Source organism: Musca domestica, unplaced genomic scaffold, assembly GCF_030504385.1.
Source record: "Musca domestica strain aabys unplaced genomic scaffold, Musca_domestica.polishedcontigs.V.1.1 44, whole genome shotgun sequence".
NCBI lineage: Eukaryota > Metazoa > Arthropoda > Insecta > Diptera > Muscidae > Musca > Musca domestica.
The window spans coordinates 760,652-1,049,009 of NW_026712334.1; the positions used below are offsets into that span (position 1 = coordinate 760,652).

Below are 288,358 nucleotides of genomic sequence, written 5' to 3' on the forward strand. Positions count from 1 at the left end.
TTTTTCTCTTTACCAAAAACTGTCGAACCACTACTTCAGGTTAGGTCAAAAGCTTTCCATTTTGGATAGTCAGCGGATAATATTCAATATTTGTATGAAAAATATCAAAATGTCCATTCAGCCATTTATATATATAAAAAGTTTTGCTTCTTGATATAATGTAATTTACACGTATTAATTCTAAATATTCGATCTGCCAATTCTGGTCGTCATTGTTTGAAAGTCATGAGCCATAAAATATAATTACCACGTCACTGTCTGGTTATGGCTGTGACAGAGATAATTACACTAAACAATGCTTTTAAATAAATATTTAATTTTTCCCGTCCGTCATAATCATCATCTTAGGATCTCTCATCATTGTCATGTTTTAATAATATCTCTGTTTTTTTTTTCAATTGCAATTAATAATCACAATGTCATCTTTGACCTTTTGCAACTGTCAATTGTTGTTATTATTTTGTGTTGGCTAACACAAATCAAAACGTCTCCAATGAACAACGAATGAATGCAATGGCTTGTCATTTATCGCTGAATGTACCCTACAGCTATAAGCCGACTTTGCCTGGGACACAACAAATATTGCCGCCTACTGTCAATAATGGCCAAAGTCATAACATTTTATTGTCTTCCAATGTGAAATAGTCTGTAGCCAGAAGAGTGGTTGCAATCACGACTCACCACTTGGCTGAAATAATAGAAATACAAATTCAACTGTAAAGACAGTACTTATGGCAAATTTAAATAACTTGAAGGGAAACTTGTCACAACTGTCATAGCAGTTGATATCACACGCGTGACTTTTTCGAAGGGTAAACATGTTGAAAAGATTTCTTTCATAGGGGAACAGTGACAAAATCGTGGTGAAATTGAAAATATATTTAAATTTTCATTTGAAATGGAATCTTTTACTCCTTTATATATAAGTGTGAATAGTTGAGGTAATAAGTGGTTGATTTCAGTGTTTTGACGATTTTGAAGGCTTTTTTCACCCTTTTGGTGTGAATCATTTTGGGCTCCCTGCTTGCTTGGATTTTTTGCGGTCCCAGCGCCTATTTTAAATTTTCCCATCCTTCGCATAGGGAAATGAGACTTCATTGGTGACATCAGCTTCCTACTAGGTTCCTCATAAGTCAGGGACACTGAGCCTTTCTCATTATCACTCACCCCAGCAAATATCACACCAAACGGTAACAGAGCAGTCACTATCATTGTTGGTAAAAGTGGTTTCCCTGCCGACATCTGGTTCTTAGTTTTTCGGTCTTATCTACAGATGCTTTCTTCTGTACGTCGTCCTTCGGTACCCTCGTCTTGGTAAGACAAGGTACTTCCATAGACGCCTTTGGGGTATATTCTGGCTCCTCGTTACCCTCCTTATTTGGTTTGTAAGGTCGAAACCATTTCAAAGGGAGAGTGTGGCCAAAGAGCAAAAAATTACTTTTCCATGCAAAAACCACGAAGAAGGTAAAGGGAAAAAGTCGGGCTTGGCCGACTGTATAATACCCAAGACCACTATGCATATTTAGTGAAGCAGCCGTAACAAAAAAGTTTTTATTTTATAGACTTATGTGAGGTAGATTATTCCAACTATAAACTTTACTTGAATACGTATATGGGAGTCATATCAAATTCTGAATATCGGCTGATATAACATGATATATATGGTAGCTATATCCAAATCTGAACCGATCTCGATAAAATATTGCAGAGGGATTTCTAAGCACTATAAGATATCTGGTACCGAACATCATTGATGTTGAGTCAATATAACGAATCTGGTTGACTTAAACGGGTGAAAAATATATATGTGGGAGTTATAGCTGTATCCGAACCGATTCTCACCACATTTGAAGAACTCGCTTCAAGCCTGAACTCAGTCGGTGTGAAAATTGAAGTGCCAAAATCTCCATTTGGGCTGAAATTAGCAATTTCTTGCACAATAAACCTGAAATCAGGTACAAATATACAGGGTGAGATAAAAAACTGCAACAAAGTCAAATGATATAATGTTTACATTCTTTTTATACCGTCCACCTTGGAAAGGAGGGTATATTAACTTTGTCATTCCGTTTGTAACATCTTTAAATATTCGTCGTAGACCCCATAAAGTATATACATTCATAATCAGCATAAAATTCTAAGTCGATTTAACGATGTCTGTCTGTCCGTCTGTCTGTTGAAATCACGATACAGCCCACATTATTTGACGTAACGCGTCAAAATTCAGCAGAACAATTTGTATTGTGTCTAGGATGGTTGGTATTGAAAATAAAATATATTGGTCCACGTTCTGGTATAGTCCCCATATAACGGTACCTCCCGATATTCGGTATTTTAATGATTTATGCCACATTTCTTCTAATGTTTCCTTTACCCTAAGGTGGAGGGTATTAAACATTTGGTCCGGCCGAACTTAATGTTTTTTACTTGTTTTAATTTCACTGAATGAAAGCAAGAATTGTCGGAAATAGCATCAAATTTTAGAATGTGTTTAGATTTGTTCGAATTGGTCACCTTCGGTACGAATTATGGCCTTCAAACGGCCAATGAAAACGTCACACGCTGCCCGAATGTTGCTCTGCGACATTTTGGCCCATTTCCGTCGAAGCGGTTGCTTGAGGTGATCGAAACCTTGGTATTTTTAGTGCCAATCTTACTTTCCAAAATACTCCAGATACAATAGTTAAACGTATAGGTATTCGGAGATTTTGGTGGCAATTGTGCGCTTGAAATGAAGCGAGGAACCTCATTTTGCAACCTTTCTTGGGTGGCGCGTGTTGAGCAGCTGGTGGCGATGCTGCTGAGTCCTGTTGGAATGTCCAAGGTCTGCGGCCAATATGTTTGCGTGCCCAAGGCTTTAATACACCCTCCAGAATATTTTCGGGATAATATTCGGCATTTATTCTGATGCCACGGTCGATTAATAGGAGCGGAGAGGGACCATCGACTCTTATGGTGGCCCACACAATCACCATGGCCGGCTCTTGAGTTCTGGTGTCCAACCGAAGATGCAAATTTTATTTGTTTACAAACTTCTGGGCAACGAATCTTTTCTCTTCGGAGAAAACCAAATTCGGCAGTTTACCACTTTCGGAGCAATTTTTTAGCTCTTTTGAGTCTATTTTCTTTCCACTGCGGTGTAAGTTCTTGCATTTTTTGAAATTTCAATGGCATTACCCCGAACTCATTTTTCAATATTTGCCGAATGGAATTTTGGAATTTTTGAATATGGCTCACGAGCCATTATTCGGCTACTACGATGCGTGTTTCGATAAAGTCGCTTCTTTACTTCTCGAACCATTTCTATTGATGTTGCTTTTTCTTCCGTACATTTCCTTGATGTCGGGATACGCTACCAGTATCATGGTGACGAGCGATGCTACGAGACACAAAAGATTTATTCGCATTTAAATGCGAGAGTGCTCTAACGATAGCCACTTGTGGTTTTCCAGTCAAATATAAAGAAATTGCACTATTACGCTTGATTTTCATCACAAATAACTTTTTTCTGGAAAATTCTCACCAAAATACTTTTGTACGCTTGTAAACAATATAATGAGCTGTCACTGGAATAATTTTAACAGCTGTCGGACGAGTGGCTTAGAAATGACAGCAGTCTAAAATTGGTTGCAGTATTTTCATCTCAACCTGTATAAGAGCTATAGCTAAACCTGAACTCAGTCGAAAGTGCCAAAATCTACATTTGGGTTGATATTAGTCATTTGTTGCTGAAATCGGAAACAGATATATATGGAAACTTTATCCAAATCTGAACGGATCTATATGAAATTTGGAAGAGGTATTTCTAAACTCAATAAGATATCTCGTACCGAATTTCATTATTGTGAAGTACATATCGCGAATGTGAGGGACTTGAAAACACACTTACCTCCCTGCAACGCTATATATATTGATCACAGATGCCTTTGGAATTTTGTCGATTTGGACCGGAGCAAGAAGAGAACTTCTCTCACTACCAACCTCCAAAAAGAGCATCCTGGTGGCTTGAAAGAATCTGCCGCCATGTAAATCCCTAGGGGGATGTTGCTCGAATGCCCAAAGTGAAGGGTTAATCAGTGATCGGGGAGGGGATCAACAAATCTGTTTAATATTTCTCTGAGTTTAATACCCTTCTATTAAATTTGTCATGCACATTTTTGTAGGTTTCAGGACATATCGATGACTAATATCCAATATCCTTCATCTTTCTATCCATACCCAAATCGATAATAACATATCCGCTATCAATCTTTAATTACAAACCCACCATCCGGTATCCTTTTCCATTCTCCGATACTTATCATCCATAGGATGCACTTTTAAAGGAAAAGACACAAAAATATAAAATTCCTTTCAAGGCTATTATTGCATTAAACTCTAATCATATGTGCGGTGAGGGCGTCACCAGATTTTCCATTTCTATAAACCACAACAAATTTTCTAAAGCAACAACAGGGGCTAATCCACCAAATTTCACAACAACAAATATCCGTATCAACTGACATAAAGGAGCAAACACTCGATATTAGCACCATCACCAGCAGCAATGGCAACAGCCAAAGAGAGCGCATACTTCATAATGGTGGCCGCGTGGTAAGCCCGCCAAATTGTCCGTCGTCCATCCATCCAGCTATCCATCTATTTTAAACATCCACCTTCTGGGAAACAAATGACTTTCAGTAAACACCCAAAGAGATTTTCCATGGAAAATCACTACTTATAACACAACACACTCCTTTTACTCTAACAACAATCCACCCGAAGTTAGAGAAACAAAATTCGAAAACTGAAAACCGAGATCAAATCAGCCCAGGAGAGACCGAATTTTTGGACAGACAGATGGATAAGTTTAAACTTAGTGACTGATGGTGGTGACTGCTGTTTTGGTTGACTGAAGGAAAGACAGGCAGAAAGACATGGAGACAGTCAGACAGACAGACCGAGTAACTGACTGGCTGACAAGTCCAGCCTGAACATTTAAGTCTGTGTCTTTAAGCCGGTCGCAGCGCTAATGCCACAGCTTCTGCAAAAATCAGTTGCGGCAGCCTACAAATGTTGTTGTTTAGTTTGGTTTGGTGTTGTAAATATTGCTAAGAGCGCAAAATAAAACTAAACAGACGAACGCAACATGCAGCATATGATGAATGTTTAGATATTGCAGTTCATATATATGTGTGTGTTTTCATACATATGCAGATGCTGGTGAGGTGTCAAATGAGTTTCCATTGTGAGGGCCCCTTTACACCCTACAACACTATGTGTTGGGGGTATTATAAGTTTGATTGGGCCAAAAATTATGTAACACCACGAAATATTGATTTCCCACATAGGAAAGTATATATGGATCTTCCTATCTCGCCGAGCTGGGCCGATCTAGCTATGTATGTCCGTCCGTCCGTCTGTCCATGTTAATTTGTAATCACTCCACAGGTCGCAATTATAGCCCGATCTTCACGAAATTAAAAATGTAGGTGGGGTTAAGGTCAGAATAGAACCCTATTTCTTTTGGAGATGATCGCATAATATTTAGGGGTTGAAATGGACCAAAAACTGAAAAAGGCTGGGGCGATTTTGACAAATTTTGTAAATTTAGAATGCCCTTTTGGCATAAAAGTATAAAATCTAAAAAAATCGCATAAAAATATGCCAATGATGACGTTAATATAGATTTTGTAGTATTTTGTGACATTTTTTACTTTTTCATATTTTTTATCGCATGCGATTTTTTCAATTTGACTTATAATATTGAAGTGTATATTTTGTAATATTTTTGCACTCTACAACACAGGTTGGGGTTATTATTTATATACAGATTGCAATTATCGTCCGATCCTCACGAAATTTTTCACAAAGGTAGGAAGGGCTAAGTCTATTGTTTTCAAAGATGGCCGCAATATATTTAGGGGTTGAAATGGATAAAAAAAAACAAAATGTTCCAGGTTTTGCAGCCGTTATAAAGGTCACAAATAGAAACCAAAGGACACGAAATGTTGCATGAAGTTAATACCAACATTAGTTACAGGCGATATCCGAAATACACAATAGGCGAACTTCTGGCTTTTTTATGCTTATTTCGTTGACGAATATAGCCAAATATAGTAGACATGCAAATCATATAGATGAGTCGAAATTTGAAAACACAGAGGGGCATCTTGCTTTTGGAGTTGATCGCAAAATAATTAGCGGTTCAATGAACCAAAAAAAAAATCCTGATCACACAATTGAAGCACGACGGGGTGCATAAATATTGGGAAAATGTGCCTGGTGAAAATGCTAAGGGCAATATCTGGGCAGTGCTCCGTGACATAATTTCAAAAGCGAAATCTTTCAAAATGGATTCGGACATGAGGGGGCTTCTAACATATTGTAGTGTTGCAGGGTATCACATGGTCGGCCCCGCACGACTATAGCCTTTGCTTACTTGTTTTGAAATATAATAATAACAAGTAAGCAAAGGCTATAGTCGTCAGAGGCCGACCATGTGATACCCTACAACACTACAATATGTTAGAAGCCTCCTCATGTCCAAATTTTGGAAGATTTCTCGTTTGAAATTATGTCACGGAGCACTACCCAGATATTACCCTTAGCATTTTGACCAGAGACATTTGCCAAATATTTACGCACTCCTAACAGTGTTGTGGTCCATTTTACGTCTTAATATAATCCAATGGTCATCCAAAATGCCAGTACCCTGTGCATAGCTATATTCTCAGGCTTGTCGATTGGTTTCAGGAAATTTTTTCTGTTTTTGGTTCATTTGAACGATCATCTCTCATCATTGCGATCATCTCAAAAATCAAGACGCCCCTCTGTATCTCTAAATTCTGGATATCGCTGTAAGTTATTTTCAGCGTTTCGGTAGAATTTAATTTTTTTTCACACAAAAGTAGTGGTCCATTCTACCCGCTGTCCTAACTCTAACTTCATGCGAGATTTCGTGACCTTTGGTTGCTATTTGTGACCTTTATAACGGCAAAATCAGGAACATTTTTAGTTGTTGGTCCATTTAAACCCTAAATATATTGCGGATATCTTTGAAAACAATATCCCTAGCCATTCTGAGCCTAAAACTACCCTTATGACAATTTTCGTGAGGATCGGCCAATAATTGCAATCTGTATATAATAACCCCAACCTGTGTTGTAAGGTGAAAAATATTACAAAATGTACACTTGAATATTATAAGTCAAATTAAAAAAATCGCATGCGATAAAAAATATTAAACAAAATATAAAAAATGGCACAAAATACTACAAAATCCATATTAGTATCATTCTTGGCATCTTTTTAAGCAATTTTTTAAGATTTTTTACTTTTATACCAAGAGGGTATTCTGAATTGACAAAAGTTGTCAAAATCGGTCCAGCCATTCTTGAGATATAAGTAATCTGGCTAACGTCCCCTTCCTTTGTGAATATACATTGTATATATTTCGCTATATATATCCGATATATTTACTATCGACATCGACGTAACAGTCAGAATTGACCCGTTCGTCTATTTGTGATTTCGTCGGGACTAAAAATATTCGCGGTTTAATGGAATATTTTATTTAACACAAATGTTATGGTCTATTTCACCCACTAAATATTAACCGATGACCATCAAAATTGGAAAGCTTCTGCTCAGCCCTAAGTTCTAGTCCCATGCTAACTTCCGCTTCGATTGGCTTAATATTGCGCCCTGTAGAGCAACAGCAAAATCAGACAATTTTTCAATTTTTAGTTTTTTCCAAAAGCAATAGGCTTCTATTCTGGCTCTATCCCCACCTTCATTCTAAATTTCGTGAAGATCGGGCCATAATTGCGACCTGTACAGGGATTACATTTTAACATGTACAGGCTTACAGACGAACAGACATACATAGCTAGATGTACTCAGCTCGGAGAGATAGGAAGATCCATATATACTTTCCTATGTGGAAAATAAATATTTCTAGGTGTTACATACTTTTTGGCCTAATAAAACTTATAATACCCACAACACATAGTGTTATAGAGTAAAAAAAATCTAAAAATTATGTCGTTTGACTTCGTTGCAGTTTTTTATCTCACTCTGTATTTGATCATGTATTCATATTTCAAAAATTGGTTTCTTTTAAAGGGTAATGATCGAAATGAAAAGTTTAAAAAATCTTTTTACTGTGCGCTTTTAATTCCAATCAAACAATGTTAAGGCCCTACTCAAAAACTTCCACATTGTCTTTGCTTGGCCCTGTTAAAAAAGAAAACAAAACTTCACAGTATGGCTGAATCAATCTTAATCCATAGTTAAACGATAAACTAAAAATTATATGGTTTTGACCATGCGTTTTAACGTCAACATCATCGTCAAAAAATTGGAATGTCTTTTGGGCCCCAGTCATAGACTATGGAATTTCGATTGTACTTTGTTGTCATAGGTTATTTCGATTATTGTGTTTGACGGACTAGACAAGAGCTATTATTAGAGAAATAAAAACAAAATCTTAAAGCTGATATCAACAACAATTTTGAATTGCATCTAATAACTCCGAATCGAAGATATTTTTATTAAGTTCGTAATTTCGATACATTGGATATAAGCAATTTTCTTTGAGCAGAATTTATATATTTCCACTCGGCAATATTTTAAAATAAAATAAGTAATTTTCGTATTTTCTTACATAAACATTAGTGTCTATTTCACCCGCTATATATTATCCGATGGCCGCGCAAATTGGTAGGCTACTGCCCAATCTTAAACTCTAACTCCATGTTAATTTCCGCGTTGATTGATTCATAATTGTGGATTGATTCATATAGAGCAACTGCAAAACTGGTCCATTTTAACCCCTAAATATTATGCAGTCATCTCCAAAAACAATACGGTTCTATTCTGACCCTAACCCCACCTCCATTTTCAATTTCGTGAGGATCGGGCTATAATTGATAGCTTGATTACAAATTAAACATGGACAGATGGACGGACGGACATACATAGTTAGATCGACTCAGCTCGGGGAGAGAGGAAGATCCTTTTATAGGTTCCTATGTGGGGGAACAATATTTTTTGTTCAATCAAACTTATAATACCCCCAACACATAGTTTTGAAGAGCATAAATACGCTCCCAATCGCTATTTAAACCTAAAGTTATTTTCCGGTACAATTTCGACAATAAAAATCATCCAAAAATTAAACTATTACAGTTATTTAAACTGCTATTTTAATGGCTCACATTCAACCATATGTTTTCATATCACCTGCTTTATTACACCCTAAAAAATCGAAAACCATTGACGAATATAAAAAAAAATAATTGGAATTTTGCAACCCATCTCTACCGAAATAATTGACATGTGTAACACCAACATAATAAAAATGTTCCAATTTTACAAACACTATAAAAAGAGGAACACCAAGTTAAAATGACTGAAATTAAAGTCATCGCTGCTTGCACAAACAGCTTAACCGACTTACAATGGCCAAGGCAAATCTTTAGATCTTAAGCGAAATTATTGAACGGTTTCTTAATGCCTATACAAAGCTGGTAATTGTTTCTTAACGCTACTTTTCCTTGCCTTGAAACGGGACAGTTCATGTTTTTTCTTTATATACCTGATGCTGCTGATGCTATACTTTAGAGGTTATGGGAATGTTCGTCCGTTCCCACTGATTACAGCGTGATGATCCTCTGTCATTTTGTTGTTGACCGTACATATGATTAGCTGCAAGATGAGCGAGAGATTGTAGTTGGCGTGATGCGAACAAAGAGCTTATTTTGTAAAGCATTGCTGTAACAGGGAGATTTCTGTTAAGCTTATTTACAAGCATAAGTATATTTTGTCATATGATTTGGTGAGTAAGGACGATCGAGATACTTAAATAAACCACATAGTTAGAGTTTGGCTAAGAAAGGGTTAAAATATATGAAAACCCGTCCCATTTGTTCTGGTATGTCCACTACAAAGAGTCGGAGCTTTCACTTACTTGTATTAAAACTTGTATAGAAATTGGATATTTATACCCTACAACACTATGTGTTGGGGGTATTATAAGTTTGATTGGGCCAAAAAGTATGTAACACCTGGAAATATTGGTTTCCCACATATGAAAGTATATATGGATCTTCCTATCTCGCCGAGATGAGTCGATCTAGCTATGTATGTCCGTCCGTCCGTCTGTCCATATTAATTTGTAATTAAGCTACAGGTCGCAATTATGAACCGATCCTCACGAAATTGAAAATGGGGATAATCGCATAGTATTTAGGGGTTAAATGGACCTAATACTGAAAAATTTCTTGATTTTGCAGTTGCTCTACAGGTCGCAATTATAGACCAATCGACGTGGAAGTTGGCATGGAGGTAGAGCTTGAAGCTGGGCAGAAGCCTTCCAATTTTGATGGTCATCGGGTAATATTTAGCGGTTGAAATAGACCATAACATTTGTGTTAAATAAAAGTCAAATTTTCCATTAAACCGCGAATATTTTTTATCCCTGCGAAATCACAAATAGACGAACAGGTCAATTCTGACCATTACGTAGATGCCGATAGTAAATATATCGGATATATATAGCGAAATATATGCAAAGGAAGGAGATGTGAGATAGAATGCTTATATCTCAAGAATGGCAGAACCGATTTTGACAAATTTTGTCAATTTAAAATGCCTTCCTGGCATAAAATTATAAATTGTGACATTTTTTTATTATTCATCTCATGCGATTTTTTCAATTTGACTTATAATATTGAAGTGTATATTTTGTAATATTTTTTAACCTTACAACACAGGTTTGGATTATTATATACATTTTGCAATTATCCTCCGATCCTCACTAAAATTTTCACAAGGGTAAGGTTAGGCTCAGAGGGCTAGGCCTATTGTTTTCAAAGATGTCCGCAATATATTTAGGGGTTGAAATGGACCAACAACTAAAAATGTTCCTGATTTTGCAGCCGTTATAAAAGTCACAAATAAAAACCAATGGACTCGGAATCCTGCATGAAGCGGGTAGAATGAACAACTAATTTTGTATGAAAAAATACCAGCATTACTTACGGGCGAAATCCAAAATACACAAAAGGCAAACTTCTAGCTGTCCCTGGTCAAAAAGGTAAGGGAAATATCTGGGCAGTACTCTATGACATAATTTCAAAAGCGAAATCTTCCAAAATGGATTTGGACATAAGGGGGCTTCTAACATATTGTAGTGTTGTAGGGTATCACATAGTCGGTTTTCATACTTAGTACGTTCCAAAATTTTCTCGTAGATATAGTTAAAAGATGTCTTCAATCTCTCTGGTATCTCCACCAGGAAAATCCACAATATTGAATAAAATTAAAAATCTCCAATCAGTGGTCATATGTATCCGCTTTCATTAAAACTTTGTCCTTCGAAATACTCATATCCAGCATAAATGTTGGTATGCGTTTTCAAACAACCCGTTTTATCGCCCGTCTACCCACCAAAAGCTACATACATACCAACATTCAAGGTTATTGGTCTAACCGCTCTTCTGAACATTAGTTAGGCAGTCAGTCAGTCATCTTTTACAATGATATATATATATTTACTAACAAGTGCCCGCTACTTCGTCTGCGATAAGTCCACCTTCAAATTGTAGATTTGTGTCACCAGTCCGTTAACAAGTTTTCCCTTTTTTCGAAAAAGAAAACATTCGTATCAAATTTCAGGATTCTAGCTCTATCTCCTCACCCAAAAACCAAATTTGGTTTTATTTTGTACTTTTCGAGCAGTTGCAGTACACAGTTTCAAAACAACCTCCATATATCAATTCCAGATACCAACAGAGACCTTAGTATTAAATTTCGGAATTCCAGCTCTATCGCTTAACAAAATACACAATCTAGTGCTATTTTGTATTTTCGTACAATTATAGTACACATATCCAAAACCAGCTCCTTATACCAACCAAAGACACCAACAGTGACATTTATATCACATTTCAGGATTTCAGTTATATTTCTTCCCCAAATTTAGTACTATTTAGTACTTTTTTATGCAATTTTAGTACACACCACCCTATTTCAATAAGAGAGACCAACAGACAAAATCAAATTTTAGGATTCTATGCCTATATTTTCAACATATTAAATACCATTTAGGTAATTTTCGTGCAAACATAAGACGAATTCCCCTCTCAAATGTAGAAACCATCAATAATCTGAATATCAAATTTCAGGATTTCAGCTCTATCCCTTTACCCAATACCAAATATAGTACAATTTAGTAATTCTCGTACATTTATAGTAAACACTTCCGAAACCACCTCCTTATCACGATTCCATATACCAACACAGACCTTAATATCCAATCTGAAAATTCCAGCCCAATCCCTTCACCCAATGCCAAATATAATGCCATTCAGTGCATTATCATATGCCTAGTGATAAATTTCAGATTTAAAACACTAACTGTTCACACCAAACCAAATTGTACCAAATATAGTACTATTTATTACTTTTCGTGCACCTGTAGTACACATTTCCAAAACCACCTCTTCATCACAAAACTACCACTAGCAGGGACCCCAATACAATACAGCTTTATCCGTTCATCTTAAATCAAACTGTTCCAAATTTAGTACCATGGGACCTATGTGTACAATGTTCCGAGACTAGAGCTAGAACCCATAATGGACTATAAATGTCAATTTTAAGACAAATTGATGGAAATATGTGGCTAAAACCATCACAATACCAAATATCGGGAGGTACCGTTATATGAGGGCTATCCCAAATCGTGGAGTGATCATTTTCAATAACAACTATCCTAGATACAAAGCAAACAACGATGCCTAATTTTAAAGCTCTACGTCAAATAATGTGAGCTTTATCGTGATTTCAACAGACAGATAGACGGACAATCAGAGGGACATCGTTAAGTCGACTTAGAAGTTTATGCCGGGGTCTTTGACGATATAGATGTGTTACAAACGGAATGACAAATTTAATATACCTTTGTTTCCAAGTTGGAGGGTAAAAAAACATTTTAGTATCTTTTTAGTACGAATTTCTAAAAAGCCATTCACAATGCTATGGAGGGTATACTAGATTTGTCTTTCCATTTGAAACTTCTCAAAAAAAGTCTATTTAAGTCTCATTTTTCAACAGAATTTTCTGTAAATTGGCAGTTTGTGTTCCCTATATGCAGGAAACATCGTTGCAAAGTACTGCCATATAGGTCAAGGATATCCTGTATTCTGATGATTTGAGTCACATTTTTCACCGAAATGGTATAAAATTTCGTATTTTGAGTTCGAATTGGAAATAAAATATCTTATGTAGGTCCACCTCATGGTATAACCCCCACATAATGGTACATCCCTATATTCGTCATTTTGATATTTGTAGCTCCACTTTTCACCGGAAATATTTAAAATTTGGAACTCGCAACGGGCGCAAGTCCTTAAATTGCCTGTGCAGATCCACATCTCGTATATCCCTACAGCGTGAGATGAAAAAACTGCAACCAACTTCAGACTGCTGTCGTTTCTAAGTCACTTGTCCGACAGCTGTTAAAATTGTTCCAGTGACAGCTCATTATATTGTTTACAAGCGTACAAAATCATTCTGGTGAGAATTTTCCAGAAAAAAAGATATTTCGTGATGGAATTCAAGCGTGATAGTGTGATTTTTTTATATTTGGCTGAAAAACCACAAGTGGCTATCGTAAGAGCACTCCAGCATTTAAATGTGAATAAATCGGTCGATACTGTTATAATGGTAGCGTAGCCCGACATCAAGGAAGTGGACGGAAAACAATAGCAACATCAGTAGAAACGGTTCGAAATTTAAAGAAGCGATTTGGTCGAAACCCACGTCGCAGTGACCGAAAAATGGCTCGTGAGCTCAACATATCGCAGTATTCTATTCGGCAAATATGGGAAAATGAATTCGGGGTAAAGCCACCGAAATTCCAAAAAGTGCAAGAACTTACACCACAACAGAAAGTAAATAGACTCAAAAGAGCTAAAGATTTGCTTCGCTTGGCCGAATTTGGTTTTCTCCGATGAGAAAATATTCGTTGTCCAGAAGTTTGTAAACAAAAAAATGATCGTGTTTATTTGCCAAAGAGGTTGGCTGAAAATGTGCACATTCGGTTGGTCACCAGAACTCAAGTGCCGGCCATGGTGATGGTGTGGGCCGCCATAACATCCAATGTTCGCTTTCCGCTCGTCTTAATCGACCGTGGCATCAGTATAAATGCCGAATATTATCGCGAAAATATTCTGGAGGGTGTATTAGAGCCTTATATTATCTTATTAAAGAAATCATCCATCCAGTCATAGGATACAAAATCGTTATTTGGATATGACACATTTAGCCATAATGATGACTGAAACTGTGATATTGTCAAAAAATATATTTTTTGTAAGATATCGATCTCGAGTCATTTTTTCATTAAATGATATATCTCAGAATTTCTATAATTATTACCAAGAGTTTATAATTAATTTGGCGCAGATATCACAGCCATATTTGGATTTTATCGACTTTTAATACTGTGATACTAGGGTTTAGGCACCTCAGTGCCAGTATAACATCTGAGCTTTTAATTCCATATCTGGGAGGACGTATTTATAGACTTAAAAAAGTGGTGACCATATTATTATTTGTCTAAAAGGTAACTCCCGATATTCAATATTTTGATGATTTTGCGACTTTTTCCCACGAATATGTCTAAAAATTGGTATTTGTGGGACACAATGGGTTGTAATGTTTCCTTCACCCTAAGGTAGATGGTATTAAAAGTTTGGCCCGCCCGAACTTAATGTGTTTTTAACTCTACAACACTATGTGTTGGGGGTATTATAAGTGTGATTTGGACAAAAATTATGTAACACCTCGAAATATGGATTTCCCACATAGGAAAGTATATATGAATCTTTCTATCTCGCCGAGCTGAGTCGATCTAGCTATGTATGTCCGTCCGTCCGTCTGTCCATGTTAAGTTGTAATCACTCTACAGGTCGCAATTATGGTTCGATTCTCACGAAATTGAAAATGTAGTTGGGGTTAGGGTCAGAATAGAACCCTATTGCTTTTGGAGATGGTCGCATAATATTCAGGGGTTGAAATGGACTAAAAACTGAAAATTTTCATGATTTTGCAGTTCCTCTACAGGTCGCTATTATAGAACAAACGACGCGAAAGTTAGTATGGGACTAGATCTTAGGGCTGGGCAGAAGTCTTCCAATTTTAATGGTCATCGGGTAATAATTAGTGGGTAAAATAGACCATAACGTTTGTGTTAAATAAAAGTCAAATTTTTCATTAAACCGCGAATATTTTTAATCCCGGCGAAATCACATATAGACGAACAGGTCAATCCTGGCCAATAGTAAATATATCGGATATATATTGCGAAATATATACAATGTGTATATACAAAGGAAGGGGATGTTTGTTAGATTGCTTATATCTCAGAAACGGCTGGACCTATTTCGGCAAATCTTGAAAATTCAGAATGCCCTCGTGGCACAAAAGAATAAAATCTAATAAAAACGCATAAAAAGATGCCTATAATGATGTTAATATAAATTTTGTAGTATTTTTTGACATTTTTTACATATTTTTTATCGCATGCGATTTTTCCAATTTGACTTAAAATACATTTTGTGATATTTTTCCCCTAACAACACAGGTTGGGGTTATTATATACAGATTGCAATTATCGTTCGATCCTCACGAAAATTTTCATAAGGGTAGGATTAGGCTCAGAAGGGCTAGGCCTATTGTTTTTAAAGATGTCCCCAATATATTTAGGGGTTGAAATGGACCAACAATTAAAACTTTTCCTGATTTTGCAGCCGTTATTAAGGTCACAAATAGAAAGCAAATGACACGAAATCTCGCATGAGTTTAGAACTGCGGGTTGAATGGACCACTATTTATGTGTGAAAAAATACCAACATTTTCATTCTACCGAAACGCTGAAAATAACTTACAGGCGAAATCCAAAATACACAAAAGGCGAACTTCTGGCTTTTTATGCTGATTTCGTTAAGGAATATAGCCAAACATCATATAGAAGATCAGTCTAAATTTGACTATACAGTGGAACCTCTTGCATTTGGAGATGATCGCAAAATATTTAGGGATTCAAATGAACCAAAAACAGAAAAATTTTCCTGATCCCACAATTGAAGCCAATCGACACGGATATTTGCCTGAGAAGAGGGTTAAGGACAAGGAAGAAGTCTAGCATTTCGGATGACCATTGGATTATACTTAGCTGTAAAATGGACCACAACAACTAACAACAGACGGAGAGCGTAAATATTAGGCAAATGCTCCTGGACAAAAAGATAAGGATAATATCTGGGCAATGTTCTATGACATAATTTCAAATGCGGAGTCTTCCAAAATGGATTTGGATATAAGAGTGCTTCTAATATATTGTAGTGTTGTAGGGTATCACATGGTCGGCCCCGCACGACTATAGCCTTTGCTTACTGGTTTTTTACTTGTTTTTAATTTCAATTGAATATTTCACGATCTAATACCCATTTGCTGTTTTTCACTTTAAACCGAAACGTTCTAAGCCAAACAAAGATTTCAAAGGCAAAAGTTTAAATAAATGTAATCAAATATTATACATTTGAAATTATATGCTTATATGTCAAAAGTGAGCCCAGCTCGGCAGATTTTGTCAAGAAGTTGTTATTTTCGTTTAGTAAGTTTTAATAGAAAGAAAAAAACACGAAATTTAAACAAAAAATATTGTCTGCAATAATTGCTACACCATAATATTTAAATATCAAAATGTCTACGTAGTTAATTGTACTTGGTGTAAGAACTAAAAATGTTAAACTACACATGACTATAATAAATTCAGCAAAGATTTTTATTGGCATCCTAAAATTCAATTAAATTATAATTATTAAGGTCGATTCTAACGAATCAGCTTATTTCAATAACATATATTTATGTGCCTAATAATTGTCATTTTCACTTAATTACCAGTCTCAATGCACATACACATCAACGTCATTGGACTCACAAATTGTCTGTGATAGTTTAGCGACAAAATGGCCAAATAAGCAACACTTAACCCTTTTGCAAATTATCTCATGATCTGCATGACAAACTTCCCAAGAATAGCATTGTTGTGCTAAATATGTCAAACAAAACAAAATAATTTTGAAGCAAAACTCTTAAATTAGCCCACATTAGTTCCATTGTCATTGTTTTGGCAAAAACACCAGGGGATTTTCTAGCCGTCCTCCAAACCAAAAATATGCATGTACGTATATGAAATTTCCATCGAAATGTAATTTTCATATGCGAATCCGGACGAGAAAATTCGATGCTTGCCTTTAACCCTTTCCTCTGCGCAAATTACAAATTGTCTGCTGTGGAATTCCTGGTACCTGATTAAAACAGGATAAAGATAAAGAACGCAGAAGAATGTTTTGCAAAGATTAAAACGGAAAAGAGTTGAAGTCCGATTAAAGGAACCGGATTTAGTAATTTAGTAAATTAAACAATGCAAACTATGTGGGCATCAGAGGAATACACGCCCTAACACTAAGAAAGGCTTCGGTGCGGCAGGTATGTGTGTGCGGTGTCGTTGACGATGACACACGCACACATTCCCGTAATTGGATCGAGTGTGGGATCAATGAATGAATCCAGTGGCTTTCATTGATCTGAGCGATCAAAGGCCAAAGAAATTCCTTGGCCCGGGGGCGAAAGGGTAAAGATCACCGATGCTTGACAAGCAGGTAGCCGAAAGGAAGGCGGATTGTGGGCCGAGTTTGCGGATTTGATAGAAGAGTCCTTGGCACACAGCGTCGCCAAGTAGTTCTTAAGCTAAGCTTACTTCAAGAATTGCCAGAGTTAAACTAAGGATTCATTAATCCATCGTCAGTGATCGCGCACACACTCGCCGTCGCGCTTTTGGCATAGATTTGAAAAATGTCGTACAAATCGGCGAATTAAATTTGAATATCCGTTGATTAGAACGGTTTAGGAGAGTTGTTGAGACAAACCTGGAATATGGCAAGGACTATAAGTAGTTTGGTGGAGGAGTGGAAGGGCATCAGTCACTGCTCAACAATCGTAGTGAACACATCTCTACACAAGAAAATAAATTTATCACAAGCAATTCAATATTTAACACACACACACACTCACATCGAAATGGCTCCTGTATTCCAATCGAATTTCTCCATTCGTTCCCTGCTATCGGATAAGAAACAATGTTTCGAGGATATTGAAAATTCATATGTACCCAGTGCTCCCAGCAGCCCATCGGCAACATCACAGTCATCCGAGGAATTGTCCAGTGATGATGCATCTTCGACCAGCAGCAAATCACCAGATGCCAAACCTGCCTACACATACAGTGCCTTGATTGTCATGGCGATCAGAAGTAGTCCCGAAAAGCGTCTAACCCTGAGTGGAATTTGCGAATGGATAGCCGATAACTTTGCCTATTACCAGAAGAACAAGAGTGTCTGGCAAAACTCCATACGTCACAATCTGAGTTTGAATCCATGTTTTGTTCGTGTACCACGTGCCCTTGACGATCCTGGACGTGGTCACTACTGGGCTTTGGATCCGTCGGCAGAGGATTTGACCATTGGCGAAACTACCGGCCGCTTGAGACGCAGTAACAATGCCATGATTGGTCGTTCCTTCGGTCCAGGTGCAATTCGTACAAAATCTGCTATGCACTATGGTTCACCATATGGCGGCCATCATCATCATCCCTATCATCAAGCCATGACAAATACCATGGCCTATGCCCATCATTATACACCCAACGCTGTGTATTTCCCAACACCCGAAGAGATTCGTTTGGCCCAACAGACAGCCTTATTGCAGAGCCAACGGGAACAGCAAGCTTGGTCCAACTACCAACGGCAACAACAACACTTGCAACAAATGCAATACCACCAACAATACATTTTGCAACAGGGCGGCATTCCAATGTGAGGCGAGTTTTGATGATCCAAATGGAACTTGGAATCTCCTATGAAAACCACAAAGTGGTCGAATAATGTTTGACATGGAGTTTCAATCGATCTTCAATGCTTCTCCTTCCTCGGCTTCATCCAAAGAGAAAGAGACTTTAATGTTGGCTCGGTATTCAATTGCGTAGAACGCGCTTTAGCATATAGTTTATTTAGTAATAATTGTTTAAGTTTTATTGTAAGAGAAAATTAGATTTAAAAAAATAAAAAAACTATTAAAAAATTAAGAAAATAGTATTTTTTATATAACAAACTAAGATCAGAAAAGCTTTGTTAAAACCACAAAACAAATCCATAGGAGTTGAACTGTACCATAATACAGATAGAAATTTTTAAAGTGTGTGTCAGAATTTTACAAGTGTTGGTGTACGAGTAGTTCAAAATGCACAAAACATTATACCAAAGCCGTTGATCGGTCAGTAGTTACGAGTTAGAGCCCTAAATTTCGACACAATCTACCCAAGGGCTACAGATCGTATATATCATTTTAAGGCCAAAATGTGTCTTACTGAAATAAAGGATCAGGAACAAAATTATAGGTTTCTTTTGACGAAATTAATTTCAGAGAATTTGGAATCAGTCTAGCCATGACTTTAAGTCCATCTGTATGTTCTGTCGGTGAGCACGTCAATATTTGAAGGAGGAATTTTATTTGTCCAAACTTGGAATATCGTAGTATCTATACCATCCTTCGAAGATGGGCTATATCGATCTAGTCCTTCTCGTACATCCTCTACATGAGTTCAAAATTTTACGCAAAAAATCTAAATCAAAAAATCTAAATCTTATGAAGGGAGTACTCAATATACCTTAAACTAATAATGAATAATAAAATAATAATATAAATAGTCTTATCTATGGCGTAACTATAGAATAAGATTTGATCAGTTATGAAATTGGACAATATTTGTTCACTCGTCCCAGTACCTCCCACCACAATAATAAATCTCGTACTCTCAACTTAAGCACATCCCTATATTTTATATGAGCGACGCTCAAAATGGAATATTTCGGCCCACTCTTTCCGGTACCTCCCCACAATATTTAAATTTACCAAACAATCATTCAAATCTAAAATTAGACTAATGGAGTAACCGGTGTAGTGCTAACTAATAATAATAAGGATTAAATTCAGGTGCTAATAAGGATTAAATTCAGGTGATACCACCCCCACAAAAATTCACTAATTCTTATATCTTCACCCAAAGAGTAAATCTTGACCAATAATAACTCTACTAAAATGTGAAATCTATTTCCGATTTTCTTAAAAAATCGCATATGTCATTTATATAACATTAGATCTGGCATGACCATATGATTTGTCGGTTCAATAATTTTGGTATGTTTCCCGCAATGAATCACAATTTAGCTCATAGCAATATTTGTTTTAACATCACATAAAAATACGTAACGTTTGGAGAAAATGCCTTATGGAAACTAATTTATGGGGAAAAAGAAAAGAAAAGGGTACAGGCGAGATGGGTCGACCTCAGATACCCCACAGCAGCTGAAACCACTTATAATTTTATTCTAAATATAATTTTCTTAAGAGCAGGTATACAGTGTGAGATTGAAAAAAATCCCACTGAGTCAAACGCAATCATTTTTACATTTCTTTAGAAAATCTATTGAACGAAAGCAAAACATGTCGGAAATAGCATCAAATTTTAGAATAAGTTTAGATTTGTTCGAATTGGTCATTGGTTTCAACGGCCAATGAAACCGTCACACGCTGCCCCAATGTTGCTCTGCGGCAATTTGCCCTATTCCCGCTTTAGGTGATCGATACTTTGGTATTTTTTAGTGCCAACCTTGCTTTCCAAAATACTCCAGAAACAATAGTCCAACGGATTGGTATCGGGAGATTTTAGTAGCCATTGTGCGCTGGAAATGAAGCGAGGAACCTCATTTTGTAACCATTCTTGGGTGGCGCGTGCTGAGTGCAATAGGGGTTGAGTACTGTTTGAATGTCCTAGGCCTACGGCCAAAATGTTTGCGTGTCCAGGCTTTAATACACCTTCTAGAATATTTTCGCGATAATATTCGGTATTTACTCTGATGCCACTGTCGATTAATACGAGCGGAGAGCGACCATCGGCTTCCATCACCATGGTCACACCATCACCATGACCGGCGTTTGGGTTCTGGTGGCCAACCGAAGGTGCACATTTTCAGCTGACCTCTTTGGCAAGTAAACACGATCATTTTGTTTGTTTACAAACTGCTGGACAACGAATGTTTTCTCATCGGAGATAACCAAATTCGGCAGTTCACCACTTTCGGCCAAGCGAAGTAACTCTTTAGCTCTTTTGGGTCTATTTTCTTTCTGTTGCTGTATAAGTTATTGCACTTTTTGGAATTTCAATGGCTTTATCCCGAGCTCATTTTTCAATATTTGCCGAATGGAATATTGCGATATGTTGAGCTCACGAGCCATTTTTCGACCACTGCGACCCGGGTTTCGATCAAGTCGCTTCTTTACTTTTCGAACTATTACTGCTGCCATTACTCCGTCCACTTTCTTGACATCGGGCTACGCAACCAGTATCATGATACTGGTATGAGCGATTGTACGAGACACAAAAGAGTTATTCACATTTAAATGCTGGAGTGCTCTAACGATAGCCACTTGTGGTTTTTCATCCAAATATAAAGAAATCAGATTATCACGCTTGAATTCCATCACGAATATCTTTTTTTCTGGAAAATTCTCACTAGAATGCTTTTGTATGCTTGTAAGCAATATAATGAGCTGTTGCTGGAATAATTTTAACAGCTGTCGAACGAGTGGAAAGAAAATTACAGCAGTTTGAATTTGGTTGCAGTTTTTTTTATCTCACCCTGTATATTACTTATGATATTATGTGGACGGAAATTTTTGAAATTAGATAAAATATTTCCATTTATGTGAAAGTTTAAAATAATGTCTAGTTTGTAGGAAATACGTACTGTTTATAAACAAAAATATGGAGCTGTTAACATTTAGTGATCTGAGAATGAAGTTACTCTAAAAGGTTTATCAAACAAAAAAAAATGTATTGTCATAATAATTATGATAACTTTGTTATAAGAGTTCTTTACAGAAAATTTGTTATGCAAGAGAAACATTTTTTTGTTTGACAGACGTTTGGTTAGAGTCAATGCGGCATTTAGCTTGACCAGGGTACAATACTTATAGAAACAAATTAGTTTGCTTCAAAATCCATAAAGGTCGGAGTTGCAGATATATGAATAAAGGCCCAAACGATATCTACTCTCTAACATTACAAGTGGGGCACTCCAGAACATAGACTCATATTGAGCTTTGTGGATTGTGAGTTTTACCTATTTAGATTTCAAAATATATAATTACTTATAATGTAGAATTCGGCTAGAGCCTTTAAAAACAAACAACATATAGATATATATTTTGGAAATTTGTTCGTAAGCCGAATTTTTATAACTCGAGAACGTTACTATTTGCAATAATTTAGAAAATGTGTCTGCAACCTTAACAGTAACGAAAAAGAAAAGGTAGAGGGGTTAGTAAATAATAAGCCTAGATTGGAAACATATTTTAAGAAATCTAATACTACAGTTAATTTGGCTGAAAAAAAAAACATCAAAAAACTTTTAATTGGTGGGACCGTTATAGGTAATTGTACCAAAAAGTGAACCAAAGGACTTTTAAATTACATAATGCCAAAATGCTTGCATTACAGGGTCATCACTACAAAACACTTTGGCATAGAATAGTAACATTTTTGGCAAAACCCCTACAAATGCCGATTTTGATCTTTTTCAAGGCAGTTTTGTATCCAGCTCACATTTTTTTTAAATCAATTTTAGTAACATTAAAAAATTTATCAAATATTACATTTGACTGATTTCCATTTAACCTCCTGTCAACTAAATTTATAATTGTGCAATGCAATTTTTATTTTGGTCCATTTCAATATTTACAGCATTACCAACAAAGCATTGGCAACAAAAACAAAAATCTTTAATGTTACAAAAACAATAACGTCTGAATTTAAACTGTAAGTGAAAATCACTTGAGGCATTATTTAGCTAAAATGTCAGTTATCCTTTTGGTATCAAGTCAATTATTTAACGAATTTGTAATCACATCTCAGTCTCTTGCCATCCGCAACAACAAATCGGAGGGAAAAACTAGAAAACAATAGAAAAAGAAAAAAAGGAAGGCATGAACCTGTACAAACCCGATACGTTTCTCCTTGGCAGCTTTAATAAATCCATGGAATACGAAATCAATTTGCTACCGAACACTAACAAAGTATATTCGCAGTAAGACAAAAAAAAAAGAAATGGACTGTCCAACAAAAAGGTACATAGAGATGCCGCATTTCAGTTTTTGTAGTAAGAGATTTTTATGGGTTTTATTACGAGTTTTCTGAGGGGTCATAGTGAATTTTATAAAAATAAATTTGAGGGACTATTGTGGATATTAAAAACATATATTTTCCTTGTGCATTGTTAAGGATATTATTTGAGGGTCAGAAATAAATTAGGAACTTATTGAGAATCGACGCACTGAAGCTAGAATCTTTAAACTTTGCACAAGGAAATTCGTACTAAAATGGTACGAAAAGTTCCAAAATGTACTAAAAATTGAATACATTGTTTTGGACAAACGAAATGAGCTAAAATTCTGAAATTTAGAATGAGAGTCACTGATGGAGTACACGATAGATGCACCAAGTTAGATGCAAAGGGTTTTGGGAAATTCGAACCTTTAGATTACGAAAAGTTCTAAAATTGTACCAAACGTCTAATATAGTACCATTTGGTATTATGTGAACGGAGCTAAGTAGAGATAAAGAAATTTGGCATAAGTATCAAGGTGGAAAGTAAGGTAGATATTTATAGGTGGTTTGGTTTGTGTACCATGTGTTTGAACTGTACTAAATGGTACTATATTTGGAACAGTTAAGTTTAGATTGAACGGATGAATTTTGAAATTTTGTATTGGAATCCCTGTTGGTGGTAATTTTGTAATAAAGAGGTGGTTTTGGAAATATGTACTAAAAGTGCACGGAAAATACTAAATAGTACCATATTAGGTACAATTTGGTATTGGGTGAATATATAGTATTTGGAATCTGAAATGTGCTAATGGGGTCGCTGCTCATGAAATTTGAACTGTAATTGTATGAAAAGTACTGAATGGTACTAAATTTTTTATTGGGTGAACGGATAGATTTACAATTACAAAATTTGATATTTAGGTTACTGATAATAGTTTCAAAATGCGTCCTATATTTGTACGAAAAGTACTGAATGGTTCTAAATTGGGTATTGAGTGGAGGGATAGAACTAGAATCCTTAAATTTGGTATTGAGGTCTCTTGGTATCTCGAAGATACGAAGGTGGTTTTGCAATTTTGTACTACAGTTGTACGAAAATTACTAAATAGTACTAAATTTGGTATTGGGTGAAGTAGACCTGAAATTCTAAAATTTGATATTCATGTTACTATTGGTGTCTTTGGTTAAGATATGGAGGTGGTTTTGGAAATGCGTACTATAATTCAGAGATTTGATATTGAGGTCTCTGTTGGTATCTGGATTGAGATATGGAGGTGGTTTGGCAATGTTTTGTGTGGAAGGTGAAACAAGTAGGCGATTTTGGACCTGCGTTGTATAACTGAAGGAAAGATATGGTAATGCATATGGGATTGGGTCTCAGGAAATTCTGAACTTTGGTATGGTGGCCACTGTTGGTACATAGCTTTGGGAAAAGGAGGGAATGCGTACAATGATTATTCGAAAAAGTAGTAAATGGTAATAAATTTGCCGTTGAAGAAATTTTTTCAGAAGTTTGAATCCTTGTATTTGATATTGAGGTATCTGATGGTTTTACACACATACTTATAGAAACAAATTAGCTTGCTTCAAAATCCATGAAGGTTGGAGTAACTAATATATGAATAAAAGCCCAAACGGTATCTACTATCTAACATTACAAGTGGGGCACTCCAGAACCTAGACTCCTATTGAGCTTTTTGGATTGTGAGTTTTGCCTATTAAGATTTCAAAATATATAATTACTTATAATGTAGAATTCGGCTAGAGCCTTCAAACACAGACATATAGATATATATTTTGGAAATTTGTTCGTAAGTAATAAATTTGCCGTTGAAGAAATTTTTTCAGAAGTTTGAATCCTTATATTTGATATTGAGGTATCTGATGGTTTTACACATGCGTACTATAATTGTTCAAAAAGTACAAAATGGTACTAACTTTGGGTTACTGTTGGTGTCTAGGATGGATGGATATGTAGGTTGTTCATGATATGGGTACTAAATGTTACTTAATTGAGTGGTTTTGAGTGCAGGATTGAAGCTGAAATCCTAAAATTTAATATTGAGGTCACAGTTGTTTCCTAGGGTATACATATGGAGACTTTGAAATAATTTTGGACATAAAAATTGGATTGTGTCCATTGCGCCATTGTTTTGCTAATATTCTCCTCGATAAACTTCTAAGTAAAAGATTTTGAAGACTTTTTTGGTGTAAACGGTCTACATTTTCCTATTATTCTTTCGAAAAAAATAAATACTTGAAAACATGGCAATCCTATTGTCAACCCTACTCCCACTTCTCAAAAAAAAAAGAGAAGAAAAGCTAATCTCTATTGCCTCAGTGCTCATTTGATGTTCGTATTGTTGTTTTATTTGGCCACAATGATTTTGTTCGATAACCGAGGCAACAAAAACAAGTAAAGTGCAATTGAATGTTATTATTTGAGTTAATGCAACGGGTTGTTGTAGTTGTTGCTGCTCCTGATGCTGGTCCATGTTATTACGGGTAGATGTGTGTCTACCATATCGAGAATTGCCATCAATAATAAAATGTAAACCACAATTTTAGCCAAAAACCACACTGCCACCACAAAATCTCAGTGAAATAAAGGTAACAACAGTGTACACATTGGAAGTAAAATCAAGGCAAGATGAAAAAAAAACAACAACGTAACGGTCCAAAACAGATATTGGCCAAATATGGTACAGGCTTTGTTTGTTATTATTGTTGTTGTTGCAGTTTTATTCTCCTGCTCTAAACCATTACGACAGAGGAATGGACAATATGAAAGATTGAAAATGAAATCAAAGCCAGTCAGAGACCAAAAACAAAAACCCAAACCTCCAAAACCACCTGCTCCGCCTTTTTAGACAATCATGGCTGTATTGTAAAGCAATCTATAATCAGACAGGGGAGTAAGTACCGGAATGTATCTCTGCTTGGAATATTGGTTTCATGGCGCGAAATAGACAGCAGTGTCTACAAATTTCGATTCACCTAACACACCCACAAAACCTGTTTCAAATTTTACTCTTGGGTGGTTTTTTTGTCGGTGTCTTTTTGGATATTCGATAATTCGTGCAGAATTCATAAACAGATTATTCAACTGTTGGTGCTGTGAGCTTTAAATGAGATAATGCTTAAATTAATTACAAATTGGATTTTGTCATTGGGAAGTGTTTCTGTTTGTGAAACTAAATGTTAGGGGCTTGCATTTTTGTGGAGACACATATATTGTGTAGACTAAGCTGTATTTATCCACATCAATGCAGATTCCGACTAAAATCATGCAGTGACAGTTTCTCATGGTGGTAACCTTTTGAAATAGGTTTAACACAGGTTCAATTTACTATAAGCTGCCCTCTACTTCGTCAGCGAAAAGAACAACTTAAAATTGTAGATTTGTTAAAAGAAAAGGCTCATTTTTTCAGTTTGTCATGATATTTTAATCAAAACTGCATACATCCTACCGAATTTTCAGACTTTCAAGATTTTATGAAATGTTTAGATTTTTCCTTTTCAGGAAAAATAGGAAAATATTTACTTTTACACCATCTATTAAAATTTTTCATTTTGAAGTTAAACAAGGAGGATATTAGTAAAACCATTATCTAAACAGCTACCTTAATATCAAATTTGTGGATTTCTGCTCTTAAATCCCCCCATTATAAAAATTATTTCAATTATAGTACGCTTACAAAAACCCGGTTCCATCTCAGGTTTTCAGCTCTATTCCTTCACCCAATACCAATATACTTTTCGAATAATTATAGTACACATTTCGAAACCACTTTCATATCTTAATTCCAGACACCAACAGAGACCTTAGTATTGAATTTGACGATTCCAATCCTATCCATTCTCCCAACACCAAATTTAGTACCACTTAGACATTTTCGTGCAAATATACGACGCATTTCCAATTTCAGAAATTTATCTCTATTCCTCCAACCAAGACCGAATTTAGTACCATTTCGTATTAAAGTACAAATTTCCAAAATCATATCCGTTTAATCAAAGACACCACAATAGTGAGATCTATAGGGTGAGATAAAAAAAACTGCAACCAACTTCAAACTGCTCTCATATCTAAGCCACTTGTCCGACAGCTGTTAAATTTTTTCCAGTGACAGCGCATTGTATTGTTTACAAGCGTACAAAAGTATTTTGGTGAGAATTTTCCAAAAAAAAGTTATTGGTAATGGAATTCAAGCGTGATGGGGAAATTTCTTTATATTTGGCTGGAAAACCACAAGTGGCTATCGTTAGAGCACTCCATCACTTAAATGTGAATAAATCTTTTGTGCTTCGTACCATCGCCCGCTATCGTAATACTGGTAGTGTAGCCCGACGTCAAGGAAGTGGACGGAAGAAAACAGCAACATCAGTAAAAATGGTTCGAAAAGTAAAGAAGCGACTTGATCGAAACTCGCGTTGCAGTGGCCGAAAAATGGCTCGTGAGCTGAACATATCCCAATATTCCAATCGGCAAATTTTGAAAAATGAACTCGGGGTAGAGCTTTTGAAATTCCTAAAAGTGCAAGAACTTACACCGCAACAGAAACGAAATAGACTCAATAGAGAGTTGCTTCGCTGGTCGAAAGTGATGAACTGCCGAATTTTGTTTTCTCCGATGAGATAACATTCGTTTTCCAGCAGTGTATAAATGATCAGCTGAACATGTGAACCTTCGGTTGACCACCAGAATTTAAGCGCCGGCCATGGTGAAGGTGTGTGGCGCCATAACAGCCGATGCTGGTCTCCGCTCGTATTAATCGACTGTGGCATCAGAATAAATGCCGAATATTATCGCGAAAATATTCTGGAGGGAGTATTAAAGCCTTTGGTACGAAAATATTTTGGCCGTAGATCTTGGACATTCAAACAGGACTTAGCACAATCGCTGTCAGCACACGCCACCCAAGAATGGTTACAAAATGAGGTTCCTCGCTTCATTTCCAGCGCATAATGGCCTCCAAAATCTCCGGATACCAATCCGTTGGACTATTGTGTCTGGAGTATTTTGGAAAGCAAGGTTGGCACTAAAAAAGACCAAAGTGTCGATCACCTCAAGCAAGCGCTGACCGGGAATGGGCAAAAATACCGCAGAGCAACATTCGGGTAGCGTGTGACGGTTTCATTGATCGTTTGAAGGCCATAATTTGTGCCAAAGGTGACCAATTCGAACAAATCTAGACTTATTCTAAAATCTGATGCTATTTCTGACATTTTCTGCTTTCATTCAATAAAATTAAAAAAAAATGTAAAAATCATGGCGGTTAAGGGTTGTTGCAGTTTTTTTTTATCTCACGCTGTATATCAAATTGTAAGAACTCCAGCCCTATCCCCTCACCCTATGGCAAATTTGGTACCAATTAATAGTTTTCGAACAGTTATAGTACACGTTTCCAAACCTACTTCCATATCTTAATCACAGACACCTACAGTAACATCTATATCAAATGTTGGGATTTCAGCTCTATTTCGTTACTCAGTTCCAAATTTAGCACTATTTAGTACATTTCGTACAATCATAGTACACATTTCCAAAACCACCAATAGAAATCTCAAAGATTCCAAGATTCCAATAGAAATCTCAAAATCAAATTTCTGGATTCCAAGCCTGTCTTTTAACCCAATACAAAATTTAGTACCTTATAGTACTTTTCGTACAAATATGAAACTCATGTCCAACCCACCGCCAAATCTTAAACACTGTGATCTAAATATCAAATTTAAGAATTTTATCTCAATCCCCCATCCAATACCAAATTTTGTACAATTCAGTACTTTTCGTACACATTTCCGGAACCACCTCTATGTTTCTAGGCTACATATGGATTCTTATACCAAATGTCTGATTTCAAGCACAATATGTTCTTCCATTCCAAATTGAATCAAATATAGTACTATTTAGTACTTTTCGTGCACTTATGGTACACATTTCCAAAACCTCCTTTTTTTATGAAAATTACTTTCCAACATTGATACTCCTAGCAAATTTTAACTTTTAAACTCTGTCGGTTCACATAATATCAAATGGTATCTCTTTAGAATCAGAAAACTTTTCGTAATCTTAAAGTATGTATACTGCACTCCATATGTGACTCTCATTTCAAATTTTCAAAAATCTAGCTCATTCCGTTTTTCCAATACAAAGTATTCAATATTTAGTACATTTGCGTACTTTTCGTACCCGTTCAGTCAATAACTTATTTCACCACTTTTTCTGTAAGATATAAGCTGATCTTGTATATCTATGGTTAAAATGAACTAATAAATTCTGACTTCTTCTTATGTAAAACTGATCTAACTGGAAAATATATTTACTAAAATGGTTTTAATAAATATAGAAGACAACAAATATACATAATCGAGTGCTTCTTTTAAGGAAGCGCCAAAGAATTGCAATTTGCCTTTAAAAAATAAACAAAAATTTCCGTTGAACATCACGTTTCAAATAATTGCCGTACGAATATTAAGTTACGGTAAATGCACTTTGGATTGACGATAAGAGTCTTTGATTAAATGACTTCACTCCCAAAAGTGCACCTATCATGTGGTACGTAGTTGGCAATTTTATGACTTTATATTCGACGTGCAGTTTGTCCTCTTTCGTAAGTTTCGTTTACTAACATTTATCTAGAGATCTTCACATATGTATATAATCATACACACTCACATACCGTTATGTAGTACAAATAAAAGTAAGGATCACATACCGAGGACCTTAGTGCAATTATTATACGACGAAAACGAAACAGACATTGCAACTTTTTTTTGTTTTTTTTTTTACCCATTGGTTGTATGGGGTAAATTAATGCAAAACAATAAGTTTTGTAGAGAACAAAAAAAAAAAATTAAAACAAGTCCAAAATAGTACCAAGCTAACAAGCAACGATTTGTGCGAGGTCATGTCAAAAGAACGGAAGCAGAAACAACACCATATTGCAATAGTTTTGAGTCAAGCAAAACGAAGAAGGTCCTTCTTGTTAACACTATGTGCAATGAGGGTAGTATTATAATTATGAGGATGATATCAAAGTTTGATTTTTATCAAATATATCATTTAATGTGCTTTATTTCCAGCGCACAATGGTCACCAAAATCCCCTTATACCAATCAGTCGGACTATTGTGTCTGGAGTATTTTGGAAAGCAAGATTGTCACTAAAAAATACCAAAGTGTCGATCACCTCAAGCAAGCGCTTCGCCTGGAACTGGCCAAAATATCGCAGAGCAACATTCGGGCAGCGTGTGACGGTTTCATTGGCCGTTTGAAGGCCATAATTCGTGGCAAAGATGACCAATTCGAACAAATCGAACTTATTCTAAAATGTGATGATATTTCCGACATTTTTTGCTTTAAATTTGCCTACAAATTATTTCTCTCAAAACATGTTTAAAGAAACTTAAAAATGCAAGCTCGAATATCCCCAAATCAAGTGTTCCACACTCGTTTTGGTTAGTCGAAAAAAAACAAACAACAACCAACATGCATGAAGAAAACATACAACAGATAGTTTTTGGCAAAGGCTGTAACGGAACTGAAAACTTTGTATCCCATTTAAATGGCGTTTAAAGTGCAAAAGTCGCATATTTTTAGTTTAACCCTTGGCTAGGCCATCCTTACAAACTCACACACACACACTTTCATACCTTCAAACTATTCTATACATCCCACTACCAAGAATCTAAAACGTGAATGGGGATATCCTTCTAACAGGTATATGGAGTAATTTTAAAATTACAAAACGAACCCTCTCTGCCTCCATACACCGTCCGGGAAGGTAAAACTATTTTTTTTTTCGTTAACGGAAGTTGGCCATGTTTAAGACACATTTGTTCCCAAAACACCAAACCGTGTCTTTTTGTATGGAAATATTGTTTCCTTAGTCAATTCTTTGTTTTTTTTTTTTCGTTCATTTATTTGCATTTGGATAACAGTGGATGTGTTACTTTTTACTCTTCCGCCAATAACGGTCTTTGTTTTAGCCATGTGTTTTTGGCTTGCCAAACCAGATCCTGCCATGTCGTTACCATTGTTTGGCGCGTGATAGGTCTTGGTCGGCTGGTTGCTTGATTGGCTGGCTGGCTGGCATTGTTGTCGTTGCAATTTCAGTTGCTGTTATTGTCGTTGTTGTAAATGAATGTTGCATATAATTATCCATGCAACTTGTTAACAGAGTAGAAAGAGTGAGAGAGAGAGATTGAGTACGGTAATATAGTAGTCCTCAGGTGGTAACAAATGTGTGTCTGTACATGTGTCCTTACTTGCATTACAAAACAATTTATTAACTAATTATCTGATTCGATTTTCTAAGGAAGTTTGGCAATTTGTTACCGTTGGCGGTTCCTTAGTTCTTGGCCCAACATTGAGTTGAACAAATTTGTGTTGTTGGCAACTATTTTTATATACGACAGACAGTGAAATATTTAGTTCATAGGATGTCTGTTGACGTAACGTATGTCCTTAAACAACTGTTTTTTGTGCCAAAGAGAAGGTCCTGTTAGTGATACTACTAGACACAACTGGGATAGTACAACTCCCGCTACAGGCATTTGGTCATGTTAGGTTTTTTAATTGAAAGAGTCGATATAGTGTCGAAATTATTTGATGTACCAGGTCGAACAAGCTGGTAAAAAGATTGAAAAACAAGTAAAAAAACATTAAGTTCGGCCGGGCCAAACTTTTAATACCCTCCACCTAGGGTAAAGGAAACATTAGAAGAAATGTGGCAAAAACCATTAAAATGCCGAATATCGGCAGGTACCGTTATATGGGGGCTATACCAAATCGTGGACCTACACATGCAATGTTTCGCCAAAGGAGCTAGAACCCATTATGACCTACAAATACCAATTTTCAGACAAATCCATGAAAAATGTGGCAAAAATCATTAAATTACCGAATATCGGGAGGTACCGTTATATGGGGGCTATACCAAAACGTGAACCTATACATACAATGTTTCGCCACACGAACTAGGACCCATTATGACCCACAAATACCAATTTTTAGACAAATCAGTGAAAAAATGTGGCAAAAACCATCAAAATACCGAATATCGGGAGGTACCGTTATATGGGGGCTATACCAAATCATGGACCTACACATGCAATGTTTCGCCAAAGGAGCTAGAACCCATTATGACCTACAAATACCAATTTTCAGACAAATCCATGAAAAATGTGGCAAAAATCATTAAATTACCGAATATCGGGAGGTACCGTTATATGGGGGCTATACCAAAACGTGAACCTATACATACAATGTTTCGCCACACGAACTAGGACCCATTATGACCCACAAATACCAATTTTTAGACAAATCAGTGAAAAAATGTGGCAAAAATCATCAAAATACCGAATATCGGAAGGTACCTTTATATGGGGGCTATACCAAAACGTGGACCTATACATGCAATGTTTTGCCACACGCACAAGAACCCATTATGACCTACAAATACAAATTTTCAGACAAATCCGTAAAAAAATGTGGCATAAATCATTAAAATACCGAATATCGGGAGGTACCGTTATATGGGGACTATACCAAAACTTGGACCGATATATGTCATTTTCAATACCAACCATCCTAGACACAATACAAATTGTTCTGCTAAATTTTGGCGCTCTACATCAAATAATGTGGGCTGTATCGTGATTTCAACAGACAGACAGACGGATAGGCAGACGGACAGACAGACGGACATCGTTAAATCGACTTAGAATTTTATGCTGATTATGAATATATACTTAATGGGGTTTACGACGAATATTTAAGGATGTTACAAACGGGATGACAACAAAGACAAAGCCATTGTACGCTGGAAATGAAGCGAGGAACCTCATTTTGTAACCATTCTTGGGTGGCGGGTGCTGAGTGCGATGGTGCTGAGTCTTTTTGGAATGTCCAAGGTCTGCAGCCAAAATCTTTGCGTGCTCGAGGCTTTAACACACCCCTCAGAATATTTTCGCGATAACATTCGGCCTTTATTCTGATGCCACGGTGGATTATACGAGCGGAGAGCGACCATTGGCTGTTATGGCGGCCCACACCATTACCATGGCCGGCGCTTGAGTTCTGATGGCCAACCGAAGATTCACATTTTCAGCTGACCTCTTTTGGTAAGCAATCACGATCATTTTGTTTGGTTACAAACTGCTGCACAAAGAATGTTTTCTAATCGTAGAAAACCAAAATCGGCAGTTCACCACTTTTGGCCAAGCGAAGCAACTCTTTAGCTCTTTTGAGTCTATTTTCTTTCTGTTGAGGAATTTCAATGACTTTACCCCGAGCTCATTTTTTAATATTTGCCTAATGGAATATTGCGAGATGTTCAGCTCACGAGCCATTTTTCGGCCACTGCGACGCGGGTTTCGATCAAGTCGCTTCTTTACTTTTCGAACCATTTCTGCTGATGTTGCTGTTTTCTTCCGTCCACTTTTTTGACGTCGGGTTACGCTACTAATATTACGATAACGAGCGATGGTACGAGATACAAAAGTTTTATTCACATTTAAATGCTGGAGTGCACTAACGATAGCCACTTTTGGTTTTCCAGCCAAATATAAAGAAATCACACTATCACGCTTGAATTCCATCACGAATAACTTTTTTTCTGGAAAATTCTCACGATTTGTGCGGTTGTAAACAATATAATGAACTGTCACTGGAATAATTATAACAGCTGTCGGACGAGGGACTTAGAAATGACAGCAGTCTGAAGTTGGTTGCAGGTTTCTCATCTCACCCTTTATATATATGTGGGAGCTCTACCTACATCTGAACCGATTTTCACCAAATTTAAGGTACTAGCTTCAAGAATGAAAAATCCACTCATATTTTTAAAAGTTTGATTTATATCGGCTATGTGGTCTAAGCCTATCAATCCACTCTTCTTCACCTAAAATATGTTGACACTTTAAAACACTCCAAGATTCTTGATTTAAAACCCGTTTGAAAAAAATTCTTAATAAATCTAAGCACCTTGTACAAGTCTGATAGCCAAACCAATTTTACGAAATCTACATGATACAAAAACAAACTTTTAAGAATTTTCATCTTTAAGCGGCGTTGGTCTATGAAATTGTTCTGTGTTTTCAATTTAAAAAAATGGAATTTGATAAAAATAATATTAATATCACTTTGGATTCAGAATTTTTGATCATTTTGACTTCTTTATTTAGAGATACCAAACTGAATAATAATTCACACTTTATGAAATATTGAAGATATATTTGAAAGCGTGAAGTTTGAAGAAAATGTCATATATTTTACAAAACTTCAGTCCAGTATTGGCCTATATCTAACATTGAGATGTGCGAAGTTAAGAGAAAATGTGACATGTATTGCAGATTTTATTAGTATTCAAAATGCTAGACTTTTGTGAGGTACGTGAACCAGACTCAATATTGACCATTTTCGACTCCTCTCCAAATTTTGGACTTTTTAAAATAGTGAACCCATATTAAGAACCACAAAATATCAAGATATGAAATTCTTCAATACTTCGTTTTGCATATTAAACGAAAATTACCCATAATGATGATGACAAAGCTTTCTCCATGGACCGTCCTCAGCTACATGTTTTATTGTTTTTTTTTTTTTTTTTACAGAAATGTAATTTTATGTCAATTGTTCCAAAAGTTTTCAAATTATTCACATTTCATACCAAAATCCAATTTCTGTTGTTGTTTTTTTTGGTTTCGCTATTTAGTTTGGTGTAAAAACAATGTGTCCCGGACGCCAAATAAGAGACCATAAATTCAGAATATAAGACAATGTTTTCCGTTACTGACATTTAATTCGTTCAACGAAGGATAAAATGCAAACGCATGTGGGAGTTGTATTTACTAATGTTCATTCAAGTATGGGTTGGAGTTACGTAGATGCTAGTATGTGTGTAGTGCAGTGAGAAGTTATGTGTTATGGTGCAGGAAAGACAAACCTAATTTACTTGTAAGGCCCAAATATACCGAAAGGAATTTCAAAGATATTGGAAAATATTTAAAAAAAAATCAAAATGGTGCACCAATAAATTATTTTTAGCAATAACAAGCTAATTCAAACAAATAGCCATTTTTTACAAAAACATTTTTGATTCATTCTCCCAAAGATAAAATTCACCGATGCTCCTAATAACGGACGAAAGTAAAACTTGACGCTAGATGCTCGGAATTTGCACGGTTGTATAATTTCGCTATTGGTGAGTTGATGAATAGTAATTCTTGGTTTTGAAATTTTTTAAGTATATGGGTATGAAAAATGCTAACGCGAGCGAAAAATAGTATCATTGCTAAGGGGCTAACGACCAAATCTAGAATATATTAATTAAGTGCGGCTGTAAGACTGTATTTTTGGTACCACCAGATTTTAGGTACTTTAAAGGTTTCTGCTCATTCCCAACCAAATCAGTTGAATTTGACATTTCGTTATCTCAGAGGACAGATCACTATAACAATCTTAATCAGTAAGGAAAGGTCTAAAGTTGGGCGGGGCCGACTTTATGATACCTTACATAACTATACGTATTTAGTAGATTATATTGGGAATTTATGTAAAATAGATCGTACCACCTATGAACCAAATAACTTTGCAGTATAGTTCGTGATGCGACTTCGATTAGGGTTATGTTACAAAATATTTATCGGAGCCATAGGTATACCGGACGGAGTTCCACCAAATGTAAAATTCGGTTGAATATGAAAAAATCTATTCTATTTGGCTAATATTACATATATGATGAGCAATAACCGTAAAATCAGAAGAACATGTATATCGAAGCTATATAAAACTCTGAACCGATCTCGATGAAATTTGGCAGAGGTATGTTCGAGCTTTATCTGATGTCCGGTATCAAAAATCATTGTTGTGGAGTGCCTTTTACGCATGTTATTGACTTAAAACCTCAATTCGGATGAAAAATATATGGGAGCTATAGCTATATATGAACCGATTTCTTGGCTGAGTTCGATCAGATGCGCCACAACTTACTTCATTTGGTCCTATATTACCCATTTGGTGCACGAAAAACCTGAAATCTGATAAAAATATATATGGGAGCTATATCCGATCTAAACCGATTTTGACAAAATCTGGTACCAATTATCTGGTATCGAAGATCATTGTTGTGGAGTACTTGTGAGGAACTTAAAACCCCAAAAGAGATAAAACATATATATGGGAGCTATAGCTATATCTGAACCGACTTTCACCAAGTTTGAAGTACATGTTTCTAGGATGAATTTAGTCGGAATTACCATTTGGTACATAAAAACCTGATGTCGATGGGAGCTATATTCAAATCTTTTCCGATTTCGATAAAATTTGACTGAGATATTTTTACCTCCACAAATTATCTAGTACCAAATATAATTTTTTTTTGGAGTGCATATTACGCATGTGAACTGAGATCGGGTAGAATGAGATCATGGTAAAGCCATTGAAATTCCAAAAAGTGCAAGAACTAACATCGCAACAGAAAGAAAATAGACTCAAAAAAGATAAAGAGTTGCTTCGCTTGGCCGAAAGTGGTAAACTGCCGAATTTGGTTTTCTCCGATGAGAAAACATTCGTTGTCCAGACAGTTTGTAAACAAACAAAATGATCGTGTTTACTTGCCAAAGAGTTCAGCTGAAAATGTGCACCTTTAGTTGGCCACCAGAACTCAAGTTCCGGCCATGGTAATAGTGTGGGCCGCCATAACAGCCGATGGTTGCTCTCCGCTCGTATTAGTCGATCAGAAAAAATACCGAAAATTATCGCGAAAATATTCTGGAGGGTGTATTATAGCCTTGGGCACGCAAACATTTTGGACGCAGACCTTGGACATTCCAAACAGAACTCAGCACCATCGCATTTAGCACCCCCACCCAAGAATGGTTACAGAATGAGGTTCCTCGCTTAATTTCCAGCGCACAATGGCCACCAAAATCTCCTGATACCAATCCGTCTGGAGTATTTTGGAAAGCAAGGTTGGCATTCAAAAATACCAAAGTGTCGATCACCTCATGGAAGCACTTCGACGGGAATGGACCAAAATACCGCAGAGAAACATTCCAGCATCGTGGTTTCATTGGCCGTTTGAAGGCCATAATTCGTGCCAAAGGTGACCAATTCGAACAAATCTAAACTTATTCTAAAACTTGAAGCTATTCCCGACAATTTTGCTTTCAATTAAATTAAAAAAAATTAAAATTATGGCGTTTGACTTTATTGCAGTTTTTTTATCTCACCCTGTATGTGGAAGCTTATCTAAATTTGAACCGGTTCTCACCAATTTCAAAAGAGTTCGTCATTGGCCCAAACAAATTTTGATTGGAAAATATCATCTCAATCAGATAACAAATGCGATATGCATTTTTTTTTTTCACAAAAACACATGGACAACCGGACGGACGGACTGACATGCATAAATCGACTCAAAAAGATCCTCAAGAGTAACTATGGGTCTGTCTCGCTTCCGTCTCCATGTTGCAAACAAATATACAAAAACAAGCAAAGGTTGTCCAATTTTTAGTACATCAACACCAAATGTGCTCACATCTCTTTCTGGGTACACTTTATAAATATTTTACCATTTTTGAAAAATTGTCATAAACTAGTGGAATTTTCAAAAAAATTTGAAATGTAAGATTATAGTTGATTTTTTCTCTAAAAAAATGAAAATTGAAATGTTTTATTAATTTTTTTCTGCAAATGAAAATTTATTTTAATAGTCGCAGTTAAAAGTTTTCCAAAAACGTCAGTGTACCATTTACGTGACATATCTGCTAGAATGTGATTGCATCTATGCGCCTGAAAATATGCAGCAAACATATACATGTGTGGGTATTTTGTATGTAACCCTCAGGGCCATGTCCGTTTGTCTTCTATATTTTCTATTTCACAAAACAGAGGGTACAATATATATTCAAGCAAGTAGAGTATAACACCAGCATGTTGTTCTAGCTTGCTATTGTTATCCTTAATAAAGAATTGTTGTGTTGTTGTGTTTTTGTAACTGGTGTTTCACATAGTTAACGTCATTGTCTTTGTTTTTATTCCGATGTTGGATATACAATGCGACTAGCGCCAGAGGTGTCTATTGATTCCACATTAGCAATATATAGTAGTCAGCTATCCACCCAAACAAAAAGTTGGCACACACACACCTTTATATATAGGTATGGATATATGTTATTTTCTTGCTGTCCTGTGTGTGCCATCCACACACATATCACAACATTTCCTCCCGTCTACTCCCTCAATTTCATTTGTTCTATGGCAATACTCGTCGTCGGTATGGCATTCATTCGATCCTCTGGTCGCTTCATAGCTATAGGTTTCACCCCTTTTTTGTGAATTTCCCACATAAAAGTAATTTTCTTGAGTTTTATATTATACGTGTGGTTGCTGTTGTTGTTGTTGTTTTGTTACGTTGGACTCTGAGGTCCTTCTACTCTACAGGAAGGACATTCAAAAGAAACCACCGGAAGGAAGCACTAAAGTGGTATGTTGTTTGTGTAAAATATATTGCAATTTATATCGCTGGTCTATGTTCAGGATCTCTGTCTGTTGTATCGTGGAGAAATAACAGCAAAAAACAACAACAACAACAACAAAGAACTTAAACAACCATAGCAGTGGTCAAGGGTTTAATTTACTTTAATAAAATTTAATTTTATTGACGAAAATAAAAATTTAAAAGAAACGTATTGGTTTCTGATGGAGTTAAATATAATGGGATCACAAGAAATAATTAGTTTAAGAAATATTTGTTTATTTTTTCTTGGAATTTCCAGTTGGTCAACCCAAGGTTGAGGTGTAAATTGTAAATTTTTATTAAAATCTTGACCGTAAGTTTCAGACTCGTCTTGATTCGGTTAAAACCAAAAACATGACGGCTGCAGTGAAAATGTTCCATCGGATCAATACAATTTTTATTAAATTTGACCCCCATGAGTGAGTGTCGATTTCGTCAAATTCAGAGATCGTTTTTGGGAATTTACTTAACAGAGTGCAAACTTCAACTCGACTTAAAATTTATTTAAAGGTTCGTATCAGTACAATTTTTGTTCGTAGGGTTTCTGCATAAAAATAAGTAAAAATACCAAATTTTGCCGAATTTCAATAAAAAAAATCGGGCGGGGATGATTTACGATACCCTTATAGCACTATTTTCACGGTAAAATTTCTTTAGATGTTATGCCCTTTGAATAGAAGGAACGAGTTTCTTATGATATTGGGATACAATATTGAGTACTCAAAATATTTTGGTAAATTTTTCTTGCAAAATTAAATTTTTATCGATCTAAAAAAAGTAAAAAAGCTGTAAGGGTCAAAGTACATAAGAAGCTTGAAGTCATGGCTAGGCATATTGTGCGACATTTCATAAAGGGATTGCAGAGCCGCACCAAAATCCTGCCGTCGTTTTCCATTATAATTTGACATTAATATGCGTAGCCTTGACTTCAAGCTTGTTATGTACTTGCACCTTAAGTTCTGCCGGGCCGAACTTTGAATACCCTCCACCATTTGGAACGAGTTTGGCAATTCTCAAAAACAAAAAAAAAATCCGTTAAAAATTCTGTTAAAATCTTAAAAATACCGAATGTAGCTATTATATTAGGGTCTATACGACGACATGAACCTGCATAGGTAACATTTGTCATAAGCCATTACAATATTCAAATGCGAAACTTAAAAAAATCGGTTATAAAGTCGATAAAATCAAAATACTGTATATCGGGAGGTATCGATATATGGTGGCTATACGAAGAGGTGGACCTGCACAGACAATTTTCTGTCTTAGGCTGTAGTATCCATTATGGACTACAAATACCAAATTTGAAACAATTCCGGTGAATAAATTCGCTAAAACCATCAAAATACCGAATATCGTGAGGTACCGTTATATGGGGGCTATACGAAGACGTGGACCTGCACAGACAATTTTCTGGTTTAGGCTGTAGTATCCATTACCAACTTCAAATACCAAATTTGAAACTATTTTGGTGAATAATGTCGCTAAAATCATCAAAAATACTGAATATCGGGAGGTACCCTCCCGAGTGCGATGGTGCTGAGTCCTGTTGGAATGTAAAGTCTTTAATACACCCTTCAGAATATTTTTGCGATAATATTCGGCAATTGTATTGATGCTACGGTCGATTAATACGAGTGGAGATTGACCATCGGCTGTTAAGGCGGCCCACACCATCACCATGGCCAGCGCATGAGTTCTGGTGGCAAAGCGAAGGAGCACTTTTTCAGCTGACTTCTTTGGCAATAGAATATACACTTTTTTTTACAAACTGCTGGACAACGAATGTTTTCTCATCGGAGAAAACCAAATTCGGCAGTTCACCACTTTTGCCGAATGGAATATTGCGATATGTGCAGCTCAGGAGTCATTTTTCGGCCACTGCGACGCGGGTTTCGATCAAGTCGCTTTTTTACTTTTCGAACCATTTCTGCTGATGTTGCTGTTTTCTTCCATCTTCCGTACACTTCCATGACATCGGGCTACGCTACCAGTGCCACGGTAAGGAGTTATGGTACGAGACACAAAAGATTTATTCACATTTAAATGACGGATTGCTCTAACGATAGCCACTTGTGGTTTTCCAGCCAAATATAAAGAAATAACACTATCACGCTTGAATTCCATCACGAATAACTTTTTTTCTGAAAATTTCTGAACAAAATGCTTTTGTACGCTTGTAAACAATATAATGGGCTGTCACTGCAAAAATTTTAACATCTGTCGATCGAGTGGCTTAGAAATAATAGCAGTCTGAAGTTGGTTGCAGTTTTTTTTTTATCTCATCCTGTACATTCCTGTATGTGCCGAACCAATATTTCGAGGTGTTACATAATTTGTGACCTTAATGCTAGGAACACAATTGGAGCGAACGACGAATTTCGCCCTACGCGGCGACAAAATGAGCCGCGAAAATTCGTCGTATGGAACACAATACCGACGAAATTATAAAACAGCTGATGAAGTTGTTTACTTTTTGCTCATTTGTTGACTACAATGAATTATACAAGAACACATAATTCTTTACGTTCTCTATTATAATTTCACGTATGTCCATCTTCTCTATTATAAATTCACTGATATCCATCTTCACTCAGGCGCAAGTACACAAATAAATAAACAAATTAATTATGTTTTTTTATACGAGTAACAGATAGTAGAGTGACCATAACAAATTTTAAAGTAAAAAGTAACTTTATTTACTAAAACACATAAAATTCGTACAAGTATGGCCACCTTGTACTGTTTTGTTCGCCGGTCGCCGGCGTATGAAATAGAAATAAAGCTAATTGAGTTCGCGGCGACCGACGAAATTTTCGCCGGTGCCGTGATTGTGTGCACTTCCATATACACATATGTGTTTTATTTTTGACGACGAACATACGCCGCGAAAAAATTCGTCGTTCGCTCCAATTGTGTTCCTAGCATAACTTATAATACCCCCAATATCTAGTGTTATAAGGTATAATTAGGAAATAATTTCGGTTTTTGGAACTTTGATGGTGATATAAATAATTATGTTGAATATTTTGACTTGCTACCATCCGGCTTAATTAAAATTTTGAATCATATTTTTTTAAAAAAGTTAACTCGCTTGAAGGGTGCAATTCCCTATATCTCTTGTATTTTTATCTACAAGTTTACCCAAAATGCTATATACCTTAAAAGCAAGGATTCTGAGGAATCTGTGGTCCCTATTTTGGTTACATTTCAATGTAAACTGTCAAAGCTTGTTACTCCAATTGGCTAGAGACAATTGACGCTTTAAAGGACAATAATAGTGAGGGCATTGGTAAGATACAGCTGCACAAAATCGATAATGGCTTAAAAATTGGATTGATCGCGAAGGCTACATTTAAATAAAATTACTTTCCACTATTAACCACAGAAATTGTATTTTTGAATAAAAAGAATTTTAAAACAAGTTAAAAAGCACTAAGTTCGGCCGGGCCGAACTTTTAATACCCTCCACCATTTGCAACGAATTTGGAAATTTTTAAAAAATAAAATCCTTAAAAAATTCTGTTAAAATTTTAAAAATACCGAATATAGCTGTCATATTGGGGTCTATACGACGTGGACATACATAGGCATTGTTTGTCATAAGCCATTACCATATTCAAATTGGAAACTTGAAATAAACGGTAACTAATGTAGCTAAAATCATCAAAATATCGTATATAAGGAGGTGCCGTTAAATTGGAGCTGTGCAAAGACCTGGACCAGCATAGACAGTTTTCTGTCACAGGCTGTAGCATCCATTACGAACTTCAAATACCACATTTCAAACAATTTCGCTGGGTATTGTACCTAAAATCGTCAAAATACCGAATATGGGGAGGTACTGATATATTGGGCCTATACAAAGACCTGGACCCGCACAGACAATTTTCAGTCACAGACTGTAGTATTCATTACGAACTTCAAATACCAATTTTCAAACAATTCCGGTGAATAATGTCGCTAAAATCATCAAAATACCGAATATAGGGAGGTACCGTTATAGGGGGGCTATACGAAGACGTAGACCTGCACAGACAATTTTATGTCTTAGGGTGTAGTATCCATTTTGAGCTTCAAGTACCAAATTTGAAACAATTCCCGTGAATAATGTCGTTAAAATCACCAAAATACCGAATATCAGGAGGTACCGTTATATGGGGGCTATATGAAGACGTAGACCTGCACAGACAATTTTCTGATATAGGCTGTAGTATCCATTACGAACTTCAAATGCCAAATTTGAAACTATTCCGGTGAATAATGTCGCTAAAATCATGAAAATACCGAATATTGGGAGGTACTGTTATATGGGGGCAATACCAAAACGTGGACCTATATGGCCTATTTTCAATAAGCCATATAAAAAATGTACATAAAATCATTAAAATACCGAATATCGGGATGTACCGTTATATGGGGGCTCTATGAAGACGTGGACCTGCACAGACAATTTTCTGTCTTAGGATGTAGTATCCATTATGGACTACAAATACCAAATTTGAAACAATTCCGGTGAATAAATTCGCTAAAATTAGCAAAATACCGAATATCGGGAGGTTCCGTTATATGGGGGCAATACGAAGACGTGGACCTATATGACCTATTTTCAATACCAAAAGTTCTGCAGACATAGTATACATTAGAGCAAAATTTTATTAATCTACTACTATTCGTTCGGAAGCTAGAGTAATTTCCACAGACGGACAGACGGACGGACATCGCTAAATCGACATAGAATTTTATGCTGATCAAGAATATATATACTTTGTAATGTCTAAAATGTGTATTTCGAGGTGTTACAAACGGAATGACAAACTTAATATACCCTCCATACTACGGTGGAGGGTATAAAAATACAATTTTAAAGCACTGGCATTTGGCGAAGTAGGTACATAACAGCAATTGGCTCTAACAAAAATATGGCAAGATTCATATTCAAAATTCTTTTTTCTAATCATAATTAATATTCCATCCTTGATTGTAGTTGTTACAAGGCCAATATTTTCCAATCAATTTGGCCTTAAAATCGGTTTCTTTGGGCATGTAATACTTTTTCACAATAAATGTAAATTTATATAGAGGGTGAGATAAAAAAACTGCAACAAAATCAAAAGCCATGATTTTTATATTCTTTTTTAAATTTTATTGAACAAAAGCAAAAAATATCGGAAATAGCATCAAATTTTAGAATAAGTTTAAATTTGTTCGAAGTGGTCACCTTTGACACGAATTATGGCCTTCAAACGGCCAATGAAACGGTAACACGCTGCCCGAATGTAGATCTGCGGTATTTTGGCCCATTCCTGGCAAAGCGCTTGCTTGAGGTGATCGACACTTTTGTAGTTTTTAGTGCCAACCTTGCTTTCCAAAATACTCCAGACACAATAGTCCAACGGATTGGTATCCGGAGATTTTAGTGGTCATTGTGCGCTGGAAATGAAGCGAGGAACCTCATCTTGTAACCATTCTTGGGTGGCCCGTGCTGAGTGCGATGGTGCTGAGTCCTGTTGGAATGTCCAAGGTCTGCGGCCAAAATGTTTGCGTGCGCAAGGCTTTAATACACCCTCCAGAATATTTTCGCGCTAATATTTGGCATTTATTCTGATGCCACGATCGAGCGGAGAGAAACCATGGGCTGTTATGGCGGCCCACACAATCACCATGGCCAGCGCTTGAGTTCTGGTGGCAAAGCGTTGTAGCACATTTTCAGCTGACTTCTTTGGCAATAGAATAGGCAGTTTTTTTACAAACTGCTGGACAACGAATGTTTTCTCATCGGAGAAAACCAAATTCGGCAGTTCACCACTTTCGACGATGCGAAGCAACTCTTTAGCTCTTTTGGGTCTTTTTTTTCTGTTGGGGTGTAAGTTCTTGCACTTTTTGGAATGTCAATGGCTTTACTCCGAGCTCATTTTTTCAATATTTGCCGAATGGAATATTGCGATATGTGCTGCTCAGGAGTCATTTTTCGGCCACTGCGACGCGGGTTTCGATCAAGTCGCTGTTTTACTTTTCGAACCATTTCTGCTGATGTTGCTGTTTTCTTCCGTCCACTTCCTTGACGCCGAGCTACGCTTCCAGCATCGTTGGTTGGTACGAGACACAAAAGATTTATTCACATTTAAATGACGGATTGCTCTAACGATAGCCACTTGTGGTTTTCCAGCCAAAAATAAAGAAATCACACTATCACTCTTGAATTTCATCACGAATAACATTTTTTCTGAAAAAATTCTCACCAAAATGCTTTTGTACGCTTGTAAACAATATAATGGACTGTCACTTTAAAAATTTTAACAGATGTCGGATTAGTGGCTTAGAAATAATAGCAGTCTGAAGTTGGTTGCAGTTTTTTTTTATCTCACCCTGTACATTCCTGTATGTGCCAGACCAATATTTCGAGGTGTAACATAATTTGTGACTTTAACTTATAATACCCCCAACATCTAGTGTTATAAGGTATAATTAGGAAATAATTTCGGTTTTTGGAACTTTGATGGTGATATAAATAATTATGTCGAATATGTTGACTTGCTACCATCCGCCTTAATTAAAATTTTAATCATATTTTTTTTAAAAAGTTAACTCGCTTAAAGGGTACAATTTCCTATATCTCTTGTATTTTTATCTACAAGTTTACCCAAAATGCTATATACCTTAAAAGCAAGGATTCTGAGGAATCTGTGGTCCCTATTTTGGTTACATTTCAATGTAAACTGTCAAAGCTTGTTACTCCAGTTGGCTAGAGACAATTGACGCTTTAAAGGACAATAATAGTGAGGGCATTGGTAAAATACAGCAGCACAAAATCGATAATTGCTTAAAAATTGGATTGATCGCGAAGGCTACATTTAAATACAATTACTCTCCACTATTAACCGCAGAAATTGTATTTTTGAATAAAAAGAATTTTAAAAAAAAATATACAGCAGTTATTTTTATAGCATTTAAAAAAAAAGTTATCTGAAGGACCTGTAATTTATATATGTTAAAGCCAAATTATGTAAAGCAAAAGAAACATATTGAACAAATATATGTATTTTTTTTATAAAAGAATATCAACAGTTACAACAGTATTACAGCACGGCCACACCTAAAGTAAATAGCTATGTGGTTTTCAATAATTTTGTTCTCAATTTAATATTGTTTGTTGATAAAATGTCGTAACAAAGAATTCGATGTTGAATCAATCATTGTACAACATTGAATTGCATGCAAATTATGGTTTTGAGATGTAATTGTCATTGAACAAACTTTGCTTACCAAAAATGATATGAAATATTTTCAATTAGTATCACAAACAAACAGAAATATTTTTGTGTAGGTTCGATCTCATACTATTTTGTTTAAATAAATCCGTAATATTCTAATGTTTATCGATTCAAAACATATTCAGACCATATTCATAATACCCTACGACCAACCCGAATGAACACAAAATCACAATTAAATTCAAACACTCCAATTTAGCCTTTGATCTATTGAAATTTACCAATTTTTCTGAAATAAACAACTTTTTATTTGTAACTGTTATCGATTTTTATTTGATTTTTTGTTTGCTTTTGACAAATGTGTTGAAAGTTGTGGCATTTGATTGTTAGTTAAGCGGCACTTTTGATTGCACCTCTTAAAGCATCAATCGCTGAGGTCAAAAGGTGCACCAAAAACGCGAACTGTTCATGATAATTTATTTTACAATGCTAATGTTTTTATTATGTTTTAAAAAGCTTGCCATGGCGTGGTTGAAAACATTATTTTTGGCTTATGCCAAAAGATACAAATAATGAGTTGGCTGATATGGGCTGGTTGTAGGGGAAGTTAGAAAGACCTGAATGTCCTCTAACAGCAAGTTTACAAATGTAATTATATCGAATATAGAAATTGTCGATTATAGTTTCACTGAAGGAAAAGATGGAGATGATAGCCAAATATCTGGCAGAGAAGGTGGTGCCTATTACGAACCCCAAACAGCAATTTGAGGAAAATGTCGTGGCATTACGGGGACTACAACAAAACTTGGTGTAACTGCAAATTTACAGCAAATTTGTTTAAAAACTATGACTAAAACACCCCGAATAAAATACCAAAATGTATATCATTTAGTACTTTTTGGTACGTTTATTCAAAATCAACTTCATACTTTAATCCCATCTCAGATTTCCTCCTTCTTCAGATTTCCAGCCATATCCCTTACTCATATATCAAACGTAGAGCTTTTTAGTACGTATGTCCAAAACCACCTCCAAATCTTGATTATATGCTCTAACTATGATCGAAATGCCCGATTTCAAGCAATATAAGCGCCATTTAGTACCTTTCGTACGCTACCCATCAGCAGTGACCATCATTCCATACAGCCATTCCATCCCCAAATACTAAAAGTTTAGCACTTTTCGTACGTTATAGTACATATTTCCAAATTCCCCGCCATGTATCAACCAAACCGCTCAAAAGGTGATCTTAATGCCAAATTTTAGTCTTCCAACTCAATCTCTTACCCAAATACCAAATTTAGTACCATTTACTACTTTATGTGCGTATTTCCAAAACCACCTCCAAATCTCAACCCTACACAATAACGGTAATCCTAATGTCGAATTTCAGATTTGAAGCAATATCCGTTGATGCATATCAATACCAAGTCCTTATCTTAACCCTAACCACAAGCAGAGACCCCAACACCAATATTTTAAGTTCCAAATCAATCTGCTCAATCAAAACGATACTGTACCGAATTCGGTATCGTTTAGAACAAACACAACAACTTATATCAGCTCCACTCTCTCAACTAAACTTTTATATCAAATGTCGAGACTTTAAACGTATCCATTAACAAAATACCGAAAGTTACGAAATTTAGAGCTTGCGCAAAACCCATTAACATTGGCTCACATACAAAATTTCAAGATTCTACCTTCAATCGTTTCGCCTGGGTGTTGATGAATCAGTCTGTCACTTATTTGATCCAAACTTGGTAATTATTGTGAAACCTACATCGAGTTTGCAAATGGGCAATATCGGCCCACTCCTTCTAGTACCTCCCACAGAAAGTCCAAAATTTTTATTAAAAATAATTGACCCTATAGAACAAGAAAGCAGCATCCAATTTTATTCAAACTTTGCAACTCCTAATATACAGGGTGAGATAAAAAACCTGAAACAAATGAAAGCAAAAAATGTCGGAAATAGCATCAAATTTTAGAATAAGTTTAGATTTGTTCGAATTCGTCACCTTTGGCATGAATTATGGCCTTCAAACGGCCAATGAAAACGTCACAAGCTGCCCGAATGTTGCTCTGCGGTATTTTGGTCCTTTCCCGGCGAAGCACTTGTTTGAGGTGATCGACACTTTGTTATTTCTTAGTGCCAACCTTGCTTTCCGAAATACTCCAGACACAATAGTCCAACGGATTGGTATCCGGAAATTTTGGTGGCCATTGTGCGCTAGAAATGAAGCGAGGAACCTAATTTCGTAACCATTCTTGGGTGGCGCGTGCTGAGTGCGATGGTGCTAGTCCTGTTGGAATGTCTAAGGTCTGCGGCCAAAATGTTTGCGTGCCCAAGGCTTTATTACACCCTCTAGTATATTTTCGCGATAATATTCGGCATTTATTCTGATTCCACGGTCGATTAATACTAGCGGAGAGCGGCCGGCGCTTGAGTTCTGGTGGCCAACCGAAGGTGCACATTTCCAGCTGACCTTTTTGGCAAGTAAACGCTATAAGTTTGTTTGTTTACAAACTGCTGGACAGCGAATATTTTCTCATCGGAGAAAACCAAATTCGGCAGTTCACCACTTTCGGCCAAGCGAAGCAACTCTTTCGCTCTTTTGAGTCTATTTTCTTTCTGTTGTGGTGTAAGTTCTTGCACTTTTTGGAATTTCAATGGCTTTACCCTTTAACGAGGTAACGAGCAATGGTACGAGGCACAAAAGATTTATTCACATTTAAATTTTGGGGTTCTCTACCGATAGCCACTTGTGGTTTTTCAGCAAAATATAAAGAAAACACACTAACGCTTGAATTCCATCACGAATAACTTTTTTTCTGGGAAGTTCTCATTAAAATGCTTTTGTACGCTTGTAAACAATATAAGGAGCTGTCACTGGAATAATTTTAACAGCTATCGGACAAGTGGCTTTGAAATGACAGCAGTCTGAAGTTGGTTGGAGTTTTCTCATCTCACCCTGTTATACTTATGAATATTTCGAGGAGTTACAAACGGAATGACAAAGCTTATATACCCTCCATAGAATGGTGCAGGGTATAAAAATATTGATTACCAATCAATCATACAAAATTTAGAAAAAATAATAATTGCACATCTGAATACTTTTATCAATATTATAATTTGTTTTATTGTTTCCACTACCTCCTCCACAAAAATTAAACATTTTCCAAAAAATACATAAAACTATCTCAAATAAAAATTCGTAATAACTATATCAGACTTAGGTCATATGCAAAATGGAATTGTAGCACTTCTTCGAATTCATCTCAATAAAAGGGTAACATTTTGAATAATCAAGTCAAAATATAATTTATTATCAGACATAAGCTGTTGGTATGATCTGTCGACATTTTTTTTACTCTTTTATATGAATAAGATTTTAAGTATTTCACAATGTTACATTCAGAATTATCCCTGTTGTTATTTTTTGTGTTGATCAAAACTCTAAATATAATAAAGGAGTATAGTTTAGATATTAAAACCACATTTCTATACTCCGGAAGAACTATGAAATAATTATTTTCTTACCATTCTATTATTTTCCTTTTGAGCATAAAACACAGACATCGTTTATATTTCGATTATTTATTACTTTATTTTTTATTCATTTATTTGATAAACATTTTAAGACTGTTCAATGTAGCTTTTGTTTCATTATCGTTCTAAATTTAAATATTTATGTATATTTACTAAATTATTCAATTAATTACACTTAATTTCTAATACAATAATATCAATTATAATTACAATAATTATACTTCTATTTATATTAAAATTCTATATATATTTATATTTTAACTAATATCCATGTAATTTCACTTAAGCCTTTCTTACAAAATTAAATAAAAAAAATATATATGTTTTCCAAAAGAAGATTAGAGAAAATAATATAATTTGTATGTTTAATTTTGAATGTTCCTAGGGAAATTAATTAAATTATGAATAATTTTTAGGCAATGAAATTAGGTTTATTATATTAAGTCAAAATTATTTGAGGTCATATCAGCAAATTAATTATAAGGTTTTATCATTTTTTCATTTAATTATCTTTTGAACTTAATTTGTTGCGTGTGTTTTGTTTTTGTTGGATTTTTATGTATTTATTCATATATTTTATCATTATTTATTCTCTCTTTTTTTGTTCAATTGTTAAAAACATTTGTTTTGAGTATTTTTTTTTTTTTGTTGTAGATTTGTTTGTTTTCAATTCATATATTTATTAATTGTTTTAAATGATTTAAGTTTTATTTACTCTAAACTTTATCTGTTTATGAATTACATTCATAAATTTATTTATAAATAATTTATTCTTCAATACTTTTCTCTTGAATTTTGTATTGATTTGCTCTTATTCGTATTGGGTTTGATGCGAAACGTTTTTCAAAGAAATGTTTTTTTTTTTCTGTAGAAGTGTTTGTTTGAGGTTATATAAATCTGGTTAATGGACATGGAGACAAATTATCTGATGGGAAATTATTTAAGTTTATTAAAATGTTTGAAAGTTCGATTTCCAAATTGTTGCAATAGCTTTAATTACAATATTTAAAGTACTGTATTCCTGCAATATTAAAATTACGAATAATTTTCCACAAAAGTTAAGTGTTAAAACTTATGTGACATATAAAGGCTGATTTTTAGCTTTTATCTTTTTGGCAACACTGGTTTAAAGGGGCCACGATCTTTTCGTATTTTGTTTCACTATAAAACATTTTCAAAACATGAATCGTCTCACAAACGAATATTTATACCCTACAACACTATGTGTTGGGGGTATTATAAGTTTGATTGGGCCAAAAATTATTTAACACCTCGAAATATTGGTTTCCCACAAGGAAAATACATATCTTGCCGAGCTGGGTCCGTCCGTCTGTCCATGTTAATTTGTAATCACACTACAGGCCGCAATGGAGGTGGGGCTAGGGTCAGAATCGAAGCTTATTGCTTTTGTAGATGATCGCATAACATTTAGGGGTTGAAATGGACCAAAAACTGAATCGACATGGAACTTAGCATGAGGCTGGAGCGTATGGCTGAGCAGAAGCCTTTCAATTTTGTCAGTTAGTCATCGGGTAAGATTTAGTGGGTAAAATAGACCATAACATTTGTGTTAAATAAAAGTCCAATTTTCCATTAAACCGCGAATATTTTTAATCCCGGCGAAATCACAAATAGACGAAGAGGTCAAGTTTAGATGCCGATAATAAATATATCGGATATATATATATATATATATAGCGAAATATATACAAAGAAAGGGGATAGAATGCTAGAATGCTTATATATCAAGAATGGTTGGACCGATTTTTCCAATTCAGGATGCCCTCTTGGCATAAAAGAATAAAATCTAAAAAAATCGCATATGGATTTGGACATAAGGGGCTTCAAACATATTGTAGTGTTGTAGGGTATCACATGGTCGGTCCCGCACTATAGCCTTTGCTTACTTGTTTTTATACCCTACACCACATAGTGGTAAGGGTATTATGTCTTTGTGCATTTGTTTGTAACATGGAGAAGGAAACGAGATAGACCCATAGTTACTTTTGAGAACCTTCATAGAATCACTTTCTGAGTCGATTTATGCATGTCAGTCCGTCTGTCCGTCCGTCCGTCTGTCCATGTATTCTTGTGAACAAAATGCAGGTCGCATTTATTATCCGATTGAGATGAAATTTTCCAAACAATATGTTTTTGGCCCAAGGACGAACCCTATTGATATTGGTGAGAATCGGATCAAATTTAGATATAGCTCGCATATATATCTTCATCCGATTTCGGGTTAAATGTGCACCAAATGTCCACTATCAGTCCAAATTACCTGAATTTTGGCACACCCAACCGAGTTCGGCCTAGAAGCAAGTATATCAAATTTGGAGAAAATCGGTTCAGATATAGCTATAGCTCCCATATATATCTTTCATCCGATTTGATCTTTAAGTCCCTCACATTCCTACTATGCACTCCACAACCGTGATATTTGGTACCAGGTATTAGATGGAGCAAAGAAATAGCTGTTTTAAATGTTATCGAAATCGGTTCAGATTTGGATATAGCTTCCATATATATCTTCATCCGATTTCGGGGTAATTGACCACCAAATGGCCAATATCAGCCCAAATGGCCCGAATTTTGGCACATGTGACCGAGATTAGCCTTAAAGCAAATACAACAAATTTGGAGAAATCGGTTCAGAAACAGCTATAGCTCCCATATATATGTTTCATCCGATTTGGTATTTAAGCCTCTCACATTCGTAATATGCACTCCACAAGAATGATATTTGGTACCAGATATAAGATACAGAAATAGCTGTTTGTAATTTTATCGAAATCGGTTCAGATTTGGATATAGCTCCCATATATATCTTCATCCGATTTCGTTTTAATTGTGCATCAAATGGCCAATATCAGCCCAAATGGCATGCATTTTCGTACATAAGACCGAATTCAGTCTAGAAGCTAATACGTCAAATTTGGAGAAACCCAGTTTAGAGATAGCTTTAGTTCGTAAAATGCACGATAGAATTAGATAGATTTTGATTTTGTACCAAATATCTAATAGAGCTCTGAAATGTCCTGTATAAACCTTTTTACGAGAGCTCTACTAAATATGCATAGTGGTGTAGGGTATCATATAGTCGGCCCCGCCCGACTATTGAGCTTTCCTTACTGGTTTTATAATAAAAATGTGTGCTCCGTTAAGAAAGTTCATTGCGCACTTCTTTCATTTTACCCACTGAAATAACCCACTGAAGGACTATACGATCTGAAGAGAATATTTCAGGTATATAACAATATTTTAAGTTTGATTGGGTAAAAAAAGTTTGTAACACGTTGAAATATTGGTCTTAGAGAGGGGAAGGCTATTTTTTTTTGAGATATTCGAAAAATATTAGACGATAGATGACGATATTGATCAAAAACGCAAATATGTGTGATGCTGAAAATCACATTTCGCCAAAATCACAAATAATACTTGAAAAGGGCACTCCCGACAGCGTAGGTTTTTGAAAAATATTGGTTCCAGATCTATCAGGATTATTCAATAGAACCTATTATTTATAAACCCTACTAATTTGAAATTAAAGAATTAAATTTGTCATTCCACTAGTCCCTCCTCGAAATATACATTTAAGACCCCACAAGGTACATATATTCTTGATCAGCATAACAGCCATAACAAAATTGACTGAGCATTTAAGGGGATAGACAAATTTACCTGTCTAAATCGAATTAAAATATCCTGAAAAAGATTTCATCCAAAGAGATCGAGGGGTTTAAGTTTTATTTCGATGCCAAATATCCTAAAGCGGATTTTATCCAAAGAGACCCAGGGTCTATGCCTTTTATCTCGATGAGGCAGATTTTGACGTAGGAGTACCACGGTGCTGGCCAAATAATTCGAAATTTTGATATTGCAGACAAGTGAAATTCCTTTTTAATGCAATTCAATTCTTTAAAGTATAAAGAATGAAAATTAATGCGAACCAAAAACACAACATTCTAAGCATGCATTTTTAAAATTTTAAACATTTGAATAATTTGAATTTGGAAAAACACACGCAGACATCGAATTCTTCTTTCGCATTCATATTTTCTTTCGATATACAGAACGTGAATGTTGAAGTTACTTTATCATTTCTACAACCATACCTCGAAATAACCAAACTCTTTTTTTTTTAAATTCTAAATATTGCACCATATCTGTTTTAAGCATATACATATATATTTATTTAACCTACAAGTCTTACTGTCTGTAAGCCATTAACTCGGAATAGTGCATCTGATGATGTGGGAGAAAATGAGCTGATGAGGATGCTGCTGATGATGATGTGGGATGTTGTAGGGGAGAGGGTCATGATGTACGATCAGCAGACGGTGACAAATTATGATGCTGTTGTTGCTGATGATGATTTAAAAGTTGGGGATTGGTATGCTGTTGAGAGGAACTAGTAGTGTTGTCACCACCACCGCTACCATACAAAGAGTGCTGGTGCATGGAGCCATCCGATGTAGATGGTGTTGTTGGAGATGGATTATTTCGTACATCCTGATCATTGTTGTTGATATTACTGTTACCGTTGTTCGAGTAGATATTGGAAGCTTTTGGATTTGTGGATATGGGTGAACGTACTGTTCCCACGGGTGGCGTTATCGATTGTGGTGAATGTGATTCCGAAGACGGACGACGACCCATAAATGGATTTAGACCATTAAACGAGCTGGCTGCCAGCAGGTGAGGTGATAGGTGGGGAAAACCGGGTAGTCCAGGAAGACCTGAGAACAGCAATGGATTACCACTGTGTTGCATTAAGAACCGTGGATCACTCATAAAGGCCGCTGTGGCATCGGGAAATGTGGGCATTGCAGTTTGTTGATTTGGGGGGAAGTGTTGTTTGAGGGCTTCGAAATTAAGGGGTGGCAAACCATGAGCTCCTGCATATAGGCGAGCCAAAAACTCCGCCTGCAATGATGTTGAAATATTGTTCGCAGTTGGCGGAGCATTAAAATGTTTGCTATTGTTGAGCATCATGGACTCGGGCAAAGGGTCCAGATTGTGATTATCACTGGTCGATAACAGTTTGCGATGTAAATTTAAATTGGAACTATGCCTGTCCCGACTTCTTTTCGAGGGAAAGGCTGCATTGCAACCATCAATGTTGCATTTGTGATGCAACTTCAAGTGTTCATTTTGATAATGGGTTTTGAGGTGGAAGTGGTTCTGGAAAACCTCACCACAGGCCGTACACTTCAGGGGGTTGTCTTTGTCAATGGGCACCTCGGCATCTTCGTTTGGGAATTCTCCACCATTTTGTTCATCCGCCGCCGTTGTTGTTGTCAGTTTGCCTTCAATGCTTGCCGGTTTGTTGTTGGGAGAGGTGGTTAAATTTTCAGGCAGATTATTGTTATCTTCTGCGGATATGTTCAGTTTGAAATTGTCATCCATAAGCTCTTTCTTAATTCTCAAATAACGATTCTCCTCTTCGGGTTCCTCGTCACCGTGATTCGCACCAGGTGAGTGGGCAAGTTCATCTCTGGGTTCTTCCTTAATAACAGGCATTAGTAGGCCGGCAAAACGGCCATTTTCTTTGGGATTATCTTCTTGCCTTTCATTGTTGGATAAATCCAAGGTTTTTCCTATTTCCCTCTGGGATTTTTCTGCCACATCATCCTCACTGGATTTGGCCAAACATTCCAACTCATCTTGCTCTCGCGGTTCCAATTTTACCGGAAGATTGGTTAACAATGAATTGTGTCTATTTGTCTCACTAGTCGACGTTGAGGGTGTCAAGGGCGGTGAGGGTAATACTTTTGTGCTTTCATTTGTTGCGTCTTCCGTCTTGCGGCTTCGTTTCGTTAAATCCAAAGACATGGGATCATCGTCACGTGGTTCTTCTTTGATTTCCGTACGCTGTTCCTCTCCATCCCTGGTCTCCGATTTCATGGCCAAATCATTCGCCACATCATAATCATTGGAATTATCACAGGAATTTTCAGTTGATTGTACTGCACACCTCACCGGATTTTGATTCTTACGCTTACGTTTACTAGCCGAGCTGGTGGCATTCGTTGTGCCATTTGTAGCATTGTGCTGGGCCGAGTGAGCCGTAGACGATCCCTCATACTCCTCTCTTACACTGCAGGAATCGGTAATACTCAACGTGTCATCGTTGCTCTCTGTACTGTGTCTCTCCACAGTGCTGCGACCATCCTCTTCGCCATCATCTTTTTTGGTCGAATCCTGCGGTTTATCTTTGGTTTTGAAATACTCTGTGGGCGTTTTGGAGTATAGCGAACGTTCGAAATGATCTCGACTGTTATCACCGCCACCGCCCATTGTTGAAGAAGTCTCATCGGCTCCCGTGTCTTCTATGCTAAAGTCTTCGGAATTTGTCTTATCTAACATACTGTCACCTTCGTCACCGACCACAACAATACCCTCTCCATCATCGTCGTCATCATCATCGTCTATGTCGCCAATGTGTATACCACCATCCATGCCATCATCATCCTCATCATCATCACCCATAACCTCAGAGATGGGCATTTGTCTTCCCTCGTAGCGGCCCATGAGCTGGGCATCCATATAGGATCTTTGCATAAGTTCGGGATTATATTTGGGATCGCCTAAAGTACCCATTGGATGATGGCGCATATCAGGTGGTGGTGTCAGCATGGGGAAGCTACCAAAGGGATTCAGACCTGCCATTAGTCCATTTGGAGGCTGCAGCAGCAAGGGGTGGGGTTGGGCACTACGTCCATCGTGTGGAGATATTTTTCGCCTTAGATGTGGCGAATGCAACTTGGGATTGGGATTAGCACTGTGACGATTACGTGATCTGCGGGAACTGAACATCATATTGCACCCGTCCACCGTACATTTGTGCATCTCTCTCAGATGCACCGCCGAGAAATGGATCTTCAGAGCTCCCTTATCACAGAATGTCTTGAGGCAGACATTACACTGGACACGTTTCTTGCCAGTCACCGGATTGATGAACTGTGTACCCAAATTGGCTGGCAGTGAACCCCATTGCCGTTTACCGGGCGAGTGGGCCTTACGACCGGGTCTCAGCGCTGCACTCGAAGATGATATGCGTGAAAGTCTCTGGTTTTGGTTGGGGCCAGCAGACGCCTCATGCTGCAGGGAATTGCGATGACTATGATTCGGATCTCTGAGATCCCGTTGACTTTGGTATTGGCTAGGAGACTGCTGATGGCCCAATGAGGTTGACGATGAAGACGAAGCGGCCGATGACGAAGACTGCTGTGGCGCAGCTATGCCAGAATGTGACGACTGTGACAAACTACGTGACGGCGGTGTTCGCCTTGAGGCCGATGAATCACGCAAATGATTCATGTCGGACATTTTTTGTTTATCCAATTCGGGAGTTTTTGAAAGATGTGGTGGTTTTCCCATTGCCAAGGCAGGGTTGAGACCGGGAAAATGCGAGGTTAAAAAGCCATGAGGCATGGGATTTCCGGAGGCTGCTGCAGCCGCTGCTATGGCCGCCACTTGATTGGTGGTCAAACCTGCAGGAAGGCCTGCACCTGGACCAGGATTGCCCGAGGATCCCGGGGAGGGTGGGTGCATGTGTGGCAGCGGTGGTGGAGGCGGAAGATGAAAAGGCAGCGGATGTCCCGACATAGCCATAGCATTGAAAAATTGATTACTTTGAGCCGCCGCAGCTGCGGCCGCTGCCACGGCGGCATTTTTTTCCGACGGTGTGGTTGCCTCATTAATACGACGCCTGGCTTGAGCTAACATGGCGGCCTGTTGAGCAGCTTGTTGCTGTAAATGTTGATGGTGGGCCAGCTCACTGGGACTGAGGCGAGCCGGCGGTGGAAGACCTGGAAATGCTCCCAAAGCAGCTGAATTGATTTTTCGAAAATCAAACGGCTGCATGCTTTGCAAGTGGTTCAGAGGGTTGTGGGCCGAGGCCATGGTGGCTGTGGATGTGGTTGTGGGCGGCCCACAACTGGGTGCCGTGGATGAGGAGTTACTACTATTGGAAGCACTAGAACTTGATGTGGTATTTGTTGTCGTACTTGTTGAGGTGGTTCCCCCACTACCCGCGGGCGAAGCTGGATTGCGAAAATAGCCGCCCATATGACCTGGAGGTGGGGCAAGACCAACGCCACCATGTGATGATGCATGGCCACCATTGCCAGCCGCTGCAGCTGCTGCCGTCAGCTTTTGTTGCAACTGAAACTGCATTTGGGCATGAGCCATGGCGCTTAAATGCATATTCATGGGATGTGCAGCAGCTCTAGGTGGCGAAGGTCGCCGACTTGGTGACATAACCATGGAGTAGTTAACCGACGACGATGAATGGTGGGCAGCGGTAGAGCTCGCGGCGGCGGCGGTAACAAACTGTTGGTGAATGCTGTAGGTGGTGTTGGGGGTGCTGCACTTGTCAATATATTCGTGTTCGAGGTTCGTGCGTTGAGAAGCTAATTGTTGTCGTTGTTGGGCTTCCAGTTGTTGTTGTTGATGTTGGTGGTGCTGTTGCAACTGACGTTCGTAGCTGTAGGCCAATGTTGCCTGTGCATGCGCATGCGCTTTTTTCAAATATTCCAATTCGTAGTCGGTCGTATTGTTAAGGGTCGCCAATGATGAATGTTGTGTTGCGGCCGTTGTGTGTCGCGGTTGGAATCCGTTCAATGTGGTGGACTGTTGTGGTTCGTGATGATGCTGCTGGTGATGGTAGAATTGATGTTGTTGGTAATGTTTTTGTTGATGTTGCTGTTGCTGTTGCTGCTGCTGTTGTTTTTCTTGATTAATATTCATTAAAACGATATTTGCTGTTAGCAATTTTCTGCAAGACTAGAAATGTTGTTCGTTGTTGTTGCTGTTGTTTTATTGTATTGTTTTGTTTTTGCAGTTGTTGTCGATTTGACTTTTTTTGTTGCGGTTGGTTTTGAGCAATATTTAAAAATTCTATGAATTGTTTAGTGGGTTTTAGAACCACAATCAGCATTTTGTTTGTTACAGTTGGAGGGGTGAATTTCTAATACTGCCTTGTAACCTTGTTGCCAAATTGTTTTGGTTTGTTTGTTGTGATATCTGTAAAGGGAAAAAAACAGAGGAGAAATGGAAAATTTTAGTTTTCTGTAGCGATAGGCGTTTATCGGCAAAAAGCTAGATTACAAGTCATAGAGATACAATGTAAGATCGAAAAAAAAAATTTTTTTTTCTTGATTTTGCGAAAATAATTTTTATTCCACACCATTTCCCACAGAACCCGATTATCATTAAATATTCTTTACTGGGATGACTTTACAATTTTTTCAATGTCGTAAGGTAAATGTTACAATATCAGAGATGAAGAAAGAATTTTTTAACTCAGGTTATGGTAATAATAACCATTTTACTGTGTAAAAATGTAACACATCTGCATATAACCGGCCAAAAAACATTAATCGCATTAGCTGTGTAAACTTGACTTAAAGCATGTGGACCTTTATGGAGAGATTTAAATAAGTGTCGATGAACAACAAAATGTCTGAGATATTCTGTCAATATTTATGACAATCAAATGGAATGACTGTGTTGCAACGGTAACAAATCCAACGAATACAATGTATCTGCGATCTCAAGATGTATGTGTATACTGTGCATACACCCAGCAAACAATATTTTTATGTTTCCGATAAAAATTGAAAATATGCTTTAGATTTTAAGAACGATATCAATTACAAAGTTTGATATATTTGTCGGACTGGACTAAATTCTCTAAGAATAATGATTTCGTTGATGAAAAAAACTTGATGACAAGCTAATTTTTAAAAGAATTAAATGAATCATACATAAATTAGTTGGTTGTTTAACAAAAATTAAAAGAAATTTGCCGCTTGTTCTGAAACACCCGCTAGTTCGGCTTTCCTATATTTTTATACTCGCTCTCTCTATTTCTCTCTTATGATTACAGGCCGTACCGAATCTGATGGATTTAAGAAAAAGATCAATGAGGAAAGTATTGAACATTTATGGTTTACTGGTGAGATGAAAAAACTGCAACCAAATTCAGACTGCTTTCATTTCTAAGCTACTCGTCCGACAGCTGTTAAAATTATTCCAGTGACAGCTTATTATATTGTTTGCAAGCGTACAAAAGTATTTTGGTGAGAGTTTTCCAGAAAAAAAGTTATTCGTGATGGAATTCAAGCGTGGTAGTGTGATTTCTTTATATTTGGCTGGAAAACCACAAGTGGCTATCGTTAGAGCACTCCAGCATTTAAATGTGAATAAATTTTTTGTGTCTCGTACCATCGCCCGTTACCGTGATACTGGTAGCGTAGCCCGACGTCAAGGAAGTGGACGGAAGAAAACAGCAACATCAGCAGAAATGGTTCGAAAAGTAAAGAAGCGACCCGCGTCGCATTGGCCGAAAAAATATCTCCTGAGCTGGAAATATCGCAATGTTCCATTCGGCAAATATTAAAAAATTAGCTCGGAGTAAAGCCATTGAAATTCCAAAAAGTGCAAGAACTTACACCGCATCGGAAAGAAAATAGACTCAAAAGAGCTAAAGAGTTGCTTCGCTCGGCCAAAAAGGTTGAACTGCCGAATTTGGTTTTCTCCGATTATAAAAAATTTGTTGTAAAGCAGCTTGTAAAAAAACAAAATGATCGCGTTTACTTGCCAAAGAGGTCAGCTTAAAATGTGCACCCTCGTTTGGCTACCAGAACTCAAGCGCCGGCCATGGTGATGGCGTGGGCCGCCATAACAGCCGATGGTCGCTCTCCGCTCGTATTAATCGACCATTGCGTCAAAATAAATGCCGAATATTATCACGAAAATATTCTGGAGGGTGTATTAAAGCCTTGGACACGCAAACATTTTAGCCGCAGACCTTGGACATTCCAACAGGAGTCAACACCATGGCACTCAGCACGCGCCACCCAAGTATGGTTACAAAATTAGGTTCATCGCTTCATTTTCAGCGCACAGTGGCCACCAAAATCTCCGGATACCAATCCGGTGGACTATTGTGTCTGGAGTATTTTGGGAACAAGGTTGGCACTTAAAAATACCAAAGTGTCGATCACCTCAAGCAAGCGCTTCGCCGGAAACTGGCCAAAATACCGCAGAGCAACATTCGGGAAGCGTGTAACGGTTTTATTGGCCTTTTGAAGGTCATAATTCGTGCCAAATGTGACCAATTCGAACAAATCTGAACTTATTCTAAAATTTGATGCTATTTCCAATGTTGTTTGCTTTAATTCAATTAAAAATTAAAAACAATGTAATAGTTATGGCGTTTGATTTTGTTGCAGTTTTTTATCTCGCCCTGTATTGACATTTATAAAACCGTAAAAGAATATAGAAACCAAGAAAAATTAAATGAGACAATTTATTTTTAAATCTAATCGTTGTGCGTTTATCTCACATTTGTTACCAATAACAGAAATGCGTGTTTGGTCTCTCTTCCGCTCACGATCACCATCATGTTCTATGAACAGAAATTACAGAAATCCAACACTGGCAATAGGTTCTGCATACTAGTTTTAGTATTTTTATGTACCGCAAAGTTTTTGCGTAGGACACAGTTTTGAGCAACATTCGAAAGATCTGCTGGAACGTTTGTTTCTCGCTTACTCTCACAAGAAACAATGTATTAAGATATATGAACATTGTTCATTAATTCATACTATTCATATAATGTACAAATGTTTTTCATTTATTGCATGACAATATATGATTTTTATACCCTACAACACTATGTGTTGGGGGTATTATAAGTTTGATTGGGCCAGAAATTATGTAACACCTCGAAATATGGGTTTCCCACAGAGGAAAGTATATATGGATCTTCCTATCTCGCCGAGCTGAGTCGATCTAGCTATGTATGTCCGTTCGTCCGTCTGTCTGTCTGTCCATGTTAATTTGTAATCACTCTACATGTCGCAATTATAGTCCGATCCTCACGAAATTGAAAATGGAGGTGGGGTTATGAGCAGAATAGAGCCCTATTGCTTTTGGAGATGATAGCATAATATTTAGGGGTTGAAATGGACCAAAAACTGAAAAATTTCCTGATTTTGCAGTTGCTCTACAGGTCGCAATAATGGACCAATCGAAGCGGAAGTTAGCATGGAGCTAGAGCTTAGGGGGGCTAGAAGTCTTCCAATTTTGATGGTCATCGTTTAATATTTAGTGGGTGAAACAGACCACAGCATTTGTGTTAAATAAAAGTCAAAATTTCTATTAAACCGCGAATATTTTAAATCCCGGCGAAATCACAAATAGTCGAACAAGTCAATTCTGACCGTTACGTAGATGCCAATAGTAAATATATCGGATATATATAGCGAAATATATACAATGTGTATATACAAGGGAAGGGGATGTTAGCTAGAATGGTTATATCTCAAGAATGGCTGGACCGATTTTGACAAATTTTGTCAATTCAGAATACCCTCTTGGCATAAAAATATAAAATCTAAAAAATCGAATAAAAAGATGTCAATATAGGTTTTGTAGTATTTTGTGACATTTTTTTTATTTTTTCATATTTTTTATCGCATGCGATTTTTTCAATTTGACTTATAATATTGAAGTGTATATTTTGTAATATTTTTTCACCTTACTACACAGGTTGGGGTTATTATATACAGATTGCAATTATCGTCCAATCCTCACGAAAATTTTCATAAGTGCAGGGTTAGGCTCAAAAGAGCTAGGCCTATTGGTTTTAAAGATGTCCGCAATATATTTGGGGGTTGAAATGGACCAACAACTAAAAATGTTCCTGATTTTGCAGTCGTTATAAAGGTCACAAATAGAAACCAAAGGACACGAAGATCCATTCTACAGCGGGTAAAAAATACCAACATTACTTGCAGGCGATATCCAAATACACATACTTTTTATGCTGATTTCGTTGACGAATATAGCCAAATATAGTAGACAGAGCCAAATATAGTAGACAAATTAATTGAAATTGAAACCAATCGACACGGAATTTTGCGTGAAAAGAGAGTTCAGGACAGGGAAGGAGTTTAGCATTTTGGATGACCATTGGATTATATATAGCTGTAAAATGGACCACAACAACTAACAGCACGACGGTGTGCGTTAATATTGGGCAAATGTCCTTGGTCAAAATGCTAAGGGTAATATCTGGCCAGTGCTCCGTGACAAAATGTCAAAATCGAAATCTTCCAAAATGCATTTCGACATAAGGGAGCTTCTAACATATTGTAGTGTTGTAGGGTATCACATGGTCGGCCCCGCACGACTATAGCCTTTGCTTACTTGTTTCAATTAATGTTTTTCTTCAAAAACTGAAACAAGCTAGAATTTATGAAATTTTTTTGTTTGCTGGGAATATTTCACACTCACACAAATGGCAGATTGTTCAATTTCTGGTGTGACGCAAACGTATTTAGAGAGAAAACATTTTTGATTAAGCTTAACTTTGGAGTTTTCAATACCGCTCTTCTACACCGAATTCTACCGCCCCTTTAAATGGATATGACATATTACTGGCCACATCCACCTCTCCTTCTCCTCGTACATATTGTTGCATTGGTTCACCCGTCTCTGGTATGGTTTATTGGAGTGACTGACAATTAAATTGCTGTCACTATTTATGGCATGTCAAAAGTGTCAAAATGACATTTTTTATTACGTCGCATAAAGTGGTTTCAGGTGATGCGAAATTTAAATAAAAGGAACGACAAAAAAATTCTTCACCAATCCGAGCTTGTAGTGGTGGTATTGGTTGCTGTATTAGTGGGTTTGTGTGTCTGAAAGGTGAGCGCGGTATTGTTTGATATTCAGGTTGATTGAGTTTAAGCTGTTAGCTATAATTATTGTTGTTATTGTTAGTTTTATCCGATATTTTTTTTATTTAAATCTCACGGATTACAAGTAGATTGTGTCGACAAAGAAAGAGGGAATTCTTTTTTAATTCATTGGAAACAAGAAAATGCTGTGAGAATAGTGTTTAGTATTCGTATGTGTCACTCGATCCAAAAGGATGACATTATTAATACCATTCGATAGCAGAGGTGACCAATATTTGGGTTAACTATAAAAATAATCATTTTTTATGGGAAGGTAAAAACTATGCATTGAGATCAATGACAAGCTTGGAACCTGTATGTAACGAAGATAAAATGAAAGTACATAATTTCCTTTACAATTAATAGTTTTTGGTCAATTTGAAAATTCTATGTCATAAACTAGTTTTGAGTGGCATCGATTTCCACCGTTAAAAGAACTGAAATTATATTTTCTTGAATTTAATTTCTCTTATTCTTTTTACTCAAAATTTATTTCTTCGAATAATAATCTGTAACATTTTATTATGTCCATTAAAAAAAAATACAGGAATATGGTAGGACATACCTGTTTATTCAATGACAACAAAACCCTTGTCATTAGAATCAACAGCAGGAGTAGGCAAAAGCAATCATAATTTCAATATTGAAAATACCTTTTCCATCGGACAAAGGACTTTTTCTGAGAAACAATTCAAATAAATAAATGTGTGTGATGTATCCTATAATGGGTTTAAAAATATGATTGGGAGTAGCTCAAGTGGGAGATTCTTAGATTAAAGGCTCGCATATTATTAGAATTTTTTAGATCCTGCAGAATAAATTATCTGAAAAAAGGAGGATGTTTGTTTTCACCTGTATTTTCCAAATAAATTGCCTAAGCTTCAAAGGTGGTGGTCAAAACTTCCGAAAAACGTTACGACTATGGACCTGAATCTCACGTAACTCAGGCAAGTGTTAGTATAACCGCAAGTCATGTGTGCTGGCCGGGGTGCGCGCCATATGACTATTATATTACATTGACTATTGTATCACACAGGTTATACATCCAAATGAGGTTTGCAGAAGCGAGTTAAAAGGAGGGAGAACAACCACGATTTAAAAAATCGTGATATTTCGAAAAAGTGTGAAATTAGATAATATTCTAAATATTATCTTATTATTTTTCACACTCGTCGCCTAGGTTGTGCCTCCTCTAAAGACATGACGAACAATTTGAGCTATTAATGGAATCGAGTTGGAGAAAAGGGAAATGCAGCTTTGGCATAAGTGAAATTACTGATGGGTTCCGAATTCATATAATACTGATGCCGAAGCAGAGTGTTAATAATCCTGAAAATTGAAAAGGCGGAATGACCCTTCCCAAAAGGAGTTGGTGAGCAACTGATTGTGCATAGTGAGGCTTAATCCCATTGTTATGATTTTGCAAAATCAATTCTCATAAGTTTCCTTCCTTTTAGTAGTTATTTAAAGCATAGCTTCGAACTGAACTTTTGGGTGATATGAGTCGGATTTTTTTTGTTAACGACAAACACGTAAAAAAGCATATAAGTGCTTTATACCCACAATCATTTTGAAGGAATTTGCAAAAAGGTCAGTTATTAAATACTGCTAAAATTAAACAAAAATCGGGTCTTACAGTTATATGGAAAACGTGGACATCTATAAGCAATTATCTGGCAGCTGACAAATTCCAAACAACAAGTTTGAGATAATTTTTTTTTTTAAATATAGCAAAAATGATAAAAAAAAATTCGAATACTGGGAAGTATCATTATATAGGAGCTATGTGAAGACGTGGATCTGCAGGACATTTGGAATCGATCCAGGCGAGTCCGTCCTCGAAGGAGTATTCGATTTGGTCCAAACTTGGTACATCGTAATATTATTGTGAAACTTAGATCGAATTCGGAGATGGACAATATCGAACCACCTCTTCTGGCACCTAACCCACAAAAGTTTGACATTTTCAATGGAAATATTTGACTGCAAAGAAAAATAAAAAATCATCCGATTTTGCTCAACTTTGCAAATCCTAATATTTTTATCAGTGCTAGTTCAGGTGCGAAGATGGACAATATCGGTTTACGCCATCAAGATATCTGCGAACCCCTTCGAGTACCTCACCCACAAAGGGTCACAATTTTCAATACTTTTATCTGTCATAGTTTGTGAAACTAGTCAGCGATTCTTTACAACTTGCCGTATCTAAATAAACCAAAAACCTGAGATGAATATGATTTTTTATAAAATTGGTTATAAAAGTTCGATTTCCTTGTTATTTTGCCCATGTCAAAATGGAATCTTTCGGTCTAAAAATAATCACATATCTCATATAAAGTGAAGAAAGTAGTCGATATAGTCCAAACCTGGAACGTCGCAATATTTACATCATATTTAATTAGGTCCGATACGAAATGGCAATATTGGTGTATTTCTTCGGAACATACTCTGTAGAGGGTCAACAATTTGAGTAATCATAAGAAAAGTCAAAGTATATTTAAATAATGTCGGCAAAACCAAATGATACTCTTTAACATGTTCTATCAGACTTAGGTCAGGAGGGAACATGGAAAATATTGGCATTGAAATATTCGTACATCCAAAAGGGGCAATCTTTTGCACATGAAGATAGGTTGGTTCTCTTCCACAAAATATAAACATTTTTATTATGATATGTAGTTCTGGTTTCGGAAATAATTTTTCAACATTATTCCTTGAAACATTTTATTTTCACTCTATTTAGTAAGTAGGGTGAATTATGTTCTACCCTGACTGACCTTCTTCAAAAACCTCTTCTCTCTCCCTCATGGCTTTATTTGTTTTTACCAAAGCAGCCAGCAATAACGTGACACTTTACTGTCATTGTCTCTTATCTCAAAAATCTACTCATCCATAAGATGTCGCGTTACTTGTGTTTACTCAGACAAAAGAACACAAGACCAAAAACCTAAGATCCACTGGAATCTGTTCTCAAACACATTGTGGCACATTGTCAAGTGGTAAACGGAAAAAAGTGGTTGGAAAAAGTGGTTGCCGTGACACGGCAAAGGGATGGAGTGACGGTAGAGCGACGCTTATATTGGTTACGGTCGGTGTTGGCGTGCAGTATGTTGCAGATAATATGCCATGACATTGGCCAGCAATATTTGAAGCGTGTAAACATAAATGTTGCCACCATCATTGCCTCGCTACCTCTGGGCTGGTTGGTGCCCAGTGCCCAGTCTGTCATACCAGCAAATGGTGCGTAAAGGGCTACTTGATGGTGATGGTGATCGAGCCTATGACAAAACGACAGACGACAAGTAAACAAACAAACACACAAACCAAATTGTTTTTTTTTCTTTTTTGTTGCACATATTGTCGTATGAGTGTTGTTGGTCTGGTGTGTTGTGTTTTGCTTTGTTTTATTCAGTTTACACATTTGGTGCGCCATCGACGTCAAACCCGACGACTGTTGGTTGTTTGTTTATTCTTTGTCAGAAGATTTATTTGACCATCGAACCTCTTACACTTGGCGTTCAATATTGTCAAGTGTTGTTTATACTGTGGCTCTGCATACATATGTATGTGAATGGTGGTACGGGTAACTGGCAAACGCCTCGATGACTGACTGATATTATGTCCATTTTTATATTTTATGCTCTGGATATTGTCAAGTGGTCTTAAGTCGTTTTGTAGTCAAGTTGTTGTTCTATCATCGTATGGCGAGTTGGACAGCTTTGACTCTTTTTGTAAATTCGAGCCTAAAATAAGAGGTAGTATCTCGCCACGAATTTCCAAAAAAATTATAGGAGTATTTAATGCGATATAACTAACGATAACGATATAACTTCTCGAAATAATCACATTAGACCCAGGAACCAGCACAAAATTCTAAGTTGGTTTGAGGATTTCTGTCTGTCTGACCGCCAGTGAAAATTACTCCAACTTCGGAGGGAAATGAAGTAGATTAATCGCATTTAACTGAAAAAAATTGTGTTTGTCGAGTTTTTGGATTAAAACGGAGACATATGAAATCCCGGACAACTTATACTTATGGATACTTTTCTGCCATTTTTGTATATTATACAGGGTGAAATAAAAAACTGCAACAAAGTCAAACGCCATAATTTTCACATTTTTTTTTTAATTTTGTTGAATGAAAGCAAAAATGTCGGAAATGTCGGAACGAATTATGGCCTTCAAACGGCCAATGAAGCCGTCACACGCTGCCCGAATGTTGCTCTGCGGTATTTTGGTCCATTTCCGGCGAAGCGCTTGCTTGAGGTGATCGACACGACTTATTTTTTAGTTGCCAATCTTGCGTTCCAAAATACTCCAGACACAATAGTCCTACGGATTGGTATCTGGAGACTTTGGTGGCCACTGTGCGCTGAAAATGAAGCGAGGAACCTCATTTTGTAACAATTCCTGCGTAGCGAGTGCAGAGTGCGATGGTGCTGAGTTGAATGTCCAAGGTCTGCGGCTAAAATGTTTGCGTGCCCACCCCCAGAATATTTACACGAAAATATTCGGCATTTATTCTAATGCCACGGTCGATTAATACGAGCGAAGAGCGACCATCGGCTGTTATGGCGGCTCACACCATCATCATGTGGTGGCCAACCGAGGGTTCACATTTTCAGCCGACCTCTTTGGCAAGTAAACACGATCATTTTTTTTTTACAAACTGCTGGACAACGAATGTTTTCTCATTGGAGAAACCCAAATTCGACATTTCACAACTTTCGGCCAAGCGAAACAACTCTTTAGCTCTTTTGAGTCTATTTTCCTTCTGTTGCGGTGTAAGTTCTTGCACCTTTTGGAATTTCAATGGCTTTACCTCGAACTCATTTCTCAATATTTGCCGAATGAAATATTGCGATATGTTTAGCTCACTAGCCATTTTCAGCCACTGCGACACGGGTTTCGATCAAGTCGCTTCCTTTTTTTCGAACCATTTCTGCTGATGTTGCTGTTTTCTTCCGTCCACTTCCTTGACGTCGGGCTACGCCACCAGTATCACGGTAACTAGTGATGGTACGAGACACAGAAGATTTATTCACATTTATATGCTGGACTGCTCTAACGATAGCCACTTGTGGGTTTCCAGCCAAATATAAATAAATCACACAATCACGCTTGAGTTTCATTACGAATAATAATTTTTCCAGAAAATTCTTACCAAAATGCTTTTGTACGCTTGTAGACAATATAATGAGATTTCACTGGAATAATTTTACCAGCAGTCGGACAAGTGGCTACGAATTGAGAGCAATCTGAAGTTGGTTGCAGTTTTTTCATCTCACCCTCTACTTAGACAAGTGATTTTTTTGCTAGTTAGGCTCTGTATATCGAATGTTTGTGTTTCCAGCGTGCAGGACAGCAAGCTAATTCTCACTTACGATGTCGAACAATTGTTCAACTGAAATGAATAAATATGTTTCTATGCATTTTAGTTTAATGAAAATTTTCCATAAAGAAAAAACTCAAAATTAAATGTGATAATTAGCCTCATAAAAATCCAACCCCAAATGCATGTTACTGCAACTCCAAATGCAGTTACCTTTGAAGATCACTGTCGAGTCTTGAAACTTATGTTGATTTTCAATTCTCACATAAAATTACTGTCACTTTAAGACACAACCTCTAAAACCATCAATTTATGTCACATTTACGATTGCTTTATTGCATCGACCTAACACACCTTTCCCAAAAGCCCCGTCATTTTTTCTCCATCCACACGATTTCTGTTGCAGTTCGAGAACAATAACTTTTAACGAATCATGTATAACTAATTACTTGTTTTTCTGCTCAGTTATGGCGGTTAGACTTCTAGCAATATGGCGTTGAGCTTTTCTTGCCATTCTAGTGTCATTTGTTAGAAACAAAACAAATTATTAGTCGCCATAATTGCTAAAAAAATAAATGGCATGGAAAAACACATTGACAGCAAATTGCAAATGTGTGTGACAAGTGGCATTTTTGCAATAACTAAAAATTATTGTTCTATTATTAATTGAAAATAGAGAAAAGACAGCTCACATTTTTTGTAGAAAATCACATCAGAAAGTGTTAAGTAATCTGTTAGTGACCTTAGACTGATTAAAAGAAATTTGATATGCGGGGTGAGATGAAAAAACTGCAACCAATTTCAGACTGCTGTCATTTTCAAGCCACTCGTCCGAAAGCTGTTAGAAGTATTCCAGTGACAGCTCATTATATTGTTTACAAGCGTACAAAAGCATTTTGTGGGAATTTTCCAGAAAAAAGTTATTCGTGATAGAATTCAAGCGTGATAGTGTGATTTCTTTAAATTTGGCTGGAAAATCACATGTGACTATCGGTAGAACACTCCATCACTTAAATGTGAATAAATCTTTTGTGTCTCGTACCATCGCCCGTTACCGTGATACTGGTACCGTAGACCGACGTCGAGGAAGTGGACAGAAGAAAACAGCAACAACAGCAGAAATAGTTCGAAAAGTAAAGAAGGTAGAAGTAGTTTGGAAAGCAAGGTTAGCGCTAAAACATACCGAATTGTCAAGCCTTTCGCCGGGAATGGGCCAAAATACCGCGGAGCAACATTCGGGCAGCGTGTGATGGTTTCATTGGCTGTTTGAAGGCCATAATTCGCGCCAAAGGTGACCAATTCGAAGAAATATAAACTTATTCCAAAATTTGATGCTATTTCCAACATTTTTTGCTTTCATTCAATAAAATTAAAAAAATATATATGGCGTTTGAATTTGTTGCAGTTTTTTATCTCACCTTGTATATCTATTATAGACTCTAACTAGCAAATTTGAACCCATTCTGTGCGTAAATGTGGTTTAATTCGTCCAAATACCGAATTTCAAAAACATGGACTATCATGGCACATTTACGAAAATTATAATTTTCAATCTCAATTTCCTCAAAAGAAATCGTGATTACAACTGACATTGCGGAGTGGTTACAAACATAATTACATATTTAATATATTCTCCATTAGCTGTGGTGGAGGATATAAAAAAATAACAGAGGTCAGCTGCCTAGACAAACTGCAGTGGTTGCATATAATACAGTCTCATTTCGTGCAAGGATTGATGGCAATATATAAAAATATATCTACCATGCTGGACTTCGAATTACGCTAAAGTCCAACTATCTAAATCAAAATCAAATTTTGAGTCTGCAACCGAGCCTATACGTATAACCTCCAAGTCTTCCATTGAATTCATATTTTTCCCAAGTTATTGATCATTGTCTTTAAATGTCACCGAATGCCACACAAATTCCACTTTAACAAACACATCCATCCACAAAGGCATAAGTGGCATTTTGTTACCTCAAAAAAATGGTAACTTATTTATTTGAATAGCAAAAAAAAACATAAAACTCTTCCATGGTATTGTTCTTCTTCCATTTAAAGTGGACCAAAAACAAATTTGTCACATCATGTTTATTGTTATTATTATGATTATTTCAAAATATTACCAACGGTAACGTCACATGACTTGGCCCATGACGATGATGTTGACGATGGGCACTTGTAAACTGTCCCAAGTGTTGTTTCTATGGCACGATTTTATACTTTAGAGCGTCTGTCGCCTGACGCTGGAGCATAGTGTGAGGTCCATGTCCAATGTATACATAAATGTTATTCTTTGAAATTGTTATGGGAAAACACTTAAGTTGACAAAACTTCTTTAGCCTGCCAGGCTGCTAGCAATCCAGACGATGGTCGTCTAGTCAGACAATGACACATTTAAAACGTCATTCGGTGGAGATTTTATTTGGTGTAAGGTTGTAAGGGTCATTTTCATCGTATGAGTGTTGAGGTAGGTACATTACATGCAGAGAGAATTCCTATCAGTTGGTTACAGACAACCATCAATGGTTTTCAAATTTGTTTGGCAGCTATGTCTATAACCAAGTTGTTCCGGGTAACCTTAAATTTGTTCCCTTGTTAACAGAATGTTCTAAGCATGGGAATAATTTGAAAGAAGTTGTGTTGTAATGTGTAATGGAGCAGTAAACGAATTAGGAAATTACAGTTACATGAAATGTATGCATAATAATAATCTTTTGTGTTGCGAATAGGCTTTTTACGTCCTGAGAAGCCAATAGAACACGTAATGGTCGAACTGATTGGAAAATAGGGTCAGAGCTCTCGAAATTACTGAGCCACAACAAAATGTGGACTAATATTGATATTCTTTTGAAAGAAAGGATTATACATAATAAGAACTCAAAATACCAAAATCGACATCATACTGAAATCTACTGATATTGAAACCCAAAAAGTACCTGTTATGTTAAAATGCCCTAAAAAATTGTGGCATGAAAATTCCAAACTATCTTGGAGTTTTGATGTACACGCCGAATATTAGAATAAGCACACACCACAGACTGGCTATTGAAATTAAAACAAGTAAAAACATATAAAGTTCGGCCGGGCCGAATTTTTAATACCCTCTAGCTTAGGGTAAAGGAAACTTTAGAACGCATTATGACCCAAAAATACAAATTTTTAGACATTTTCGTGGGAAAATGTTGGAAAAATTATGGAAATACCGAATATCGAGAGGTACCGCTGTATGGGGCTATACAAAAACGTATAATGTTTTGTCAACGGAGCTAGAAACTATTAGGATCAAAAATACAATTTTTTTATATATGAGAGCTATACCAAAAGTGGACCATATATCTCATTTTCAATACCAACCACCCTAGACACAATAAAAATGTTTACATGCAATGTTTCGCCACCGGAGCTAAAACCAATTATGACCAACAAATACCAATTTTTAGACAAATCCGTTGGGAAATGTGGCAAAAATCATCAAATTACCGAATATCGGGAGATACCATTATATGGGGGACCTATACATACAATGTTTCGCTACACGAACTAGGACCCATTATGACCTAAAAATACCAATTTTCAGACAAATCCGTAAAAAGGTAAAAGTATGGCAAAAATCATCAAAATACCGAATATCGGGAAGTACCGTTATACAAGGACTATACCAAAAACTGAAATTCGGAAATTTGATATTGAGGTATCTGGTGGTAATTTTGCAAATGTGTATAGTACATTGTACAAAAAGTTCTAAATAATACTAAATTTGGTATTGGGTGAAGGGAAAGAGCTGGAATCCTGATGTTTGATATTTGAAGTCTCTATTGGTATCTTGGATTGAGATATGTAGGTGGCCATGGAAATGTGTACTATAGTTGTTTGGAAAGTATTAAATTAGGTGTTAGGTGAAGGAATAGAACTGAAATCCTGAAATTTGCCATGGATACTACTGCTGCTGTCTGTAGTTGAGAGGAGCTGGTCTTGAATATGCGTACTTACATTTTACCAAGTGGTACCAAATTTGGTAATGGATTTATTTAAATGGCTTAAATCCTTAAATTGTGAAATTTGAGAACCCTATTGGTATCTGGCATTGAGATCTTGAGGTGGATTTGCAAATGGATAGAACTGCAATCCCGAAATATGATATTGAGATCTCTGTTGGGATTAAGCAATGGAAGTGGTTTTGAAATTATGTACCATAATTGTACGAAAAGTACTAAATAGTACTACATTTGAAATTTTCAAATTTTACATGGATTTCACTATTGGTGTCTTTGGTAACTAAATTGTTGTAAGTGGTACTAAATTTGGTAGTGGAGTAAATTATAGATCTAAAATCCTTAAATTCTGAAATTTGACATTAAAGTCTCCTTTGGTATCTGGTGTTTATGTCTGGCGAAGGTTTTGCAAATGTGTGATATAAGTGTTCAAAAAGTACTATATGATACTAATTCTGATCAGATGAAGATTTTTTGGGATATGCATACTAAATGTTACCAAAGTTTGTATTCGGTTTTGGGATAGAGCTGAGGTTCTGAAGTTTGATATTGAGGTCATTGTTACCTATGAATCGTTTTGAACTGAAAAATTGGATGTGGATCCATTGTGCAATGGTTTTACTAATATTCCCCTCGGTAAGCTTCAAAATGAAAGATTGGAGATGAAAGAAAGGAAAAACCTTGAATGATATATGAAACTTTGGAAGTCGGAAATTGTAGTATTAGGGATGAAACACTTGGCTTTAGAGCAGTTATAGAGTTCATGATATCCACAAAATGGAAACACATCCCGCAATTCACAAAGATATAATACCCAAATGCACAAAGACATAATACGCTTACCTGGTGTAGGGTATAAAAATGTTGTCAAACTAAGTTGTGCGTTTTGAGTACTTAAAAACCCTAACGTGAACTATTGGAACAAATCTGAAATTTTATGATGGATGCTAGTTTTGAGTACTAAAAAGCCCTAACGCGAACTATTGGAACAAATCTGAAATTTTATGATGGATGCTAGTTTTGTATATTATAGAAAAATGTTTATAGACAAAAATTGGTGATTCTGTTTATAGTACATAATAAGTATACACCTTACCTTTGTTCAAAAACTCATAATGAAATTTGATGTAGAATATTTCTGCCTTTCCACAAAAAATCAAGAATTAATCAAGAAAAATGTAAAAATTTAATTTCAAATTATAATGTACAAATTTTGAAAAAAAAAAAATATTTTTTAACTTTTACAGATATATTTTGGAATTTAGTGTAGAAGAAAAATATAGAAAATAAATTAGTCTTATGTCTTATGTCTCTGAAATTATATTTTGTAGGAGAGTTTTGCATAAGTTCACATAGAGTACGGCTTTAACCCTAAAATGTGTTATTAATTCTGAATTCCCAGCATTAGGTAAGATTTCAAATTTCGATGCATTCTTAGACACACAAGTTCTACTAACTTTATTACGAATGACGTTGCCGCTTAAAGGTACTTTTAAACCATATTTTGAAGTAAATACCAAAGAGACCTCCATGGTGAATCGCTTGATTGTACACATTTTCAACCACTTCGTAGTGTTGTCAGTAATATTGTCAAAGACACTATATACCTAAAATGAAGAGATTCCAAGGAATCTTTATTTGAAAATATCCAAACAATGTCACCTAGTCACCTAACTAGGTTACTTTGCGATTTAAATAGCCATAAACGTATGTTTTCTTCCTAGGTCACAATCTGCTGGATTTTTCGAATAATAGAAAAAAATGAATTTTGTCGCATAGTGTAATCTACTGGATTGTTTTCTGCAATTAATATGAAAAATATTATTTTTACATGCAGTGTATCTGATCTGGTTTTTACATTAGTTCTTTCTTAATTTTTACGACTATATTATTGAATTATTTTTTTCAACCAATACAATATTTATATTTTTATTATTTTTCTTTACATATATTTAAGCAGACGATTGTAAACGATTTAAATATGAAAGGTGACGATATCATTAAAAACAGTTTACGATTATTTAGCGCTAAAAGATCAAATGTTCAATGCTTTGAAATCGAAAAAAAATTATTTTAATCTTCGATTTTATTGACAATAATAATTGACAGTGGTCGAACAAGCTGAACTAAAGAAAAATAAAACAAAGTAGTCAAAAATATGCTTAAGTTTTTTCGATTTGGAACTCAAAAACAAATGAACAGAATGATTAAAATCATATAATTTGTTGGGATCAAAAGTCGCGCAACACCCTGTGCAGCGCAAGCAACAACAAACACCACAAAAAACCAAAGCATCATGACGAGGATGACAAAAGATACATCCCTACATGCGTATGGTTGGTTGGTGGTCACATAAAAGCCATAACTTTAAACCAAAAAGAAATCTCCAACAACAGCAGCTCCAAATAAAAACAACAACCCATAAAAAGTGTCAACTATAATGGAGAGATTTAAACACAATTTGTACACATAGTGGTAATCTAACAGCCATTTGAGACACCTTTGTAGTTGTTTTAGTTTCTTTATATTTTCAACTGGATGCTGCATGTTCTTGTTGTTGTTGCTGCCACTGCTGAGAAATGTTTTGTTATGTTAATAAGCGGTATGAGGTTTTTAATCTTACCGAACATCACATTTAACCAAGTTTATGATCACACACACACAACATTCGATATCAGATTAAAAACCATGTTAGATGAACACTTTCATTAGTTCCACTGAAAGAGCAGCACAACTAATGACACAGTGTGGCCAAAAGCATAATACTAAAATACAGACATTAAAAGAGAAGTGGAAGAAAAACTGAACTGAAAATTCCAGAATAGCTTAAATGGTGGGAATTTGTTTTCCAATTGTATTTGGAGTTTAAAAATATTGTAATAAAAATCGAGAGAAAAATTCCGAACTATATTAATAAAAATCTTAATATTTAATAGCCGATTACGTGGTTTAACATTCCGTTTGTAGCATCTCTAAACATATAAAGAAGTCATAACTTATCTCTGAAAGTGGAAATTAAAGAACACTTTGATCTACAAAAATAAACTTTTAAACAACTTTTTTTAAATATATTTATAGGTCATATAGAAGTTATAGTTGTCTTTTTTTTATACCCCACAACATGGTCCAAAAATTTAGTCCCCAGAAAGTATATATATTTAAATTATATGTTGATTTAGACATATCTTTCTGTCTGTATGTCAGTTTGTGGAAATCATTCTAGCCTCCGTCCGAAATAAAGTAAGTTAATAGAAGTTTACTCGAATGTATCCGAATCCGTAGGATTATTGGTGTTGAAAATGGGCCATATTAGCGCACGTTTTGGTATTGTTGTTTAGGGTAGATTAGTTTCAAACCGAATTTGCTGTAAATTAGCATAGTATGCATTCCTGCATAGATCTGTCCATATAGGTTGAAGTTTTGGTATAGTCCCCATACTTCCCGAAATTTGTTAATTTGATGATTTTAGTCACATTTTCACCGGAAGTATGAAAAATTTGGTAGTTGGAGTTCGAAATTTTCATTTCCTATGACATGAACTTGTACATACAAATACAGTTCTTTGTATAGTCCTCTTACAGGGTGAGATAAAAAAACTGCAAAAAAGTCAAACGCCATCAGTTTTAAATTTTATTGAATGAAAGCAAAAAATGTCGGAAATAGCATCAAATTTTAGAATAAGTTTAGATTTGTTCGAATTGGTCACCTTTGGCTCCAATTATGGCTTTAAAACAGCCAATGAAACCGTCACACGCTGCTCGAATGTTGCTCCGCGGTATTTTGGCCCATTCCCATCCTTCCTTGAGGTGATTGACGCATAAGTATTTTTGTTTATTGCCAACCTAGCTGGTTTTCGGAAATATTGGAGGTCATTGTGCACTAGAAATGAAGCGAGGAACCTCATTTTTTTACCATTCGATGGCGCTGAGTCCTGTTGGAATGTCCAACGTCTGCAGCCCTACAGAATATGTTCGCTATAATATTCGATTAATACGAGCGGAGAGCGACCATCGGCTGTTATGGCGACCCACATCATCACCACGGCCAGCACTTGAGTTCTGGTGGCCAGCCGAAGGTGGACAATTTCATCTGACGTCTTTGGCAAGTAAACACGATCATTTTGTTTGTTTATAAACTGCTGGACAACGAATGTTTTCTCATCGGAGAAAACCAAATTCGGCAGTTCACTACTTTCGGCCAAGCGAAACAACTGTTGCGGTGTAAGTTCTTACACTTTTTGGAATTTTAATGGCTTTATCCCGAACTCATTTTTCAATATTTTCCGTATGGAATATTGCGATATGTTCAGCTCACGAGCCATTTTTCGGCCACTGCGACGCGGGTTTCGATCAGGTCGCTTCTTTACATTTTGAACCATTTCTGCTGATGTTGCTGTTTTCTTCCGTCCACTTCTTTGACGTCGGGCCAGACAGACGAGACACAAAAGATTAATTCACATTTAAGTGCTGGAGTGCCCTAATGATAGTCATTTGTGGTTTTCCAGCCAAATATAAAGAAATCACACTATCACGCTTGAGTTCCATCACGAAAAACTTTTTTTCTGGACAATTCTCACCAAAATGCTTTTGTACGCTTGTAAACAATATACTGAGCTGTCACTGAAATAATTTTAACAGCTGTAGGACGAGTGGCTTTGAAATGACAGCAGTCTGAAGTCTCACCGTGTATATTGACCCAAGACTTCCTTTGAAGAATTTAGTTGTTTTCATGTCACAGTCAGATTTAATTTTATTGCAACCCATTTTTTTAAGAAAATAAATGCATTCATTTTGTCCTCAGACATTTTCGCTTTGCGTTGGCACCGCACCACTATGCCAAGATTTTAAATTTGCCTATTTAAAAAAAAAAAAATAAATTTCCAAACTAATTAATTAATTGAAACCTCTCAAATACATTGTCTTCTACAAAGTTCTCCAAATTTTATCATCACTTTCTGCTAATTTAAAATCTGCTTTTTAAGAGTTATTTAGAATTTTGTATGGATTTGGTTTATTAAATAAATTTCCATTGGTTTTTCGAACCAGTCGCATATTGTTGTTATTGTCGATGATGGTGGTGGGTCTGACAAGCTTAAACTAATTCGGTTGGGTGTTTTAATTTGTAGTGATCAAAAGAGATTAAAGTCGTTTTTCGGTAGCCACATAAATTTATCATAGGAGGCGACCTCACAATGGGCAGTCACAGATAACTGTGTGATTTCAAATTAAATTACAAATGAAATTAATTTTATAAGATGTCCATGGCGGTCGTAAAAATCACAACAACAACGATAGTTTGTGAAATGAATGGGTGGCAGCTTTTACAGTTTAACCAAGCCATGTTTTTGTATCTGAATTTATTGGTGTGTCTCTTATGGTTTCCCAGAAATAGACGACAATATGTCTCTAAAATTGAGATTTCTTTGACATTAGCCCTAGGTTTTCTCCACACACACGCACACACACAAACACACTCAAAGAGTTAATTACAGTCTGTTGTAGTTCGTCCGATAATCCATCATTTGGCTGTCGTTGTTGACTTTGGTAAATTTTGTTTCTCTCATGTAGATTCAATCTTAATGATTTCTTAAAAACCCATAGAAACTCATACGAATTTCGACATATATGTCGCCTAGATGAACAGAGAAGTTGTAGTTTTTAGGCACAACCATCTACTGACAAACATATTAATTAAGTTACTTCGGTTCTCTTCAAAAACAGCAATCTTGCCAAATATTATTAGTCACCACATTAAAGTTTTAACATCTTTTTCTGCCAAGCTTTGTTGCTGTCTCCCATCTGTATTTAGCCTCGAGCTGTCATTTAATAAATCAGTTTTCAAACAAAACAAAAAAAAAAAAACATATCAGCCATGTTTTCAAACATTTCCCTGTGTATTCGTTTTTGTGTGACTTTTAATCTGTCGTTTCCGTTTTTTTTTTCCTCCTTAAAGCTATAGTTGGATTCCACGGGCGTTTTGGTGGCTTTTGAGAATTAATGATGCACAACAGGAAATTTCGACTATGATTATTTCAGTATTTGTGATTTGTTTTCTTCTCTAAAATATATTGAATGAATTTTTTTTGGCTACCCTTAGCGGTTTTTTGTTATCACACATAATGACTGCCAATCATTGGTCACTTAATTATAGTTCAAAATTCACAAAAGAGAAAAAAATGTTTGATTTATTATTATATCTTCTTTGTGAACTAAATTTATACCGCCAACACCAATCTGGGGCAGTATCATATGGATTCATTTCTCAAAGAGTTTGTTCTAGAAAAAATCTCGGTACAAAATTGTCATGGATATATTCCATACTTAGGTGTAAGGTGTATGCAAATATACCTCCGTCATATTTTGAACTGCGAGTAATTGTGAGTCAAATTGAAAAATTTCATGAGACAAAAAATATTCGCGGTTTAATAAAAATTTTCTTATTTCACATAATTTTTTTTTAAATTTTCCACCCGCTGGGATTTTGCCAAATCCCAAGTCGAATGGTTTATAATTGTGACCTCTGGACAACGGCAGAATGGGGACATTTTTCTGTTTTTTTTTTTTTTTTAATTTCAACCGCTGAATATTATGTTCTGACCCTTACTTGACAATCAAAAAAAAAAAAAAAAACAGTCGGGCGGGCCGACTTTATGATACCCTACACCACTTTGCTAATTTAGTAGAGCTCCGCATAACAATTAAAAATTTTTATGGGAGAATTCCATCATACACGCTATGATTATAATTATAATTTAAAGTTCAAAGGACTAAATATGCCGAATCATTTGTATCTTTTAAATTCGGGCATTTGGTGCACAATTAATTTGAAATCGGATAAAGATATATATGGGAGCTATATCCAAATCGGAACCGATCTCGATAAAATTTAGCAAATGTATTTCTGAGCTGAGCTGAGAAAGAGATTAAGACTGAACAGAAGCCTTACAAATTGCATGAGTATTATACTACTAAGAAAGTGAAATGGAAAATAGCTTTTGTGTAAAAAAATATCAAATTTTCCATTAAAACGCGAATATTTTATATCCCGACGAGAGTTGAGGGTATAAACTATAATTGGGCAAAAACACCTCGAAATATTAGTCGCACGATGTTATAAATCGAGCTGATCTAGCTATTTAGATGTTGAAATGGACAAAAAAAAACAGAAACATTTTCTGATTTTGCATAAAAGCCAGGCCAGAAATTTGGATGGCCATCGGATTATATTAAGATGGTATTAAACCCTCAGCCATATGGCTACAGAGGGTATATTTCATTTTATACGGCCAAAAGTTCCTCATCGAAATAACGGGTTTAAACTCTAGTTGTATGTGGACCAAATTCGTTTCAGGACATTTGGAGTCCAAAGGACCACAAATTTTTTTATATCTCTCATAACTTGTTTTCAGACTTAGTTTGTTTTACCATTTTATTTATATCAAATTTAATAACATTGGAATCTTTCCAAGTCAAGCAAATCAATATATACCTTAAAATAAACGAACTTTGTACCCTCGGCCAATGTTCGTTTATTTTAAGGTCGGCTAAATCAACTGATACTTTTTAACTTGTTATATCAAGCCTAGGCGAATATATTGGACGACTTCATCCTTGAAATGGTCAGAATTTTGAATAGCCAAAACTGCCAAACTGTCACTCTTCCTTAGAAGCGAACTTGGAAAATATTTTCCAATTATTTCTCAAACATCCCTCAAGAAGGTCAACATTTTTCGCATGAAGACATTATATATATTTCTAATTGACCTCCTAAATAGTTTCGAAATGCACTCTATGTCCCTGGGTCGACTCTTTCTGGAACTTCCAAACCTGTTATTTATACCCTCCCCTATTCTATGGAGGGTATATTAACTTTGTCATTTGTTTATAACTCCTCGAAATATTTATGGTAAGCCCTACAAAGTCAAAAATATTCTCGGTCAGCGTAAAATTCTAGGACTATCTAGCGATGTCCGTCTGTCTGTCTGTTGTAATCACGCAATCTTTGGAACGAATTGAAAAAATGTTGCATACATGCATAGTTTACCAGGAGACAGGTTAAGTTCGTAAATGGCCATGCCGGTACACGTTTTGGTATAGCCCCAATATAACGGAACCTCCCGATATTTGGTATTTTCATGATTTTAGCGACATTATTTACGAAATTATTTCAAATTTCGTATTTGAAGTTCGTAATGGGTGCTGCAGCCTATGTAAGTCCACGTCTTCGTATAGCCCCCATATGACGGTACCTCCCAATACTCGGTTTTTTATGATTTGTGCGACATTATTCAAGGGAATTGTAACAAATTTTATATTTGAAGTTCGTAATAGTTACTACAGCTTATGGTAAAAAATCGTATGTGGGTTCACGTTTTCGAATATCCCCCATATAACGGTACATCCCGATATTCGGTGTTTTGATGATTTAACGACATTATTCATAGGAATTGTTTCAAATTTGGTATTTGAAGTTCGTAATGGGTACTATGGCAAAAAATTTCGTAAGCAGGACCACGTATTCGTATAGTCTCCATATAACAGTTTTCATTTAAGTGATAGTTTCCGGAAGTTTTTTGAAAATGTTCAAGCTTCTTCCAGATACTGGAGGGTACTAAAAGTTCGGCCCGGCCCAATTTAGCTGTTTTTTACTTGTTTTTGTTTTTTTTTTTTTTTTGAAGCAAGGGAGTTAGATTACTTCCATTTACCTCCAAACAAAAACAAGAGCAAAAAATATGTTTCTTACCGCTTTAGATTTAAATGTCTCATCCACTCATCATCTTACCTGAAAAGAAGAAAAAAAATTAACGTGAATTAATAAATGAATATGAATGTTACAAAAGAAAATTTCGACTACATTTCGAAATTGGGGCATTTTTGATTTAGTTTAGTACATAGAAACCCATAACAAATATATATTGAATATAAATTTAAAGAAAATAGTTTATTCTCCTCCTATTTGAGAAAATGTCTTTATTTTGAATGCCTATAATTGATATTTTTTGGATCCAATATGTATATCTCCAATGGCTGTTGTTTCTTCCAATCGAGAAGGAAACACGTTTTATTCATTGACATTGTAATGAAGATGCTTAGCTACTTCAAATTTAATTTTCAGAATGTTTTGTGACCCGGGGGAAAACTCGTTTCGAAAATCCAATCGGACATACGTAAGAGAAAAATATGGAAATCGTTTTATTATTTTACTAAAAATATATTACTCTTTCTTTCACAAATTTTCTCTAATTATAAATGTCAACATATATTTATACCCTAAAGCGATTTAAATTTTATATGATTAAAAATCGTTGCCTAAATTTTAAGATTCTATTTACTCAACGCATTTCCGTATACTCTACTTTCCAAAAATTATCAATCATTGGGACATCTATAAACTTTATGATACACTGTAAACCAAGAAATCCAAAACCTTATAATTGTCAACATTTGAGACATTTGTTACGTTTATAATATCTAGTAAAACCTCATTAGAAAATGACATGATCAATGTTGTCGCCATTAAAGCTAAGAAGTTTTATGATAACCAACCAACCAAAAAAAAAAGATACAGCTGCTAAATTTAGAGAAACCATTAACAGCAAATTGAGGCTGTAAAAAAATATGTTTGGAAAAAATGAAAACAAATGCTGGGTGAGAGCAACAAACTTGGTTGATGAAATCGCCTGTATAAAGCCCGAAAGTCTATGTGAGATGATTATGACCAGCTAGGTTTGGTCAGAAAAAATCTTTGTTGCTGGTGGTTGATGCCGATACTTATGACGGGGTGACGGTTGTTACCCCAAAAATATCATTTACTGCTGGCCGATGGACAGACAAACAGATCGACAGACAAATGGTATCTACTCTAAGGCGTAAATATGTACGTATGTATATTTCTAAAGAAATAAGTTGTATAGTTATGTATGCTCCCGGCTAAAATCGATACAGAAACAATATAACATAAGTAGAAACATTAAATGGCCTTTTGATCTTAAGCCGCTTAATTGAATGACCTCACAATGTCATAAAAATTGACAAACATATTGAGAGTTGTCTGCTAACGATTTGAAAAACAAAACACAGGCAGAAAAAAAAGATTCATCGTTTTACTATGCCGCCAGCAGAAGCAGCAGCAACAGCATCAGCAACGACAGTAAGCCAACAGTTATTAAGATGTTTTATGAGAATCTTTTCTTCTGATTCTTCTTCTTCTTCTTCTTCATATTATTGATGTATTTTCCTCTTTTTTATTTATTTCGAAAATTTACAATTTATAGTCTTGATGGCTGGTGATGATCATTTGATGTCTGTCTGGCTGATGCTTGGCATTTTGAGATTTTTTATGATTTTTTTCTATTCTTTAATTTTTTGTGATTTATTGTTGTATAAATATAATGTTTAAAATTTTAATCAATACATTTTGTGGTTCGATTTTTTTTGTTAAAACACAACTGCGTCACATATTTAAAAAAGCGATTTTTGTTTTTGTGTTAAAATCAAAACATATTTGACAACATTGGGTTTTAAACATTCTAGACGAGACATTAGTAAAATGCATTAAAAAAATAAAAAATACAAAATTGTGGGACTGACCATCTCAAGGTTAACATTTGACCAAGTTGAACCAATGAAATCCAATTCTGTTAATAATATATACATATATTTCTATATTTCTGATTAAAGACACATTTAATAAATATACCCTGGATATATTTCTTCAACGTTCTTGACACTTGTGAAATGTATTTTTGCAAAAACATCAAATTGATCTAAATTTTAAAATGAAAGCATTGCTATTTAATTTGTGATTTTCTTTTAACAAATAGAATAATGCCTATATATACCAAAGTGATCAGACACTTAAAGAATAACATAATTACAAACAAAATATCATGCATAGTTTTTCTCAAATGTCGACTTCTTGGCATTTTTGGCACATTTCATTTGTAAAAAGTAAAATAGTAGTATGTTTTGCCGGGCCGAACTTTGAATACCCTCCACCATTTGGAACCAATCTGAAATTTTTCAAAATAAAAAAACAATAATAGTAATAAATAAATAAAAAAATAAATAAATAAAATCCGTTAATTTTTTTTTAATCACTTTCCTGTCACAGGAAGTTGATTTAAAAAAAAAATTTAATGGATTTTATGTATTTATTTATTATTACCTAATACCTATTAGGAACTCCAAATGCGAAATTTCAAACAATTTCGGTGAATATTGTACCTAAAATCGTTAAAATACCTAATATATGTAGGTACTGATATAAGGGGTCTATATGAAAACCTGGACCAGCATAGACAATTTTCCGTCATAGACGAATTTTAAATACCAAATTTGAAAAAATCCCGTGAATAATGTCGCTTAACTCATTAAAATACCGAATATCGGGAAGTATCGTTTATCGGGGCTATACGAAGTCCTGGACCTGCATACACAATTTTCCCTCACAGCCTATAGTACTTACTAGGAACTCCAAATGCGAAATTTTAAACAGTTTAGGTGAATATTTTACCTAAAATCATCAAAATACCGAATATCGGGAGGTACCGTCATATGGAGGCTATACGAAAACGAGAGCCTGCATAACTGAAATTTTTGTCATACGCTGCAGTACCCATTACAAATTCAAAATAAGAAATTTGAAACAACTCCCGTGAATAATGTCCCTAAAATCGTCAAAATATCGAATATAGGGGGTACCGTTATGTGGGGGCTATACGAAGACGTGGACCTGCACAGACAATTTTCAGGCTGTAGTATCCATTACGAACTTCAAATGCGAAATTTAAAACAATTCCGGTAAATAATGTCGCTAAAATCATCAAAATACCGAATATTGGGAGGTACCGTTACATTGGGGCTAAACGATATCGGGGACCAATATAGCCCAACGTCCAACTTGACCTGCCTGCAGACAAAAGACTCATCTGTCCTAAATTTTAGCTTGCTATCTTTATTCGTTTTGACTCTAGTGTGATTACAACAGACGGTCAAACGGACGGACGGACAGAGGACCTACATACACAATTTTCCCTCACAGGCCTATTAGGAACTCCAAATGCGAATTTTTAAACAGTTTAGGTGAATATTCTACCTAAAATCATCAAAATACCGAATATCGGAGGTACCGTTATATGGGGGCTATACGAAAACGAGAGCCTGCATTTTTTGTCATACGCTGTAGTACCCATTACAAATTCTAAATAAGAAATTTGAAACAACTCCCGTGAACAATGTCCCTAAAATCGTCAAAATTTCGTGATATGGTGGATCTATATAGACAATACTCTTCCAGGGGGTAAATTACTCAGAACGAACTCCTTTTTGGACGTTTAGACAATTCCATTGAAAAAGTGGCTAAAATCATCAAAATACCGAATGGGGAGTACCGTTATATGGGAGCTATACGATATCGGGGACCAATATAGCCCAACGTCCAACTTGACCTGCCTGCAGACAAAAGACTCATCTGTTCTAAATTTTAGCTTGCTATCTTTATTCGTTTTGACTCTAGTGTGATTACAACAGACGGTCAAACGGACGGACGGACAGAGATAAATTGTCTTAGGATTTTACGCTGATCAAGAATATACAGGGTAAGATAAAATAACTGCAAAAAAGTCAAGCTCCATTATTTTAACTTTCTTTTTAAATTTTATTGAATGAAAGCCAAAAATGTCGCAAATAGCATAAAATTTTTAAATATGATTAGATTTGTTCGAATTTGTCACCTTGAGGACGAATTATGACCTTCAAACGACCAATGAAACCGTCACAAGCTGCCCGAATGTTGCTCTGCGTTATTTTTGCCCATTCCCGGCGAAGAGCTTGCTTGAGGTGATCGACACTTTGGTATTATTTAGTGCCAACCTTGCTTTCCAAAATACTCCAGATACAATAGTCCAGGGGATTGGTATATGGAGATTTTGGTGGCCATTGTGCGCTGAAAATGAAGCGAGGAATCTCATTTTGTAACCATTCTTGGTTGGCGTGTGCTGAGTCCTGTTGGAATGTCCAAGGTCTGCGGCAAAAAAGATTGAGTGCCCAAGGCTTTAATACACCATCCATAATATTTTCGTTCATTTTAATGCGACGGTCGATTATTACGAGCGGAGAACGACCATCGGCTGTTATGGCGGCCCACACCATCATCATAGCCGGCGCTTGAGTTCTGGTGGCCAACCGAAGGTGCAAATTTCAGCTGACCTCTTTGGCAAGTAAACACGATAATTTTGTTTGTTTACAAACTGCTGGACAACGAATGTTTTCTCATCGGAGAAAACCAAATTCGTCAGTTCACCACTTTCGGCCAAGCGAAGCAACTCTCTAGCTGTTTTGAGACCATTTTCTTTCTGTTGCGGTGTAAATTTTTGCACTTTTTCGAATTTCAATGGCCTATTTTTCAATATTTGCCGAATGGAATATTGCGATATATTCAGCTCACGAGCTATTTTTCGGCAACTGTCGCTTCTTTACTTTTCGAATCATTTCTGCTGATGTTGCTTATTAAAACGATTTATTCACATTTAACTGCTGGAGTGCTCTAACGATAGCCACTTGTGGTTTTCCAGCCAAATATAAATAAATCACACTATCACGCTTGAACTCCATCAGGAATAACTTTTTTTCTGGAAAATTCTCACCAAAATGCTTTAGTATTTTTGTAAACAATATAATCGGCTGTCACTGGAATAACAGCTGTCGGACGGGTGGCTTAGAAATGACAGCAGTCTGAAGTTGATTGCAGTTTTTTCATCACACCCTGTTAATACTTTGTTGTGTCTAAAATTATTATTTCGATGAACTACAAACGGAACGACGAACTTAATATACCCTCTATACTATGTATGGCCGTACTATGTATGGTGGAGGGTATAAAAATTCACGTTATTTTATTGAAATATTTCAAAGCCTTCTAAACGCTAAACATTTTGAAAAAATTGTCATTGACAGAAAACATTTATTTTTTTAATTAGCATTCTCAACAATTGATTGTTAAAAAAGAAAAATATTGTTCCAAACATCAACATCCTTGTTGTACAATTAGTAGTGTACCGTGTTCTATCATGTCGAATAATTTATTTAATCATACCCCCTTGTATGTAGCAAATTATTAAACAGTTAATTTGTCATGGCATTCCATAGTCCGTATGAATCTTCTTCTCTTCAAGCATTTTGCGGGTAACAATTTGTTTGTGTCTGACTTTTAATCGTCATTAGTCATCCTCACGTTTCCGTGTTGTGTTTGATTAACTCGTTTTCAATCACAATTGTTTTGAATGGCAACAATTTTTTTTCGCTTCTAATTACAATGCCATATAAAGACCAAATAACTAACAGTACAAGATATAAAAAAATGTTTGGTATTATTAAATAAAATTGAAAGTAAAACGTTTCAAGTTCAATGCCAACAAAAATATGAATAGAGTATTTAAAAATGTTTACGGTCAAAAAGAGGGCTAACGCCAACACATATTTTCACAATGGGAGATAAGGCAAAATTAAAAAGACAGCATCCCAATACTTATTTTACTGATATGTATTATAAAAAAAATTACTTGGGACCAATTATTTGGTATTGACCAAGTGGGCCCCTAAAATGAATTCGCTGGTTGACTCCTGAATTATCTTAAATCAGCTTTGCAAAGCCAGCTAAATGTAGACAAGTGAAAAGTTAAGCTGGGCCCTCCACCATTTGGAATATAACTTATCCAAAAATATGTCTGTAAATGCCGAAATTTCAGTATTCGAGGGGTATGAGTCACTTCTGTTATTAGGAACATCTAGTGCAAATTTCAAACAATTCTGTAAAAACACTGTCTACAATTATAACAAGTAAGCAAAGTCTATTGTCGAGCGGGGCCGACCATGTAATACCCTACAACACTACAATATGTTAGAAGTCCCTTTATGTCCAAACCCATTTTGGAAGATTTCGCTTACGAAATTATGTCAATTAGCACTGACCAGATATTACCCTTAGCATTTTGAACAGGGACATTTGCCCAGTATTTACATACTCCGTTGTGCTGTTAGTTGTTGTGGTCCATTTTATAGCTAAACTAGCTGAACCCGGTGCGCTTCGCTACCCCTTTTATATGCATTCAAAATTTTATTTACGAATATATGTTGGATAAAGAAAAACAAACTTAAAAATTGAAAAAAAAAATATTGCGCTAATTTAATGCGTTAATAAACAAAATCATTACAAAAGCAGTAACATGACATGCATACACGAAGGGTTTGTCCTTTGGATGTATTTATTTCATAGCAAATACCAAGCGTGCAGGAAACTGCAATTTTTTTAAGTAGAGTGGCATTTCTATTGCACTTAGTGAATTCGAGATAGCAACATACTTCGCCGTAATAAGCGTATTTCAAATAAATTGTTGTGTTGTTTTTTTGTTTTAGCCTAAGGCGTTGTGGGTCAATGGTTCTTATAAAAATCATATCCCAATCTGATCCGATTTAAATATAATTTTAAAAAAATTACTTTTACACCAAACTTTGCCACACCTTTCATAATTCATTGAAATTGGTGCGTCAAATATGTGAAATCGGCCGAGAATATATATATATGGGAGCAATATCCAAATCTTAACTAATTTCCAATTTATTTATCACATTTATTATTATAACCAAATTCCGCCACACATTCTGAATTTCATTGGAATCGGTCATATATATCGTGTTTGGTGCATAATATGTATGAAATCGGCCGAAATATATATGTTAGCTATTTCCAAACCTCAACTGATTTCAATATAATTTGGCAATTTTTGCTGGTGCCAGATTTTGTCTCTCTCGCTTTGGGTGCATCAAATATGTGAAATCGGCTGAGTATATATTTGGGAGCTATAATCACATCTGAGCGTATTTGAATATAATTTGTCAAATTTATTTTTGTACCAAATTTAGCCACTCATGCCGAATTTCGTTGGAATCGGAAATACGTATCGTGTTTTGTGCATCAAATATGTGAAATCGGCGGAAAATATATATGGGAGCTATATCCAAATCTGAACCGATTTTAATATAATTTGACAAATGTATATTTGTTTTAATTTCCGCTACACATTCCAAATTTCATTGAAATTAGAGATACATAGCGTGTTTGGTGCATCAAATGCTTGAAATCGGCCAAAAATATATATGGGAGCTATATCCAAATCTGAACCGATTTCAATTTAATTTGACAAATTCATTTTGGCTCCCAATTCCGTTACTTATTTTAAATTTCATTACAATTGGAAATACATGTCGTGTTTGGTCCACCAAATACATGAAATCGGCCGAAAATGTATATGGGAGCTATATCCAAATCTGAACCGATTTCAATATAATTTGGGAAATCAATTTTTTTAGATAAAATCTATCACACGTTTCAAATTTCATTGAAATTGGGGATACATAGCGTGTTTGGTGTATCAAATGCTTGAAATCGGCCAAAAATATATATGGGAGCTATATCCAAATCTGAACCGATTTCAATATAATTTGACAAATTTATTTTCGGATTAAATCCCGTCACACATTCCAAATTTCATTGGAATCGAACATTCATATTGTGTTTGAGGCATCAAATGAACGAAATCGGTCGAAAATATATATGGGAGCTATATCCAAATCTGAACCGATTACAATATAATTTGGCAAACTTATTTTTGTTCCAAATTCCGTTACGTATTCCAAATTTGGAGACTGTATCTTCAACCAATCAATTCTAAATTTTTGGGAGGTACCTCCGATTCTGGAAATTCAAAAATGTATATAGCCTATGTTACTTTCAGGCGATGTTGCAGTATATATGGAAATTTTCAGGAAAATCTATTCAGCGGTTTTCGAGTCCATAAATTACAAACAAACAAACAAACATACAAACATTTTCCTCTTTTATAGATATAGATATAATCCAGTGGTCATCCAAAATGTTGGAATTCTTCCCTGTCCTTAACTCTCTTCTTGAGCGTGTCGATTGGATTCCATTTTGTGATCAGGAATTTTTTTCTGTTTTTGGTCCACCTAAACACCCAAATATATTGCGGATATCTTGGAAAACAATAGGCCTAGCCCTTCTGAGCTTACCCCCACCCTCGTAAAAATTTTCGTGAGGATCGGACGATAATTGCAATCTGTATATAATAATCCCAACCTGTGTTGTAAGGTGAAAAAAATTTACAAAACAAACACTTTAATTATAAGTTAAATTGAAAAAATCGCATGCGATAAAATATATGAAATAAAAAAAGGTCACAAAATACAACAAAAGCTATATTAACATCATTATTAGCATCTTTTTATGCGATTTTTTAGATTTTATTCTTTTATGCCAAGAGAGCATTTTGAATTGACAAAATTTGTCAAAATCGGTCCAGCCATTCCTGAGATATAAACATTCTAGCTAACATCCCCTTCCTTTGTATATACACATGGTTTATATTTCGCTGTATATATCCGATGTATTTACTATCGACATCTACGTAACGCTCAGGATTGACCTGTTCGTCTATATGTAATTTTGCCGGGATTAAAAATATTCGCGTTTTAATGAAAAATTTGACTTTTATTTAACACAAAATATTACCCGATGACCACCAAAATTGGATGACTTCTGCCCAGAAAATTTGACTTTTATTTAACACAAATGTTGTGGTCTATTTTACCCACTAAATATTACCCGATGACCACCAAAATTGGATGACTTCTGCCCAGCCCTAAGCTCTAGCCCCATGCTAAATTCGGTGTCGATTGGTCTAAAATTGCGACCTGTAGAGCAACTGCAAAATCAGGATTTTTTCAGTTTTTGGTCCATTTCAACCCTTAAATATTATGCGATCATCTCCAAAAGAAATAGGGTTCTATTTGGGTTTTAGCCCCACCTCCATCCTAAATTTCGTGAAGATCGGACCATAATTGCGACCTGTAACATGGACAGACGGACTGACGGGCATACATAGCTAGATCGACTCAGCTCGGCGAGCTAGAAAGATCCATATATACTTTCCTATGTGGGAAACCAATATTTCGCGGTGTTACTTAATTTTTGGCCCAATCAAACTTATAATACCCCCAACACATAGTGTTGTAGGGTATAAAAATACCGAATATAGGAAGGATAGTGGCAACAGAAAAATATTGAGTTTTAAGTACTTCCGTTAGAAAATGTGATTAAAATCGTCCAAAAACTGAATATCGGGAAGTATCCTTATATGGAAACAGGAATCCACTAACAAATACCAAAGTGTCGATCACTTCAAGCAAGCGCTTCGCCAGGAATGTGCCAAATTACCGCAGAGTAACATTCGGGCAGCGTGTGACGGTTTCATTGCCGTTTAAAGGCCATAATTCTTGACAAAGCTGACCAATTCGAACAAATCTAATCTTTTTCTAAAACTTGATGTTATTTCCGACATTTTTGCTTCCAAAAATTAAAAAAATTAAAAAAGTAAAAATTATGGCGTTTGACCTTGTTGCAGTTTTTTATCTCACCCTCTATTTATATTTATCCGACAGTTTTTTTTACCAAATGGTTAATATCAGTACAAATGTACTGAATTTTGGAGCCTCCGACGGAATTTAGTCTAGAAGCAAGTACTTCAAACTTTTATAAAAATCGGTTTAGATGTAGCTATAGCTCCCATATATATGCTTCATCCGATTCGCTGTTAATATGCCTCAAAAAATATTCACTCATTTATCCTTTTTTGATAATAACTTTTTTAACCACTGTACTAATAGGCTTATTATTTTATTTTCCAAACTCCTAAATAGGGAATAGTTCTACCATTCTTTTTCGATGATGACGTTTCAAGTCAACTTAAAATCTCTAGGTACTTAACTAACATAAAGTACCTACATACGTATATTGGACAACCGTGTGCTGATATTTATTTATAATGTTACTAACATGAAAATAAATTTTCTATGGCACGAAAGCAACAGCTTTGTTCAAAGTTTGACTTGAACTTAACGACGACGCATTGATGAACATGAACGACATACGACAGCCAACAAATGCATTGAAATGAAAGAAAAAAAAAACAGCAACACCAGATTTTAGTTGGCGGCTGTCGTAATAGTTAGAAATTTGTTAAAGAAAGCCATGGAGCATGTAACGAGTGAGGGGTGTAAAGTAAAGAATAAAATACCATTTGACAGAGAATAAATACGGAGCTATGATCTTCGAAAATATAAAATCCAAATACAGAACCAAAGCAAAGGATTTTTTTCATCTTTTGTTTGAATTTTTAAATTAAATACACTTTTTTCAGATGTAATTCGAAATATTTTAATTGTAATTTAAGAATTCTATTTGTAATTCGAAAATTCCAATTGTAATTCGAATTATTTAAGTTGTACTTCAAGAGTTCCAATTGTAATTTGAATTATTAAATTTTTAATTCGAATTATTCCAATTTTAATTCTAATTTTTATATTCCAAAATCGAAGAAATAATTTGAATTACATATAAAAGCTCGAATTACAATTGGAATACTTCGTATTACAAATGGAATAATTTAAATAAAAATAATCAGTAAAGAAAGTCTTAAAGTCGGACGGGGCTGACTTTATAATACCCTACACCACTTTGCATATTTAGTAGAGCTTCACATAACAAATAAAAGTTTTTATCCGGAATTTGCGAGAATTTAATTATATCAACTATGATTATTGATATAATTTAAAGTCCAAAGTAACCAGTATAAGAGGGGAATATTCTCCTCTGAATCGATTTATATAAACTTTCCGAGACATTTGTGACTTTTCAATTCGGGATTGTATTACACATTTGGTGCACCATTAACTTGAAATCGGATAAAGCTATATATGGGAGTTAAATCCAAATCTGATCCGATCTCTTTCCGAGACATTTGTGTCTTTTCAATTCGGGCCTGTATTACACATTTTGTGCACCATTAACTTGAAATCGGATAAAGCTATATATGGGAGTTATATCCAAATCTGATCCGATCTTGATAAAATTTGGGAAAGGTTTTTTTGAATTTTATTTGATATATTTCCCCGAATATCGTTGTTACAGAGTGCATATTACGGCTTTGGAGAACAATTTTAACAAATCGGATGAAAAATATATATGAAAGCTATAGCTATATCTGAACCGATTTTCACTAAATTTGACACACTTATTCCTAGACTCAATTTGGTCATAAGTGACAAATTCTATCCCATTTGCTGTAATTTAACAGGTTTGGTGCACAATAAAAAGTAAATCGGACGAAGATGTATGTGGAAGCTATATCCAAATCTGAGCCGATCTCGATAAAATTTAGCAAAGGTATTTCTGAGCTGTATTTGATATAATTCCCCAAATATCGTTGTTACAGCGTGCATATTGCGGCTGCGGAGGACAAAAATAACAAATCTGACGAACAATATATATGGAAGCTAGAGCTATATTTGAACCGATTTCGATCAAATTTGGTATACCTCTTTTCAGGCCTAATTTGGTCGTATGTGCAAAATTCCATACTATTCGGGCTGAATAGTTTGGTGCACAATGTAAGGCAAATCGGACGAAGATATATATGGGAGCTATATCTAATTTTTTACCGAGTATCTCCGATTTCAATAGGTTCGTTCTTGGGTCAAACAAATGATTTGTGCAAAATTTCATCTTGATCGGGCAATAAATGCGACCTGTACTTTGTTTACAAAAGTATATGGACAAACGAACAGACGGACGGACGAACGTTCGGACATTCATAAATCGACTCAGAATGTGATTCTATGCAGATCGTCAAAAGGAACTATGGGTCTATCTCGGTTCCTTTTGCCTTTTGCCAAACAAATCCACCAATACATAATACCCTACACCTGGGTGTAGGTGTAGGTATGAAAATTCGAATTACAATTGAAATAATCAAATGCAATTCTCGAATTACAAATGAAATATTACGAATTTAATCAAAAATTATTCGAATTATAACTGAAAAAGATCTAGTTTAAATTACAAATGAAAAAAATTCACTTTTTAATGGGAGAATATTAATTACAAATGAAATATTCGAATTTTAGATGGAATATAACGAACTAAACCAAGAGAATTCCCGAAATACATAAGAAATGTTGCGAATTTCAAATGGAAGTTTGGAATAACACAATTTAGAAATGGAATTCTAGAATTGCCTCTAAAAAATGCAAAATGTCCGATTTACTTTTCCAAAAAAAGAATTATACCGAATTTTTTATACCGCTCCCCTTTCATAGAAAATCCTCTAATTTCTAACACTTCCAACTTCTGCTCTAGTAAAGCAAAGAAAGAAATCGAAAAAATGAGCACATCCCGGAATCTTTGTCATACCAACGAAAAATAAAAGAAATGAAAAGGATGAATGGTGACGATGATGATCATGTCGGCTGAAATAAACACAACACAATAAAACGGACTCTATGGCATGGACTTTCAGAATGAATGTCATGTCTTTCTGTTCTGTCTTCTTCGTCAAATTTCAAAAATTTCACAAACAATTGCACTAACGACGACGACAGCGATCCATTTGTCTGAACAACAGCAATGCCAAACAGTCAACAACATCAGGCAAACGACCAAGGAAAACAAAAACAACAAAACGAAACGAAACGTGCAACAACAAATGACGATGACTGCGACAACGACAAAACAACACGACATCATTTTGCACGTCACTCATTCTTCATTCAAATAATGAACAGCTTGACAACAAAAACGACAGCAAAATGAAGCAAAAGAGAAAAAAAAAGAACAACACATAACGCTGGCTCACAGCAAAAGCAAAAAAAAGGCAACTTCAAAGTTTCATATCACAACGCGCGTTATTAAAGCTTACAACAAAACTAAGACAACCCTGCAGCAGCAGCGGCAGCAGAAGAAGACGAAGGAATTCGATTTTTCCTGTAGTGGTGTGTGTGCGTACCATGATTTTTAGGTGACTTTGATGGGTTGCTGTTCGTTTTTTTCGCATTTGTATGAGTGACAGTTTGTATAACAATCGCTTTAGCCTTCATTTTGTCAAGTGGGCCAGTTGATAGCCGGGACATTATACGAGCGTTAAAAATCACGAAAAGACTTTAAGTCAATGGCAATTCGAAACATAACAAAAGCCATCAAACTGTCACCAGTGGGGGAATGTATAAATCCTAAAGTCTATATTTCTACAATAGGTTTGTGTAATTGACATACATATTTAAAATACTTTGGGAATTATAATACGAGTATGTCTGCCTATCTGTCGGTGGAAATCAGCAAAGAGTCCACAGTGTTTTATGGAGAGCCTTGAAAACGGCGTTGATAATGTTTTGTGTTAAAATTAAATTTATCGTCCAAGTTTATGCCCAGACCCCATGTAATTTTACATATCGAGGTACAATAATGAGTGGACTAATATTGTACATTTTCGATCCGGTCCTATGTCTTATATAAATATTACGATGTAGACATCTTTAAACTTAAATGGAGAGGAATTGGACCGATATTTCTCATTTTCACATATGACCTATGTCAAATATAAATATTACCATAAACCATATTATCGGTGGTAAATTTATTTTATATGATTTTTATACCCTCCACCATACATAGTATGGAGGGTATATTACGTTCGTCATTCCGTTTGTAATAATAATTTTAGACCCAACAAAGTATTCTTCATCGGCGTAAAATTCTAAGACGATTTAGCCCTGTCCGTCTGTTGTAATCACAGTCAAAACGAATTAAGATAGTAAGCTTAGAGTTTGCACAGATTTGTCTTTTGTCTGCAGGCAGATCAAGTTTGAAGATGGGCTATATAGGTCCACGATATCGTATATCCCTCATATAACGCTATCCTCGGATATTCGGTATTATATTTTTTAATGGAATTGTCTGAAATTCTACACAAGGAGTTCTTTGTGAGCACTTTATCCCTTGAAAGATAATTGTCTATATAGGTCCACGATATCGTATAGCCCTCATATAACGCTACCCCCGGATATTCGGTATTTTGATGATTTTAGCCGCATTTTTTAATGAAATTGTCTGAAATTCCACACAAGGACTTCCTTGTGAGTACGTTACTCCCTTAAAGAGAATTGTCTACATAGGTCCACGATATCGTATAGACCCCATATAACGGTACCCCCGATATTCGGTATTTTAATGATTTTTGCCACATTTTTCAACGGAATTGTCTGAAATTCTACAACGAGTTCTATGTGAGTACTTTTCCCCAGACATAGATTTGTCTATATAGGTCCATCTATATTAGATATTTTTTTGGTTTTTACAGAATTTTTAATGTATTTTTTTTGAAAAGTTCCTTATTTGTTCCAAATGGTGGAGGGTATTCAAAGTTCGGCCCGGCCGAACTTACTGCTTTTTTTACTTTTTTTTTTTTTTTTTTTTTTTTTTTTTTTTTTTTTTGGTCTGTTGCAGAACTGCAAGAATTCCACACAAGGACTTCCTTGTGAGTACGTTACTCCCTTAAAGAGAATTGTCTACATAGGTCCACGATATCGTATAGACCCCATATAACGGACCCCCGATATTCGGTATTTTGATGATTTTTGCCACATTTTTCAACGGAATTGTCTGAAATTCTACAACGAGTTCTTTGTGAGTACTTTTCCCCAGACATAGATTTGTCTATATAGGTCCATCTATATTAGATATTTTTTAGGTTTTTACAGAATTTTTAATGGATTTTTTTTTGAAAAGTTCCTTATATGTTCCAAATGGTGGAGGGTATTCAAAGTTCGGCCCGGCCAAACTTACTGCTTTTTTTTACTTGTTTTTTTTTATTTTTTTTTGTCTGTTGCAGAACTGCAAGAATGATGTCGGAAAGTTGCAAAACTGAAAGATTCTTGCAGGTACTGGAACAGAGCAATTGTAAGTCAAACAGAAAAAATCTCATGCGATACAAAATATGACAAAAAACAATAAAGAAAGGTCAAAGGTTGGGAGGGGATGACTTTCTGATACCCTACACCCTTTTGCATATTAAATAGAGTTACCCATAACAAATAAACGTTTATTTAGAGAATTGAATCATACCAAATTTGATTACAGTTATAAATTATTGTCGAAAGAAATAATATGTGGAAGGGTGGATATGTCGATTTATATAAATTTGCGGAGGCATTTGCGTCTGAACCTGATATTCATCAAAATCCATACTTTTTGACCTGATATTACAATTTTTAGGCAAATAAACGTAAGATCAGATGATCCCGGAATATCGTTGTTACGGAGTGCATATTACGGCTGTGAAGGGGAAAAACAACAAGTCGGATGAACAATATATATGAGACCTATATTTAAACCAATTTAGATAAATTTGACATAATTGTTTCTAAACTAAATTTGATCGGATGCGCCAAATTCCATCCTTTTTGGGACTAAATAACACACTTGATGCACAATAAAAGGCAAATCAACAGGGTTCATCCTTGGCCACAAAAACGATTTGTGGATAAATGCGACGTGAACCTGCATAGGCAACTTTTGTCATAAAGCGTCACAATATTCAAATGCGAAATTTGAATAAAAAAATTATGTGAATAATGTCACTAAAATCAACAAAGAACCGAATATCCGGAGATACCGTTATATGGGGGCTATACGAAGACGTGGACCTGCACAGACAATTTTGTAGACAGACATAGGCTATAGTACCCATTAATGAACTTCAAATACCAAATTTAAAACATTTCCGGTGAACAATGTCGCTTACATCACCAAAATACCGAAAAAAGGGAGGTACCATTATACGGGGGCTATACCAAAAAGTGGACCTACATCACCCATTTTTAATACCAAAAGTCCTGCAGACATAATACACATTTGAGTACAATTTAGCTAGAGTGATTTCCACAGACGGACAAGATGACCATCATATTATATGTATATTGAATACCTAACAACACGAGGGAGTGCATAAATATTGGGCAAATGTTCCCGATCAAAAAGCTAAGGATAACATATGGGCATTTCAAAAGTGAAATCGTCCAAATGCAACAACTTACACCGCAACAGAAAGAAAATGGACTCAAAAGTGCTACAGAGTTGTTTCGCTTGGCCGAAAGTGGTGAACTGCCGAATTTGGTTTTCTCCGATGAGAAAACATTCGTTGTCCAGCAGTTTGTAAGAAAACTTGCCAAGGAGATCAGCTGAAAATGTGCAGCTTCGGTTGGCCACCAGAACTCAAGCCCCGGCCATGGTAATGGTGTGGGCCGTCATAACAGACGATGGTCGCTGTGCTCCATTAATCGAACGTGGCATCAGAATAAATGCCAAATATTATCACGAAAATATTCTGGAGGGTGTATTAAGGCCTTGGGCGCATTTTTTACTTTCATTCAATAAATAAAAAAAATAATGGAAAAATTATGGCGTTTGACTTAGTTGCAGTTTTTTTTTTATCCCACCCTGTATATGTTTTTCGGAACCGATTTCACTTTATTTTTTTTTTTTTTTTGTTTTCCACAAAAAAAACTCTTTCGATTTCATTCGCTTGCTCTCAGTTGAAGCAAACAGACGTGTTTTATATCAGCTGATAGTGAATATTTATTTTTTTTTTTTTTTACAAAAAGTTTTGTTTTCATTATAAATGAGTAATAAACGCAAAATATTCTGGGGAAATAATCCTCGATTTAAAAAACAGAAACCGGTCACCAGCACCAGCAATAATAGATACCAATCACTATCTGATCTCGATTGTGATGACGATGATGACAGCGTTTGCAGTATTGGAGGCATTCAGGAAAAAGAAAAAGTTCCCCCAATTACAGTGGATAAATTGCATCGTTTTACTGATATAATAAAACTACTGGGGCTTAATTGTAAGTACAAACGAATGTCTATTGGAACGAAGATTATTCCGGACTCACTTGCTGTTTACGAAGATGCTATAAAGAAGTTGCAAAGAGAAGAAATGAAATTTTTCACACATCCAGTTATTGATCCTAAAAAGTTCAAATTGGTGCTCTTCGGTCTTCCGAAGATGGACGTAATGGAAATCCAAGATGAACTTAAAACAAACTTCAATATTGTGCCATTAAATGTCAAGGAAATCTTGACCACTCGTTCCAGTGCAGACGATGCAATCTACATGGTTGAATTCAGCCGAAAGCAAGTATCGAAAAAAGTCATACGAAAAATAAAATTTATCTGCAAAGTTCAAGTTCATTGGCAAAATCCTTTACGACGAGCTAAGGGACCAACAATATGTTCAAAATGTTCCATGCATGGACACGGGTCTGCACACTGCTATAGAGTGTCTGTCTGCTTGAGTTGCGGCGGTGCTCACGACTATGCTAACTGTCAGGTGAATAAATCATCTAATTCCGGCCCAGTTGTTCATAAATGTTTTAATTGTGTTCAAAATAACATAAAAAACTTCAAGCATAGAGCAGATGACCCCAAATGCCCGTCCCGCCAGAAATATTTGGAAATCCGACGAAAAGCAACCCAGAAACGAGTTGGTCCAAAACAAATTAAGAACGTGAGAAACACCGTTGTTCTTTCTGAAGAAGAAGACTGTTTTGAAACTGCTTCTGCAACTCGAGGTAAAACTCATTTCCCTACATATAATGATAATCAGAAGATATCATATGCTAAAATGACAAAAGTGAATGCACTTATCGATGATTGTGATGACATTCCAAACGAAAAAATTATTGAAATTTACTTCGAAGCACTTGATGCTCTACAAAAGTGCAAAAACAAATATGATAAAATGCGAGTTTTGGGAATGATGTTAAAACATGTCATATAATCACAAAACTATAAGCCAACTCAGTGTTATGCACTGGAATGCAAGAGGAATAACAACTGCTTCAGCCACCCTACAATTAGAACACTTGCTGCATAACAACAATGTGGATATAATTTTTATTAATGAAACATTTCTTAAGAAACACCATAAAATTACAATTCAGGGTTACAAAATTTATAGACAGGACCGGCAATCGCATGGAGGTGGAGTTTTAATTGCACTACGAAATTCCATAAATCATCGACGCATTCCAAAGTTTTCCACTGCTACAATAGAAAATGTATCAATTATTATTCACATAAATAACAGGCCCATCCGGTTAACAGCGGCGTACTGCCCTAAATACTCACCGCATTTCATAGATGATGTAAAAAAAATAACAGCTGGTGCAGAAGAGTACATTATTTTCGGTGATTTTAATGCCAAACATACAAGTTGGAATTGTCTAGATAATAATACTGCTGGCACTGCTCTATATAACGATCAAATTGCCTCCAATTACTTTATATATTATCCGAGCTCTTTTACGAGGTTTGGCGAAAATTTCACTCCCGTCCAACCTTCTGTGGTGGATATTGTAATAACTAACACCTCTTTGCATTTATCACCGATAGAAACTCATCCTGAAATGTTATACTCAGACCATGTCCCGATTTCATGTCACATATTCGGATCAAGTATTATAAATGTCAGTGAAATCCCACAATACAAAAGCGCAGACTGGAATTCCATAAAGAGATGGGTTGACAACAAAATTAAAAACAACAACATCCATTCTGCTGTTGTCTCACGATTAAATGTGGAACACTTGTTATCTGAATTAACTAAGATCGTCCAAAGCGCTATCAAACTGGTTCCTGTGGGAAAGACTCAGCCATGGCAAAAGAAACTTTCTACCTTAACCCTATATTTAATAGGACAACGAAATAAATTTAAGCGGAGATTGCAGAGAGCCAATAATATCATAGACCGAATCACCATTTCGTGTATATTAAAACAGCTGAGAATCTTTATTGATCACAACGTGCTGAGAGACAGAAATAACAGCTGGTCCAAGTTCATAAGAGAGTTGCCACCTGGAAACAAAAAATTTTGGAGATTGACTAAAGCAATACGAGGGAACAATGTACGGTTAGAACGTTTGACGGTAGATGGTGTTGATGTTTATGACAATAATGTACAAGCAAATATAATTGCCGATGTTTTTGAAGCAAATCACAGATCTACTATAAATAATTCATCAACAATGGACCGAAAGGTAAACTCTTATAAAAATTGGATATCTCGACAAGTTATTTCTAATGATGTACGTGAAACATCCATAGAGGAAATAAAATCATTTACACATTCTCTTCGAAACTGTAAAGCACCAGGAAATGATGGCATCAAACCAATAATGCTTAAAAATATGCCACTAAGCTTCTTCCAGGCCCTTAAGAAAATTTTTAATTGGTGTTTAAAAAATGGATACTTTCCAGCTATTTTCAAAAAAGCAAATGTTATCCCGGTTTTGAAATCGGGGAAAGAAGTTAGTTCTCCTAAAAGCTATCGGCCAATTAGCATGTTAACATGTGTAGATAAAATTTTTGAAAAAATTGTACTCAACAGAGTAGAAGAATTCACCGAAACTAATGGCTTACTATTAAAAGAACAGTTCGGGTTCAGAAAAGAACATTCAACAGTACACCAAGTAAAGCGAATTACTAACTTAATAGAAAATAATAAAAGAAACAGAAAAAGTACTGGAATTGTGTTCCTCGATATTGCTAGAGCATTTGATACAGTATGGCACTATGGTCTCTTATACAAATTAAATAAAATGGGGTTTCCCATTTATATTCAACAGATTGTACAAAGTTTTTTGACAGAAAGAACCATGGAGGTCTCTGTAAATCATGGAAAATCTACAACTAGAACTATATGCGCTGGGCTGCCTCAAGGATCTGTCCTGTCTCCTATATTATACTCCCTATTTACATCGGATTTCAAAGTTGCGAAACCAAATAATACAGCTTTGTATGCTGACGATACTGCAATAATTACGAGTGGGAAGCTTTCAAACGCAATCATAAAATATATGAAAAAATCACTCATACATGCAGAAAAATATTTTTCTAAATGGAAAATAAGATTAAACGAAGATAAAACGCAAGCTATTATTTTTCCTTTCAACAAGTCACCAAAACGAAATCCAACAATAACCCTAAGCGTTCATGGAACAGAAATCCCCGTACAAAACAGTGTTAAATACCTTGGAATAACACTCGATAAAAAAATTACATTTAAGGAACACATCTACAATATTTGTGAAAAGGCAATAAAATGCGGAAGATCTCTTTATCCGCTGCTACACAAAAAGTCCACATTAAACTACAAAAACAAAATGTTATTATATAAAATGTGTATAAGGCCCATATTGACATATGGAAGTCAAGTTTGGTATTCTAAAGCTGCTAATACTCACAAGAAGAAACTTCAAATAATCCAAAACAAGAATTTAAAAATAATATTCAATTTGCCTCTACGCTATTCAACATACTACCTGCATAGAAATTTCAACCAGGAAACTTTCAGTGCATTGGTAGATCGCCTAAACAGAAGCTTTGAAGATCGAAACAGATTTTCAAGTCATGAATTAATAAGAAATTTATAGATAGGCTGTCTTCCAAATCTTCACATAGAAGATGATAGAAGCTGCCGTTATCAACATTTCTTTACTCCTTTATTAGGTTTTTCACTATCTTTTTTTCCTAAAAATGTTTTAAAATAATATTAAATGTTTACTCACCCATAAAATAAGATACGATTTGTTGCAATACTTTTAGTAAATTCTCAAGATATGTTTACTCTAATTTTAAATTTGAAAATGTAATAATGATAGTACAAATAAAAAAAAAAAAAAAAAAAAAACTCTTTCGATTTGCCTAATAGTCTGCAGTATCGCAAGCAAAAAATTCATCACATTAAGTCTTGGAAATTTGACTCACTCCTTTTGTATCCTTAATATAAAAAACCAAGCCATTTCAGTCCAAATGGAATTTTAACCCCACACATGTTTAATTTTCCATTTCAATTTGTCAATCCGTGCAAATACCTCAGAGGAATGGAAATTTATTCTTTCTTCACATGCTGTGTATCACAAGACCTGATTTTCACACAGAAAATTCCGTGTTAATATACTGAATAATCTTTCCAGAACATCTAATACGCCAATCCTAAAACGATTCTAACACCATTACAAAATATAGATAATTTATATTGTTTACAATGTGCGGAAGAAGTTCTCCATCCAAAATGCATGTGATAAAATCGCCTGAGAATTAATGACAAATAATTTAGAAAAAATGTTATTTAAATGTTGACACACATTTTAGAGGGCTATTTTAAACCGCGCTTGTGCCCAAAATTGTTAACATTTTTTTTTTTCATCTTCACAAAATTATCGAAGGTGTTAATTGGCTATGAAAAAAAAAAATAAATAAAAATAAATAAACGGTAAAAACCAATTTGATTGTTTGTCACAAACAAACTTATTAATGCCCAACAGATAAATAGTATCGATCGACCAAAACAACATTTTTTTCTCGCGTGAGGGTGTATGAAAATTAATCTTGTCACTAGGTGATCGACCATTTGAAAAAAGAAAAAAGTGTCAATTGAATGTTGGCAAAAACATCATAAAAACACCATGGGATGTGTTAAACTGGTTTTTAATCTGTTGTCACATGAATCACACACGCTACATGTGGTGATAATACGTGTTGGAATGAATGGTTGGTAACGCCGAATTGGATCTGTGGGTCCAACTTGGTAAGATGTCTGATTAGAACTAATAACTGTTTTCCATTAATTCTGCTTTATAATGCCTAAGACAAAGTTATCCAAAGCCCATGATATAGATGAGTGAGGACATGTTTTAGGAAGAAAAACACCTCTATCTAGGGTGTTTTCAAATATTATTTTTTTTTTTTTTTAGAAACTCACATAAAATCAATTTTTTGGATCTCTCACAAACAATCTCAACATCATTATAAATGTCTTCTCTCTAGCTTCTGTTAGTACTTCTTGATTTTTTCCTCCTTTAGGCCGAGGCATTCTGAGATACTAGGTCGTATTTCAAATATATCCAATAATGTAAGGAAATTCAAAGTCACCAATGCCTTAAGCTAAAATCAAAAAATAAACACCTTATATTTCATATGATATGAACGCAACGTAAGGTCGCTTATTAAACAAGGTAATAAAATTTCATTTAACACATTTATGTGTATTTCTTGTTAGCAACTTTTTTTTCGCTTTTGTTTGACTCTAAGTATATTGACTGCCACATTGATGACGTTGATATTGTGATTGACGTTATTTATATAGCTTTTAGAATTCCTGAAAGAACGATAATACTAACAATCGCCTCAATTCCTAACAAATTGTCATTTATTTTATATGTATTTTTTAACAAATGGCATTAATAATGGAAAATATTTTAAATGCTATTTACCCAAACAATTGTCATTATTATTTTCCTTATTTCACAAGCATGTGCCCAGCTTAAAAAAAAGAGTAAACAAAATAAATGTCAATAAGATAAACACATGCCATACGAATATTCAACTTTTGTCATGAGATATGAGTTGTAAATTCGGTGTTGGACTACTGTGGGCATATATGAGTTTGAAAATTCATTTGGGAGGGTTATAGTAAAAAAATCCGAAAAGGGAAGCAAAAATGGTGTATAATTCGACAGGACTGAAATTTGTATAGTTCCCACAATATGTAAAGTTAAATTATTGTAAAAGACCCTGGGTCTAATGCTCTATTCCAGAAGATGTACGAACATACTAAGGGTAATTTCTAAAGACAATTTTCGTTTGAATTGGTAGTATGATTCACATTTGTTTAGTCTAATTTTGATATATTCTTTCTAAGATTTCGGTCGGTGCTTCACGAACAAATGATTCAATATTTTCTTCCAATGCGTCAATTGAAGCGGGTTTGTCTGTATATAAACATGAGAGCATGAGCCCACAAAAAATAGTATAAATTCGTTAAATTGCACGTTCCTGTTGATAATATTAATACAATAACATTCTGAGTCGATTTATGTATGTCCGACTCTCCATTGATTTTTACACATACGACCTAATTCAGTCTAGAAGCAAATACTTAAAAGTTGGTCAAAATCGGTTAAGATATAGCTATGGCTCCCATTGTTTCTTCTAATGTGGCATTTAAGTCTACATATTCGCCATATGTAAATCACAACAAAGACATTTAGTACCAGATATCAGATACATCACAGAAATACCGCTGTCAAATTTTATCGATGTCAGATTTGAATATAGCTTTCATACATATCTTTATCTGATTTGGATGGATTTTTGGAGTCGGATAAACCTCGCAAGTATTAGTTCCCTTTGATTCCAAATTATAACACCATAACTCGCATAGGATCTACTTCACATACATTTTCAATATAAACTTTTAAACTGTTACGGGTAGCCCTACTAAGTATCAATATTGGTATAGTATATCATATAGTCGGAACCGCCTGACTTCTTTATTGGTTGGTATTGAAAGTGGTTTACGTAGGACCACGTTTTTGTATAGGCCCCATATAACCGTACTGACAGATTTAAGGTTTATTGGGTATATTAATCAAAATTGTCATGCCAAATTTGCAATAAATTAACAATTTGTGTCCCAGCATGTAGAAAATATCCTTCCAGAGAACTGTAAATATAGGTCCAAGTTTTGACATAGACATCATATAGCCCCCAATATTCGGAATTTTTACGACTTGTGTCACAGTTTTTACCGGACTTCCAACTTTGGATATTGGAGCTCGTTATGGGCACTATATCCTACGACAGAAAATTTCCGGTCCCTTCGTATAGCCTCATTTAACTTTATCTTCCAATATACCGTATTATACCCTACAACACTAAGTTTGATTGGACCAAAAAATATGTAACACCTCCAAATATTGGGCATCGCACATAGGATCTTCATATTTCACCGAGCTGAGTAGATCTACGAACGTTTTCATGAGGGTTGGGTTAGAAGCCGATTCTTTTGCAAAGTGTTCCCAAACTATATAAAATATAACAAGTAAAAAAGCTGTAAGTTCGGCCGGGCCAAACTTTTAATACCCTCCACCATATGGTACAAATTTGGCAATTTCCAAAAAAAAAAATCCGTTAAAAATTCTGTTAAAATCTTAAAAATACAGAATGCCGACGACGTAGACCTGCATAGGCAACTTTTGTCATAAGTTATTACAATATTTAAATGTTGAAGTTGAAAGAAAGTTGAAGAAAAATCTGTTTATAATGTAGCTAAAATCATCAAAATACCGAATATAGTGGGTACCGTTATATGGGGGCTATACGAAGGCATGGACCTGCACAGACAATTTTCTGGCATGGGCTGAAGTATCCATTACGAACTTCACATGCGAAATTTGAAACAATCCCCGTAAATAATGTCGCTAAAATCATCAAAATACCGAATATCGGGGGGAACCGTTATATGGGGGTTATACGAAGACGTGGACCTACATGGCTCATTTTTTGACTTAAGATGTAGTATCCGTTACGAACTTCAAATGCCAAATTGGAAACAATTCCGGTGAATAATGTCGGTAAAATCATCAAAATACCGAATATCGGAACAAATGGCCCATTTACGAACTTAACCTGCCTACTGGCAAAATATACATGTGTGCAAATCAATTTGTTCGAAAGATAGCGTGATTACAACAGACAGACAGACAGACACACGGACATGGCTAAATCGTCTTAGAATTTTACGCTGATCAAGAATATATATACTTTGTTGGGTCTGACATGAGTATTTCGAGGAGTTACAAACGGAATGACAAAATTAATATACCCTCCATAGTATGGTGGAGGATATTAGAATTGTCTATACTATTCAGTCGTCCTACAGTCATCTAAGAAGCAATAGACATGAAATTTTTTGAGGTTAGTGTTTAGGGCCTCGCCGAAGCCTAAAATTTTGGATGGCCATCGAAATAATTTTTATCTTAGGAAATGAATGACAATTTTCATTGAAAAATACCAAAAGTAACAAAATCACAAATATATGAAAGGAGCACCTCTGACCTTTACATTGACGCTGATTTCGTTGACGAATATAGCCAAATATCGGAGATACAAGCAATCATATAGAAGAATCTTAATTTTGATATATTATTTTGAATACCCCATTCCCATGGCCTCAAGGTTTCGGTTTAAAACCAGAATAAAACTTTTACAGGACTATGTGACAATATTTTAGGATTGAAATGAAAATAAAATATTCAACATGCAAAAAAAAAAATAAATTTGAATGTAAAATTTCTGTTCCTTCCGAAAAAGCCAATTAGGTACCTGACATAAAAGGAACATCTGCTTCGTCAAATATTTATGCTTTTTACAGATAGCAAGTTTTTGGGAAAACTGTTTCCAGATCTATAATGATTATTCCAAAAGAGGAGTAATTACGTTTAGGGTGTTAGAGGAATCTTCATTCCAGTCTAAAGGGATTCAGATCTGCAGAAGCTTTACCGCAAATTGTTGTGTTGTAGGCTATGAATGGATGACTCCCGACAATATTGTTTTCATTTGGAAAACTTACCTGTTACATTTAAAAATCTATTTTTACTAGAAAATGTTGCATTTTTTAACGTACCATGAAGAGAGCGAAAATATAAAATGAGAATAAATAATGTTTGTAAAATATATGTGCTAAATATATTTGTCCTAAAAATCTGACACGCATGGCATAACTGAATATGCAAACAGGAAAATAGTAAGAGATATCACACATGTTTAAGATATAATTTTTACCACTGTCCTGCAATGATCTCACGCATTCTTTCTTCATGACGCAAAAGTAAATCATCTCCATTTTTAGGAATAGCATTCCAAAATACTCTAATAATTGTATAATCCCATTGTAGGGTACAATCAAAACAATTGAAATACTTACACACACACACTTCTTATCCTCAATCTACATAATCTGCAGCACAAAATAAAATATCCAGTCATGCGCTTTAAAGAAAAATATGATATCAATACAATATGACTTGACGCACTTCCAGTATTTAAAACGTGAAGATACCAACATGGACTCGGCTAAGATCGGTGGCTTAAAAAACAGTCAACTGACATCAATATTTATCATATTTATAATACTTAAGATTTGTTGTCTCCTTGGCCTGGCTGTCGGTCTGTCAGGAATGCTTGGTTGCCTGTGTCAAACGTTTGGTAGACGGCGAGAATGACAAAGATGATGTTACTCCAACTGCTTGCTGACATTGCTAGAGCTTGCTGCTAAAATACAGAAGAAAATGTCGTGTCGTATCAAATCACCAAGTGTATTCGTACCGCTGCCATGGGCTGGCTGACTTGCAGGCTAAACGATCATTCTAAGGAAGCGATTTAAGTTGTGTCTGGACACTTTTCACAAGTGTCTGTTTAATCGTCGACTAACATGATTTTGAGTGAGAGCGAAAAACTGCTAGCAACAACCTGTAACCGTTTTGAACGCAACAACAATCGCCGGTTCACAACAACATCAGCAGCAGCTGCAACAATGAAGTGGACAAACAAAAAGATGTCGTGTTGCATTATTATTTTTTAGGGCCCATCAACATTTTGTTGGTGGGTCATGACTGCTTTTTTTCTATCTTAGCTAAGGTGTATGCTGCCCCATAATAATTTTCTGAGATCATTAAAAAATACAAAAAAACCCTCCTTCGTGCTTGCTTTGAGGCTATGTAATGTCAATGTCATTTTGAAATTTTGATTTGCAAATTTTTTGCTTTGGTTTGCCTATAGGTTACTCACATTTTCAAGAGCGCGAAAAAGTCACGCGCTTCAAATCATTATGAGATACGAATAAAAAAATTTTGGCTGGCTTGTACTTCAGTATTACCATTGAAGGTGAGCACATTATTAACATTGACACATTGTGTTATTTGCCATTATTCTTTATATGAATTCAAATTGAAATTAAAAAAAAAAAAATATTTTAGGTTCTGCAGAGGGTAATAATATAGATTTTTGGTGATTATGTGCAACCTTTAAGAATATTAGGAAAAAGTTTAGCTTAAACATATAAAATATATTTAAGCTGGAAAACCACAAGTGGCTATCGTTAGAGCACTCCAGCATTTGAATATGAATAAATCTTCTGTGTCTCGTACCATCACTCGTTACCGTGATACTGGTAGCGTAGCTCGGCGTCAAGGAAGGGACGGAAGAAAACAGCAACATCAGCAGAAATGGTTCGAAAAGTAAAGAAGCGATTTGATCGAAACCCGCGTCGCAGTGGCCGAAAAATGACTCGTGAGCTGAACATATCACAATATTCCATTCGGCAAATATTGAAAAATGAGCTCGGGGTAAAGCCGTTGAAATTCCAAAAAGTGCAAGAACTTACACCACAACAGAAAGAAAATAGACTCAAAAGAGCTGAAGACTTGCTTCTCTTGACCGAAAGTGGTGAACTACCGAATTTGGTTTTCTCCGATGAGAAAACATTCGTTGTCCAGAACTCAAGCGCCGGCCATGGTGATGGTGTGGGACGCCATAACAGCTGATGGTCACTCACTGCTCGTATTAATCGACCGTGGCACCAGAATAAATTCCGAATATTATCGGAAAATATTCTGGAGGGAGTATTAAAGCCTTGGGCACGCAAATATTTTGGCCACAGACCTTGGACATTCCAACGCCACACAAAAATGGTTTCAAAATGACAACCAAAATCTCCGGATCCGTTGGACTATTATGTCTGGAGTATTTTGGAAAGCAAGGTTGGCACTAAAAAATACCAAAGTGTCGATCACCTCAAGCAAGCGCTTCGCCGGGAATTGGCCAAAATACCGCAGAGCAACATTCGGTCAGCATGTGACGGTTTCATTGGTCCTTTGAAAGCTATAATTCGATGCTATTTCCGACATTTTTGCTTTCATTCAATAAAATTAAAAAAAAATGTAAAAATTGTGGCGTTTAACTTTGTTGCAGTTTTTTTATTTCACCGTTTTCTTGTAGCCACACATATCTGTAGTTTCACAACGGACTTTGTATACCCTCCACTTTACAAAGTATCGAGGGTATATTAAGTTTGTCATTGCTTTTGTAACTCATCGAAACCCAATAAATTACGTACATTTATGATCAGTGTAGAATTCTGATCCGATTTAGCCATGTCCTGTTGTAATCACGTTAACTCCCGAAAGAATTATGATACAGTACTAACATTTTATACACACGTGTTTTTGGCTCTGAACTCCGATCAAGTTCAAAGATTGGCTATACGGCCAATTTTTTCATATAGCCCCCATGTAACGGTACGCCCTCGTTTTAAACATTTCGACGACTCACGGCATAATTTTTTCAACGCAATTTGGTAATTTAAGGTTTTTACGAATTCCTAACCTCCCGGCAAATAAACAGTTAATAATGGCCTGATTGTGGCATATGTATCTCACATATAACGGAACTTCCTTCAGTATTCTATTCGGTATATTCGGTATTTTGATGGCTTTTCGCATTTGTTTTCAACGAAATTATTTGAAATTTTGGTGTGTCTGGCTACCTTACAAAAAATTGTTGATACAGTTCCTATAGAGGTCATTTTGATTTTGTATATATAATGGTGGATGGTGTCAAAATTTCAGGAACTTTTTTATTTGTTTTGCAAGGTCCTTACAACTTGTGAAGGGGATTAAAGGGGTGGTCTTATCGAATGTTATTCCCTCAGGTGCAAACTGATGATTTCATTCGATTGGGTCAAAATGTGTCTCATCGAAATTGCGATATTAGACCATAGATGTCTTTGGACTGATCCGTTCGGCAAAATGTGTCCACTCCTGCCGGTACCTCCACCACAAAAGCTCAAAATTTTCAAATGAAATAATTGTACATATAAAAACAAATGGGTATCCGATTATTTATCGACCCACTCCTAGTGGGTATTAAATGTAAAAACAGAGGTGGAATTGTGCATTCCGATATTATGATCACTGTGAATGTTAAGGTTTTTAGATAAGGATGTAGATTTGGAAATATCTACTAGACAGTGTACCAAAAGCACTTAATGGTACTAGACTTCATTTGGGTGACGAAAAGTAGTAAAATTTGTAAAAAGAGCTGGAATTAAGAATTTTGGTGGGTTCACTGTAGGTGCGTGTGGAAATAGGAAATATCCTCCATATTGAATATCTTATTCCGGTTACTCTGTCGGCAGGTACATAAAAAACGTCTGCAGCAAAGATAGCGTCTCATGAAACCTAATTAAATTCTCCAGAACATGACCGCTATCTGCAGTGATAGTCAGAGAAAGTAACGGGTTGTCAGGACACGTCAGTCCTTGTGCCACTATAAAATTGTTCTGCTAGTTGCGAAAATCTCCTATTATTCAAATTGTAGAAATGTGCAGTGTAAAGAAAATACTGGGGAGACAAGTATTCCGTAAATGAAGGACGCGTTAAAAATTCGCAACGAAGCCTTAATCCGCAAATTATCTAATACAAGCCTGCACTGTTATATAGCTGTTTATCTGAACATGGACCAGTTTGTTCTAATTTGAAATTTGACCTGGTCAATGGACAGCACATTACATGATTACATCAGGCAGAAAGATAGGCGGTTATTTTCAAATCGAGGCTAAATTTAGCAAATACCCATCCTAGAGGGAAGGGTACCAAACATATACAAACTGACAATTTTCGTATTCATTAATTATTTACCACAGTCGTTGATCATTTGTATTTTCGTAGAATATATATACTTCAAATCGGCGACCCCAACTCTCATACAATTCGTTCAATCCAACCAATAATTACCGTACTGTCGTCCCACCAAATGAGCAATTACATACTTGTTAAGGGTATCCTTTCAACAATGCAACGCTGATGCATACATTCTCCGGGCCATTTGCGACACATGGCGGTGACGTTCATAAAAATGGAGACACTAACCAAACCAAACCATTGAGCCATTAACAATCAAACGAAATGGACATTTCGTGGTCGGAAATAAAAAAAGAGTGTGGTGGGGGGAAAGGGAACACATATATATATAGTTATTGCAAAAGCAATTTTAAGCATGGGAACCAACACGATTGGTTGTCATTTTGTCAACAATTTGCAACGAAATGTTGAAATACAAGCGTCCACCTTTACGGCAAGCACAACAACCCAAGCTCACACCCGCTGCCATCTGCAACCATTAATTTTAGACAGAGACATACTTGCAATCATATGGCCATACTGACAGATAGACACAACGAATGGATCGACCGACAGACATACAGGCAGCCAGCCAGTCAGCCATACATAGCTATGAAAATGTTCAGGTGGATGGACAACCATGGAACAGCGAACACCACATCAATTGACTGAATGTGGTGGCGGTGGGGCTGGGGTGTTCATATATTCTCGGCATCGAATATGTTATGGTTTGGGGAATATTCGTTCGTATGGCCAACCAAGAAACAATGTTACCTATCTACACTGCTCCAGCAAAAATATGAAAAAAAAAACGAAAAATATTATTATAATCATGGGAACGTAGTTTACAATCATAGTGACGGCACCATAAGCTATATGCAGTGTCGGCGGCAGCACCAGTGGACAATGTAAAAGACCAAGTGTATCCACCATAGATATGTTTGCCGGGTATGTGTCATACAATTCCAAATGGCAGTATCTAGCTATCCTACCAATACATGGTGTTTGAAGGAGAGATAGAACGCGGCCCAAAGGAGACCTGTTAAGAATCCACATTTATGAATATGACAACAGTAACAGTGACAGCATTAGCCTCAACCAAATGTTTAAATTTAGCTAGAAGCATTTTCTTTCGGAAGGTTCCTGTTTCTTAGATGTAGGAGTTTTCCAAAGTCAAAAGCACAAATAAATGCCGCAAGTTGTAGAAAATCGGTAAGTTTTTTTTTTTTTGGATTTCTGAAGAGTAGCCAATGCCAAATAACAACCGACATTAGTTCTACGAGAATCACGCATCATCATCATCTTTTATGAGCTGCTTATTTCAAACACTTTATCCCAAAGATTTTAAGGTGAATTCATAAATTTTGAGAAATAAAAATGACTCGGTGACGTTTACAATGACATTGAATTGGAAGGAGATTAGAAAAAACGGTATATTTTGATTCTTCCAATAAATATTATAATAACGGCAAAACAGAGCTGCTTTCTTACATGCCAGCAAAGATAGAGCCACATGAGGCGAATACCTCATTATATGGTAATGTAAACAACTTCAGTTAATTGATTAATAATTTCAGCATATATTATAGGCGCCTGATTACAAAACGGAAGGTTGTGGGCTCGAAACTTGGCGTCGGCAAGGAGAATCACGACAATATATAAACATAAGTAAGATTGTGTTAGTCATTTATGTTCTCTGGAGTGTGTGCACCGATTTTGTTTCTGAAAACTTCATAGCAGTCGCCTCTGCCTCAGTACCAAAGTTTATATTTTCAAATAGTCACTATATGGGCATTGGTTCAACTATTTTAAAAATTTCGAAACATGCATATAGGGTGAGATAAAAAAAAACTGCCACGCCATAATTTTTACATTTTTTTTATATGGGCATTGGTTCACCTATTTTAAAAACATGTATATAGGGTGAGATAAAAAAAACTGCAACAATGTCAAACGCCGTAATTTTTACATTTTTTTTTAAATTTTATTGAATGAAAGCAACAAATGTCGGAAATAGAAAAAAATTTTAGAGTAAGTTTAGATTTGTTCGAATTTTCACTTTTGGCACGAATTATAGTTTTCAAGCGGCCAATGAAACCGTCACACGCTGCCCGAATGTTGTTTTGCGGTATTTTGGCCCATTCCCGACAAAGCGCTTGCTTGGGGTGATTGACATTTTGGTATTTTTTAGTGCCAACCTTGCATTCCAAAATACTCCAGACACAATATTCCAACGGATTGGTATCCGGAGATTTTGGTGGGGATTGTGCGTTGGAAATGAAGCGAGGAACCTCATTTTATGACCATTCTTGGGTGGCGCGTGCTCAGTGCAATGGTGCTGAGTCCTGTTGGAATGTCCAAGGTCTGCGGAAAAAATGTTTGCATGCTTAAATACACCCTTTAGAATATTTTCGCGACAATATTCGGCATTTGTTCTGATGCCACGGTCGATTAATACGAGCGGAGAGCGACCATCGGCTGTTATGGCGGCCCACACCATCACCATGGCCGGCGCTTGAGTTCTGGTGGCCAACCGAAGGTGCACATTTTCAGCTGACCTCTTTGGCAAGTAAACACGATCATTTTGTTTGTTTACAAACTGCTGGACAACGAATATTTTCTCATCGGAGAAAACCAAATTCGGCAGTTCACCACTTTCGGGCAAGCGAAGCAACTCTTTAGCTTTTTTGAGTCTATTTCCTTTCTGTTGTGGTGTAAGTTCTTGCACTTTCAATGGCTTTAAACTGAGCTCATTTTTCAATATTTGCCGAATGGAATATTGCAATATTTCGGTCACTGCGACCCTGGTTTCCATCAAATCGCTGCTTTACTTTTCGAACCACTTCTGCTAATGTTGATCGTTTTTTCCGTCCACTTCCTTGACGTCGGGCTACGCTACCAGTATCACGGTAATGAGCGATGGTACAAGACACAAAAGATTTATTCACATTTAAATGCTGGAGTACTCTAACGATGGCCACTTGGGGGTTTCCTGCCAAATATAAATAAATCACACTGTCACGCTTAAATTCCATCACGATTAACTTTTTTTCTGGAAAATTCTCACCAAAATGCTTATGTACGCTTGTAAACAATATACTGAGCTGTCACTGCAATTATTATAACAGCTGTCGGACAAGTGGCTTAGAAATTACAGCAGTCTGAAATTGGTTGCATCTCACGAAAAAATATACCTAGTACGAAGATGGGCAATATATGTCCTCTTTCCTTGGTACCTCATTCATAAAAGTCAAAAAAAAAATTGTAAAAAACCTCGTATTGAGCTAAAGGAATACCAGATGCAATTCAGACACTACACATAGAAATATTTGGGTAAAACTTAGCATAGGTGTGAAATGGACTATGTTCGACCACTCATTATTTTACATCCCTCACATAAGCTAAACATTAAAATAATAATAATTATCTTAAAGTGGAAAATCAATGTCCAGATTTTCTTAAATTTTAGTATATTTCTGTTATGATTTTTACCGAAATGTTTACCTATTATACAAGCTACCCTAATATACAAGCTACTTTCTGAGTACTTCACAGATTTACAGATATAGAGGGATTTCTTTTTTTTAAGTATAGTTTAAAAAAATGATTGAAAGAAATAATTTTTATAAATATCTACTGTTATAAACTAATAATTATTTTATCATTTTATCAGAGCTATATGCTAAATTCCATTATGATAATGTTCATATTACACTGCTATAATGTTCATATTTCACTGCTAAACGGACGAGTCATGTGTCACTTAAGTGTCTATTTTTTGGTATATCTGAATAGGTTTTACTTTTTTTCCTCTTCCCTATATGGCTTTAAGCTATTTAGTTTTTTCTCCACGAATCGCGAAGGAACGAACGTAAATAGATAAACCGAAAGAAATGCTCCAGCTGTCAAATAGCAGAAACACTCAAACACATACCCATACCAATGTAGATAACTGCAGCGTAAAAAACTCGAATGGCACCAAAAGGCGTTGAATGCGCTTTTGATTGAAGTACGAAGTTGTTGGCATTCGCGCACATGTTTATTGCAAAGAACTTGTTCAGCTGTTCTCATGGGTGGATATAAAGCCGTGTTGATGAAGGAGTTCCATTTTAGGTGTCTAAGGTATAGAGCCGATGTTAGTTAAAAACACAACAACAAAAATAGAGAGTGGCCAAATCTCAATCAAATAAACACTTAGTCCATTTAATATGTAAAAAGCATTTGCCAGGCAGGCTTGCGTATATTGTTGCGCGAGTGCGAAAAAAGAGATGCCTAATACCACTTCAATATCCCCCTTAATACCAAGTGGTATTGGCAGTTGTTGAATGTTTCTAACCTAAAGCTATTTCACGTTTTAAGTGAATATATCGTCGAATATGGTGGCGATGCTGATGATGACGATGGTTATGATAATGGCAAACGATCTATCGAAAACAATTTAAAATTGGTTACAATTTCAATGATCCCCTCTCTCTCTCTCTTTCTCTCTCTCTCTCTCTCTCTCTCATTTTTTAGGGTTTGAACTTTTGAAAAAGAAACCGAAAATTGAATAACATTTACAGTCCCTAATGATCATTATTTATTATTGCAACTGTTGCTGGGTGACTACTTTCTCATGGCTGTGTTCTTGTCTTCGGTGTGGCAGGGAATTTGTTATGTGGACAAGTTTTTTTTTTTTTTTTTTGTAGTTTAGACTAACTTCTACTTCGTCTCCTTCATGAATCCTGCTCTTCTTTCCTCAATTTTGAAGTTATTGTTTTGTAATTTCACGTAATTGCTTTTAATAACTTATGAATGGTAGTTAACTTCTTCTCTTCTCTCTCATGGGACATGAGGATGTAGCTTTACAATTTATTTTTTGGTTGCAGCATCTGTTTCCTTTAGTTATGGTTATGGTCTGAGACCATTTTGACCTTGTCCTAGCATCATATAAATTAAAGTCACCTTATTTTCCATGTGATCAGTGAGGCCATTTGAGATTTTTGGACACCGAGTAGCACTGGGAACTAAAAGGATCAGTAAAACCATTAACATGAGAGAGGGTTTATGAAGAATGTGATGGGAACAAAAAAGCATGAGAGATAAAGGGAATCAAAGAAATAATACTAAACAAGTAAAAAAACAAACGGACGGGCCGAACTTTTAATACCCTCCACCTTAGGGTAATGGAAACATTAGAACCAATTATGAACCACAAATAGCAATTTTTACCGCTATATACAATGTTTCGCCACACGATCTAGGACCCATTATGACATACAAATACCAATTATCAGACAAATCCGTAAGAAAATGTGGCAAAAATCATCAAAATACCGAATATCGGGAGGTACCGTTACATGGAGGCTATACCAAAGCGTGGGCCTATACAAACAATGTTTCGCCACACGAACTAGGACCCACTATGACCTACAAAAACCAATTTTCAGACAAATCCGTGAAAAAGTGTGGAAAAAATTATCAAAAAAATAAAAATAAAATAGAAATAGGGAGGTTATATGGGGACTATACCAAAACGTTGAGCGATATATCTCATTTTCAATAGCAATCATCCTAGATACAATACAAACTATTCTGCTAAATTTTGACGCTCTACGTCAAATAATGTGGCCTGTATCATGATTTCAACAGACATACAGACGTACAGACAGACAGACGGACATCGTTAAATCGACTTAGAATTGTATGCTGATTATGAATATATATACATTATGGATTCTACGACGAATATTTAGGTATGTTACAAACGGAATAACAAAGTTAATATACCCTCCTTTTCAAGGTGGAGGGTACAAAAAAGATAATATCAATTAAATGGATAAGTTCATAACGACTTAAGAAAAAAGTCCAAGCAGCGATGTGGCCAGAGTGAGGGTCCGAACCCCCTCTGAAATCGTAAATTTTTATATATTTTTTTAGGAATTTTTGGTTGAAAATCTAATTTTTTTGTCAGTCGTGCAGCCTGAAATAGACCCGAAAGATATTTCTGACTATGTTCCCGGTTAAGAGGAATAAATAAACTTACCTTTATCCAAATAAATGATATATACATTTTATTTTGTAGATCTTTTGAACTAACCTGAAACAAAACACAAAAATTAATTTTATTAAATAAAACAAGTACATCTCATTAAAATATGGATATAATATCTTCATTAGGAAAACATAAAATCAGGAGGTACTGTCATACGGGCCCAAGTCAAACCTGGATCTACGTTCAAATAGTATGTACTTAATATGTTCTAACCACCAACTGATATCCATTCTCAATGGATATTGTGGCTGAAACCTTCAAAGTTACCATGAGGTCTGAACTAAAAAGTGAATCTATAATGAAAAAGTTTGAGAGGAAGAGTTAATTTTCATTCATTGGACAAAATTTGTGTAATTTGTTAAGAAAATAAATATCAAGCATGCGAAGAACTTGAATTGAGAAGGCATCAGTTTTCTGACGGGCTATATCAGATACACAGTTGGAAATTGCTGATCAAGAATGTATAATATGGAATGAAAAACGAAAGAGTTGAAGTTCTAAATTAGAACCCCAAATACCACGTAAGAGATAATTCCGTTGAAAACCTTAAAAATAACATAAAACCGATGGTGCTGTTTTATTTTTTATACCTCAACTTTATGCCTACAGGGCGTATACAGGGTTAGATAAAAAAAAACTGCAACAAAGTCAAACGCCATAATTTTTACATTTCTTTTCAAAATTTTATTGAATGAAAGCAACAAATGTCGGAAATAGCATCAAATTTTGGAATAAGTTTAGATTTGTTCGAATTGGTCACCTTTGGCAAGAATTATGGTCAAAACGGCCAATGAAACCGTCATACGTTGCTCGAATGTTATTCTGCGGTATTTTGGCCCATTCCCGGCGAAGCGCTTGCTTGTGTTGATCGACAATTTCGTATTTTTTAGTGCCAACCTTGCTTTCCAAACGACGGACACAATAGTCCAACGGATTGGTATTCGGAGATTTTGGTGGTCATTGTGCGTTGGAAATGAAGCGATAAACCTCATGTTGTAACCATTCTTGGGTGGCGCGTGCTGAGTGAGACGGCGCTGAGTTCTGTTGGAATGTTCAAGGTCTGCGACCAAAATGTTTGCGTACCCAAGGCTTTAATACACCCTCCAGAATATTTTCGAGATAATATTCGGCATTTTTTCTGATGTCACGGTCTATTCATACGAACAGAGAGCGACCATTGGCTGTTATGGCGGAAACCAAATTCAGAAGTTCATCACTTGCGGCCAAGTACAGCCACTCTTCAGCTCTTTTGAGTCTATTTTTTTCTGTTGTGGTGTAAGTTCTTGCAATTTTTGGAATTTCAATTGTTTTACCCCGAGCTCTTTTTTCAATATTTGCCGAATGGAATATTGCGATATGTTCAGCTCTCGAGCCATTTTTCGGTTACACCGGGCCGATTTTTGAATTCCCTCCACCATTTGGCATGAATTTGCAATTCCGATGAAAAATAATGACAAAATCATACAAAATCCTAATATAGGGAGTTGCCATTAAATATGAGCCTATACGAAGCTGTGGACCCTGCAAAGGAAATTTTTGTCATAGGCCACTACAATATTCAATCACGAAACATCAAAATTGAGAGGTACCGTTATATGGAGGCTATACGAAGACGTGGACCAGCATAGGCAGTTTTCTGTCATGGGCTGTTAAGAACTTACAATACAAAATTCGAAACAATAATAATGGAGCTAAAATTATCAAAATGGTCAAAATAGCGAAGTACGGTTATAGGGGGGCTATACAAATACGTGGACATTTGAAACTTTAAATTCCAAATTGAAAGAATTTCCGATGAAAAGTGTAACACAAATCACAAAAATACTGAATGTCTAGAGGTACAGTTACATGGGGACTATCCTAAAACTCATAGACTCAAACTTTTGAGGCCCAAGTAGTCAAATTACAGCTTATTTCATTAGAAGAGGTATCGTAAACACTTTTAATTGCGGTGATCTTAATATGGGGGGAATCAAATTTATATTATATTGCAGCTGAATAATTTCAAAAATTACCTAAATTGACTTAAATCGGACATTACGTGGGCTTACGTCCAAAACTTGGATCTATATTAACAGTTCTTGCCAAAGGTGGTTCTATAACTATGTGAAGTACCAAAATCCATTGGAAAATGTGGCTTAAACAACAAATGTTGTGCTTCTAAGGAAGCTATGTCAAAGCGGGAACTAATATGACCAATATTCAAAACCATATGAAGTGGTAATGTTCATCTTAAATATTGCAATTCAGATTAGAGACCTTTCGTTTTAGAGTACCAAATAACATGATTACAACTTGAAATTTCCCACCATCCTAGTTCATTATGCCGAACTTGTTTCGCAACACAACTCAATTAAATAATTAAATATTTAATTAATTTACAAAATTCCAAAGACATTTACGCCCATTGTTATTAATTGGAAACATGATTTATATTTTCTATGAATTTCATTTCAGCACATATTCCGAAGTGAATTTGTCATCTAATCTGATTTCCTTTTTTACTCTAACTTATATATATAAATGCAACTACATATAAAAGTTGTCATTTGCGATTTGTTCTATAGAACGACAATCTCATACATAGATAGATTGCCGCTTTCGATTTCGTCTCCGGCATGAGAGATCGTAACCTCTGTCATTCTACAAATACATTATTATGCATTTAAATGGCAGCTAAATTGATATTGAAATTTGCATTTTAAATACTCGTTTCAAGTATTGAATCTATTCATTAGCAACAATTGTTATTACCACCAGTGTTGTTGGTCGGCTGGATTTGTTTGTCAATTAATAAAATTATGCATTGTTGGGCCGCCGAACGAGCAATCGGCCACTGGACTCAATAGAACAGCAAGTCGTCAAACTGCCTGTAAGTCATTCATAAACAAAGCCACACACACGTACAAGAGGTTGTTAAATGTAATAAATATAAATCTTTAATTAACTTTAGTAATCGTTAAAGTTGAAGCCATTAAAAAATTTAAATGACATAAAATGACAAGTGACCAACAAATAATAAACTTTTATTTGAATTGGCGGTTAACTTGATTATTAATGCGTTCTATTGCCATATGGCTAGGGAGGGTATATATCTTTTTATGCTGCCAAAACGTACCTTATCTCTTTGGATCAAATCCGCTTCAGGACATTTGAAGTCGATTTAGCCATGTCCGTGCGTCTGTCTTCCTACCTGGCTGGTGCGCACGAAATTCTCGGATTTGGTCCAAACATAGTACATCGTAATATTATTATCAAACTTAAGTCGAGTTCGGAGATGGGCAATATCGGTCCACTCCTTTTGGTACCTCCAGCACAAAAGGGCAACATTTTCAAAAAAAATATTTTACTGCACAGAAGGATAACTCGATTTTGCTCCAATTTTGCAAACCTAATATATAGTTCCCCTTCTTCTGGTACCTCCCTCATAAAGGGTCAACATTTTGAATACCAATGAAGCGAAATTAACATCCGATTCCATAAGCACAAGATCTGTAATAAAAATGGTAGAGATCGAACCATTTCTTCTGGTATCTCCCCCATATAGGGTATCCAAGTCTAGTGTCTTGTTAGTCGTATTCGCAAAGTGTCTTGTTAGAAAGTATGGTGTCGTGTCAAAAAGTATGGTCGTATTCTCAAAGTGTCTTGTTAGATAGTATGGTCGTATTCGCAAAGTGTCTTGTTAGAAGGTGTGGTCGTATTCGCAAAGTGTCCTTTTAGAAAGTATGGTCGTATTCGCAAAGTGTCCTGTTAGAAAGTATGGTCGTATTAGCAAAGTGTCTTGTTAGAAAGTATGGTCGCATTCGCAAAGTGACCTGTTAGAAAGTATGGTCGTATACGCAAAGTGTCTTATTAGGGTATCAAACTCTCTTCAAATTTCACACACACAAACAGATTTGCTAACACCAAACCTGGTATCTCACCCACAAAGGGTCACAATTTTCAATACTACAATACGACCTATTTATTATCTCAATATTAGGTTTGAAAGGGTACCTCTTGGCTCAATATGATATTTCTCTACACTACAGCACTTAGTATTGGGGGTATTATAAGTTTGATTGGGCAAACAATTATGTAATACCTCGACATATTGGTCCCACAGATGTATATATGGATCTTCCAATTTCACCGAGCTTAGTCGATCTAAACCGCGAATATTTTTTTTAATCTTGGCGAAATCACAAAACTTTAAAAGGTAATTTCTGACGTTACAGTTAATGCCAAAACGTGCCTCATCGAAATAACGGTCTCTCCGTTTCAGGACACTTGGAGACGATCTGTCCGTCTGTCTGGCTGATGAGCAGACTCTCCTTCTGATATGTCCCCTACAAAACCTCAAAATTTCCACAGAAATTTATTTACCTCATAGAACAAGAAGGCACCAACCGATTTTAGCCAAACTTTGCAAATCCTACGATTTGTGTTAGTGCTTATTCAGGTGCGAACATGATCAATATCAATCAAATCCATCAAGTACCTCCCCACAAAGGTTTAAGATTTTGAATAAGTATAACACTTTTAAAATGTGAAATGAAAATTCAGATTGTCTTTATGTTTCGCATATCCAAATACAGGGTGAAATAAAAAACTGCAACAAAGTCAAACGCCATAATTTTTACATTTTTTAAATTTAATTGACTGAAAGTAAAAAATGTCGGATTTGTTCGAATTGGTCACTTTTGGCACGAATTATGGCCTTCAGACGGCCAATGAAACCGTCACACGCTGTCCGAATGTTTCTCTGCAGTACTTTGGCCCACTCCGGGCCAAGCGCTTGCTTCAGGTGATCGACACTTTGGTATTTTTTAGTGCCAACCTTGCTTTCCAAAATACTCCAGACACAATAGTCCAACGGATTGGTATCCGGAGATTTTGGTGGCAATTTTGCGCTGGAAATGAAGCGAGGAACCTCATTTTGTAACCACTCTTGGGTGGCGCGTGCTGAGTCCCGCTGGAATTTCCAAGGTCTGCGGCCAAAATGTTTGCGTGCCAAAGGCTACCTCCCTCCTCCCTCCCGTACTCCCTCCAAAATATTTTTGTTATAATATTCGGCATTTATTCTAATGACACGGTGGATTAATACGAGCGGAGAGTGACCATCGGCTGTTTTGAGTTCTGGTGGCCCACCGAAGGTGCACATTTTCAGGTGATCTCTTTGGCAAGTAAACACGATCATTTTGTTTGTTTACAAACTGCAGGACAACAAATGTTTTCTCATCAGAGAAAAAAAAAAATTGGCAGTTCTCCATATTCGATCAAGCGAAGCAACTCTTTAGCTCTTTTGAGTCTATTTTCTTTCTGTTGCGGTGTAGGTTCTTGCACTTTTTGGAATTTCTATGGCTTTACCCCGAGCTCGTTTTTAATATTTGCCGAATGAAATATTGCGATATGTTCCACTTACGAGCCGCTTCTTTTCTTTTCGAACCATTTCTGCTGATGTTGCTGTTTTCTTCCGTCCACTTCCTTGACATCGGGCTACGCTACCAGTATCACGGTAACGAGCGATGGTACGAGACACAAAAGATTTATTCACATTAAAATGCTGGAGTGCTCTAACGATATTCACTTTTTGCATTGGAGCCAAATATAAAGAAATCACACTATCACGCTTGATTTCCATCATGAATAAAATTCTCACCAAAATGCTTTTGTACGCTTGTAGATAATATAATGAGCTGACACTGGAATAATTTTAACAGCTGTCGGACGAGTGGCTTAAAAATGACTGCAGTCTGAAGTTGGTTTCAGTTTTTTCATCTCACCCTGTATTTTTTTTATCAACACAAGATCTATTGTGCAGATGAGATACATCGGTCGACTCCTTCTTGTACCTCTCCCACAAGGAGTCAAAATATTTAAAAATAAGTTAACAATTTGCTTGAAATCCAAAGGATTTGAATAATTATAACCCTTACACATGCGAAATAGTCAATTTTTTTTCTTTTTTAAATTTTTTCCAGCTCTTATTAAATTATATTAAAATGTTGTTTTGAAAATGAAACACATCGACTCCCTGTTTCTGATACCTCTCCACAAAAATGTTGCATTTTTTTAATATGAGATCTTTACGTTAAATTATATGCTTGCATGTAATTCAATTCGATCGTTTGCAAATTAAGATTTTTGCGAGCAACAGCATTTTGCTATTCTAAATACAAAAAACATTTTTAACAAATAATTTGAATTCCATTCTCTCTCCCCCCAAAAAAAAGACGGAAATGCACAGCATAAACAAGTTCTCGTTTCCATCTAAAAATACCCTAACCGTATACTCGTATATGTTTGAATTTCATAACTTTTACTTTATACGGATTATGTAACATTACAATTGGATACGCTGCTTTAATTAGAAATCATTTCTTCATAAATTGCATGATGATGGTTTGTTTGGTAGGATTGCATGTTCTCAATGAGACTTTACATTTTAGTTGGAAGAGAATTCCAACGGGAAAACAATGTATGTGGTTATAGAATTTATAAAAAGTTGCGTTTTACAAAATATCAAAAAAAACAAAAATGGGAATACAGACAGCTCTGCTGAAAAAAGGTAAGTAGTAAACGACAAGCTTGTGAGACATTCATTCATCCACACACACATACACATACAAAATTGCCAACTTAACTTATCAACGGATATTTAAAAAATTCTTAATCAAAAGCCAATGTGGTTAAAGTGGCAGCCAGAGTGGCAGTCGAAGAGCGAAAAAGTCACTCAAGCAGGCATTGTATGATTCTGTGAAATTACACTGCAAGTAGCTAAAAAGACAGATAAGATTAGAATGATTTAAGGCTTTAATTGGTGCTACAACAGTTAACACTCCGAAAAAACGGGTGAGCGAACGAGCGCTACGAAACGAAACCAACCACACATCGCATTATCAACAGCCAACTATCGGTGGTAGGAGAAGCCACTAAAAGAGGATCGATTCAATGTGTTTTCCCCATGTTTAGTAGGTTTACAATAAAAATAACAACAATGCCGCTTTGGGTGCCTTTTATTCAGCATTCAAGCAAGTCCAAGGAGATTGCATGTCGTCGCTTATTAGCGTCACAAATGTACAATGGCAAACGAATAATCCCCAAACAAACACTAAACAAAAGGTCACACAAATGAATAAAAAATACAAAATTATTTTAGAACCGAACCGGCGACAGAAGAGTACTGAGGAGTAGTACACACATACACACATACACACACACATAGACATTCGTTGAAGCCTGAATTAAAATGCATTAAATCTTTTGGAAATCTTTTAATTAGAATTTGTTTTTGTATGTAGGTATATGTATATATTTCTGTATTCTGACATCTATCTTCTCCTCCCTTTTGACATTGGATTATGGTTATGGTTATGTGTTTTCAACACGACAATTATAATGTTAATGAAAATATTTGTGAATAAATTCAGCAACGAAAAAAAAACGGCGAAAAAAAAATGTATAAAATAAATACAATTGTAATCGCTTAATTTTAATCATTCGCCTTGATCGCCGCCATGATCTTAAAGAGCTTTTATTGCAGGAGATTTGTTATCAGGCACTTAACTTATGACAATTATTTCCATGGAAACACGTAAGCGGTGCAAAAATGTGAAAATCGTGTACCATTTAAATGTGGGTCCCTCGGGATAAAAACAACTTGTCGTCGGGGCTAAATAGATCAGATAAAATAAGCCTATGAGAAACAAGATCCGTTCCAATGGAATGAGAAGGTAAAGGGAAACATATGTGGAAACCTAGAGCCACTTTCAAACCAACAAACTTACCAACTATCAACCTTATTTGAATGCGAATTATGGCTTTAGAATCGACACAATTTTGGAACTATATCCAACTCTGAATAGATTTTCAACAAATTTGACAAAGGCCTTAGTACCTCTAGTACCAAATAACATTGTTGTACAGGGTTGCCCATATTCGACGGACCCATCTGACAACGCCATAACTTTTGACAGAGATGTCACATCGCTTAATGACATACCGCGTTTGAAGCGTCAGTCCAAGCAATACACGCCACGCGAGCGCTCTGAAATAGTTGAAATTTACATTCAACAGAAGAAGTCAATTGTGAAAACTCAACGTGCTTTTAAAACATTAAAAAATGTGAGAAGTACGCCTTCTAAGAACACCATTAATCGTTTATACGAAAAATTTTCGACTGGTAAGGCTCTTTCTAATCCGAAGAGGCCATATAAAAGTCGACCAAGGCGATCGGCCGAGAATATCGCTGCCGTACGAGCCAGTGTTGAGAGGTCCCCAAGAAAATCCCAAAAACGCCGTTCTCAGCAGTTGGGCATGGCTCGGTCCACTTTACAACGGATTATTCGCATTGATTTGCATTTGTTCCCATACAAAATTCAATTGACAAAAAAGAATGTTGCCTGCGGACAAGCCTCGTCGATTGGAATGGACCCAAAGGTCCGTTGAATTTGGCAACCCTGTATAGTGCATAATATAACTTCGAAAAGGATTACATTAAAAAATCTTTATTGGAGCAATAGATATACCGGACAGAGATTCACCAAGAGGAAAATTTTGGTTGAATATGAAGAAATATATCCAATATGGGCTGTTCTTACAAATATGGTGAACAATAACCGTAAAATCGGATGAAGATGTATATCGAAACTATATAACAATCTGAACCAATATTGATAAAATTTTACAGAGGTATTTTCGAGATGTATTTCACCCCCGGTGTAAAATACCATTGTTGTGGGGTGCATATTACTCATGTTAGGGACTTTAACACCAAATCAGATGAAACATATGGGAGCATATACTGAAGCTATAGCTATATCTGAACCAATATTCATTAAAATTCGAAGCACTTGCCTTTAGGCTGAATTTCATCAGAAGTGTCAAAATTCAGTCCCTTTGGGCTGATATTAACCATTTAACAAAAAAAACCTGAAATCGGATAATGATATATATGGAATCAATATCCTAATCTGATCCAATCTCTTAAAATTTGACAGAGGTATTTTTGATATTCATAAGTTATGTGGTACTAAATTTAATTCTTGTAGAGAATATATTACGTATGTGAGGGTATTAAAACAACAAATCGGATGAAACACATATATGGGAACTATAGCTAAATCTGAACCGATTTTCACCATATTTGAAGTACTTGTTTGTTCGATGAACTCAGTCGGAAGTTCAGTTCATTTGGACCAATATTAGTCATTTGGTGCACAAAAAAACTGAAATCAGATATTGAAAAAGATATATATGGGAGCTATATCCAAATCTGAACTGTTGTTTTCAAAATCAGGTGAAACATATTTATGGGAACTATAGCTATATCTGAACCGGTTTTCTTCAAATTTGATGGATTTGCTTCTGCATTCGGACGGATGTGCCAAAATTCAGGTCGTTTATACTGATATCGGCCATTAAATAAGAATGGCCCAAAAACTGAAAAATATCCTGATTTTGCAGTTGCTCTACAGGTTGCAATTATAGACCAATCGATGTGGAAGTCAGCATGGGCCTAGAGCTTAGGGCTGAGCAGAAGCCGTTGATGGTCATCGGGTAATATTTACTGGTTAAAATATACCATAATATTTGTGTTAAATAAAAGTCAAATTTTCCATTAAACCGCGAAGGTCAATTCTGACCTTTCAGTTATATAGTGAAATATATATATATACAAAGCTAAAATGCTTATATCTCAAGAATTGCTGAACCGATTTTGACTAATTTGCCAATTCAGAATGACCTCTTGACATAAAAGTATAAAATCTAAAAAAATCGCATAAAAAGGTGCAAATAATGATATTAATATAGATTTTGTAGTATTTTGTGACATTTTTTTTATTTTTTTATATTTTTTATCGCATGCGATTTTTTCAATTTGAATTATAATATTGAAGTGTAGGTATATTTTGTAAAATTGTTTTCCCCTTACAAAGCAGGTTGGGGTTATATACACATTGCAATTATCGTCTAATCCTCACGAAAATCACAAGGGTAGGGTTAGGCTCAGAAGGGCTAGGCCTATTGTTTTCAAATATGTCCGCAATATATTTAGGGATTGAAATGGACCAACGACTACAAATGTTCCTGATTTTAAAGGCGATATCAGAAATACACAAAAGGCGAACTGGTGGTTTTTTGTGCTGATTTCGTTGAAGAACATAGCCAAATATCGTAGACAAGCAAATCATATAGATGAGTATAAATTTGAAGATTTGGAGCCTCTTGCTTTTGGAGATGATCGCAAAATATTTAGGGCTTCAAATGAAAAAAAAAAAAACAGCAATAATTTCCTGAAACCAATCGACACGCCTGAGAAGAGAATTAAGGACAGGGAAGAATTCTTGCATTTTGGATGACCATTGGATTATATTTAGCTGTGAAAGGGACCACAACAACTAACAGCACGACGGAGTACGTAAATATTGGGCAAATGTCCTTGGTCAAAATACTAAGGGTAATATCTGGGCAGTGCTTCGTGACATAATTTCAAAAGCGAAATCTTCCAAATTTTTGACATAAGAGGGCTTCTAACATATTGTAGTTTTGTAGGGTATCACATGGTCGGCCCCGCAAGACTATAGCTTTTCGTTACTTGTTTTACTATAAGACTCAAATTTTATAGGATTCGAATTTTAAATTTCAAACATATTAACCTTAAAAACATATTGGGATATCCCGTTATATGTGTACTGAATGGAAATGTGAATATCTATAAACAATTTTCTGTCATAGGAGGTGGTTTCCCGTACGTAATTCAAATATTAAATTTGAAACAATATCGTTGAACAATTTGCTTAATATAGCTAGTAGACGAATGCACTTTTATATAGGATCTATACACATATAACCAAATATTCTAGGGACCTCAAACACATTAAAGTCAAAATTGATCAGCCTACTTCATTCCTTCTACTACATAATAAAAGCAATTAAAACAAAAAAATACGATATCTTAAAAAAACATCGGTATCTACGAAGCAGAAACCTAATTTTCTCTTCAGAAAATAAAATAAATTTTTTCCATGCCCATGAACATGTTATTTTTATTTCATTTCATTCATGGAATAATGTCACGAAAATCTTCATAGCATTTGCTAATATAGCCCGTAATATATATAATATAATATATCAAATACAGCTCAGAAATACCTTTGCTAAATTTTATCGAGATTGGTTCAGATTTAATATAGCTCGCATATATATTTTCGTCCGATTTGCTTTGTAATTTTAGCCCAAATGACATAGAATTTGATACTTACGACCAAATCAGGAAACCAGTATGTCAAATTTGGTGAAAATCGGTTCAGATATAGCTATAGGTCCTATATATGTTGTTCATCCCATTTGTTATAATTGTTCTCCACAACCGTAATATGATCTCCGTAGCAATAATATTCGGATAAATATATCAAATACAGCTCAGAAATATCTTTGCCAAAATTTTATGGGGATCGGTTCAGATTTGGATATATCTCCCATATATAGCTTTATCCAATTTTAAGTTAATTGTGTAGCAAATATGTATATACAAACCCGAATGAAAAAGGCACAAATACCTCGGCAAATTTAGTAGAAATCGATTCAGAGGAGGATATTATAGTTGGTATTATTTAATTCCCACAAATTCCCCAAAAAGAACTATTATTTGTTACGTGAAACTCGACTAAATATGCAAAGTGTTGTAGGGTATCATAAAGTCGGGCCCACCCGACTTTAATTCTCTCTCTACAGGTTATGTATTTCTTTTTGGTTTCGACGCCATAATCTGATATCCTTAGTTTAATTTGTAAAATAACTAATTCTCCATACCATTCCATTCGGCAAAATACTGTCCTAGCCTGCTTGTCATCATTAACATTTGCAATGTTGCGGGTATTCCTTCGAATTGCTTTAAATTTTTTGTCCCTCGAAGGCTTTGTAAACGCAGTTGTTTGACAAGCAGGAAATTACAGGCAATTACAATTTGTTAGCGTGAATAAATGCAGTTGTGTGACATACTAAATGCCCAACACACACTCACATCCATACACACGCAGTTGTTGTGCATTTTTTAACTAGAAAACAAAATGAGATTATTTCTGAAGGACGCTAGCAATGATTGCCTTGAATGTCATTGTGTATATTGACCCATTGGATAATTGTCACTTTGCCCCCCGATGGCAATTTGTTTCATTGTAATTGCTTTGATATTTCAATAAATTATGGTTAACTTTTAATGATAAGTTATGAGTTGATTTTTTTGTTATTTATGATGTCTTCTTTTCATTCTTGTATAGGAGAGAAGTAGGCATAACAAGTTAGCAAAGGCTATAGTCGTGCGTGGCAGACCATGTGATACCCTACAACACTACAATATGTAAGAAGCCCCCTCATGTCCAAATCCATTTTGGAAGATTTCGCTTTCGAAATTATGTCACGAAGTACTATCCAGATATTACTCTTAGGATTTTGACCAGGGACATTTTTCCAACATTTATGCACTCCGTAGTGCTGTTAGTTTTTGTGGTCCATTTTACTGCCAAATATAATCCAATGGTCATCCAAAATGCTAGAATTCTTCATTGTGCTTAACTATCTTCTCAGGCGTGTCGATTGGCTGCAATTGTGTGATCAGAATTTTTTTTATGTTTTTGGTTCATTTGAACCCCTAAATATTTTGCGATCATCTCCAAAATCAGTTTGGCTGTATTCGTTAATGAAATCAGCATAAAAAAGCCAGAAGTTCGCATATTATGTATTTCAATATCGCCTGTATCGATCGAACGATAATTGCAACCTGTATATAAATAATAACCCCAACCTGTGTTGTTAGGTGAAAAAATATTACAAAATGTACACTTCAATATTATAAGTCAAATTGAAAAAATCGCATGCGATAAAAAATATGAAAAAATAAAAAAATGTCACAAAATACTACAAAATCTATATTAACATCATTATTGGCATTTTTTATGCGATTTATTCAGATTTTATAATTTTATGCCAAAAAGGCATTCTAAATTTACAAAATTTGTCAAAATCGGTACAGCCATTCATGAGATATAAGCATTCTAACTAACATCCCCTTCCTTTGTATATACACATTGTATATATTTCGCTATATATAACCGATATATTTACTATCAGCACATACGTAGCGGTCAGAATTGACCTGTTCTTCTATTTGTGATTTCGCCGGGATTAAAAATATTCGCGGTTTAATGGAAATTTTGACTTTTATTTAACACAAATGTTGTGGCCTATTTCACCCACTAAATATTATCCGATGACCATCAAAATTGGAAGGCTTCAGCTCAGCCCTAAGCTCTAGCCGCATGCTAACTTCCACGTCGATTGGTCTATAATTGCGACCTGTAGAGCAACTGCAAAATCAGGAATTTTTTAAGTTTTTGGTCCATTTCAACCCCTAAATATTATGCGATTATCTCCAAAAGAAATAGGGTTCTATTCTCTATCCCCACCTCCATTCTAAATTTCGTGAGGATCGGGCCATAATTGCGACCTGTAGAGTGATTACAATTTAACACGGACAGACGGACGGACGGACATACATAGCTAGATCGACTCAGCTCGGCGAGCTAGGAAGATTCATATATACTTTTCTATGTGGGAAACCAATAGTTTGTGGTGTTACATAATTTTTGGCCCAATCAAACTTATAATACCCCCAACACATAGTGTTGTAGGGTATAAAAATAGAATAGAATAAATAAATACAAAAAAACAGTAAGTTTAAATGTATTAATTAAGGTATCTAAATTGTCATTGGTCGTATACATGAAATATCGGTTTACTATGATTTACTATCGCTTTTTTAACTGATTGACGTTCGGCCCTAAAATACTTGTCTTGAGAATTGTTATACCCTACACACATAGTAGCAAGGGTATTATGTCATTGTGCATTTGTTTGTAACATGAAAGCGAGATAGACCCATAGTTACATTTGAGGATCTTCATAGAATCACTTTTTGAGACGATTTATGTATGTTCTGTCCGTCCGTCCGCCTGTCCATGTATTTTTGTGAGCAAAATGCAGGCCGAATTTTTATACGATTGAGATTAAATTTTTTATACAATATTTGTTTGACACAAGGACGAAACATGTTGAAATTGCTGAGAATCAGTTCAAATTTAGATATAGTCCTCATATATATAGCTTTAACCGATTTCCCCCTCATCCAATCCCTAATGCGTACTGTCAATTTATAAATATTTACTATGAATATGCATTGAAATACCTGTATGTTCATGTCAGGATAAATCAAGAGAACATATATTTCGTTTCTCTTCCATGTTGTTAATGATTTAACACATAATTTTTAACTTACATACAAATCAGGCAATTAAACTATAACATCAAACCACAACAAGAATTTAGAATAAATTTCATTCCATAATATTTATGTGACGACGACGACGACGACTGCAACACCAATAACAGAAGCCACAAATCAACATAGAAAACAGAGTAGCAGCAACAACAGCCACAGCAACAACATCAAACAATTTACAAGCACCTAATTAATTTATATTTTAATAGAAAAACATGTTAAAATAATTTGTCGAATCCAAATGAATTGCAAGTTAACATGAGTGCACCAAATGTATGTGTGCAGTATTATTTGTATTTTAAGTTAGGTTTTTATATTTAATTCTAGATGTGATTCTTATCTAGTGCAAGAGAGGAATGTTGCTCGGTTCTTTGAAGGTGTTTTTGGAAATGTGTACTAAGTGTGCCAACTGTACTAAATGGTACTGAATTCGGAACAGTTTTATTGAGAGTTATCTGATGAATCTGGAATTTTGTGTGGGGTCCCTGTAGGTTGGTAATTAAGAAGTTGTAAGAAATAAGTACTAAAAGTACACAAGTTGGTATTGGGTTAGCAAATAGTGCTTGCAATCTTAAATTTGATCGCTAGGGTCGTTGTTCATGATTAGCCTGGACATATGAAGGTGATTTCGGAAATGTGTACAATAATTGTACGAAATGTACAAAATGGTACAATATTTGGTATTGGGTGAAGCGATAGAGATAAAATTCTGACATCTGATATTGAAATTAGTGATGATGTCTGTGTTTGAAATTTTGCGGTGGTTTCGGAGATGCGTCCTATATTGATACGAAAAGTACTAAATGATATGGTATTGGGTGAATGATAGGCCTGGAATCCCGAATTTTTATATCGAAGAATCTGTTAGTATCTGGTTTTGAGGTATTGAGGTGGTTTAGGAAATTTGTACTAAAATTGTAGGAAGAGTACTAAATTTTACGAAATTTTGTATTGGGTGAGGGAATGGAGCTGAAATCCTGTAATTTGATATGGTTGTCACTGTGCTGCCTGTGATCGAGAGAAGGAGCTGGTTTTTGAATGCGGTATTGAGGGAAATTAAAGAACTGACATTTAATATTAAGGTCACTGTTGGTGTCTGAAGTTGAGATATGGTAATTGTTTTTAAAATTCGTATCTTTACTGTACGAAAATAACTAAATGGTAATTTGGTAATGGGAAATATACCTGAAATCCCGAAATTTGATGTGGATATTACTGTTGGTGTCTGTAGTTGAGAGAACGAGTTGGATTTTTAAATGCGTACTATGAACGTACGAAAAGTGCAAAATGCCATAAAATGTGGGTTGGGAATTATGAAATTTGGTATCGAGGTTGGTGTATAGGGTGGAGAAAAGGTAGTGTTGGACAAGCGTATTATAACCTCATGAAAAGTATAGTAATCAATTTGGTATTGGGTCTCGGGATAGAGCTAAAATTCTGAAATATTGTTATGAAGGACACTGTTGGTATATAATTTTGAGAGAAGGAAGGAGATTGGGAAGTTTGATATTGAGGTCATTGTTGGTTTATAGGATTTAGATAGTATAGTGGGTAATTTTTGTTATGAAATCAAGATGAAAAAAAATCATACAGAAATTATGCAAGATTTAAACTAATATACTTTTCGGTAAATTCTAAAATTAAAGAGTTTGAATACTTTTTGGTACAAAAAAGTACTTTTATATCCACTAGATACAGATTGTATATGGGGTAGGATGCAATTAAAAAACTCAAATATCTCTAAAAATCGAATATAGTATCCGATTTAATGGAAATTTCGAACATCGGAACACTTAAATCAAGCACAGGTTAGGTGAAGAAATCGCCAAAGTCATAACGCTCCTTTTCGTACCTCCCCAAAATTTTTAATAATACCTTCCATAAGAATTATAATATGACGTCCAAATTAAAAAATAAATTTATGAAATTTTTAATTTTTTTTCGGGGAAGTATTGGAAGAATTAGACGGATATACCTCTATTCACATTTCAGTTTTCATAAGATCTATATCCTGATTTCCAAATAACAAAGGTTAAATTATTACAAACCATGACCCTTTATGGGGAGATACCAGAAGCAGTGATCCGTCCCTTCCTATCTTCATACCCTGGAGATCAGACCTGGTGTTAGTTAAAATATTAGAATGCGTTTAAGAAGTTATGATTACTCAAAGTTGTAACAATTTGAGGAAGGGGTACTAAATGGAGTTCCTGACCTAAAACTGATATCATGATTTCATTTTGTTCTATGACAAACATTTGTATAACCTCCACCATGGTATGGAGTTTGTCATTCCCTTTGTAAAACCTCGAAATATACATTTTATAGCCCACAAAGTACATATATTCTTGATCAGCATCAAATTCTTTGTCGATTTTTATTTCGATGTCCGTTCGTCTATACGTCTGCCCGCCTGTGGAAATCACTCTAGCTTCCGAACAATATGAAATAGGTTGATAAAATTTTACTCAAATCTGTATTATGTCTGCAGGACTTTTGGTATTGAAAATGTGCCATGTAGGTCCATATTCTGGTATAGCCCCCATATAATAGTACATCCCTATATTCGATATTTCGACGATTTTAGCGACATTATTCACCGGAATTGTTTCAAATTTGGTATTTAAAGTTCGTAATGGATACTACAGCCTATCACAGAAAATTGTATGTGCAGGTCCACGTTTTGCTATAGCTCTCATATAATAGTACCTCCCAATATTCTGTATTTTGATGATTTTAGCGACATTATTTATCGGTATTGTTTCAAATTTCGTATTTGAAGTTCGCAATGCATTCTACAGCCTAGGACAGAAAATTGTCTATGCAGGTCTACATCTTCGTATAGCCCCCATTCAACAGCACCTCCCGATATTCGGTATTTTGATGATTTTTGCGACATTATTCACCGTAATTGTTTCAAATTTAGTATTTGAAGTTTGTAATGAATACAGGTCCACGTTTTGATGTAGCCCCCATATAATAGTACATCCCTACATTCGGTATATCGATGATTTTATTGACATTATTCACCGATTTTTTTCAAATTTCGCATTTTAATACTGTAATGGCTTGACGAAAGTTGCCTATGCAGGTCCACCTCGTCGTATAGAAGCTATAACGGCTACATCCGGTATTTTTAAGATTTTAATAGAATTTTAAACGGAATTTATTTATTTATATATTTATGTATTTATTTATTTATTTTTTTTTTTTGAAAATTGTCAAATTAGTTCCAAATTGTTTTCTGTAAAAATGTCGCGAGGGAAGTACCAGAGGGATGGGCCGATATTGTCCATTTCCCAAGTCGGTCTAAATTTGATAGTAATATTACGATGCACCAAGTTGGGATCAAATCGAACACTCCCTTTAAGAGTTTTCGTGAGCACAAGCCGTACCAACGGACGGACGGACACCGCTATATCAAACGTACTAAAACAAGTTTCGTTCAAAAAAAAGTTTGGGTCTAAAATCGTTATTTCAATGAGGCAAGCTTCGACCGTGTCAAATGTGCCATATGACTGAGGGTACAAAAATTGATACAGGTAGTCTCTAATTTCAAATATATAATGTAAATTTTTATGATATGGAATACTTTCTGAAATAAGTCCATCGAATTTTCCGAAAATAGTTACCAACCAAAAATGTGCTTTAATAAACTGTGAGAGTTGACAAGGGTCTTCATGGATATGTATTATTAATTCCTACAAATGCGAATAAATATTTGTGAACATCTTGAATCGTTTTAAAATTTAATTAAATTAATTGTCCAAGAAAGGACTATTGCAAATCAATCTCTCTTAATTTGAAGAACAAAAATCTCACTACAATTTGGAATATCACTCATTTACTTATAACATAGTTACAAATAAGTAATTATTCTTTGTCTTCTAATTTTTATTTTTTATGAGTTTCTGGGAAGGAATAGAACTGAATCCTGTCAATTTTGTCATTGTGATGGAAATAATGTCACCAAAATAAAATAACAATTCTATACACTCTTCTTTAAGACTTTAAAATATTGGGCCTTGAGCCAAATTAACGTTTACAAAATAATTAGTGGCCATTACACAATTAGTGACAAAGTGGGGGACTAATCGACGTAAACAGACCAACCACTCTTTAATGGACACTTTACACATGTCACAAATTGCCCCGCATGATTGTCGCTCTTTCTTAATGGATTTTCATAGACTGTGAGAATTGTGTACCCCTTTTAGAAAAAAAGATCTTATTTTGGTTAAAACATTTAAAAGTGTTACACTTTTAATGACATTCACAATGATGGGGAAAATATAAACTCCAAAAAAGACCGACAAATACCACGTCAAAGAGAAAGAGCCACACTAGATTAGGAAAAGCAACAAATCTGAGACACAATGGTAACATTCCATTAACTGTCAAAATATGTATAAAAATGAATTGTGATTTGTCGGTGAATTTAATTATAATGTTTTCGAAACGTTTTTTGTAGTTTTTTTCTCTTTGGCTTGGACAACTAATTAGGTTTTCCTCTTAGTGTTGGTTTTTTCACACGTAAATTAGTGAAATTTAAACTGGAGCAGTCAGTAAAGCGCATGAAATAAAGAAGGCGAAAAATGCTGCCACAAATGAATGGTCGTTTTGAAATGCTGTGCTGCGAAACCCATTAAGCCCTGGGGTTACGAGTGACAAATGCCGTAATGGTCATTGTTATGAGATTTTGTTTCTATGGACCATTTGAAAAGTAGCTCAGAACTTGTAGTAGTAAGAAGTTATTAAATTAAAACGTGGCACCAGAGAAAAGTCAGATTTTTTGGAAATAGAAAATTAACTTGGGAAATTTTTTTATTTTATTTATTTTTTTTTAATATATTGAAGACTGGACGTTATGTGGGCCAAAATGCAATTCGCTCAATAATTACAGGAAAAACCCAGTGGATTATAAACGTAGAGCTAAAAATGGAAAACATGTGTATCGTCGTATTGAAAGTTAACATTGAAAATAACCAAAGTGGAGAGGCAGGTCATCATTTTTAATTGATGACGTCTAAGAAAAAATATTCTTCATCAAATCAAAGAAAATACATCTTTATTTTCATTATATATCCAGAACATATTTGCAACAATTTTTTCGGTTAATATTTTTGGGAATTTAAAAAGTGAATAGCAAAATTGATATTCCCCTATTTTATGAATGCTATAGAAAAGCGTACAGTTTGTACCCTCCTCAATTAGAGGGTGGAAAAAATCAAATACCTTGGTTGTTGGTCTTTTAACAGTTACTTATCTATTCCAACAAATTGGGGAATCCTTATAGTTGGGCTGTTACATGATTAATAGAGAGATATCATTTTTGATTGAGATGATTGCTCCATTAGAATTATAAACCATTAAATTACAGCCACATAACTAGATCCGGTGACATTTTTATTTTGAAATTGGCGAAACACCAAGAGATGAAAAAAACTGCAACCAACTTCAGACCGCTGTCATTTCTAAGCCACTCGTCCGACAGTTGTTAAAATTATTCCAGTAACAGCTCATTATATTGTCTACAAGCGTACAAAAGCTTTTGGGTGATAATAAAAAAAAAAGTTATTCGTGATGGTCTTCAAGCGTGATAGTGTGATTTCTTTCCAGTGGCTATCGTTAGAGCACTCCAGCATTTAAATGTGCATACATTTCTTGTGTCTCGTACCATCGCTCGTTACCGTGATACTGGTAGCGTAGCCCGACATCAAGGAAGTGGACGGAAGAAAACAGCAACATTAGCAGAAATGGTTCGAAAAGTAAAGAAGCGACTTGATCGAAACCCGCATCGCAGTGGCCGAAAAATGGCTCGTGAGCTAAACATATCGTAATATTGAAAATTTAATTCGGGGTAAAGCCGTTAAAATTCCAAAAAGTGCAAGAACTTACACCGCAACAGAAAGAAAATAGACTCAAAAGAGCTCAAAAGTTGCTTCGATCGGCCGAAAGATGGAAAGATGAATTGCCGTATTTGATTTTTTCCGTTCAGAATACATTCGTTGTTCAGCAGTTTGTAAACAAACAAAATTATCGTGTTTACTTGCCAAAGAGGTCAGCTGAAAATGTGCACCTTCGGATGGCCACCAGAACTCAAGCGCTGGCCATGGTGATGCTGTGAGCCGCCATAAAAGCCGATGGCCGCTCTCCGCTCGTATTAATCGACCGTGGCATCAGAAAAAATGCCGAATATTATCTCGAAAATATTCTGGAGAGTGTATTAATGCCTTGGGCACCCAAACATTTTGGCCGCAGACCTTGAACATTCCAACAGGACTCAGCACCATCGCAATCAGCACGCACCACCCAAGAATGATTACAAAATAAGGTTCCTCGCTTCATGCCCAGCGCACAATGGCCACCAAAACCTCCGGATCCCAATCCATTGGACTTTTGTATACCAAAGTGTCGATCACCTCAAGCAAGCGCTTCGCCGGGAATGGGCCAAAATACCGCAGAGCAACATTCGGACAGCGTGTGACGTTTCATTGGCCATTTGAAGGCCATAATTTGTGCCAAAGTGACCAATTCGATCAAATCTAAGCTAATTCTAAAATTTGATGCTAGTTCAGACACTTTTTTGCATTCATTCAATAAAATTAAAAAAAAAAATGTAAAAATTATGGCGTTTGACTTTGTTGCAGCTTTGTTATCTCACCCTGTAGTACAAAATAACATTGCTAGGGTACATGATATGAATTCGCGGTGGATTATATCAAAATTCATTCTGTTTGGACGAATATTATACACATGGCGCACAATAAAATTAAAATCGGATGAAGATATATATGAGAGCTGTATCTAAATTTAGACCGACTATCACCAATTTCAATAGGGTTTGTCGTTGGACCAAATAAATAATTTGTGGAAAATTTCATCTCAATCGGACAATGAATGTGACCTGTACTTTGTTCATTAAAATACATGGATAGACGGATGGACATGTATAGGTCGACTCAAAATGTGATTCTATGGAATTCATCAAAAGATAGTATCCACCCTTCCTTCTAGATAATACATCCCAAAATAAAAAACGATTAAAAAACAAAGGCTACAGTCGAGCGGGGCCGACCGTTGAATACCCTACAACACTATAATAAACGATACAGTTTATATAGGCGAGATACTCGAAAGAATTCCACAAGATATTGTGACAAATAATAAAAGAAAACAATCAGGTTTCGTTCTCTAATTTTCGAATAATAGCAACTTAAACTAATTTGCTCATTTCCAATTTATTGGTAGATGTTGCACGTAAATGGTCTTCCTAGATCTGAAACCAATTTTTCCCGAAGACCTATAATCCCTCAGATATGGCAAAAGATTAGCATTTATTATTGGTTTTTGACTGAAACGCATCTATATGAGATACAGACATTTGACTACATTCTTCAACGAAATCAGCCTTAACGAAATAGTCAGAAGTGCGTCTTTCCTGTATTTGTGAATTCTACAAAGAGTCACTGGAATGGACATTTTCGTATTTTGTCTACAAAAGTTGGCAAACTATTTCGCACATTGAATATTTTTGGATGGCCATCCAAAACTGCTTAGCTTTTGCAATGTCCGGTAATCCCCAATGAAATGTGCGTGACGGTCGGGCGATAATTACGACAATTACAATTACTAAGTATATGGCGATCATCTCCAAAAGAAGTAGGCTTCTATTCTGACCCTCATCTTATCCCCATGCAAAATTTCGTAAGGATCGGGCCATAAATGCGATCTGTATATGATATCCTGATATCCTAACTACTTAGTTTTGTTAGCTGTAGAAATATTACCAAATGTTTAATTCAAAATGAAAATATGCCAAAATTATGACAAAATTGAAAAAATATGAGAAAATTTTACAAAATCAATATTTTCACCTTTAGAGAGATATTTTTATGCGATTTTTTAGACGTTTTTTCTTTCCTACCAAGAGGCCATTCTGAATTAATGAGAACTGTCGAAATCAATTCAGCCGTTCTCGACATATAAGAGATCTTTCAAGCATATCTTCTTGGATAGACATATATATCGTACATATTTTGCTATATATCCGATTTGTTGGATGTTAACATCAATGTAAAGATCAGAAGTAACCTTGTCATGGCTTTGTGATTTCGCCGGGACTTAAAATATTTGCGGTTTAATGAAAAATTTTGAATTTTTTCAACAAAAAAGATATGGCCTATTTTACACGCTAAATATTATCCGATGACCACCCAAATTGGTAGGCCTCTTCCCTGCCCAAAATTAAGTATATCCATATATACTTTCCTAAATGGAAAACAAATATTTCGAAGTGTTACATAAATTCTGGCCCAATCAAACTTATAATACCCCCAACACATAGTGTTGTAGGGTATAAATATTATATAATACATTTATGGTCTTCCCCTAACTGTATCTCTTACACAGTCGTCAACATTTCGATGAAACATGTCAAAGGCATTTTACTATTGTTAGATCTTCACAAAAGGAAATTGTGAAAAAACTCCATATTCACAAATTTGAATAATTAATTCACAAAAAAAAAAATAGTAATAAAGTCATGAACAATGAAGAGCATGCATACAAATAAACGCTGAATGCGGCCCAATAAATTTTGCAATTTTATTAACATTTGCTGCGTAGTTTTCATTAGAGTTTTTCTTTAAGTGAATATATTAAAATGTTATGATTTTTCATTTTTCCACAATTCACGCAATCTTTAAGGAAAATATTATGAAAAAATACGTTATGTTAACCGTACACATTCGGAAGCATATGGGGAGGGGGGCTTAGAACAAGAGTTGCTCAGATTTGTTGGAATAAAATGTTTAAGGGTGGTCTAATCTGCTTTGGTTTTTATTGCTCTCCCCCTCCTCATGTGTTTATAGAATTTTATATTAACATTTTGTAATTTTATTAAGTATTTTTTTCTGTGATTTTTCTTTGCTTTATTTCAAATTTAATGTTAGCAAAGACATTTCCCCATAATAAAACAAACAAAACATTTGCTGTTTATATGTTATTGTTTAAAATTTTATAGTTTTAGTTCTTCTCTCAACTGGCATCTTAAAAAATGTTAACGTTTTGTTCTAGTTTGTTATTAAGGTCATTTAAATGCATAATATTATTAAAGTTTTTTTTATTAGCTACTTGTCTTGTCATTATTTATTTAAATCTTTGCAATTTTTCTTCTTTGTGATTAAAGCTTTAAATGAATGGTAATGCCCTGGTTTTGCCTCCCAACTTTTTTTCTTTTCTTTGCGAAAGAGATTGTGTGTAGTTTTGTAATTAATATTTAATGTATATTTAAAATTTTCATTATGAATAAAATGGTGAGTGATAAATTTCAGCTACCGTTAGTAAGTGTTGTTGTTGCAGGAGAAAGCTAATAATATTTGGCTTGTGTTTACTTGTCGATTATATTTTCGTATGTATATTATTGGGCGCCAGCTTAGATTGCAAATAAAATTTAATTTGTTTTAATAAATTTTTTATATCAAACATTGATATCTGTCGTTTTATGCATGTCAGTCCGTCCCTCCGTCCGTCTATGTATTTTTGTAAACAAAATACAGGTCGCATTTATTATTCGATTGTGATGAAATTGGCCCAAGGACGAATCTTCAAATTTAGCGAGAGCTCCCATATATCTCTTCAACCGATTTCGGGTTAATTTCGCACCAAATTCAGTCTAGAAGCAAGTACTTCAATTGTTGGTGAAGATCGGTTAAGATAAAGTTGTAGCTCCCATATATGTGTTAATGATCTTCGGTACCAGATATCAGATACAGCCCAGAAATAAGTACCTAAAATTTTGTCAAGATCGGTTCAGATTTGGATATAGCTCCCATATATATCCTTATCCGATATCAGGGTTTTTGCACAAAATGGCTAATATCTGTCCAAATGATCTGCGTTTTGGCACATACGCCCGCATTCAGTCTAGAAGCAAGTACATCAAATTTGGTGAAAATCGGTTCGATTTGTGGTTTTAGTCCCTCATATGCGTAATATACACCCCGCAACAATGATATCAGATACAGCCCAGAAATACCCCTATTAAATTTTATTGATATCGCTTCAGATTTGGAAATAGCTCCCACATATATCTTTATCCGATTTCGTGTTAGTTGTGCACCAAATGGCCAATATCAGTACAAATGGCTTGAATTTTGACACATACGACTGAATTCATCCCACAAACTAAGCTTCAAATTTGGTGAAAATATCAGATGCGGCTCAGAAATACCTCTGTCAAATTTCATGAAGATCGGATCAGATTTGGAAATACCTCCCACATATATCTTTATCCAATTTCGGGTTAATTGTGCACCAACAGCCCAGAAATACCCCTGTCATATTTTATCGAGATCGGTTCAGATTTGGAAATAGCTCCCATATATATATTTATCCGATTTCGGTTTAATTGTGCACCAAATGGCCAATATCAGTCCAAATGGCTTGAATTTTGACACATACGACTGAATTCATCCCACAAACTAAGCTTCAAATTTTGTGAAAATATCAGATGCCAATTTCGCTCGGAAATACCTCTGTCAAATTTTATCAAGATCGGATCAGATTTGGATATAGCTCCCATATATATCTTTATATAATATCAGCCCAAATGGCCTGAATTTTGAAACTTTCGACGGAATTCAGTCTAAAAGCAAGTACTTCAAAATTTTGTGAATACAGTTAAGATATAGCTATAGCTCCCATAAATTTGTTTCATCCGATTTTGGGTTTTTAGTCCACCACAATGATATTCGGTAACAGGCTTCAGAATCATCTTGAAAATTCCCCTGCCAAATTTTATGGCGATCGGTTCAGACTTTTGTATACCTTCGATAATATCAGCCCAAATTTGGTAGATTTTTTCATATCCAACCAAATTTTCCATTTGGTGAAAATCGGTACGGTATATCTATTGCTCAAATAAATACTTTTTAATATAATCATGTTATTTGGTACTAGAGGTACAAAAGACCCGGCAAATTTGTTGAATATCGATTCAGAGTTCCCAAATTGTGACTTCTCTCAAACCATGATAGGCATTCAAATAAGGTTTATAGCTGGTATGATATATTTTAAAACAGCTGTCAGATCCCATAAAAAAGAATAGATTTTGGTATCTCAAATGTTCAAAGTTTGGTAGTATTTTCGAAGTGGGCCCACGTTTTGGTTTATTTCTCATAGAACGGTAATGTTTGATTTCTCATGGCATTAAAATGTTAAAAAAAAATTTCCATCTTCCTTGCTAAAATGTATGCAAATGAGCTCAAATTTCGTAAAGTGCCCATATAAAAACGCTAAAAGATATTCTATGTATAAAAGTCTGCCAAGTTTACCTGCCATGTGGAGTTTGAAGTAGATGGGAATCTCCGATCGACTATAGTTTATTTTTACTTGCTCAAATTAATTTTCATTAAAACAGATCATTTGTTTTTCTATAGGTTTTCACTAATAATCGATTGCAATCCATGGAAATACCCCACTGGCCCCGTCGATGCAAATGTCCCATTAACATTGTCACTCACAGTCATCTTATCGCCATAGAAAAACTGTCAAGTAATTAAAAAAGATGAACAAAGAGATTTGCCCGTTGATAATTCTTTTTATTTTTGTTTTGTAAAAAAATGCAATTTTAAATGCTTCTTTATTTCGTAATTATTTTAAAAACTAAACATATGACAACTACTTATAAGAATATATGTAAAGCCCAAAACAAAAGAAAAACTTGTAGGTGCATACAAACATGTGGATGTTTGTACATACAACCATGTAAATATGTATTTGTTTAAATAGCTTTTGTTTGTATGGACCCTCAATATATTTGCTATTGCAAAATTGCTAACAAAAATACGAACCAAAAAACAAAAAAAAATGAATAACACGTCTTGTGAATGCTTGATTGGCAATTGTAGTTGCACTGTAGCATGCAACAACATACACAATTACCATTACAATTGCACAAATACAGCAAAAAAAAAAAACAACAACAACAAAAACCTAATAACAACATCAGCAAATGCAGATAAAGAATACAACAGACCGTCAATCCGTCATCAATGAAGCGATCAATAATAACGCTCGGCTAACAGCTGGCCCAAAAATCGGGCTAGCAAAAGGGCCTTAGTTTTTCGTTTTGAGATACTGCAACAAGGCCCACATGTTTTCGTTCGGCCAGCTAGGCAGCTTGCCATAACCAAAAGCGCACACATTTTTATGTTCCTCATAGTGCCTGCGAACATTTTTTACAAACTTCCCCGAGTCCAGCCCTGTTGCCAATGTGCAGACAACTGCATAACCAACTAATTATGGGTCAATATTTGTAAGAAAAACCACGTGTTAAAATAACTCTATTTTGCTATTACATCGGCATTCCGTAATTCGCTACTTTGCATAGAGTTGCTGGGCGTTTTGGCCGCTTTGTTGACTTTTCAAATATGTTTTTTGTCCAAATTTAATAATGTTTTTGCAACAACACCTATCATAATTACATGAACATACTTTATGTATACATTATGTCATTGTCTTTGCAATGTAAAAAAGGATAAAAAGTGTGAAAAATATCGATTTTTAGGAACTGATTTTTTTTTTTTTTTTCTTTTTTGATAACATTATTTTTATTATTAATGCAAATATCAGTTTATGTGGACACAACTGTGGCATATTTAATGTATATAAAAAAACCTTATATTTTGAGAAGAGCCCAAAATATCGTCTGTGCCATGTTTAAATATCTCATACGCTGATGCCATACCAAAACCAATGTACGTTTACGGATTTTAAAGGATTTGGAAAACCCGCTCGCTTTAACTTGTCAATTCTATTGTATATACCTCAAATAAATCCCCATAAAGAAGGTTAAGCTTAACTCAATGTAAACATGCCTTTAGATTGTGAATTCTTAGTTTCTAAAGTAGGAATTTTTATTATACCTTCCACCTTGGAAAGGAGGGTATATTAACTTTGTCATTCCGTTTGTAACATCCTTAAATATTCGTCTTAGACCCCATAAAGTATATATATTCATAATCAGGATAAAATTCTAAGTCGATTTAACGATGTCCGTCTGTCAGTCTGTCTGTCTGTTGAAATCACGATACAGCCCACATTATTTTACGTAGAGCGCCAAAATTTAGCAGAGCTATTTGCATTGTGTCTAGGATGGTTGGTATTGAAAATTAGATGTATCGGTCCACGTTCTGGTATAGTCCCCATATAACGGTAACTCCTGATATTCGGTATTTTGATGATTTATGCCACATTTTTTCACGAATTTGTCTGGAAATTGGTATTTGTAGGTCATAACGGGTCCCTGAGCGTGTGGCAAAACATTGCATGTATAGGTCCACGTTGTGGTATAGCCCCCATATAAGGTACCTCCCGATATTCGGTATTTTAGTTTTTTTTGCCACATTTTTTCACGGATTTGTCTAAAAATTGGTATTTGTGGGTCATAATAGTTTCCAGCTCCGGTGGCGAAACATTGCATGTATGGGTCCATGATTTGGTATAGCCCCCATATAACGGTACCTCTCGATATTCGGTAATTTGATGATTTTTGCAACCTTTTTTCACGGATTTGTCTGAAAATTGGTATTTGTTGGTCATAATGGGTTCCAGATCCGGTGGCGAAACATTGCATGCATGGGTCCATGATTTGATATAGCCCCCATACATTCGGTACATCCCAATATTCGGTATTTTTATGGTTTTTGCCACATTTTTTCACTGATTTGTCTTACACTACCATACGTGAACCATAACAGTTTTTATACACTCCACCATAGTATGGAGGGTCGTTCCGTTTGTAACACCTCGAAATATACATTTTAGACCCCAAAAAGTATATATATTCTTGATCAGCATAAGATTATATGTCGATTAAGCGATGTCCGTCCGTCCGTATGTCCGTGTGTGGGAATCACTCTAGCATCCAAACGAAATGAGGTAGATTGATAAAATTAGTAGATTGATAAAATTGTACTCAAATGTATTATGTCTGCAGGACTTTTGGTATTGAAAAAGGGCCATGTAGATCCAGGTCTTCCTAAAGCCCTAATATAACTGTACCTCCCCATAATCGGTATTTTGATGATTTTAGCGACATTATTCACCGGAATTCTTTTGAATTTGGTATTTGAAGTTCGAAATGAATATGACAGAAAATTGTCTGTGCAGGTCCACGTTGTGGTATAGCCCCCGTATAATGATACCTCCCTATGCAAAGTATGTTGATGATTTTAGCTACATTATTCACAGATTTTTTTCAGATTTCGCATTTGAATATTGTAATGGCTTATGGCAAAATTGCCTATTTAGGTCCACGTCGTCGTATAGATCCTAATATAACGGCTACATTCGTTTAACATAATTTTTAACGGATTTTATTTTATTTTATTTATTTATTCTTTCTTTTTTTTTTTTGAAAATTGCCAAATTCGTTCCAAATGGTGGAGGGTATTGCAAGTTTTTTTCTTTTTGTTTTTTTTTTTTTTTTTTTTTTTTGAAACATCAATATGCCATTTAAATTTTCTGTTGTTGGGGATAAAACAAATAAAAAGCATTCAGTTCTGAATTAAGGCTGAACTTTGAATGCCCTCCACCATTTGAAAGGAATTTGCAAGTTTTCACAAAACAAGTTAAGACCGATGCAATAGATATTGCCGACCCTCAGTTAATGTCCATTTATTTAAATATATTATGACTTGCGTAATGATTGACTCTTGACGCTTTAGAGGTAGGTTCTGAAGGAATGGGCCAAAATTTTATATTTCATATCTGACCTAAGTCTGATATAAATACTACAACATGCCGGATTTAGGCTACATCAGCCACTCCCTTCACTTCATGTGAGATATGCGATAATTTTTGGAAAATGTTGAAATATGCGTGAGGAACCACATGTAGTGGACTGAAGTATTTATCTAATACTGATAAAATCATTGGGATGTACAAACTTAAAAAAAATAATAAGGTATGCCGAGTTTCAAAATGATCGGATGCTGATTCCGCGTTATATGATCTTCATGGTTATTCAAAAAGTAATCACCTGTTGTGAGGCAGGCACCAGAAGCAGTGGTCCCATATATCAAATCAAAGTTATCAAATATGTTGGGATGGATGGGATTTGAAGACAATACGATGCTTATTTCACATTTTATGAAAGATATAATTATTCAAAGTTGTGAACCGTTGTGGAGAGGTACATGAAGGAGTGGACTGATATTGTCCATTTTCGCACCTGATGTATCACTTATACAAATATTGGAACTTGCACAGTTTGCACGATTGGATAATCGTTGCTTGTTCTATACGGTTAAATATTTTCCGTGAAAACGTTGAAGAAGTTGACCAATATTGCCCATCTCCGAACTCGATATAAGTTCAATAACAATAGTATGATGTACCAAGTTTGGGTTAAATCGAATACTACCCTCGAGAGTTATCGTGCGATCGACTTTAAATGTCCGGAAACGGATTTGGTCCAAAGAGACCTATGGTCTAAAACCGTTATTTCAATGAGGTACGTTTTAGCCACCTCAAATAATATAAACCCTATGTAGCCATATGGCTGAAATCTGCTAAAAATCATAAAAATGCCGATTAAAGGAAGGTACCGTCACATTGGGACATAGCGAAATCGGCATAGAATTGTATGCTGTTCAACAATATATATACGTTGTGGAACTGATGAGGATGGGAGGCTTTTTCCGAAAACATGGTATTCCCTGCCTTACTCGCTGGTAAATATTACCATCTATCTCCACAAATAAACAAATGTTTTTTTTTTTTTTTTTTTTTTTATAAACACAACAATCAGGGGTTTAAACCTAACTATTTTGCAATTACAAAACAAAAATAGCAATGATTTATGGTACGAGTTTTACTTTCAGCAATATCTCTGTATATTTACGTTCTTAGGATTGGGAATCCTATATGCTCTACATAATCTATATAATCCTATATGCTCTACCAATCATCTTAGGAATACGACAATTAAGTATTTATAAATATAGCGGGTCAGTCAGTTCGCCATATAAAAATATATTTGTTGCGGTAGGCTCTGCCAAATATGCTTGGCGCTGTAGTACCCGTCCGATTTTTTTCCTTTTCTCAGTGGCTTTAGTTATAAACCGAAAAGCGATTGCATATCTTACATACAAATATAACATGATTTTGTAAAGGTAGATGCATAACTTTAAATTGAACCACAATTAAAGTTGTACATATCATATTTGTATGTTTACAAATATAATTTTCCATCATCCACTTACCTTGAACAATTTCCATTTAATCCCTTAGAGTAGATAACAATGATGAGCTGATATTTCGTTGTTTTAGAATTTATTTAGAATTTTTCTTTAAAAATTGTATTTTTTTTCCTCCAAATCTCTATCTACACTTTATTGTGTATCCTTCATTTCCTTTATTTTTTATGTAATTATTTTTGTTTCTGTTTGATCCATTTTTATTATTGCATAATTATAGGTAGGCATTTGTTTTGTATTAGTTTAGCTGAGAGTTGCTCCAATAATATTATTACATGGTCACGTTATAAAAAACTGATTAGCACCTTTAAAGTAAATTAGATGGGTATTTAATTATTATCACATTGTATTTATTGCAACCACAAACAAACACACACACGCACGCACACACATCTGTACACACATTTACCTCCGAACAACGGGTGAGTGTTAACAATTTTGAATTTAGTCCAAGAATTATTCCACCAAATTCGAAATTATTTACAATTGTGTTGATATTATTTTACCGACGGCTATTAACCAAAAAAATTATTTTGTTAATGACAAGCATCCACCTACTAAACGAAGCAATAACAACAAGATAGGACCATGATATTAGTTAGTAACAGCAAACAGGAGAACGACATTAAGACGACGGCGACGCCACGAAAAAAATGCAAAACGACATTTTCATATGATAAAGATGCCGTCGACTTTAACGGTTATTCGCAATGATGATAATGGTGGCGCTGGCGATGGTGGTGGTATATGACCGACCATACATCCATTTGTATGTAAATGTGGTTGGGTGGCTGGGCCAATGTCTCCCACCTCTCCCAAATTTAATGGAGACAACAAATGGTTAGGTTGATATTTTTCTTTCCTTTGGATCTCAGTGTATATATGTATGTAGGTAGCATTGTGCGTTCACATAAATACGGCTGGCTTGCTGGCGGGCTGGCTATGGCAACACACAACGACAACGATTATAGGGTGACGGTGCTCACCGCCCTGGCTTCAGCCAATGACACACGACGACATTTTTTGTTTTTGTTATTTGCCTTAAATGTTTTAACCAATCAGCCAGAGCGAGAGAGCAATAAGAATTTATTCATGCAGAGGAAAAAACACAGAATGATAACAGAAACCAAACGACACAACGACGACAACTGAATAAAAAATGTACATGTATATAAAACCAACAACAACCACATCCACGACATTCTGCTGCTATGGCGTTGTTGTTGGTGCTGTTGGATTCGTATACGAACGAACTACGATGACGAAAAAGAGTCACATCCATATACTGACTGCAGAGCGTAATTTGAACGACAAACTAACGAGAGAAGAGAACATAAAAAACAGCCAAAGGCAATGGGGTTTGCGTGTGTGTGGCAAATTTGTTGTTTTTCTTCTTGTTGCTGTTGTGTTGTTTGGTTGGGCTGTTATGTCAACCGAGTTGTCGCCTTGTGCGGGAGTGCGTATGTGTGAGTAGAAATGTGTGTGCATGGGTGTGTGTGAGCATTAGGTTTTGTGTGTTTTCCCCTTAAGGTGGGTGACACTTTAGCTGCTGCTGCCGCTGCTGCTTCTGTTGTTGTTACAAAGGGGAGGGATATTCTTTGTTCCGTTCTTTTTCACACAATTACAGGGGGTGTTTTTTAAGGGTTTAAAAAATGGTGACATTTTTTGTGGTCGTTGCTTCTGATTTCCTTACTCATTCGCACTTTTTAACTCACTTCTTTTTTGTTGCGAAAAAAATGATTTTCTTCGTTGGCCACACATTTCATGTTTGCATTTCTCTGTGGGCCATTTTGTTTTGTTTTTTTTCTTTTAATAAACGAAGCAGTATTTTTGTTGTGTCATTTTTATACAAATTAAAGCAGAGCCGCAAAAATTTTTAATAAAAATATGTTTTCTTTTTTATTTATTTAATGAACTGCGACGCATTTAAAAACTAGAAACCACGTCCGCCGTATTGAATGTGTGCTCTATACGCGACGTTCAGATGTTCGATAGTAGGCAAGTCGCAAGCCACTGGAGTGGCTGCTGGCATGTTAGCAATGGACGACCGACCGACAACAACGACGACGACGACAATACACACCACTCTGTGTAAATCGATGTGGCTGGATGGTTGCCTCTTCTGGCCGTCTGTGTGTGCCTGTATGTAGGTATGTATGCTTTGGGTTTGTTTATTTCCAGCATGGTGTGAGTGTGTAAAACATAAACGACGGTTGAGAACCAGACCAAAAACTCAAAGGCAAAAAAAAAAAACACACACACAAATTGTAAAAAAATTGAACAAGAAAAAAAATCCAACCAAACAGCGACCGACCGACCATTCATACACTGTTCATTGTGCGTCTGCCGGTGCTGCTGTCGCCTTTACCTACCAGTACCATTGTCCGTCTGTACAAGCAGCAGTCCGTCCAGGCCATCTGTATCATACCACACCACGCCACCATGTGATACAAATTCAAAGAGATTTACTAAACAGCCCGTGCTCCAACCCCAAAAGAATAAGAATCAAAGAGTAAAACAGAACTCTGTTAACGGAGAAGAGCATCAAACTCAACAAAACGTTGTTGGACAAGAGCAGCACATTTGAAAGAGAAGTTGTTGGCTCTTTTCAAAATTGTCTGAGATTGGCTGGCATTTTATTAAATTCGTTTATCCCCGCCATGGAGCTCAAACATTACGCTCCGGCTCTCTGTCTTGGCTCCCACAATGCTCCATCATTAGTGTGTTAATTCTCTTTACCAAAATGATTGCCTCCAGCTATAGGTATGGCTGCTCCTCTCGTTGTTGTTTTTCTTGTTTGTTGCTAGTTAGTTTACTTTATTTACTCTTTAGTTAATTATTTACATTTAGCACTTGTTTTAGGTAATGCACGTTTTTCTGCTGGCTTCGATGTAGTTGTTGGTTTTGTTGCCTTGTGTTTTTGGTGGATTTAAGCATTTATCTTTTATCCACTTCTTAAGGCTTTACACATTGTTTATACCCAGTTGCCTTAACAAAACGTATTTCAAACGTCAATAATTAGCTTAAATTTTCTCGTTTCAGAAGCCATATTATTGCGGAGAATGGAATACCTAATAGATTCTAATGAGAATCTCATTTGGAATGCAATGTATCCATGGTACCTTAAGGCTGTTCTTTAAGATGTTCTTAAAGACAATATAACTCTAATTTGAATTTTAATTTGACATTGGAAATTCTATATTCGAATAAGAAAATATTGGAAACTACACAAGAATAAGTACGTATTAGTATGACAAGAAAATAATTAATTAAATAGCAAATTTATTGGTCAAAAACATATAACCTTCCTACAATGCAAATTGGAAATTCTACATCATATTTTGTATTAAATTTAGTTTTCCTACATTTAAAAATGTATATAATATATAGTTTTAAAAATTGATAAAAACGATAGTTTAAATATAAAAAGAGGTGGATTAACTTCATTTTACACCCTTTTACAGAGTAATGTTACATTATTATTTGAATTATTATCTGTTTTCTTATAATTATTTTTATATCTTATGTCGGGGTATTATAAATTTGATTGGGTCAAACAATTTATAAAAGTGGAACCCAGCTATGAAGGTCCATCCGTCCGTCTGGCCATGTCCATGCGACTCTACATGTCGCAATTATGGCCCGATCCTCAAGAAATTTTGGATGGAGGTCGGGTTAGAGTCAGAATAGAAGCCAATAAAAATCTTGAAGCCAAAGAAAATCCTGATTTTGAATTTGGTTTACAGGTTGTAATTACCGACCAGTTAACGTCGATCTTAGTTTGGGCTAGAGTTTAGGGCTGGGCAGAATCATATCAATTTTGAGGGTCATTGAATTTTCTGGGTAAAATAGACCTTAAAGAGAATTTCCCTAATTTCATCGAAACCACAAGTACTCGAAAAGGTCTCTTCTGACCCTAACATTGACCCTGATAGACCGTTTATATCTCAAGAACGGCTGGACGGATTTTGTCAATTTTCACCAAATCATAATGGCCTTTTCCAAAAAAAAAAAAAAGGAATCAAATCTAGAAAAATCGCATAAAAATATGAAAAAGATGTGAATATTAATATTTTTAGATATTTTTATTATATCCTCCACCATGGAAGTATTTGAAGTATTGGTCAGAGAACCCAAAAGTTATATACATTTCTGATCAGAATAAAAGGCGATTCGCCGAAATCCGTATGTCTGTTGAGCTTTAAAATTTTGCACAAAGACTTACACTATATGCAGGCTGATTGGAATTGAAAATGGGCTTTATTGGCCACGTTTAGGTATAGATTTTCTACGATACCCTATTTTAATCTTTCCCTTATTTCATTTTACATTGATAAACATAGTGGTCGAACTTAAATTTGTAAAACATTACATTTTGTAAAACAACATTATATGTTGGGGGTATTACATTCAGATCGCAATTATCGTCCGATATTCACAAAATTTGACATGGCAGTAGGTTTAGAATCAGAATATGAGCTTATTGTTTTGGAAGAGGTTCGCAAAATATTTAGGGTTTAAAATGAGCCAAACATCGTATAGAATTGGCAGTCGCTCTATAGTTCTCAACTAAGACCCAATAGACATTGCATTTCTTATGAGGTTAGAGTTTACGGCAGCGTTGAAGCCTAGCATTCTTAATTGTCATGGGATAATATTTATCTGGAGAAATGGACCACAATTTTTTGTGAGAAAATATTTGAGGAATTTCTATTCTTTCTGAAAGATGCTTTTTTGGATGGAAATGTGGACGTTACTTGGGAAATCTTCATTCTAGTCAAAAGGGTTTAACACATTTGTGAGTTATGAAACGTGTGGGTATGAAAAATTCAGACCGGCCGGATATAATGCCTTTTTAAACCCTTCACCATGGGACTGATGGAGACCTCAGCAAGTATATATATTCGTGGTCATTCTTAAATTTTCGATCTAAAAATGCCCGCCTGTCTCTTGAAATAAAGATACAGCCCACATTATTTAAAAGAACTTTGAAATTTGGCACAAAAGATTACATTGCCTCATAAATGGTTTGTTCTAAAAATAATATTTCGCTGCGCGTTTTCTTATATCCACCATATATGGCCGAATATTTTCTATTTTACACATGAAGTACCTCTCGATATTAGCTATTTTGAAGATTTCAGCAATATATTTCTACGAAACTGTTTCATGTTTATAGTTTGTAGTAAGTTGTACCTCTTGTGGCAAAACATTGTCAATATAGATCCACGTTATCCTGTAACCCCATAAAACGGAACCTTTGAATATTGAATATTAGGTATTTTGAAAATTTTAGACATATTTTTATCGAATTGGTTTAAACTTCGGTATTTGAAGTTCGTAATGTGTTCTACCGCCGCTGTTAGAACATTGTCTCTTTTGGCCTACGTTACAGCCCCATATTAGGTATTTTGAATGTAGTAGCCACATTTTCCACGGAATTGTTTAGAATTTGATATTTGATACTCACTATACTATATAATATTATTGTCCACTTTATTGTATTTTGACGATTTAAACTGCATCTGGAACTCGTTCGAATATTAAATCCTGATACTTTTATTTAAAAAAAATGGGCCAAGAACACCTTTACGTTAATCGACATGATTTGAAGAAGGAGTAATTGGTCCTAAGATCGGCATATCGCAGAAGTCAGTAACTTTTTTTTAAACTCAAATAATTATGAATTTTAATAAATTAATTTCAAAATAAACTTATATTAGATATTAGTTATATATTAGATCTAGGTCGATTTTCCAGCAAAATTTACATTTTTATTAGTAAGGGTACTTCAGCACGAACATTTTCATAAGAAGAAATAATTGGAATAAAAAATTTGAAATACTCGTAATTATGTTATAATCTACAATCTTTGATCAAATTTTTTTGTAATGGTAAAATTTATAATTAAATATAAAGAGGTATAATTAAAAGTAAAGAGGTATTTATTAAATTTGTCTTTATTATGTAATGCTACTAATATATTTACTTATATAATTAATATTATATGGATTAAAGTATACAATAACAATGGCGAATATTTTTGAATAAAAAAAATATCAAAGATTGTATTTTATCCTTACAAAAAATCGATATGTCGATAATGCGTGTTGGCATGCCAACAATTGCAAAATTGGTACCGACAACTTGCGAAAAAGCACTATTTTAATAAAATTGCAAATTTTACAAATTTAATAAAAAAGATTCAAACTTTTTTATTTTTTAGAAAACTAAAAAATCGAATCTGTATAAAACAACGCTGATATAATTGAAAAATTCCACTTAGAATGGTGAAAAATTCTATAAGCGAAAATCCTAAAAGTAACGACTACTGGTACTACTGAAATTTTTACAAATTGATCTAAAATGATTCAATAAAAAATCATTCAAACTTTTTTTTTATTATTTAGAAAACTAAACGAAATATCGAATTTAAATAATGTTAATATAATTGAAAACTTCCACTCAGAATAATGAAAGATTGAATAACCGTAAATCCTAAAAGTGCAGACTACTGGTACACTTACCCTATTTAATTTACAAAATTTCACAATTTTATATAAAGGTACGCAGACGTTTAAGTTAGAGTAATTTGAAGTTAATGTATTTTAATATTTGATCTTACGAGCAACCTACTTAGTCTGAGAATATTTCCGTATTCCTAGGTAACTCTGTACTTCCTAAAATGTGTTCATAATAAATTTCCTCCGGTTTTTAGGAATTTATCTTTAGACATTCCCATAATTATCCCATATAACTGATACACTCACATAAACTCATTGATTATTGACCCTCTAAAGGCGGGGCGGGTGAGTGTAATCAATGGAAAGGCAATATCGAATCAAAATAAGCGACAACAATTTAAAAACGCCTAGGTACACGCAAAAAAATATAAGCCTCTCTAATATATGTCCCAAACATATTTTGCAGCAAACAAATATATGTTTGCAAACATTCCCAAACATAACATATGTTTGGGTGCTGCAAACAAATTATGTTTGGGTCCAAACATAATTAATGTTTGGGTCCAAACATAATTAATGTTTGGGTCCAAACATAATTAATGTTTGGGTCCAAACATATTTTTTGTTCGGGTGCAAACATAATTTATGTTTGGGTCCAAACATAATATATATTGGGGTGCAAACATAAATTTATGATTGGGTCCATTTGTATACTTACTGCAGATATAATTCAACCATAATGCAAACTAGTTTTAAAATCAATTTTTGATATTCACATTTTATTTAACATAAAAGAAATTCATACATATTATAATATATAATATAAAATTAATTGTAATAATTAATATAATATTAATATCAGTAATAAAAAATTGTTAAAAATAATAATATTAAAATAAAAATTCTAATTATAAAAATATTAAAGAAAATAAATAATTTATAATGAAACATAGTTTTTTATTTTCTTTAATATTTTTATAACTAGAATTTTTATTTTAATATTATTTTTAACAATTTTTTATTACAGATATTAATATTATATTAATTATTACAATTTTTATTATGCTTAAAATTATTCTTATGTTTCTAATATTAATTTATTATGTTTTAACTTTTATAAATAATATATTGTTGTTATTGATAAAATAAAATAAACATTTGTTAATAAGTTTATAATTTATATCGTGCCAGTTTTCATAAAATTTTTATTTTATATTAATTTTTTAATTTATTATTATTAATATTATTCTTAATATTTGTTATTATTTTTATTTATTAATTTATTATTTTTCCTTTTATTACAATCACTATTTTTTCAATAAAGTAAAATACTTACAATCTGTTAGGGTCTTCTTTTAGACATTCGTCAATAAGGGCCTTCGAAATATTCACCCTATCTTTATTTTGCAGGCGTTTTTTCGGCAATAAAAATTCTCCATATTTTGTTGACAGCCGGAATTGACTTGATGGACTCTATGTCAGTCTTTAAAGTTGAAATAACATTTGTTTTTGGGGTAAGATCCCCAAAACCACCTACGGATTCACACTCCGATAGAGTGCCACTAACTGTCGATGCTGATGCCACTGATCGAACGGAGTCTAAATGAAAATTAAATATATTATTTAAAAAAAGAAATATATTATTTAAAAAAAGAAAAAAATATTAACAGCCTGTTTCTTTATTTTGAAACGAAATTTTTTTTGTTCCGACATAAAGAAACAGGCTGTAAATCCAGTGTACTTACCTCCAAATTGCAACTCAATATGAAAAGTAGGTGTTGACATATATTGATGAATTACTTTTTCAAACTGGTCTTCTTTAATGGTTGCACCAAACACTAAGGCTGTTATTTTTCTTGAGGCATCAATTTTTAACTCTAATTTGGCTGCTTTTATAAAGCTTTGTAGATTTAAAGGCTCCGGCGCTTCGACAAATAATTTGTCTTCCCCCAAAACAGTTGGTATCAACATTTATTACAACACTTGTGACACGACGCGAAGGCACAAAACAAATAAAAAGAATAAAAAAGAACACAACCAGAATGCCAACATGAGACACGCGCAAATGTTACGCTCTTTTGTTCTCATCAAGCAAATCGGTGTGTATGCGAAAAACGCATGTATGTATGTATGCATGAACATTAGTAAGAAGCAACGTCTCAGCAACAAAAAAACATCCAAACAGCTCTTTGTGTGTTGTTGTTGGCATTTTTTGGTGCATGGACAATAGAAAAGAAATAAACGTCTCAGCAACAGTTTCCATCCCTCTTGCCGCGCACACACCACACATAGTTACAGCAGCGATCGGCAGTGTTTGCTTGGTGAGAGCAAAAGAGCGTAACATTGGCGCGTGTCTCAAGTTGAGACACTCATCAACGCAAAAACAGACTTCTCACCCTCCTGTCTTCTTTTAAGTCACCTATAACACCAATTCAAAAGTAATCGAGAGCTCTGTTGTTTAGCTCTTTGAAAAAAATCCTCTCCGCACCCATAAAAAAATATGTTCTAACATATAAAATATGTTGGTACCCAACAAATAAAATTGAGTTATGTTACAAAATGTTGCAAACAAATATTTGTTTGCACCGAAACAAATTATGTTTGCATCCAAAAATATATTTGTTTGCAACCAGTCCCAAACAAATATATGTTTGGATCCAAACATATTTCTAACATATATTTTTCTGCGTGTAGGTATATAAGCACCCAACAATATTCTGCTTGTGTATATAAATGTTTCTTGGAGACAGTCTTCTCAATGAGAAACCGAGCTCAGGAACTTCAACATTCCATCCAAGTAGAAGTTCGTCCGTCCGTTTGTCCCTATGTATCCAATAAATTGACGACAACGGCGACACAAGAGACACATACAAACTTACGCATCTTTGGTCGTCGTTGTCTTCAGCACACCAATACAAACCAACTAACAATACAGTGACATCCGATTTGGTTTGGCAGTGTGTTTGTTATTCTAACGCTTTCCCTTTCCCACTTGTAGGGAGACCACCTCGATAAGTGTATCTGTGACTTTTCTATCTATCACATGGTTGTTGTTGCCAGTTCCAAACACAGTACACAGTAGCAGCGTATGTATGCCTAACATGTATTGTAGGTATGTATGTATGAACGTACCATACACCATCCATTGGCCAACAGACGTACGTACGTACCTACAAACAGATTTTTATCTATCCATCCATAAGTATATCACCACAAACCAATATTTTTGGACTGCGTTGGGTGTAACTGTGCTCTGGTCTGGCCTGGCCGGTATGGTATGACTGTGTGCGTGTCGAGTGCCTTTGTATAATTCGGTCTCTTTTCGTTTTGTGTGACACTCCAAAATTTGTGTCGCAATCGGGCGTATGACGACCAATGTGAGTTTGAATGTGTGTGTGCATAGAACAAATGCTGTTGCAAACCGGAATGTCACTGAGTGTTTGCCGAGTGTTGAATGCTTGGATCGGGGCAGTACTCAATTTGTTCAGTTCGAATGTGTTGAGTGAGTTCTCTCTTAACTATTTAAGAGAATTTTAGAAAAATATGAGCGAAATTTAACATTGTCGTTTGTTTCACGGAAAAATACGAATGTCGATAAAACTGTTTTCGGCAATGAGTATTTTTTGTTGATTAACTCAAAAGAGAACTACTGCTGGCTGAGTCTTCGCTTACTCGCAGCAAATGAGATATTGCTGTGTATTTTTGTATCTCTGAGATATTTTACCACCACACAATGGATATGAAAAAAAAGAAAAACAAAACATTCTCGTCACCATGTCTGTCAAGATGTGTATTGTGTGTGCCTTTTGCTTTTCGCCGTTGGCTTTCGTTATACAAAATTAGATTAAACCAAAGAATGAACCGAAAATCAGCATCAATTGAACAACTTTTGTTTCTGGGTGTATTTAACGAAGAACTTGTTTCGGTGGTTTTGTCTGAGCTTTAGTATGAAGAGTTTTTTTTTTTTTTCATATTTTTTGTAGTTACATTCAATTGAGAATTGCGTAGAGTACATGTGGATTGGCAATGTTTGATTTTTTCCAAGTGTGAAATGTATTGGTAAAATTCAATTTGCCGTCGGTAAAATTGCCATGATTTTCATGTGAATCCTTTTCACTAATTTTCGAAAGAAAAATATTGAATAACATTAATTTTAATTAAATTTATTTAAATTTGACAGTTAAGATGATACATTTTACAATAGGTGAAGTGGCTCAGTGTTCTTCAATGTAAGGATTTATTCATCTTCAATATTCCACTGTTTCTGACATCGTAGTTATAAATATTTTATTACTTTTATATCCTTCAGCATACTATGAAAGTATATTATGTTTAGCATTCCGATTGTAATTCCTCGAAATGGGCGCCTTAGTCCCTACCAAGATTGTACATATTTACTTGACCAGTACAAGATTCTCGGTCGATTTAGAAAACACTTTAGCATCCGAACAGAATAAAGTAGGTGGTCAACATTTTACCCACATGTATTTTAAGTTACAAATGGAATATAAAGGCCCCCGATTTGTTGTAGCCTCTATATAATGCCCCAACCCGAAGTCTAGCATTTAATAATATTTTTCAAACTAGCGTACAGAAACCATCCTTGCAAAGAACTTTCCATATATGTCAAAATAGTGGTATTAACCGCATATAAGGGTACCCACCATATTCGTTATTTATATGATTTTAGTCATTTTGTTTAGCGAAATTCTCCCAAAATTCGAATTTGGTGTTCGTAATGGGCAAATGATTTTTTTTTATATCGAGCTTCACTTTTTATTTAACCCCAATATTCGGCATTTGCTTGATTGTTGGCATATTTTTAAAATTAAGTGTTTGAAGTTTTGTATTTGGAGTTCTCTTCTGAAGTGACTACAAATTCATGTTTTGAAAATTCAATAGGTGCAACACATCTTTTTAGGTCTTGGTATTGCGAGATCATAATTCTAGGCACGTTTTCCACCTGAAAGAGCAAAAAGCAAAGGCTATAGTCGTGCGGGGCCGACTATGTGATACCCTACAACACCACAATATGATAGGAGCCCCCTTATGTCCAAATCCATTTTGGGAGATTTCGTTTTTGAAATTATGCTGTTAGTTGTTGTCGTTACAGATGAATATAATCCAATGGTCATCCAAAATGTTAGACTCTTTTCCCTCTTCTCAGGCGTGTCGATTGGCTTCAATTGTGTGATCAGGATTATTTTTCTGTCTTTGGTTCATTTGAAAACCTAAATATTTTGCGATCATCTCCAAAAGCAAGAGGCCCCTCTGTATCTCCAAACCTAGACTAATCTATATGATTTTCTTGTCTACGATATTTGGCTATATTCGTCCAAGAAATCAGCATAAAAAAGCCAGAAGTTCGCCTTTTGTGTATTTCGAATATCGCCTGTAAGTAATGTTGGTATTTTTTCACACAAAAGTAATGGTCCATTCTATCATCTGTCCTAACTCTAACTTCATGTGAGATTTCGTGTCTTTTGGTTTCTATTTGTGACCTTTATAACGGTTGCAAAATCAAGAATATTTTTAATTGTTGGTCCATTTCCACCTCTAAATATATTGCGGACATCTTTGAAAACGATAGACCTAGCCCCTTCTGAGCCTAATCCTACCCTTGTGAAAATTTTCGTGGGGATCGGACGACAATTGCAATCTGTATATAGTAACCCCAACCTGTGTTGTAAAGTGCAAAAATATTACAAAATATACACTTCAATATTATAAGTCAAATTAAAAAAATCGCATGCGATAAAAAATATGAAAAAATAAAAAATTGTCACAATTTCTACAAAATCTATATTAACATCATTATTGGCATCTTTTTATGTATATATATATATATATATATATATATATATATATATATATATATATATATATATATATATATATATATATATATATATATATATATATATATATATATATATATATATATATATATATATATATATATATATATATATATATATATATATATATATATATATATATATATATATATATATATATATATATTATATATATATATATATATATATATATATATATATATATATATATATATATATATATATATATATATATATATATATATCAGATATATTTACTATTGGCATCTACGTAACGGTCAGAATTGACTTGTTCGTCTATTTGTGATTTCGCCGGCATTAAAAATATTCGCCGTTTAATGGAAAATTTGACTTTTATTTATGACAAATGCTATGGTCTATTTCTACCACTAAATATTACCCTATGACCATCAAAATTGGAAAGCTTCTGCCCAGCCCTAAGCTCTAGCCCCATGCTAACTTTCGCTTCGATTGGTCTATAATTGTGACCTGTAGAGCAACTGAAAAATCAGGATTTTTTTCAGTTTTTGGTCCATTTCGACCCCTAAATATTATTCGATTATCTTCAAAAGAAATGGGGTTCTATTCTGACTGTAACTCCACCTACATTTTAAATTTCGTGAAGATCGGGCCATAATTGCGACCTGTAGAGTGATTACAAACTAACATGTACAGACGGACGGACGGACATACATAGCTAGATCGACTCAGCTCGGCGAGATAGGAAGATCCATATATACTTCCCTATGTGGGAAATCAATATTTCGTGGTGTTACATAACATAAACATGGACCTGAATAGGCTAGTTTTGTTATAAGCTATTACAATATTCAAATGTGAAACTTGAAGAAAATGTCGGTGAATAATGTAAATCAAATCATCAAAATATCGAATATAGGGAGGTGCCGTTATATTGGGGCTATACTAAGACGTGCACAGACAATTTTCTGTCATAGGCTGTAGTATACATAACGAACTTAAAATACCAATTTTGAAACAATTCCGGTGAATAATGTCGCTAAAATCATCAATATACCGAATATCGGGAGTAGCCGTTATATGGGGGATATACGAAGGTGTGGACCTGCACAGATAATTTCTGTCATAGGCAGTAGCCTACCAAATTTAAAACATTTCAGGTGAATATTGTCGCTTAAATCACCACAATATCGAAAATAGTTAGGTACCACATGTGTACCTACATGGCTCATTTTTAATATCAAAAGTCCTGCAGATATAACATACATTTGAGTAAAATTTTATCAGCCTACTTTATATCGTCCGGAAGCTAGAGTGATTTCCATAAACGGACGGATCTACATCGCTAAATCGACATAGAATTTTATGCTGATCAAGAATATATACTTTGTGGGGTCTATCATTTATATTAACATTTTTATTTACAACCGGAATGACAAACTTAATATACCCTCCATACTATGGTGTATGGTGTAAAAAAGCGTCTAATTTTGCGGGAAGTCCTTTTAATATTCCTAACCATGAGTTAAATGCTAAGCCTTCTGAACACCATAAAGTAGGTGGAATAGTTTTATTGCTACTTTATCAAAATCAAAATCTTCTTCGATAGGTTTCTGCTTCAAGGGTTTTGTGCATTTTGATACCAAATTTGAAAAAAAAAAAAAACTGTTGGAAAACAATTGCCACTATAATCAAAATACAGAATATCGGAAGGTACCCCAATATGATTGTTAAAGGATAAGGTGGTCCCATGTAGTCAATTTTTAGGCAATTCCGCAGAAAATATGTCTTACGGCATCAAAATACAGAATATGGAAAAGTAAGACCAATTTATGTTTTTCCTTTTTATTCGACCTTTTTGTATTTTAATGAAAACTAGTGTTTTTCGAGCTTGAGGTCTTTGTTTTTGTATTTATTTTATTTTAATATTCCAATATTTCGAAATACAATGAATTTCATCTTCAGGGAACTAGTCATGTGTATAAATACTAAATTGAATTATTGAATTGAAATTAACTTAAAGCTAGCGTAGCGTTTCTACTCCGTCAAGTTACAGTGCAATAATGTAACTTGACGGAGTAGAAACGCTACGCTAGCTTTAAGTTAATTATAAAAATTCAATTTAGTATTTATACACATGACTAGTTCCCTGAAGATGAAATTCATTGAATTTCGAAATATTGGAATATTAAAATAAAATAAATACAAAAACAAAGACCTCAAGCTCGAAAAACACTAGTTTTCATGAAAAGTAAGACCTATATGGAACCTTTGCTGCCTAAAAGTTTGTATCCACTTAAAACTTCCAGTTCCAATCATTCAATCAATATTTCAATATTCGCCGCAAATCTTAGCCATTCAGGTTGAAAAAATGAAAAATTAGATTTATTAGCAGAGGAGAACAGATTTAAATCACCAAAGAATTTAATGTTGATAAGGAATATCAGATTTTTTGGGTCTTCAATGATTATTCCAATGATTTACAAACGGAATGACAAACTTTAAGTAGCCCCCACACTATTGTTGAGGGTGTAGAACCAATATATTTATTTGCAAAAATTACATGCCATACCCTTACATTGGTATGTGTACCCATCCTTAAATAATATATAAAATCTACATAAAATACCTAAAATCCAGTAGATAGTCTTTGACAATTTCAATCTGTTGCCATATTGGTAAAAAATAACCCCAGTTATGGGAAATTCCCAACAATTCTCTATAAGGGAGTACATTTTTTAATTTCCAATTCACAGTACTACTGCAGGTTATAAATGAAACGCCAGCCAGTTTCTCTTGGCTCATTTCTTCCTTTTGTGTTTTGTGTCAAATGCTCACACAATCCCATAATTGGATGTGTCCTAATAATTGTTCAGATTACAGCGCCTTTGATCTTTTTGCCGCCGCCTTCACTAGTGACCATTGTTTTCATGGCAAACGGTAAGGCACTCGATGTTGTCAGATTCCCAGGATGATGACAACAAAAGAAGGTCAGCTAATTGTTGGCCAGGCTAGAACAAAAAACGACAAAGTAAAACTAAATCAAAATATCATTTATTAAAACTAATGATTAGAGAAAGAGATGCCGCCCCAACAATTCCTACACCTTGAAGGCAAAAACAAATAATGAAAATTGAAAGTCTATTAAAGGACCTGTTTCTAATGGTGTTCTAGGTTTGTGTGATGTGTTTTCTCCAGTCGAATCGTAGAACAAAAGATATTTTAGCAAAACAAAGTCATTGAAAAACAAAAAAAAAAAAAAAAAACGAAACGAAACGCTTACCATTAGACCACCCCGAAATAAAGAGCGAAGAAGACACACGTATGAACGCAAGCAACCAAAGTTTTCCTCCTTATTGAAATCCATGAAAATTAATGATTTTCCAATGTTCGATGTTCTGAGTGGACACCCCTGTGTGGTGGTACAAAGAACAGCGGGAAAATGTAAGAGGGACAACGGAAAAACACACTCAACACCTACTTTTGCGTCATTATTTGTCGATATATCAAAAAATATATCATTTATTATATTCGGCGATCAAATCTCTCTAAGGTTTTCGTAACTTTGTTTTTTTTTTCTCTTCAAAAAATGTCAGTGGGTCTATTGATTACGAATTTATCATACTTTTTAATATTTTTGTCTCGCTCGGTCTGTGTCCCTCGATGTGTGTGTGTCTCTATGAGATTTCTACATTGTCTTTGCCCTTTAAAAACAATCCAATTGCATTGTGTTCAACGTTTCGCTCTCGCGCTGGGCATCAACATTGGCTGGCAGGGAGGCCAGTGTTGTTCCAAGTCTATGTATTTTATCTAATGTTGGAATTAACGCTTGTCAATTTATTATTGTACTCTTTGTTTTCATATTTTATGCCGTTCGACCATTTGTGTCGTAAGTTCGATCGATTGAATGAACGAACTGAACTTAACGACCATTGATAAATAATTTATGCTTAATTCAATTTAAAATTAATTATCATCATCGTCGTCGACGTCGAGGGGCTTTAAGAATTTTGCAATAGCATCGTTGTTTTGTAGGACGGACTTGTGTGACTCAAAATGGCAACTGCAATTGTTTGTCTTGACTCCAATGAAACCTAACTTAAAATTTCACATTAATTGTCTTATCTGTGTACAAATTAATTATATTGGGTTACCAAATGAGTTTGAACATTTGTTGCTGTACTTTTTTAGGATTGAGTAAAGCGATTTCGAAATAAAATTTTAGTGTAATACATTCGGAAGCTCTTTGCGGTGTAATTGGCTATCATACGAGCAATTGAGTACGGTACTGAAATTAAGTAATATGTTTTTATACCCTCCACCATAGTAAGAAGGGTAATTAAATTTGTCATTCCGTTTGCAACACCTCGAAATATACATTCTAGAACCCAAAGAGAATATATATTCTTGATCGGCATAAAATTCTATGTCGATATATCAATGTCCGTCCGTCTGTCCGTCTATGGAAATCACTCTAGCTTCCGAACGAAGTGAAGTAGGTTGATAAAATTTTACTTATGTCTGCAAATTTGTATTACGTCTGCAGGAATTTTGGTATAGGAAATGGGCCATGTAGGTTCACGTCTTCGTGTAGCCCCTCATAGCATACATATATTCCTGATGGGCATGAAATTCTATGTCGTAATGGAAATCACTCTAGTTTTCGAACGAACCGGTTTTGTTTTAAACTTCCTATTTGAACCTCGTAATGGGAACTACAGCCTGTGACAGAAAATTAATTATGCAGGTCAAGGTTTTCGTATAGCCCCCATATAACGGTACCTCCGTTATTTTTGCAGAATTTTTAACGGATTTTTTAAAGGCCAATTTCGTTCCAAATGTATTCAAAGTTCAGCCCAGCCGAACTTTGTTCTCCACTGGAGAGGTGCTGTATTAATTTATCCCAATTTAGAGTGACTTGAAGGGTTAAGGCTTATTTAAAACCAAGTTCATTGTGATTTGGCGCTTTAGGCTCTCAGAAGAGAACCTGGATGAGTACCAATATAGGTTCACTATAAATCAGTACCAAGTGCTATTCGATATTCCTTCCCTTTATTTGAACAAAAGAAGGGGGTTGATATGTCACATTAGATCTCGAGTTTACTTAAACATTGAGATATACTAGATGTAACTATTGGGATGTGCCGTTTTATGAGCCTAATGGTTAGTCAAAAATTTGACCCGTTATGGGTGAGGTAACAGAAGGAGTGGCTTGTGTTTGTAGAAATATTGAGATGTGCGAAGGTCGAAGACAATCGCATTTTTTGTTTCACATTTCATAAGATTTAAAATTATTCAAAAATGTTACCCCTTGTGGGGGGTCACACTAGGTCTTGTGTTGATATAACTATTGGGATGTCCTGACTTTGAATGGAATTTGATGTTCATTTCGTGTTTTATGAGCTACATGGCTATTTACATTTTTGACCCGTTGGGGGATGTACCAGTAGGGCTGCTCCCATATATACCGTCTTTACACCAGAGCTTGTTTTGGTAGAAATACTGAGAAATATTTCATATTTTATAAAAGTTATAATTCTTCAAAATGTTGACCCTTTGTGGGGGAGGTACTTGATGGTGTGAACCGATATTGTCCTATTTCGCTACCGACCAAGTATTTCGGCAAAAATTAGGACATGCAATATTTGAAAAAAATTGGACGATCCTTCTTGTTCTATGAGGTACATTTCATTGCTATGAAACTTTTTTTTCCTTTTTTGGGGAACTGTATCTTCCTGCAATAAATTGGAAAGATCAAAAATTTTCAAATATATAATATGGCATAACATGAAAAATATTTATATTATTATTAGCATATTTATACCCTACAACACTATGTGTTGGGGGTATTATAAGTTTGATTGGGGCAAAAATTATGTAACACCTCGAAATATTGATTTCCCACATAGGGAAGTATATATGGATCTTCCTATCTTGCCGAGCTGAGTCGATCTAGCTATGTATGTCCGTCCGTCCGTCTGTCCATGTTAATTTGTAATCACTCTACAGGTGGCAATTATGGCCCGATCTTCACGAAATTTAGAATGGAGGTGGGGATAAGGTCAGAATAGAACCCTATTTCTTTTGGAGATAATCACACAATATTTAGGGGTCGAAATGGACCAAAAACTGAAAAATTCTGATTTTGCAGTTGCAATACAGGTCGCAATTATGGACCAATCGACGCGGAAATTAGCATGGGGCTAAATCTTCGGGCTGGGCAGAAGCCTTCCGATTTTGATGGTCATCGGGTAATATTTAGTGGGTGAAAAAGACTATAATATTTGTGATAAATAAAAGTTAAATTTCCATTATACCGCGAATATTTTTAGTCCCGACGAAATCATAAATAGACGAACAGGTCAATTCTGACCGTTACGTAGATGCCGATAGTAAATATATCGGATATGTAGAGCGAAATATATACAATGTGTATATACAAAGGAAAGGAATGTTAGATGGAATGCTTATATCTCAAGAATGGCTGGACCGATTTTGACAAAATTTGTCAATTCAGAATGCCCTCTTGACATAAAGGTATAAAATCTAAAAAAATCGCATAAAAATAAGTCAAAAATGATCTTAATATAGATTTTTAGTATTTTGTGACATTTTTTTTGTTTTTTCATATTTTTTATCTCATGCGATTTTTTCAATTTGACTTATAATATTAAGGTGTACATTTTGTAATATTTTTGCACCTTACAACACAGGTTTGGGATATTATATACAGATTGCAATTATCGTCCGATCCTCACGAAAAGGGTAGGGTTAGGCTCAGAAGGGCTAGGCCTATTGTTTTCAAAGATATCCGCAATATATTTAGGGGTTGAAATGGACCAACAACTAAAAATGTTCCTGATTTTGCAGCCGTTATAAAGGTCATAAAGAGAGTTTAGGACAGCGTGTAGAATGGACCACTACTTTTGTCTGAAAAATACCAACATTACTTACAGGCGATAGCCGAAATACACAAAATGCGAACTTCTGCCTTTTTTTGCTGATTTCTTTGACGAATATAGCCAAATATCGTAGACAAGAAAATCGTATAGAAGAGTCTAAATTTGGAGATACAGAGGAGCCTCTTGCTTTTGGAGATGATAGCAAAATACGACGGAGTGCGTAAATATTTAGCAAATGTCCCTGGTCAAAATGCTAAGGGTAATATATTGGCAGTGCTCCGTCACATAATTTCAAAAGCGAAATCTTCCAAAATGGATTTGGACATAAGGGGGCTTCTAACATATTGTAGTGTTGTAGGATATCACATGGTCGGCCCCGCACGACTATAGCCTTTGCTTACTTGTTTTATACTATTTTTCTAGATTTCTGCTCTTTCCAAAGGTCATTGTGACCTGGAGAGAATTGTCAAAATCCGTCCAGCCATTGTTGAGTTTTAAGCTATCTAACTAACATCTCCTTCTTTAATATATGAGATTTTATATATTTTGCTATGTATTCGAAATCTTGGATACCAGCCTTAAGGTAACGGTAAGAAGTGATCTTTTCTTGTATTTGTGATTACGTTGGAATATAAAAATATTCGTGGTTAAATGGACATTTTTGGGCTACAAACGGCTAGAAATACAGACGGACATGTTCAAATCTATATAGCATAAAAATCAAAAATCGGATCAAGAAAATGTATGCTTCGTAGGATCTTAAATCGAATTCGAGGTGCAACCCAAAATGTTTAAGAATATTTTTTTCAAAAGACGTGAATGAATGAATTATTAAAATTAAATATTGCATTAAATTTAAAATTATCTAGCCCCCTTAAGAATGACAGCATTTTCCTCTCTCTCTTCAAATATTGCTCTCTTTATTTCTGTTAACTGCCTGCCTTGTTTCTTTTGGCCGTCTATGGCGGCACTGTTTTTAACCAAGTTTCCTATTTTGCCACAATACACACCTTCTTATCTTATAATTATTGCCTTCAGGGGATGGTTGGCTTTGTTGGTCGTTTGGCTGGTGCACAGTTTGAAGTCTCTGATAAGGAAATGCTATTGGTATTCGGTCGGTGGAATTTCTTTGATTTTGGTTTTCATTTTCACCGCACCCGAAGATAAGAATCACACTTCGTTGACACTAAGTAAGGATTGATTTGTATTAAGCGATAAATAGAAAAATATGTCTTCCAATTTGGTCTTTTATTTATTTTCCGAAATTGTGAATTAGGGTTGTTTGGAAAAATGTCCCTATGTCCTTTGCTTGCATTGAAATACTTTATTTTTATGACCAACATAGTATCTTGTATTTTTGTGAACAAAATGCAGGTCGCATTTATTATCCGATTGAGATGAAATTTTGCAGTCAATATTTGTTTGGCCCTAGGACGAGCCCTATTAAAATTGGTGGTAATCGGATCAGATTTAGATATAGCTTCCATATATCTTCAACCGATTTCGGGTTAATTGTGCACCAAATAGCTAATATTAGTCCAAATGACCTGTATTTTGGTGCATCCCACCGAATTCAGTCAGAAGCAAGTAAATCGGTTAAAATATAGTTATAGCTCCCATGAATATGTTTCATCCGTTTTAGGGTTTTAAGTCCCTCACATGCGTAATATACACGCCAGATGAATGATATTTGATATATCAGATACAGCTGATATATCAGATACAGCCGAGAAATACCCCTGTCAAATCTTATCGAGTTCGGTTCAGATTTGAATATAGGTCCCATATACATCTTCAACCGATTTCGGGTTAATTGTGCACCAAATGGCCAATATCGGACAAAAAATCCTGAATTTCGGTACATCCGACCGAATTGGGTCTAGAAGCAAGTACATACAATTTGGAGAAAATCGGTTCACATATAGCTATAGTCCTCGCATTCGTAATATCCATTCGACGACAATGATATTTATTGGTACCATATATCTTATAAAGCTCGGAAATACCTTTACCAAATTTTATCCAGAACGCCTATGATTTGGATATAGCTCCCATATATATTCTTAATCCTATAATTTCAGGATTATTGTGCAAATTATGCCTAATATCAGTGCAAATAGAGTGAATTTGAGGTCGTACCTTTCCATTTAGTGCAACACGGCCCCGATATATTTATATATTGATACCCTTCACCATAGTACGGAGGGTATATAAAGTATGCCATTCGGTTTGTAACACCTCGAAATATACATTTTAGATCCCAAGAGTATATATATTCTATATATATATATATCTATATATATATATATATATATATATAATATATATATATATATATATATATATATATATATATATATATATATATATATATATATATATATATATATATATATATATATATATATATAGAATTTTATTCAAATGAATATTATGTCTTCAGGACTTTTGGTAAATGGACCATGTAGGCCCAGGGTTTGGTGTAGTCCCCACATAACGGCACCTCCCGATATTCGGTATTTTGATGATTTTAGCGACATTATCCACCGCAATTGTTTCAGATTTGGTATTTGAAGTTCGTAATGGATACTTCAGCCTAAGACAGAAAATTTTCTGCGCAGGTCCACTCCTACGTATAGCCCCCACATAACGGTACCTCCCGATATTCGGTATTTTGACGAGTTTATCGACATTAATCACCGGAATTTTTTCAAATTTGGTATTTGAAATTCGAAATTGATACTACAGCCTACGACAGAAAATTATCTGTGCTGGTCCACGTCCTCATATTGCCCCCATATAACGGTACCTCCCCATATTCGGTATTTTGATGATTTTAGCGACATTATTCACCGATTTTTTTCCAAGCTTCGCATTTGAATATTGTAATGACTTATGAAAAAGTAGCCTATACAGGTCCATCTCGTCGTATAGACCCTAATATAATGGCTAAATTCTGTATTTTTAAGATTTTAACAGAATTGTTAATGAATTTTTTAAATGGCAAAATTTGTTCCAAATGGTGGAGGATATTCAAAGTTCGGCCCGGTCAAATTTATAGCCTTTTTACTTGTTTTAGTATAATCCTTCTCCAAGGTATATCATGTACTCTATAGCAAACTATAACTGCTCTAAAGCCAAATGTTGATAGGTGGTATGTGGTGCATGGTATCATATACTCCGCCCCGCCCGACTTTTGACTTTTCCTTACTGATTTCTTCGTGAGTTTTTCAGGATAGTAAGGGTAACAATCGGAGTTAATTTTAAAAAATAGATGTGTTTTATAACAAAATAAAAAATTAGTAAAACTTTTTATAAGTTTTTCCATTTTTATAAAAATCGAGTATGGATTTAAACATTTATGGTAAAAACCAGACGGACCCGCAAATTGTTAGCGACTTTTAGTGAATTTGAGCCTACTTGGATACAACCAATAGTAATCGCGGTTTTCTCACGTAGCCGAGGGAATGTATTCGTCAAAGTTATGTTGAAAATGAAGTTTTTGTTAATGTTTTAATTCGCAGGATAGAGCGTCCGAGATGTTCTCTTCTTAAGGATCAAGGCTAACAAAAATATGACAAATAATAAAACACAAATTGCCATATCCTCTCAATGTTGAGCCTGTTATGATTAAGAAAAATAAATGAAAAAAAAAAAAACAACACACACAACACAAAGAGCTCACGCTGTGAAAAGAGCAAACATTGAGAGGCAGAAACAAAGGATATAATAAAAATAATCCTTTTATGCAAACAACGGATCAAAATAATAACAACAAAAATGATAACACAAAATACATCTTCACATATACATATGTATGTAGAACAAAAAGGATGAGTAAACTAAAAGATGGACAAAAAGAAAAATAAAACAGAAGCTTATCATCCATATAATTCAATGTGAATGCTCAGTTTTGCATACGTACAGGTGCCTTTCATTATTCGGCTCGAGTGAATATTTACACGGACATACACGCATATTATAATAACAGAAAAAATTCACATTTGCTTGTACAAATCAACAACGACAACAACTCCAAAACGGATACGCTGCAAATTCGGGATTATGATCCTCCTTGTTAACCTTTTAATGTCGACAACAGTTCCTTTCGTCCAAACACACACACAAACAGATGAAAAAAAAAAACAACACTCTCGCAGCAAGAACATTCCGTTGTACATTTTGTTACAAACTTCCAAATATTTTCATCACTATTCAGATTATCTCCTCACTGCTGTCCATTGGTCTTTTGTCCGTCATTATTTATAAGCCAAGCGCGTGCCCTTTCTGTACGTCTTTGTGAAAGTCGATAATCCTTTTGCATCGGCAGGTTTGAATATGTTTTAGTTTTTGTATTTGAAAAGTCCAACCAATACCGCCCGTTGAGGACCGATGGTAAGCAAGGAAGAAAGGAGTAAACAAGTCCTAAACTGTCATTGCTTATCGTGGATATCTTTTGTAAGGTTCTAATCTTAAAACTTGTTGCCATCTCTGGAGAAAGGCTACATCCCTTTGATGGGACTTTACTCTTCAACAACCTGTCACTGGAACGAAGCGCCATGCGCTTGAGATTATTTGAGAGATTTTTCTTTTGTACTGCGCTATTAAATGAAAATGTTGAAAGTGTCTAACAATGTAAAGAAAAGGAAATAATTTTAATAAGTATGAAAATCTTCTATGGGAAGATGTATTAAATTTTTTTGTTGTGTACAGAAGAAGAGGGATTCAGTTGCAGGCCAATTTCACAAAGAACTTTCTTAACAGGGTGTTGAGACATTCAAAATATAAAATATTAAGAGACCAGCCACTCTAGGATTTTAGTAAGACATGACATATCGACATGTGTGTTCGCTCTGAAATCTACCAAAAGCGAGAAAGAGAGAGAGAGATAAAGAGGGGGACAATGCTAGTTATTAGCACTGATTTCTGTACCTTCGATACGAAATTTTACGTCAATTTCTCGAGGTGATCCAATCTGAACATTGAACTAGTGTTATGTAACATCATATTATACAGGGTGATATAAAAAACTGCAACAATTCAAATGCCATAATTTTTGCATTTTTTCAGTTTTATTGAATGAAAGCAAAAAATGTCGGAAGTAGCATCAAATTTTAGAATAAATTTAGATTTGTTCGAATTGGTCACCTTGGGAAGGAATTATGGCCTTCAAACGACCAATAAAACCCTCACACACTGCCCGAATATTAGTCTGCGGCATTTTGGTCCATTCCGGCGAAGCGCTTGTTTGAGGTGATCGACACTTTGGCATTTTTTAGTGCCAACTTTGCTTTTCAAAATACTCCAGACACAATAGTCCTACGAATTGATATCCTGAGATTTTGGTGGCCTCATTTTGTAACCATTCATGGGTGGCGCGTGCGAAGTGCGATATTGCTGTGTCCTTTTGGAATGTCCAAGGTCTGCGGGCAAAATGTTTGCCTGCCCAAGGCCTCCCTCCATAATATTTTCGCGGCAATATTCGGCATTTATTCTGAGGCCACGGTCGATAATTTTCAGCTGACCTCTTTGGCAAGTAAACACGATCATTTTGTTTGTTTACAAACTGCAGGACAACGAATGGTTTCTCATCGCAGAAAACCAAATTCGTCAGTTCACCACTTTCGGCCAAGCGAAGCAACTCTTTAGCTCTTTTGAGTCTATTTATACCCTACACCACAAGGTGGTCAGGGTAATATGTCTTTGTGAATTTGTTTGTAACAGGCAAAAGGACACGAGATAGACCATAGTTCCTTTTGATGATATGCATATAATCACATTCTGAGTCGATTTATGCATGTCCGTCCGTCCGTCTGTCCACGTATTTTTGTAAACAAAGTACAGTTCGCATTTATTGCCCTATCCAGATGAAATTTTGCACAAATCATTTGTTTGGCCCAAGGACGAACCCTATTGAAATTGGACGTAATCGGTTAAAATTTAGATATAGCTCCCATATATATCTTCGTCCGATTTGCTTTTTATTGTGCACCAAACGTCTAATATTTGCCCAAATTGGATGAAATTTGGCACTTACGACCGAATTGAGTCTAGAAGCTAGTATGTTAAATTTGGTGAAGATCGGTTCAGATATAGCTATAGCTCTCATATATACTGTTTATCCGATTTGTCATATTTGTTACCCACAGCCGTAATATGCACTCCAACGAGTGCATACTCACGATATTCAGGGAAATATATCAAATACAGCTCAGAAATATATTTGCCAAATTTAATCGAGATCGTTTCCGATTTGGATATAGCTTTCATATATATTTTTATCCAATTTCAAATTAATTGTGCACCAAATAGGCAATACAAACCCGAATTGAAAAGATACAAATGCTTCGGCATATTTAGTCCTTTGAACTTTAAATTATAATTATAATCATAGCGTGTATGATTGAACTCTCCCATAAAAACTTTTAATAGTTATGTGGAGCTCTACTAAATTAGCAAAGTGATGTAGAGTATCATAAAGTCGGCCCCGCCCGACTTTAAGACTTTCTTTACTGGTTTCTTTCTGTTGAGAGGTAAATTCTTGCACTTTTTGGAATTTGCATGGCTTTATCCCAATCTAATTTTTCAATGTTTGCCGAATGGAATATTGCGATATTTTCAGCTCACGAGCCATTTTTCTGCCACTTCGACGCGGGTTTCGATGAAGGTGCTTCTTTAGTTTTCAACCATTTCTGCTGATGTTGCTGCTTTCTTCCGTCCACTTCCTTGATGTTGACGAGCGATGGTACGAGACACAAAAGATTTATTCACATTTAAATGCTGGAGTGCTCTAACGATAGCCACTTGTGGTTTTCCAGCCAAATACAAAGACATCACACTATCACGCTTGAATTCCATCACGAATAACTTTTCTTCTGGAAAATGTTCACCCAAAAGCCTAGAAAAAGCATTAAAATTTGATGGATATTTTTGGATTACATCCAGAATCGTTAGTTCAGAAAATGGGTCATATGGGCCCACATTTTCGATTAGTCCCCATATAGGGATATCTCCGATTTGAAGTATATTTTAAGCTTTGAACATCTGCAAAGCTTCCATTAAATTTTGCCAAGTGTTGACATTATCAATTTTTATACGATCCAAAAAGGAGGGTATATTAACTTTGTCATTTCGTTTGTAACATCCCTAAATATTCCCTAAATTCTATTGTGTCTAGGATGGTTGGTTTTGAAATTCATATATATCGGTCCACGTTTTGGTATAGCTCCCATATAACGATAGCTCCCAATGTTCGGTATTTTGATGATTTTTGTTATTATGCAGAAAATCTACTTGCAAAGTTATCAAGTTGTTGGAAATGGGTCAGAAGAAGCCAACCTCCAAAATAAATTAAATCCTTGGGAAAACTTCAAAATTTGTACAGTCATAGCAGCAATCCTGTGATGGATGATGTCTGGTATTAATATAATAACCTACAAAAAATATTAAAGGATATAATCCAATTTTAATCCGTTTGGTCCTGTTAAGATGTGATGAAATTCATTCCCTAAAAAATGAATGTCACTGACCTTACCGAATACAGTAGACATTGCATCCAAGTGTAATTATTTTTTTTTTTTTTGCTTTATTGCGAAAAAGTTTCCAGTTTTCCAAGAACTCCCAACAGTTATTGGCAACCAAATCATAAGACACAACAAACGACCTTGGCCATCTTGCAGACAATCTGCACCAAACACAAACAACAATAAAACACTCAAAAACCAGCTGAGTGTTAGTATGAAATATAATAACTCTGTCGGTCCAGAATATGAGTACATTTATCAAAGAGCAGTTATATTTCGGATCTTCTATTACGATTTTCAAATAAATAAAATAAACAACGGTTAGAAATTGCCTAGCCTCATTTATTCTGCCAAGGCATTGCACAGTTTAGTCTTAACAAAAATTATGTAATTTTGTTTTTTTTTTTGCTCATATCAGTTCACCTGTATGAGGCTTATGGACAATGAAGTGCATTTTTTTATAATATTTGGTGCACTCAATGTGTGGTAGGCTTAAAACTTGTCCTCCTCATGGCATAGGTGTACAAGTCGAGCTTACATTTTAAGAAATTTGTGCAACAACACGCTGCCCATACCGGTAACTGCAACAGCGTCAGTAAGAACAAGTAAAAACAGTAAGTTCGGCCGGGCCGAACTTTGAATACCCTCCATCATTTCAAAAGAATTGGGAAATGTTCAAAAAAAAAAAAAAAAATAATAATAATAAAAATAAAAAATAATAAAAATAAAAAATTAATAAATAAAAAAACTTTTTAAAAATACCGATAGACACAAAAGATTTGTTCACATTTTAATGCTGGAGTGCTCTAACGGTAGCCACTTGTGGTTTCCAGCCAAATATAAAGAAATCACACTATCACGCTTGAATTCCTTCACGAATAAATTTTTTTCTGAAAAATTCTCACCAAAATGCTTTTGTACGCCTGTAAATAATATAATGAGCTGTCACTGGACTAATTTTAACATATGTCGGATGAGTGGCTTAAAAATGACAGCAGTCTGAAGTTGGTTTTAGTTTTTTCATCTCACCCTGTATGCGAAGTCGCCGTTATATTTGGGTCTACATGAGGACGTGGACCTGCATAGGCAGCTTTTGTCATGGGCATTAACAATATTCAAATACGAAACTTGAAAAAATTAGCTAAAATCATCAGAATACCGAATATAGGGAGGTACCGACATATGGGGGCTATACGAAGACGTGTACTTGCATAGACAAATTCATGTCACAGGCCGTAGTACCTATTTGGAACTTCACATACGAAATTTGAAATAATTCCGGTGAATATTGTCCTAAAATCGTCAAAATCCCGAATATATTGAGGGGCCAAAATATGTGGGCTATACGAAGACCTGGACCTGCAAGAAATTTTTCTGTCGTAGGCTGTAGAACTCATTAGGAGCTTCGAATACGAAATATGAACCAATTCCGGTGAATAATGTCGCTAAAATCATAAAAATACGGAACATATGGGTGCTATACAAAGGCCTGTTCCTTCACAGACAATTTCATGTCACAGGCTGTAGTACCTTGTAGGAACTTCAAGTTCGAAATTTCAAAAAAATCCAGGGAAAATTTTACCTAAAAACGTAAAAATACCGAATAAAGGGACGTATCAATATATGGGGGCTATACGAAGACCTGGACCTGCAAGAATTTTTTCTGTCATAGACTGTAGTAACCATTAAGAACTTCAAATACGAAATATGAAACAATTCCGGTGAATAATATTCCTAAAATTATCAATATACCGAATATCGGGTGGTATCGTTGTTTATGGCTATACCATTTTTCAGACAATTCCATAGAAAAATACAGTTACATGGTGTATGTACGATATGGTGGACCTATATTGACAATACTCTTCCAGGGGATAGGGTACTCAGAGGGAACTCCTTGTGTAGGATTTCAGACAATTCCATAGAAAAAATTGGCTACAATCATCAAAACACCGAATATCGGGGGTACTATTATATTGGGTTATATGATATCGCGCATATACCGATATAGCCCATCTTCGAACTTGAACTAACTGCCTGCAGATAAAAGACTGATCTTAATTAGTTTTGACTCTAACGTGATTATAACAGACTGACGGACGGACAGGACTAAATCGTCTTAGAATTTTACACTGACCAAGAATATATATACTTTGTTATATTAGAGTTACCAACGGAATGACGAACTTTATATAGTCCCCATAATATGGGGGATGTAAAAAAATAGATATAACAATGCCACCCGATTAGCCGAAACAAAGGGAGGCAAATTCAATATTTACTTAAGTAGAAGCCTAATAGATCTACCCTGTGTAAAATGAATTGCAAAAGTAAGTATGAATTAAGTTATACCGATCTGCCGATTTTCAGGGTTTTTTTGTGTGGACGACTTATAGAAAGTATTCTCAATCCTATGGAAGATGATCCATATAAAGAAACAATAATATTATTTAATTATTTTATTTAAGTGATAGTCATCAAACAAAGATTTCCCGATAATTCTCGCATACATAGCCCATGAACCTCGGAACCTGAACTTGGTACATTGATATTCATTATTTTACAATTACTATTTAAAAAGTCTCAAACCTAAAGCCGAATTGAACATACCATAGCTAACAAGTTTGATGCTGAACACAAAACTGAATCATGCACCTGTGGAGAAAACTCTCAACTGTTTGGACGTTGCTTTTGAAGATCAGCCACCAAGATGCATGGAGATATCCAAGGAGCATTATAGCAGCGCAGACTTTTTGTGGTAATAAGAGGAATTTATTTTTGTATTTTGTTTTTTCCTTATGCTTTGTCCGCTGCTGTTATCGCGCTTGTTAATTAACGAATTACTCCGCATAAGCGGTCGCAAGCTTAGCAGCACTTTTGTGGGTCAGTCTATGCTTTTGCTACAGATGTTTTTCTTGGCGACCAAAAGGACGACAGTCGTATATTTTATTATGAGGAAGATGACGATGATGATCCTGTATGGGAAGAGAAAGATTGCAGCTGAGATTTTTTTTACTCGGTATACGTGTGTGGTATGTTTGAGGCTACTGGGAATTAGAAAACTAGAAAGAAATCCATTTTAGGTTTGGGTTTGTAATAAAAAAAATTCTCTTTGTTCATTATAATTATGGTCTGTATGGCGGTTTGGTTTGTCTTATGAGAATGATTTCACATCGCAAGTTGTCACGCAATTTGTAGGTGAAATACATACACATATGTGTGTCAAAAGTGATTGTGGACCTAAGAATGTACGGAGTACATATTGAGTATATACAAAGTTGCAAAATCGTGAAAAATCTATGGTCACCAAAAACTGGCTCTCAGTTAGAGGGTGAAAAATCTTAAAAAAAAACTTTAAGAACTAGCCATAAAGGATGAATTTTACATTGGGAAAGAAAGGCATTTTTATACTCCCAGCCATGTGGGTACAGAGGGTATATATTATTTGATACGGCTAAAACGTTCTTCATCGAAATAACGGTTTTGGACCCTAGGTCTCTTTGGACGAAATTTATTTCATGTCATTTGGAGTCGACCTGGCTGGCTTGTATGCACGATAACTTTCGAAGCGATTTGGTCCAACTTCGTACATTTTTATATTATTTGCAAATCTAGATCAAGTTCCTCCAAAGTTGTCAAAATATTCAAAGAAAATATTTTACTTCAAAGATTTTGTTCAAAGTTCAATATATGAATCAGTTCTAGCTTAGGTGGATAATATCGGTCCACTCCATCAAGTACCTCCTCCTCCTCTACAAAGGGTGAACATTATGAATAATTATAATTCTTAAAAAAAATTATAATGACTGTCGTATTATGTTCAAATTTCTCTCATCCCTATATTTTTACCAACACAAAATCTGGCATGAAGAAGGCATGGAAGAAGCCCCTATTTCTGATACCTCCCCTACATCGAGTCAAAATTAAAAAAATCATGAAGCTCAAAAAGCGCACACAGAGAGGGGCTGCAATCAATAACTAAAACGCTTATAAAATGCGAAATAAACACCTGATTCATTTTAGGCCACACACATGGTAGGTATCGGGCTCCTGTTTCTGGTAACTTCCCCACAAAGAGTCAAATACCCATCATGAAATTTAACAAGTAAGCAAAGGCTACAGTCGAGCGGGGCCGACCGTTGAATACCCTACAACGATATATTGAACCATACAGTTTATATAGGCGAGATACTCGAAAGAATTCCACAAGATATTGTGACAAATAATAAAAGAAAACCATCAGGTTTCGTTCTCTAATTTTCGAATAATAGCAACTTAAACAAATTTGCTCATTTCCAATTTATTGGTAGATGTTGCACGTAAATGGTCTTCCTAAATCAGGAACCAATATTTCCCAAACACCTATAATCTCTCAGAAGTGGCAAAAGATTAACATTTATTATTGGTTTTTGACTGAAACGCATCTATATGAGATACAGACATTTGACTATATTCTTCCACGAAATCAGCGTTAACGAAATAGTCAGAAGTGCGTCTTTCCTGTATTTGTTAATTCTCCAAAGAGTCACTGGAATGGACATTTTCGTATTTTGTCTACAAAAGTTGGCAAACTCCTTCACACATTGAATATTTTTGGATGGCCATCCAAAACTGCTTGGCTTTTGCAATGTCCGGTAACCCCCATTAAAATGAGGATCGGGCGATAATTACGACCTCCTGACAATTTTGCAGTTTTTTGGTCCATTTCAACCCCTAAATATATGGCGATCATCTCCAAAAAGAGTAGGCTTCTATTCTGACCCTCATCTTATCCCCATGCAAAATTTCGTAAGGATCGGGCCATAATTCCGATCTGTATATGATATCCTGATATCCTAACTACTTAGTTTTGTTAGCTGTAGAAATATTACCAAATGTTTAATTCAAAATGAAAATATGCCAAAAATATGACAAAATTGAAAAAATATGAGAAAATGTTACAAAATCAATATTTTCATCTTTAGAGAGATATTTGTATGCGTTTTTTAGACGTTTTTCCTTTCCTGCCAAGAGGCCATTCTGAATTAATGAAAACTGTCGACATCAGTTCAGCCGTTCTCGACATATAAGAGATCTTTCAAGCATATCTTCTTTGATAGACATACATATCGCATATATTTGCTATATATTCGATTTTTTGGATGTTAAAATCAATGTAAAGATCAGAAGTAACCTTGTCATGGCTATGTGATTTCGCCGGGATTTAAAATATTCGCGGTTTTATGAAAATTTTTGAATTTTTTCAACAAAAAAGATATGGCCTATTTTACCCGCTAAATATTATCCGATGACCACCCAAATTGGCTTCTTCGCCTCTCTAAACTCTAGCTACATGCGAAATTCCGCGTCGATTGGTCTATAATTGCGACCTGTATAGCTACTGCAAAATCCGACATTTTTTCAGTATTTGGTCCATTTCAACCCCTAAACCTTTGGCGAACATCTCCAAAAGAAATAGGGTTCTATTCTGACCCTAGCCCCACCTCCATTCTTAATTTCGTGAAGATCGGGCCATAATTGCGACCTGTAGAGTGATTACAAATTAACATGGACAGACGGACAGACGGACAGACGGACGGACGGACATACATAGCTAGATCGACTCAGCTCGGCGAGCTAGGAAGATCCATATATACTTTCCTATGTGGGAAATCAATATTTCGTGGTGTTACATAATTTTTGGCCCAATCAAACTTATAATACCCCCAACACATAGTGTTGTAGGGTATAAATATGAAACTTGAAAAAATTCTGGTAAAAAAAGCTATTATCATCAAAACACAGAATGTCGGAGTTACCGTTGTTCTCCTCCAGGGTGAAAAGTATTCACAAATAATTTTTTGTGTAGAATTTCACACAATTCAATGAAAAAATCGTCAAATGGCTAAAATCGTTAAAATACCCAATATCGGCGAGTACCGTTGTATGGGGTGGCCCGATACAGCCCATATTCGAACTGGACCTGCCTGCAGACAAAATACTAATCTGTGCAAAATTTTAGCTTCCTATCTTAATTTGTTTTCATTCTCGCGATTAAAACAGTTCCTCCTAATTTTTGACAACTTGAATTTTTTCGCCCTAATTTCCATCGAAATTAGCTTTAATTTGGTAACTCAACGAGCGAGTAGATGAACTCGTCCCAAAAATATTCATTGTCCATCTCGGTGACCCACGCCGCTAAAATCATCAAAATACAGAATATTGGGAGGTATCGTTATGTGGCGGCTATACGAAGACGTGGATCTGCATAGAAAATTTTCAGTCGTAGGCTGTAGTACCCATTACGAGCTTCAAATACGAAATTTGAAACAATTCCGTTGAATAATGTCTATAAAATTATCGAAATACAGAATATCGGGAACTACAGTTATATTGGGGCTATACGAAGACCTAGACCTACATAGGCAATTTTCTGTCGTAGGCTGTAGAACTCATTGCAAAATTTAAATACGAAATTTGAAGTAATTCAGGTGAATAATGTCGCTTATCTAATCAAAATACCGAATAAAGAGAGGTAACATTATATATGGGCTATACGAAGACGTGAACCTGCATAGACAGTTTTTTTTGTCATAGATTATAGTATCTATAAGGAACTTCAAATACGAGATTTTTAACAATTCCGTTAAATAATGTCTCTGTAATCAGCAAAATACCGAATACAGGAAAGCACCTTTATATGGGGGCTATACGAAGACCTGGACATACATAGGCAATTTTCTGTCACAGGCTGTAGTATAATATATATGACAAATTTAATATATCCTCCATATGGTGAAGTTATATAACCTCCAAAATAATTATATGAAATTTGTTATAGATAGCCCCAGCTAATAGAGATATGAGGATCAATATATTTTATGTGTTTTCGAGGCTAAACTATTTTGGAAAGTTATACTATCCCATAAATTCTGCTTTAATATTCTGTGAAAATTCAATTTTCAAATTTCAAACTGACGCATTATTTACTAAATTTCACGTTATCGATGACTCACCACTTTGCAATGCAAAATATTCTATTTTTATTTAAACAATCGATGAAGTATGCCATTGAAGATGTTGCCCTGTATCAATATCGCCCATGTCGTCATCCATTACTTATTAATACATTCTTTTGCTTGGCATGCACAGAAAAGTGATACACCTTGAAATCTAAAGAACCAAAAAAAAAAAAAAAAAAGAATACAAGTCTTCTTAAATCATAATAATTCAGTACATTCTGGACAAAAAAAATATATATATAATTCAGCACAATTTCGATTACATCTGTTATGACACCACAAAATAAGTGTAGTGACGTACTTGAGCCGCGCTAAGAATGATTCAGTTGTCCTGTTACGCTCGAAGAAAAATGTTATCTACATATATATAAACCAGTAAAGAAAGGTCATGAGGGGATATGCCGTTATATTGGGACCTATGCGCAGACCTGTATATTCAATTTTTGTCATAGGCCATTAAGATATTAGAATACGAAACCTGAAACAATTCCGGGGAATATTATCGTAAAAATCATCAAAAATACCGAATATAAGAAGGTACAGTTGTATGGGAACTATACCAAAACTTAGATCCATATTGACTGTTCTATGCAATGATGTTTCTCCCGTAATTGAAATCCGGGTTTCTTCCACAAAAATCTAACTTTTCCTTGAGCGTATTCGAAAATGTCGTATCATGGCTATATTCAGCGAAAAAAAAATGTTAATGTCCATACGTAAAACCGTCATATCGAGCAATAAAAAATGACAACAACAAGAAAAACAATAAGAACAACAAATAGTAAACAAAGGAGAAAAAAAAAAAACAAAAACTTGTGAACTGTTAAAACATTCACATGTACGCAGCACCGACTTCAATGCGAGGACGAGTACAGAAATACGAAAGAGAAAAAAAGCGTACACAAAGATTAAGTACGCGCGATAAATTTTTGTATAAATCTTAACAATAAGTCGCCTGAGGACAATTTTGGGCACAATCATACCACTCAGTCACCAGTGTTGCATAGCCGCCACATACATAGCGTATCCAAACAACCATCCATCCATATTTCAAGCAACAAGCCGAGTCAGTCGGCCTACCAGCCAAGTCACATACAAGTACATACAGCGGGCAGTAAAGCTATTTTGAATATCAAAAGCTTTGGCAAATAAGAGGGATCTTTTACCACTTTAGGTCTGAGCGTTTTTCTGTCGTCTTTTGGCTACTTTTTTTTATTGAAGATTTTATTGGACACATGGTCTTATGGTAACGAGGGTGAACTGTGAAAGTTTTGGAAGTGAAGATTATTCATTCAATTAAGAAGATTATTCATTATTCAATATTATTCATTGAACATTCTGGAAAAGATATACCTTTCTTATCTTCATTAACATGATTTGATATTTAAGCTCCCAAATATGCACACATACCGAAAATATAACTTTTAACTATAACTAACTTTCTTCTTTGCGATTTTTTCGAAATTGGTGATATTGAGATCAGTTAAACTCAGCACAATTTTTTTTTTTTTCGAAATTTAAAAATTGAAACCCGGATATATTTTCTAAAATAGATTCATTCGTAAATTGATAAAATATATTGAAAAAAAATGTAAACAAAGTAAAGTAGCTCAACTCAGCTCAACTGTAGTTTTACAAAATTAGCAAATTGCAATTCTGCCACCCATTCAGAAGAAGTGACTTTTTTGAAAAATGTAGGAGACATCGAAAAAATGTTAACAGCACATATCAACACAAATTTAGTATTTATTTTTCATACTATCCACCACAGCATAGAGGATAGATGAAGTTTTTCATTCCGTTTGAAACACCTCGAAATATACATTTTAGACCCCACAAAGTATATACAGGGTGAGATTAAAATACTGCAACCAAGTCAAACGCCAAAATTTTTACAAAATTCGGAAATAGCATTACATTTTAGAATAAGTTTAGCTTTGTTCGAACGCTGCCCGAAAGTTGCTCTGCGGTATTTTGACCCATTCCCTGCGAAGTGCTTGCTTGAGGTGATCGAGACTTCTTTAGTGCCAATCTTGCTTTCCAAAATACTCCAGACACAGTAGTACAACGGATTGGTATCCGGAAACTTTCTGGAATCTGGATCTGGAAATGCAGCGAGGAACCTCATTTTGTAACCATTCTTGGGTGGCGCGTGCTGAGTGCGATGGTGCTGAGTCCTGTTGGAATGTCCAAGGTCTGAGGCCCAAATTGTTTGCGTGTCCGAGTCTTTAATACACCCTCCAGAATATTTACTCAATAATATTAGGCATTTATTCTGATGCCATGGTCGATTCATACGAGCAGAGAGCGATCATCGGCTGTTATGGCGGCCCACACCATCACCATGGCTGGCGCACATTTTCTTTCGAAGGTACACATTTTCTGCTGACCTCTTTGGCAAGTAAAAACGATCATTTTGTTTGTTTACAAACTGCTGGACAACGAATGTTTTCTCATCGAAGAAAACCAAATTCGGCAGTTCAGAATTTTCGGCCAAGCAAAGTTACTCTTTAGCTCTTTTGAGTATATTTTGTTTCTGTTGCGATGTAAGTTCTTGCACTTTTTGGAATTTCAATGGCTTTACCCCGAGCTCATTTTTCAATATTTGCCAAATGGAATATTGCGATATGTTCAGCTCACGAGCAATTTTTCGGCCACTGCGACGCGGATTGCGATCAAGTCGCTTCTTTACTTTTCGAATCATTTCTGCTGATGTTGCTGTTTTTTCCGTCCACTTCCTTGACGACGGGCTACGCTACCAGTATCGCGGTAACGAGCGATGGTGCGAGACACAAAAGATGTATTCTCATTTAAATGATGGTGTACTCTAACAATAGTCACTTTTGGTTTTCCAGCCAACTATAAAGAAATCACACTATCACGCTTGAATTACATCACGAATAACTTTTTTTCTGGAAAATACTCACCAAAATGCTTTTGTACGCTTGTAAAAAATATAATGAGCTGTCACTATAATGATTTTAACAGCTGTCGGACGAGTGGCTTAGAAATGACAATAGTCTGAATTTGGTTGCAGTTTTTTCATCTCACTCGGTATAAACATCTGTGACTTCTCGCCCATACCTCGCATAAATAAATGTTTGTTTTTGTTATATTTTTGGGGGAGTTGATTTTCTTGCCTAATAAATTTGTATGTGTGTGTGTGTGGTATTTATAATAGCCTGGATGTGTGAGTGTTTGCTTTTTGCTCTTTGGAGCATTTTAAAGAATGGAAAAATTTGTAATCGTCAATAACACCGGCCACAATCCACCATCATAAAAAATAGGGTGCCCTGATTGTAAGTTGATATTTTGATATTGTTGCCGTTTTTGTGGGACTGTTTTTCTTTTATTTTTTTTTTTCATTCGCTTTGTTTACTTGGGGACGGTCCCTCATTCAGTCACATATAAGTGGATGAAATCGCCAACAACTAAATCTTAGTAGCCTCGAGCACTGACCGCATCTATAGCACATTGTTAATGGTATCACCATGGATGGATGGCATACCATGCCATACCCCAACGGACAATTGTGGTTGCCAAAGAAAACAAAAGTTTGCCAAATGTTGTTGAACTAACTGGTGGCGACCAAATGCAAGCAACAACAACAGCAGCGCAAAGTGACTGACTGGCCGTAACACCGTCCAACGACAATAAAGCAAATAAAACGATAATAATGTGGCGAAAACAATGAGTGAATTTTAAATTGTTAAATTTTTTTTGTTGGTTTCTTGGTAATGTTGGAGATATTAGTTTTTATTTGTAAAAATAATTACAGTACGAAATAAAAGCTATGAAGTCCGAAAAACAATTTCAACAATATTTAAGTTTATTTAAGCGTTGATATCCGTAGCAGTAATGTTCGTTTCGTTTTGTGAGTTTTATTTGTTATTATTTTTAACCCAGTTTTTTTTTATTTTGCTCTGTAAAATATCATCTTTATTAAAACCATTAGATAACATCGAATTGCCTTGGGCCATTTTTATTGGTTTGGAATCGAACAAAAACCGCGCCTAATATTATTGTTTTAATCGTATTGCCATTGTTGTTTCATAGGTTAGCTTGAGAGAAACAGAGAAATATGAAATAGATTTTAGGTCACAATATGACGAACTTTGTTGTGTGTCATTGAAAGTAAAAATGAATTGACGAAGGTTTAAAGAGCTTTATTCGAATCTTCAAAAAATATTGGTAATTTTGTATTTTTTTGTCGGTCCTATGCTCAGTGTTTTGAAAGTGACTCAGAGAAGTTCCCTTACCAGGAAAAAAAAACATTCTCACTAAGGTTTATAGATGATGTTGTTAATATCAGGGCTGCGGTGTTGAGCTGGGCAAACCCAGGGTCTTTTGAACGACTTCTCCGGTTTGACACCGAAAACAAAATTATTTTTATTTCCTAAAAACCTGTAATCGATTTGAAGGGAAGGGCTGAACTGAATATGAAATTCCAAAAATCACCACCGATAGCAAACAGTTTATACTTTTTTTTTGGAAATTTTCGAAAGGTCGGATACATCCTTGCATAGAACTGTCCATAAAGGTCCAAGGTTTGGTATAGTCCTCATATAACTGCACCTCAGCTATTTGATAATTTTAGCCCCACTTTCCCCGAAATCATTTCAAAGCAGTTCGCATTGGATGCTATTTCCTATGACAGAAAATTGCTTGTACATTTTGACGTACCTTTCACGATACGCTATTTCGATAATTTTAGGCATATTTTTCAGCAAATTCCTTTTGTTCGGAATTTTAATAATATTAGCATTTTCAACATTTGTTTTAGATTTTCCTTTCAAATGGTGCAGGGTTTGGATAGTTTAGCCTGGCTGAGCCTAGCTGATTCTTACTAGTCATTTGTAAAATGTATTTGAATCTTGAAACATATTAACATTTAGTAAGTTCCCTTAAATACAATTTTTCGTGACGTTTAGTCAATGTTGAGATGTGGAACTTACATAACAATTAATATTTTTAGACCAATTTTTCAAGGAACTTCGTTAGGGTGTGAAGACATTGGTCTTCTGATCAAATTTTCGTTAATAAATGTAAAACATTTTTTATTTTTGCTCCTCAGAATCATTATTGAATGATGGCTAAAAACGTTTCTTTCCATGATTTCGGTCCAACTGAAATAACCACCTTTTTATGCCCTGCATTGATTGAAGCCAAGACCCTCGCTATAATCAAAATAAGGAGTTATTTTTATGTAAGGACTATACGAAAAAGTGGATCTATATTGACAGTTTATTACTAGTATTAATTCTCATTCCATATTTCAAAACTTTACCTCTTTCCGTTCACATAATTCCGAATGTATTTTTGGTACACGTATACAAATTTGTTATACCCTTTAGTTTGTCATCAAAGACTCTCACTTCAAATTTCGGAATTTTACCTATATTCCTTCTCAAAATACTAAAGTTAGTACAATTTGGTACCTTTTGGTACGTATTTCCAAATACTCGCCATTTATCAACCAAAATGCACAAAACGTGATCCTGATACCAAATTGTAAACTTACAACTAAACTCTTTACACAAATACCAATTTTAGTAACATTTAGTTATTTTAGTACTTATCCAAAACCACCTCCAAATCTCAACTCTACACACTAACAGACTCAGGCAGTCTCCGTTCACGCAGTACCAAAGTACCATTTAGTATCTTTCGTATGCTTGCTGAGTGCATTTAAAAACCTAACTCTTTATCTTAGCCATATTCACCAGCAGATACCGCTCAACAAAAACCAAATTTTAACGAATTTTGTACCAGTTATTACAGTTATTACCCTTAGTACACATTTCCAAACCCCTACTCATATCAACACTATTTCCCAGACTTAGTTTTGTGTATCAAATATCATTTATCTATATCCGAACACAAAATAACATACAGTACGAAATGTAGTGCTGTTTAGTACACTTCTAGTCCGAATTTACAGGCCCACGTCGTCGTATAGCCCCCATATAACGGTACCTCCTTTTTTCGGTATTTTGATGGTATTAGATACATTATTCAACGGAATTGTTTAAATGTTGTATTTATAGGTCCTTATGGATAATACAGCCTATGAGCCACCATATAACGATACATCCCGATATGCGGTATTTTAATGATTTTATCGTCGTTATTCACCGGAATTGTTTTAAATTTCGTATTTGAAGTTCGTAACGGATACTTCAACATAAGACAGAAAATTGTATGTGAAGGTCCACTTCTTCGTGTACCCCACATATAACGGTACCTTCTTTTTTTGTCGGCATTTTGATTCACCGGAATTCAGTAAGTTCATAAAGGTAAAAAAAATTAGTTCAGAACCACAAAAATGTCCCTTAACTAATTGAAAAAAAAAAAAAAAAAAAACAAATAAGCAAACGCTATAGCCTGGCGTGGCATACCCTACAACACTACAATATGGTGGAAGTTCTTTTATGCCCAAATCCATTTGGAAGATTTTGTTTTTGAAAGAATATCATAGAGCCCTCCCCAGGTGTCACCCTTAAATTTTGAATCGGAGCATTTGCCCAATATTTACGTTGTAAGGTGTTCAAAACAATTTCACACGAAAGTTGTAGTCCATTTTGGGGCAAAATATAATACAATGGTCATCCAAAATTCTAGACTTCTTCCCTGACCTTAACTTATTTCAAAATTCGGTTTCAAACATAAAGTTAGGGTTTATTTCACCTGCTAAATATTTTCCGATGACCATCCAAATTAGTAGACTTCTGCCCAGGCCTAACCTCTTGCTCCTCCAGAGCAACTGTAAAATCAGGAAATTTTGTGTTTTTGGTCATTTCAACCCCCAAATATTTTGCGATAATATCCAAAAACAATATTCGAAGCAGGAGACCCCATAAAGGATATATATTCATAATCAGCATACTATTCTAAGTCGATTTAACGATGTCCATCTGTCTGTCTGTCCTTCTGTCTGCTGAAATCACGATACAATCCATATGATTTGACATAGTGCGTCAAAATTTAGCAGAACAATTTGTATTGCGTCTAGGATGGTTGGTATTGAAAATGAGATACATCAGTCCACGTTTTGGTATATTCCCCATATAGCTCCCGATTTTTGGTATTGTGATGATTTTTGCAACATTTTTTTTTCACGGATTTGTCTAAAAATTGGTATTTTTTGGTCATAATGGGTTCTAGCTCCGGTGGCGAAACATTGCAATAATGGTACTTTCAGATATTCGGTATTTTGATGATTTTTGTCACATTTCTTCGGGGATTTGTCTAAAAATTGGTATTTGGGTGTCCTAATGGGTTCTAGCTCCGTTGCCGAAACATTGTATGTATAGGCTCACATTTTTGTATAGCCCCATAAGCGGTACCTCGCGATATTCGATATCTTGATGATTTTTGCCACATTTTCCCACGAATGTGTCTAAAAATTCGTATTTGTGGTCACAATGGGTTCTAATGTTTCCTTTACCCTATGATGGAGGGTATTAAAAGTTGGGCCCGGCCGAATTTAATGTTTTTTTACTTGTTACAAATTAACATGGACAGACGGAAGGACATACGAGTAGCAGGATCGACTCAGCTCTGCGAAATAGGAGGATCCATATGTAGTTTCCTATGTCGGGGATCAATATTTCGAGGTGTTACATATTTTTTGGTCCAATTAATAATACCCCCAACACATAGTATTGCAGGATATAACAACCTACTAATGAGTTGTTATTGTTCAGGCCCCTAACAGTCGAGAAATAAATGAAAAAAAGAAGATTTGCTACATTTTTGATTTCATATGACATATTAAATATATCTGTTTTCTTCATTGCGAGTGAACCCTGACGACTTGTCGAGCATATAGCTTGCTTTACTTCTATTTAATTAAATAAACCATTGTATTTAATATCACCTGGTAATATTAACCTGGTATTCTTTTTCACATGGTCCACTGAATTGATTGTTTGAGAAACCACCAACTTTCCGCTTCCACTCTTTGATTTCGTTTCACGGATTAAGCTTAGCTTAATTCTATGTCTCTACTGCAGACATTCAAGGAAGTAGACAATTGTCTGCAACACTGTTAATTTAATATTTGTTTTTCTTACAAATGTTACACATTATCTGATGATAATGCTTATTGAACGCGGTGTAACACTTGGTCACTACTCGAAAAGGGGGAGAATTTATGCATTCGCAGAAATACGTTTCGTTTTTATCAAGAACGAGCAGAAAAAAAATTATGAACTTTTTCAATGCAATGCGCTCACAATATGGGTCTGGGCTGCCAATAACATTTATGATAGCTTGTCTGCAAGCGTTAAACAAAAGTAGATTTGTTAGAAACAAAATAAAATGAAGAAAAAAGAAATATCGCAACAAAAATATCAAAGAAGCCAGCCAACGGATATAAATAAAAAATCAGTCTTGGGATATGGCCACGACAAGACGACTGTGAACAAAACAGAGATGAGGCTAAAATAAGTGGATATAACTAGACAATCAATGATGTGCAAAAGCAAAAAAATTACAACAAAAAACAAAACGCTAAAAGTGAAGCCAAAGTATAACGATCGATTTCTGGACTATGTGGCGTGTCACTTGTGGTCGTGAGAATTAGATTTAATTGATTTCCACACGCTACACAAATGCGACCTATTGCCGCTGCTGCTGGCCGGCCGCCGCCGTCGATGGTGATGGGGCTGATGATGATCAGTGCATGATCCGAACGTGAAATGGAGAGAAAAAATATTCCTAGCTCAGAGGAAGAAGATCCACTGGCTGGCTGTGGCCTAGGTATGAAATATTCGTATTATGAATATTACTCACCGTGTGATACCTACATGTGTTTCTTTCGCTGGCTGTGAAGTCATAGCAGCCAGATGTACAACAAACTCTTAAAAGTGCGTAAAAAATTGTTACAGCCCCTCACCAACAGAAACAGCAACGACTACATATTGATGAAGACGCAGGCCATCCATCTATACGGATATACGTATGTATGTATGTCTATTGATTCCATCGACGTTTTGGGCATGAACGTTTGTATTTTTTTTTTTCGATGGAGACTTAGACATTTGCACGCATCGTGATTGAATTGAAGAAATTTTATTTGATTCACAAAATGAAACGCAAGAAAATGATTGCTAGCTGCGAATGGAAACTTTGACTGTTTGTTCGGTCGTTCGTTCGTTTGGTCAACGGCAACATATTTCCAGCGGACAAATACAACAGCAACAACAACAAATGAAGTAATTTGAAATAATGAGTGATATTGTTTGTAAGCATTGCCATCGTCCTCCATCTTGGGGTCCGATGTGATTGATTTGTAACGCATGTTAAATAACACTAGCAACAGGAAATTAAATGATAAACATATTCACACCGCCTTTCCTCCTCATCCACACTTGGCCAGACAATCGTTTGGCCACACTGTCGCCAGTCTATGTGAAGATGGAGATCAAATGTTGGAAGATGCACAGAGGATTAAAAGAAAGTTTTGTAATGCTCACAACATGTATGGGACAATATGTTTGATGGTTGTCACTGAGGAAAACTATGCACCATGCAATTGGGGTGTGATATTAAACAAACAGTAAAGAAAGGTCAAAAGTCGGGCGGGCCGACTATATGATACCCTACACCACTTGGAATATTTCGTTTCGTTTTTGTTGGGAATTTATGTGAAGTAGATCATACCAGATAACATTACTGTATCGTGCATGATATGACTTCGATAAGGACTATATTAAACAAGTAAGCAAAAGCTATTGTCGTGCGGTGCCGACTATGTGATACCCTACAACACTCGATATATTTTAAGCCTCCTTATGTCCAAATCCGTTTTGGAAGATTTCGCTTTGAAATTATGTTACGGTTCACTCCCCAGATATTAACGTTAGCATATTGACCAGGGATATTTGGCCAATATTTACGCACTCCGTTGTGCTGTTAGTTGTGGTGGTAAATTATAATAAACCAATGATCATCCAAAATGCTAAAATTCTTCCCTGTCCCTAACTCTCTTCTCAGGCGTGTCGATTGGCTTCAATTGTGTGATGAGGTAATCGTTTCAGTTTTGGTTCATTTGAACCCCTAAATATTTTGCGATCATTTCCAAAAGCAAGAGGCCCCTCTGTATCTCTAAATTTAGACTCATCTATATGATTTACTTGTCTGCGATGTTTGGCTATATTCGTCAAGGAAATCAGCAAAGGAAGCCAGAAGTTCGCCTTTTGTGTATTTTGAATATCGCCTGTAAATAATGCTGGTATTTTTCCACACAAAAGTAGTGGTCCATTCTACCCGCTGTCCTAAACTCTAACTTCGTGCGAAATTTCGTCTCCTTTGGTTTCTATTTGTGACCTTTATAACGGCTGAAAAATCAGGAACATTTTTTGTTGTTGGTGCATTTCAACCTCTAAATATATTGCGGACATCTTTGAAAGCCTAACCCTTCTGAGCCTAACCCTACCCTTGTGAAAAATTTCGTGAGGATCGGACGATAATTGCAATCTGTATAGAATTACCCCAACCTGTGTTGTAAGGTGAAAAAATAGTACAAAATATTATAAGTCAAATTGAAACCAGTAAAGAAAGTACTAAAGTCGGGCGGGGCCGATTTTATGATACCCTACACCACTTTGCTAATTTAGTTGAGCTCCACTTAATAATTAAAAGTTTTTATGGGAGAATTCAATCATACACGCTATGATTATAATTATAATTTAAAATTCAAAGGACTATATATGCCAAAGCATTTGTATCTTTTAAATTCGGACTTGTATTGCCCATTTGGGACGAAGTTATATATTGGAGCTATATCCAAATCTGAACCGATCTCGATAAAATTTAGTAAATGTATTTCTGAGACGTATTTGATAAATTTCCCCAAATATTGTTGTTGCAGAGTGCATATTACGGCTGCGGAGGTCAAAAATAACAAATCGGATGAACAATATATATGGGAGCTATAGCTATATCTGAACCGATTTCGATCAAATTTGGCATGCTTATTTTCAGACCTAGTTTGGTTGTATGTGCAAAATTTCATACTATTCGGGCTGATATTACAAGTTTGGTGCACAATAAAAGGCAAATCGGACGAAGATATATATGGGAGCTATATCTAATTTTTTTTTCAATAGCGTTCGTCCTTAGGCCCAACAAATGTTGTTTGGAAAATTTCATCTCAATCGGATAATAAATGCGACCTGCATTTTGTTCACAAGAATACATGGACAGACGGACGGACAGACGGACTGACATGCATAAATCAATTCAGAAAGTGATTCTATGCAGATCATCAAAAGGAACTATGGGTCTATCTCGTTTCCTTTTGCCTGTTACAAACAAATGCACAAAGACATAATACCCTGACCACCTTGTGGTGTAGGGTATAAAAATCGCATGCGATAAAAAATATGAAAATATAAAAAATGTCACAAAATACTACAAAAACTAAATTAGCATCATTATCGGCATATTTTTCTTGAGATATAAGCATTCTAGCTAACATCCCCTTGATTTGTATGTACTCTATGTATATATTTCGCTATATATAACCGATATATTTACTATCGGCATCTACGTAACGGTCAGAATTAACCTTTTCGTCTATTTGTGATTTCGCCGGGATTAAAAATATTCGCGGTTTAATGGAAAATCTGACTTTTATTTAACACATATGTTATGGTCTACTATCACCCACTTTATATTACCCGACGACCACCAAAATTGGAAGGCTTCTGTCCAGCCCCAAGCTTTATCGCCATGCTAATTTCTGGTCTGGTCTATAATTGTGACCTGTAGAGCTAATGCAAAATCAGGAAATTTTTCAGTTTTTGGTCCATTTCAACCCCTCAATTTTATGCGATCATCTCCATAAGAAATAGCGTTCTATTCTGGTCTTAACCCCACCTCCATTTTCAATTTCGTGCGATCATCTCCATAAGAAATAGCGTTCTATTCTTGTCTTAACCCCACCTCCATTTTCAATTTCGTGGGGATCGGGCCATAATTGCGACCTGTAGAGTGATTACAAATTAACATGGACAGACGGACAGATGGACGGACGAACATACATAACTAGATCGACTCAGCTCGGCGAGATAGGAAGATCCATACATTATTTCCTACGTGGGAAACCAATATTTCGAGGTGTTACATAATTTTTGGCTCAATCAAACTTACAATACCCCCAACACATAGTGTTGTAGGGTATAAAAATATTTATTGGAGCAATTGATATACCGGACCGAGTCTAACCAAATGGTTAAGTTCGCTTGAATATGAAAACATCAATTCAATTTGTTCTGATATGTAATTTATGGTGAGAAATAAATCGGATGAAGATGTATATCAAAGCTAAATACAAATCTGAACCGATGTCGATATAATTTGGCAGAGGTATTTTCAAGCAGTATCCCGATGAATCATATGAATGGCAGCTATAGCTATATCGGTACCGATTTTCACAAAAATTTGAAGCACTGGTCTTTAGGCTGAATACCGTCTGAAGTGCCAAAATTTAGTCTATTTGGCCTTAGATTAGCCATTTTGTATGGAAAAATCCTGAAATCAGATAATGATATATATATATATATATATATATATATATATATATATATATATATATATATATATATATATATATATATATATATATATATATATATATATATATATATCATTATCTGATTTCAGGATTTTTCCATACAAAATGGCTAATCTAAGGCCAAATAGACTAAATTTTGGCACTTCAGACGGTATTCAGCCTAAAGACCAGTGCTTCAAATTTTTGTGAAAAGCGGTACCGATATAGCTATAGCTGCCATTCATATGATTCATCGGGATACTGCTTGAAAATACCTCTGCCAAATTATATCGAGATCGGTTCAGATATGTATTTAGCTTTGATATACATCTTCATCCGATTTATTTCTCACCATAAATTACATATCAGTACTAGATATCAGATACAGCTCAGAAAGAAGTGTTTAAAATAGTTCCCATATATATATATATATATATATATATATATATATATATATATATATATATATATATATATATATATATATATATATATATATATATATATATATATATATATATGGGAAATATTTTAAACACTTCTTTCTGAGCTGTATCTGATATCTAGTACCTAAGATCATTTTTGTGGAGCGCATGTTAGTGACCCCAAATCGAATAAAACATATATATGGGAGATATTGCTATATCCGAACCGAAGTACTTGTTCCTAGGATTAATTCAGACGGAATTACAAGAATTCCGCCTATTTGGGTTGATATTACCCATATGCTAATCTGATCCGATCTCGATAAAATTTGTCGGAGGTATTTTTGAACTCCATAAGTTATATGGTACCAAAAATCATTCATGAATACTACAGCCCAAGACAGAAAATTGTCTGTACAGGTCCACGTCTTCATATGGCCCCCATATAACGGTATCTTTCTATATTCGGTATTTTGAGGATTTTAGCGACATTAATTATTTGAAATTCCTAATGGATACTGCAGCCTCAGGCAGAAAATTGTCTGTGCAGCTCCACATTTCGCTATATAATAGTACCTCCCTATATTGATGACTTTAACTACATTATTCACCGATTTGTTTTTTCAAGTTTCGCATTTGAACATTGTAATGGCTTTTGACAAAAACTGCCTGTGCAGATCCACGTCGTCGTTTAGATACCAATATGACGGTTGACTATTTTTAAGATTTTAACAGAATTTTTAACGGATTTTATTTTTTTGAAAATGGTCAAATTCTTTCAAAATATTAGTGGGTATTCAAAGTTCGGCCCGGCCGAACTTACAGCTATTTTATTTGTTAACTTGTTTGGTTACTTCTGGATGTAAAGTTTCGAAACGCCGATACACGTGTCTTATAGTTTTTTTTTTTTTTCTATATCCATAAACTTTTCGATTATTTAGCCTAGATCTCGGCAGTCTGCAACGGATATATTCTCAAAATTCCTTTGAATGTGATACGAAGTATTATGTCTAAAGTTAATACCATTTCAAAATTGAGTCTGAAATTTCACTAGACGATATAAGGTAATATGGTTTTATGGTCATATAAAAAATATAAATATAAGCTTATTCTGATTCCAAAATCTCATTTATATTCTCCAATTTGTCTTGCATTTTTATTACAAAATAATATTAAGTCTGAATAGTTTCCAAAGAAATTACTTGCAACACAATGCGACTGTAATTTGCGAATATAATTTGTTTCATTAATTAAAAGTTGCAACGAATTTTAATGAAATACAAATGCGTTGGAAAAAATGCTTTTAAAGCCCTCCGCTGTGAAGTGGCGACTAAATGCCACGACACAATTATGAAATGCACGCAGGGTTCAAGCGATGATGCGACGATGTAGCAGGTACTATGACAATTGCAAGCGCTGTGCACTCTCGTCGAAAAAAAAAATAACTGGGGAGATATAAATTATTCATTAGACATTATTGGTGTAGTTGTTGTCGTTGTTACAGAAGGGAATGGTCTAAGAGACAGTGCCATCAATGGAACATTGTTTACAAGGGCCTCTGTGTAATGTGTGTGTGTTTGTGCGTCTGTTCGCCAAGGGTGGGACGTCAGTGCAAATTGTGCAATGAATTGACAGTGAAAAACTGAAATGACCGAGGTTATCATCAGCATGCAGTAGCCGTGTTAACCACAAACCGGGCTCAAAAAGACATTGAGAAAAGGTCCCCAGCATTGTTATGCAAATGACAGCATTTGACACGCAAAGCGACAAAATCAACAACAACAACAACCTACAACAAGTGCGAATGTGTGTAACCACAAACGATAGCAACAGCAGCAGCAGCAGTAACGATGTTAATGATTATAATATTGTTAATGATCTTGATGGTGATGATGAAGATGACGACAATGTGGGTAAATTCCATTCCTTATTCGCCAATGCACAGTAGTTGCATTTTAGACATTACATACAAATTATACTGGGGTAATACTTCCCAGTATAAATATATATTTCAATGGGACTAATACAATATTATATTGAAAATTGTGGTTATGATGTGATTATTTGATATTTTTGATTGGAAGTTTTGTTAAGGCCCTTCAAAGTTTATGATTTACTATTAATATTTATCTATCGGCTTTCAGTCTAATGTGATTTCATACACGCTAAGTTTTCCTGCAACACTGTCCAGAGTAATATTGAAATTGTGAAAAAGGGGGAACTCATAAAACCATCACATGACAATGACTACGACAATCCCTTCAGAAAAAAAGAGTAGTACCGCAGTGCTGCTCGAGTACTCGCCAAGCGATACCGACCACTCGCTCTTCATTTCCCCGTTAACGGTAAGAGCTGCTGACTTTTACACTGGACTGTCGTGTGAAAATCAGTACTCGCTTTTGCAGCGCTCTGTGAGGGGTGAGCGACTGCTGAATTTTGCATCAGTCGCCATTGAAAGAAAGTAACTGAACATACTGCACGATCGTAATTATTCGCATTGCCATTGCGAATAATTAAAAGAATGAAAGACAGATTTTGTTTTCATTCAGCTATTTTTATTTCAAAACAATATTTTTTTTTTCTTTTTTTTTCTTTTCTTTTTCACTTAAAAAAAAAAACAAATATTTTACTTGCAAGTCCACACAATGCACAAAACACAAATCACAAATAAGCATAATCAGATGCTGACAGTGTTACCAATATATGCGATTATAAAAAAAAAAACAGTGCAGCACTTGCGAGTAGTCAAGCAGTACTCGCCGCCTACAACCATTGATACTACTGACTTTTTCATCAGTGTAGCACCACTCGCAGTTCATCAATACCTCCACCGTTTTCTGCAGGGATGGTTACGATTGCGTCAGCGTCAATGATAACACTGGGAGTGCATACTTTGTTGGGCTTTTTTCGGTTTAATTGTGCTTTTAAAGGTGGCTTATTTGCCAAGTTTGCCGCTTCACGCAATATGCAACACAATTCAATTCAATTTGGGCTTACACAAATATGCACTTGTTGCAACATGGGGAAATTATGTCTCTTTGAGAACCGAAGGCCAACCATGGGTACCAGGATTTTATGGTGATACAAGAGGGTTTTCATTAAAAAATAAATTACTTTTGTTTCTGCAAAATCTATTTACTGTGGCTATTATACTTTGTTTTCAGTCTTTAAAGAAAATATATCAGTCTTTTTAGTAAATAAACGAAGATAGATTTGCTCGTTTTCTCTCGGGAGGCGAGATTTTCTCGCGAGAGGAAGTGATCGAAAAGTGGGATTTTTTACGGAGACAACTCTTCACTCACCTATTTTATGCGGGTGCTCTCCCGAGTCACTCCTGTTTGAAAAATAGCAAAAGATACATAATTATTTTTTTCCAAATGAGTAATATTAGCCAAAATAGGATGGAACTTGGCACATGCGACCATATTGATCTAGAAGGATATATGTCAAATTTGCTGAAAATCGGTTCAGATGAAGCAATATCTCTCATATATATTTTTCATCCGATTTGTTATTTTTTGTTCCTCGCCGAATAAACGAAATCAGCCTGGCAGAAGGTGTGTCAATTTTGGTGAAAATCGCTTCAGATATAACTATAGGTCCCATATACAAGGCGAGATGAAAAAATTGCAACCAAATTCAGACTAAGCCACTCGTCCGACAGCTGTTAAAATTATTCCAGCTCATTATATTGTTTACAAGCGTACAAAATCATTTTGGTGAGAATTTTTCAGAAAAAAAGTTATTCGTGATAAAATTCAAGCGTGATAAACAAATCGCACTTGTTTATATTTGGTTGGAAAACCACAGGTGGCTATCGTTAGAGCACTCCAGAATTTAAATGTGAATAAATATTTTGTGTCTCGTTATCGCGATACTGGAAGCATAGTCCGACACCAAGAAAGTGGACGGAAGAAAACAGCAACATCAGCAGAAATGGTTCGAAAAGTAAACCCGCGCCGTAGTGGCCGAAAAAATGGCTCGTGAGCTGAACATATCGCAATTTTCCATTCGGCAAATATTGAAAAATGAGCTCGGGGTAAAGTCATTGCCATTGAAATTCCAAAAAGTGCAAGACCGTTTACCGCAACAGAAAGAAAGAAGTCTCAAAAGAGCTAAAGAGTTGCTTCGCTTGGCCAAAAGCGATGAACTGCCGAATTTGGTTTTCTCCGATGAGAAAACATTCGTTGTCCAGCAGTTTGTAAACAAACAAAATGATCGTGTTTACTTGCCAAAGAGGTCTGCTGAAAATGTGCACCTTCGGAAGGCCACCAGAACTCAAGCACCGGCCATGGTGATGGTGTGGGCCTCACCCCGTGTACCTCATAACCCCGTGTACCTCTTATGGATCTATAAAGGCCTTCTCCTGTGGATATATAAATACCCAGTTTTTAGAGTCTATATAGACGCTATGCAGACCCATCGTAGGGTCTATAAACACTCTAAAAAGCCTGTCTATTTTACATACAAGTAAGAAAAGGCTGACCCTACCCTCGTGCAACATGTCGTGAGGATCGGACGATAATTTACAAAATGTGCAATACAAAGTCAAATTTCAAACAACGCTGCAATATAAAGATGTAAAAAAGCATAAGTTCGCCCGGTTCGGTCTTTGAATAACCTCCACTATTTGGAAATTTTCAAAAGAATAAAATCCGTAAAAAACTCTGTTAAAGTTACCAAATATAGGAATTGGCCGTCATATTAGGGTCTATACGAAGATGTAGACTTGCATAGGCAATCTTTGTCACAGGTCAATCGTAAAAATATCGAATGTAGGGAGGTACCGTTATATGGGGCTATATGAAGAATTGTACCTGCATAGACAATTTCATTTTCTGTCACAGGCTGTATTATCCATTAGGAACTTCATATACCAAATTGTATGTAAAATCGTCAAAATACCGAATATAGGGAGATACCGTTATATGGGTATATACAAAAGCCTGGACCTGCTTGGACAATTTTCTGTTATAATATCATATCGCTAAAAACATAAAAATGTGGGCGGTACCGATATATGGGGTTATACGAAGACCTGGGCCGGCATAGACAATAGACAGTAGTACCCATAAATAACTTCAAATACAAAAATTGAAACAATCATCAAAATAACGAATATATGGAGGTACCGTTAGATGGGGGCTATACGAAGACGCGCCCCCGCTTACACAATTATTTGTCATAGGCTGCAGTACTCATTAGGAACCTTAAATACGAAATTTAAAACAATTCCGGTGAATAATGTCGCTAATGTCATAAAAATACGGAGTATCGGGGGTACCAGGAAATAAAGTACTTTGAAAGAACTTCTTTTGTAGATTTTCAGACAATTCCATTGAACATTTTGGATACAATCATTAAAATACTAAATATCTTGGGTGCCGTTATATGGGGGCTATATGATATCTTGGACCGATATAGCCTACCTTCGAAGTTGACTTGCCTGCAGACAAAGGACTGATCTGTGCAAAATTTTAGCTTCCTATCTTAATTCGTTTCGACCCTAGCGTGGTTACAACAGATGGACAGGCGTACGGACGGGGAGGGCTAAATCGTCTCAGAATTTTACGCTGATCAAGAATATACGATATATACGAAAGACGAACTTAATATACCCTCCACATGGTGGAGGGTATAAAAATTACAAAAAATAAAAAAAGGATCATAAAATATAACAAAAAAAAAAAAAATTATTGACATATTTTTACGCAATTTTTCCAGATTTTATCCTTTTCTGCTAAGAAGCCATTCCGAATTGGGGGGAATTGTCAACATCAGTCCAGCTTTTCTCTATATCTATATGTACTATCGTCAACAAATATTGATGTTGTTATTTATAGAAAAATTCCGGTTCCTTAAGACCCTGGCATCGTTTAATAAATCCCTCCTCAATTTTAAGAGTCCAAGTTTGTTCCTCCCTGGCAGGCATTAGCGATTGTCAATGTATGCATATCATGGGCAATTTTGCAAATATGTTGCATATGTTTTTTTCCTCTTCAGTTTTTGCAACATTGATAGATATAAAGTAGATGACTGTCGTAGACGTCATCACAAACCATGTTAGTCTTGTAATTTTTCATTTCTTTTGTTTGGTGCAATTATCGCTGAACGCACATAGCGCAACCGAAAGGCTGAAACAGAATTATAATCGCTGCTGTAGTGGTTGCATTAAAATTCTCATGCGTTTCTTAAATACGTTTTTTCCGCCTTTTAATGCAAATGGAGTCAACTCAACTCCATGGCCGATCATCATTATCAGGGAAACTTGGGAGAAAGAAAGCATTACTCCATAAGTCCCCTGGTTGGTTGGTGGTGGCATGGCATGAAGGAAGGTTTATGACATGTTCCGCTGTGAATCTTAAAACATTTACAACATCTGGGAGTTTTAATGTTTTTCGACTTCCATGTGGCCAACGCATTTCACGAGCTTTAAGTTGTGCTTTTCCTGATCAGTTGTTGTCGGTATGGCATTCTTGTGGCGGCATGTCGTATGTGGCATTTTTGTGCTGCAAATGTTGACATGCAAAGATTTTCATGTTCGCAGAGTCTTTTGAGACAATGAGAGCGCGTAAGGAAGAAATGGCGGCGTTTTTAATGGTTGCGTTAGAGGTTTTTTTGCTTGGAAGTTATAATTACATATTACATGGCATTAACAATTCCATTTCCAAGCAGGTATGGGGTTCAGGAGTTCTATTGAGTTAAGTTCTAATGGAAGGTATGACAACATTTTGCAGCTACCAAATATTTAAGTCTTCAATATTTTGTAATAATAAAATTCACCATATCCTTTTTTTTACAATAATTAACAATTAACTTTTTTACATCATCTTCCTTAATGTTCTCTCCCTTTTTACTCACCCATCTTCTGACACATCTCGTGTAGGGTATCATCCTAGTTTATTCTGCCCTTTCTTCGAACAACTTGTTTCTGCTGTAATTACCTTTTGCTTATCGCTTACTGTCATTACAGTTGTCGACGTAAACATATTCATTTTTAGTCTCTCTCTCACACTCTCGAGTTGTTTATTGTAATCAATTAAAAGTTGCGTCATTTTTAATGCGATGCATAATCATTTTCTCATCATGATCGTCGTCAACATGACAGCCATCACGATACGCGAGTACTTTCAGTCAAGATTTTTAGTTTGCAAACATTTTTCCCATTCATCTTTGCAATTTGTTGTAAACCAACCAGTAAGGAAAGCTCAAAAGTCGGGCGGGGCCGACTATATGATACCCTACACCACTATGCATATTTAGTAGAGCTCTCGTAAAAAGGATTATACAGGGCATTTCAGAGCTCTATGAGATATTTGGTACAAAATCAAAATCTATCTAATTCTATCGTGCATTTTACGAACTATAGCTATCTCTGAACCGGGTTTCTCCAAATTTGACGTATTAGCTTCTAGACTGAATTCGGTCTTATGCACGAAAATTAAGGTGATTTGGGCTGATATTGGCCATTTGATGCACAATTAACACGAAATCGGATGAAGATATATATGGGAGGCATATCCAAATCGGAACAGATTTTAATAAAATTAAAATCAACTATTTTTGGGCTTTATCTGATATCTGGTACCAAATATCATTCCTGTGGAGTGCATATTACGAATGTGAGGAACTTAAAGACCAAATCGGATGAAAGATATATATGGCAGCTATAGCTATATCTGAACCGATTTTTACTAAAATTGGTGTACTTGCTTCTAAGCTGGTTTCGGTCGAATTTGCCAAAATTGATGCTATTACGGCCATTTGTTGGTCAATCACCCGAAATCGGATGAAGATATATATGGGAGCTATATCCAAATCTGAACCGATTTCGATAAAATTTAAAACAGCTATTCCTGTGCTCCATCTAATACCTGGTACCAAATATCATGGTTGTGGAGTGAATATTACGAATGTATGGGACTAAAACTCTAAATCGGATGAAACATATTTATGGTTGCTATATCTATATCTGAACCGATTTTCACTAAATTTGATATACTTGCTTCTAGGTCGAATTCGGTTGGGTGTGCCAAAATTCAGGTAATTTGGACTGATAGTGAATATTTGGTGCACATTTAACCCGAAATCGGATGAAGATATATATGGGAGCTATAGCTGTTTCTGAACCGATTTTCTCCAAATTTGTTGTATTTGCTTTAAGGCTAATCTCGGTCACATGTGCCAAAATTCGGGCCATTTGGGCTGATATTGGCCATTTGGTGGTCAATTAACCCGAAATCGGATGAAGATATATATGGGAGCTATATCCAAATCTGAACCGATTTCGATAAAATTTAAAACAGCTATTTCTGTGCTCCATCTAATACCTGGTACGAAATATCACGGATGTGGAGTGCATAGTAGGAATGTGAGGGACTTAAAGATCAAATCGGATGAAAGATATATATGGGAGCTATAGCTATATCTGAACCGATTTTCTCCAAATTTGATATACTTGCTTCTAGGCCGAAATCGGTTGGGTGTGCCAAAATTCAGGTAATTTGGGCTGATAGTGAATATTTGGTGCACATTTAACCCGAAATCGGATGAAGATATATATGGGAGCTATATCTAAATTTGATCCGATTCTCACCAATTTCAATAGGGTTCGTCCTTTGGCCAAAAAAATTTTGTTTGGAAAATTTCATCTCAGTCGGATAATAAATGCGACCTGCATTTTGTTCACAAGAATACATGGACAGACGGTCGGACGGACAGACGGACTGACATGCATAAATCGACTCAGAAAGTGATTCTATGAAGGTTCTCAAAAGTAACTATGGGTCTATCTCGTTTCCTTCTCCATGTTACAAACAAATGCACAAAGACATAATACCCTTACCACTACGTGGTGTAGGGTATAAAAAGAAAAATATCCATAGACATTGAACCTGGCTGACGAGAATTTGCCGCCATACATTATGGAAATTATTGAAGTTAAGTGATAGAGATGTTATAATTACATTGCAGGTTCAGAGTCAGAGTCACACAGGAGTTACGAACATCGGTTTTTAGGTTGTAAACTGAATTTTAAACATTTCAATGCAACACGTTGTTATGTTGCGTAGATAATGCAACAATTGTTGAATGTTAAAATTACAAGAATATTTTCATTATGCTCTGAGATAGGCATAACATTAGTTGTTACTCCCTTTATTGCAATATATAATCCAATGAAGACAAGTAGTTTCTGTGTAGAAAACTATCCCACTTAAGTCAATGACATCATAAGATCGGATCTAGCAGAAATATGGGATCGATTTAAGAGTAAAGTTATTTATGAATGAGTGAAAAATGTAAAAAACGAAAAATATTTTAAAAGAAGGTGGTAAACAAGTAGAAAAATAAAAATAAAATCATATAGACGTCCTTCATCCAATTAGATGAGATATTGTGCTGGAATAAATACAGGCATTTTAATGCATGCTTTTAAAATACGGTCGTTTTAATTCAAGTATTCAAATGACCAGTATAAGCTTGGCCAGTAAGCCCATATGTTTATTTACTGTCAAATTGTTGTCAAAATTAGTCTTCTTCGCCGACCTTATGTAGGCCTTGATAACAGGATATATTCTGGCGGGTAAGACCATTTGATATCCTACAACAGGAATGAAGATACCATATTTACTACCTAGTAAAAACAAATGTTGATACTAATTGCTCCTGTTTTCGAATAACCATAATAGATCTGGAGCCAAAATTTTCCAAAAACATACGATCTCTAAAAAAGCATCGGTATTTGACGTAGTAGATATTTTCATATTTCATATCGAGAGTTTTATATTCATTTCATTTTTGAAAAATGATACATAGTCCCGAAAGAACGTGGTCATTCAAATCTTTCTAGCATTTGCCTATGTCCTGTTAATGTGGTTTCAAACAATATTTGAAAATTTGGATCCCTCCTTATGAGGTGCGCCTTTCATGTATTTGTAATTTCGGTAATTCCCTCAACAAATATTACAAAATGTACAATTTATTGTTTTAAGTCAAATATAAAAAATTGCATGCGATAAAAATATGGCAAAATATTACAAAAAAAAAAAAACCTTTTTATTCGCATTTTCGTTCCAGCTTTATAGATTTTATTTTTTTCTGCCAAAAGGCCACTCTGAATTGGTGACAATTATATTTAACATTTTGGATTCGTATGGGATGGAAAATTGTCTTACCAATATGTTCGATCCTCGTTTTGATTTAAGCTCCATATGACAGTGCTGGCTAGCGGTTTTCGTGGTCCTTCGATAGTTTGTTATGTAAATAGGTGGATCACATTCTTCATAGAGTTCATTTAGGCGCATTTTTCATCTGAAAGAATTAAAAACAAGTTAAAAAGAATCAGTCGGTTTTGCAAACACATATGTAGTCTCCGTCAATGTACGTTTATTAATATAAATTTTGACTTGTGTTCTGCTTAATAAAATTTCGATCCTTTATTGGGATGGTACCGAGGGAGTGGGTCAAGTCGGATTAATATTGAGACGTGCAATGTTTGGATTTCATCGACAACTTTTTCCACTTTATTTGAGATAGTTGTACTCTTTTTTGGAAAGTGCTGTACTTTTTAGGAGAAGGTACCTGAATACTGATAAAATATTGAAATGTTTAATAATTGCTTATTTCCACTTGTATTCGATTAATTGTTACATTAAATCTAGGGTTGAGAGATATAGTTGACTTGTTTCAAATACTATTTCAATCGTTTGACCCTTTGTAGGGGAGGTACCAGAAGAAATTTACCAATACGTTCCATATTTACAATAGATATAAATAAGGTGATAGTATTGCTTAGTGTAAGTAAAAATAAACATCGAATAATTGAATGAAATGCTTGGAGTTTCTCTCAAAAATATGATCCAAACTATTCAATCTTTCAATTTTATGGCTAGACTGGTTAATAGCTTTAATGCGCGAGCCACAAAGTGCGTGTCTTCCAATCATTGGTTTTGAAAATATTTTATTTTCTTTTTTTTTTTTCAAAACAATAAATACATACACAAAATTGGCAGAAGTCGGGCACACTTAGAAAAAAATTGTAATCAGCTGGTAGCTTTACCTTAACTTTTTATTGTACCATGTTACAACTATAGCCTATAGCTATAGGTAGTAATCACATTTATATTTCCATTCCGCAATTTCAATGCTGTCTTCTGCTTAAAAAAATTATTTTTCTCTGAATTTTCGACAGTTGCCTACAGTTAAATCATTTCCATATTGAATTTGTCACGACACATGCTATGCATTTATTGGCTGTGGCGATCAACCAATAGGGAGACAGTTTCCACTTATACAATCCACACACAAGCACAATCGTCATGGGCTTGTCAACAAATTGTCGCATCAAATGTCAACCAACCACAAATGACAAACCTAAAATGAGTGACGCAAACCACACACAGAAAGAAAATCTTAAAAAACATGTCATACAACTGACGCACACGCTCTCACACAATCAAATAGGTTGATGCCATCATACCAGGTAAACTGAGGGAAAATGTTTGCACAATAGACAAGGGGAAAATTCAATCATTTAAATTTAAGGGAGGATATGTTCATTGAATCTATAACAAGAAGGAAAACAATAGGGATTCAGTTCTGAAAAAACGTCTGTTGATTTAAATACTCGAGAACATTGCACAAAATAAATATTTATGTGTTCATTCTTACATACATATGCACGTTGCCATTGAACACAGTGGGGGAATTTCTGAAATTCTCTTGTCTTTTATTCAATTAAATCTAAAAAATATATATTATATTTTAAAGATTGCTTTGAAGATGGACTACTTTATGAAGGGTGATTTTTTATGAGATATAGGAATGTTTTTCAAAACAAAAAAAAAAATAAAATAAAAAAAATAGAAATAAAATAAAAAAAAAATAGAAATAAATAAAAAAAAATAGAAATATGCATTAAATCTTCATTTGTATTGATAGTACGTTCCATATAATTAAATGTTTGTGGATTATTTCTTGCAAAAGTTGACCGCGACTGCCCCTCAAATGGCCCATCTGCTTAGTCCGAATTTGGCATACTCTTTCCAGCATTTTGACGGGTAGTCTGGAATAAATGCTTTAATGTTGTTTTCCAAAAAGTAAATTGAAGCGGGTTCATCTGTATGGACAAAAAAATGTATTTTAAGGCGTTAAAATGATCTAGGCGTCTTCTTTGAGCGTTATGTTTTTCAAAATATTGAACCCTATGTGGGGGAGATACCATAAGAAATGGTCTGATTTCTACCATCTTTATATCTTATCTTAGGTTGATGGAAATATTGAGATATACCAGATCTGAATGGAATCGAATGTTGTTTTCGCGTTTTATGAGCTTCATGGATATTAAAAATTGCGACCCTTTTTGGTGGAGGTAATAGAAGGAGTGGACCGATATATTCCATCTTAACACCAGACCCTTGGTTACTAAAAATATTGTGATGTGTGTAATTTGAAGATAATCGGACTCTTACATCAAAATTTTATAAGATTTAAAATTATTCAACATTTTGACCCTTTGTGGGGGAGGTACTTGATTGAGTGGACTGATATATTTGCACCTGACCTAACAATGATGCAAGTATTGGGATTTGCCAAGTTAGAGCCAAATCGGATTATCTTTTCTCTTTTTGTGCAGTAAAATATTTTTTTTTGCACATTTTGACCTTTATTGCACATATCCGAACTCGATCTAAGTTTGATAATACTAAGATGTACCAAGTTTGAACCAAATCGAATACTCCCTTCGAGAGTTATCCTACGCGCCAGCCAGCCAGCAGACAGACGGACGGACATCGCTAAATCGACTCCAAATGTCCTGAAACGAATTTGGTCGAAAGAGACCTAGGGTCTAAAACCTTTATTTCGATGAGGCACGTTTTGGCCGTATCAAATGATATATACCGTCTGCAGACATATGGCTGAGGGTATCAAAAATTTTTAATATACAATTCCCCCACTGTGCGCATTGTGAAAATGCACATAAGTGACATTGAAAGACAACATGAATTTTCACATCACAATGACAGTGGTGTCAAACATTTTTCAACCCTCATAATATTTCAGAATTAGACCGATGTGAATTCTCACAAAATATGATATTGACAAATATAATGAGCAATATGATGAGCGTGTGACGAGCGTATAACAAGGGTAGTTCGCACAATTGTGATGTTGTCATATGGTGGTCTTTTACCTGTGGTCTTTGCAATATCATTGATAATGAAACAACACAATAGGGTTTTGCACAAACTCACATAACAAAGGAAACCAGGAACGGAGAAAAGGACTTCATCGTGTAAACAACAAATAAACAAGATAGTTTTACTCTTCGTGATCCTTTGATGAGGGGATATTTTCCTCCGAAGTAAATAGTAACGTGGTGTTGCATTTGTATGCAGCTATATTATGTAATTGATGGAAAATATTTACGAAATGGATATTAAAGTGAGTCCTAGATTAAAATTGGTGCAGTTATATGAAGATATCTAAAAGACGTATAACTTTCCTCCTGAATGTCTATTTTTCCAATATTTGTTGAAATGTGGAAAAAATTACAATATCTCCCTAGGGGCGAGACATAGAAGACAAAAAGTTTCGGCTATGCACAGTCTGGGATGTATCTAGGCATCAGCATAGACTAAGTCGTGTATAATATATCGATTATGTTTACCCACCTTATTGTACTCTTCGACATGTATATAGTCATAGTTTTGTAAATACCCATCATAATCCTAAACTGATAATTGTTGTAAAAAGATGTGAATGATACCTCGTAAAGCAGGATATTTACACAATGAACAAATGATATTTTCAATCGTATTCAGCCCATTCTGGAGGGTCACATTAGACAACCTATGACAGGGCTAAGGATAATATTGATGTCGGTGGTGGTGGTTGTTGTCTTTGTTGATATTTTCAGGAGGGATAACCATACATTGACATTGCGTACATACATATGTACATACTTAATATTTCCTCAAATGTCGGTTTCTGTATTGTTTTGTTATTATTAGATAAGTATGATGGCACTAATAATGACGAAGGCTGTGCCTATCCACTTATGCTCGGATGACACCATCAAAACCAAATTTTGTAACGTACCACCACTCGGTGATATGCTTGATTTGATCTTTAAAGGCAAAAAAAAGAAAAATATAGAATGGCGTTTTGTGAATTTTCACAAAGGCTGCATACTTTGCTATCCAGATGTTGGAATATGTACTGTGATGTTTTGTTTAGGCAGAAGGCTGTGTTGAATTACACAATGTCGCCATCTGTGATATTTGTACATAAAGAAATTGACAAAATTTTGAAGATTTAAAGAATCCACGAACAGTTCCAAAAAGTGCTATGCAATTTATGCCGATGATAAAAGCTGAAGTCTGTGGTATAATGAGTTTAGGAATAAATAAATGGTCTATCAAGAATATTACGTTGGAAGCAAACCCTGTATTTCGTCTTTTATAAATTTAGTAGTCGTATGCTTATATCTCAAGAAGGTCTGGACTGATATCGGCAGTTTGCACAGTTTCAGAATGGTGAACAAAAATGTGAATAAAAAAATATTTTTTTTTTTTTTTTTTAATTTTGTGATAATTTTAGTTTTGAATTTGATATTTTTTAATGAATGGTACATTTCGTAATTTTGTATGTCCTACAAAGCATTGTGGTGAAAGGGTATAATATGTTTATATACCGAGAGATGCTATGGGGGCATACCAAAAGGATATTATAATCAAACTCCAAGCCGCAATTATGTACCGATCGTCATAATTTTTCGTATGGAGATCGACGTGCAACCGGAATAGAAACCTATAATTGTTAATGATGACCAAGTACAGAATTTTTTAATAATATATATTAAAATATATATTTTTTGATGACTTGTTACACATGTTATGAGATATATTATAATTGGGAAGGTACCAAAGTATTGAGCTGCTAAGCCACAATTTTCTTTAGATCTAATGTAGGTGGATGCAAGGATTTGTGTGACAGTAACATAAACATCGTTAAATTATTTTGAATTTAGTCAGAGTTACAATTATTCTAGAAAGAGTTAACCGAGTTCGTAAATTTTCTCATATGACCTAAGGCTTATCTAAATATTAACATATGAAATGTTTGAAATAAATCGGTAAACACCTTTCGATTTAGCGATGTCAGTCCGTCTATCCGTCTGTGGAAATCACTCTACCTTCCCAACGAAATGAAGTAGGTTGATAGAATTTTATTGAAATGTATATTATGTCTGCAGGACTTTGAGTCTTGAAAATGGGTCATGTAGGTCCTTGTTTTGGTATTACCCCCATAAAACGGTACCTCTCTATATTCGGTATCTTGATGATTTTAGCGACATTATGTACCGAAATATCGAATACTACAGCCTATAACAGAAAACTGTCTGTGCAGGTCCACGTTATGGTAGTAGCCCCCATATAATAGTTCCTCCCTATTTTCTTCCCTATTTATAATAGTTCCTCCCTATCTATATCGTAATGAATACTACAGCCTAAGAGAGAAAATTGTCTGTTCAGGTCTACGTCTTCGTATAGCCCCCATATAACGGTACCTCCCGATATTCGGCATTTTGATGATTTTAGCGACATAACTCAACAGAATAGTTTAAAATTTTGTATTTGAAGTTCGTAGTGAATGCTAGAGCCCATGACAGAAAGCTGTCTGCGCAGGTCCATGTTATGGTATAGCCCCCATATAATAGTTCCTCCCTATTTTCGATATTTTGATTATTTAGCTACATTATTCGAATTTCGATTTTTTTAAGTTTCGCACTTGAATATTTTAATGGCTTATGACAAAAGTTACCTATGACCTGGTATTTTTAAGATTTTAACAGAATTTTAACGGATTTTATTAATTTATTTGAAGTTGCCAAGTTCGTTCCTAATGGTGGAGGGTATTCAAAGCTCAGCCCGGCCGAACTTACAGCTTTTTTTTTTCTAATGTTGCCTTTTATTTGAAGGTACTAGAAGGAATCGGCCGATATTGTCCATCTCCGAACTACCATATCCATTTTCATTTTGACATATTTTTGTTATATTACTTAGGTCAAAATGTGAATTAATATTGAACAATTTTCGTTCTATGAGTAGTGACTGATTTCAGATTGTTTTAAAATCGTGGCCGCATCTTTAAACGGATACAGCTGCACTTTGTTATTTTGATATCTTAATAGGCAGAAAAAGAAGATTTAATTCTTCCAAATTTAGCCCTTTCTCGGTTCAAAATATTTATCACTCTCATTAAAATTTCGACGTCATTCATAAAAATGCATGTATTCAACTAATGTGGAAAATAGTCGTCAAGTTTTGGATCAAGGGCATCTTTACACAAAAATAGACAATTTTTAGCCCCAAAGTGTTTTTTTTTTTACAAAATATTACGTAATTTCATAAATAAATATTTCGCAATCGCCATAACAAATGCAGTTGTCTATCCCTTGCACATAAACAATATGCCAACCGAACCGAACAAAAGAAAATATTCAGAAGACAAAAACAATATGGAATTATTAGTTTCCAACCCCTATAGTTTAGACTAGTTGTGATTATGATATTTTAATCGTCAATGTGCCACCTTTGCTTTTATATTCCATCTTTAAGAGAAAAGTATCACATAATTATATATCATTAGTTAACTGCAAGCTGCATGTCAATCATTTCTAAATATGAGTTATGTGTCAATCATGGATAAAGACGGGCCACAAGAAAGAAAGGAGAGATGAAAGTTGAAAATAATATCCGCGTGACTAGAGTTTTCATCTTCCCAAACATCTTTCTAATGACAATGCATCTTATTATGGCAGAGTACACAAGCTGCAATTTTTTTGTAGCCGTTTTTTATTTAGAATATCTAAGAGTGGTCCTGGTATGCATTTTCCTTCGCAATTCATATTGTCTCCATTATTTTTAAATATTTATGTGTATGTGTGTGTTTCATAAAAAATGATAGAGTGAGCAAATTTCATATTGATGACAATAAATTAAAAAGCTTTACTTTCATATTTCTTATTCCAGAGATATACATTTATGCCCGGCAGTTCCAACGTTTGTTTGGTCAAACGTCTTTCCATCTTCTCACTCGTGTCGTTGTTGTTGTTGATGTTGCCTGCGGTTGTGATTTGTCACTACTTCTTAAGTTTTATTTAACTCTATAATTTATGGCAATATTTCAATATTACTTGTAATGATGGCCTGTAATTATCATCATCACTATTCATGTCGCGTTGTTATTTTGTCTCCGGCATGGTTCGGCCGATCGGTCTGCCGATCCATGGCCATGGTGCTGTGCTCACACATAAATAATAATTTATTGATTGTGCGTCGAAGACTATGAGGCCGCACCAATTGAAGGGGTTCAATTAAAACCGGACTTTTCGAATATGGCCACAATTGATATGTTCACACATACAAAATAACCTGTAATGGCAATATAAATATGTGAATATTTTGATGCAATTTACATATTTACATTGATCCACTCGTGTGGATAGTGATGGTGCCCGAGGTGAGCACCAGAGTGAGTGGTAAAAAGAGTAATCGTGTGTAGTTAACACTCATTTCTGGGGGGCAAAAAATATTCATCTTCTCACGAGACAGATGGAGAATTTGAAGTTGGTTTGGCATAAATAACAAAAAAAAAGTAAAAAAGAAACTAATAGCCTCCACCATATCGAAGGAAATTGAAAAATTTAAGAAACATCCGAAAACTACCATTTAAATTAAACCCGTTATATGGAGACTTTACGAAGACATGGACCTGCACAGACAATTTTTTGTCATAGGCTGTAGTATCCCTTAGGATCTTCCAGTACGAAATTTGAAACGATTCCGGTGAATAATGTTGCTGAAATCATCAAAATGCCGAATATCGGGAGGTACCGTTATATGGGGCCTATAGGAAAACGTGGACCGACACGGCCCATTTACGAACTTAACCTGCCTACTGGTAAACTATGCATGTATGCATAATTTTAGTCTTCTATCTAAATTCGTTCGAAAGATAGCGTGATTACAACAGACAGACAGACAGACAGACGGACATCGGACATTGCCTTAGAATTTTTCGCTGATCCATAATATATATACTTTGTAGGGTCTATTATGAATGTTTCGAGGAGTTACAAATGGAATGACAAAGTTAATATACCCTCCAAAGAATGGTGAAGGGTATAAAAAACGTAGCCAATGAGTCATAGGAAGAAATTTTTTTGTTGGGCATATAAATTATTGGTTGTGGTTCCTTCCACAACCACATACCTTGAAATTTACATTTGCTATGCCGATTTAGCGATGTATATCCGTCTGCGGAAATCGCTTTAGCTTCCGAACGAGATAAAATAGGTGGTAAAGTTTACTCACATGCATGTCTGTGGGATTTTACATATTGAAAATGAATCATAAGGGTCAGAGGTTTTGTATATCCTCCATATAACTGTACTAGCAAAATTAGGGGTTTTCGGGTGTTTCAGCCACTATTTTAACTGAAGTTGCTGACAATTGAAAGTTTGTGTTTCTAGCATTACGAAATATCCTGTCCATATAGGTACAAGTGTTGTACATCCAGATATTTGGTATTTTGATGATTTGCGTGATTGTGTGTTACACAAAAATTGTTTCATATTTGAAGTTCGTATTGGGCACTACTTTCGATCACAGAAAATTGCTGCAGGTCTACGTCTTTGTATAGCTACATATAACGGTACCTCTTATATTCGGCATTTTGAAAATGTTTTGCCATGTACAATATTTTTTGTTAAGAAATTATCGTCATATATCTATATCTTCGTATAATCCCATATAGCCAATTTTCGGCATTCGGATGATATATTTATTATTTAGAGCTCCTAATGAGTACCTTTTCCTATGAAAGAAAATTGGCTTTACAGGTTGAAATCTGCGTATACCCCCATATAATGGTACTTTCCGATATCCGACATTTTGAAGATTTAACCACAACGGATCCCTCAAATTAGTGTTTAAAGTTTAAGACCTCAGGTCACTTTGGACGAAATCAATTTCAGGACATTTTAAGTCGATCTGTATGTATGTCTGGTTGGTGCTCATGATTCTCTCTTGAATATTATTATCAAATTTAGATCGAGTCGAAAGGTGCAATATTGTTCCAAACATTCTGATGCCTCCACCCAAAAGATCAAAAATTTCAAAAAAAATATTAATATTCATAGAAAGAGAAAGGGTCATCTGATTTGTTTCAAACTTTCCAAATCCTTATGTTTGTGTCAGTGCTGGTCAGGTCCACTCCTTCTAGTACATCTCTCACGAAAGATCAACATTTTCAACATAAACAATGCGTATAAAATATGAAAGAGTCCGGTTGTATTTAAACATTTGAACATTTCAATATTTTAACCAACTCAAGTTTTAACCAACTAGTTTTATGTATCCCATCTTCATACTAGGATGGGATACATAAAACTACTGGGAACAACATTTTGAATAATTATATTTTATGACATTTAATACCCTACAACACTATCCTTTTGCCTAGAATGAAGATTCCCCAATGAAACATCCCCATATCTAATACATACTAAAAGAAAGTGTTGAAACGTATTGCTCCTCTTTTCGAATAATCGTAGATATGGAACTAATATTCCCCCAAAGCACACGATCTCTAAAAAAATAAAAGTTTTATTTTGGCTTTTGGTCGAAACCACGAGAAAAAATTGTGGTTCTTTTCAACAGCTAGGTTCCAAAAAAAAAAATCCATATCTTTTGGTTGGGAACTGTAGGGCGACTGCGAAATCTAGAAATTTTTTAAGTTTTTTTTTTTTTTGATCCATTTTGAATCCTAAATATTTTGCGAACATCTTCCAAAACAATAAGGTTCTATTCTGATCGTAACCATACCTTCTGTAAAATTCCATGAATATCGGACAATAATTGCAACCTAAATAAAATACCATTGTCTTGTAAGGTGAACAAAGATTATAAAATGTACAGTTCAATATTTTAAGTCAAATTAAGAAAGTCTCTCCAAAAAACATGTGGAACGAATTTGGCAATTTAAAACCAGTAAAGAAAGCCCTAAAGTCGGGCGGGGCCGATTTTATGATACCCTAAGTTGAGCTCCACTTAATAATTAAAAGTTTTTATGGGAGAATTCAATCATACACGTTATGATTATAATTATAATTTAAAATTCAAAGGACTAAATATGCCGAAGCATGTGTATCTTTTAAATTCGGACTTGTATTGCCCATTTGGTGCAAAATTAATTTGAAATCAGATAAAGATATATATGGGAGCTATATCCAAATCTGAACCGATCTCGATAAAATTTGGCAAAGATATTTCTGAGCTGTATTTGATATATTTCCCTGAATATCGTTGTTACGGAGTGCATATTACGGCTGTGGGTAACAAATACAATAAATCGGATGAACAATATATATGGGAGCTATAACTATATCTGAACCGATCTTCACCAAATTTGGCATACTACCTTCTAGACTAAATTCGGTCGTATGTGCCAACTTCCATCCCATTTGGGCAAATATTAGACGTTTGGTGCACAATAGAAGGTAAATCGGACGAAGTTATATATGGGAACTATATCCAAATCTGAACCGATCTCGATAAAATTTAGCAAAGGTATTTCTGAGCTGTATTTGATATAATTCCCCAAATATTGTTGTTACAGAGTGCATATTACGGCTGCGGAGGACAAAAATAACAAATCGGATGAACAATATATATGGCAGCTATAGCTATATCTCAACTGATTTCGATAAAATTTGGCATACTTATTTTCAGGCCTAATTTGATTGTATGTGCAAAATTCCATACTATTCAGGCTGATATTACACGTTTGGTGCACAATAAAAGGCAAATCGGACAAAGATATATATGGGAGCTATATCTAAATTTTTACCGACTATATCCAATTTCATTGGGGTTCCTCCTTGGGCCAAACAAATGTTGTTTGCAAAGTTTCATCTCAATCGGATAATAAATTCGACCTGCATTTTGTTCACAAGAATACATGGACAGACGGACGGACGGACGGACAGACGGACTGACATGCATAAATCAACTCAGAAAGTGATTCTATGCAGATCATCAAAAGGAACTATGGGTCTATCTCGTCTCCTTTTGCCTGTTACAAACAAATGCACAAAGACATAATACCCTGACCACCTTGTGGTGTAGGGTATAAAAATAAAATGCGTTAAAAATTCTGTTCAAATCCTTAAAATACCGTAATACCTGCATAGGCATCTTTTGTTCTAAGCCATTACAATATAAATATGTGAAACTTGAAAAAAAAGTCGGTGAATAATGTAGCTAAAACCATCAACATACCAAAGATAGGGAGGTACTATTATATGAGTGCTATTCGAAGACGTGGACCAAAACAGACCATTTTCTGTCGTAATCATTACGAACTTGAAGTAAAAACAATTCCGGTGAAAAGTGTTGCTAAAATGATCAAAATGCCGAATATCGGGAGGTAACGTTATATGGGGGCTATACGAAGACGTGGACCTGCACAGACAGTTTTCTGTTATAGGCTGTAGTATCTATTACAAAGTTCAAAATCCAAATTTGAGACAATTCCGATGAATAATGTCCCTAAAATTATCAAAGTACCGAATATCGGGAGGAACCTTTATATATATATATATATATCATATAAAGTGGAGGGAGCCTATATAATCCAAGCCTGGTGCTTTGTACATTTATATCAGACTAAGCCGAGATACGAAGTGGATAACATTGGTCCACTCCTTCGATATATTCTTCATAAAAAGTCAACATTTTGAATAATCATAACACAAGTCAAAATATATTTTAATAAATTGACATAAGCTGAGAGAAAACATCTGCCAGCAAAAATAACTGATATTTTTTAAGTTATTTCCACAGAACTTGGCATTATACACAAGGTTAGTTTTCACCTGTAGAAGAAGAATTTGCAACAATTGTTTCAATGTTTTATAGTTCTCCATTATGTTCTCAGTGCAACGGTCATTCAAGTATTCGTCGGATCTGCTTAACTTCAGCATAATCTTGTTAGACCAACGACCACATGGAAAACAATAAAAGCAATTGGGGCTTCTTTTAACTTAGATTTTATTTTATATTCAAAGAAATTTATTAGAATTCTTATTAATGTTTTACTTTAATAAGGTAGTTTTCATACACCGGTGGCTCTGGCTAGTTCTGTGGCCTGATGACTGAGCGAGCGAGCGAGCATGTGCAGTGACTCTGGGTACTTGCTATAATTAGAAATGCGTACTCGACACTTGTTTAGCTTCGCTGATCATGGCACCTGGCACATGTTTATAATCTGTTAGGGGCTCGTGACCATGTTTTGGTTTTTTATTATATTGCAGCTTTGTAGCCTTTTTTATCTACCAGTGGTCGTCTTTGCCGTCGTCAACGTCTTCGTCACAGCTAGTTACGGCTGGCCATTGTTGTGGTAGAGTTAGCATTGAAGCTTCGTGCATAAATCGCTTCTAGCCCAGTAACTTGCGATGCGATGATAGTGTTTTTGTTGTAGCTGTTTTATTATTTTTCTCCTCTTTAATAGAGTCACCAAGCGAAACTAATGTAAGTCATAGATTTATGCGGTTACTTGGCTGCTGGTCGCTTTCTTCTTCTCTAAGGTTTATTATATTTTTCCACTTTAAAATGCAAAAGCATTTATCAACCGTTAAGAGATAGTTTTTATATTGTTTTATTTAGTTTTAGTTTTCTGAATGTGCGGTAGGATGGTTGGCCGGCTGGGTACTTGCAACAGTTGTAATCATGGCTGCACGCCACAATAGAATTTGTGTCTTAAGGTTCCAGTTCGTTGCAAAGACATTTGGCGGCGGCGGTGGTGTTGGTGGTCGTCCGTTGCCACCATGTGCTGTGGTCAGTACTCATGTAATTGCCACTTGATTATTTATTTATGTTATAAACTTACAATGGTCAAGTGAAATTTTATTTAACTTTTTTTATTAAAAATACCGTTAAAAATATTTTTTAGGGTCAGTAATTCATTTGAAGAAACTGTTCTTTTCTGTACGAATTTGGTAGAATTATTATTACTTTTTATAGCCTACAACACTATGTGTTGTGGGTATTATAAGTTTGATCGGGACAAAAATTATTTAACACCTCGAAATGTTGGTTTCCCACATATGAAAGTATATATGGATCTTCCTATCTCGCCGAGCTGAGTCCATCTAGCTATGTATGTCCGCACGTCTGTCCATGCTAATTTGCAATTATAGCCCGATCCTCACGAAATTCTTATGGTCAGAATAGAAGCATATTACTTTTGGAGATGAACGCATAATATTTAGGGGATAAAATGGACCAAAAACTGATAAATTTCCTGATTATGCAGTTGCTCTAGAGGTCGCATTTATAAACCAATCGACGCGGAAATTTACATAGAGTTAGACTTCAGGGTGGGCAGAACCAATTTGGATGGTAATCGGTCAATATTTAGCGGGTAAAATAAAGCAAAACGTTTATGTCAAACAAAACGAAAATTTCCACAAAACCACGAATATTTTTAACCCCGGCCAAGTTACAAATTAATTAAAAGGTCACTTCTGACCATTAAATAGATGCTAATACCCAAGATATCGAATTTGTAGAAACATAGGTACAATATATATGTAAAATAAATTATTCTCCTTATAATAAACCGCGAATATTTTTAATCCCGGCGAACTCACAAATAGACGAACAGTTCAATTTTGTCCCTTACGTAGATGCCGATAGTTAATATATCGGATATATATAGCGAAATATATACAATGTATGTATACAATGGAAGGGAATATTAGCTAGATTGCTTATATCTCAAGAATGACAAGACCGATTTTGGCATAAAAGAATGAAATCTTGAAAAATCTCATAAAAAGATGCCAATAATGGTGTTAATATCGATTTTGAAGTATTATGTGACATATTTTAATTTTTTTTCATATATTTTTCGCATGCGATTTTTTCATTTTGACTCATAATATTGAAGTGTACATTTTGTAATATTTTTCACCTTACAACACAGGTTGGGGTTTTATATACAGATTACAATTATCGTCCGATTCTCACGAAATTTATTTAATTTACAAGGGTAGGGTTAGGCTCAGAATGGCTAGGCTATTGTTTTCAAACATTTCCGCAATTTATTTAGTGGTTGAAATGGACCAACAACTAAAATTGATCCTGATTTTGCAGCCGTTATAAAGGTCATAAATAGAAACCAAAGGACACGAAATCTCTCATGAAGTTAGAGTTTAAGACAACGGGTAGAATGGATACACAGAAGGCGAACTTCTGGCTTTTTTATGCTGATTTCGTTGACGCATATAGCCAAATATCGTAAACAAGCAAATCATATAGATGAGGCTAAATTTTTAGATACGGTGGGGCCTCTTGCTTTTGTCCCTAGTCGAAATCTTCCAAAATGGATTTGAACGTAAGGGGGCTTCTAACATATTGTAGTGTTGTAGGGTATCACATGGTCGGCCCCGCATGACCATAGCCTTTGCTTACTTGTTTTTACATCAAATCGAGAGTACGATGTCATGTAAATGGTTGCCGCCGCAGTTTATTGCGATTGAAGCTCCTTTTATGACATTTTTCATCATTTTGACCAAAACTCCCGGCAATAGGTCCTCACATTCTTAACAGATATTGTCTTTAAGATCTGAACGAGTCTTAGGGTTGATGACATAAACCCACTACAAAAACCTCACAAAAAAAGTCTGGAACGGTAAAATCAGGTAATCTTGCTGGCCAGAACAAATCGCCTAAACGAGAGATTACGCGTCTGGGAAATACATTTTTCACCATATCGATCGTGGCACGTGTAGTGTATGCCGTTGCGCCGTCCTGTTGGAACTACTTGTCTTCCGACCCCAACTCATTACGTCGCGGTGAAAAAGTCGTTTATCATTGCTTTGTAGCACCATGCACAGTAACAGTTTGGAGTACGGCGAAAACAGCACACTATACAGTGACTTTGAGCGGGTGTAATGTCTATTCGTGGGTTACACGCGGACTTTCAGTGCTCCAGAAGGGTAAATTTTGCTTATTTACGTACCCGCTAAGATGGAGATAGGCCATATCCCTCGTGATAATTTTTGATAAAATTCGTCTTCTTCTTGGTGATTAAATAATCACCAATATTCCGCGTTCTGGAGCATTGTAGCGTACCATTATTTATTAACGTGTATTTCTCATGTATTTACTATAAAAATGTCAAAACAAAACTGACATTAGCCAATCGAAAAATGTATAGGATTTTCTGATAGGAGGATTACTTTTGCGCCACCTTTAATACAATATGCTTCCAAATAGGATGTATTTCGCGAATTCCGACTGAAATTCAGTCTAGAAACAAGTACTTCAAATTTGTTGAAATCCGGTTCAGATATACCTATAGCTCCCATATATACACTAAATTCGTAATATGCACTCTACATCAATGAAATTTGGATCCACAAATATACTAAATACACCTTTGCTAAATTTTATCGAAATCGTTTCAGATTTAGATATAGCTCCCATATATATATTTACCCGTGACCCGAATTTAGCCTATAAACATGTGTGTCAAATTTTGTGAAAATCGGTTCAAATATAGCTTTTGCTCCCATATATTTTTATGCTATTTTTCGTTTATTGTGCACCATAAGTGTAATATTAGCTCAAATAAATTTGGTGAAAATCAGTTCAGACACAAGTGTGTTTTACAAATTTAGTGGAAACATATTCAGAGTAGAACATCCTCTCATATCTTAGTTCCATTCGATATCAATTGTAAGTGGTCTAAAGCCACAATACCCCTTCACGATGGCAGTTGGTGTGATCTGCTTCACATAAATTCTCTATATCTACGTTCATTTGTTACGTGTAGCTCTACTAAATATAGGTGTAGGATATTATAAAGTCGGCCCGCCCGATTTTCGACCTTTCTTTATTATTTTTATACTCTACACCACATAGTGGTAAGGGTATTATGTCTTTGTGCATTTGTTTGTAACATGGAGAAGGAAACGAGATAGACCCATAGTTACTTTTGAGAACCTTCATAGAATCACTTTCTGAGTCGATTTATGCATGTCAGTCCGTCTGTCCATGTATTCTTGTGAACAAAATGCAGGTCACATTTATTATCCGATTGAGATGAAATTTTCCAAACAATATTTTTTTGGCCCAAGGACGAACCCTATTGAAATTGGTGAGAATCGGATCAAATTTAGATATAGCTCCCATATATATCTTCATCCGATTTCGGGTTAAATGTGCACCAAATGTCCACAATCAGTCAAAATTACCTGAATTTTGGCACGCCCAACCGAGTTCGGCCTAGAAGCAAGTATATCAAATTTGGAGAACATCGGTTCAGATATAGCTATAGCTCCCATATATATCTTTCATCCGATTTGATCTTTAAGTCCCTCACATTCCTACTATGCACTCCACAACCGTGATATTTGGTACCAGGTATTATATGGAGCACAGAAATAGCTGTTTTAAATTTTATCGAAATCGGTTCAGATTTGGATATAGCTCCCATATATATCTTCATCCGATTTCGGGTTAAATGTGCACCAAATGTCCACTATCAGTCCAAATTACCTGAATTTTGGCACGCTCAACCGAGTTCGGCCCAGAAGCAAGTATATCAAATTTGGAGAAAATCGGTTCAGATATAGCTATAGCTCCCATATATATCTTTCATCCGATTTGATCTTTAAGTCCCTCACATTCCTACTATGCACTCCACAACCGTGATATTTGGTACCAGGTATTATATGGAGCACAGAAATAGCTGTTTTAAATTTTATCGAAATCGGTTCAGATTTGGATATAGCTCCCATATATATCTTCATCCGATTTCGGGTTAAATGTGCACCAAATGTCCACTATCAGTCCAAATTACCTGAATTTTGGCACACCCAACCGAGTTCGGCCTAGAAGCAAGTATATCAAATTTGGAGATAATCGGTTGAGATATAGCTATAGCTCCCATATATATATTTCATCCGATTTGATCTTTAAGTCCCTCACATTCCTACTATGCACTCCACAACCGTGATATTTGGTACCAGGTATAAGATGGAGCACAGGAATAGCTGTTTTAAATTTTATCGAAATCGGTTCAGATTTGGATATAGCTCCCATATATATCTTCATCCGATTTCGGGTTAAATGTGCACTAAATGGTCAATATCAGCCCAAAACACCTGAATTTTCGTACATAAGACCGAATTCAGCCTATAAGCTAATACGTCAAATTTGGAGGAACCCGGTTCAGAGATAGCTATAGTTCGTAAAATGCACGATAGAATTAGAAAGATTTTGATTTTGTACCAAATATCTCATAGAGCTCTGAAATGCCCTGTATAAACATTTTTACGAGAGCTTTACTAAATATGCATAGTGGTGTAGGGTATCATATAGTCGGCCCCGCCCGACTTTTGAGCTTTCCTTACTGGTTTTCTTATGGATGTTGCAAACCGGTAATTCTGGAATTTATGGTGAATCGCTAATTTTTATGCTTTTGTCAGATGGGTTCAATTCCAGTGAATTTTGTATACAACTTGTCTAAATGCATAATAATCAGACATCAGAGTACAAGTGTAAAGAAAATACGACAATAAATCTGATATTCTGATAGAACACCTTAGAATTGCGCCATGGATCGAATGAAATAACAATTTTTACAAAAAGAGTCCTGTTTTATTTTCAAGATGCGCACGTTGTGTGCATCGTCTACATTTTAATATAAACATTAATTCTTTTCTCTAGTGTCCGCTTACCCTTTTCCTTTCAACAATACTTCCTCAAGCTACTACTCAGTAGCCTTTAATAGAAATTCATATTAACAGTTTTGATTTGTCTAGTAAATACTGATGATTTTATTTTTCCTTTTGTCTGAACCCACCAGACAAATGAAAGCGCCAAACAATAAAACCAACCACAAAATTGCTAAACAATATCAAACAAAAGAACGTAAAATCAAAATGAACAAATTATGAGTCTTTCAGACGAAAAGATACAGGAGGAGTAGGAAGACAATGTGGCGAGAAGGGTCGGTTGGCCGTTCGGTCACACTGAAAACATGTGTAAGCATAGACGATTACTTATTGTTTCCACTCTGGAAATTGAGGGAGGACACTTGGGGAGCAGGGCCCAGAAATGACCGCCAAAAACGCATTTCGAATTTGACGCTATAAATTATTTTACGTTTCTTTTTTCTTCGACCCTTCACGAAATCAGTTATGGTCTGAATGGATGAATGTTCGGTCTTTCCATATGTTAGTCTCTTTGTCTGGCCTGGTTATTTTTGGTCTGGTTTTGAGCGACTAATCAAACATTCACCGGCCAGCATGTGAATAGTTATGGAAGAAGTTGTATTTGTCGTTGGCTGCTTGTGAACGGCTTCAAGGGGTATGCCGGATGGTATGGGGCTTGATTACGTTTGCTCTTAAAGAACTGAAATTTCAGAATTCTTTTTTTTCATTTCGGCATTTGGCGGCAATTGTGGGGGACTGCATTGAGTGTTGTTGTTGTTGTGGCATTTGGTTTTGTTAAAGAGGGCGCTTCTTTCCGTTTTTCATAAATTTAAATTATTAATTTTTTGTTTGTGTTACACATATTGGAGTGTGTGTGTGTATTGGTATGTGAATGAATGAATGATTATTGGATTCTGTGTTCTTAGCCACAATAATTATGAATGGATGACGAACTTGGTTAAGAATTGTGGTGGCCAATGAAGGCGGTGGCGTCACTGATGATGATGATGCTGGTGGCACCACCACACCACAAATCGACCGCAATACCATCCTCATCATCATCAACATGACCACCACTAGCACCGGCATCGGTGATTTGACTATGGCGACGATGATGATTGTGTCGTTTTCTTTTAAATTTCTAAATTTTCGGTCTCTTGGCCATTCATAATGCCGCATGAGAGTATAAGAAAGCAATTTAGGGGATTTATTAACGTGGCTCTTGTTGTTGTTGCTGTTATTATTGGTCGTTGTCGCTGTATTATCTCCAATTTGGTATGGACAAAAAAGCGGCCTAACATCAAATGCCCAGCATATACAAATCATACAACGAACGCACAAAAACCTTGAACGGAAATTGGAAAATTATAATCGAAATTTGGTATAATTTCTGTTAATTTTTTTTTTGCTCTCTCCCGCTCTTGTTTTTTCATTAGAGATCTCCAAAAAAAGAAAAACGCCTTCTAAGTCGGGTGTTGTTTTTTTTTTCTGTTGTGGGTTCCATCCAACGGAGGAACCATAATGAGTGCGTTTTATAATTATTTTTGATTGTGCGGTTTTACAGGAAGCACCTATTTCTTTTCAAATACCATCGGGTTTCGTTCAGTTTTCAAATCGAAGGTGATCATTATATAATTTGCATTTCAAATTGTTAAGGTTTTTGTCTTTTTTTTTGTCTTTAGAGATTACCTCCTTCCGTGGAGTTTAGTTTTTTTTTTGTTCGACTATACGCTTAGTTCCCCATAAATATTTAATTATGTATAACAAATTATTCCAAATCGATATATTTTTGGTTTTGGACAAGAAATTTTTAGGCATTTTTTTCTCACATTGAAAGTGTAACAAAAGATGTTACATCCGGCACGCATAATTTGCCAAGTGAGGTTTTTTTGATCTTGAGAATATGAAGTGTAAAATTGGAATAACTTATTCGCAAGGAAAATATATAAGTCACGCTCGTCTCATTAAAAATGGTTTATGATTGCACTGTCTAGTTTTAGACACTTATCTATTGATAAGCAGGTAAGGAGCTCGGATAGTTCATCGAGGCCGAACTTTAGATACTGTACATCATGAGGGGATTAAAATCGTTGAACATTTCTGCAACAAGATTCAGAAATACAGGTTAACGTTACATAAAATTATGAGGGACTTATTTTCTTTAGCAAGTGGGTTTCCAATCCTCTAAAAATGAGAATGAATTAATTAAAGTCATTTCGCCGTAATACCGCTAAAGTCGCTAAGTTCGGCCAGGTCGAACAAATAATAAATATACCGCCACAATTTTTATACCTTCCACCATGCTATGGAGGGTATATTAACTTTGTCATTCCGTTTGTAACTCCTCGAAATACTCATATCAGACCCAACAAAGTATATATATTCTTGATCAGCGTACAATTCTAAGTCGATTTAGCGATGTCCGTCTGTCTGTCTGTCCGTCTGTCTGTCTGTTGTAATCACGCTATCTTTCGAATGAATTGAGATAGATGGCTAAAATTTTGCACACATGTTTATTTTTCCAGTAGGCAGGTTAAATTCGTAAATGGGCCATGTGGGTCCACGTCTTCATATAGCCCCCATATAACGGTACCTCCCTATATTCGGTATTTTGATGATTTTAGCGACATTATTCACCGAAATTGTTTCAAAATTGGTATTTGAAGTTCGAAATGCATACTACAGCCTAAGGCAGAAAATTGTCTGTGCAGGTCCACGTCTTCGTATAGCCCCCATATAACGGTACCTCCCGATATTCGGTATTTCGATGATTTTAGCGTCATTATTCACCGGAATAGTTTCAGATTTAGTATTTGAGGTTCGAAATAGATACTACAGCCTAAGACAGAAAATTGTCTGTGCAGGTCCACGTCGTCATATAGCCCCCATATAACTGTACCTCCCGATATTTGGTATTTTGGTGATTTTAGCGTCTTTATTCACCAATTTTTTTTTAAATTACGCACTTAGACTTCGTAATGGAAACTCCAGTCTGTGAGAGAAAATTGTCTATGCAGTTTCAGGTCTTCGTATAGGCCCCATATACCAGTACCTCCCTAAATTCGGTATTTTGACGAGTTTAGGTACAATACTCACCGAAGTTGTTTGAAATGTCGAATTTTAATTTCGTAGTGGATGCTACAGAATATGACAAAAAATTGTCTACTCAGGTTCAGGACTTCGCACAGCTCCGATATAACGGTACCTGCCTATATTCTATACATTGATGATTTTAGCTAGATTATTCGCGTTTATTTCAAGTTCCGAATTTGAATTTGGTAATGACTCATGACAAATAATGCCTGTGTGGGTCCACGTCGTATAGGCAACAACATAACGGCTATATTCGGTATTTTTAAAATTTTACCAAATTTTTTTTCAGGATTTTATTTCCAAATTCGTTCCAAATGGTGAAGGGTATTCAAAGTTCGGCCCGGCCGAACTTACTGCTTTTTAACTTGTTTATATTTGGCTGGAAAACAACTAGTGGCTATCCTTAGAACACTCCAGCATTTAATTGTGAATAAATCTTCTGCGTCTCGTACCATCGCTCGTTACCGTGATACTGGTAGCGTAGCCCTACGTCAAGGAAGTGGGCGGAAGAAAACAGCAATATCGAAACCCGCGTCGCAGTGGCCGAAAAACTGATCGTGAGCAATATCCCATTCAGCAAATATTGAAAAATGAGCTTGGGGTAAAGCCATTAACATTCCAAAAAGTGCAAGAACATACACCGCAGCAGAAAGAAAATAGACTCAAAAGAGCTAAAGAGTTGCTTCGCTTGGCCAAAAGTTGTGAAATTCCGAATTTGGGTTTCTACGATGAGAAAACATTCGCTGTCCAGCAGTTTGTAAACAAACAAAATTATCTTGTTTACTTTCCAAAGAGGTCAGCTGAAAATGTACAGCTTCGGTTGGCTACCAGAACTCAAGCGCCGGCCATGGTGATGGTGTGGGCCACCATAACAGCCGATGGTCATTCTCCCCTCGTAATTATCGACCTTGGCATCAGGATAAATGCCGAATATTATCGCGAAAATAGGAGGGTGTATTAAAGCCTTGGGCACGCAAACATTTTGGCCACAGACCTTGGATATTCCAACAGGACACAGCCCCATCGCGCTCAGCACGCACCGCCCAAGAATGGTTACAATATGAGGTTCCTCGCTTCATTCCCAGCGCACAATGGCACCAAAATCTCCGAATACCAATCCGTTGGACTATTGTGGAGTATTTTGGAAAACAGGGTTGGCACTAACAAATACCAAAGTGTCGATCACCTGAAGTGCTTCGTCGGGAATGGGCCAAAATACCGCAGAGCAACATTCAGGCAGCGTGTGACAGCTTCATTTGTCGTTTGAAGGCCATAATTCGTGCCAAAGGTCACCAATTCGAACAAATCTAAGCTTATTCTAAAATTCTATTTCTGACATTTTCTGCTTTCATTCAATAAAATTTAAAAAAAGGAAAACATGTAAAAATAATGACCTTTGACTTGGTTGCACTTTTTTATCTCACCCTGTATATGTCAACGAAATTAGCATCAATGTATATCCGATTTGTCACTTTTAGGTACTTAGTACTAGATTTCGTCGGAAAGTTTTAAAGGTCACAACGATCCTCAATACGAATGACCATGAAATTCGTATTGAGGATCGTTGTGGGCAGATGACACACACGGCTATATCGATTCCGCTCGGCGGGAGAGGAAGATCAATTTAATACATCGTAGGAGTAGGACCAATTTTTCTAGGTGTTCTTACCGAACACGCAGTGTTCTAGGGTATGATAGTGTCACATAGTCATTCAAAAGGGCTGTCTTGGCTTGTGACCGGAGACACGAGCCGATGCAGAATTTCATGACAAGAACCCTATATTTTAGCTCTCTGAAAAAAAAAAATAAAATCAAAATACAGATTACGTTGTGTTTCCACTATATTTCCTAAATATGTCAACGAAAACAGAATCCATGTAGAGGAAAGAAGTATACCTTTTATGTAATAGTGATTTCGGCTGGTAGTAGTCACATCTACCAGCATTAAAAATATTCGTGCTTAAATGGAAATTCTATGTCTGTTACAATCACAATATCGTAGGAGTTGGAATAAAGGTCTGAAAATTCGTACACAATAACTGTGCCGTCCGATTTCAGCTATTTTTTGAGGTCTGAAGATGCATTTAACATCATCTGAAATTTACGAATTTTAGTCATTCAAAGTCGTTTGTTGATTTTTTTCGCGTGTATTCATGTCATACTTTTTAACCCCAAACCCCTTATTGAACATATATGAATTAAATAATCCGGGATAATTGCATTATATTTTATTTTATAAATTAAATAATTTTTTTTATCTGCAAAATTAATTTATTTGAATTTAATTTTTTCCCGACCACAGAAAAAAAAAAACAAAATCATTTAATTTCTGGTCAATTGAATATCAGACCTTCAAAAGAAATGATTTCATTTAATAAAAGTGTTGGCGTTGGTTTTTTTTTATTTTGTCTGTCTTTCTGTTGTGTCTGTCATTCGTTTCGAAAACTTCAGAATATTTCGTCCCCCAAAACAAAGGCGAAGTCATTCAAAACAATGCGTCACTTGAGCAAATTGACTTTATCAGATTAAGGCACTTAAAGTAAATTAAAGAACCATTTTAAGCGATTATTGTCTACTATTTAAAGGCAATCGAATGAAAATGACTCAATAATTGACAAAAAGGCAAAACTAAAGAACCACACACAAAAAGCGGCTGTTGTTGGGCGGGGGAGGCACTGTTGAAAGTGAAATTGGTAGCAAAACGCATTGACATTCAACCTGACAGAGTCTAGCATGACACGTGCAATACCCAATCCAATATACATGGAAATTATTTTAGATTACTTGTAATTCACTCGAACTTCGTTCCCTTTTTCATAGGAAATAACGTATTGCATTTTTATAACCCAGACTTGCTGGTTCATATTAATAATAAAGAATTAAAGGGAAGCAAAGGAAATCATAAAATAAAATATGATTTTATGTTACAATTTTTGTTTGGATTATTTTTATAATCATTCAAAGAAATTGTTTTTCTTTATTGGAAAAACTACAAAAAAAATGTCCATCTGTTCCAGAGAAATGGATCTTGTCAGTATGCTCACCCATTGCAATGCGTTTTATGTTGCATTAACAAAAACACATTGATTTGCTGATGCTGCTGCCTTCCGATGTTGTTGTTTTCAATTCAATGAAAGTTAAGCAAAATTCCAAGAAGTCAAGTGCAGATGACGAAAATGTTTTGAATGTTGGCTAAACAACAAAGAGTGTTTGTTGGTACATCACGACCAACAGCACCACCCCCCACATTTCAATGTTCAGTGCAGCAATTCCTGTCAAAGGCTTGGCTCCCCACGAAAATAGCTGTTTCATTGTGAATGCCCTGATCCCGTCAAACATATTGCTGCCCTGAATCCCTGAACAATGAAACACATGAATATGCTTCAATTGTTTTAACGAGATTATTTCGCGCTAAAGATTCAATGTTCCATGCCATGACTGGATGATGTGTTAACCGAGGGAGAGCAGAGACACGCACCACTAATGAAATCACAACACAGCCACATGTCAATATTAGTTTATGTTCGTATGTATTTTATGAATAGAAGTTTTAATTAGTGTGGTTGTACGAAACATTTTCTCAATTGAACTGTGGTTCGCATGGGCCACAAGGGAATTGATCTGAAACACTTACACACGTTGAGGTTCGATCCTTACACAATTTAGGAATTTTAGGGATGTTCGTAAAATATTATAGATCAATCGACTTGATTTTTTTTTATGATTTTAAAGTTTAGAACTGAATAATATCACTTCGGATTTTTTTTTTCAGATGGAATTGATCATCAGTTTTTTTTTTATAAAAATCATAAAAATGTCCATTCAATCGCCTTTCTCGTCACTTTCCGGCGAAATCACCAATGAAAAGTAAAGGGCACTTCTGGTCTTGTCGTTGATGCCCATTATGATACCCAAAACAAGCTCCTTAATATCAAATTTTGGGATTCCAGCTATATCCCTTCACCCAATGCTAAGTTTAGTACAACTTAGATTTTTCGTACAATTATAGTATACAATTCCGAAACCACCTCCATATCTTTTACATCGATACCAAGAGTTTCCATATCAAAATGTCAGCTCTTTTCTTTTTAGACTTCAAACTCAATCCCTTATCCAAACACTAAATTAAGTATTATTTACTTTGTATTTTCAAAACAGTCTTCCAGATTTCAACGCTACACACCAACAAAGATCCTAATCTCAACTCTTTAACTTAACCCTACCCACCTGCAGAGACCCTAACACCACACTTTTAAATCTTCACATCAATCTCTTCAACCAAAAACAAATTGTACCAAATTTAGTACCATTTAGTACAGTTGTAACACTTAGTATACAAAACATATCTACATCTACGCATATCTACACTACTTCCTAACTTAATTTTTATACCAAACATCAAGATTTTAGCTGTATCCGTTCACAAAATTCCAAAAGGTACAAAAATCATTAGTTTTTTTGTAATTTTTGGTACGCTTCTGATCCGATTTTTTCAACCCTATCACACCTCTACCCACCTAAATTGACCCACATGCAAAATTCTAGCTTAATTTACTACCATAAACGACTATAATTTGATATTTTGAAGTATTGGAAGGAAGAATACCTTCCTGCGAAAAAACTCAATAGAGGTCCAGGATTTTTAAGATCTCCCATATAACACTAGACCCTCAACATTTGTCGTATACGCTGTTTTTAATGTTTTATAAAATATATGGCGCAAGACATAGGGTAAGTGTGCCTAAGTTCGGCATGTCCCAGTAGTCGGCACTTTTTATTTTTAAGCACAAATAAATGAAACTATTATAACTAAATATATTTTGTTTACTTCAAATATATTGTCATCTATCTTTGTGTACAATTTCGCTAAGAAAAGATGATTTATTCTAATAAAAATTAAATTTTTGTCTGTGAAGGTCCTCAACAATCCATATTCTTAAGAAAAGTACAATAAAGACGTCGAATCAGTTTAACTAAACAAAAATATTATATTTTAATGAATTAATTTATTATTATTATTAATTATTCTTACAAAAAATTGGTATGTCGACTGTTGGAACATGCCATACCGAAAATTAGCAAGTGGTGCGGACTACTGTCAAAAAAGCATTGATTTAATAAAACTACAAATTTATGAAATTTAAAAAAAGTTATTAAAACTTTATTTATTATTGCAAAAACTATACAAAATTTCGAATCTGAAAAAAATTGATTAAATCCAGTCAGAATGGTGAGCGATTAAAACTGCGAAAATCCTAAAAGTGCCGACTACTGGTACACTTACCCTATTCATAATTAAGTTGAGGTATTCTCACTCATATCACTGTACAAATACATATGCATCGAAAGCCATCTTTTCGCATAGAAAACTCTATTTTTATTTTTTATTGCTGCTACCATTTCATAGATATTTGTCAGTTGCTTTGGAGCATAAAGTTTGTATTTCCTTAATGCCATTTATATTTGTAATCATTGTGCGTTAGCGCTGTTATCCCTAAACACTCAATTTTGTTAGTTACATGCATATTTTTCAACTCATTAAACACGAAGACATGCAAATAAATGGTTTTTGTGATTTATAACTAAACAAGTAAGCATAGGCTATAGTCGTGCGGGGCCGACCAAGTGATACCCTACAACACTACAATATGTTAGAAGCCCCCTCATGTCCAAATCCATTTTGGAAGATTTCACTTTTGAAATTATGTCACGGGGACATTTTCCCAATATTTATGCACTTCGTCTTGCTGTTAGTTGTTGTGGTCCATTTTACAGCTAAATAACATCCAATGGTCATCTTCCCTGTGATTAACTATCTTCTCAGGCGAGTCGATTGGCTTGTGATCAGGATTTTTTCTGTTTTTGATTCATTGAACCCCTAACTAATTTGCGATCATCTCCAAAAGCAAGAGGCCCTTCTGTGTCTTCAAATTTAGACTCATTTATATGATTTGCTTGTCTACGATATTTGGTTATATTCGTCAACGAAATCAGCACAAAAAAGCCAGAAATTCGCCTATTGTGTATTTCGGATATCGCCTGTAAGTAATATTGGTACTTTTTTCACACAAAATTTTCAATCGCTAAATATATTGCGGACATCTTTGAAAACGATAGGCTTAGCCTTTCTGAGCCTAACCCTACCTTTGTGAAAATTTTCGTGAGGATCGAACGATAATTGCAATCTGTATATAAATAATTACCCCAACCTGTGTTGTAAAGTACAAAAATATTGCAAAATATACACTTCAATATTATATGTCAAATTGAAAAAATCGCATGCCATAAAATATATGAAAAAATAAAAAAATGTCACAAAATACTACCAAATCTACATTAACATCATTATTGGCATCTTTTTATGCGATTTTTTTAGATTTTATACTTTTATGCCAAAAAGGCATTCTAAATTTACAAGATTTGTCAAAATCGCTCCAGCCATTCTGGAGATATAAGCATTCTAGCTAACATCCCCTTTCTTTGTATATATACATTGTATATATTTTTCTATATATATCCTATTTTTACTATCGGCATCTACGTAACGGTTAGAATTGACCTCTTCATCTATTTGTGATTTCGCCGGCATTAAAAATATTCGCGGTTTAATGGAAAATTTTACTTTTATTTATCACAAATGCTATGGTCTATTTCACCCACTAAATATTAACCGATGGCCATCAAAATTAGAAGGCTTCCGCCCAGCTCAAGGCTCTAGCCCCATGCAAACTTTCGCTTCGATTGGTCTATAATTGTGATCTGTAGAGCAACTACAAAATCAGGAAATTTTTCAGTTTTTGGTCCATTTCACCTCCAAAAGAAATGGGGTTCTATTCTGACCTTAACTCTGCCTACATTTTAAATTTCGTGAAGATCGGGCCATTATTGCGACCTGTAGAGTGATTACAAATTAACATGGACAGATGAACAGACGGACGGACATACATAGCTAGATCGACTCAGCTCGGCGAGATAGGAAGATCCATATATACTTTTCTATGTGGGAAATCAATATTTCGTGTTGTTACATAATTTTCGGTCCAATCAAACTTCTAATACTCCCAACACAAAGTGTTGTAGGGTATAAAAACAATGATGTTCTTTTTTATTTGCATGAATACTTTAGAAATTTACACAAAAATATATATCTCATTTTTAACATAGATCGCAGATCTTAAGACAGAGGAAGTGTAGTCGTAATGGCAAGAATTAAGTTTACTGTTCACACAAACTGTCTCATTTTTAATTATCCTGGTTAAGATTTCAAAAGCTGTGAATAGTAGATCACCTAGTGATCAACTTCCAATATTTTAATTTTCTGTTCATTTTTATATTCTCCACCATTGTTAGGAGGGTATATTAAGTTTGTCATTCCGTTTGTGTCACCTCGAAATATACAATTTAAAACCCAAAAATGTATATGATCAATATTAAATTCTATGTCGATTTAAGGTTGTCCGTCCGTCTGTGGAAAACACTATTCCGAACAAAAATATGTATTGTGATTATATTTTACTCAGATTAATTGCATGTCTGCAGGGCCTTCGGTATTGAAAATGGCCACCCAAGCTGGTCCATGATTAAGTTTGGTAGTTTTAGTTACAATTTTTACCCGAATTCAATGTAAATGGGTATTTTGTCTTCGCAGCATGTTGGCAACATTCTTGCATAGAAAAGGGGAACAATATTTACCATTATCGCTCCTGACTTATGATTGAAAAAAAAAGTACCACTCACTATGTTTAGACAATACCATATACTATATTTGTTTTATATGAGACTAGGAAGTTCCTTCTACTTCGTCAATGAAAAGTCCACTTTAATTTTTTAGATAAGGACTTTTAGAACCAATTTTGCACTCGTGTACATTTTACCACTAGACAAAATGGGTCATGGCAGTCCACGTTTTCGTATAGCATATATCGGTATATCGGTGCCTCCGTTTTTCGGTATTTTGATTATATAGCGACATTATTCAAAGGAATTGTTTTAAATTTTCTTCGTATAGCCCCCATATAACGGTTCTCTTCAAACGATATTTTTCGACGATTTTTTTTTTATTTTTCAAGATTCTTCCAAATGGTGGAGGGTATTAAAAGTTCGACACAACCAACCTTAGGTGCATTTATAACTTGTTGAGACTAAAAAACAATAAATCGGTATTTCCCATTTTTAGAGTGAACAAGTAAAAAAGCGGTAGGTTCGGCCGGGCCGATCTTTGAATACCCTCCACCATTTGGAACGATTTTGGCAATTTTCAAAAAAAAAAAAAAAAAAAAAAAAAATAAATAAATAAATAAATGAATAAATAAATTAAATCCGTTAAAAATTCTGTTAAAATCTTAAAAATACCTAATGCAGCCGTTATATTAGGGTCTATACGACGACGTGGACCTGCATAGGCAACTTTTGTCATAAACCATTACAATATTCAAATGCGAAAAAATTTGGTGAATAAAGTAGCTAAAATCTTCAAAATTCCGAATATAGGGAGGTACCGTTATATTGGGGCTATACGAAGACGTGGACCTGCAAAGACAATTTTCTGTCATAGACTGTAGTATCTATTACGAACTTCAGACACCAAACTTGAAACAATTCGGTGAATAATGTCGCTAAAATCATCAAAATACCGAATTTTTGTGGGGGACACCGTTATATGGGGGCTATGCGAAGACGTGAACCTGCACCGACAATTTTTTGCCATAGGCTGAAGTACACATTACAAACTTCAAATTCCAAAACCCATTTTCAATACCAGTTCTGTAGACATAATACACATTTAAGTACAATTTGATCAACCTACTTCATTTCGTTCGAAGCGACATAGAATTTTATGCTGATCAAGAATACATATATACTTATTGGGGTATAAAATGTATATTTCGAGGTGTTTCGAGGTGAGGAATGACAAACTTAATATACCCTCCATACTATGGTGGAGGGTATAAAAATCGTCCGATGAATCGACAAAAATGGTAACCCTGACAGTGTATAAAATTAGTATCATTTAATATTTTTCCAACAATTAGAGTACACATATGCAAAACGACCACCACGACCAAAACGACGACATTTACGCATCTCAATATTTGAATTTTTACAAAAATTACAGCAATTTTTCTGAAAAATACTGGTTTTTTTCGAAATTGCCATATCTTGAAAACGGTTGAAAATATTGAGAAAAAATAAACGTCACAAGTTAGCACAAATCAAGCGCGACCCAGCACAACTTTAATTTTTTCGAAATTCGAAAATTGCAATTCTGACATACTTTCGAAATTATCGTTTTTTTCGAAATTGGTAAGAGATATCGAAAACATTTTAACGGTACAAATGGGCACAAACCGAGTACGACTCAGCACAACTTTAATTTCTTCGAAATTCGAAAATTGCAATTCTCTGAGATTTTTTCGAAAAAAAAATGTTTTTTCGAATATCTCAAAAATTTTTTCGAATTTCGAAAAAAAAATTTTCTGCACAATTGAGCACAAACCTAGCACAATTCAGCACAGCTTTCCTTTTTTCGAAATTCAAAAATTGCAATTCCAACGGACACCACATTTCCGTTTGTTCAATACAAATTATTCCATTTTTGGTATATTTTAGTACTTTTCAACCCCTTTTAGTACGAATTTTCAAGATTTTAGCTTCAGTCGTTTCGTTTGGGTGTTGTCTCAGTCAGTTTGTTATATCACTTCTCTTTTATGTGCAGATGATTTTTTGAAATGAAGAAGAATTGGGCCGATATTAATACTCTCCCCTACAATCAAATAAAACCAGTAAAGAAAGTCTTAAAGCCGGGCGGGGTCGACTTTATGATACCCTACACCACTTTGCGAATTTAGTAGAGCTCCGCATAACTATTAAAGGTTTTAATGGGATAATTCAATCATACACGCCACGATTATAATTATATTTTAAAGTTTAAAGCACAAAATATGCCGAAGCATTTGTATCTTTTAAATTCGGACTTGTATTGCCCATTTGGTGCACAATTAATTTGAAATCGGATAAAGATATATATGGGAGCTATATCCAAATCGGAACCGATCTCGAAAAAATTTGGCAAAGATATTTTTAAGCTGTATTTGATATATTTCCCTGAATATCGTTGTTACGGAGTGTATATTACGGCTGTGGGTAACAAATACAACAAATCGGATGAACAATATATATGGGAGCTATAGCTATATCTGAACCGATTTCGATCAAATTTGGCGCACAATAAAAGGCAAATCGGACGAAGATATATAGGGGAGCTATATCTAATTTTGGCCGATATTCTCCAATTTCAATAGGGTTCGTCCTTGGGCCAAACAAATGATTTGTGCAAAATTTCATCTGGATATGGCAATAAATGCGAACTGTACTTTGTTTACAAAAATAAATGGACAGACGACAGACGGACAGACGGACGGACGGACGGACATGCATAAATCGAGTCAGAATGTGATCTGCATAGAATCGTCAAAAGGAACTATGGGTCTATCTCGTTTCCTTTTGCCTGTTACAAACAAATGCACAAAGACATAATACCCTGACCACCTTGTGGTTTAGGGTATAAACATTGGAATTTGTGAATAACTGTGGCCGTTTCTGTTTTTTAAGTCCATTCCAAAATAACTTTTCTATAAAAAATGGGGTAAGGGTGTTTTTCGGCCACAAAATAATAAAAATACTGTCCACAATTGTCCAACAAATTTGGTTTATATCTCTCAGTCACAATCAATAAGCTGTAAGTAGTAATTACCTTTAAATATTAGTTTCCGTTCACATAAAATCAAATCTTCAAAAAGAACACGAAAAGTTGCAAAATCACTAAACCTTTTAAGCACACACAAAATACGACACTAACAAAGACAAAACGCACATACACACAGGCAAATGCTGATCTAAAATACCATGGAACAAAGAAGACCAGACGGTCGAAGAACACCGACGAATGGGAAACAAAATAAATGACCCTCCAATCTAAAAGAAATTCCATTAAAATTGGTACCTCCCATGTGTCACACAGTTCAGACGAATCAAAGAGAATGATTTTGTTGTTGTCGTTCCCCCACAATCTGACAAACAAAAACACCAACAACGGAATGGAGAAAAACGACAACAGCTTTGTGGAGTCTGCCAGCTACAGCTACAGCAGCAGCGACAGCAACAACAACAAGCAACAACAAAATGTATTGCCCCCTTATGTTGTTAAACAAGACAAATATTCTACAAAGATCTTTTTAAGGATCATCTCCTTTCACATGGAAGGGACTAAAGTTAATGTCGCTTTGGCCCAAAGACGACAAGTCAACCCCACAATCAGGTCTATAACAAAGCCATGCCACGAAATGACCAAGAACCAAGAACATCGTCACCGTCAATCGAAACCAAATCACTTGGCTGAATTGCAGTAATCATACATGTTTTTTGTTCCACTTGGTATCCCCCCTCCACCACCCCTTCCACAAAGATTGCAGTGTGTTGCTACGTGTTTGTTTGATACAGAAGGACATGTGTAGCAAACGTATTAAACTACGACAACGACAAGATGATCTTCAGTAAAATGTTTTGGTTTTTTTCGTTTTTTTTTTTTTTTTTTTAATCTATACTCCTCCTCCTCCATGGTTTGATGCGCGTGTCTTAGTTTCCAAGACATGGACATGGACTCAAATCATACCCAAAACAACCAAAATTAAGAAGTGATTCACTCACCAACGCCACCGCCACCACCATCACCAATAATCACTAACTGCCACCAGCGGTCAACCTGGCCGCGACATCAACCACATCATCATTGTCAGCAACAGCAGCAGTCGCAGCAGCACTGCTCTAGCATACCACTGGACCTGCAAGCGCTTATTTTTATTTAAAGGACAGAAAATTGGTTTCACGGAGACTGACTATCTTAATTATAGGCCTCAAGGCAAGAAAACAGCCAAATGTATCCAGAGTAAAGGCCAAGTATTTTGTGGCACAATCACTGCGACCACCGCCGCCACCACCACCACCACTGCCACCAGCCATCACATTGAATATCGAGAATTTATATTTCATCTGCGACATCACTACACCCATATCTGCCTGTGTTGGCCATATTGTGAAGGATATTGCTTTTGCTGTTGTTGTGTGTTGCTGCTGCCTGTTGCTGTTGTCCGTTGCTCTTGTGGCATTATAGAAGTCACTCACATTATGTTTAAATGTGTACGACGAGAGGCTATGGCGCAATTTGAAAGCAATTTTCACAGAAATTTCGCATAGTTCCTGCCAATGTGTCCCTTTTTTGTGTGCTGTTTGTTCGTTGGTTGTTGTCGCCTTATTATGCACCACGCCACTCTGTGTCTTGTTTTGGTCGATAATTGACAACACCTTGAATTATTAGACTTAGAACTTCATGTATATAACGAATATCATATGCGAGGATCTACCTATGTATATACGGTTACTTTGAGAGTTGAGAAGCATCTTACAAAAATAATCAACATAGGTATATATTATCGTATATATTAAGATGTAGGTCCCATATAGCAGTACCTTTCAGGTCCACGTCCTGCGTTCGTTGTCCAGCATTTTGTAAACAAACAAAATGATCGTGTTTACTTGCCAAAGAGGTCAGCTGAAAATGTGCGCCTTTAGTTGAACATCATAACTCAAGCGCCGGTCATAATGATGGTGTGGGCCGCCATAACAGGCGATGGTCGCGAAAGTTATCGCGAAAATATTCTGGAGGGTGTCTTAAAGCCTTTGGCACTCAAATATTTTGGCCGCTAAAATTTTGTAGTTTTTTTTTTATCTCACCGTGTATTTCCTCAATCAATACTCGATTTAGTGCTACTTTGCGTATATATTATAGAACGCATTTCCAAAACCACTACCATATCTCAATTTTTGATACCTTCACCTAATACCAAATTTAATACCGTTTAGTACTTTTTGTACAATTAGCATTTCCAAACCACCTCCAAATCTCAAAAACAGAGATAGCATCAGTAATCTAAATATCAAATTTCAGAATATTATCTCTATACCTTCAACCAACCATTTAGTAACATTTAATAATTTTCATACAATTGTAGTACACATTTGAGAAACCACCTCTTTATGTCCAGGTTACACATGAACAGCGACCCTAATACCAAATTTCGGATTTCAAGCATTATCTGCTGATCTACTCCGACAATCATCAACATGGATACCAATACAATTTTCAAAATTTCACATTCATCCGTTCACCCTAATCCCAAATGTTTCAAGTACACATAAGTCCTAATTTCCAAAATATGAAAAAACTGCAACCAACATCAGACTTCTGTCATTTGTAAGCCATTCGTCCGACAGCTGTTAAAATTATTCCAGTGACGGCTCATTATATTGTTTACAAGCGTACAAAAGCATTTTGCTGGGAAAAAAGTTATTCGTGATGGAATTCAAGCGTGATAGTGTGATTTCCTTATACTTGGCTGGAAAACCCCAAGTGGCCATCGTTAGAGAACTCCAGCATTTAAATGTGAATAAATCTTTTGTGTCTCATACTATCGCTCGTTACCGTGGACTTAGGAAAACAGCAACATCAGCAAAGATGGTTCGAAAAGTAAAGAAGAAACTTGACCGAAACCCGCGTCGCAGTGCCCGATAAATGGCTCGTGAGGTGAACATATCGCAATATTCCATACGGCAAATATTGAAAAATGAGCTCGGGTTAAAGCCATTGAAATTCGAAAAAATGCAAGAACTTACACAGCAACAGAAAGAAAATGGACTGAAAAGAGCTAAAGAGTTGCCTCGCTTGGCCGAAAGTGGTGAACTGCCGAATTTGGTTTCTCCGATGAGAAAACATTCGTTGTCCACCATCTTAAAATGTGCACCTTCGGTTGGCTACCAGAATTCAAGAGTTGGCACTAAAAAATACCAAATTGTCGATCAACTCAAGCAAGCGCTTCGCCGGGAATGGGCCAAAATACCGCAGAGCAACATTCGGGCAGCGTGTGACGGTTTCATTGGCCGTTTGAAGGCCATAATTCTTAACTTATTCTAAAATTTGATGCTATTTTCGAAATTTTTTGTCTTCGTATAATAAAATTTAAAAAAAAATGTATAAATGATGGACTTTGTTGCAGTTTTTTTGTCTCACCCTGTAGTATTCTCAAAGACAAAATTTACCAAATTTAGTAACATTTAGTACGCAAAAGTACGAAATTGCTAAACATACCCCAGCCTTACAATGCAATAGTAATCCCAATTTCCAATTGTAGGGTTCAACCCCCATCTTTTCGCCCATTTCGTAATTGTACAAAATCTAGTACCATTTAGTCCTTTTCTTGCACATAAGTACTAATTTTGAAAATCCTACACTTAGCAAGAAATGGTAATTTCAATATTCAGGATTCCAGTTCATTTCGTTCCTACAAATTCAAATTGTACCAAATTTCGTACCATTTAGTACATATACGTTGGATATATTGTTGATCGTAAACTATCGACTCGAACTTACCGATCGAACTTGTTTCCCAGAATTGACTCCCATTCCAATTTCCAAGTTTTTAGCTGTAAACGTTCACATGATACGAAAATGTTCCAAATATGGTACTTTATAGTATTTTTCGTCCACGTATAGTGCGAGTTTGAAAAAACTCTTGGGTACAGCTATCACACACTCCATCAGTGACCCTCATTCCAAATTTAAGAGTTTTATCTCTATACAAAGGTTGTCAAATTTAGTATCTTTTAGTACAATTCGTACCGTTCTAGTACGAATTTTTACATATTCGGCAAAGAATGAGCCAATAAGCAATAGAACGAAGTTTATACTTTTTGAAGGAATCGTCATTATGAAGTACTCATTAAGAACTTAAAATAGCAATTTTTCAGGTTACTTTGAAAACTTTGATGAAATCATAAAGATATCGAATATCAGAACCGATTATAATGAATTTTAATAGGTTTATCCTTGGGCCAACTTCTGTCCTTGCTCGAAAGGTTAGACGGATGGGTGGACAAGGATATATATATATATATATATATATATATATATATATATATATATATATATATATATATATATATATGTCGTATCGATACGTTATCGGTACAAATATACAAATACGTCTGGCATGGGCTAAAAAGATTACCAAGTTTTAGTTGTGAAAGATTAAACAGTTCAGCTTGTCCCTCCTGTACCATTGTGCAATACATAATCCCATCTACTGCGTACACTATCCGCACCATGTAATTTCGTAATGTCCCCCACACACATCAGCAACTTCAAATCTAACTTCAACTTGAGGCTACAAAATATAATCGAGATTCTTTGTTCGATTTTCAATAATTTGTGTACCGAATATAATGAGCTGTTTGTCATAAAAAAGGAAAATCGCATCGTTTTGATGCCGCCTATTTTGGGGGGATTTCAAGTCATAATCTAATACAGCAATTGCAATGTTGCTGCAAGTGTAAAATGTAATCGACTGTAGGTAATCGCATATTTTATAAAAGGGAGAAAATATACTTTGTAATGTAGAGGAATGTAATAACTATCTTACAGATAGATAAAACAAATCGGTGGATGATAAAATTGCATCGATATCGAGAAGCTTCTTAAGTCGGCAGGTGTTATATTGAATGTTTCAAAAGAAAGAAAAATAATTAAATTAATAATCAAAATAAAATATACATACATATACAACATTTAATATTAATTGCCTATTTGTCTGTGTTCAGAATCGATACTGTTTAAACCCATGTCATTTGTCCTTAAGGGTTTAAACATTTTGCCAGAGCCATTTTGTTTGAATATTTTATGCCTTCATAATTTCATATTAATATTTTTTGCTGACTTGTGTTCCCATAATAATTCATTTTATGGTAAAAAAAAAAACCACAAGAAATTCCTAAGAAAAATATCGAGAGTTGTTTAAAAACGATGCTCTGAATACAAACAAATCATTCGCAAAGCAAAGTAATTTTCAACAGAAAACATCACAATAAATTTACTAATCAACCAGCTTTAACGGCACCTGCATATGAGCTATTCTACACAAAATCTTGTTTTGTGAACAAAAAAAATAAAATAAAAAAATAAAAATAAAAAATAAAAATAAAATAAAAAGAAGTAAGCAAAGGCTATAGTCGTGCGGGGCCGATCATGTGATACCCTACAACACTACAATATGTTAGAAGTCCCTTTATGTTTAAATCCATTTTGGAAGATTTCGCTTTCGAAATTATGTCACTTAGCACTGACCAGATATTACCCTTAGCATTTTGAACAGAGACATTTGCCCAATATTTACACACTCCGTTGTGCTGTTAGTTGTTGTGGTCCATTTTATAGCTAAATATAATCCAGTGGTTATTCAAAATGTTGGAATTCTTCCCTGTCCTTAGCTTTCTTCTTGAGCGTGTCGATTGGCTTCAATTTTGTGATGAGGATTTTTTCTGTTTTTGGTCCATTAAAACATCCAAATATATTGCGGATATCTTGGAAAACAATAGGCCTAGTCCTTCTGAGCATAACCCTACCCTCGTGAAAATTTTTGTGAGGATCGGACGATAAGTGCAATCTGTATATAATAACCCCAACCTGTGTTGTAAGGTGAAAAAATTTTACAAAACAAACACTTTAATATTGTGCGTCAAATTGAAAAAATCGCATGCGATAAAAAATATGAAAAAATAAAAAAATGTCACAAAATTCAAGAAAATCTATATTAACATCATTATTAGCATCTTTTTATGCGATTTTTTTAAATTTTATTCTTTTATGCCAAGAGGGCATTTTGAATTGACAAAATTTGTCAAAATCGGTCTAGCCATTCTTGAGATATAAACATTCTAGCAAACATCCCCTTCCTTTGTATATACACATAGTTTATATTTCGCTATATATATCCGATATATTTGCTATCGGCATCTACGTAACGCTCAGGATTGACCTGTTCGTCTATATGTAATTTTGCAAATTAAAAATATTCGCGGTTTAATGGAAAATTTAACACAAATGTTGTGGCCTTTTTCACCCACTAAATATGGATGGATGACTTCTGCCCAGCCCTAAGCTCTAGCCCCATGCTAAATTCGGTGTCGATTGGTCTATAATTGCGACTTGTAGAGCAACTGCAAAATCAGGATTTTTTCAGTTTTTGGTCCATTTCGACCCCTAAATATTATACGATCATCTCCAAAAGCAATAGGGTTCTATTGTGGTTCTAAATTTCGTGAAGATCGGGCCATAATTGCGACCGGTAGAGTGATTACAAATTAACATGGACAGACGGACGGACGGACATGCATAGCTAGATCGACTCAGCTCGGCGAGCTAGGAAACCTATGTGGGAAACCAATATTTCGCGGTGTTACATAATTTTTGGCCCAATCAAACTTATAATACCCCCAACACAGTGTTGTAGGCTATAAAAATAAAAATAAATAAATAAATAAAAGTCGTTATTATAAGGAGTCCAATAATTGGCATTTCAATGGCTTTACGCCGAGCTCATTTTTCAATATTCCGAATGGAATATTGCAATATGTTCAGCTCATGAGCCAATTTGCGGCCACTGCGACGCGCATTTCGATCAAGTCGCTTCTTTACTTTTCGAACCATTTCTGCTGATGTTGCTGTTTTCTTCCGTCCATTTCCTTGACGTCGGGCTACGCTACCAGTATCACGGTAACAAGCAATGGTACGAGACACAAAAGATTTATTCACATTTAAATGCTGGAGTGCTCTAACGATAGCCACTTGTGATTTCCAGCCAAATATAAAGAACCATCACGAAAAACTTTTTTCTGGAAAATTCTCACCAAAATGTTTTTGTACGCTTGTAAACAATATAATGAGCTCTCACTGGAAAAATTTAACAGCTGTCGGACGAGTGACTTAGAAATGACAGCAGTCTGAATTTGGTTGCAGTTTTTTCATATCACCCTGTAAGTCAAGAACCGCTGTACTAATTTTGATAATTCTCACATATTCGGAATGGCCTCTTGCAGAAAGCGCATAAAATCTAAGAAAATATACCTATAAAAAAGTGTATATTTTTTTGGTGGATGCATTTTTTTCATATTTGACTTAGAATTTTTATTTGCATATTTTTACTTTTTTTTACAACACTATGTGTTGAGGGTATTATATACAGGTCGCAATTATCGTTCGATCCTTAAGAAATTTTGGGTGGGGGTAGGGTTAAGATCCGAATTAAACCCCTTGGTTTCGAAGATGTATATTAGAGGGTTCAAATGGACCAACCATTAAAAAGTTCCTGATTTTGCAGCCACTTACGATTCACAATTAAAAACCAATCGACACAGAATTTTGCACAAGAAGAGAGTTAAGGGCAGGGCAGAAGTTTGGATTTTGAATGACTATTTGATTATATTTAGCGGGTAAAAAGGACCACAACTTTAATATTAAAATGCTTGGAATACTAATAAGCACGAGACAGAGTTATGACCAATGACTCGGTCGAAATGACATTATATCAGAAAAAAATCGAGTAAATTGGATTTGGGCCTGAATAAGTTTCCCAATATACTGTAGTGTTGTGGGGTATCGCATGGTCGGCCTCGTCAGATTTTGTGAAAATCTGTTCAGATGGAGCTATAAATTTTAATACCCTCAGCCATTTAGAATTAACTGCCGCTAAAATTTAAAAAAAAAACCGGATATCCTTTGTTACTGTTATGTGGGGACCTTTCACGAACTGTAAACATCAAGTTTCATATTATTCTGGTAAAAAATGCAGCTAAAACTATCAAAATACCGTATATTGGGAGGTACCGGAGTTATACGAAGACGTGGATCTGTACAGGCAATTCTATGTCATAGGAAGTAGAATCCGAATTCCAGAATTGAAATAATTCGGATGAAAAGTGTGGCAAAAATCACGAAAAAACCCGAATAATGGGAATTACCGATATATGGGCTATACCCAAAACATTGACATTGGGAACTCAAAATTCCAATATAAAGCTAAGTCGGGTAAAAATTATGAATAAACAACCAAAATACCTTAAATCTGCGGGAGCTATAATACCTTTGACTAAAATGTTAACCACTTTCATTTCGTTTCGGACGGGCATGGCCAAATTGACATAAACATTTCATGAGGATTGGTCCAATAATATGACATTGACATATGACATGCCCTATTATATAACATATTATGTACAAGATTAAAGATTATACAAATACACTATTCTGCAGAAAATGGCTCATATTAAAGAAGTGTACAAAAAATAACATATTGGAATATTTTACAAATTGTTTAAGGAAACCCATTAAAAAGTCAGAGCTTAGTGCGTTTAATAAGTTTGTTTTATAGTTAGCGGCCAGATTATTGTCTACGGCGAAGCTACTTGTGGAATACATGCAAACCTTATACATATACCAACCTTATCCTGAATTCATTTCAGTTTTAACCGCATAAATTCATGTTTGTCGTTTTTCTTTTTTTTTGTTTATGGCTTAACCAGGGGCTTCTCTAAAAAGTAAGGACGATTTTTTCGTCGTTTTCGTTCATTATTAATATTTTCTCGTGATGTCTCCAATGATCGAATGCGAATGATAATGATGTGGACGATGGCATTTTGTAAGGTTGTAGTCAACAAATTAAGGAACAGCGGCTATGGGGATTGTGTATGTGTGAGAGTTTGTAGTTCTTCATTGCCGTTAACGAATTCCAATTTTTTTTTTTGTTATTCGTCGCTTTTGTATTTTTGGGATTTTAACTCCAGCCTAAGACAAGAGTGGGTGTTGCCCTTTGCGGGCTATAAAAAGTGGTCAACATGCAATTTTTTTCGTTTCTTAACTCTGCCAATTTCACGAGAATCTTTGCTTACGCGAATGCATAGCCTGGTTAGGGCAAACGCTTCTGCCGTCTGTCGTGAAGGCAGACAATAAAGTTTTTGTGTTGTGCATCATGTGATTTTGATTTTGGCGACTTTGAACTACTCCATTGCCTATGTCTTCAGAAAATGGGTGGACACTTTGGTTGCTTCATTATGTTCGCATGTTTTATTAGAGTTTTAGATGACCGCGATCGCCAGGCAAAACAAAGCCACTAGCCAGTGCAACGACATCGTCGTCAACGACAAACAACAACAAAAGTCTCATACATATACCAAATATCTGCTAAAGATGAAATAAAATCATAAAAAGATGTGATATTTTTGTGAGAAAAGCAGAAAAAAATAAAGACTAATGAATTGCATTTTTTGGCACAGTATCCAATCAACTTATCATGTGATTGTGCATGTTTTTTTTTTTCGAGTTAAAAGGATTTTTGACGATTTCTTTATGATAGTCGAGGAATAAAGCTATCCCGGGCATCGTGAGAACTGATTTCGTGAAAATTGTATTGAATATAGTAGCATATATGGCAAAGGAAATGAATGACAGCTATATGCCCTTGGTATACTGCAGGTTGTACATATGTTTCCCCTAAGGAAACAAACATATTTAAACCTCATGCATCTTCGAACAAAATCAGTTTTAGGCCATTTGGAGTCGGTCTAACTATATCCTTCCTGTCTTACTGGTGAGCAGGTTTACTCTCTCAGGGAGTATATGTTTCGGTCCAAATTATTTTCATCGCAATACGGCAATTAAACTTAAATCGTGTCTCCTTTGTATTACATAGAACAGTTGCGAAATTAGACAATATCAACAAATTCATTCTTATGCTCCGCCACATTTGGACATGATACTAAATGAACATAGCTCAAATAATATTTGAAATATTTTGTCAATGTTATCTTAAAATTCGGATATCTCACAGTATCGATGATTTATATATTTATTAAAAAAAAAATAGTGAAATATCTGACAGACTGATCTAACGAAACAGCTGAATCTTCAAACTTGAAACTATGCACGAGGTTCAGTCTTGGTACGCGTTTGATTAAGCTGGTTTTTGCAAAATCGTACTGATAGGGAACGAAAAGTACTGATAGGGAACGAACCATGAGCATGGTAAAATTAAGAAGGTAAAGTCATTTCAATAAGCAAATTCATCTCAGAATTTTCTGTAATTTACGTTGTCAGATTTCACTTCATGGAAAACAGGTTCTCATCTCTGATTTGTGTAAAAAAATTGATTTATAAATATACATTTGGTCAAAGAGATGTCGTCAAATAAATAAATTTAAAAAAATAATAATAATAAATGCAAGTAAAAACGCTGTTTGTTCGGCAGGGCCGAACTTTGAAAAATTTTCAAAAAATAAAATCCGTTAAAAATTCTGTTAAAATCTTAAAAATAACGAATGTATCCGTTATATTAGGGTCTACACGACGATGTGGACCTGCATAGGCAAGTTTTGTCATAACCCATTACAATATTCAAATGCGAAAAAAATCTGTGAATAATGTCGATAAAATTATCAAAATACAGAATATCGTGAGATGCCGTTATGTGGAGGGCTATACCAAAACGTGAATCTACATGGCCCATTTTCAATACCAAAAGGTCTGCAGACATAATATACATTTGAGTATCATTTTATCAACATACTTCATTTTGTTCGGAAGCTAGAGTGATTTCCACAGACGGATGGACATCGCTAAATCAATATAGAATACATATACTTTATATAGAAAATATATACTTTTTGGGGTCAAAAATGTATATTTCAAGGCGTTACAAATGGAATGACAAACTTAATATACCCTACATACTATGGGTATAAAACACAAAAAAGCATCTATACACATGACTGCATGACTTTACGTTATTATACCCTCCACCATAGTATGGAGGGTATATTAAGTTTGTCATTCCGTTTGCAACACCTCGAAATATACATTTTAGACCCCACAAAGTATATACATTCTTGATCAGCATAAGATTCAATGTCGGTTTATCAATGTCCGTCCGTCTGTCCGCTTGTGCAAATCACTGTAGCTTCCGAACGAAATGAAGTGGGTTGATAAAATTGAACTCAAATGTGTATTATGTCTGCAGGACTTTTGGTATTGAAAATGTAGGTCCACTTCTTCGTATAGCCCCCATATAACGGTACCACCCGATATTCAGTATTCTGATGATTTTAGCGACATTATTCACCTGAATTGTTTCAAATTTCGCATTTGAAGTTCGTAATGGATACTACAGCCTATGACAAAAAATTGTCTGTGCAAGTACACGTTTTACAACTCCCATGGTTCCTCCCTATATTCGGAATTTTGATGATTTCAGCTACATTATGAACAGATTTTTTTTTAGGTTTCGCATTTGAATATTGTAATAGCTTGTGACAAAAGTTGCCTATGCAGGTCCACGTCGTCGTACAGACCCTAATATACGGCTAGATTCGGTATTTTTGAGATTATTATTTTTTATTTATTTTTTATTTTTATTTTTTAAAAAATTGTCAAACTTGTACCAAATGGTGGAGGGTATTCAAAGTTCGGCCCGGCCAAACCTATATCTTTTTTACTTGTTTATTCTACCTCGGCACAGTGGTCGCTGCCATTGGCCAAAATTCAAAAAATGAAAATCAGATATTCATTATCAAATATGTACACATGAACACCTAAGAGGTTAAGCTTTTTAGAAAACATAATAATCTTGGCTTCATTCTAACGGCCCACTTCTAGAATAGCATCAAAAAAGAGAAAATGTAGTTAGTTGCTTTTTTCAGTGGGATCAGTGAAAAAGTGGAGTAAAAATAGATCTGTATTACAAAATTAAATACATTTCAAAATGACAAATCTTGGTATAACTATTGAAAAGCAAGGTATTGACTTATTTTCAGTGCAGTAATTTGTGTGTTTAGTATTTGGGTATAATATAGACGATGTGAGTGTTGTGAGTTGCCTTTAAGATTAATTTTGAAAATAAAATTGGATTTCAGTTAAAGTTTTAATTCTTTTCCCCCCTGAATCCTCTAATGAGACTTTTCTCGCGCCATTAGTAATGGTCCTAAGATTCTTGAAGTGCTAATTTAACTTTCAGATTTTGTCAGATTTGTATGTTATGCCCAATATACTGAAGTCACTTCGCTGCAATTTTGTCAATTCTATGGTGCTAATGACATAGAATATGTTTTTGTTGTTTGAATTGATAAAGATGTAATTGAGAGGTGTTCAATATTGTTACAAGGATGCCATATTAATGTCGAAAAATTTAAGGACTTTACACTGAAAACTGCTAAAGAGTTAACAAATAGATATTAATACACTATCTTACACCCACAGTTCATAGAATTTTAATACATGCTCCCGACATTATAAAATATGTCATTGTATCGATTGGAGAATTATAGGAAGGCCGCGAAGTCTGGCAAAATGATATAAAAAAGTTTCGACTAAATCATACCCGAAAAAATTCTCGTGTTTCAACAAACACAGATCTTATTAACCGTCTTCTTCTGAGCTCTGACCCTTTTATAACGGGACAGCGAACGTTACCAAGCAATAAAATATATATATTATTAAAATCTGCATTTGATTTACTTGAATAACACTGAAATTTATAAATATCCATTAGTAACTTTGATTTAATTTTATATTGAATTGTTTATTTTGTTTACAAAAACATTGTCTATTTTGTTTACAAAAATATAATCAAATTTGGAATTGATTTGTATAAAAATACTTCTATCTTTGGAGGTACCTTTACATGGGGACTCTACCTGAAGGCAGGCCGTTCCAAAAATAAAAAAATTGTCTCAAAATAATACAAAATCTATATTAACATCATTATTGGCATATTTTTTAGATTTTATATTTTTATGTCAAGAGGGCATTCTGAATTGACAAAATTTGTCAAAATCGGTCCAGCCATTCTTGACATATAAGCATTCTAACTAACATCCCCTTCCTTTATATATATATACATTGCATATATTTCGCTATATATATATCCGATATATTTACTATCGGCATCTACGTAACGGTCAGAATTGCCCTGTTCGTCTATTTGTGATTTCGAAAGGATTAAAAATATTCGCGGTTTAATAAAATATTTGACTTTTATTTAACACATGTGTTGTGGCCTATTTCACCCACTAAGTATTACCCGATGACCATCAAAATTGGAAGGCTTCTGGTCAGCCCTAAGCTCTAGCCCCATGCTAACTTCCGCTTTGATTGGTCTATAATTGCAATCTGTAGAGCAACTGCAAAATCAGGATTTTTTCCGTTTTTGGTCTATTTCAACCCCTAAATATTATGCGATCATCTCCAAAAGAAATAGGGTTCTATCCTGACCCTAGCCCCATCTCTATTCTAAATTTCGTGAAGATAGGGCCATAATTGCGACCTGTAGATTGATTACAAATTAACATGGACAGACGGACGGACGGACATACATAGCTAGGTCACAAATAGAAACCAACGGACACGAAATCTCGCATTAAGTTAGAGTTAGGACACCGGGTACAATGGACCACTAATTTTGTGTGAAAAAATACCAGCATCACTCACAGGCGATATCAGAAATATAAAAAGGCGAATTTCTGGCTTTTTTATGCTGATTTCGTTGACGAATATAGCGAAATATCGTAGACAAGCAAATCATATAGATGAGTTTAAATTTGGAGATACAGAGTGGCTTCTTGCTTTTGGAGATGATTGCAAAATATTTAGTGGTTCAAAGTAACCAAAATCAGAAATGTTTTTCCGATTACACAATTGAAGCCAATCTACACGCCTGTGAAGAGAGTTGAGGACAGGGAAGAATTCTAGCATTTTGGATGACCATTGGATTATATTTATCTGTAAAATGAACTACAACAACTAACAGCCCGACGGAGTGAATAAATGTTGGACAAATGTCCCTATTCTATTCTTTCCCAACACTAGATCTAGTGTAAATATGAGATTGATTGACTCCACAAAGGATCAATATTTAGAATAATTGTAACTCTCTTAAAATGGGGAAATTATTTCTCTGAACCGATTGCAAAATAAATTCATCCCCTAAATATTTTGATTCTGTAAAAACATGTTTTTTTCTAACCTATTCCTAACTTCTTAGTTTTGAGGATAGTTCATGAGGAAAGAAATCCGCTGTGGATGCATTTTCCCGTACAAAATAATTTTCACAACGTAAATTGCTAATAATTGTATTCTTTAGTTTATGCAATATTTCATTTTCCAAATACCACATACAGGTGACGACGTGACCAAAAAAATAAAAACGCCAACCAAGCAGAGCAACGAAACCAAAGCGAGAGCAGCATGATCTTTTTCACCTCCAATCAGTTTCATTACCTTTTAACGTCGTCATTAAATCGAAATAAGAAATGTTCACATTTCTGGTGTTATTGTTGCTGCTGTTTTGTTGGGAAGCTTTTGGCACCTACGTAATTAGCGTATTCAGTGATTCTTTTTTCTTCTTCTTCTTCGTTGTTGCAGACATTATTTTTCTCGTTGGCTTCTTTCATTAGATAAACATATCAAGTCATATTATAAACAAATTAAATTTATATGTTATTTTTTCGGATAACATTTTCACAAGTTTTTTGTCTATGTTTGGCTGATGATAGTGTTTTTTACGTTTCCTTGGCTGTTTCAAATTTTTTTTGGTTGATTTCATGTGTGTTGCAAGACTATTTTTTTGGTTCTGTTTTTACTAGGAAGCAAGGTGGGTACTCGTGTCTGGTATAAACATTTCGACGCAGACATTCATTTGGAAACATCTTTAAACTTTTTTTGTGTGTGGAATGTAATGGGGTTGACTTTGAAGTAGCAATTGCTGAGGCAAATTCATGAGGTGATAATAGGGCGACGAAAATATCGGCAGAAACTTTGAAACCCTCATCGCAGGGAAGTAGAAGAGGAGACGGTCGTAAAAGATATCATATTGATACTTAACAAAGTGAAAATAGTAGGGAAAATTTATGTAGTGTTGTTAGAAAATAGCCATTTAGAATCAAAAATCCTAATAACTGTAAAATGATAATGTTAAATTTGTAGCTACTTTAAATACCATAATAGCCCTATGGAATATATAATTGAGTTGTTATAGTTTTATAATGAAATGGTGCTAATACCAATTAACTTTTCTAATTTTTCAGTACTTCCTAGATTTACACTTATCTGAAAACTTGCATTCAGTTTGCAAAAATTCTGAGTATTTTATCGATATTAGTAGAAATTCGTTTCGGGATTGCCAGAGGGCTTAAAATTTATTGTTTATCGAAATGTGTGAAAGTGTTTCATTTGCCTACGTCCTTGTCCTGTTAACATTAATTCGGAAATTCGGTCAAAACTTGGCAGCAATTCTATGTCCATTCATTTTAATTCAGTAAAATAGTCCATGGAAACATATATTAGATTTAAGTACAAAAATCATTCAAAACACATAAAACTCAGAAAAAAATTTGGCGTACTCTTTCCAGCATTTTGGCCAGCATATTCCGAATGAATGCTTAAATTTTTATTGTTGTTGTTCAATGTATCAATTGAAGCTGGTGAAGTCTAATTTTTATGTAAGCATATGAAAACATAAGATTTCTATATCATATAGCAAGTACCCGCGAAAAGTCCACCTTAAAATTGTAGGTTCCCTCCAAAAGTTTGTGTTAGGCCTTTTCAACGCTCAAAATGCACAATTTGTTCAGTTTGGCAACATGTTTAAATCAAAACTTCATACATCGTACTATTTGTTCATACTTTCAAGGTTTTGTATATATTATTTAGGGGTTTCCCTTTTCGGAAAGAATAATAGGAAAATGTTTACCCCATAAATCAAAGAGAATTCCAAATCTTTCCTTTTGGAGTTTATAGAGGAGGATATTAGTAAGAGTATAGCACAATGGACCCACTTCCAATTTTTCGGACCCAAAACTATTGTCACGTCTCAATATCAAGTTTCGGGATTACAGCTCTATACAGGGTTGCCCATATTCGACGGACCCATGTTTTTTTTTTTTTTTTAAATCAAAGAAAAAAATAAAAATTTGGCGGTTTGCAATGTTAATCATTTAATTTGTCCCAAGTAGATTTGTTTACATCAATTTTTGAATATGATATCTCTCAAATGGCCGCCTCTGGCGTTGATGACGTATTGTGCCCTTTTTGCTGCATTTTTCATCGTTTTTGCCAACATTTCGGCCGGAATAGCGGCTATTTCTTCACGAATGTTGTCCTTGAGCTCTTCTACGGTCCTTGGCTTGTTAACGTAAACCTTTGACTTCAAATATCCCCACAAGAAGAAGTCAGGCGGCGTCAAATCGGGCGAACACGGTATCCAGTCCAAATCACCACTTTTCGACATCAAACGGCCCGGAAACAAATTCTTCAGAAAATCGATTGTTATGCGACTTGTGTGCGGTGGAGCGCCGTCTTGTTGAAACCAGAACTGCCTCATACGCTTTCGACGAATAATTTGCATCACAAAATTGGTCATCATGTCGCGATAACGCTCCTGATTGATGGTAACAGCATGGCCGTTTTCGCACTAACGCCGCACCAAACTGATCGCCTTGGTCGACTTTTATATGGCCTCTTCGGATTAGAAAGAGCCTTACCAGTCGCAAATTTTTCGTATAAACGTTTAATAGTGTTCTTAGAAGGCGCACTTCTCACATTTTTTAATGTTTTAAAAGCACGTTTAGTTTTCACAATTGACTTCTTCTGCTGAATGTAAATTTCATCTATCTCAGAGCGCTCGCGTGGCGTGTATTGGTTCATGGTAAAAATCTGCTTGGACTGACGCTTCAAACGCGGTATGTCATTAAGCGATGTGACATCTCTGTCAAAAGTTATGGCATTGCCAGATGGGTCCGTCGAATATGGGTAACCCTGTACATTCAAAAATTAAAAAATTTAGTACCAAATAGTACTTTTCGTACAAATATGGGACGCATTTGCAAAATATTTTCCAGATATCAGATATCAAATTTGAGTATTCCAGCTCTATCACTTCAGCCAATATCAAATTCCATATCTTAATCACACATACCAACAGTATCAAGTTTCCTTCAGCCAGTACCAAATTTACTACTTTTTAATACAGATCAAACAATTATAGTACATATTTCCAAAACGACCTCCATATCTCAATTGCATATACGCACAGAGACCTCAATATTAATTTGTACTATTATAATACCAAATATAGTTCTATTTAGTACTTTTCGCACCATTATAGTATACATTTCCAAAACCTCCTCCATATCTCCATCCCACATACAGAGACGTACAGCTCTACTCCTTTACCTAATTGAGTACCATGCAGTACTTTTCGTACAATTTTAGTACACATGTACGAAACCACCTCCACTTATCCACATATTGCATAGTTGGTCCTCCTAGACTGTAGCTCTGGTTACTTGTTTATTATTGGGTTTTGTTAAAAGATGGTTATACTGTTATTTTTTTATACCCACCATACATAGTGTGTAGGGTTCATTAATTTCGTCATTCCGTTTGTAACACCGTCCGTCTGATGTATTCACGCTAGAGTCAAAACGAATTAAGATGGGAAGCTCAATTTTTGCACATATGAGTCTTTTCTCTGCAGAAAGGTCAAGTTCGAGTTCAAGTTCCATATAACAGTACCCCCCGATACCCGGTATTTTGAAGATTTTATATACATTTTCAATGGGGATGTCTGAAATTCTACACAAAGAAAATTGTGTGCGATAACGTATATCCTCCATATAACGGTACCTCCCAATATTCGGTATTGTAACGATGTTAGCAACATATTTCAATGAAATTGTTTTAAAATCCACACAAGGAGTTCTTTCTGCATATCCCCCTTGGAAGAGAATTGCCTATATACGTCCACGATATCGTATGTCCCCCATACAATTTTACCTATCGATATTCGATGTTTTGATTATTTTAGCCACATATTTCCATAGACTTGTCTGAAAATCCATACAAGGAGTTCCTTGTACATACTTTACCCCCTGGAAGAGAATTATCTATGTAGGTCTACGATATCATATAACAGCCTATGACAAAAAATTACTTATGCAAGACCAAATGTTTGTATATCCCCATACAACGGGTTTCCTTTGAGCGGTATTATTATAAGTTTTTTTTGACATTTTTTAACTTCCTTCAAAATTGTATAGGCCAGGACGAACTTATCTGATTTTTTTAATTCGATGTTTCTAATTTGATTCGAGCATCACCTTTACCGCATGTTCTCAACACAATATGACAACTTTCAGGTTTTTTTTGCTAATTAAAACTTTGAGTGGATACGACATGTATGAATGACAGAAAAATCAATCGAAATGTTTCAAACCTGACTTCAAATATATTTCATCCTTCGTGTTTTAGTTCTGAATATATACAAATTTAATATATGTACTATAATTAAATTATTTCACTCACTCCATTTCATTCTGTACTACCCATACCCCACTGTGTAAGAGAACAAACACCTAGGTTCCAATACACATGCCATCAGGTGACCATTTCATGTGCGGCTGTGTGTGGTGGTTAGCTGGAATGTTTTAAATGTTTATTTTCACAAATGATTGAGACTCACATATTATAGATGCCAAAGCTTCTTTTGCTTATACCATAATGGCTGTTCACTTAAAATAGCATCGTTATTGTTTGGGGGAAAATGTAAAATAAAAATTGAAAATTACGCGAAATAAGTGAAGACATTTTATGAAAACAAATTGCGGCAATCTTTCAAAAACTCGAAACTTTATGACCTGACAGACAGGTTATCTATTAATTTTTTCAAAAATTTACTTCAACAAAAAACTGTTGGTGTTTGTTTAGGCCATTGCTCAAATGTGAAATATTCAAGGTATAGTTATGCAATATTTTGTCTAATGGACAGTGATGAGAAAATGTAATGAGCAAATATATAATGTTTCGTTATTCATATTTTTACCTAATAAAATTCCAAAATTCTCAGTAATTTTGCTCTATCCGGATAATTTACATAGTTGTTTTTTGCAAGTAAGCATTAGAAAACTAAAAACCAAGTAAAAACGAGTCTAAGTTTTGCCGGATATCTCGCAGGGAGTCAAAATTCTTGCCAATTATGACCAATTCGGGTAAATCTAAACTTATTCTAAAAATTTAATAAAAAAAAAATAAAAATTATGGCGTTTGAATTTCTTGCAGTTTTTTTATATCACCCTGTATTTTATGTCTGCAGGACTTTTGGTATTGAAAATGGGTCATGTAGGTAAACGTTTTGGTATAGCCCCCATATAATGGTACATTTCTATTTTCGGTATTTTGATGATTTTGGCATAATTATTCACCAGAATTTGTATACCCTAAGTTTGATTGGGCCAAAAATTATGTAACACCACGAAATATTGGTTTCACACATAGGAAAGTATATATGGATCTTCCTATCTCGCCGAGCTGAATCGATCTATCTATGTATGTCCGTCCGTCCGTCTGTCCGTCTGTCCGTCTGTCCATGTTAATTTGTAATCACTCTACAGGTCGCAATTATGGCCCTATCTTCATGAAATTTAGAATGGTTAGTGGGTGAAATAGGCCACAACATTTGTGCTAAATAAAAGTAAAATTTTCCATTAAACCTCGAATATTTTTAATCCCGGCGAAATCACAAATAGACGAACAGGTCAATTCTGACCGTTATGTAGATGCCGATAGTAAATATATCGGATATACATATATAGCGAAATATATACATTGTGTATATACAAAGGAATGAATATCTCAACAATTATATCTCAAGAATGGCTGGACCGATTTTGACAAATTTTGCCAATTCAGAATGCCCTCTTGACATAAAGGAATAAAATCTAAAAAAATCGCAGAAAAATATGCCAATAATGATGTTAATATAGATTTTTTAGTATTTTGTGACATTTTTTTATTTTTTCATATTTTTTATCGCATGCGATTTTTTCAATTTGACTTATAACATTTTGTAATATTTTTTCATCTTACAACACAGGTAGGGGATATTATATAAGGATTGCAAATATCGTCCGATCCTCAAGAACATTTTCGCAAGGGTAGGGTTGGGCTCAGAAGGACTAGGCCTATTGTTTTCAAGGACGTCCGCAATATATTAGGGGTTTATATGGACCAACAACTAAAAATTTTCCTCATTTTGCAGCTGTTATAAAGGTCACAAATAGAAACCAAAGGACGCGAAATCTCGCATAAAAAGGAGAGCGGGTACAATGGACCACTAATTTTGTGTGAAAAAATACCAGCATAACTTACAGGCGATATCCGAAATACTCAAAAGGCGAACTTCTGGCTTTTTTATGCTGATTTCGGTGACGAATATAGCCAAATATCGTAGACGAGCAAATCATATAGATGAGTCTAAATTTGGAGATACAGAGGGGTTTCTTGCTTTTGAGGATGATCGCAAAATATTTAGGGGTTCAAATTAACCAAAAGCAGAAATTTTTTTCCGATCACACAATTGAAGCCAATTGACACGCCTGTGAAGGGAGTTAAGGACAGGGAAGAATTCTAGCATTTTGGATGACCATTGGATTGTATTTAGCTGTAAAATGGACTACAACAACTAACAGTCCGACGGAGTGCCTAAATATTGGGCAAATGTCCCTAGTCAAAATTCTAATTTCAAAAGCGAAATCTTTCAATATGGATTTTTACATAAGGGGACTTCTAACATATTGTAGTGTTGCAGGGTATAATATAGTCGGCCCCGCACGACTATAGCCTTTGCTTACTTGTTTATTTGAAGTTCGTCATGGATGCTACAGCCTAAGACGGAAAATTGTATGTGCAGGTCCACGTCTTCGTATAGCCCCCATATAACGGTACCTCCCGATATTCGATTTTTTTTCAAATTTGGTATTTGAAGTTCTTAATGGATACTACAGCCTATGACAGAAAATTGTCTGTGCAGGTATACGTCGTCGTATAGCCCCCCACACCTCCTATATTCGGTATTTTGATGATTTTAGCTACATTATTCACCGATTTTTTTAAGTTTCGCATTTGAATATTATAATGACTTATGACAAAAGTTATCTATGAAGGTTCACGTCGTCGTTCAAACCCTAATATAACGGCTAAATTCGGGTTTTTTGACATTTAAAGAGAATTTCTAACAAATTTTATTTTTTAAAAAAATTGCCAAATTCGTTTCGAATGGTGGTGGGTATTTAAAGTTCGGTCCGGCGGAACTTACAGCTTTTTTACTTGTTTTATAAAACTTTTGTATATTCTTTAAATATCCGTAACTCCCGATATTCGATATTTTAATGAGTTTGGTCTGAATTTTTAAGCGAATTGTGGGAAATTTCATATTTGAATGTCACAATGGGTTCATAGAGGATTTTAAAATATACTTAATATTCCAGAAAGTCCGTTTATACCGGTAAAACCCTTACTTTGTACGGAATTTTTATCAAACAAGAATCTTTTGCACTGAGGGTTCTTTTGGGTCAAATATTTTTGCAAGCCCGATATAACACATAACTTTGGAATCCGAAGTATCGATAGATTGATGGAGGATTTTTTTGGTATTATTTTGTAGCCCACTGTCGTAGAACCGGTATAAATTAAAAGATGGGGAATAAAAAAACAAATCTAGTCTATGGCGGAAAACATATCTTCTCAAAAGTACATACATATGTGTGTGCTTAGCTACTTTAAACTCATGCGGTGCACAAATTTTAAGTTTATGTCCATCATTGATCATCATCAGCAGCATCATCATCGAAGAGTAGTTCATTTTTATTGAAAATTGTTTAAAAAGTGGTTGATGGTTTGTGTCTAAAAGCTAATGGGGGGTTCGTTCCTCTTGCCCCACCATCGGCACGATTTGCTTTGTTCGTCAGTCATCTCATCATAAAATCAAAATTTTTAAGAAATTATCTAAACAAATGCGGTTGATTTTTAATTTTCTTCTTTGTTGATTCAAATGAAAATGCCGTTAATTTCAATGTCCAACAAAAAAAATGTCGATACTTTGCCTCTGGATATTATCGTATTTTGAAATATCAGGTGGGACGCCTAAGTGGGTGTTCTTATTCTTCTTCATCGTTAAATGAGAATAATTGTGGAAATGTGTTGGCAATTTGGAACAACAACCAAAAAATTCCATGCTGTGATTCGTTGGAAATTTAATTATAAATATCGCTAGAAGTCATCATTCCGTCACAGAGGTTCTATTTTATTTTTTTGTTTTTGTTTTTTTTTTTGTGATGGCGGAAAATTTTTTTGTTTACATTTGGAATTTTTCTAAGAGAAATAATTTTGTTGTCATTAAACTAATTTTGTGTGTACAGTTTAATTATACTCATATGATCGGAAAAATTTAGAAAATGTCTTATGTTACTGAGAGTAAAATTTGACGTAAATAGTTTGAGAATCGTTAACATAAATTAATTTAGGTTGACTTTTTGATTTGGTCGGAATTTTTTTTAAGGACCCGATGTAGTCAGAAGTGCCTTTCAAACTCATTTGGGGAAGGGGTCAAATGACAAGCTTTATGTTCTGATAATATTTGAAATAATTGGTCATTACCGAGGACTAAGGCAAAATGGACTATGTTGACTCATAATGCTTTCCCGTGGGCTAATCCGCCCGTAGAGTATGAGACCATTCCATGGTTTTCTCAAGTATAGACATTTGATGTTAAAATTTAGATGGATCTACGTTTTTATAATTCAATTCCACCGAAGTACTATATAAAAGGTACGTAATGGTAAATTTTATAAATCGCAGAAATGAATAAGAATTGCGAAAAGTACTAAAAGGTACCTATGACACTCTTTGTATTTGACGAACCAGTAAAACTCTTAAATTTGGAATGAGGGTCACCGATGGAGTAGATACACTAAAGGGTTTTCGGAAATTCGCACAATAAGTGTGCGAAAAGTACTAAAATGTACTACATTAGAAATTTGAAATAGAAATCAAGGTTGAGAAGTAGGGTCGATGTAAGTAGGTACTTTTGAAAATCAAGATTTGAAATCAAGATTACTATTGTAGATTAGGATTACTACTTATAGGATTAGGATTACTATTTAGTACTTATATGTACTAAAATGTTCATAATTTGGTAAAATTTAGACTTGGTAAAATTTTGACAGTGCTGGGATCCTGAAATTTGGAATTAACATTACTGTTGTAGGGTTATGTGGGAAATATTGTGGATTCACACTTATGTATTCTATGTGGTACAAAATTTGGTACAATTTGTATTTGAGCGAAAATTGGGACGAAATCCTGAAATTTGGAATTGGGATTACTGTGGGAGTGTAGGATTGGGATATATGTGTTACTTTTGAAATTTGAACTTAATGGTACTAAATTGGGAACAGTTTGGTTCATGGTAAACGGATGAAACTGGAAATTTGAAATTTGTGTATTGCCCTGTTGGTGGTTCGTTTTTGATAAATAGGGTAAGTGTACCAATACTCGGCACTTTTAGGATTTTCGCGTTTTTAATCGCTCACCATTCTGAGTGGAACTTTTCACTTATTACAAAGTTAATTTATTCAGATTCGAAATTGTGTATAGTTTTTGCAACAATAAATAAAGTTTTAATAACTTTTTATTAAATTTCATAAATTTGTAGTTTTATTAAAACAATGCTTTTTTGCCAGTAGTCGGCACCACTCCCTAATTGTCGGTATGGCATGTTCCAACAGTCGGCATACCAATTTTTTTGTAAGAATAATTAATAATAATAATAAATTAATTCATTAAAATATAATAGTTTTGTTAATCTGATTCGACGTCTTTATTGTACTTTTCTTAAGAATATGGATTGTTGAGGACCTTCACAGACAAAAAATTAATTTTTATTAGAATAAATCATCTTTTCTTAGCGAAATTGTACACAAAGATAGCAGACAATATATTTGAAGTAAACAAAATACATTTAGTTATAATAGTTTCATTTATTTGGGCTTAAAAATAAAAAGTGCCGACTACTGGGACATGCCGAACTTAGTCATACTTACCCTAAGTTGTTTTGGAAATGTGTACTACAGGTGCACGAACAGTAGAAAAACTATTTTTGGTACAATTCGATATTGGGAGAACAGATAGTGCTCGAAATGTGAAATTTGGTAAAAGAGTCGCTGTTCTTGTGTAGCCTGGACATATGAAGGTGTTATCGGAAATGTGTATTAAATTTTTTCGAAAAGTACTAAGTGGTACTCTATTTGATATTGGGTGAAAGGATACAGATTTGGGAGTTGTTTAGAAATACGTCCTATATTGGTACGAAAAGTACTCAATAGTACTAATGTTGGTAGTACATGAAGAGATAGGACTGAAGTACTCAAATCTGATATTGAGGTCTTTGTTGGTATCCGGAATTTAAATATGGGGATTTTTTTGGAAATGTGTACTATAATTGTTCGAAAAGTAATAAATTGTACTAATTTTTGATGACTGTTGATGTTGATGTTGATGATAGAACTAAAATTCTGAACTTTTGAAACTGGAGAAACTGGAGAATTATCAAAATCAGTCCAGCGGTTCTTGACTTATAAACGGAATAACTAACATCAAATTTTTTTTTTGTACATAAAGGTTGTAAAGTGACCTATTAGAGTTAGTGTGATTTTGACGTTATTTAAAATATTCGCGGTTTAGTGAAAATTTTCGTATTTTTTTTATATAAAAGTTATGGTCTATTTTACCTGCTAAATATTGACTGTCCAGCCCTAAACTTTAGCCCCTAGCTAATTTCCGCGTCAAAATGCGTCTATAATTGAGACCAGCTGCAAAGTCAGAATTTTTATTTCGTTTTTTTTTTGTCCATTTTAAAACCTAAATATTTTGTAACAATCTTTAAAAACAATAGTGTTCTATTCCAACCCTAACCCCACCTCCTTTCTTAATTTCGTGAGAATCGAGCCATAATTGCGAACTCTAGCGTGATTACAATTTAAGATGGACAGACGGACGGACGGACTTACAAAGTTAGTTCGACTCAGCTCGGCGAGATAGGAGGATCCATTTGTAGTTTTCTATGTCGGCGACTAATATTTCGATGTGTTACATTGTTTTTTGGCCCAATCAAACTACCGCAGACACATAGTGTTGTAGGATATAAGAAAACCTACCACGAACAGTTGGAACGAATTAAAAATGTTAATGTGGACTTTGCGCTGAGGCAAAAGCGTACACTTGCTAGTATTCCATAAAAAGCCTAAAAATCATCATATACCTAAAATCTGCAAATATATCACGAATTGGGAAATGTCTTGTCCTAAAAAATATATTTTAAAAAATTAAATTATAGGCTCTAATTGCCTTAAAAATATATTTTTAAAAAAATTTAAAATTAGAAATCCATTGTGCACAAACGTTGTGCGATTTAAAAGATTTTCGATAATAAAGAGAGTAAAAAGCCGAACTAGAACATATATTTTTTTTCTTCTGTGACACAAAATCTTAAAAATATCAAGTTGTAATGATTTAAATTTTCTTTATGAAAATTGTGTACTTTTGTAGTAAAAATTCTTGATATTGTTGCTCCGACAGTGCCATCCTTTATAACACCTTCCTTATGGAAACCTTATTTCACAGCAGATATTGTGAAGTAATTAAACATTTAAAGTGTTTATATTTTCTTAAAACTAGAAAAAATAAATAAATCGCAAAATGCAGATGTCCATTTCATTCTAGAAATTAAAATTAAACGATTGTTTAGTTTGAGACGCGACAACATTATAATCAAATAAAATTCCTGTCTATTTTGATATCTCCAAGTGAGAATTTTACAATGTCTGTTAGGGAAAACGAACAAACGAAAGACAGACGGACAGACAGACAGACAGGTTAGACTAGATTTTTCACATTTGTCCCGGCGAGCAGTACGAGTGGGGTAGTAAATGGTATTCCAATTGAATGTGTGTACATGTTCTAAAAATAATTCTTAACATTTCTAAGTATGATTTGTTTATAATAAATTAAATCGTCAATGTTTTCATTTCTTCTATTGTGTTGAGGTGTTTTCGTGTATTTTTCCTGTAAACAAACTCAAACAAAAAAATAAAAAATGTTCACAAAATTCTTGTGTGATTTTTTGTTTCGCTGTACTTTGGGTTTTCTCGTAAACAGTTTTTCGTTCCGCTTCTTGGAGGGGGAGGGAGAGCTAAGTGTTAATGTTGTTTTGAAACATGAATTAGTGCTTATATATTTTTTCGTGTTATTTGTTGTTGTTGTTGTCGATTTTTTACCATTGTAGTTGTTGTTTAAGTTCTGTAGTAATTGTTCAATGCTAATAATAATTAAATTTTATTGCATTTACTTGGAAAAGATACTTTAAATAATGATTTCTCTACTCTTTGGTCTTTTGTTGTTCCAATAAAGTTCAGTCATTTGATGATGAGATATGTGAAATTCTTCAGTTATATATTTTATTTCAGGGAATACATAAACATTATCGGAAAAATTCTTTCGTTTTTTCAACATTTTGTATTGTTAAATGACATGTGATGGAAAAAATTGGATTTTTTCTTTTTTTTTGACTACCATAAGTAAATAATAACGTTATCCTAAAACAGAATGAGTTAAATGAAATGAATGGAATTTGCTAACCTTAGTAAAAAACCAACTTTTAATACCCTTCACCTTAGGGTAAAAGAAAAATTAGAACCCATTATGACCCACAAATAACAATTTTATACTTTATGGGATCTATGTCGAATATTTGGGGATGTTACAAACGGAATGACAAAGTTAATATACCCTCCTTTCCAAAGTGGAGGGTATAAAAAATTAATCGTTGCCGAGAGCCCATCCGTATGGTCGTTAGTGGTAGTTATTTTAACTTAGAAGATGTCTAAATTTGAATTAAAATTAGAACGATAACGATAATAATAATTACGGTTTGTTACATGGTAGAAGAATACAGGCTTTACGCTTTAAAACATTGATATGTCAAAATTTTTTCAATCTATTATTTTAAACTACAGGATGAGGATTTAAACAGCAAATTCAGACTGATGTCACTTTCAAGACACTCGTTCGACAGTTGTTAAAATTATTCCAGTGAAAGCTCGTTATATGGTTAACAAGCGTACAAAAGCATTTTGGTGAGAATTTTCCAGAAAAAAGTTTTTCGTGATGGAATTCAAGAGTAATAGTGTGACTCCTTTATATTTGGCTGGAAAACCACAAGTGGCTATCGTTAGAGCACTCCAGCATTTAAAAGTGAATAAATCTTTTGTGACTCCTACCATCGCTCGTTACCGTGATACTGGTAGCGTAACCCGACATCAAGGAAGTAGATTGGAGAAAACAGCAACATCATCCGAAATGGTTCGAAAAGTAAAGAAGTGACTTGATCGAAACGCGCGCTGAACATATCGCAATGTTCAATTCGGCAAATATTGAAAAATGAGCTCGGGGTAAAGCCATTGAAATTCTAAAAAGTGCAAGAACTTACACCGCAACAGATGAAAATAGACTCAAAAGAGCTAAAGAGTTGCTTCGCTTGGCCGAAAGTGGTGAACTGCCGAATTTGGTTTTCTCCGATGAGAAAACATTCGTTGTCCAGCAGTTTGAAAACGAACAAAATTATCGTGTTAACTTGTAAAGAGGTCGGCTGAAAACGTGTACCTTCGGTTGGCCACCTGAACTCAAGCGCCGGCCATGGTGATGGTGTGGCCGCCATAACAGCAGATGGTCGCTCTCCGCTCGTATTAATCGATCGTGGCATCAGAATAAATGCCAAATATTATCGCGAAAATATTCTGAAGGGAGTATTAAAGTCTTGGGCACGTAAACATTTTGGTCGCAGACATTTTCGGCGCTGACATTCCAACAGGACTCAGCACGCGCCACCCAAGAATGGTTGCAAAATGAGGTTCCTCGCTTCATTTCCAGCGAACAATGGACACCAAAATCTCCATATACCAATCTGTTGGAGTATTTTGGAAAGCAAGGTTGGCACTAAATAATACAACAGTGTCGATAACCTCAAGAGAGCGCTTCGCCGGGAATGGGCCAAGATACCGCAGAGCAACATTCGGGCAGCGTGTGATGGGTTGAAGGCCATAATTCGTGCCAAAGGTGACCAATTATAAATAATAAAATTTAAAAAAAAAAAAATGTAAAAAATATGGCGTTTGACTTTGTTGCAATTTTTTTATCGCACCCTGTATATTGACAAACTTCGCTAGGGCCTTTACAATTCTAAAACATGAGCTGTAACGTTATTATTCTAAAATATTAAAATAAGAGTCATGTAGCTGGAAATGTGATTTGGTCTTCAAACCACTTACATGTCGCTGGTTGATAATCTAATTTTGGAGTATTTAGAAGAATTTACATATCCAAAAAAAAAAAAAAATAAGATTGAATTTATATAAAAATATTCTTAGAACGTTTTCTGCCGAAAAGTGGAAATAACTTTAAAACTATCCTTGTATGCAGCATCTTAGTAATTAATTTCTTAAACTATATCACAACCATATGCTGTCCCTAGATACATTCTGCTGGACACTGATCACTCTCACCGTAAAAAGAACATATTGGAAGAGTGTCTGTGGTTAGGGGACGCCGGCAAGCAACCAACTCATTGACCATATGTTTAATTCTAACAAATTAGCTGGACACATGAGCAATGATCATATCTGTTGTCTAACAGCGTCTAAATGTGACAGGCGTTACCAATTTTCTACCCAAAGAAAACGAATGGGACGAAACGGTATTTAATAAACCATAATTACAGGGCTAATTAATAAGAAAACAATAACAACAAGAGTTATACTCTACCTCCCTCTCTTTCTCTCTCTCTCTCTCTCTCTCTCTCTCTCTCTCTCTCTCTCTTCATTGACAAAAGGTAGTGTTGGCGTGTGTGGTCACACTAAAGTGTAGTTGTGTCCTTTATGCTGTCCACAAATAATTAACACAAATTTACAGCAATTGAATGTTAAAACTATTTTCTATATTTCAACCCAGAAAGGACAACAGATCTTCAAACCTGAAGACTATAAACTTCTTCATAGAGTTTCAGAATTAGATTTGCGTGAAGTTAATGACTCCAGCTAAACCGCAAAATCTAATAGAACATTGTTTCAATATGGCTAGCGGTTAGTATCAATTTTTATGCTTCTTCATCTACATCAAATGACCAAAAAAAAGGAACAAAACTGGAGAAAAGTATCCGTTTAGAATGGACAATGGCTGTGTGGCTACATTTCATATTTTAGCATCTGTTGAAAGCAGCATGGGCAAAAGATTCTGGCAAATGTGCCTTGCCTTGCCTTGGTTGGTGTGGTTGTGAGTGAGGCTCTACAGTTGCACACATGACGCTCTTAGGATTGACCCCTAAGTATTGACCCTTGTCATCAATTTTGTATTTGCTTTTAGGCCTTCATCTTCTCCTTCGTGGAAGTGCAAAAACGTAGTGCAACCGATGAAGTATGCATTATGGATTACACCCATGCCATTGAGTTTGGCAGGCAGTCACTTTGTCCATTCTTGTATACGCCTGTCCACCCGTGGCAGAATGCTTTTCAATATTTTAGAATATTCTTTTTTCGTTTCGTCGTTTTTTTTTAATTTAGTCGGCAACGAAAGAATAATCATCTGACCATAGGGGTTTTAGCTGGCGGGGAACATGGGTTATGGGAAATTTAATTTGTCTTTGGTTTCAAAATGGCAAAACAAATAGCTTCTGAGGTAGACAATTGACTCTCATATTTCGTTGATCTTTGGTCTTGAAATTACTAGCTATTTTGTTGCAACTTAAATGAAAATGAAAAGTTTGAAGTGAAAGACGAAGAATAAAATTTGATTTCTTACAAAACTGATCTAAACATGGAAAGTCGGAAATATTTACGGATAGAAACAATTAACTTTTAACTTTTAAATAAATATTTTTATACCCTACAACACTATGTGTTGGGGGTATTATAAGTTTCATTGGGCCAAAAATTATGTAACACCTCGAAATATTGGTTTCCCACATAGGAATGTATGTATGGATCTTCCTAGCTCGCCGAGCTGAGTCGATCTAGCTATGTATGTCCGTCCGTCCGTCCGTCTGTCCGTCTGTACATGTTAATTTGTAATCACTCTACAGGTCGCAATTATGGTCCGATCTTCACGAAATTTCGATTGGAGGTGGGGCTAGGGTCAGAATAGAACCCTATTTCTTTTGTAGATGATTGCATAATATTTAGGGGTTGAAATGGACCAAAAACTGAAAAATTTCCTGATTTTGCAGTTGCTCTATAGGTCACAATTATAGACCAATCAAAGTGGAAGTTAGCATGGGGCTAGAGCTTAGGGCTGGGCAGAAGCCTTCCAACTTTGATGGTCATCGGGTAATGCTTAGTGGGTGAAAAAGACCATGACATTTGTTAACTAAAAGTAAAATTTTTCATTAAACCGCGAATATTTTTAGTCCTGACGAAATCACAAATAGACGAACGGGTCAGTTCTGACCATTACGTCGATGCCGATACTAAATATACCGGATATATATAGCGAAATATCTACAATGTATATATACAAAGGAAGGGGATGTTAGCTAGAATGCTTATATCTCCAGAATGGCTGGACCGACTTTGATAAATGTTGTCAATTTAGAATGCCCTATTGGCATAAATAATATAATATCTAAAAAAATCGCACAAAAAGATGTCAATAATGATGTAAATATAGGTTTTGTAGTATTTTGTGACATTTTTTTTTATTTTTTCATATTTTTTATCGCATGCAATTTTTTCAATTTGACTTATAATATTGAAGTGTACATTTTGTAATATTTTTTCACCTTACAACACAGGTTGGGGTTTATGTACAAATTACAATTATTATCCGATCCTCACGAAAATTTTACAAGGGTAGGGTAAGGCTCAGAAGGGCCTACTGGTTTTAAAGATGTCCGCAATATATTTGGGGGTTGAAATGGACCAAGAACTCAAAATGTTCCTGATTTTGCAGCCATTATAAAGGTCACAAATAGAAACCAAAGGACACGAAATCTCACATGAAGTTAGAGTTTAGGACAGCGAATAGAATGGACCAATACTTTTCTGTGAGAAAATACCAGAATTACATACAAATGATATCCGAAATACACGAAAGGCGATCTTCTGGCTTTCTCATGCTGATTTCGTTGGCGAATATAGCCAAATATCGTGACAAGCAAATCATATAGATGAGTTTTAATTTAGAGATGTAGAGGGGCTTTTGGAGATGATCGCAAAATATTTAGGGGCTCAAATGAACTAAAAACAGAAAAAAATTCCTGGTCACACAATTGAAGCCAATCGACAGGCCTGAAAAGAGAGTTAATGACAGGGAAGGATTCTAGCATTTTGGATGGAAAATGGACCACAACAACTAACAGCTTGACGGAGTGTTTAAATATTGGGCAAATGTCCCGGGTCAAGGTCTCGTGACATAATTTCAAAAGCGAAATCTTCCAAAATCGACCTGGATATAAGGGGGCTTCTAAGATATTGTAGTGTTGTAGGGTATCACATGGTCGGTCCCGCACGACTATAGCCTTTGCTTACTTTACACTTTTACACTTTAAAGCTCCTTAACATAAGCAGCTTGGTATCTTGGTTAGGCATATAAATGTTCAATTATAAGGGCGAAAGATGGCAGAATTTGAGTGCGGCTCTGGCATTCCTTTATGATATGTCATAAAATATGCCATGCGAAGACTTCCAGCTGCTTATGTATCCACACCTTTAGTCTTCTGTGCACAAAGTCACTATCCAATATCGGTTCACATATTGGGACCGATGTGGGTACTACGCTACATTTTGATATTCCATATTTTCAAGGTTTCATTTCGTTCTGCAAGATTTCTATACCCTCCGCCATAAAATAGAGAGTACATTAAATTTGCCATTCCGTATTCTGTTGATGTCCACATAATCTTGGTCACCTTGGCAACCCCTGATTATTGGAATTTGAATTTGATTTCTCAATGATTAGGAAATATCATTGCAAAAATGTTTAAGGTAGCCCCCCTTTTGGTGGCGCCCAATTATGGGTATTTTGAAGGTCCTATGCGCATATTTCAACTGAATGGACAAAAACGAAGCATTTTTTTAGATTTTGACATAGTATTAGAATTTAAAGATTTTAATAGAACTGATTAAGAAGGGAAGAGCAAAAATCCTACCGGGTGAAACTAAACTCTCCTTGTATTTGACATAAGCCCTATATGACAGTTCAGGGCGATTTTGGGTATTTCGGAGGTTATTTGGAAATCGTAAAATGTAGCAATCATCGGTGCAAATGGTTTTAAGTTAGATCCAATTTTCGAAACAGTTCGCCCCAACTTTTTTTACTGAATGTGTTGAAATGTACGGCAAACGTAATCGATATTATAATAAAATAGGTATCTTATTTATTCTGCTTATAAATCCAGAACCGCTGGGCCGATTTCCACAATTCCCATCAATTCGGAATGGTCTTTTGCCAGAAAAGCAGAAAATCAAGGAAATCGCGGAAAAATATACCAGTAAAAAATTGAATATTTTTTGTTCCATTTTTTTCAATTCTTGTCATATTTTTTATCGCATGCGATTTTTTTCAATTTGAGTTACAATGTTGAATTGTAAATTTTCTAAATGTTTACACCCTTCAACACTACGTTTCGAGGGTATTATATGCAAGTCGCAATTATCGTCCGATACTCACGAAATTTGGCATGGGGGTAGGGTTAGGGTCAGTATTAAAGCCTATTGTTCTTAAAATGTACATTTAAAGGTGTAAATGGACTAAAATAATTAATTTATTTTTTCTAATATTGTAGTCGCTCTATAGGCCACAAATAAAACTAATCGACACGGAATTTCGCATCGGCAGAGAGTTAAGGACAGGGAAGAAGTCTAGCATTTTGGATGACCATTGGAGTACATTTAGCTGTACAATGGGCCACAACTTTCACAACTTGTGCCAAATTCTCCGGGCCAAAAAACTAAGGGTAAACTCTGGGCGGGGCTCTTTGACATTATTTCAAAAACGAAATCTTCCAAAATGGATTTGAATATAAGGGGACTTCGAACATATTGTAGTGATGTTGGGTATCACATGGTCGGCTCCGCACGACCATAGCCTTTGCTTACTTGTTTTCCTATAATATTTATCCAGAATAAATATGGGATATATCAGCTCGAAACTCGAACGTCAAAACGTTCCATACCTCTATATTTTTATACCCTCTACCATATAATCATTTTAGATATAACAAAGTTCTTGATCAGCGTAATATTCTAAGACGATGTAGCGCGAACGGACCGCCCGTCTGTCCGTCTGTTGTAATTACGATACAGTCAAAACGAATAAAGACAGGAAGCTATAACTTTGCACAGGTCTGTCTTTTGTCTGCAGGCAGGTCAAGTTCGAAGATGGCTATATCGGTCCACGATATCGTATAACTCCCATATAACGGTACCCCTGATTTTCGGTATTTTGATGATTTTAGCCACATTTTCAATTGAATTGTCTGAAATTCCACTCAAGGAGTTCCTAGTAAGTACTTTACCCCCTGAAATAGAATTGTCTATATAGGTCCACAATATGGTATATCCCCATATATCGACACCTTCCGTTATTCGGTGTTTTTAAGATTTGAACACAATTTTCTATGGATTTTATATTATTGAAAATGTCCTAATTCGTTCCAAATGGTGGAGCGACCATCGGCTGTTATGGCGGCCCACACCATCACCTTGGCTGGCGCCTGAGTTCTGGTGGCCAACGGAAGGTGCACATTTTCATCTGACCCTTTGGCAAGTAAGCCCGATCATTTTGTTTGTATACAAACTGCTGGACAACGAATGTTTTCTCATCGGAGAAAACCAAATTCAGCAGATCACAGTTGCGACATGTTGCGATATGGTCGCTTCTTTACTTTTCGAACCATTTCTGCTGATTTTGCTGTTTTCTGCCGTCCACTTCCTTGACGTCGGGTTACGCTCCCAGTATCATGGTATAAAAAAAACACACTATCACGTTTGAATAACTTTTTTTCTGAAAATTCTCACCAAAATGCTTTTGTACGCTTGTAAACACTGGAAAAAATGACAGCAGTCTGAATTTGGCTGCAGTTATTACATCTCACCCTGTACAATTGTCAGTAAGCCGAGGTTCTCTTCCAACGGCCTAAAGTGTTTGAGCGTTTACATATAGCAACATATCTGGTTCTAACTGTTCGGACTTTCAGTAAATATCGCCACTAGATTTGGAGAGCGGCCTAAACCACTGAATTTAATTACATCAAATAACTCCAACGAAATAAAAATTAAAACTAATAAAGTCAAAATTCTTAGTTTAATCTGAATTCTATTTCACACTCACCGCCACCACTTCAACACAAATAAACTTCCAAAAGTTATAAACTTTAATTATTATTATGCTCTTAACTTAACCAAAAAATGGGCAAAAAATCACATTTCGTTAATGGAATTTCATACATTTTATCACATGCAACATTGTAGACCAGGTTAAAATTGTATTTCTGTTACGATTTCATGAGTATAATTTGCTGGGTTTTTGGTCATTCGGCTTGGTTTATGTCCTGCTCATAATGTATGATTCGAATCGCTATTACGTCAAAGGAAACTCGTTTCCAGAGACATTGTCATAAGTATATGATGGAAAAGATGATTTCTCCTGGTGGCTGTATGGATGGATGGATGATTATAAAAAAACAATACCCTGTTGATCATCACAACCAATCATATTGTGTGTATGAACGTGACACCAACAGGTAAGACACCGTAGCAACAACAACAAGAAGAAACTCATCAAAAAAGTCACACGATGGCTTAGGATGACGACGATATCAGTTGTTGTTGTTCTTGCCAATTTTTGCTGGACCATCTCTTGGTGAGGACATCAAAAGCCAAATGTTGACGATAATAAAGATGATGTTATGGATGATTATGTTGGAGATGTTAATGTTGCCTTTGTCTATATGTATCTCCCCCAGAGTGCTGTTTCATTGATCAGAATCGATTGTGGCACAACAGAATGGAATCAAAAATCAATATCGGGGCTGTGTGTGGATCAAAAAATTGGAGAAAAAAAGCTCAACACACTTAACTACAACTACATGGGGGAAGAAAAAAAAAGATGAACAAAAAGACGAAGCTAAATTCAAAAATGCCGCCGCCAACCTAACAAAACTATCAAAACAGCCAATGAAAATCGCCACACAGTTAAATCTGTTCCTATAAAGGCCATTTACCAGCTGCTGTTGATGCTGTCGCTTATTTTTATTGTTGTCGTTGTTCTGGTTTGTTGATGTTGCCACTGCCGCCAACACCATTAACTCCTTCTTGTTGTTTTTCTTCGTCTTCCTTGCTCTCTGTACGATACCGCTTATAAGTGGCAAGCTGTTTCCATTTTTTTTTCGTTGCATTTTCAATATCCGCTGTGTTGTTTAGGCCTAAGCGCGCTTATTTTATTTTGTCGTTGTTTTTTTAGCTTTACCATACCTGGGGATATTTTAATATCTGTCCCGCATTTATTTTTCCTCCTTTGCGCACGTAGTATATTTCCTTCTTAACACTTTTATCGAAATACAGACAACAGGAAAAGAACAGCGAAACTTTTTAACTGATCCGCCAACTGTGCGCAGGAGTATATGTGTGTTTTGCTGTTTGTAGATACAGTGTTTTCATAACAAAAACATTTGTTTTCTTCTTTAAAAATGACTCCTAGCGAAACCTCTATATTATGCTTAATTAACAATAATATAAATATATGGACAAATTTTGAGAAAGCTTCGATTTTTATAACTTCAGCCATGTGATTACAGTGGGTACATATCACATGATACCGTCAAAACTTGCCTCATCGAAATCCGTTTCAGGACATTTTGGGCCTGAGCCTCTATCTGCCTGCCTGGCTGCACCAACCACGATAGCTCTCGAAGGGAGTATCTGATTTGTTAAAAACTTGGTATATGGTAATATTAATATTAAACTTAGAGTAAGTTCGGAGATGGGCAGCACAGGTGCATATCTTTTGATACCTCCTCCCCCAAAGGTAACAATTTCACAGAAAAAAAATTTACCTTATAGAACAAAAAGGGATCATCCAATTTTTGAAAATTTCGTTGATCTTAATATTTTTTTCATCGCGCCTAACATGCGAAATACATGAAGAGATGAAAAAAATGTAACCAAGTACAGACTGCTGTCATTTCTAAACCACTTGTCCGAAAGCTGTTAAAATTATTCCAGTGACAGCTCTTTTTATTGTTTACAATCGTACAGAAGCATTTCGGTGAGAATTTTCCAGAAAAAAAATAATCGTGATGGAATTCAAGCGTGATAGTGTGATTTTCTTATATTTGGCTGGAAAACCACAAGTGGTTACCGTTAGAGCACTCCAGCATTTCAATGTGAATAAATATTTTGTGTCTCGTACCATCGCTCGTAACCGTGGTACTGGTTGCGTAGCCCGACGTCAAGGAAGTGAACGAAAGAAAACAGCAACATCAGCAGAAATGGTTCGAAAAGTAAAGAAGCGACTTGATCGAAACCCGCGTAGCAGTGGTCGAAAAATTGCTCGTAAGCTGAACATATCGCAATATTCCATTTGGCAAATATTGAAAAATGAGCTCGGGTTAAAGCCATTGGAATTCCAAAAAGTGCAGGAATTACACCGCAACATAGACTCAGAAGAGCCAGGGAGTAGCCTCGCTTGGCCGAAATGGGTTGAACTGCCGAATTTGGGTCTCTCCGATAAGAAAACCTTCGTGGTCCAGCAGTTTGTAAACAAATGAATGATGATCTTGTTTACTTGCCAAAGAGGTCAGCTGAAAATGTGCTCCTTCGGTTGGTCACCAGAACTCAAGCGCCGGCGATGATGAGGATAGTCGTGCTCCGAATATTGTCGCTAAAAATTGTGGAGGGTGTATTAAATTCTTGGGCACGCAAACATTTTGGCCGCAGACCTTGGACATTCCAATAGGACTCAGCACCATCGCACTCAGCATGCGCCATCCAAGAATAGTTACAAGATGAGGTTCCCCGCTTCATTTCCCGCGCACAATGGCCACCAACATTCGGTTTAATTAAGTGACCAACTCGAACAAATCTAAACATATTCTAAAATTTGTTGCTATTTACGACATTTTTTGCTTTCATTCAATAAAATTTAAAAAATATATAAAAATTATGGCTTTTGACTTTGTTGCAGTTTTTTTATCTCACCCATTATATGCTCCCAATATCAACAATATTTTGTACAAACCCTCATAAATCTCCAATATCTTCTCTTTTAAAAACACTGTTTACACTGCGTGTTTCGCATGGACACACCGTCGTCATCATCGTATCGCTGCGAAAAAATCTTTATGGAAAATTCAATATCTTGGTCGATTTTTGACACATTTGACAAATTGCTTTAATATCCGTATTTTGTTTCTACAGAACGCATTATGATCATTTTCAAGGTTTAAAGGTTACCAAACATTATGTTGATCATCATCAATAACTTCACAGTTGCAATGCGTTCACACTTGTATTTCAGGGAATTATTCTCAGACGGGTTGCAAACATGAAGAGGACGACCGCAAAAAATTGTGGTCTTGCAGCTGATTGTTGCAATAAAGTCATAACTTGTTATTGCTTAGAGTTTCATATTGAAAAAAGACGAAAAAAAAAAAAACAACTATCCACGCTTAAATCTTTCACACCACAAACGTTGCATGATCGGAGTTTATGTTATACGCTTGTACATACATTATAATAGAATATCACACGAATTTTTCACTTTGTCCTTTCTGGAAAATTTCAATTTGATCACATCGATGTTTTTCCATTTTTTGTTGTTGTTCATTTCTAAAAATAGGAAAATTTTTCACAAGTGACCATGTGAATGTTGTTTTTGGTGATGTTAATGCCGCTGAACAGATTCTATTCTATCACACTTCCTAACACGCGCACCCCACACCCAGCAACCCCGTTCTTTGGTTTGTCGTCTTTTGCCTCTTTGATCGGCAAACTCTTGTTACCGTGAGAGGAGACAACCTGCTGTGTTCGTTTTTAAACATCGTTCTTTTTTCGCTCTTTCCGGACATTAAGTGCCGCACAATGATTGTTGGAGTAAGGCTGAATGTTTTTTTTTTGTTTTTCAAAACACAAGAGTATATAGGTACATGAAATACTTGTGTACTTCTTTCGATTACCTATGTGATATGGAATGGGTCGTGAAATGTTCGTTTCTATATCCTCAGCATAATGGCTACAGAGGGTATATATTATTTGACACTGCCAAGACCTCATAGAAATAACGGTTATAGTCCCCTAGGACTAAATACGTTTCAGTGCATTTGGAGTCGACGTGGGGTGTCCGTCAGTATGTATGGCTAGCGAGTGAGCACGATAACCCTTGAAGGGAGTATCCGATTTGGTCTAAACCTTTTACATCGTAATACAGGGTTGCCCATATTCGACGGACCTTTGGGCCCATTCCAATCGACGAGGCTTGTCCGCAGGCAACATTCTTTGCGTCAATTGAATTTTGTACAGAAACAAATGCAAATCAATGCGAATAATCCCTTGTAAAGTGGACCGAGCCATGCCCAACTGCTGAGAACGGCGTTTTTGGGTTGTTCTTGGGGACCTCTCATAGGGGATCTCGCATTGTTTGTCAAAAGTCATTACCATATTAAACGGTGAATAATGTAGCTAAAACCATCAAAATATCGTATATAGGGAGGTACAGTTATATCGGAGCTGTGCGAAGACCTGGACCTGCATAGACAATTTTCTGCCACAGGCTGTAGCATCCAATTCGAACTTTAAATACGACATCCCAAACAATTTCAGTGGGCATTGTACCTAAACTCGTCAACATACCGAATATAAGGAGGTACTGGTATATGGGGCCAATACGAAGACCTGGACCTGCATAGACAATTTTCTGTCACAGACTGTAGTTCCCATCACGAACTCTAAATACGAAATTTGAAACAATTCCTGTGAATAATAACGCTAAGATCATCAAAGTATCGGATATTGGGAGGTACCGTTATATGGGGTTATATAATGTCGCTAAAATCATCAAAATACCGAATATCGGGAGGTACCTTTGTATGGGGGTTATACGAAGACGTGGACCTGCACAGACAATTTTCTGTCTCATGCTGTAGTATCCATTTCGAACTTGAAATGCCAAATATGAAACATTTCCGGTGAATAATGTTGCTAAAATTATAAAAATACCGAATATCGGGAGGTACCGTTATATGGGGGCTATATGAAAACTGCCTACTGGCAAAATAAACATGTGTGCAAAATTTTAGCTTTCTATTTCAATTCTCCATAGTATGGTGGAGGGTATAATAAAATTATTATTATAATTATATGGACAAAATATTATAGTTTATTCAAAGTTCCAAAAATTTTCAAATCATAATATTGCAATTTTATTAGGATGAAAAAAGCTAGAATGCGAAAAGTTTTGAGAATAGTACAGTTTAGTTCCGCATTTTCCAAATTAGTGCATATTACTCACGGAAAGTGTTAAGGAGTTAAGACCAGACGACAAGCCATCAGCACAAAACACAATAGTACGATTTTTGTCTTTTCTGTTCGTTTTATTTTTCACACAGATTTAATTTTTATTGAAAACGACCCCATCTGTTACACAAATCTTCTTCTTATTCTTCTTGTATATATATGATAAGTGCGACGATCACAATTTCAACTTGTCCTGAGCTTTTTGTGTGTGCGCCATTAGTACATGTGTTTGCATTCCTGGCATACACGTATTTCAATGTTTTTTGAGGGCCATCTGTTCTGTATCATTCGCACTTAATGTTGCCGCATTGCTGCCGCCGCCACAGTCACACCGGTTGTAGCAGCCAACAACATAGCACAACAATTACTTTTTCTTGCGTTGATAATCATTTTTAACGATCGATCTCTTTTGTTTTACGCGTTTTCTTTTTTTTTTTGTATCATTTCATTTGTATATATTTTGTCTATAAAAATGCGATTTTTGTACACTCAGCATAGGCGTTGAATGTTTTTGTATTTATAAACAAACAAAAAAAAAAGTGTTATGAAAATCACAGCATTTAAGAGTGGAATTTGAATTAGATATAACAAAGAAATCGTAAAAATATTGAAAAATTCGTCACACCATAGCATTCTTATGAGGTGACGAATTCTTTCAGCTTTCCACCGATGAGCTGCTTAATATAATATGTGTTATTATACCTTCGAACTTTAATTTGATCAGCATAAAATTCTAAGTCGATATAACGATGTCCTTCTCTCTTTCTCTCTCACATAATTTGACGTATACCATAAAAATTTGGCACAGTTGTTTGTATTGTGCCTAGGATGGTTAGTATTGAAAATACGATGCATCGGTCCACGTTTTTGAATAGCCCCCACATAACGGTATATATATACAGGGTTGTCAATATTCGATGGACCCATCACTCTTTAGGCCCATTCCAATCGACGAGGCTTGTCCGCAGGCAACATTCTTTGCGTCAATTAAATTTTTGTACGGGAACAAATGCAAATCAATGCGAATAATCCGTTGTAGAGTGGATCGAGGCATACCCAACTGCTGAGAACGGCGTTTTTGGGATGTTCTTGGGGACCTCTCAACACTGGCTCGTACGGCAGCGATATTCTCGGCCGATCGCCTTGGTCGACTTTTATATGGCCTCTTCGGATTAGAAAGAGCCTTACCAGTCGAACATTTTTCGTATAAACGCTTAATGGTGTTCTTAGAAGGCGCACGTCTCACATTTTTAATGTTTTAAAAGCACGTTGAGTTTTCACAATTGATTTCTTCTGTTGAATGTAAATTTCAGAGCACTCGCGTGGCGTGTATTGGTTCATGGTAAAAATCTGCTTGGGCTGACGCTTCAAACGCGGTATGTCATTAAGCAATGTGACATCTCTGTCAAAAGTTATGGCGTTGGCAGATGGGTCCGTCGAATATGGGCAACCCTGTATATATAAAGGATATTCGGTATTTTGATGGCTTTAGCCACATTTTCTACCAATTTGTATAAAAGTTGGTATTTATTTTTCGTCAAGGGTTCTAGCTCCAGTGGAACATTGTATATATAGAACCACGTTTTCTTTAGCCGCCATATAAGTTTACATCCTGTTATTCGGTATTTTTATGATTTTTGCCACATTTTTCCCCAGAATTGTCCAATAAATGGTATTTGTTGCTTGTAATTGGTTTATAGCGCCCATATAACAGTGTGGTGTAATAGCGCCCATATAACAGTTCCTCTCGATATTCGCTAATTTGATAAATTTACCCACATTTCTCCATGGATTTGTCTAAAAATTGGAATTTGTACTTCGTTATGGGTTCTAGCTCCTGTAGCAGAACATTGAATATTGCGGTTCACGTTTTCTTATGGCGCAACTAAATAGGTACCTTCGGATATACGGTATTTTGACAATTTACGTCACATTTTCTAATAGATTCGTGTAAAATTTTGTGTTTGTGCTTTATAATGTGTTCTACAATCGGCGTCAAAACATTGTCCATATTGGACAATGGTTATCATACAAAAGTTCGGTATTTGATATGTAGACCGATATTTGGTATTTTGATAATTCTAGTCACATTTACCCACGAAATTATGTAAAGTTTGGTATTTAAGATTCGCAACAGATTACCATCTTCTTCTACTTCTATTAAAGAGGAAAATGTACGTTGGATTGTTTGTAATTTATAGACTCAAAATCCGCTAAACAGATTTTCCTGAAAATTTCCCTGAAAGTAACATAGGCTATATAAGTTTTTCCACTTGGAACGGGATATATATCATCAGAATCGGTGGTACCTCCGAAAAATTTAGTTTTTGTATGCACATATCTATATATAGGGTGAGATGAAAAAACTGCAACCAATTTCAGACTGCTGTCATTTCTAAGCCACTCGTCCGACAGATGTTGAAATTATTCCAGTGACAGCTCATTATACAAGCGTACAAAAGCATTTTGGTGAGAATTTTCCAGAAAAAAAGTTATTCGTTCAAGCGTGATTGTGTGATTTCTTTATATTTAGGTGGAAAACAACAATTGGCTATCGTTAGAGCACTCCAACACTTACATGTGGATAAATCTTTTGTGTCGGGTACCATCGCTCGTTACCGTGATACTGGAAACGTAGCCCGACGTCAAGGAAGTGGACGGAAGAATACAGCAACATCAGCAGAAGTGGTTCGAAATGTAAAGAAGCGACTCGATCGAAACCCCCGTCGCAGTGGCCGAAAAATGGCTCGTGAGCTGAACATATCGCAACATTCCATTTGGCAAATATTGAAAAATGAGCTCGGGGTAAAGCCATTAAAATTCCAAAAAGTGCATGACCTTACACGGCAACAGAAAGAAAATAGACTCAAAAGAGCTAAATTTGGTTTTTTCCGATGCAAAAACATTCGTTGTGCAGCAGTTTGTAAACAAACAAAATTATCGTGTTTAAATGCCAAAGAGGTCAACTGAAAACGTGGACCTTCGGTTGGCCACCAGAACTCAGGTGCCGGCCGCCATAGCAGCCGATGGTCGCTCTCCGCACGTATTAATCAACCGTGGCATAAGAATAAATGCCGAACATTGTCGCGAAAATATTCTGGAGGGTGTATTAAAGCTTTGGGCATGCCGCAGACCTTGGGCATTCCAACAGGATTCGTACTCACCTTCGTACTCATCTCGCGCCACCCAAGAATGGTTACCAAATGAGGTTCCTCGTTTCATTTTCCGCGCACAATGGCCACCCAAATCGCGTTTGAATCCAGATTCTTTTGTATATTTTTTTTATACCCTCCACCATACTATGGAGGGTATATTCATTTTGTCATTCCGTTTGTAACTCATCGAAATAATGATCTTAGACCCAACAAAGTATATATATTCTTGATCAGCGTAAAATTCTAAGACAATTTAGCCATGTCCGTCTGTGTGTCAGTCTCTCTGCTGTAATCACTCTATCTTTCGAACGAATTGAGATAGGAGTCTAAAATTTTGCACACATATTTATTTTGCCAGTAGGCAGGTTAAGTTCGTAAATGGGCCATGTAGGTTCACGTTTTCATATAGCCCCCATATAACAGTACCTCCCGATATTCGGTATTTTGATGATTTTAGCGAAATTATTCACCGGAATTGTGTAAAATTTGGCAATTGTAGTTCGAAGTGGATACTACAGCCTGAGACAGAAAATTGTCTGTGCAAGTCCTCGTCTTCGTATAGCCCCCCTATAAAGGTACCTGCAAATATTCGGTATTTTGATGATTTTAGCGTCATTATTCACCGTAGTAGTTTCAAATTACGTATTTAGAGTTCGTAATGGGAACTAAAGTCTGTGACAGAAAATTGGCTATGCAGGTAAAGGTCTTCGTATGGGCCCCATATATCAGTACCTCCTTATATTTGGCCCTTTTGATGATTTTGGCTACATTATTCACCATTTATTTCAAGTTTCGAATTTGAATATGGTAGTGGCTTGTGACAAATAACGTCTATGTAGGTACACGTCGTACAGGCCCTAATATAACGGCTATATTCGGTATTTTTAAAATGTTAACAGAATTTTTGGCGAATGTTATCTTTTTCGAAATTTTTCAAATTCGTTCTAAATGGTGGAGGGTATTCAAAGTTCGGCCCGGCCAAACTTACTGCTTTTTTACTTGTTTCTTTATCTAATGGTGAAGGGAATTACAAGTTCGACCTGGCCGAACATAATGCCTTTATTTGTTTTCTTTCTAAATCAATTTTGTTTTATTTCATGCTACAAAGGACATCTTTGTTTATATAGAAGACAATTTAATACGAATATTATCGAAAACGTCCGGTTGTCACAAATCATACAATTGCCGCCTGTCATAAGTAACATTTTATTCTACAACAACAGTAACAACAACTACTTGAACATAATTTCATTCAATATCTGATATGCCTTAAAATTATTACGGTTTTCGATAATACGCGACTGAATTTAGCATTTCAACGTGTTTGTAAAATGCATTGTGACGGGCACCAGACTGAGTTACGAAAAAATTATGAAAACTGCATCGGACAATGAAAAAAAAAAGAAACCTGGACAACCGCCAGTAATGTCCAATGCAATTGTAGCAATACTGGATTTTACCCCGTCTGTATGTTTTTTTCCTTTTTCAGCATTGTGGCAGTCAGGTGTTCTGTCCGCCACTTCTCTGTCTAGGTAACACTAACAAGATCAACATTATTTGGCTTGCATACTCCTTAGCGGATTTTTCTTTTCGTTTCGTACTTTTGGCAAATAAACCATGAAGAACAACGACAACAGCGAGAGATATAACAGCGGACGAACGTGTCGCCTTTGGCAATTTGCGGACACAATTTCCAAAGAAATATTACTTTGCCACACTTGGACAGAAGGAAATATGTTTTTTTGTCGGCTTGAATTGGTTGGTTGTCGCTTGTCTGGTTCAATACTACTTCCATGGTCACAGGTTGTGAGAGCAAATCCGTTTTTTTTTTTCATCTTCAAGATTTGAAAATATTTTTAAGTTATGTATGTCAAATATAAACTATGATAACCTTACACATCTGGGGTGATATTATGTCCTTATAGAGTGTAAAAAGCGAAGAGGAGGAAGATTCAATGGAAAACGTATTGTAGGATCTATTAAATGCACATTTTCAAGTAATTGTAAGCCCATAGTGTTTCAAAACCCGAACTCTTAGTGTGATTGTAGAAAAGAGAGTATAGGGTATATGAGGGGTATTTAAAGTTTGTCATTCCATTTGTAACACCTCAAAAATTTACATTTTAGAGCCCACAACGTTTATATATTCTTGATTAGTATAAAATTCTATGTCGATTTAGGTCTTAAAACCAATTTTAATCAGATGCGTTTTAGGTCTCCAGGACTTTTGGTATTGAAAATGGGTTGTACAGGTCCATGTTTTAGTATAGGGTCCATATATCTGTACCGACAGATTTAAGGTTTGAAAAGAACTGTCTTTATGAGTTCACGGTTTGGTACAGCCCCCCTATAACTGTACCGATACATATTCGGTATTTTGATGATTTTTGTCACAGTTTAATGGGTGTGAGAGAAAGTTCCTTGGACAGATCCACGCCTTTCTATAGCCCCAATCTAACGGTTCCTCCCAATAGACGGTATTTTCGTGAATTCAGCTAAATTTTGTTAAAAAAATTATCTCAAATTTTGTATTTGTAGTTCGATATACCCACTACCATCTCTAGTAAAAAAAATTGATGTAGAGGTCCACGTCCATATATTCGGTATTTTGTTGATTGGTGTCATCGGAATTTTGGTATAATTTGATGTATGGAGTTTGTAATAGGTGCTACCTTCTGCGACAGAATATTGTATACATGGGTCAAAATGTTCATATAGCTTCCATATAACAGTGCATCCCTACATTCGATATTCTTACGATTTTAATCACACCGCAGTGTATATGTAGAAAATTGCCATACAAATTCACGGGTTCGTGTAGCACTAATAGGCACCACTTCTTTGGCAGATAATTGGCTGTAAATGCCCACGATTTCGTAAGGTCCCATATAACTGTTACACCTGATATTTGGCGTTTTTATTTTTATACCCTATGTGTTGGGGGTATTATAAGTTTGATTGATCCAAAAATCATGTAACACCTCTAAATATTGGTCACTGACATAGGAAGCTTTATATGGATCTTCCTATCTCGCCGAACTAAATCGATCTAGCTATGTATGTCCGTCACGCTGTAGGTCGCAATTATGGCCCGATCCTTGCGAAATTGAAAATGGAGGTGCGGATAGGGTCAGAAAAGAAGCTTATTGTTTTTGGAGATGATCGCATAATATTTAGGTTTAAATGAAACAGAAACAAAATCCTGGTTTTGCTCTTGCTCTACAGGCCACAATTATAAGTTCATCGACGCCCAATTTTGCTTGAAGTTAGAGTTTAGGGCTGGGTAGAAACCTATTAATTTGGAAGGTCATCGGATAATATTTAGCAGGTAAAAGAAATCGTAATTTTTATGTAGAAGATTCCCCCTAAACCGCGAATATTTTTAATTCCGCCATCTGACAGCCATGATATCGGATATATAGCAAAATATGTATAATATACATTTAGTACTTTTCGTATATGTTATTGTACGCATTTTAAACCGTTCTATTATGTAAAAGCTTTCTGTATATCAATATTCACAATCCTAGCTCTTTCCGTACATTTTCTAGTACGCTTCTTATTCACAGTGATCCTAATACAAAAATGTGTAGTTCCAGATTTACTCCTAAACTATATGGCAACATTGAAAATACCTAGTACTTTTCGTATACTTATCATACACATTTTCTGCACTACCTCTTTTTACTCTAAATTTCAACATAGCAATTTATCTATTCATATCAAACCATATTATACGAAAATTTTCCATAAACCGCGAATATTTTTAATTCTGCTTATATGTCAAGAACCGCTGAACTGATTTTAGCAGTTCTCATCAATTCGAAAAAGTCTCTTGCCAGAAAAAGGTAAAATCTACGAAATAGGTGGTGGGGTTGGGGTCAGAATAGAACCCTATATTTAGGGGTTGAAATGGACCAAAAACAGAAAATTTTCCTGATTTTGCAGTTGTTTTATAGGTCACAATTATTAACATATCGACACGAAAATTTACATGGAGTAAGAGTTTAGGGCTCGGCAGAAACCTACCAATTCGGGTGGCCATCGGACAATAATTAGCGGGTAAAATAGACTCTAATTCTTATGTAAGAAAATAAAAAAATTTCCACTAAACCGCGAATATTTTTAATCCCAGTCAAATCACAAATACATTAAAATATCACTTCTGACCATTACAGTGATGCTAAAAGCCGAGAAATCAGATATATAGGAAAATAGGTACAATGTATATATAAAATATTCATCTTATTTATTCTGCTTATAAATCAAGAACCGCTGAGCCGATTTTCACAAAAAATCTAAGAAAAACGTGGAAAGATATACCAGTAAAAGGTGAATATCTTTTGTTCCATTTTTTTTTTCAATATTTGTCATATTATTTATTGAATACGATTTTCAAGAAGGGAAGAGGTATGGCATTTTTGATGACCATTGGATTATATTTAGCTGTAAAATGGACCACAACTTTCGCGTGTAATTGTTTTGAATACCTAACAACAGGACAGATTGCGTAAATATTGAGAAAATGTCCCCCGTCCCCAAAAGCCTAAGGGTAATATCTGGACAGGGCTCTATGGCATTATTTAAAAAACGAAATCATCCAAAACGGATTTGGACATAAGGGAGCTTCCGACATATTGTAGTATTGTAGGGTACCACATGATCGGCCCCGCACTACAATACCCTTTCTTACTTGTTTTTTTTTATATTTTTTTAGACTTTTAAATCACTTTATATGAGACAATTATGACTATATAAAATGTATTTTCCTGCATCAATAAAGACAAAAAAAAAACAAAAATTGAGCGACACAATGAAAACAAATTCCCCAAAGACTTGTCTACTTTCAATTCATTAATTTAATGAAAGATATGGCGCCAACCGGCTACCATTCGAACAATAGACATAAGTCTTAGCCCTTTTGTGCAGCTGTCTAGAACATCATATCGGGGGTAAGGTACATACAGAAAAAAAAAACATGTGTAACTTATGATTACTACTGCATCATTCTGATGTCATACTGTAGTGATACGTGTAAAGACAATGAATGATTGAATGGATTCAAAGATGATGTAGTAACTCCTTTCGTCGTCCGTCGTCATCTTGTTTGGCCCAATCACAACGCCTATGTACATTTTGTAATGTACATTGCCTTAGATTGTATGCAATTAATAATTTGGTTGTCGGTCTAAGTTTTTTGATGTCCAAATAAAACTAATTTTTCAGTTATTTTTGTCTTGAAAAATGTTTTATTATGCATGATAATTAGTAATGATGAGCAGCCAAAATTCGGTTGCATTATAAGCAAGTTTTTACAAAAAAAAAAGGTTAATGTGGGAGGTTCTAAAACGTAGGCATAATTTTCTACCGGGTATAATTTTTCACATAATGTGAAATAATTAATCAAGTGTTTTGCGTAAAGGTATTTTAAGAGTGCTACTTTGTTCACATGTATACCTTGACATGATTTTTAATAGGCAATTTATTTGAGCAATATATACAATATACTCCTCTTCACTTGATGTGAACAGAAATTCGTTCAAAATGTCCCGATGTCTGGTTGGAGTCGTCAAGTCGAAAATTATGTAATACCCATTCGTCCCGATAATGTAACGATCACTATTTGCTCATTTTCAAAGTAAAATGGCGCAATTATTCCTTTTCACAAAAATCCTCAAAAAAAAAAAAAAAAAAAAAAAAAAACATTGACTTGGTTTTTTCATGTATGCATGTGGAGGTTTTCTGCCCCAAATTCGTTTTTACATTCGGAGTTGACGGTGCTTCTCTTGCTCTTCATTTGTTAAATACGACCATAACTCAAATATCCACATTCACAATGATCTTAATACCAAAAATTTAGTAACATTTAGTACTTTTCGTATATGGTATTAACGCATTTTTAACCGTTCTCAAAGCTTTCCGTATACCAATATTCACAATTCTAGCTCCTTCCTTACATTTTCTAGTACGCTTCTCATTCACAGTGATCCTAATAAACAAATTCGTAATTCCAGATTTACTCCTTAACTATATGGCAATATTAAAAATACCTAGTACTTTTTGTACACTTATCGTACGCAGTTACAGTACTACCTCTTCCTATACTAAATTTCATCATTGAACCTTTATCCATTCATACAAAACAATATTTTACAAAATTTAGTACAAGTTTCCAAAATCACCTCTTTACATCAATCTTACCTCCTGAGCATGTTTCTCAAGTCAAACTTTACCTATTATTCACACACTTCTCATGGTAGCAAATTCAGTTTATTTTAGTACTTTTGGTACACTTATTGTTCCGTAAATTTAATAACATTTGATACTTCTTAAGTGTTTTATACCAAATTTTGGATGTCCATATCTATTCTTTAAGTACTCTTTTTATACCCTACACCACAAGGTGATCAGGGCATTATGTCTTTGTGCATTTGTTTGCAACAGGCTAAAGGAAACGAATTATACCCATAGTTCCTTTTGAGCATCTGCATAGAATCACATTCTGAGTCGACTTATGCATGTCCGTCCGTCTGTCCATGTATTTTTGTAACCAAATTACAGCTCGTATTTATTGTCGCATGAAATTTTGCACAAATCATTTGTTTGCCTAAGGACGAACCCTGTTGAAATTGAAGATAATCGGTAACAATTTAGATATAGCTCCCATATATATCTTCGTCCGATTTACCTTTTTGTGCAGCAAACGTGTAATATAGTATGGAATTTTTCACATACGACCAAATTAGGCCTGAAAATAGGTATGCCAAATTTGATCAAAATCGGTTCAGATATAGCTATAGCTCCCATATATATTGTTCATCCAATTTTTTATTTTTGTCCTCAGCAGCCGTAATATGCACTCTGTAACAACAATATTTGGGGAAATATATCAAATACAGCTCAGAAATACCTTTGCTAAATTTTATCGAGATCGGGTTAGATTTGTATATAGCTCCCATATATAACTTCGTCCGATTTGCTTATTATTGTGCACCAAACGCGTAATATAAGCTCAAATGGGATGGAATTCGGCACTTATGACTGAATTTAGTCCAGAAGCCATTATGTCAAATTTGGTGAAGATCGGTTCAGATATATCTACAGCTCCCATATATATTGTTCATCCGATTTGTTATATTTGTTCCCCACAACCGTAATATACACTCCATGATAACGATATTATGGGAAATATATCAAATACAGATTAGAAATATCTTAGCCAAATTTTATTGAGATCGGTTCAGATTTAGATATAGTTCCCATATATACAGGGTGAGATGAAAAAACTGCAACCAACTTCAGACTGCTGTCATTTCTAAGTCACTCGTCCGACAGCTGTTAAAATTATTCCAGTGCCAGCTCATTATATTGTTTATAAGCATACAAAACATTTACATTTTGGTGAGAATTTTCCAGAGAAAAAGTTATTCGTGATGGAATTCCAACGTGATAGTGTAATTTCTTCATATTTGGCTGGAAAACTACAAGTGACTATCGTTAGAGCACTCCAGCATTTAAATGTGAATATATCATCTGTTTCTCGTACCATCGCTCGTTACGGTGATACTGGCAGCGTAGCCCGATCTCAAGGAAGTGGACGAATAATAAGGACGCAACTTGATCAAAATCGGCGTCGCAGTGGCCGAAAAATGGCTCGTGAGCTGAACATATCGCAGTATTCCATTCGGCATATATGAAAAATGAACTCGGGGTAAAGTCATTAAAATTCCAAAAATTGCAAGAACTTACACCGCAACGGAGAGAAGCTTCAAAAGAGCTTAAGAGTTTCTTCGTTTGGCCGAAAGTGGTGAACAACCGAATTTGGATTTCTCCAATGAGAAACTTTCATTGTCCAGAAGTTTGTAAACAATCAAAATGATCGTGCTTACTTGCATAAGAGGTCACCTGAAAATATGCACATTCGGTTGGCCACCAGAACTCAAGCGCCGGCCATGGTGATGGTGTGGGCCGCCGTAATAACCTATAGTCGCTCTCCGCTCGTATTAATCGACCGTGTCATCTGAATAAATGTCAAATATTACCGCGAAAATATTCTGGAGAATGTATTAAAGCCTTGGGCACGCAATCATTTTGGCCCCAGACCTTGGACATTCCAACAGGACTCAGCACCATCTCACTCAGCACGCGCCACCCAAGAGTGTTTACGAAATGAGGTTCCTCGCCTTTTTTTCCAACCCACAATGGTCACCAAAATCTGGTGATACCAATTCGTTGCACTATTTTGGAATAATTTGCAGGGAGTTGGCCAAAATACCTCAGAGCAACATTCGGGCAGCGTGTGACGGTTTCATTGGCCGTTTGAAGACCATAATTCGTGCCAAAGGTGACCAATTCGAACAAATCTAAACTTATTCTAAAATTTGATGCTATTTCCCACATTGTGCTTTCATTTAATAAAGTTTTAAATAAATATAATTTATGGCGTTTGACTTTGTTGCGGTTTTTTATCTCAACCTTTATAGGACATTTTATTACTTTTGGTAAGCTTATTTTTCGAATTTCCATAAACTCGTTGATTCACCAATCCTAGTCAATTGTAATACCATTTAGACCTTTTCGTACTTTTTTGTAAATATTTCCAAAACATTCAAATCTCAACGTTGAGCACCAACTATGACCTCAATATCGACATTTCAAAGTCTTAGCTGCATTGTTTTACCCAAACCCAATTTTAGTACTTTTTAATGCATTTTAACATGGACATGAGTGGTCTAGGACCAATATTTCGTAATGGCCAAATCAAACCTATTACTCAACATATTAATCGTTTTGCTTATGAGCAGCCCCAGAGATCCAGATTTAAGTCTCAGCCACAGGTACAGATAAAACTTCCTCTGTTTATTTTTTATTTCTTGTGATTTCAGTTTTAAGTTGAATCTAAGAAAAATATCTATCCATCTTTAGATCCATTATTATGCGGACTGTTAAAATTTTCTTCTTTGCACTTTACTCGATATTAATTTTTTTTGGTATCATTCTTAATCTGAATATAAATATTTATTTACAAATTTTAGCTTCTCAAATTTAGCTCCCTAAAGCTGAAGAATTGTTGCCGTAAAAACTACCCATCTTCCTTAACATATTATATCGGAATTTACATATGAATTAAGTTACAAATCATTACAAAATTATCAACTTGCTGCGTAATTTAAGTCCCATCTTACGGCCTGCGCAAGCGTGAATGGGAGTAATCAGATGCTATGTTTATTGAACACATTGTGACCATTATTACCAACAATTTGAATACCTTGTGGCAAGAGAAATATTAAAAGTCCATTTAATGTTAGCCTAAATACCCAATGAGATGGTTAAGCATGAAAATCAAATATTTCATTAAAATGACTGAAAAGTGGTTGACGCCCATCACCAAAAAAAAGAGGAAAAAACTGACCAAAGACAGAAACCTGGCAAGCAAACAAACCATTATTGAA

General features: G+C 35.3%; 2 protein-coding genes and 1 long non-coding RNA gene across 5 annotated transcripts; 1 reads left to right on the forward strand and 2 right to left on the reverse strand.

Moving 5' to 3' along the window:
- Positions 1 to 17,866: 17,866 nt before the first annotated feature.
- Positions 17,867 to 19,179, forward strand: LOC101899225 (fork head domain transcription factor slp1). The gene has a single exon (XM_005180231.3). The coding sequence runs from the start codon at positions 17,992 to 17,994 to the stop codon at positions 18,931 to 18,933; it is 942 nt and encodes a 313-aa protein (XP_005180288.2). The 5' UTR covers positions 17,867 to 17,991; the 3' UTR covers positions 18,934 to 19,179.
- Positions 19,180 to 49,893: 30,714 nt separating this feature from the next.
- On the reverse strand, positions 49,894 to 150,498 carry LOC101899406 (uncharacterized). Of its 3 annotated transcripts, none has more exons than XM_059127322.1 (3): positions 149,491 to 150,498; positions 147,782 to 148,022; positions 49,894 to 58,607 (listed from the first exon to the last, which is right to left on the reverse strand). In XM_059127322.1, exon 3 carries the CDS (start codon positions 58,329 to 58,331, stop codon positions 53,895 to 53,897), a length of 4,437 nt encoding a protein of 1,478 aa, XP_058983305.1. In that variant the 5' UTR covers positions 58,332 to 58,607; positions 147,782 to 148,022; positions 149,491 to 150,498; the 3' UTR covers positions 49,894 to 53,894. The 3 variants fall into 3 exon arrangements, with proteins under 3 accessions (XP_058983305.1, XP_058983303.1, XP_058983304.1); XM_059127320.1 differs by having other exon boundaries at positions 147,782 to 148,080; XM_059127321.1 differs by having other exon boundaries at positions 147,782 to 150,498.
- A 5,034-nt stretch (positions 150,499 to 155,532) lies between these two features.
- LOC131804445 (uncharacterized) lies at positions 155,533 to 156,907 on the reverse strand. The gene is made up of 2 exons (XR_009343138.1): positions 155,985 to 156,907; positions 155,533 to 155,838 (listed from the first exon to the last, which is right to left on the reverse strand). It is a non-coding gene; the product is annotated as an uncharacterized LOC131804445 (long non-coding RNA).
- Positions 156,908 to 288,358: the final 131,451 nt, after the last annotated feature.

Excerpts from the sequence above, each read along its gene's own strand:
- LOC101899225 (XM_005180231.3), top strand. The coding sequence starts at position 17,992 with ATGGCAAGGACTATAAGTAGTTTGGTGGAGGAGTGGAAGGGCATCAGT.
- LOC101899406 (XM_059127322.1), bottom strand. The coding sequence starts at position 58,331 with ATGAATATTAATCAAGAAAAACAACAGCAGCAGCAACAGCAACAGCAA.